General features: G+C 46.4%; 4 protein-coding genes and 2 long non-coding RNA genes across 8 annotated transcripts in view; 4 read left to right on the forward strand and 2 right to left on the reverse strand.

The window, feature by feature from the left end:
- The first annotated feature begins 8,072 nt into the window (after nt 1–8,072).
- LOC148124767 (uncharacterized) lies at nt 8,073–17,743 on the forward strand. Its single transcript, XR_015745010.1, has 3 exons — nt 8,073–8,190; nt 16,594–16,722; nt 17,314–17,743. It is a non-coding gene; the product is annotated as an uncharacterized LOC148124767 (long non-coding RNA).
- A 6,720-nt stretch (nt 17,744–24,463) lies between these two features.
- Nucleotides 24,464–28,791, reverse strand: LOC148124768 (uncharacterized). The gene is made up of 2 exons (XM_087940893.1): nt 25,432–28,791; nt 24,464–25,123 (listed from the first exon to the last, which is right to left on the reverse strand). Exon 1 carries the CDS (start codon nt 28,561–28,563, stop codon nt 27,787–27,789), a length of 777 nt encoding a protein of 258 aa, XP_087797019.1. The 5' UTR covers nt 28,564–28,791; the 3' UTR covers nt 24,464–25,123; nt 25,432–27,786.
- AR (androgen receptor) lies at nt 28,705–162,039 on the forward strand. The gene is made up of 8 exons (XM_026703098.2): nt 28,705–30,512; nt 79,207–79,358; nt 114,042–114,158; nt 140,282–140,569; nt 150,665–150,809; nt 154,316–154,446; nt 154,870–155,027; nt 156,550–162,039. The coding sequence occupies exons 1-8, from the start codon at nt 29,293–29,295 to the stop codon at nt 156,703–156,705; spliced, it is 2,367 nt and encodes a 788-aa protein (XP_026558883.1). The 5' UTR covers nt 28,705–29,292; the 3' UTR covers nt 156,706–162,039.
- A 25,725-nt stretch (nt 162,040–187,764) lies between these two features.
- OPHN1 (oligophrenin 1) lies at nt 187,765–276,455 on the reverse strand. Of its 3 annotated transcripts, none has more exons than XM_026703097.2 (24): nt 276,123–276,455; nt 242,875–242,970; nt 241,051–241,112; nt 239,913–239,984; nt 236,052–236,153; nt 234,742–234,852; nt 233,617–233,721; nt 232,312–232,441; nt 230,015–230,115; nt 228,600–228,694; nt 227,093–227,171; nt 224,688–224,721; nt 222,862–222,924; nt 220,873–220,947; nt 218,265–218,349; nt 217,337–217,395; nt 213,994–214,099; nt 209,818–209,977; nt 201,243–201,390; nt 199,215–199,529; nt 192,299–192,467; nt 191,288–191,338; nt 189,918–189,970; nt 187,765–189,738 (listed from the first exon to the last, which is right to left on the reverse strand). In XM_026703097.2, exons 1-23 carry the CDS (start codon nt 276,274–276,276, stop codon nt 189,928–189,930), a joined length of 2,415 nt encoding a protein of 804 aa, XP_026558882.1. In that variant the 5' UTR covers nt 276,277–276,455; the 3' UTR covers nt 187,765–189,738; nt 189,918–189,927. The 3 variants fall into 3 exon arrangements, with proteins under 3 accessions (XP_026558882.1, XP_087797023.1, XP_087797021.1); XM_087940897.1 differs by lacking the exon at nt 276,123–276,455 and adding an exon at nt 243,416–243,642; XM_087940895.1 differs by lacking the exon at nt 276,123–276,455 and adding an exon at nt 243,125–243,299.
- Nucleotides 189,377–286,872, forward strand: part of LOC113453015 (adrenodoxin-like) — a 216,979-nt gene continuing 119,483 nt past the window's right edge. The window contains exon 1 of the mRNA XM_087940899.1: nt 189,377–189,494. The gene's annotated coding sequence lies outside the window, so the exon portion shown is untranslated. The remainder of the gene's footprint in view (nt 189,495–286,872) is intronic.
- Nucleotides 257,971–259,517, forward strand: LOC148124769 (uncharacterized). Its single transcript, XR_015745011.1, has 3 exons — nt 257,971–258,415; nt 258,779–258,795; nt 258,879–259,517. It is a non-coding gene; the product is annotated as an uncharacterized LOC148124769 (long non-coding RNA).

The following is a 286,872-nucleotide window of genomic DNA, read 5'->3' on the forward strand; positions in this document are numbered from 1 at the left end:
AGTCTCTACGTCTTTTTAACATTATGGTGTCCAAAACTGGATGCAGTATTCCAAGTGTGATCTTACTACTAAGGCATTATATAGTGGAATCAACACTTCATATGATCTTGATTCTATTCCACTGTTAATGCAGCCTAGGACACTGTTGGTTTTTTTGGGGTGCTGCAGCACATGACTGGCTAGTATTTATGTGATTGTCCACTAAGACCCCAAGGTCCCTCTCACGGTTACTATTTTTGAGCCAGGTTTTGCCTAGTCTGTACTTGTACCTTTGATTTATCCTGCCTAGCTGTAAAACCTTGCTTTTCTCCATATTCAATTTCATGTCGTTGGACAAGGCCCAAAGCTCAAGTCTTTTGAGATCCATTGGGATTTTAAGACTCTCTTATAAAGTGTTGGCTATTCCTGCCAGCTTGGTACTGTCTGAAAATCCAATGAGTTCTATTCCCTCATCTAGATCTTCGATGAAGGTATTTGTCGTATATCTCATACGAACAAAGGACGCGAGTCAGTGACTTGGTTCAGCTCATTTATTAGGGTAAAACACAAGTGGGGAGAGTGGGGAAGAAGCGCGGCTTAAAAGCACTTTCTGCCGGAGTGCTGCGGCCAATCGGGTCGTTTTGAATCGCCCGCGATCGGCTCAGCCAATCGCGGTCGATTCCGAACGACCAATCAGTGCCGCGCACTCAGCCAATCCGGTGGCCGTGCGCTTTAGCCAATCCGGGCTGCCGGATTTCGAGTATTCAAATGTCTGTACAGAACACCCCTCCCCTCTTGGTTTGGTCCTACGTGACGTAGTCCCGTAAGTAGGCGGGGCTCCGTATTTTCCGACTTGACTTGCGCTGGTCAGTTGTCTCCTGGCTGTCGGCCGGTTCGGGTGGGACTCCTGTCGCTCTCCGCCTCGTTGATGGAACCGCCTCGTTGATGGAACCGCCTGGAAGGGTGTGTCAGGCCTTTCGCCGCGGCTCCCTCCTGGTCTCCCCGGGTTGGTCGAGCTGCTGGCTTCGCTGCTCCCGCTCGGCTTTTCCGGGCTGGTTGAGCTGGCTTGGCTGCTCCCGCTCGGGCTTCCGGGGTCGGTTGAGCTGGCTCGGCTGCTCCTTCCAGGTGAGGCTTCGAGTGGGTCGCTCTCCGGTTCTTCAGGTGGTGAGTACTGCTGGTTTCTTTTTGGGTGGGTTTGTTCTTTTTGTTCTTTGGGGGCTTCCCTCCCCTCTTGGTTGGTGTTTTGCCGGTTCCTTTCAGTGTCTGGTATTTCCGTGTCGGTTGTATTTCCCGCGGTGGTTCTTGCTCTCAATTGGTCGATGTGGCGTTTCCACGCTCGTCCGTCGGTAGTTTGAAGGCGGTACGAGTGTGGGCCTGTTGCTTGGGTGATCGTTGCCGGTATCCAGAGGGGGTCCCCGGTAAGGTTTTTTGCATAGACCCTGTCTCCCGGTGCGAATGTTCTGTGTTTGCTGGTGGAGTCAGGGGGTCTTTCCGGGTTGTATGTGGGGTGCAAACGGTCGAGCGGTGATCGCAATTTCCTCCCCATTAGTAGCTCCGCTGGGCTCTTGTTCGTCGTAGTGCTCGGGGTTATGTGCTGAATTAGTAGCATCCGGTTTATTTTTGTCTTGTATGTCCCGGTTTCGATCTTTTGGATGGTCTTTTTTGTGAATTGGACCATTTTCTCCGCCCTTCCGTTCGCCGCAGGGTGCGCCGGTGCCGTTAATGCGTGTCGGATCCCTCGTTCTGCCAAGAATTTCTCGAAGGGTAGCGCGGTGAACTGGGGGCCGTTGTCTGACACGATGACATCGGGAAGGCCGTGGGTTGCGAAGAGCTTGCTGAGTTCTCTGATGACGGCGTCTGTGGTAGTTGTCTTCATGTTGCTTACCTCCAGCCAGTTGGAGTAAGCGTCTACGGTTACCAGGAAGGTGTGTCCTCTGGTTGGTCCCGCGAAATCTACGTGGATTCGGGACCATGGCCACCGATGGGTTTCCCATTCCAGGATCGGGGCGGCAGGGGGGTTTGGTCTTGATTCCTGGCACTGCTTGCAGGAGGCCACCCAGGCTTCGATCTCCTTGTCCATCCCTGGCCACCAGGCGTGACTTCTGGCCAGGGCTTTTGTCCTAACGATGCCGGGGTGCCCTTCGTGCAGCATGCTCAGGACTTCTTTTTGCAATTTTTCTGGGACTATGACTCTGTCCCCCCACAGTAGACAGCCTTTCTGCGTTGATAGCTCTGTTTGTCGGTTCCGGTAAGCTTTGAACTCGTTGTCCACGTCCTTCTCTGGCCACCCTTTTCCCACCCATCTTAGGACCTGCGCCAGACGTTTGTCTTTATTGGTTGCTAGGGCAATGTCTGACGCGGTCAGGGGTAGGTTGGGTAAGGTCTCAATGCTCAGGGTGGATGTGGTGGATGCTGGGTCAGCGTCCAGGGTGGGCAATGGTGTGCGGCTGAGGGCATCCGCGTGCGGGATTGACTTACCGGGCGGTGGATTAGCCGGTAATTGTAGGCGGCGAGAAATTGGACCACCTTGTCATCCTTGGGAAGAGGATGATTGGGGTGGCCCGGTCTCCGCCAGTATTCCCAGCAGCAGTTTGTGGTCCGTGATTATGGAGAAAGTCCTGCCGTAAAGGTATTCGTGGAATTTCTTTACGGCTGCGACGATTGCTAGAGCCTCTTTGTCCAATTGGCTGTAGTTTCTTTCGGGTTTTGAAAGGGTCCTTGAGAAAAGGCGATGGGTGCTTCTTTCTGGTGGCGAGGTGTGGCTGAGGACGGCTCCTACGCCGAAGGGTGATGCGTCGCACGTTACCGTGATGGGGAGTGTCTCGCTGTACTGGATGAGGACAGCGTCCGATGTGAGAAGGTCCTTGGTTTTGTTGAAAGCGCCCTCTCTCGTCTCCCCACGTCCAGGTGGCTGCCTTGTCGAGCAGCCTATGCAACGGTTCCGCCACGGTCGCCTTTTGGGGCAGGAAAACATTGTAGAAATTAATCAACCCCAGGAACGCTTGTAACTCAGTTTTGTTTCTGGGTTTGGGGCTTCTTTGACGGCTTTTATTTTGCCCTCGGTGGGGTGGATTCCGTGCTGATCTAGTAGGTACCCCAGGAATTCGACCCGTGCCGTGCGCAGTTGGCATTTCTCCCTCTTAACTTTTAGTCCTGCACTTTGGAATCTTTGCAGTACTTCCCTTAGGCGGCCCTCCAATTGTTTCTGGTCGGCCGCGGCTACCAACACGTCGTCAAAATAGGGTACTACCCTTTTATGCCCCGGAGGAGCCTCTCCATTAGGCTTTGAAATACCCCCGGGGCTACGCTGACTCCGAATTGGAGCCTCTTGTAGCGGAATGCCCCTCGGTGTGTGACTATAGTCTGCGCTTCTGCGGTTTCCTCGTCGACCGGCAGTTGCTGATAGGCTTGGGCCAGGTCGAGTTTGGCGAAAACCCTGCCCCCCCCACAGTGAGTGTAGAAGGTGTTGCACTACTGGGACGGGGTAGGCGCTTTGTTGTAGCGCACGGTTCAGGGTGGCCTTATAGTCCCCACAGATTCTCACCGACCCATCTGGCTTTATCGGGGTGACTATAGGGGTCTCCCATCGGGCATGGTCCGTTGGCTCGAGGACTCCCTGCTCGATGAGCTTATTTAATTGCTCATCGATTTTGGGGCGGAGGGCAAAAGGCACTCGCCGGGGTTTGAGGCGGATAGGGGCAATGGTGGGGTCAAGGCTGAAGCGATATTGGGGGCCTCCGGTACTTGCCTAGGTTTCCGTCGAAGACCTCTTGGAACTCGCGCACGAGCTGCTCCTCCCAGTCCGCCTCGGCGACGTGGTTGGTGCCGGTCACTTCTAGTCCCAACGGCGCGAACCATTGAAGTCCCAGGAGGCTGGGGCGGTCTCGCTCGACGATGGTTAGGGTAGTATTTCGGTGCGCCCTTTAAATGTGACCTTGAAGTTCCCGGTCCCTACCACGGGATGCGATTCCCCTGGTAGTCTTTGAGGATGAGCTTCTGGCTCTCCAGCTCGTGCCGTTTCATGGAGGGTACTAGCCGCTTAATTTCCCGCCACGCAACCATGGATAGGTAAGATCCGGAGTCGACTTCCATTTTGCAGGGGCGGTCTTCGATGGCGACCTCCACGTGGACCTTCCGGCCATCCCAGTTGGAGGAATGGCCAACGATGACCGTCTGGTGCGTTTCCTCGCGCTGGCGGTTTTCGTTGAAACGGCGGCTCCTCGCTTCCCGGCTCCAACGGCTCGCTATCCCGGTCGCGGTTCCTTGGGGGTGTTGTCGCGTCTGGCATTGTCGCGTCTCCATGGGCTGCCGTCTCGGTGGCGGGGGCTGTGGTTCCGTTTGAAACAGCAGACCTTGGCGATGTGGCCCCGCTTGTCGCAATGCCGGCATATTGCATCAAAGAACCGGCATTCCGACCGCGGGTGTTCGCCGCCGCAGCCGGCGCACTGGAACTTTGATTTTCGGTTCCGTTGCTCGCGCCGGTCGCGTCCCGTCTGCAGCCGGTGGATGTCCTCCTCGTCATCTTCTGAGTCGGAGGGGGATTCGAGATCGCCATGATGTGTGGAGGCGGCTGCTCGATGGTCGAATCCGGACTGGTTCTCGGGGGTCGCGGTCGCTTCGGTCATGGCGGGTCGCTCCGCGGTGCCGGCTTGCCGCAATTGGGCCGCTGACTTCCGGGTCGCTTCTGCTGCGGTGGCTTCGGCAAGGGCGTCGGCGAGGGAGATGTCGCCCTTTGCCATGATCCGGCTCTGCAGGACGGGGTCCCGGAGGCCGAGGACGACGCGGTCCCGCAGGCCTTCATCGAGATCGGTGAACCCGCACAGGCCCCCGAGGTCTCTGAGGTCGGCCACAAAGTTGCTGACGCTCTCCCCTTGCTTCTGATCGCGGCGGTAGAATTCATGCCGGCGGATGAGGGTGGGCACGGCGGGTGCTAGTGGCTCCTCAGCAGCGGTTCGAGATCAGCCCAGTCCATGGCCTTTACGTCGAGCGGCTTGGCGAGGGCTTTTGCCATTTTAAACACTGCGGGCCCGCAGTGTGTGAGGAAGACGGCCCTTTTCCTCTGCCCGTTCGCGTCCTTGAGGTTGCTACTCTCCAGGAACATGAGGAATCGGTCTATGTACGATTCCCAATCCTCCGTAGCTTGGTTGAAGGGAGCGGGTGGCACGTTGCCGCTGGCCATGCTGCCGGTTGCGGTTCCGTGGGCCACGTGCGGTGTGGGACTTGTTTTAAGATCCCACCTTCGTCGCCAGTGTCGTATATCTCATACGAACAAAGGACGCGAGTCAGTGACTTGGTTCAGCTCATTTATTAGGGTAAAACACAAGTGGGGAGAGTGGGGAAGAAGCGCGGCTTAAAAGCACTTTCTGCCGGAGTGCTGCGGCCAATCGGGTCGTTTTGAATCACCCGCGATCGGCTCAGCCAATCGCGGTCGATTCCGAACGACCAATCAGTGCCGCGCACTCAGCCAATCCGGTGGCCGTGCGCTTTAGCCAATCCGGGCTGCCGGATTTCGAGTATTCAAATGTCTGTACAGAACAGTATTGAAGAGTCCTCCTGGGCCCGAGAGACAGCCTTGGGGAGTCCCCACAGCTTCCTTCCCTCTGTGTCAATGCTGCTCTGGCTGGGCTTCCTGTCTGGACTACGTTGCAAGGCTTGATAACTTTATATAATCAACATCGTTTCAATAACCACTAAAACAAGATGACATAAGACATATGTAAAGGCAGTAACATAAAAATAAAATATTAAAAGCTAAGGTAATAAACAATCAAAAGTACAAATATAAAAAAGCAATGAATTTAGAAAATCATCAAATTAATCCAACGGGGATACGGAAAAAAGACCAAAAAACCCCCGCAAACCCCCTGTCAGCTAACAGATGAACATAATTACTTATCAATCTGCTCTTTCAGGTTCTGCAGGCATCATAACAAGATTTAAAAACCTTTAAGGAAAATAGATTGCTCTGAGTATTGTGTTCCATACTAGCAGGCTTGTAGAACTGCAAATCTGATTGGTCCGTGAAACCCGGGCCATGATTGGACGATATGAACATCTCTGATTGGTTCGTACAGGGCTTGCTGCGATTGGGTGAAACCAAGCGCGGCAAGCTTGAAAGACTGTCATAGGCTGCCAAGCCGCGGCCGGCTCTATAAAAAGGGCTGCCGCAGCTGGGTTTGCTGTCTCAGAATCTGCCTCCTTAATAAAGAGCTGTTGTTCACCACTCGAGCCCCGTGTCTTAATGGGACCCACCGACCGTACATAACACATTGGTACTGAAGGTGAAACAAGGCCGAATGCCCTGGGAAGGAGCTTGGTGCCCTCGTAGGTAGAGAGGAAAGACCCGGCACGCTTGAGTATCAGCCAGGGCATAGAAGCGAAGAAAAGGAGAGACGGTCTCAATTTCTCCAAATCTTCCTAAGAGACTTTTTAACAGCTCCTTTCTCATACACCTCTTGGTAACAAATTAAAATGTGATGGTGTTGAGGTTCCTCTACACTGCGAGGTTTCTATTGAGTGCACAAGAGTTAGCAAAGTAATTGCCTGCAGAGGTTCTCCACTCCCTCTGTGGGAAGCCCGTCGGTCGCCTGCATTTGCCTTCTAAATGAAGCAAAAGGCTGCCCTGAAAGGTTCTCCTTTTGCCAAGTTCATACTCATTCTATTGCTTCCGGTGTGCTTTGCAGAGATGTTGACAAAGCAGACAACAGCCTACTTCTTGGTAAGATAGAGCAATGTGGGAAAGATAGTACCACGCCCAGATGGATTCGGAACGGGCTGACCGATCGCATTCAGCAGGTTGTCCCCGATGGAGCTGCATCCCCATGGAGGGTAGCATGTAGTGGGGAACCCCAGGGTTCTGTCTTAGGCCCAGATCTCTTTAATGTCTTCATGAATGGTCTAGATGAAGGGAGAGAAGAGGAGCTCATAACATCTGCTGATGACACCAGGCTGCGGGGAATAGCTCACACTTTAGATGATAGACTCAAGATTCAGAAGACTTGAGCACTGTGGGCGTGGCTTGGTGGGCATGGCCATGTGACTGGGTGGGTGTGGTTTTTTGGGGTTTTTTTGCTTTTTTGCCACCCCCCACCCATTTTGGGGAGTTTCCTACCCTCAGAGGAGCCTCGGGAGGGTGTTTTTGTTCCACTAAGGGTCCCCTGGAGCTCTGGAAGGCAAAAAATGGAGGGGTGCTGAGCTCCTCCCTCCATTTTTTAGCCTTCCTGGGCCTCCGTAAGGAGAATCCCGGCACAGCTGATCTATGCACAGCTGATTGTTGGGAGGGGAAAAAAAGAAATACCTTAGGCGAATGTCAGGCGGGCGAGTAAGCGAGCATTGGAGGCGTGAGAACTTGCTACCGGTTCAGCGACCCATGCCAAATTCTTGCTACTGGTTCGCCTGATCCGGTGCGAACCGGCTGAATACCACCACTGCTCCTTGCTCCGAAAAAGTGCACAAGAACAGCCTCCACTTGCCCAGAATGTGGCAGGTCAACTGAGAAGATCCCAAACTGGGTTTTAAGACCAGTTTATATTCTTGGGAGTTGTCCAGAGTTGGTTATAAGAAAAGTAGCTTTATAAATGTTGTAAATAAATACATCTTATCAAATGACTTTAACTGCAATCACTATCCAAATGTTAAAAATATACCTAAATGTGGAATTTAGTTTCCAGAAACAGCAATATAATTAATCAATGAGGGTTTCTCCACAGCCCACTCTGTATCTCCTGGTAATCATCAGTCATTTAAAAGCAAAAAAAAAAAAAATCTTAATTAAGTCAAAGTTTGCACCAGAAGAAGTGCCTAGAAATTACAAGTTGGATTTTCTTACAGATAGATTAAAAAGATAGAACAAATATTTCTTCCTTATCAAATGGATAAAATTAAATTATGTGCAGGGCCAATCCTTATGTTAATATTATCATGAGTATTTGGAAGCTGAAATACATATAATTTGCTAACTGTGAATGGATGTTATTTACCTAGGCATAGGCACAACTATCTAATCATTAATTAGTGTCAAGGTCATGCTGTTGAATTTAAGTAATGCTGCCAGTGCCTATTACTCAAGAGAAGAGATTTCACATGCCACAATGTCTAATATTCCAAAGATAAGAAGACTGAGATTCCAACATAGCCAGTTGCCTCCAGAAGTTGGTTGAAGAGTTGTAGACTCCAGGCAGGCCGAACAAGCCATGTTCCATGTTTAGCAACGTAAGTCACACTGCTATAGTCTCTTGGAACATTCCAGGCAGAGAGTGAAGAAATCAGAGGGTCAGTCCAGATCTAGAATGGAAGGAGGACCTCTCTGGGGCTCCTGCTGGTCCATGGTTTTCCATAAGCTGAATCCCTGATCTGTCAAATAAGAGCTGCCTGTCAATTTGCACTGGGAAAGAGATGTATTGCTGGCTTTGCAGGAGGCTGGTTTGTGTTGTTTTATTCTTTTGGAAGAGAGCAAAACCTTCCTGCATGCTCCAAGGGATGCTTCCGGGAGGCTCTGGCTTGGCAACACTTCCTAATTTGAGATGTTCCAGCATTATGGCGGTTTCTTTTCTTTAGCCCAAGCAATAGAAAAACTGGTAAGGTAGCCAAGTGGACAGGTCAGCGGGGCAGAGGAAAGGTCGAAGAGAAGGCAGCAGGGCACTCTTGCCGTGGGCTGCATGATCTCCCTCGGGGAGACTGCAGAGCTGAGCTCAGAAACAGTGTGGGACAAGCACACCTCCATCTTGGGCAACTTGACAAGGGGCTAAACCCTCTGTCCTCAGCCCCTGTCCATGTTCAATCCATCCTGGGCCACAAAAAAGCAACTGGTGATGCTTTTCATAATAACAGTTGGTGAGAAGGACTTAGGAATCAACCAATCGGGTGATAGAGGTGCTCAGAACCCTCCCTCGACAGGCAGATTAAAGTGTGGCTGTTGGACAGCATCAATCCTGCTGGCTTTCTACTAACTCTGGACCAAAGGAAAGCAAGTTAACCCCACTCTAAGGGAACGTTCCAGTGGGGGTGGGGGATAAAAAGGACCCGGCTGTCCTCATTGAAAGGGGCAGCCATGAGATTCTAAGTTTTTATTTATTTATTTATTTGATTTGTCAATCGCTTACAAGATAATAGGTATAAGTTAAAACATCAGTAAGAATACAGGAAATAGGTACAAATAAATAGGGACAATAGGACAGGGACAGGAGGCACGGTGGTGCACTTATGCACGCCCCTTACAGACCTCTTAGGAATGAGGTGAGGTCAATAGTGGATAGTTTGTGGTTAAAGGAGCGGGGGTTAGAGGATGCAACAGAGTCAGGAAGTGCATTCCAGGCATTGACCACTCTGTTGCTGAAGTCGTACTTTCTGCAATCAAGTTTCAAATGGTTAACATTGAGTTTGTATTTGTTGTGTGCTCTTGAATTGTTGCGGTTGAAGCTGAAGTAGTCATTGACTGGTAGGACATTGTAGCAGATAATTTTGTGTACTATGCGTAAGTTCAACTGTAGGTGGCGTAGTTCAAGATTGTCCAAGCCCAAAATTTCAAGCCTGGTGGTATAGGGTATTCTGTTGCAAGCAGAGGAGTGTAGTACTCTTCTCGTGAAATGCTACTGGACTCGCTCAATTGTATTAATATCCAATATACAGTGTGGATTCCAGACAGATGAGCTGTATTCGAGTATTGGTCTAGCAAAGGTTTTGAATGCCCTAGTTAGCAATTCAATATTTCCAGAGGAGAAGCTTCATAAGATTAGATTTACAACTCTTAATGCCTTTGTGGCAATGCTACAGCTCTACTGCTTAGATCATTAGATATGAGTACTCCGAGGTCCTGGTCATCAATGAGGTCATATCCACCTAGCTTGTATTTGGTGAAGTGATTTTTTTTTTTTACCAATGTGTAGGACAGAGCATGTTGGTCGAGATTTGGAGTTTCCAAATGTTTGACCATTCAGACACATAATCAAGGTCACTTTGAAGAACAGTAGCATTGTCGGGGGTGTTGAATAGTTTTACATCATCCATGAAGAGGACACAGTTGCTAATAAGGTGATCACAAAGGTCATTTATATAGAGTATAAAGAGTGTGGGTCCTAGAACGCTTACCTTGGGGGACACCACTGTTAACTGGAGCAGGGTTTGATGTAGCGCTCCCTATTTTTATTATGTGCTGCCTGTTTGACAGGAATGCAGTAATCCACTTACGAAGGGATCTGGAAATGCTGTAAGAGTTTAGTTTTAATAGTAGTTTGTCATGTACCACTGAATCGAAGACTTTGCAGAAGTCTATGTAAATCGCATCTATTGCTTTACCCTGGTCGAGTAGAGTAGTCCATATGTTTTTGCAGTGTAGGAGTTGTAGGTTGCAGGACAATTTTTTCCTGAAACCAAATTGTTTTGGGGAGAGTAGGTTGTTTGACTCTAAGTGGAGGGTAAAGAATTGGTTAATGATTGATTCCATGACGTTGCACATGACACAACACAGTGAGATTGGTCTGTAGTTTTCAACTAGGCTGGTGTCACCTTTTTTGAAGATAGGGATGACCATAGCTAAAGAGTTTCGGTAAAGAGCTGGTTTTGAATGATATTTCACATATAATGCTTAGGGGTTCCGCTATGGCAGAGGAAATGTTTTTTAAGAAGTATGCATATAATCCATCGGGGCCAATAGATAGGGATGATTTTAGGTTTCATAGTGCCTTTTCTACATTATCTTTTGTAAAGTCAATATATAGTAGATCATTTCAGTTAGTTGTGGCACAACTAAGAAATGTGGGGCATGAGCCATTGCTGTTTACAAAGACTGAACTGAAGAATGTGTTGAAGAGGTTGGCCTTAACAGCTTGGTCACTGGGGTCTTTCCCATTTGGTCCCTTTAAGGTGGGATGGTTCTTGAGTCTTTAAGTTTGGAGTTTACAAAATTCTAGAAGGTGCAGGTAGATTTTGTATGTAGGAAGTTTTGTACGTAATAATTTGTCCATTCTGCCTTTATCTGTCAGCATCAGGTGTTGTATCGGTTTTTAAAGTTTGCTACATAGCTAGTTTTGTTTTTATGCCATAGTGATTTTTTTTATTGAAGTTTCTTTATTGTTATGGGTAATTTGTTTTTGTTTTTTTGTTTTGTTTTTAGGGGTTACTAATGGTACATACAGTTTAATGACTCTTTCAAGTTCAAGTAAGAATACATTATAATGGTCTTCTGAAGTATTACAGTTAAAGAACAGAATGTGTCAATCAAGAGATGATAGGTCGGCATCTATGAGATCATAGTTGGCTTTTTTGAAATTGTATTTTGGAGATCCATCATTATGATCTTCTTTGGGAGGGCATAAATTGAGACAAAAGTCAATCATACTGTTGTCACTGTTTGAAAAGGGTTCTTGTATTTGTAGGTCATAAATTGAGTTTGAGCTGTTGCAGAAGATGAGGTCAAGGCAGTTGCTGAGTCTAGTGTTGTTAATTACTGATTGATCCAGTCCCACTGTAGTAACGGCATTGTACAGGGTTGCATGTATGGGTTCGGATGTACATTCATTTAAGGTCCAATCTATAAGAGGTAGATTGAGGTCACCAAGGAAAATAGGAGGGTGTGGACAAGAGGCAGCCCACATCAGCAGTGAAGTTAGTTTGTTTGCATGAACAGGGGCTCTGTAGCATAATCAGGGGCTCTGTAGCATAATAAGAAGCGGATAGTGGTATTTAAGGACAGTTCACAGACCATGGTCTCTGGAAGAGCAAGCTCCTGTGTAATTAGAATCCTTCTTAGATTTAGGGATTTTTTACAGAAGACAGCAATTCCTCGATGGATTTTGCAATCTGACTGATAAACGTGATATTCTCTGACTGTGATAATGGAGTCTGGAAAAGATGCATTCAACCACGTCTCACAGACAAATATAATATTGAATGTGGCTGTGCTTAGTAAGATGAGGAATTCATGCATTTTGTTTGCGATGCTTCTTGCATTGAGTAGTTTGTATTTTAGATATGTAGTAGTGGATCTGGAGGAAGTAAGGGGCGTGCATGCCTAATGTTGGATGTTGCGGTGTTGGTTATTGGGATGTAAATGGAAGGTCTTGCTTTTGATACATTCTGTCAATGTATAAGTTAGTATTTCCTTGTTCTTGTAGTCTTGAGTTCAGAGTGTAGTTCATGGGACCATACACATGGCTGTAAGGTTAGGTCAGGACAAGAATGGAGATTCTTATGGTTGATGTTGCTCTTGGCAAGTTGTTGCGATATGACACATCAGTAGGAAGTCACGTACACAGACAACCCAATACACATACAATACATATATAGGGAGACACTATAGGAACAGCAACGTGCAAAACCTGAGTTGGCAATAGCATAAGGATTAGCCATATATGGCAATGTTTCCTGTTCCTGTATAAAACCTGAGTCAGATAAGGATTAGCCATATATGGCAATGTTTCCTGTTCCTGTATAAAACCTGAGTCAGATAAGGATTAGCCATATATGGCAATGATTCCTGTTCCTGTATAAAAACCTGAGTCAGCTATAGCATAAGGATTAACCTTATATGGCAGTGTTTCCTGTTCCTGTCTAACCTCATGTAACCTAACCCCCCCCTGCTTGCTGCACAATAAAAGAGAGGTGCGTAGTACTATCTGGGCTTCCTCTCACCAAAAGAAACCTTTGTGTCGCTGTCATCTTTGCCATCAAGAGGAGCCCACCCAGACAGTCTGCCTGGGTGCTGGTCGTCAGCTGATTCATCCTGGTATTGGGACCCGCAACTCATCAGCAAGTGAGTTTATTATGAATTTTCGTTTGCTTAATTCATTTTTGCAAACAACCCTGCAGAAGCGTGGGGCCAATGAGCTGTCACTTTTTTTAAACAGTGCCAATGTGGGAAATGTCGAGTATACACTTCTGCCTTGGGCGGATTCTGGGCAGCTTCCAGGATTCCACTTGTGGACCGAGGTCCTGGCAGATGCAGAGACTGGGAAGGTGATTGCGTGCACCACCGAGAAGCTGCTAACCGGCTGCTAACATTCTAAGCAGTTCAGAGAACCGGTTGTTAGAAGAAATTACTGGCCTAATCCTGTAAGGAAGGCAGGAAGGAAACATTCTGGTGTTGCTTACAGAAACTGCCTCTCCGTTAACCCTTATTACATTCTTGGCAGGACTAGACTTCCTGTCTCAGGAACTTCTCTGAAGTTTTTTTCCCCTCCTTTGCTGGTACTTTGCTTGTGTGGAGTGACCATTGAAAAAAGTGACTTATGACCCTTTTTCACACTTACGCCTGTTGCAGCATCCCCACAGTCATGAGAGGCCAGGCGAGGAGATGCGTGCCTCAATGTGAGTGATATTGAGTTGGCCACGCCCAGCCAATCACATGACCACCAAGCCACACCCACCAACTAAGCCACACCCACAGAACCGGTTGTTAAAAAATTTGAATACCACCTCTGGGGCTGTCCCAGAGAAGAGGGGTCCAGGCCTGCCTTCTGAGTTCTGCCAGGTGAAACTTTTACAGGTGAGATCCATAGTGCACCTCTTCCACCTCTTCTCAGGAGAGGCAGTCCCTCCGGTAACCTGGCCCTACCATAAAAGCATTCAAGGTCAAAAACAGCACCTCAAATTGAACCTGAAGCAAATTTGCAGCCCATGGGCCTCACGGAACAGAGGTGGAACATGTGCCATTCTGGAAGCACACATAACTGCCCGTGCCTCTGCATTTTATGCCAGCCCCTCTAGTGCGCCCCCATATTACTACCCATTCTTGGGTCTCCAACAGTTGTCAGGTAATTATTGCTAAGGTGGCCCTTGCTCGCTTTCTTGTTCTTTTCATTCTACTTTCAACGGCTACAAGCACAGTCCAAGTTACACAAAAAGGAAGAAAGCAGCTTGCTTTGTACCGCTCTGGAGACCCTGCAATTACCATCAGCTAGCTTCATTTTCCAAACGCATGATCCTTACACATGGCCTAAAGAGCCATTTTGTGTGGCACTGGCTAGAGAAACTGTTTGACAGCTCCCAAAGAACACTCCCCCCCCCCCCTGCTGCACCCCGATCCTTTTTGTTATTCTAAGTGAACAAAAGCTTTCAAATTACATTTCCTGGGAAAGGATTTCTGCATTGCTAATTTCATATTGTGCTACAGGTTTACGGCTCACATAACTGCTGAGAATAGCAGAAACAGCCATCGATGGGCAGCCGCAGGGGCAGTAAGAAACCAGCGGTCTCTTCCTTTACCACTGAACAAAGGTACTGTTAGCGCAAACAATGAAGAACCAGAGCTTATTGCGATTTCTCCTGAAGAGAAATTGTGATTCCTCCCAAAGATCAAAGCCTTAGGAGTGCGCCTTTGAGAATTTAACCCTTGACCCCATTACCTCCACCAGACAGTGCAAAAGGTAAAGCCACTGAGGGTCCTTGTGGCTCTCTGAGCTTGGTTTTTTTTTTTGCAGACATTTCATCACCAAACTAGGTCACATCATCAGGAGCACTAGTCTGGGTAATTTCTGAAAGAAAACAACCAAGCTCAGAGAACAGCAAGGACCCCTCATTTCAACCCCGAGCTACACATATTCTCCTTTACGTATCTATCTATCTATAAAAATGAAATACCATTCATGCACCATCACAAAATCTCCAGAACCGTAAAGCCTACAAACTTGAAATTTGGCCCGTAGGTTCCTCTTGGCTTCTCGGTGCTCACTAAGAAAGTATTTTTCAAAATGACCATCGGAGCATTAGTATTTCCCATATTATGATTATTAACACGCTCTGATGCTAAGGAGTTCTACTCCCCCTCCCCACCTGAAAAGAAATCTCTTCCAAATGCAAAACACAAGCAGAGGAGATGAGTTTCAGTTTCAGTTTTAGTTTCACAGCACCAAGCAGCTTTAGTACAGAACAGTTGAGCTAAGCCACGCCCAGGCTCCTTGCTGTCTCCTTCTTGCTCATACAGCAAATATTGTTTCAGTTTCCAAACAGCCCTCATCTCTCTCACATACTAACAGGACGCTAGCCAGATGAATACTGATGGATGCTGGGGGGCAGAGGCAGAATTCCCTACCACCATTTTCCTCCCCAAAAACAAAGCCCGACCACATAGTTTTGTAGTGAAGTCTGGATATGAAGCTAGTTGACAGGTAAAGCTACTTCGTAGAATGGTCCATTCTTAGGACTTTTCACACTCCAGCAGTTGTTTACCAGAATGATCTCCCTTTCCTGCCCCTCCTCCTCCCTCCCAGCACTCAGGCTCCAAATCGCTTGCTTTCGATACGAGATCCGACTTATGAAAACTGAGGGGAAACTTTACTCTGGCTATCTTTTCTCTTACTGCCAAACAACTGCAATTCACTTGATCTTTCTTGACCTTCCATTCCCTTGCTATGATGATATCTGGCGTATAAAAGGGAAACATGTTTTTGTGTCCTTCTCTGTTTATTCTTCTGTCCTGTGCAATTAGCACAGTATTTTAGATTGTCTTACAATTTTGTTTGAATCTCTGCCGCCTTTAATTTCCTGTTTTGGTTTTTGGTTGCTGTAATGGAGAAAGTAGAGAGTTAATTCCAAGTCCAGCAGATTGTTCAAAGATGGGTAATTCAAGGTGAGATTTGGAAAAGGATGTCAGAAATGTAAGACAGGGAGGTTTGGTAACAACAGGCTGACCTTTTAGTCCGAGGTGAGGGTTACCCCGTACAAGTAGTCATACACTTTGTTGTGCAAATCAGACAACTGGGTTAACTAAGCAAACTGTGGCTAAGCTGCTTGGATTCAGCCATATGCTGCTGCTACGTTTACTCATCACCCCCTTGATGATTCGATTCTTCTACTGGCTGGGATCTCAGCTTAGGTCTTAATGACACCAGAGAGAAAAGTTAGTCATACCTTCAGTCCCATCAGTTTCACTAGGAACGAAATACCACCAAGTTAGGGTCCAACTCACAGTTTTAACTTTGAATGTCTTACTCGTATCTGAAATCTAACTTTTACGGTCAAACTGAACAGTCAAGCAACAACTTCTAATTAAAAGCAGCGTAACACCCTGCATGGTGCCATGTCTTCCTTTCCGAGCCAGAAACAGCCGGTGGACCCGAGAAACGCCGGCAGCCAGTCGTGGAGAGGAAACCAGGGGGAGCAGCCCCCCCGGGGCTCCCTGTGTGGGGTAAAGAGAGAGGGAACATTTCATGCGCCAGAAGAAAGAGGGAAACATTCGCACGCGCTCAATCTGGAAAGCTTGTCAGGGCAACTTCCTTGGGCTCTTCTCTCCCCCTTCTCTCTTTCTGCCACACCGCCGGTCCCAGCCTTCTGGCTCTTCTGCTAAGGCGCCACCTCGACTCGCTTTCGGGGAAGATCCAGAACGGCCTTTCGCTACCCCCATGGGTTGGTCAATGTCTTTGCACAGAGCAAATAACCCTCTGGGCACGTGTGAGATGTCTCATGGCTCTTGTTCCTATCCCAACTTTCTTCTTCCGGGAGTTCCAAGAAATTATTCAAATGCTCCCTCCATTTCCACCCCCTCACAATATGAATGCTGTGGAATCAGGTATGAGTAGCTGGCCTCATCTCACCCAGGGAGCTTCTGCCATTGAGGGTGGACTTGAGCCAAGGCCTTCCCAGTTCTAATCTGACTCGGGCATCTCTACTTCCTCCCGCCAGGTGTGCCTGCACCCACACAGGCCCTATCCCGCCTTCGCCTTGTTGGACCTGCCTGTCCAAAGGGTTCATGCAGTTCGTTTCCGTCTCACCTCTTCTGGGCTGAAGTCAGACAAGATCGCGGTCTCCCAGGTGAGGCTTGCATCAATTACACCGGCTTGTTTCATAAGGTTTGCTTCCAGGTAAGCCCACAGGTGTAGCCTTAGACTCTCGTGGTTTGCTGGCTCAACTGCAAATGGCTGGGGAATCATTTAAAAGATATGTAGAAGAAGATAACCGCAAACCACTGCTTATTGTGGCCAGACTCCTTCTGTACAAGAACAGGTCAGTTTTGGGAGCATATTCTATGCTGAATGTGTTTTCATATTTGAATACCATTTTGGACAACAATTTTAAGGAAGGGCATGCGCCACATACAAAGTTTGGGTTTTCCCTAATTTAAGATTATAATACAGTTAAAACAGTTTTTAAATTGTTAAATTTGCCAAATTTCCGAGAGTTCCCAGAATTCATCTCAATTTATAATGGATACTTTTAGTTAATAATTGCATAATTGCCTGACTTTAAAATTGATTTATTTTAACAGTGAAAAAAATCAAATTACATAATAACTGAGGATTTATATTAATGTTTTAAAGTTTTAAGGCTAATTGTATAATGCTTGTAAATCTCTTGTTCTTGTTCTTTATTCCTTCCTTGTTTTGTTTTTTATTGCTTTTGTAGAATTAATCAGTTAAGAAATTGGGTGGGAAACAGACAGACAGAGATGCAGATATTTGCCAGGAAAATAACCTGAATTTGCAAGAAGTTGAACTGAACTTGGGCGAGGCAGAGATGAACGACCATGATCCTGCTAAGACACAGCACAACTTTTTAAAGTTCAGGGTTCGCATGTTAAGTGAAACCATTCAATTGTGGCTTATCTAAAAACAGTTTAGTGCCCAGTGTTAAACGAAAGCAAGGTTTGATGTTTGTGTAACATTAAAAATATGATGTATTCATTTATTTAATCAATGTACTTGGCTGCCTATCTCCCAGATGGGACCGTGGGTGCTGACAACATGTCAGATCTCTAATAAAAAAAGCAATATTAACTACCTACAATGGTCACTGAGGATAAATCCAAACACACAAGTGCCAACCTACGACCTCTCAGTGAATTATCCAGCTTCCCAACCCTCCAGGCCCTGGAGCCACAGAAAGTATCCTGTGCTTTTCCTTGGTGTAGAACAATACATCAACAGAGGTTTCATGGGGCATTCTGTAAACCATGGAACTAGCAACATCATTTCAAGAGAGAACACCATATACTCATTTAACATTGCTTAGTTAAAGATGAAGATAAAGGTACTCGGTCTCATCCTTACACTTGCACCTGTGCAAGGCCTGTGTGCAAATCCAAGACTTGTGCTCTCTTTAGGGCTGCAGAAAACCCCCCCACAGATAATCAGTTGGAAGGGACCTTGGAGGTCTTCTAGTCCAACCCCCTGCCCAAGCAGGAGACCCTGCACCACTTCTGACAGAGGGCAGTCCAGTCTCTTCTTGAAAGTCTCAAGAAGAGACTCTGCGTTCTTTGGAGTGTGATTGTCAGAAATAATTGTCATTATTTCTGAAATGCTACCAGCATGGCCTTTGCCAGGGCACACATAGTATAGCCAAAATGCTTCTAAAGGCACAAGTAAAATCTAGGATGCGTGCATGCGCGCACACACAAGGCCGATCTTGGGACAGGTAATTTGGGAGAACAATGGCAAGAGGTCGGGGCTGAGGCTGGTTTGCAATGTGAACAGCTCCGCCCTTTGGCCTTTCTCTAGGCATTCCTGAAAGAGATGGGCGAATTGCCAATATCCACTTGGGGTGTTGGGGTGGGGGGGTAGGATGGAGTTGGATCTGATAAGTGGCTGTCATGTAGCATTTTCGTTTTGAAGAATTTTAACCACAATTCTTTAAATAAGAAATTTACGACTTTATGCAGATACGGCTCAAAATAGCCTCCCCCACCCCCCATCCAGCGGTGGGGTTTATTTATTTTATTTATTTTTATTTATTTGATTTGTCAATCACTTACAAGATAATAGGTATAAGTATATACATAGTTATGAATACATGAAATGGGTACATATAAGAAAAATAAAAGAAACAATAGGACAGGGACGGTAGGCACGTTGGTGCGCTTATGCACGCCACCTACAGACCTCTTAGGAAAGGGGTGAGGTCAATAGTAGACAGTCTAAGGTTAAAGTTTTGGGGGTTTGGAGAAGAAACTACAGAGTCAGGTGGAGTATTCCAGATATTGACCACTCTGTTGCTGAAGTTGTATTTCCTACCATCAAGTTTGGTGCGGTTAACCTTGAGTTTGTATCTATTGTTTGCTCTTGTGTTGTTATGGCTGAAGCTGAAGTATTCATTGACAGGTAAGTCATTGCAATGTATGATTTTATATACCATACTTAAATCAGACTGAAGACAGCGTAATTCAAGGTTTTCTAGGTCTAGAATTTCAAGTCTGGTGGCATAAGGTATTCTGCAATGAGTAGAGTAGTGGAGAACTCTTCTTCTGAAATATTTCTGGACTTTCTCAACTGTGCTAATATCAGATACGTAATGTGGGTTCCAGACTGATGAGCTGTATTCGAGTATTGGTCTAGCAAATGTTTTGTATGCTCTAGTTAGTAGTGTGATATGACCAGAGAAAAAGCTATGCAAAATTAGGTTAACAACTCTTTAATGCCTTTTTGTCTATGTAGTTACAGTGGGCTCTAGCACTTAGATCTAATAATTATAATATAATTATAATAAAATAATTGAACCACCAGTTCTCTGCCCTCATGATTTCTTCCAACAACCAGTTCACCAAACTGCTCAGAAAGTTAACAGCTGGTTCTCCCAAAGTGGTGCAAGCCAGCTGAATCCCCCCCACTGCCCCCACCTGTCACTCAGGATTGCAACTCCTTGAGTCCCCAGCTTCTGTGAGCTGAGAATTCTCCTACTTTAGCCCAAAATTATTTCCAAGGTGTCCATTTGAGAAGCTGGATTCCTCCTACGCATCCTGGAGTAGACGCTGGAGAATTCAAGGGTTACAAAGACCGTTCCTTCCTAGTAGCTGTTCGGAGTTTGTGACTCGCAAGGCCAGCTGAGGGAAACGAAAAATGCTGCTGTGATACAGTCATTCTTCCTTGTAGCGTTCTATGCCTTTTCCTTTTACACAATGCCCTACCAGCCCTATCAGAAGGAATCTGTAACAAAAAGGCAAATAATTTCAGGTAAAGTGTCTATCATTTCAGGAAATGTGCTATGATTATTTCCAAATTGGGCCAAGATATTTTTTTAAAAATCAGAAGTGGATGCTTTCAACCGATGGTTTTGCTGACTGCATGGACTGGAAGCAACACAGTGCTAAATGTCTTTCAATGCAAATGAGGCGTTCCGTTGCAATATGTTTGCACTTTGCTTCACTGGTAATACTGATTTTATGTATTTACAGGTAGTCCTTGAATTACAACAGCAGTTGGGACCAGGATTACCATTGCTAAGTAATGAGGCTGTAAAGCGTAACATCACTTGGCCTCGTTGCTTAGCAACAGCAATCCAGACAGTTGTCACTGAAATCCCCAAATGCACCGGTTGTTAAGCAGGAAGTGGAGGGAATCTCAGGTGGGGATGACTGGGGGGTTGGGGGAAGGTCCTGGGAGACCCGTTCAGGCCGTGTGCAGGTTGAGGGGGAGGTTATTTGTAGGGCAATGGGAGCCGTGTGAGCTCAGGACTAGGGAGACCCGGGAAGGAGGCTGCAAATCCAGAAAGACCAAGGAAGAATGCTGGTGGGTGGAGGTGGGCCCAGGGAGGCCCAGAGAAGGAAGGCCTGCACATAGGGTGCAACAGGGCATCGAAGGGCAACACCCCCAACCAGCACTTCCCCTCCCCACGACCCTCACTTGACGTGACTCACACCTGGCCCCTTATAAGAGCCACCACCAAACCCTCACCTGACATGACCTACAAAGCCCTTATCATCAGAAGAACATGGAGCTCCCCTAAATCCGGCTGAAAATGTGGCCCAGACTGGTAGCAACACGTTCAGAAGCTCAGAGGAAGGACCTCCACCCTCAACTCTGGTTCTCCTCTACGGCCCGTGACCCCCTTGCCTTCTTCTCCCATTAATGGACCGGTTGTTTCTTTGACTTTTTTTTCTTGTTTTTTATATGTTGAAAGAAACTTTTGTTCAACTGCTTTTTAACAGTTTGTCAGCCTTCAAGATTTTCTCCCTTTGCTTTGCATCTTTCGGCTGTCATAAGTAACGGGGGGAGGAGGGGGGACATGGATATGGGGAGCGAGCTGGAGGTGTTACAAAACAGAACTGTATACGCTGGGTGTGTGTGTAGATTCTTGCTTAGGCTTCTATTCTATGCTATGCTAGGCGCAGCCGCAACTCTTTATCAAACTATGCCAAGGTCAACGGACAGAGGCCTCATCACCACCTGGAGATGCCCACATGATGCTATACACAACTTTTAATTGGATGAGCCAATTGAACTATTGGGGGGTGGGAACGTTGCCATCGCTTTGTATAGGTGATTCACGCGCTCATTTTCTCAGATTCAGAATTCTTTTGTGGCTACCACTTGACTTCCAGTAAAAGGTATCTTTTCTCTGATTAAAGGCGTCTAAGTATTTCTTTCTTGGATTTTGAATGGAGCACCAGCCGACACATTTGCTGCAAGTCTTCCTTCATTCTGGGCCTCAGCGTTCCTCAGCTCACCTTTGCAAATTCAGGCTATTTGTTGGAATTCTGCCTTGGTTATGTGTCCCTTTTCTGTTTTTTTGTACTTATCCTTTTTGTCTTTCGGTTGATCAGAGAGTTGTTTGGGCAACCATGCTGGTTTCCTCCTGGGAAGAAATGAAAGCGGGGGGTGTGGGGGCTGCTTTAGGGAAATGAAGAAACCCCTTTTTGCTTTGTGTGGGACAGCAGATCCTTTCACTTTTCCTCGGGCCGAGTTGTGGCCCTTCATGCATCAGGAGTCCCTGTGCTCCGCCACTCAAGCCCTGGTCCTTTCACATTTGGACTACTGCAATGTGCTCTACATGGGCTGCCCTTGAAGAACATTCAGTTTAGCTTACTTCCTTGTCATTGCACCTCATACAACAAAATGAAATGCCATCTTCGGCGTACAATTTATGACTATGAAAATAAACACAAACACACATCCTTCACATCCTATACGCTGAATGGAAAACCCCTGATATTGCATTCATATTGCACAAGAGACAGTGGAATTCCATAGAGTTGCTGCCCTGGGATAGAAGCTGTTTTTCAGTCTATTTGTCCTTGTTTTTATTATTGTCCTGTACCGTCTGCCACGTGGTAATAGTTCAAAAAAAAGGTGGGGGGTGCCCAGGATGAGATGGATCTTTGAGAATGTTTTGAACTTTCTTAAGGCAGCGGGAGCTATAAAGCTCTTCCAAAGAAGGGAGAGGGCAACCCATGATCCTCTGGGCAATGATATTAACCCCCCCGGAGTGCTTTCCTATCTGCCACTGTGCAATTGGCAAACCATACATAGGTGTGCAGTAAGTTAAGATGCTCTCTATGGTGCAGCGGTAGAAGGTCACCAGCAGTTTTTCATTCAGTTGTTGTTTCCTGGGAAGTCTCAGGTATTATAATCTCTGCTGGGCTCTTTTGACCAGGGCTGCAATGTGAGCACCCCAGGTCAGGTCCTCTTTTATGATAACACCCAGAAACTTAAAACTGGCCACTTGCTCCCCTCGGTCTCCCTTGATAAGCAAGGGCTGGATGTCCGATCTGTTCCTTCTATATTCAGAAGCTGCAGCTGGCGCAGAGTGTGTTGGCTGGGCAGTTCTTAGGGCCCCTAGCATGGTCCATGTTGCCCCACTGCTCCCTGAGTTGCACCGGTTGCCAGTTTGCTTCCAGGGGTGATTCAAGGTGCTGGTGACCACCTTTAAAGCCCTGCATGGCATGGATCCAGGCAGCAGATGGATCCCATCATCCAAGGAAATTCAGCTGGTGTGCTCCAGAAGTGCCTTCTCCACCGTGGCTCCTGACCTTTGAAACATCTCCTCCTCTGAGGGGAGATGGACTTGCACCTCCTGACCTTCCATAAGAGCCTGAAGGCCTGGTTCTGCCCCACATGACATGAACTACATTTCCCATGATGCATTAACTACATTTACCATGAGGCATTCCCTTAAGGGGACAGCTCCCAATTCCCACTTAGCTATCCCAATTCCCAATTAACTATATACTGTCTGGACCAGGTGTCACCAACCTTTTGGACCTCAGAGACCACCAAACTCAGAATTGTAGATCCCAGGGAACCACTAACCAGTTCTGTGGGCGTGGCCTAATTTATGTGTGTGGCTTGGTGGTCATGTGACTGGCTGGGCATGGCTTGTATGTAAATATTATAACTATTTATATAAATATTGATATTTTTTTTTATAAAAAAGAGCATCTTTCTCCCAAAATCAGGCAAAGCAGGCAGATTGAGTTGCTCACAGAATCAAAGATTCATTCAGAGATCTACTCTACCTGCCATTGTCATAGCACAAGTTGAATTCTGGCCTGGTTTATAACTGAAAAGCCTTTGTAGATGGAGGAATATTTCCAGCAGAAAAGATCTTCCTTGAGTGTCGTGGGGTCCAGAGATGGTGGAAGCCTTCGTCTCACCTTTGCAGGTGATCCAACGGCTTCAAATGCTCTGGAGAGCCATTAGTGGGGATGGCCCTGCAAGCAGCAGAGAGAAGTTGGGTCCTGTCCCACTATACGCTGCAATACAGGTAGTTCTTGACCATTCATTTAGTGACCATCGAGGAGGGAAGCAACCTGGAATCAAGGAGACATTTCCTGGTGGTGGGAACAATTAACCAGTGGAACAACTTGCCACCAGAAGTTGTGGAAGCTTTTAACCCAGGTCCCTTCCAGCTCTATTCTGTTGATCTAATTTTACTGGACCTCTCAGTGGTACTAAGATCTCCATCACAGATGCAGCTTTGGAATTTCGTCACATAATTTGGTTTTGAACACTCTTTTGCATAAGCCAGTGACCGTTCGCTTCTGGACAGAAACTAAGGGCCAGAGTTATCCATGTTAATTCTAGATTGTCCATTGCTGGTGAGCTCAAGAGGCCACACAGATTCCAAGGCATCCAGACCGCTGCTCCTCAGTTGCCAAAGAGCCCAAAGGCCACCTCTGCCTCCCTGTAAGCCTCAAGCCCAAGACAAAAACCTGGTTGGGGTCTTTCAAGGTCCACAAGGCTTAGGGGCAAAAGATCTAGGTAACATTTTGCCCACATTCCCCGAGATGGTGATTTGATCGTTCTCTCTGAATGCCCCTGTTTATTTTTCCCAAAATCTGAAGTGCATTACACAGCCAGGACTCGAGAGGCAAATCCCTGCCACTGGCTTGCCCCCGCAAAAACCTGGGCTTCTGGAGGACACATCCTCCCACGGTCCGCTGTATCTCCTCACCCTCTGCGACTAGGCTGGCTTTAAAGGCTCCATTATGGAAGTGAGGCTTCCCCACTTGTCCTGTCTCACAAATGGTGCGGCCTGTAGACAACATAGGGTGTCCTGAGGCCTCCCCAGGGGAGATCGCCTGAAGGGGGTGCTTCTTATCCGCAATCCTCTGGCTCAACTTGGGGGTGTGGGTGCATTTGGTAGTAATTTTATTTAAAAAATTAAAATCGCACCAATAAAAAGTAACATCAACTGAAAAAAAAGAATAAAATGAATAGAATATGGAGAAAAAAGGAAAACTAGAAATAAATAGTAAAGAAAAAATAAAAATATTGTAAAGAGAAATAACTTCTCATAATCCTTGCAACAAATATAAACAATTTTAATAATTTATCACCTTCTCTTAAAGTACAAATGTTCTCAACTTCCCCTAAGCCATCTCTTATTTAAAACAAATCCATAAAGCGTCATGATTTCACTCCTGATGTCAGCAAAGGTCAATTAAGAGTTATCTATCTTAACCTTGATTAGATAAACCAACTTTATATTTCTTCCTTTTACTTCTTACAATTGTGATCTTTAGTACCTTCAAATAATGTCATAAAAGTTGGTTTTTTTTTTCATTTCTTCTTTGTTCCTTCAAAATTTTTCAAAACTTTAGCAAAACTCTTATCTCTTAAATTATTTTTGTATATCTCATTTAATCATTAAAACATCAGGTTTCTCTTGTATATCTAGTTTAGCATCTTTTTCTCAGTCATTCTTGTACAAATCCATTTTTACTCAGTTTTACTCTTCTAGATAGAATTTGCTTCCATAAACAAGTTTCGATACAAACTATCTACCATATAGCAGAACTTTTAAAATGTAACTTCTGATTTTATTGTTGAAAAATATGCTTTACCATATTCAAATGTTATTTTGCTTTATGTTGTAATGGTAAACTGAGTGTTCTTTTCCTTTAATTGTATTTCTTAGTTCCCTCTTAAGTCTTAAAAATCTAATCATGCTTCAAACCAAAAGTATTTTCCCATGGAAAGGAAGGGGAATGTGGTCCATTCCTCTCCCTCCCCCGTGTTGTGTGCATGTTGTCTGTGTATGTAGTCCTTAAAGGAAATTCAGTTTTTAAAATCTGTCAATCCAAAGGTGGCTTAATAGCTAAAAAGCAGTGAAAAAGCCATTTCTGACCATGATTTAGAAAAGGACGTGCATGAACTCTGCCAACCCGCAATTTCACCAGAATGGCTACTTCCTTGTCTCCCAGAGCTTTGAGCCCACCGCAGGCAGCTGCCTTGCAGACTCATGAGGTGCAACTGTCTGGGGCGATTGGGAGCGACCTCAAGCCCCGTGGCTTATCCTGAGAGGAGTTACAAAGAGTTGTTCTATTCGTGGGCTCTGCCTTCGGCTGCAGTTGCCAGCCCTGCTACTCACAAAGACATCTTCGGTCCCCGCCATTTCTTCTCCAGAAGTCTGTCCCAAAGGTGCTTTTCCAAGAGGCAACTGGACTTGGTTTTTCTTTGTTTCACTTCTTTGCTGAGAAGCGAAATGTCTTCGTAGAAAAACCAGGACGTCCAGTTTGCCTCTTGGAAAAGCACCTTTGGGACAACCATGACCTGGATGATGGCTGAGGATCTCCAAAGACACTTCCAGAAGTCTGTTTCTGCCTGTTTCCTGTGCATGCCACTTCTACCCAGATTTCTTCTGCCATGCCTCAATCATGTTTGGTTCTAAGGGAGGTCAGAACCTGCTTCAAAGCCACTGCGCCTGCTCCCTCTCGCTGCCTTATTCCTTTTAATGGGGTGACTGATAAGGAGAAGCCTTAAGACAGACTAGCGTACAGTATTCCTGGCTCAAAGCCTGTAACCGAAGTGCAATTGTAGGAATGTCTACAATTCTCTACTTCTGGAAGCAAATTCCTTTCCCAATGGCCACAGAAGTCCTGATTACTCATTTCTTTTCTTCATACAATGTTCTTAGCGTATAGTTCCCACAACGATGCCCACAACTAGCCCCTTTTTTGAAACTTCAGCTCTTTAACAGCCTTCAAGCAGAAGCTGCACAAATGGGGATAATCAGTAGATGGCAGCCAACAGATACAAACACTCTTCCCTCTACTGGTTGCTAAGTCACAGTTAAATAAATGACTACAGCTTGAGGAAATCAATAAAAAGTTTAGCGTGACAGCGAAACAATGATTGGGCCAATTGCTGTACATGGGATAACCAGAACATTGTGCAGACCAACTGGAGAAGATCTCACACCTTGGGAGTATGGCGGACAGAGCTTGAATTTCAGCCAACTTCAGTCCCTTAGAATGTCGTGTGCATGTTGTATGGAAAGCAGGCCAAGAGTTAGGTCAATTCCATCACTTTGCCTCCTGTACATTCCAGCCACACTGCAGGGGCAGCAACTTTTAAGGCAGCCTGTGGAGTAGAGCAAACAGCTGTGTGGATCTACTCACAGTCTATTCAGGGGTGCAGCCTCTCCCCGGGTCTGCACGCTTGAGACACTTATTTAAGGAGTAAGGAGAGTTTTTCCCAGCCTTTTAAAAACTGCATTTTGGCTTAGATCCGTTTTCATTTTATTGCCCACTGGAACAGACTGCAGTGACGGTGAGCATCTTTCAGTCACCAGCACATTCATTCATACCATATCCATTCTTTACTTACAGATTTATCAACACCCCTTCTTCCCCCTTTTGTACAATATGCTGTGAATTTAGGCAATGAAGACTTTGGAAATTTACATCTTACTTGCACAGGTTCTTTAGGACCAGAAATGGTGAACTCTCTTCAGACCTTCAAGCCCAGAACTAAAGAACCTCAATCTGGCCCAGGCCTGAATCTCTTCTCTTTCTTACATCAGCCTTTTTCTATATCATCTTTCACCAGCTGCAAAATTTCTAGTTTTCTCCCCTTGTGGTTAAGACCGGCTTCTAATCCAGCCTTCCCGGGCCTTCTGCCCTCAATAAATTGGAATTACACCGCCTAGAATGTTATAGCTAGGGCAGGTTGCTTGAATACAAATATTAGCTGACTACATTTATACAAAGAGGAAAAAATATTTCTTTTCACTTTGATCATAAAGAGTGGTTTTGCGAGCTTGCATTGTTTGTTAATGCATATTTTCTACTTTTATAGAAAAAATGGCAAAAAATATCCACAATATCAATTTAAATCCAGCATTAAAGTAAGAATGCAGAGTCTAATAAACATGACTATTTTGGGGTAGAAAGAAAATCAACGATTTTCATTCTGCATGCCGAAACCAAAGCGTTATCAAAGACCAATTTCATATAAACTTAGCTTCCCTGATTAAAATAGAATTCTGCATTTACACTATTTATCATTACATTAGTTCAATAATTCAAACCAATTCAAGGTTGCAGACCTCAATTTGTGTGAGCTGAATACAGCACAAAAGGAAGCGCCACAAAGAAATATAAATGCAACAGGTGCAGACGGTGCTTATCAATCCCAAATGATAAAGCTCTGGGTAGGCCAAGTATCTCGGGAGAAGGGAGGCTTCATCAGGAGGTGGGAAAACTAGACAGGTGTGCCTGTTTAGAAGGGAAGGGGAACCCCACTGGCCCGACTCCCTCAGCTGACCCTGTGCGGGTGTGAGAGAGAGGAGGGGGCTTTGCATGGTACAGAAGTACATGAATTGAACTCAGAATAAAACAGTCCCATTCAAAATATTATTCTGGGCTTTTTGTGAAACTTTGCTTCAAAGAAATTTCAGGGCCTGAGGCGCGGGGTGCCCATTTCTGCCCACGGCCTTCCACCCACCCGGGGGCCTCGGCGCTTCTCTTGGGCAGGAGCTCCACGGCAGACGGAGCGCTCCAGAGGTGCCGCCGCCGCCGCCCGACGAGGAAGGAAGGCCGCCTGCGGCACCGGGGGCCCTGCGGCACAGGCAGCGCCCGCCGCCCGCTTTTCCAAAGCAAAAAGTCTCCAAGGAGCCGGAAAGGCTGCCTGAGAAGCAGAGGCGGGAAGGGCCGGTTCCCGCGCCCGGCTGAGGCAGAGCGACGCCGGGGACTGCTGAGCGGCCGCAGCGGGATGGCGAAGCCTCCTCCCTGCGCGGGCTTGGCGGCGGTCCGCGGGCTCCGCTTTCCCCCTCACGTCGGGCTCGGCCCCTAGCGGGGCAGCGTCGCGGCCGGCCCGCTCTTGGCGGCGCTACCTCGTGGGCAGCTTCCGCGGGCTCTGCCTTGGCACGTGGAGCTGAGCGTGCGAATGCAGAGTAGCGGCGCTGGGCCGCCGGAGAGCTACTACATAAAGCCCGAGCCAGCCCGGCGCCGCCAGCTACCCAGGCAAGGCCGGCAGCGTTCGCGCCCGGCCCACTTGCCTCCCTCACGCCCAGCGTCCGAAGCGGGAAGCGGCGCCGAGCGGAGCAGGCGAGCGGCGGGGCTAAGCGCGGGACGCTGCCAGCTTTCGGGAGGGCGGGCGAAAAAGGTGCAGTCGTCCCCTCCCCGTCAGCGGCCGCCGAGGGCCTGCCCGTCTGGCTCATGCGCGTCGCCCACTTGTTGCTCGGCTCCGCTCGGCCCAGCTGATTGGGCTGCGAGCGCCCCGCTCGGCTCCGCTCCTCCCCGGCCGGCCGGAGCGCGACCTCTGGCTCCCGGCGCAGGCGGGGGCAAAAGGGACGGCCCGGCCCCGCCGCCCCCAAAGCTGCCGGTACGCGCGCCGGAGCCGCTTCACTCCGCTCTCGTCTGGGGGAGGGAAGCTGGGAGGACGCCGAGCCGCTCGCCTCTTCGTGCGCCTGTCTGCCCGCCGGTCGCGCTCAACTTTCGGCTCGCTCGGCCGGCGCCCGCCCGCAAGAGAAGCACCGCTCGGCAGCCGGAGCAGCCCCGAAGCCGGCCGGCCTGCGCGCTTTTTCCGCCGACAAAGTTAATCGTCGCGACAGGCCCGGCGGAGGCAGCGTGGCGGCCTCTCCCCTTTGGCAGCCGCCGCTCTCGTAGGCCGCGCGCTGGGGCGCTTCAGCAGGCCAACCCCGACTTCCGGATCGGTGTCCCGAAAGCGGCTAGGCCCCTCTCTTGGCGCGGCACCTGCGCGGACCCGGGCCCCTCCCGCCCGCTCCGACGGCTCTTCGCCCTGGACGGGATGATCGGCCGCCGCCGCCTCTTTTGATAAAGGTGCCCGTGGACGCTCCGCCGAGGACTCTCCGCGAGGGGCGAAGAAGCCGCCCTTGCTAGTGAGGAAGCCGCGCCGGTTCGCCCCGCGCACTCACCCCCAACGGGCCATGGAGGTCCACGTCGGGCTGGGCAGGGTCTACGGCCGGCCGCCGGGAAAAACTTTCCGCGGGGCTTTCCAGAGCCTTTTCCAGAGCGTCCGCGAGGCTTTCCAGAGTCCCGGGCCCAGCGGAGCGCGACAGGAGGTCGTGGCCAGCGGCCAAAGCGCGGGCTCTCCTTCGGCTGCCCCGTGTGCGCCGGGCGGCCGTCTGCAGGAGCCCAGCCCGCGGCGGCAGCAGCAGCCCGGCTCCCCTTCTTACCTGCCGCTGGATGAGCCTGCGGCAGGCAGCAAAGGGCTTCAGCCGGCCGATCGCGAGCCCCACCCGGCGGCCGCCTCCTCCTCCACCTCGGCCGCCTCTTCGTCGCTGGCCTTGCTGGTTCCCTCGTTCCAGGGCTGCTCCGGTGACCTGAAAGACATCTTAGCCGAGAGCAGCAGCCTCCTGCCGGCGACGGAAGGGGAGCCGCGCAGCGGCGGGGCGGCGGACGGCGGCGAAGCCAGCGCGCCCAAGGAAGACTACTTGGGCGAGAGCGCCAAGGAGCTGTGCAAAGCCGTCTCGGCCTCCATGGGCCTGGCGGTGGAAGTGCTCGAAGGGCCCGGCGGCGGCGGCGGCGGCGAAGCGTCAACGAGCCGCGGTGACTGCATGTTCGCGCTGCCGGGCGCGCAAGCTCGGCCCGTGGCCGTGGGCGGCTGCAAGATCGTCGAAGCCGAGCAGGAAGGCGGCGGCGAGGGCGCGCTGGCCATGGACGTGCCGGGCCACCTCAGCCTCTTCAAGAGCTCGCCGGAGCTGGACGAACCGCCGGCGGGCGTCTTCCAGAGCCGCGACTACTACAACTTCCAGCTAGCGCTCGCCTCGCATGGCCGCATCAAGCTGGAGAGCCCGCTGGAGTACGCGGCGGGCGGCATCTGGGGCGCGCAATATCGGCGCGCCGGGGAAATGCCCGCCTTGGCGCCCCACTACGCCGCCTCTCCGGGCCCGGCCTGGCACCCCTTCTTCGCGGAGGACGCGCAAGTCTACGGCCCGTGCGCCTCGACCGAGGCCGCCGCCCAGACTCCCTTCGGCTACGGCAGGGGCCAAGGGCCGAGCGGCCAGGAAGGAGCCGACCTGCCTTCCGAGGTGTGGTACCCCGGAGGCGTGATGGGCAGGATGCCCTTCGCTCCGGCGCCCGGCTGCATCAAGACGGAGCTCGGGCCTTGGATGGAGGGCTACGCGGGCGCCTACGGAGACGTGAGGTAAGGAGACCGACGCGCGGAGGGAAAGAGCGCCCGGGGATCGCCTGCCCGGGAAGCCTCTCAGCGCGGCCCGGGGCCCCGTCCGCAGGCTTTGCGCTCCAGAGGAAGGAGGACACACCCCGCCATTGCAGCGCTTGGCGTTGCGCTTTCCCTGGTGGAGAAAAATGCCGCCCCGTCCGGGGAAGCGCCTTGTCCCGCCTCGGCTTCCCCTCAGGTGGGTCTCCGAGGGGCGCTTAGAGCGGGCGGCGGACGGGTTTCGGCGGGTGGGCAGGAGTCATGCTGAAGGTCCACCTGCCCCTCTGCTCTCCTGGACGAGGAGCCCCTTCCCCTGGGCTTCCCTGAGGGGCCTGGGCTTCTCTTCCCCAGAAGCAGCGGGGAACTGCAGCGCCAGACGAAGGCAGTCAGGCAGCGCCGCTTGGGAAACGAAGCTGCAGCCATTCCCAGTCCGGTGGATCGGTCCCTTTTTCTAGAGAACGGATTACAGGCCCTGAGGATGAGCCAGACTAGAGGCTCTTAGGGAACTTCTTCTTTTTAATCTTTTATTTAGTGGTTATGGAAGTTTTTGCAGTAGCCCACAGCATATGTTAAACGATTTAAATCTGTGTGCATAATGTACATTTTATAGCTTGAATTAAGGAAGCATAAACTCTATATATGTACACGGTTTTAAAAAGCATGTTGGGTAAAACAAATGCAAACCACTTTTTCCTGACAAAATAAATCATTGATATATTTTCTCCTTTAAAAGGAGAGTATTCTACTGGATTAAATAGGATTTACTTCACATAGATAAATTACATAGGTTTATGTTATTAAAAAAACTAGTCATATACGTTTGCGGGACCCAAGAAAACATCAGTTACTTCAGTGAGATAACTCAGACCTACAGTTTATTAGCTAGAGTATCTTAATTTTAAGAAGCTTATAGACATTAATTTTAGTCTTCTCTCAATATTTTTTTGTCATTTAGTTTAATCACAAATTACTTTCTTTTTGGCAAAAGTGACTCACAGTAGGTTGTATTTTCCATAGGTACCTTTTAAAAGATCCTGCTTTTAACTAAGCCTACAACATGATTTTGGTTATTGTAGGCAAAAGTTTAATCAACCACCTGTGGTATGATTCTCCTTGGCACGGCCCTGTGTTAACATGGAAGCCAGGATAGGTCCCTTCCCAGAATCCATGGATGGCTCTCCATAAGCCCAACTTTCCCAGGTTGCTTTGTTCAGGTAGTGCAGCTTTCACAAGGGCTTAATTTTATACTATTAATTATTACTAACAATAAAAAGAATGAAACATTCTTAGCTAACATTTGATTTGTCCATTTGCACAACTTGTTTAGGTATCTCAATTTTTGTTTCAGTGTTCCAGCAATATAAGATATATTTAGTTTACTTTGTTTTGAATAAACTTGGTTGGATTCATATTCTGGTCCATTAAGCCAGTTGACTTGAGGCTCTAGGAACAGAGTTGGCAAAATACAATGGGCAGAATCATCCCAATGGGATTATTAGAATTATTATTAGAATTAGAAGAAATCCTGTTAGTTTCATTTATTCCTGGTAACTGTGAATCATTCGGATTGTTATTTAAAGCTACTTAAAGTGGTGCCGTGTTAGCTATAGCATGTAAGTATCCTTATTCTTTAATTTGATCATCTTTCAGATTCAGAAGCTGAGAGTGAGCAGACACCACACACACACACGCACACGCACACACACACACACACACAAATACCTGAAGACAAAAGGGAAAAAGAAGAAAAATAAATTAAAATCCAAATTGATTCCAATCCTGAAGAAAAAACTGCAGTGTATAGCGGTGCCTTCAAATTGCATAATGATATAGTTGTGGTAATGGCTAATATTTATTCAGCGATTTCACCAAAATCTAGCTAAGCTGGTGCTGCTCCTGTAGAGAGTGGACATCCCAGGTCCCACTGATCAACTTGGTCTTCCATTTAGGCAAAATGCCTTTGAAAAAAAAACAATTTCCATGATAGCAGGCAGTTGAATGTACAGGCAAAACTAGCAGCCCGTTGGTGTGCGTTAGTGTGTACATGGCGCGCTTGCTTCAGATTCTTCTCAATTTCAACATTTAGAGTGTCCACCATTTTCTTCGGGCCCCCTTAACTGCTTCTTGGACCTGAGGAGGAAAAGGCAGCCTCAGCCCCATCTTGTGGTTCCTGCTTTACTTCGAAGTCCTCTTGATCTAACTCTCTCTTTCCTAGTTGGGGCTACTCTCTGCAGTTACGGCAAAGTGTTGCTAAGAATTGCAAAGCACATTTGTTCAATGCAAGCAAAATTCTACTGAAAGTATCTTCAGCAACGTGTGGTGCCTGGAAATTAGTCACCAGCATTTGCAACATAACCTAAATTTCTGGTTAATATATATTATGGCAACTGCTGGTCAGTTAACATGTATGTCTAGTCAGTCCTGCTAATACTTTGTAAGGAAAGCTTCATTTCTGTAGCATAAAAAATGGTAGAATCTGAGCTAAAATAAAACAGCTATCGGTGCTTCTTTTTGTGAAAAAAAAAGTTTTGAATGCCTAAAGTACTAAAATTGCCCGTGTGATATAATGCTCGAATATTTCCCATTCTCAGATTCACAATCCGCTTATATAAAATATTCTTACAGCAGTAGGAACCAGACACTTAGAAATTTGATAGGCTAGTACATAAAAAAAATATTTTAGGCTTCCCATTTGTGATAATAAAAAAGATATCTTGTAAGTGCTTTGAGTAGCCTTTCCCTTCTTAGCATTTATCTTGGGCCTAATCCAGTTCTCTATGGAATCTAATGGAAACTTCCCCATTGACGTCAATGGACCTGGATGGACTCTTTACGTTTATGACTGTAGGTCCTGTTGAAATGTTACAGTATGGTGATCCAAAGTTATTTATGATGTGGTTCTTGCAAGGGGCCCCTTTGCCTTTTGTTGGAATGGAACGGCAGATCCTGCTGGTGTGTTCGGTTGCCTTTGGTGTGCAGCATATCCATATCTGTGATTTATAGCAAAACTTCTTTGCTTTCACTGCAACTGGGCTACAGCTGTTTGTTAGCAGATGGCATTATAACTAGAACAGAAATTCTAGTTACGATGTGTCCAGTAGGAGTTCTCTAACAACAGGTTGGCAGCCATGGTTCTGGTGTGAAATATCTGTATAAAGTGCAAATAGATTTTAGGTTTAAGGAAATCAATCTGAAAAAAAGTTAACACTTTGAATTTGGGTCATGCCACGTACTCATGTATTTTGCCACAATACAGAAAATTGGGAACAGGGTTATTTCTCGTGTGGTGATAAAATGGAATCTCCATGCGAGCTTTTCCTTCTGAGGGACTTGTTGTGCAAACTAGGGGCTTAAGTAGTCATGTTTCAATCAAAATGCATGTTATTGCACCCCTTCGTTACATCAGGAATGGGTAAGCATTTGGCCTTAAATCCTGCACCTTCAAAGTGATTGATTTGGGCAGCATTGATGTTATAATTAATATGGCATTGTACGAGCAAAAGCTAAAGACTTCAAGAGAAGGCATTTTAAATGCTTAATTTGTTCATTATACATGCAGAAGTTTGCTTATTTATTTATTTGACTTATTTCATAACTCTCATCTGAGATTGGTGAGGTTCATCTCCCCTCTTACGGGGCAATTTGTACAAGTGTAAAACTGGAGGTCTTTCTGGCTCTCCTTTTGCCCATAACATCTGCTGGTTAAATTCATTTAGGCTGCAGCCTTAAGCGCCGTGACTGGCGAGTGAATGGAGCCCTTAAGGGTCTAGCAGAGGAACAAAGCGTAACACTGAGTGACCATTTTACAGCATCCTATGAGTCAAGCTTAGAGCTCTTACTGGTATTTTCCCCTATATTTTCTCTCCTTCTGACTTCCACTCCAAAGATAATGAGAACATATGCTGTAGTAGACATTATGGGGTTACAGGCATGAAAGGGGCGGGTTTAAGGAGCTTTGATCTTGTAATGTATAAATGCTTATAAGGGTAGATTCATTCGTAGATTATTTCCCTCTCCTTAATGTATTCTCCCTACATTTAATTCCTGCAGGTTATGTGAGGCTCTGTGTATGTTGCCACTACTCAGATTCAGTTGGCTTGTGAGCAGCTTTCAATTTACTCCTTATAGGAAGAAATAGTGCACAATAAAAAATGGGGGCTGAGATTTATTTGTCCTGTACATGCAGTGGCTTCTCATCTAACGAAGTAATGAGATTGTGGATCCTTACGCTCCCTCTCCTCTCCTTTCTCCCCAGATTCTCAGTCAAATGACAAGGTTCCACAGCAGTATTTTTTGTGACCAAAGCACAGTTCCATAAAAAATAATTAGCCAAATATATTGCCTGTTTTGTACATTCAACAGCAGGAGAAATTGCTGGTATTTCCTGAATATTCATAATCCAGGTGTGGGTTTCCTTGTCAGTGAAGTTACTTTGCCTCCTGTCCTTGGAATTCCTTTGATTTTTTTCTTTCAACTTTGCTTCATCCAGTTGAGCCAATAAGCGGAGGTTCAGAGGCGCTGGTTCCATCCTTTCCTCTGTGCTGCTGACCAGAGCGGGAAGAACCCCGTTCTCACCTCCACCCCAGGGAAGTACGGCTGTGGTTAAAAATGATGCCAGGATATTCTTGCCCCTCTTTTTCCTCTATTTATATTAATGTTAGTTCCCAGCAATGGGAAATGGGTAATCCTAATGCTGGTGAGTTGGAAATATTTGAATCCAGCCCTGCGCAATTTGGAGAGTGCTGTTGGCCAAGGTAAGGCCAGCTTCAATTCCCTTCCTTCTCCTGCCAATGGAGCCTTTTCTCAGTGCTCCCCTGTACCTTTTGAAAACAGCCGCGCTGCGGAGGCTTTTTCGCCTGAACCTTTAACCCCTTTAGGTTTCTGCTGTTCTGTTCCTTCTTTTAATTGGCCAAATGAAAACTGGACCCCCAAATCTGCTTTTGCAATTGTTTATTTCTCTGCCTTGCTTAGTCTAGCTCAGGTTGCACTCTTGAGGGACTGGCTGCCGTTGCAACCTCCCGCTGAACTTCAAGGCAGACAGAGGTGGCTTTTCTGAATTGATCCAAAGGGAAGAAGGCAGGTGGAACTGTGGAGAGCGGGACTGTTGGGCTGGCTGGCTTCCCTCTGTCTCCCACCGGAAGGTGCTGGGGAGAGAGTGTCGGGGGGGGGGCAGTCTCAGCCTGCAGCGTTTAAGGGGACCCTTGCCGCCTCTGCTGGAGCAGGAATGAAAGCCCCCTCCCTTCTCACATGTGGAAAAGAGCCTCACAGACTAAGGCGACCCCAGAGCTTTGGATTTTGTTCTTGTTTGTATAAAGCCAAGAAGAGTTAGCTATCAAAAGACAAGAAAGAAATCAGTCCTGCGAGTGGGATTCACGCAGATGTTGGCTTTCAATTTTGCACCCTGACTTTTAGAGGAATTTGCTTTGCAAAACTAAAGTCCTGCTCTTTTCACTCAGTTTAGTGAAGGAAGCTTAATAAAGAAAAAGTGAAATCTATTTGGATTGCTTTCAGAATTTCTGAGGTATTTCTAAAAGAATAATGTAGGTTTTTTGGGGGGTGGGGGTACATTTATACTTCTGTATTTTTGCATAACTACAGTCAACTGCATTTTGATATATCCATTATTAGGGTTTAAGTCCAGGAATGAAATGATTCCCAAGAAACCGTATGCAATTTCAATAAATAAATAGATCTGGAGGATCCATTCATAAAGGTCTCAAATACATGTTCTCTTAATAAAATAAGCCTCCTACTCAATTTAGTGCACTTCAGAAGATCTCTCAGTAAATGCCTTTGCAGGCAACACAGCTGATCTCCGTAATTACACATTTGCTAATTCTTTTATTTTATCCTATTTCTCTTTTTCATTTAGCATCTAATTATGCTTTGTTATTTGGTAAAATTGTTCTTAATTTTTTCAGTGCGGGTCTGTCTCAGGGTGCTTTGATCAACACATAAGAATTGGGAGATTTGATAGTGCAATTGAAATACTTAAGATATCTGAATCCTTAAGACAAATTAATAAATACTTAAGATCAATAGGTAACAAAGAACTAAGTGAAGTAAGGTCTATCAGTGTCCAAGGCACTGAGCTGAGCTAAATCTACCCTCTCTCCACCCCCCCACCCAGGTCAAATTATCCCCTTGGTAAAGGACTTAACCTGAGAAAGTGGGTTGCAATTTGGATCCCTTCACAGATGTTTGGCCCTGTTATCTGATCAGTCTGCCTTGTTCAAGGGCCGAGGAGAGTGGCCATCTTGGAGGCCATTGGATCGGAGCAAGCAGCCTGCGATCTGTTTTGAGCCAACTGCTTGTTCAACCTGGCTCGGTAAAAACTTTGAGCCCCGGTGCTCCTCCATCAAGTAGAAGTGCCCACTGTTGGCCAGACTTAAGCAATGCAACCGTTCCACTGATTCTAACAGGGTTCAGAAAGTCTGCTTTCCTTGCTGGGATGGGGCTATTGGATATGCCATCATAATATTGTTCAAGTCTTCTCTCTCTTTCTTTTTTACCCTGTACATTCAAAAATTATCAGATTAAAAGAGCGATCCGAACATAAAGTTCAGGACTTAAATTGAGGATGACCTTTTTGGATTAGTTGGCCTTGCTGCTTCAATCTTTCACATCTGCTAACTGGAACAGCATTCTCTCTACAGCTAATTTCTATATTAAAACCACGTTTTCTGAAGGGTTTGGAGTGTTTTATTCTCCTATAACTGCTGTGAATAAGGTAAACTAAAATCAGTTGGGATTCCTCATTTTTCACAATTTAATGTAGGCTTCTGTGCAGGCAAAATTTATGTGTGAAATAAATGGGGATTGAAAGGAGCCTTTCAAAGCATCGCTTTTGAAGGCTCCTGCAAGAGTCGCTTCGTTCCCCCTTGGCCGATAGGTGTGTCTCTGACCTTTCTCCTTCCAGGGAAGCATTGGTAGTGTGTAGAGACTTCTTTTGAAGGCAGTTACGCATGGAAGAATGCGGTTTCTGAAACCTGCCCTTCCAGCTGGCTTTCTTGTACAATTCCCAAAAACCCGGAGTCTCTAGAACTGATTTAATGTACGGTGAAAGTATAGTAAACTATCACTGACGCTCCATATTGAAAATATTCAAGAGGCTGTTTTTTTACTTGCGGCTCCTTCTGTTTTTTCCCTTCAACTTTGCAACCTTGTTTAGACCGAGTGACTCTGGATCCCGTCTCTTAACTCCAGTTAACTCATCGCTCTCGTTGCCCTCTGCCATTGATGGAGTCACGGATTTTGTTGTCGGAGGCAGAGAACACCTGCAAATAGACAAAACAGCTGAGGAGGAAGGGAAGGCTATCTGTGTGAATCTCTGCACTCTCCTCACAACATTATATCTTGTGAGGTGCTGTGGGGGGCAGCGTGGCAGTGTAGCCGTTGACAATGTGCTGCAGTCCCCTGTTTGCTCAGGGTGGGGCACAGGCATGGTCAGAAATGCCCACTCCATCCTAAGAAGGGTCTCACCCGTCCCGGCAGATTTATTATCTGGGTGTCAGATCAGATCTGCAGGAGAAGCGTTTTGGGTTTGCCCTGCGGTCGAAGGGATCTTTTTTTGCCTTGGGGAACCATCAGTCCTTGTCAAGCTTCTCCCCAAAAAGCTGGAGGACATTCCTGTTCAGACTGGCCTGGGTCCTCCGTAGGGAGGGGACGCCAAAGAAACTTGGGAAACCAGCCATAAAACAAACACTCCTCATTTTGCAGCAATTTTCACGGGCACATTAACGCTGCATGTTAAGGACTGCCCCGTAGCAGGAAAGATAAATTCATCACTGTCAAGAATAAACGCATAAGGATGTTTATTCACTTGTGCATTCTTGCTCAGAGAAGCAAAGAATATAATTAATTATCTTTTTCTTTAAAAGGCACTGTAGTTGAAATACAAGAACAAAAACATTAATGAAGTGTAGTCATTCCATCTAACCAGTGTGAATAAAATCAGTCTTCCAGGATATTAAATAAGATGCAATTTAACCACTGGTGGGGCAGACGCACCTTCCCTTTTTAAACTCAAGTGGTCCAACTATCCAGCCCTGGGGGAAAGACTTGGCTTGGTGTTGACCAGGCCTTTCAGAAAGAGTGTCCGGAGAGGCCCTTTCCAACGCCAGGCTCCTGGCTGAAGTGACCCTCTCAGCCTTTGGTTGTTGGTGCTCTTGGGCCCACAGGAGTTTCCTTTTTCCGTTTTGGAATGGCTGCTTGAGATTTTCCAAAGGGGATGAAAATGCTCCCCTTCTGGGGTCTGCCCCTCCCCAGTGTTTCCATGAGGTTTTGGGGCTCCTTTTTTCTCCCAGCTGCTGTTCTCAAAGACTGCAAGACGAGAGAGAAAGGTGTGTATCCTTGCAGACGGAGAACCGCATGAATGTCAGGGGCTTTTGCTACCTTGCTTCCCAATGTTTTCCATGGGAAAGGTTGTTTTATCAGCAGTTAGTTGAAGTCCAAGATTTTTATTGCATGTTCTTGAAAGTGTGCACAGATGTGAAATGGAAAAAGCAGACGAGCTTCATCAGAGGAGAAAAATGCAACATTGGCTCAAAGAAAAAGGATCGCATTCATCCTTGATATTTCTATGTGCTACAGTGTGTTGCTCACCATTGCCTGTCAGATCAGTCTGTCTTGCACATCTCTGTGCTCCAGATGTAGGTCTGAGCTTCCAACTTCTTTCTCTTTTTTGAAAAACTCCTCTACTATTTTATTCCCCTTATCTCTTTTTAAGGGGAGGGGCTGACTTCCAACAGAAAAGTAGCCCAGGGGAACGGGCTAAGAAGCTTGTCTTCTCATCTCTGGTTTCCCCAGCCAAACCCAGCCTCGGGCTAATGGTATATAAAAAGAAACCTGTCCTTAAGAAAGAGTTAAAACACTTTAATGGAACACACAATTCCTCCCTCAGTGAGTTCATGGCTGAGGCAGAAGATAGTCCCCCGCCTCTCCATTCCTTCTGGGGCTGCCAAACTTTCTGCATCTGTTGCCAGTTGAACACTTAGTTCATCCTTCTAATGTTGCAGTCATAAAGGCTAAACTTGTAGACATGCTGGTCTGTTCAGAATTCCTGACCAGCTTTCCATGGACACCTGGGAGCTTCAAAGTGTAAAAAGTGGGACCCGGTTAGAAATCCCAGCACGTTTTACAGGAAGCGGCTGGGCTGCAGGGCCCCATCCTTCTCCAGGCCATGCTAGAAAATGGGCCAGAGGTGTTCCCTGCAGAGTTCTTGAAGCCCAGCGAAGCTTGTCCATCTTCTTAAAAAATACACACAGGTAACTTCTTGGGTTTGCCCTCGAACCTTAGGTTTCATCATGGAAATTTTGTAGTGCGAGGGTGATGGGCCCCTTGAGAGGAAACCTTGTTTATGGGTGCTATTTTTGGGGGGGGGGGGGAGGGGGGAAGCCCTTCCCTTTCTCTACCCCTTTGTCTTGTTTTGGGGCGATATTTGAGCAGCAACCCCCCCCCCACCTTGTTCTCCCACCTAGCAGGTGATGCCTTTGTATGTTTTGAATTGTGCTTTTCCTAGTTATTCATTATGGACCATGATAGCAAGGTGAGAACTGAAGTCCAAAGCATCATGGAGCCGCTAGGCTTGCTACTATAGTACACTTACTGTAGTACACCCACTATCATGAATGAAGTTTGCGGAAATTTTAGAAGTATATAGAATAACAGAGTTGAAAAAGACCTTGGAGGCCTTCTAGTCCAGCCCTCTGCTCAAACAGGGGACCTTAGGCCATTCCAGACAAGTGGGTGTCCCGTCTCTTCTTTAAAACCTGCATTGGAGGCCCCACAACTTTATACTGCACTAGTGAGGCCACCCTAGGAATCCTTCATCCAGTTCCACTATACAAAAAAAAAAAAGATGCTAGAATCTTAGTAAAAGTGTAGAGAAGAGCATCAAAAATGACAGAACACCTGGAGGCTAAATGATACCACAAATGGTGGAGGGAGCTGGGTGTGACTTGCCTACAGAAGAGAAGGATTGGGAGGACGTGATAACTCTCTTCTAGTACCTGAGGAGCGGCTACAATGAAGCGGGTTGACTTACTTTCCAAAACACCAGAGGGCAGAACAAGAAGTAATGGGTGGAAACTTGTTAAAGAGAGAGCCAACCTAGAAGTTAGGAGAAATTTTCTGACTATAACAACAATTACTGGGATAGCTACCCTCCCAGAGCTATAAACTGCTCTGTTTCTGGAGGTTTCCAAGGAAAGGTTGGATAGCCATTTGATCAGGATGATAAAAGGTCTCCTGCCTTAAGTAGAGGGTTGGACTAGCAGACCTCTGAGTGTCTTCCAGCCCCATGATTATATTTTCTGTGTTCTGGAGACACAGACTCATTGTTCTCACTGTCAGGAATTTTCTCCTTAATTTTGGGTTAGATCTCTCTTTGATAAATTTCCGTCTATTACTTCTTGTCCTTCTTTTGGGTGCCTCGAAGGATAGGTTGACCACTGCTTCTCCTCCCCTCAAATATTGGAAGACTGCTATCATGTCCCCCTAGTTCTTCTCTTCGTTAGGTTAGAGGTCAGGGCTGCTTCCCATCAGTCCCTCCCTAGGAAAGGAGACCCTGGACACCATAGATTCAGAGAAAAGGTACTTATATGAGGATTGCAGCAGAAGCCCAGGCAAGGCCAACCCTGGGACTGCAGTCTGGGATAGGATAGGATAGGATAGGATAGGATAGGATAGGATAGGATAGAATAAGGAATAGAATAGAACAGAACAGAATAGTATTCTTTATTGGCCAAGTGTGATTGGACACACAAGGAACTTGTCTTGGTGCAAATGCTCTCAGTGTCCATAAAAGAAAAGATACATTCGTCAAGAGTCAAGAATCATAAGGTATAACACTTAATAATAGTCATGGGGTACAATAAGCAATCAAATCATACTAGGAGACAGTCCATATAGATAGTAAGGATACAAGCGACAAAGCTACATTGATACAATCACAGGTGGGAGGGGGAGGGGTGATAAGGAGTGATGAGAAGATTAATAGTGATAGTAGTGCAAACTTAGTAAATAGTTGGACAGTGTTGAGGGAATTATTTGTTTAGCAGAGGGATGGCTTTCAGGAAAAAAACTGCCCTTGTTGTTCTGGTGTGCAGTGCTCCATTGCGTCGTTTTGAGGGTAGGAGTTGAAACAGTGGGGACCGAGATGTACTGTGAGGACCGAGCATCTAAATGTCCAGCCATGAGAACGAACTGGAGGAGGCCAGGTGGGTCCCCTCCTAGACTGCACAGTGTCCAAGACGGAAGTGGAATGGCTGGAGGAGTAGACATTGACAAGGAACCTTGGGCAGGGGGTGAAAGGAAAACCCAGAGGAACGACCCTTGGGAGTAACCTTTAGGTGAGGCAGCACAGGCTCCCCCAGACCGGAGTGGTGGCATAAGTGGGGCAGAGGGGAATGTCCCCCTCTTGATGTGGATCTGGAGGATGTCATCCTGAGCCAAGCCCTGTACCTCTGTTGCAAGAGGCGATCGGGAATTGGAGAGCCCAGGAAACTCTCACTCAGGTGACCACTTGGGATCCTGGGCTACCCCGAGCCAAGCCATGGATGAGCTGCCATGCTCTGCAGATGCAGGCTAGAACAGCATTGGCTTCTTTGGCAGTTTCAACACATTGCTGGCTCATTTTTAAGTGATTGTTCACTGGGACATCTAGATCCCCCTTACAGTTTCTGCTGTTGAGCCAGGTACCATCTATTTTATAACTCTGAATTTGGGTTGTTTTTTTTTTACTTAAGTATAAGGCCTTACTTCTCTCAATGCTGAATTGCATTTTGGTGGATAGGGCCTGTCAAAATCCTTCTGGATCTTATCTTCTAAAGTGTTGACTCCACCCCTCTCCAAGCTTGGTTTCATCTGCAAATTTGATGAGTTACCTTCTATCTCTTCAGCTAAATCTTTTAGGAAGATGTTGAAGAGTACAGGCCTAAAACAGGACCTTGTGGTACCCCACTGCTTACTTCCCTCCAGTTAGATACAGTTCCATTGAGGATTACATACTGAATGCAGTTGGTCAGCCAGTTAGGAACCTGTCTGGTGGTGATGCTGTCTAGCTCACATTTTTCACTTAGAAGTGGGCTGTGGTCTACATTGTGTTCCTCAGTTCTGTTGTTTATTTTTTCCAAGATTTTCCCATGTATTGACATTGAGCTGATTGGACTGTAGTCTCTCGGATCCATTTTCTTTCCTATTTTGAAGATTGGAACCACATCAGCTCTTTTCCAGTCCAGTTTTCCAGTCCTCTGGTGTTTCCTGGGTGCTCCAGGATCTTTGAAAGATGTGTTTCAGGGGTTCTGAGATTAGGTGTTCCAGCTCTTTTTTTTTTTCTGTTCCAGAACTTTGGGATCTAATTCCAAGAATTGAAACCCATTTAGAGTGGATAGGCATTCTCTTGCCATTTTCCTTTCTATTTTGACTTCCGTTCCTATTCTGTCTTTTATGGTGCTACTTTTTCCTTTTGTGTAAAGACAGATGCAAAGACGGAGTTAAGCAGTTCTTCTGTCACCTCCTTGCCATCTTCTCCCGTTAGTGGACTGATGGTTTCCTTGACTTTGTTCTTGTGTTTTTTTCCATGTTGAAAGAACCTTTTTTTAAAAAACTATTTTTGACATTTGTTCATTCTGAGTTTCAGCTTTGCTTTTTCTTCTTCTTGTCTTTGCAAAGGAAATACGACTTCAACAACAGAGTGGTCAATGTCTGAAATACTTTACCTGACTCTGCGGTTTCTTCCCCAACCCCCAAAAACTTTAACCTTAGACTGTCTACTATTGACCTCACCCCTTTCCTAAGAGGTGTCTGTAGGGGGCGTGCATAAGCGCACCAACCTCCCTACCGTCCCTGTCCTATTTTTTCTTTTATTTTTCTTATATGTATCCATCTATTCATAACTATGTTTTTACTTACACCTATTATCTTGTAAGCAATTGACAAAAATAAATAAATAAATAAAAATAAAATTCAGGCTATTTGCTGGTATTCTGATTTAGTTATATATCCTTCTTCCAATTTTTTTTATACTTATCCTTTTTGTCTTTAAGTTTATCAGAGAGTTCTTTGTGTAACCATGCTGACTTTCTTCTTGGATTTCTTATTTTTCTTTTTCAGTGGCATTGAGTTGGTCTGGGCTTTTATAATAATATTTTTCAGAGTTTCCCAAGCTTTTTGAGTTGTTTTCCCTTTTAAAATTTTCATCCATGGAGCCTTCCCAAGCTCTCTCTAAGTCTGTCGCAATCAGCTCTTTTAAAGTCTAAGACATTAGTCTGATTTAGTTTTATTGCTCGTGTCTGCATTACATTGAAGTCTAATATGATATGGTTACTCTTCCCAACTTCAAGCCCTTCTATCATTTCTTCTCTATTACTTGGAAATGGGTTTCCATTCGAAATGTTTCAACCGCTTCTGTAGGAAATTATCAGTAATGGGGACAAGACCTCTGTGAGAGGCATGCTGCTTTTATTGTTCACTGCTACAAAAACAAGCTGTGTAACTTCTAGGATCTCAGTCAATGAAACAGAAGTAGGGGCTCTGAGTGAAATGACTATGGGCCATATTACACACTCCACAATTTTTTGGAGTTGGGACCGCCAAGAACTCGTTACCACCCCCAGACGATGCTGAAGTTGCTGTACAAGTCCCGAAGTGGGATTTGGGGTCTGTTGGGGAGTGGATGGGGAATGACAAGCTAAGATTAAATCTTCCAAAAAGGGAACGGATGATGATTTAATAATGTCTGCTGTCCCAGGCCTTGGGATTGTTAAGGTGATTGGATTGTATGTGGAGATGACTGACCAAATCCACCATCAGTTCTTATTGCTTTTTTTTTATGATACTGTTTTCTGATTTTAGGCTGTCACTTTTATTTGTACTTTGTTAGAGTTCAGGTTGGGCATTACTTAAATTAATTTAATTAAATTTGGCTCCCGCCTGTCTTGCATTTTCAAAACCTTGATGACTGAACTATTTAATATGCCCTTGACATTGGATTCTTTTAGTGTGTTTGTTATTATTTGATGTTACTTATATTATATTTTGTACTCTTTATATTTTTGCTTCGCTTTGCACCAGCACTTACAATATATTGGTAGGACCGGGGCAGTTTATAAATATTATCAATAATAATAAGATAAATAAAACTCTCGGAACAAAAACAAATTTTGATTGCCTCAAAGCCACCTAGATTTTTGTAGCTGAAAGTCAGTTTGAACCTGGGTTTCTCAACTATTTATAGTTACCAATTAAAATATTTGTACAATAAATGGCAATCATGCAGAATTTCACATTAGGAAAGTTGTAAACATTTTCAACATTGAGTAGCAAAGTTCGAAATATAGTAGTTAAAAATCTTTGGTTACACAATGGGTTTCCTCAAAATAGAAATGCAAACATCTAATTTGGGTGAACATATGAAAGCAAGATACCCGTATCTATTGAATTTGAGGTATTTTTTGTATTGCTTTGCTGAATCTTTGCTTAGTGCTTGTGGCTCTTTTTTCTACCGAGAAAAGCTCAGCTTTTACAGGGTCCCAGTGGAAGGCGAAGCGTCTCAAGGCTGCTGGATGTTTCAGCTTTTGTATTATGATCTCTTCTTCCCAGGGGTTTGCAGGAGAGAAAATCTGCAGAAACTGCATCCTATTTTTCTGTGGAGGGTTGCCAATACAATCGGACCCCTGGGAGTGGAAGGAAACAGGGTGGCGGGTGGGGGTCAGATATTGGCTCTTCCAGAGACTTCTAATGATTCTTGGAAGAAGCCCCCCCCCCTTTTTCACCTTGACGCTTTGTTGACTACTGATCTACCTAGCAGGATTGTTCTAAGATTAATGCTAGGTCAGGAAGGGAGAACAAGCTGTAATTGGACTAAGTGTAGGCCAATAACAATGGAGACGCAGGAGATGACCGGGCTGAGTCTGAGGGAGGGATCAGACACATCGTCAGTCGTTTATTTATGTTTATTTGATTTGGTTTGTCAATTGCTTACAAGGTAGTAGGCATAAGTAAAAACATAGTTATGAATACATGGATACTTATAAGAAAAATAAAAGAAACAATAGGACAGGGACGGTAGGCACGTTGGTGCGCTTATGCACACCCCCTACAGACCTCTTAGGAAAGGGGTGAGGTCAATAGTAGACAGTCTAAGGTTAAAGTTTTTGGGGTTTGGGGAAGAAACCACAGAGTCAGGTGGAGTATTCCAGACATTGACCGCTCTGTTGCTGAAGTTATATTTCCTGCAATCAAGTTTGGTGCGATTAACCTTGAGTTTTTATCTATTGTGTGCTCTTGTGTTGTTAGGGTTGAAGCTGAAGTATTCATTGACAGGTAGGACATTGCAATGTTTGGTTTTGTATACTATACTTAGATCAGACCGAAGGCGGCGTAGTTCTAGGTTTTCTAGGTCTAGAATTTCAAGTCTGGTGGCATAAGGTATTCTGCAACGAGTAGAGCAGTGGAGAACTCTTCTTGTGAAATATTTCTGGACTTTCTCAACTGTGTTAATATCAGATACGTAATGTGGGTTCCAGACTGATGAGCTGTATTCGAGTATTGGTCTAGCAAATGTTTTGTATGCTCTAGTTATTAGTGTAATATTACCAGAGAAAAAGCTATGTAAGATTAGGTTAACAACTCTTAATGCCTTTTTGTCTATGTAATTACAGTGGGCTCTAGCACTTAGATCATTAGAGATGAGTACTCCAAGGTCCTTGACAGAATTTGGATCATCAACAAGGTCTTGACTATTCAGCCTGTATTTTATTTTCTGATTTTTTTGCCAATATGTAAGACAGAGCATTTGTTTGTTGAGATTTGAAGTTGCCATTTGTTTGACCATTCTGATACATAGTCAAGATCTTTTTGAAGGGTAGCAGTATTGTCTGTGGTGTTGAATAGCTTTACATCATAAGCGAAAAGGACGCAGTTGCTCTTGATATGATCACAGAGGTCATTTATGTAGAGTATGAAGAGAGTTGGTCCTAGAACACTGCCTTGGGGACACCACTGTTGACAGGTACAGAATTTGATAGGACGCTCCCAATTTTGACCATTTGTTGTCTGTTTGACAGGAATGCTTCTATCCGGTAATGCAGTTGTCCAGAGATACCATAAGATTATAGTTTTAGGAGTAGTTCGCCATGTACCACTGAATCAAAGGCTTTGCAGAAGTCTATGTAGATTGTGTCTATTGCTTTGCCCTGATTGAGTTGTGTAGTTCATATGTTTTTGCAGTGTAAGAGTTGCAGATTACAGCATAGTTTTTTTCTGACGCCAAGTTGTTTATTAAAGAGTAGGTTGTTTGTCTCTAAGTGGAGGATAATGGATTGGTTAATAATTGATTCCATGACTTTACAGGTGACGCAGCATAAGGAGATTGGTCTGTAATTTTCAACTAGGCTGGGGTCTCCCTTTTTGAAGATGGGGTTGACTGTGGCTAGTGACCATAGGTTAGGCAAGGAACTGGTCCTGAAAGATTTTTCAAAGATTATGCTTAGAGGTTTGGCTATGGCAGTGGATAGCTTTTTTAAGAAGTAGGCACATATTCCATCCAGTCCAATAGATAGAGATGGTTTTAGATTGCACACTGCTTTTTCAACAGTGTCTTCTGTAAAATTGATATGTATTAGATCATTGTAGTTGTCTGTGGTTCGACTAGGAAATACTGGGCATGATCCATTGTTGTGTACAAACACTGAGCCAAAGAATGTGTTAAAGAGGTTGGCTTTAATAGTGTCATCTTTGCAGTCTTGAACCCCTGGGCACCCACAAGAGAACCAAATCCAGCACTGCCCCCCTTGAATTCCTTTTACTCTTATCTACCGCCAAGTGCCGACTTGACCGTTAGTCGTTCAGATTCTTGTAGAGAGCTTAGCATGCAACGAATCTTTATACTCACTTGAACTGCCTGGACTTCCTGGTTTCCCTGGTGCTTGGCAGGCCTCCTGTAATTGCCAATTGCACTGGACGTTATTCAACCTGCTGATGGTGGAGGTGGCCGTGAATTAGTCCATCGAATCGGCCTGTTTGTGTTCCATGGGGTGGCCTTTGCCCTCAGGAGAGGTGAGTAGCTACCAGCAAGTGCAGCCTTGAAGGACAGAAGGTGTGAATGCTGCAGGACAAGCCTCTGTATCCCCTCTCCTCAGAAAGAGGCCTTGGCGCAGCAGGAAGGCCTGCATCAGAAGAGAGGCCGCCCCAGTGACTGTCTATTTCCTTCCAAGCTGGTAGGTCCTTTCACAGTTTTATAAGCTACTGCTTGGATTTATAGAAGAGTTTAAAGGAAGGAGGAGGAGGAGGAGCTCTACAAACCTTTCCAGATATTCCCATTTTGCTCTGTTCTCCATTCTGGTCTGGTGTCACAAATGTATTTTTAATAAACATCCAGAGAAATGTAGCACAAACTCCTGTCGTTCTGCTGAAACTAATTTCTTTGAATTAAATATTCAGCATAGATTAGTTTGCCTTTTCAGTTCAGCCTTAATCGGGCAATTTATTTCTATTTTTTATTGCTATTTCCAGAATAAATAAGATGGGAATACGTTCTAGTAAAGCAACTTGATTGGGACTTTTTTTTAAAAAAACCAGGAGACTAAAGTTATTTACACGTGAAATTTGCAATTTCCTATCAGTAATATTGCATTATACATTTAATAATAAAATAAATAAATAATTTATTCCCCCTGCTGCAAAATTTTGAGGAAATATGGATTATAATTGTGTTGATATAAAAGTTGAAATATTGACACAATGAACAAGTTCAGTGCAACATTTAGTTGCTGCTGGAAAGACAGAAAGTTTGCATTATAGCTATAAGCAAATATTTAATTTTGTACAAAGTGTAACTCTGGACCAGACTTTGGAAGTTAGTAATAGGATACAAAGTTGTTTTGTTTAGAACACAAAAGCAACATAGAAGGAAACATTCATTGTTTGCCATCTTGGGATATAACAAAAAGTAGGATTTGGCTCCTAAAAATTTAATGAAAGGAATCATTGTGTCAGGGGCAAACCAGCACACTCAGTTGCCTTTTGTAAAATTGCAAGTTTGCCTATCCAAGCTCTCAGATTAGACAACCAGTATTAAAATTGCTTCAGGGAATATTTATTGTACATTAGATAGAAGTACAAGGAAGAAAGTTCAGCTTAGTTTGGTTAAGGATTCGATTTTCAAAAGAGTGCCAAGTACCTGATTTTTTTCAAAGGTAGCAGTTTTCCTTGCATTTCAGTAATAAAATCTTACGTGAATGGGGATGCAACACCTAAGTTGGACAAAGCACCTCTGAAAGTTCAAAATGCTGGTTGCAATCAGGGCAGTAACTCTGCAATCGGTATTATTCCACTCCTGCCCTGTCTGCAGGCTTGGAATGGCTTGAGGCCAAGTGATGAACTTGTGTTACTAAATGTTCTGTCGCTTGGCCCACTATAGAAATTGAGGCTCACTGTTACTGTCTTTCCCTAGATGGAGCATAAAACTGAAGAGGAAAGTGCTTTTTGCCTGCCTTCAAACTCCAGGTGGAAATGCACAATATAAATCTTATAATGAGAAGAGACAATTTCTTTATTTGGGCCTTGAGATCTTCCAACCAGAGCTGAATGTAAGATCGTATGACTAGAATTGCAAGATTCTTAGCCTAGGATTTCATTTCAAATCTCTACATTAAATGGAGATTATAACTTCTATACACAGAGAGAGAGAGAGACCCAATCCTATTGACTCAACAGATAAAGAGTCAGAAAACTCCCTTGATTTTGGCCCCCTCACACCGATGGCCGGACGGCCTGAGTTTTGCATTTAGTAAGCCACAGCGCTGGTTTCCTTTCTTCCCCTTCACAGTCAGGTGCCATACGAGTGTAATAAGTTATTATTTTTCATTGTATTATTCTCCAATTTCTTTCTTTCCTCTCTAGCCTCCCCCAGCACTGGAATCTTCTACCTACTCCTGTAATGCTAGTAATATCACCAGGGGTTGGAAAGTGTTTAAAAGGGGGAAACCAATTCACTTCCTTAGCTATACACATGTAGGTTTGTATAATAATAGCCAGGGCAGCAAAGGTTAAGATACTAATGCAAAAGTATTTCAAGGCATCTAGGAGAGTTTTAGGTGTGATATTTTAGTACTGTTTTGACATTTGGGTTAAAGGAAGAGGTAGATGGGCTTGTTCCTAAAAGGAAAGAAAGTGAAGGACAGCCGCTCCCTCCTCCTCAAAGTGATCCCTTCGGCGATGGCGGCTCCTGCACTGGTGCCCAGTGAATGCTGCACCCGGCCTCACTCTGCACCAGCTCGCTTGTCATTCCCGGTGGTTTGTGGCTAAACCTGCAGGTCAGCAGCCACCTCCAGCTGTTCTCTAGGTCAGTCAGGCCACCGGGCTCTTCCATGGGGAGTCAGTCTGCATTGGCTGCACATCCTGGGAATAGCGAGAAGTCTACGAAAGCGGAGGCCTGTAGAATCGGCAGGGGATGCATGGACAGAAATATTCGTTTATGTTCAGTGCTGCTTTGTTCTGTTTATGTGCATTTTCAGACCTCCATTTCTTTGTCTCTTTCACCGATTAATGCTTCTTATATGTAGCTGTAGGCCTCTTAGAAACTGACGTTGCAGGAAGTCTCCAGGTTACGAACCTTTGGCTTATAAACAGCCTCCAGATACAAGTTGCACTACTCAGAATGGCAGGCAGCCAGCCTGCAGGGAGAGCGGAATGAAAGGCCGGCACATGCTGGCAAGGAGAATCTCTTGGGGCTGCGGGCAGGGCGGCCCAGTGGCTGCCTCCCACCTGTCGCAAGGAGAACCTCAGCCCTACAGGCGGGGAGGCCCAGTGGTGTCTCCCTTGTCCACGCAGGACTGTTAGTGCTGCAGGCAGGAAGGCCCCAGCAGTCTCTCCCTCCCTCCCTCCGTCTCTTTCGTAGATCATCAATCTGTTATTCATTACTAGTCCAGCAAAGAGTTTGTCCTTCCAGCACCCTCCCAGCCTGTCCTGGGTCTGGATAAAGTGGGGTGCAGCAGCAGCCAGTTTCTGATTCCTTGGCATCTCCCTCTAAGGGTTCAGGGGACATCGGGTGGGGGTGGGGGGGGCATAGGGCCTTTATCGCCCAAGAAGTAAGTAGGAAATAGCAAATTAACACTCTGTCCATCATGGATATCTTTCATGTGAGGAAACGGCTGCCCTTGAACAGCCTGGAAGTCAGGTAGATAACCTGGTAGGCTTCAATTATGTATTTGTGGCAGGAGGCCCAGGATCAGGCAGGTGGGGAAATGCCCCCCCCCCTTTTCAGAGAAAGAGAGATGTTAAAACCAGAGAAGGTGTAGGAAACAGATGTCTAACGGAAGAGCTGACAGAAATTTAACACCTTTGCATTTCAGTCCATCCAGGAATATATGGCTTATTCATTAAAGATCAGCTGTCACGCTTATTTATGCCCCCCATAAACATTCTGCACTCCATGCCTTTCTTCCAATATATACGGCTTGGCAGCGTTTACAGCCTGAGGCAGTAAAATAAGTAATGGAACTGTTAGATATAAAAGGTGAAAAATGTCTTTTTTTCTTTTTACATCTATTTGTTTGCTTTGTTGTGTAAATATGTGAGACTTTGCCCAACTATTGTGTGATGTAGAAACTAGAATTTCTATAAGACTTTATAAAAACTTTTAAACTTTGTCAACACTTTTGGGGGAAACTTCAATAGAATGAGCTTAATATTAATGATAATTTTTTTTGAAATGCATGTGGAGACCTGGGCAGTGGTTGAACTTCTTGGCTATTTTTCAGGAAATCCCAAATTCAAAAGTTAACAGCCCCACCCATTTCTGCATCATAAAGAATGACCCTACAAGTGTTTATCTAACTAAAGTCTTTTAGTTAGATTAGTTTAATTTTTGAAAGATTCGGAAAAATAGGAAGTCATTTTAGGGAAGGTGTAAGTGCAGGTAGCCCAACTAACTGGCCTATAATAAACAAAGAGATTTCTTAAAAGCTCTAGTAAAATCAAAGCAGTCTTTGCTTGGCACCAAAGATTATCTGGGTCAATGATTGTGGGCCAAGAATACCCCCCCCAGCTGAGAAGCTGCCCTCTTTCTCGCTTCCCTTAGGAGCAGGGTGGGCAAGAGGGGCAGCGAAGCCCATCCTTGGCAGGGGGCCACAATCATGCTCTCTGCTGTTCTGCCCCAAGCCATAAAGGCTAGAAACTGGGCCCAGACCTCGGCCACCAGGCCCATTCTTCTTGAGCAGAGGCCTGGGGAGCTTCCAAGTGACCTTCAGTGGCAGCCTCGAATAGACCCCGTGGCAATGTTGCCATCCATCTCCGATGTGTCTAGATGTGGATGGAAGTCTCAAGTCCAGACTCTCTGCCAGGGCCCTGCCACCAGGGCGCAGTGCAAGCCTGAGTTGGTGGCTCTGGCCTCCCGTGACCGACCTGGGGGTCCAAGTACACATCAAACTACAGAGCTATTCCTGAATGAGGAGGGCGAGAACCTTTGCGCAGAGCTTTCCTTCTAAGACGCCATCCCAGGGGTGCAGCCATCATCCATCCCGTTTCTGATTCCAGGCACAGGATGTCATCCAATTGCTGGGGTCCAGGAGAGCTCATGGCCAGCCTTTCCTCCATTTCATGGACTTCCCACTGGTGGAGCCTGGTAACCCAGGGAGCCCCAGGAAGGAAAAGATACGCAGAACTTCTGTGCATCCAATCTTTGTTGCTCCGCGCCTGGATTTTGCTTAAACCTCATGGGGGCTCTGCTTGGTCAGATGCTGCCTGGGAGCGCAAAGGATTCTCCTTTGTGGGCGAAGAATCCTTGTGCTAGGTTTTGTGATGCAGTTACAAAGCCCAGGTCCACCGCTGGCTCCCATCGGTCCCAGTCAGTCTGGCCCGCCTGGTTACTCAGAATTATCAATAGAAAATAGAGAGTGTTTTATTGTGTTCTCTCTTTTTCTTGCCACGTTGATTCAAAGGCGTCTCATATCAAACTTAGAAATCAAGCGCATAGTTTATTTTGGCATGATTAGTTACCAGCTCAGTGAGCAATTTAATTACTTCTTATTGGTTCTTGCTGTGACATGAGCTAAGGCCATTGGAGTAGAAAGGAAGTCTTGAAGTTGTCATGGCAAAACTAGAGCCGTTCCTAGAAATCAGGATCCCCTCCCACGCCAGTTCACCACCTATCAGCCATAATCTCACCTCAGGTATAACTCACTGGCCGCTCGGGGCCCACTTTTTAATTGCCCATTGCTTCTTCTTCTTCTTCTTCTTCTTCTTTGTGGTTTCCAAATAAGCGATGTGTTGAATAAAAGCCATTGCAGTTTGCAGGGGATAATTCACAAATTCCACAGTCCCAAAACATTTCAGAAATAAGGTTAAAATTTTGCATATATTTCATAGTAGAGGCCATGAAAGGGACCTTAAATTCACCTGGTTTATCCTTCTGTGCAGGACAGGATTCACTGGAGCATCTCTGACCTTTGCGCCTCTGCTTGAAGACTTCTAGAGAATGAGAACGGATCCCTTCATTTGGCAGGTCATAAAGTCAGGAAGTTCCCCCTGGTGGCCAGACTGAACCTCCTTCACGAATTTAACCCCCTGGTTCTAGTCCCGCCCCCTGGGAAGCAGGAAACAAGCACGCTCCGTGCGGAGTGGTAATCCATAGAAATTTGAAGACTCCTCAGTCATTTTAGGTTAAACACGCCCAGGTCTTTTATCTATTTCTCCTCCAGCTTGCCAGACCCTTCACCATCTTGGTAACTCCCAACTGAACTTGCTCCAATTGGTCATTCTTTTCAACTGGTACCTGACTCTGGAGATGATGCTCTGAGTGCGAGTCTGTCCAACACAGAGTACAGTGGAGTTGTTACTTCTAGATTCTGCCTTCTTGTTAATGCAGCTCAAGATAGCATTTTTTAGCGTTTGTATTCTTAGGAGATGCTTCATGCGAGAGGTTTGTGGACAGCCAGACAGTTTTCATATGTATTCCTGGCAAACCAGGTCACCCCGTCTTCTTTTTTGGTTCTCCTGATTGCAACCTGGGAGGAGAGCTCTGCCCTTTTTCTGTTCCTCCTCTCCGTTTCAGCCCACCTCTCGTGCCTTTTCTTCCCTCCCTCCCTTTAGAGGTGGCTGTATAGACCAGCCATCCCTCCCCGTTGGTATCCTCTGAAATGCATCCTCAGCTTCCCCACCCAATCATGGATAAAACGTTGAGTAGCGCAAGCCCCAGAGCAGAACCTCCAGACAATTCCTAGAGACTTCCTTCCAAGGTGAAGTGGGACCATTAACAAGCCTTTGGTAATTGGCATTCGGCCAGCTCTACACCCATCTAATGGTTGCATCCAGCCCATACCATTTATTAGGGGAAATATCATGGTACCATCCATCAAAGGTTTTGGAGAAGTCCAGGCATGCTGTGTCTGTAACATGGTCCCACTTGATTAAACTTTGAATTTAATCTGGCATCAGTTGTTTGCGGAAGGCCTACGGCTTCTGTCAGTTGTAAGGTATTTACCCAAGGGCTGCTTGATCCCCTGCCTGAAGGCATGATCAGTAGGATGTCACACTGGTGGTGGGCCTGAGGTCTTGTAGGTCCTCCCCTCGCTTCCCCTTTTTGAAGCTGGGGGTTGCATGGACCCTCCTCTGAGCCTCCTGGGAGTGGCCAGCCCACCAGGAGTCCCCAAAGATACCCAGAGGGGTCCCACAGTCAGCGCCACTCGTTCCTTTGGCACCCGGGGAGGGGGGTGTAAACCACTTGGGCATGTTTCTCTCTCGAGCTAGATTCCCTCTGATCCTCTCCTTGTCTATCCTAAGTGTCAATCTTCTCCTTCAGGTGCTTAGTAAAATGATGACTAGCTAGGGTTGGATTTCTGAGAAAAGACAGGCCTGAAATAGGAGCTGAGTTTTTTCCTTGCAATGAGACTATAAAACGTCTTTAGCTCTCTTTTTATTTCTGAGACTTGAAGGAGCAACAGGGAGCTTGTAACTTCCTGGGGTAGAGCTAATCCTTGGCACCAAACCTTGAACAACACCAGCAGCTTCTTATTAGTCACTCCTGGCAGATTCCTACTGGTGTTTATCTAATATTTTTACTGTAGTGTTTCTCAACTTTAAGCTAATCACAAATTCCTGACATTTTGAGAATAGCTCTGGTGCTTAAACAAGGTTGGAAATGATTCCAATTGTGTTGCAGTTCGCAGCTGGAGCTGGATGTCTCTTAGTGCCAGTAAGAGCTGCATTCCAGTGGCCAAGGTGTCCGAGACAGGTGTGCGAGAAAGAGAGGTGGTAGTGGGGGCGTGTGGGGGGGGGGCGTGGAGCATCGGGTTTTATGGGTTCTCCTCCAGGGACTGGCAGAGCACTGTGCTCAGATGTCTTGTCCCGTGCAGCTCTTCTCGTTCCTGCCACTGAGCATGCTGGCCACCACTGGGGGGGGGAGGGGGGGCTCACCTGACGTACCTGCAGTTCCAGTGAAGTGCTACCTGGGTGTCTGAGCCAGTTCCAAGATGCCAGCTGGTGTGACCACTATATGTGGCTCAATGGCTTTCTTCGGCTGTTCAAAACTTCCTCAGCTGCCAGTGTAACGCAGCGCCTTGGAGAGGTTGGAAATACATCGACAAGGAATTGGTTCTGTGGGGAGTTATTCTAGAGTGCGTCTCTCGCTCCCTGCCCACATACACAATAACAGCCAAAAAGAGCCCCATGTGATCTCCTGACCTGTCAAGTGTCAAAAATTACAGTACGGCAGAAACCAACCACTGAGTTGCCTCCAAACCCTGATGCAGTTTCCCTGCCCGATCTCTGGGCTCCTGCTGGGCCGAGTTTCCTCGGTGCACCAGTAGAACCTTCCTGTGTTCAGAATGTATTTGGGGTGGGTGGGTGTGCATTGTCTACATGTATGTAGGTATGTATCTGTGTCTGTATATATGCATCTCGTCTGCATACTGTGTCTAGTTTATGAAAAGAAGGAGAAGGCGAGACAGGACAGCAGTGTTCCAATATCTCAGAGGCTGCCACAGAGAAGAGGGAGTCAAACTATTCTCCAAAGCATGAGAAGGCAGGACAAGAAGCAATGGATGGAAACTAATCAAGGAGAGAAGCAACCTAGAATTAAAGAGAAACTTCCTGACAGTTAGAACAATTAACCAGTGGAACTGCTTGCCACCAGAGGCTGTGGGTGCTTCATCACTGGAGGCTTTTAAGAAGAGACTGGACAGTCACATGTCTGAAATCATATAGGTTCTCCCGCCTCAGCAGGGATTGGATTAGAAGTTAGTCCCTTCCAACTCTGTTATTCTGGTTGCAAATCCCCCTTTAATTTCTCTTTGTCTCAGGATCCCCGTTCTTAATTTTAGTTCCAGATTGGTGCAGCCACACCCTTCGAGATGAAGTGCACTTTGCCATGTTAACCTGTGGAGTTTATTGCCCACCAAGCGCCAAGCATCGTAAATATCCCACTTAAAAAGGTAGAAATATTGACATAGAATACAGTTCTGTTATCTGTATCTAGTTGCTATCAAAAGCAAGGCGCGAAATCTCCGTGAGTAGACCGTAAGCCCTGCCTTGCTGAGTCAAAGCAAATTCAACCCTGGTGTTTCAGGAAGGCCCCAAAGTAACGGAGCCAAAGCAGCAGCGCTCTCTTGCTCACTATACCCGGCCTACGATGCTCAAGGTAGCCTGCCGTTGGCTAAGGAGACTCCATTCAGTTGTGCTGATTAGGGCTGTGACCAGACTGTCCTCTTTGAAGCTGTAAGAAGCCATTTCAGGAGCGCTGTTTTCTCATGCAGAGAGGTGAACGTGGGGACGGAGCTGCTGCGTGAACTCGCCCGTCACAACCCGCTGCATCGCGTCACTCACAGGAGGCCAAGCCGCTTGAGCTCATCCTCTGCTTTCCAGTGGGCAGTTCTGAATCCCTCGGGTTAGTAACGTAGATGGATAGGAGCCGAGTTCACTTGGTGCGGTGGCTGCGATTTAGCCTGCTGGCCCCCAAAATAGCCACCCGGGGTGCAGCGGGGAGCCCTTGTAAGCCAGAAGGAGAACTGGCAAGAACTGGCGTGCTTCAGAATCCAAACGCGAGTCTTGGCCTCTTCAGCCAGGAGACCTTCCCGTTTCCTCTGTGGGGACACAGGTGGGAAGAAGATTTCCCCTCCTATGACCTCTGCCCCTGAGCCGGAGGGCACCTGCCTGGATGGGAGTATTCCGGCTAGCAAAAGATGAGGGACAATGTCTGTCGCACTCTCTTGTGACCGTGGTCCTTCCCACCCCCATGCGAAAGCAGTTACTGGGAAGGTATTAGCCAGGCTTGCTAGTTTGCAGGAAAAATGAAATTCTGATGTTGGTTTTTCTCCTAATTGCCTTTTTATTTGGTGAGAAAATAAAAGTGTATTTACGTAAGAGCAGAAATTAGGCCTCCAAGGGTCATTGTGGCCAGCTGTTTTCTCTCACCCAGCAGCTGCAGGCTGCCCTGGCCTCACACTCCCAGGGTCTTGTAAATTGGTGTGAAAATAAACTTCTCGCCCGGCTTTTACTCCAGGTGAGCCTAAGGCCAGCAGCAGGAGTGGTAGACCTGGGATTCTGTTGTCCTCCTCCCTGGTTGTGCCCCCTTTGCTCTCTGGGGCACCTTGATTCATTGCTTCCTTGGATCGTTTTATAATTCTCTCTTGGTGAAAGTCATTGATAATTGGCTGGTGCAGAGATTGAACAAACCACCGGAGCCCTTGATCATGCAGGCAGGCAGTGCAGAGGCTGCCCGACTCCCAACAATTTGACCAGTTTATGGTTGGACGTTAAGAAAGACGAGATAACTATTCACACCCCCCAAAGCAACAGATCCACAAGGAAAAGCCCTCTAGGTGCTCAGCCCTTCCTCTGCCCCAGAGCCTGGAAGTCTTGGGGGGTTTCCTGGGTGTCATCTCTGGGGGAGTCGGCGTTCCAGAGGGCAGGAGAAGGCAACTTGGGGGGGTCCTTGACCACACCCACCCTGCTGCTGCTGGGTCACCCCCTCTTCCTTACTCTTGGCTTCTTTGCCCCCACTTGGCGGCCTAATGTGAGGGCGGGGAGACCAGAGTGCCAGTCTCTGCCTTGACACCCTGTGCCATCTTGCGTGGCTGGTGCCGGCTTTCTCTGCATTGCCAAAGCGGCAGGGCGATCAGAGAGAAAGCAGGCACCAGCCACGCAAGATGGGCCCTCAGTTTCACCTGCTCTCTACTCCAATAACGAGCCTGCTTGTGGGGTTTGAAAAGGGAATATGTTCAGACTCCCCCTTTCCCCCCAAACAGCCTCTTCCCTTCCATCTCCAACGGTCCAGACCAGGGAGATTCATTTTTGTTTCTGACCGCTGCTTTCTCTGCTATACAGAAGCCAAAACTTTTGACGCCAAGGAAAGGCAAGGCTGCTGTCCACTCGCTTGTCACAAAACGGGCTGGGTCAGGCTTGGCTCATTTCTTATCCAGAGGAAAGTGCAAGAGATTATCCGATTGAGCAGATGGCCTGTCCCACTTGTGTTTGATGTTGCTGTGGAATGCCCCCACCAGGCAGGCACAACCACTTTGATCTTCAGAGTGTGACGGCTCCACTAGCTGCAGGCAAGGCTAAAAATACCCAAAGATCAGACTGCACAAAGCCAAAGCCTCCAAGGACTAAAATGACAGGTGACTTACGACCGCAATTGGGGGCCAGATTTTCCATGGCTAAGCAAGGCAGCCGTTAAGTGAGTTGCACCTGATTATGCGGTCCTTAAGCGAGTCTGGAATTCCCCATTCACTTTGCTTGCCGGAAGCCAGCTGGGATGGCGACCGCGTGACCCCCCCCAAGGCAGCAAGCATGGCAAATACAGGCCAGGTGCCAAGCAGCCAAATTTGGATCACGTGACCAGGAGAACATGAGGGCCTGGTTATGAGTCCTCACCTTTTTCGGGGCTGTTGTAACTTTGAACGGTCACTAAATGAACGGTTATAAGCCGAGGACCACTTGGGCTTCCGCAGGGCCGGGTTTGCTTAACGGAAGTGGGGTGTCTGGGGAAGCGGAAATGGCTTTGGCCACCCCAGTCCCACCCCTGCACAGTGCAGGAACTCAAAGCCTCCCTGATGGGTGGCTGTGCAGCCCCCGCCTGAAGGACCAAAGGAAGGTGAGCCCACCGCCTCCCCCCCGGACCCTGAACCGCTCTGGGGAGGGGGTGTTTTTACTAACACTTGGTTGGCATCTGCCTTCCTGGCACATACATCTATTTTCCATGTCCTGCCCTGGAACGGAACAGCTCTCGACCTTCTGTAGGGCATCGTCCTGGGCACCTCATGAAGGCCACTGTTCCCTCTTTGGTCTCCTCATTTCAGGAATACTTCGCTTCCTGTTCCCTGGTCGCCTCTTTTGCCCTCCTCTGAATCCGTTTCCCTGGAATACTTTTCAGTGTTTGCGTGTGTGTGTGCGCGCGCGCGTGTACTCCTCCCTCCGAATCTCTGGTGTAATTGTGCGTGCAATTGTATAGGTGTAATAAACGGGTGGCCGTGGCTGGGCGTGGCCTTCTGGGTGGAGTCCGTTCCAAGCAGAATGGATGGGAAATTAATCCTGTGGCGTTGGAAGGAGCCTCTGCTTTTTTGGGGGGGCAGCCCAGATCTTGTGGCCCCCACCCTGCACCCGCACCCTGCTTTGCCCTGGGCATGATGGCCAGGGGATCATGGGACGCCCTCTTTATCTACCCGAAGAGGCTTCCTCTCCACCTGGGTTCTGGGGTGTTTCTATGCTGATCGGATAGGAGAAGCGGTTACGGCGAAGGCCTGAGAAAGAGGGTTAAATGGTGGGGGAGCCGTTTGCCGACTGAGTTTAACCTTCTGGATCCTCTTCCTTGTTCCCTTTGCCTTGTTTCCATCCCCATCTCTGAGAAGGAGGAGCATGTGTGTGTGTCTGTGTTTTGTGCACACTTGTTTATTTCTGAATGTGCGTGAGAGAGAATGGATGGCATGTGCAAATGGGGAAGCCCAATTCTTTTATAAACATGGCATTTCATTTACAGACAATTCATGCAAATTTATTGTAGTTCTATTCTTTTTGGCAGTGTTGACTTCTAACAAAGATGTACATCCATTTGCAAATATATAATATATGCCCATGGTAGCTGGGGAGAGAGAAAATTCCAGACTTGGCTCGAACTGGGGCTGATAACCTCTGGCTGGTAAAAAAAATGGGATTTTTGTTCAATATTTTTTCCTTTCGTTTGGAGCTTGGATCATCAGGATTGACTCTTTTTTTCGGAGAAATTATGGCAACAATAACTTGAGAAAAACTTTTCTGAACCACAAATCTAATCTGAAATTATTACTGATGCAGTTCTGACCAGCCCAAACCCAAGCTGCACAGTTCCAGAGGATTAAGACATCTGGAGATCCTTCTGGCTCTTGCAACCCAGATCTGCTTCTTCATTCAGATTCAGACATTTTGGGCACAACGACAACAAATATCTGCTTCCTGGCCCCACAAAGCAGCTTTTTCCAATTTTTCCAACATTGTCGCTGTATATAATTTTACAAAATGATCGAATCAAATTAAACTTAGCGTTTGTCCTAGGCTAGTCTGTTTGCCCTGGTCTCTCCCTTCAGGGTGTGCAGTTCCCAGAATTCATTTAAATCTCTTGTCCTAAAAAGATTGGAAATACTGACATACAAAATGCCGATACTATATGCTGCTATATGTTCAGGTTAAACATTCATAATGCAATGTATTTGGTCCAACGGCTATGGCTCCTCTTTAGTTTTACAGTACTTGAAGGTTTTGGAGAAATTAACTGTGATTTGTAGGCCTTAATTTATGTACAGTTGAATAAAGTTGTTGAAATAAGCGCTAGTCATTTACATGGCCCTTGAAATAACAAGCATGCATGTTCCTTTTGAGAAACTAATCGTCACTTTAAACCAGGCGTTTCCAATGATCTTAAAATAAGGTTGATATAAACTGTTTCAAATATGTTGGAGATGGATTATGGATTCTGCAGCAACCAGGAGCTAGCTAGATGGAGAAGCTGAGTGGAAGGAGAAATCTTGGGCAGTTTTTAAACAAGGAATCATGATATTTGTGGTTTGAAATTTTGTTTTGCTTTACAAAGGCGCAGTGAAGAAAATGTGTGAGCGATGCAATAAGGGTTATTTTGTGGGTTGTTCCAGCCAATTTTTTCGGGCATCTTTCTCCCTGTTTTTATTATCATCATCGTTAACTTTGAAACCGCATATAACTTTGAAATATAGATGTTTTATGTGCCTATATTTCCTTCTTCTGTAATTTATTTAGCATAGCAGAAATAATTTTCTAAAAACTAAAAAAAAAAGGCTAAAGAACAGGAAGTGGAATATCCTGTCTTCCTCTTGAACATTGTAAGAAGATCTATAACATTTAGTCAGATTTCTAGGAAATAAAAAGGTAAAAGCTTAAATAAGCCTTTGTTTAGGAGATGTGAGAGACAGACTTAGAGCTGCTTCTTAAAACGTTTCTTGAATTTATTACTTCCCTGCTCCAGTTCCAGAACGTTGCCATCGTATCAAGAAGCCAAAAAGTCACGGATAATGGAATAGAGAGGAGAATAACAGAGTTGGAAGAGACCCTGGAGGTCATCTAGTTGAAGGTGCTGCAGTTTCAGACAGGGGGCTGTCCAGTCTCTTCTTAAAAGCCACCCAGAACTTCTGGAGGCAACTTCTGTTCCACTGGTTAATTGTCCTGACTGTTAGGAAATTTCTCCTTAGTTCTTGCTTGCTTCTCTCCTTGATTAGTTTCCATCCATTGTTTCTGGTCCTGCCTTCAGGTGCTTTCTAAAATAATTTGGCCCCTCTTCTTGGTGGCAGCCCCTCAAACACTGGAATACTGCTAATCATGACACACACACCCCCCCCGTCCTTCTTTTCTCTAGACTGGCCAAACACATTTTTTGTAACCGTTCTTCATATTTTGTAGCCTCCAGCCCGCTAATCATCTTGGTTGCTCTTCTCTGCACTCTTCCCCGATTCTCTACATCTTTTTTATCATATAATGGCCAATACTGGCTGCAGCATCCTAGCTATGGTCTCACCAAGGCTTTATCTTTAGGATCTTTAGTCATGTTTTTCCTGAGTGATGTTGCAGATGCGAGGGAACTAGAATTGCACTTCTACTAAAAACAAACAAACAAACAAACCTCAAAACGGAGCAGACTGTTAACATCGTGTTATTGGTGCTTTGGAGTAATGCGTTAAGTGCTATTTTACTTTGATTTCTTGAAAACACTTAAGATAAAAAGTACTTTATATCCATGTAGCGGAAAGTGGGGAAATTGTACATGCGACAACCAGCTTGTGGAAAATTCTTGTAATTGCTAAAATTTGGAGCGGGGTGAGGGGGAAACATCAGAGAGCTTTCTGACTTCAGAGAAAAACTTGGGGGAGTTGAAGGGTGTCACTAGATTGGAGGAGTCTGTTAAGTCCTGCCGATACATGAATGCCGAGGTTCGCATCTCTACCACGGGAGCCTCCTCTGGCCTATGGTCAGTGATCCTGGGCAAATCTAGTGAAATGTTACCTTAATGGTGGTGACACCAAAATGGATTTTTAACATTCGGAATATATACTAACCTGTTCTATGGTTTTAAGTTCTTCTGAATGACAGCAGGGATCTGGGTGGGATTAATTTTCTTACGCAGGTGAAAGAATAACCTCGCCCCCCCCAACGCTTCTTTTATTAGCACATTTTTGTGACCTCCTTCATTTGACTAGCCCTCTCTCTGTGTGTCCCCCTTGCACACCAGCACCCCTCTGACTCACACCGTTTCACGACCAGCAGCACCAGGGAAAGGTCCACCCCAGGCCCATCTCTTCTGGCACCTGTGGACGCTTGAGCCACACGTGGTCACAGATGCCACAGAAAGGATCAAGAGCACCGAATCCTATGCTGTCAGTCCTAACCCCGATTCTTTGGCTGTTTATTGTGAGTAAGGCCTGCGTGGTTTTTTTCACCTTTTTTGTACACACCTCCTCTTGTGCCTTTGCCCACTTCCCACTCAGAGGGGAGTTAGGAGTATTTAATTGCAATTAAAGACTTTCTCCACCCAGAGCGCCATGCAGAGTTTTACCCCTCCTCTCCCTTTGCCTCCAGATGAGTCTGGGCTAAGCGATCATGCCTGAGAAGTCAGGTAGACGTTGCCCTCCTGTCTGCTTCTCCCGCCATCCCAGGCACCTGGGCCAACCAGGAGGAACCTCTGCATTTACCCCCCAATTCCTCTGGGGCAGAACGGTGGTCGCCCCTCCATCTGGAGAGTTTCCACAAATGTGTCTCGGTGAGGCCATTTTGAGAAGAAGGGGGAAAGGCACACGAACTCTTTGGGCACCCTCGTTTCCCGCTTGCTTGGCTCAACCTTTAGATTCTCTACAAATGTTGCCATCGCTTCCGTGGCCCCTTCTTCCTTTTAATTGCATCGCCCCCCTGCCCCTTTAATACACTGGCATGAACTGAGAAAAGTCGAATGCGCAAGATCGCCCAACGCCTGCCCCCTCCCCCTTGGCATCAATTCTCCTCTGAAAAACAGGCACCCTGCACGCCTGATCTGCCCCGCCAGCCAAGGGCAGCCATTCTGCATGCCAGGGCTGCCTGCAGGCCGCCGTTGCCATATCATCGACAGCAGGCAGCCAGTCCAGGAGATGAGGCTGCTGGAACTGCTGTGCTCCCAGGGAAGGAGGCAGGGGGAGCCATGGTTTGCCCACCTGCCTCCAGCTTCCCCCTTGTGGGGAAGCCTCTGGGTCAGGGGTGGGCAAACTTTTTGGCTCGGGGGGCCTCATTGACTTTTAAAATTTGACAGACGGGCCGCCACCTGGTGTCGAAATGCCTGTCATTACAAGTCAAAATCAAATGAATGCAATCATTCAATCATTCACATCAAACCTTAATTCTGTACCAATCTTTGGCGGGCCGGATTAAAAAGACCAACGGGCCAGATGTGGCCCCTGGGCCGTAGTTTGCCCACCCCTGCTCTGGGTAGACCAGCCCTGATCCATACAGGGCACCCCAGAGCTCTTCTCAACGGCTGGCAGAGGGAATCTTCGGAGCCTTTGTAAAAGTGTTTGGGTTGCAGGGGGATTTTAGGGTGTGAAATGAACTCCCCACTTGGGCTGATTTCCTGAAGAGAGCAGGGGGTCGTGGTGCATTCCCCAAAAGTTTCCTTCTCCCTGGATTCTCCCGAGAAGCCGGCCAGGGCAGCCATGCTGGGGTGCCAGAGCCCAGGAGCCGCTCTCCTTCAGCAGCCCCAAGAAGTGGCCTCTCCAGGAAGACCCCCTTTGGCCCCCATAGTAGCCAGAAGCCCTTCCCTTTTTCTTCCTGCTGCCAGCTGTTGGAGATGCTTTGGTTAGCACGGCTTATGGTCCTTGTTTGCGTTGATGTTTAATCTACGCCATCAGCTGCTTTGGGGGCTCTTGTAAAGAACTGGTGGGGGGGGTCCACCTGGCTCTCTAGAAGAAGCATCGGGGATTTGTGCTGAAGGGTTAATGCATTTCTAGGCTGCAGCTGAATTCTGCTTAAGTGAGGTGAGTTTGGAGGTTCTGGTTCACCCTGAAACGAAAGCAACCCGAAGGGGAAAAAAAAACGCTTTACAAGGCTGCACTGTTTCTCCTGTAACGGAGGAAAGGACCTTCCGCTACTTCTACCCACTGCAAATATTACCCGAGTTTCAACATGTGCTCCTGCTCAGTCCTTTACAATATTTCCCTCTTGTTCAAAGTTTCAAGAGCTGTAGAAAGGCTGCTCCAGTGCCATTACGCAAAAGCCGCAGAAGGAAAGTTTAGCACAAGTACGGATTGTGGCGTCTTTGATCTCTCTCTCCTTCTGTACCTTCTGAAAGGAGAGTATTTTTGTACAGCAAAGGTGGCTTTCCTTAGTGGATCAGGCTGGGTAGTGAGATCAGACATGAGATGTCAGCCGCTGTGGTTTGACGTCTTCAGGAGAAAATGGAGAAGGTGTTTGTGCAAAATCTACTTGGGTCTTCCCTTGATCCAAGATTTGCTGTTGGGTTTAAATGGTTTTGTTTTTTATTTCAAGCTAAAAGGCATTGAAATAAGTAACAGGAATAAACTGAGTGACCTTATTTTGTTCGACTTGATTTGTAATCAATTCCTCCCGAGGCCTTCTTGATCTGCAGGCACAAGGCCACGGGTGGGATTTGTAGAGGATTTGAAGTTGCTCGCCTTGTGCCAGCCCTAAGCGGGGCCCTCCTTCCCAAGAGACAGTGTCCTCCCTCTCGTGGGGGAGCAGGAAAGGTAACCTGCCCCCGCCCTTCTCCCCTGGGAAATCAAAAGTGACCCAAGCAGGAAGTTTCAGCTTCACCCGACCTTAAGAGGCTGAAGAGCAGCTCCCATATTTGATGTTGTTCTTACATATACACAAAGCCCAGCTAAATCTGCCAGGTGGGAAGACCACTTCTGTGTGATTTGACACTGTCTCCTGGATAGCGGTAGCATTTAGACTTCTCTACTGCCCCATAGCATTTTACAGCACTCTCCGGGGCGGGGGTTTACAGTGTGAGAATCTTTCCCCCTCCAACCAACCTGAGTCCTCATTCTACCAATCACAGAAAGATGGGAGGCTGAGCCAACCTCGAGCCCCATCAGGATCAAACTCCTGGCTGTGGGCAGAGTTTGCCCGCAGTACTGTACTTTGACCACCATATCAGCAGGGTACAAGGATTTATTCCTTTCCTTCACAGGGCTCTGTGTTTGGATGCCTTAGAAACACCCGTGTTCCATGTTGCCTGCAGCTTGGGTAAAACCCACATAATCCCTGGGGTCCTTCCTGTTCTTCCCTCCTGATCCTTCGGTGCGGTGCATAAGTGCCTCCTCTCCCCAGGGAGCATGTGTTGGAGCGTTTTGGGTTTTCCTGCTCACACAGGAAGCAGCCATGTCTGTTACACCAGTTGGGTTTTGGTCTGAGTGGTCCCGTTTACCTGAGCAAACCACAGGAACAGCAGCAGCCCTTTGGCCCCATGAGAACAGTTGGGGGTCGCACCTGTAAACTGCCTGCTGCAAGCCCAAACAATCCCAGGGCCTAGGCCACCTTTTGACCCCTTCTTTTGCCTAAAGAATACTTGGCTTTCCTTGCCCTTTCTTGAAACTTGACTCTTTCGGTTAAGTTGTGGCTCTTCGACTTGTCCTTAAAGCCCAGGCCTCCCTCTCTGTCTTGTGGCACTTGCTCTTCTGATCCATGGTGAGTGCCGTTTCCTTTGCCAGGAACATGTATGTTTGAAGGATTCCCATGGAAAGGAAGAAGAGACTTCTGTGGGTGAGGGAGAATGCTTATCGTCTAGGCACAATGTAGACCTTTACAGAAGGCCCAATTCAAGCAGGTGAGATTTATCTGCAGGCTAAAATGAGACTGTCCAGGAAAAACCGCACTACTTGATTTCAAGTGGGAAAAGAAACATTGCTACGAGCCAGATAAGAATCTTGAGCTTGGAAATCAACCTCAGGCTCTTATTCTTTGATGAGATTCCATCACATCTCCTCTCTCCTTTGTAGGCTGTCCAAAGACATCGTGTGGGCAAGATATTTATTTAGAAGTTACACCCCAGCAGTCTAGATTGCTTTTTTTAAATATAGTAATTTTATTAGAAATTACAATTAAAAAGATAGAAAACTAATACCAACTAAAGAAAAAAGAATAAAAAGAAAACTAGCAAGCGGAGAAAAGAAAAGAAAAACCAATATAGTAAATGTTGTAAAATCAAATATAGTAAAATGGAGAAAAATTTAAAGAAATATACGCAGCCACCGAAACGGTCATTTTACTAGCTGGAGAGTTTTCACACAAGCCCAGAGTCCCTCCACGCTTTCGTATCGTGGCTGCATTGTAACACCAGGGTCTGCTCGCTCTCCGGAATGCAGGGAGTCCTCAGCTTAGCACAGTTCATTCAGTGACCATTCAAAATTACGACAGCACTGGAAAAAAGTGACTGATGAAAAGTGACCCTTTTCACACATGTGACTGTTGCAGCCTCCCCAGGGTCACATGATCTACGTTTGGGTCCTTGGCAGCTGACACACACTTATGACGGTTCCAGTGCCGCGGGGATCATGGGACCCTCTTTTGCGACCTTCTGGCAGGCAGACCCAATGGGAACGTCAGATTCACTTAACAACCGTGTTACTAATTTAACAACTGCAGTGATTCACTTAACAATGGTGGCAAGAAAGGATTAAAATAGGAGGAAACTCAGTTGGAGTTGAAAGTCAGAGCCTTTTTCCTCCCCTTTGTTTCCTATTATTTGCTTTTGTAGTTTTGCATTTTATATTCTAAACTAATAAAAAGGATAGTATAAGAAAAGAGCCTCAGTCTATATGATTTAAGAAGGGAGAGAATTCAGTCCAAAAGCATTTTCCCTGGGAAGGATTCAGTCTGTGATTGGAGAGAATTTGCCTAGCCCCGTGTCTCATAGCCGAAAAGCAGTTATTAAATGATTTCTGGAACTGATTAGAAAAGCAAGCACACAAACTCAGTGTACCTGACCGGCTTCAGCGGCAGGGCGATTCCCTTCTCTTAAACCTGCCAGAGGCCACTCTCTTGCCCTTGCAGGGAGCAACTGCTTGGAATCCTTGGGGATGATCTCAAAATCCTCTCCTTGCCCAGAGGGGAATTAGAAAGAGCCGAAGTCGTCAGCTCCGCGTCCATTTACTCTTTCTTCCCAGAAAGGCTCCAGCAGTCCAGATTTCAGTTGAAGGATGCTTAATCAAGTTGGGCAGGGCTCCATTGTGGCTGATCTCCCAAAGGCTCGGCTGGATTGCGGTCCAGGTTTAATTTTAAGGCAGAAGTAGTGCTGCTGGAGCAAACAGGTCAGCTGAACAAGGATGCATGAATCTCTCCACTTTCATGGAGAGTTGTCTATTTTTGCCAGTTTAGTGTCGTTGATGAATTCCCCTTCCATTCCCTCATCTAAATCATTTATGAAGATGTAGAAGAGTTTTGGGCCTAAAGTGGAACCTTGAAGTACCCCACTGCTTCCTTCCTTCGGTGTAGATGTAGTTCCACAGAGGACTACTCGTAGAATGCAATTGATCAGCCAGGTGTTGATGCTATCCCACATTGTTTTAGCTTACCAAGAAGTAGGTTGTGATCTACTTTGTCAAATGCCTTACTCAAAGCCAAATATAGTGTGTCCATTGCATTTTGCTGATCCGTTAACTTAGTCGCTTTGTCAAAGAATGAAATAAGATTTCTTTGGCATGATCTGTTTTTGACAAACCCATGTTGACTTTTGGTTATAACTTTGCTTGCTTCTAGATGTTTGCATATCTGTTGCTTGGTTAACTTTTTCAGGATCTTCCCAGGTATTAATTTCAGGGTAATCGGATTTTAGTTTCCTGGAACCATTTCTTCCCCCACTCCCCATTTTTGAAGATGGGAACCGCATCAGCGCTTTTCCAGTCTCCGGTAGTTCCCCAGTGTTGCAGGATCTTTGAAAGATACGGTTCGTTGCTTTCCAAGATCACATCTGCCACCTCCTTCAGAACTCTGGGATGTCATCCACCAGGTCCTGGTGATTTGAACTCTTCTAGAACGGACAGGTGTTCTCTTACCATTTTCTTGCTAATTTTTATTTGTATTCCTGGTCTTGTCTTCTATGGTTTTCTTTTTGGTGGGCTGGGCTGTGTTATCTTTTTGGGTGATGATAGATGCAAAGAATGAATTGTTTCTGGAAGGGAAATGAGTGGTTAATAGATCTGCTGGTCTGTTTTTGAGTTCCTTTGTGTGAGACTTTAACTTATTACAATAGTGCCTGTACCAGGAGTGAAAGGACCTTTGGATATGTAGCTCTGCATCACAAAGTCACATGGGAAGTGAGGCAACCCCCCCCCCCACACACACACACAAATCCCTAAACAGGGGAATCAAAGCAGCGTAAATTAACACTATGACGGTATTGTAGAAGAGACATTGTGTGGAAGGGGCCTGGTAGCACCTTACTAAAAAGCATCAGCGTTTATGAACTGCAGCTTATTGCATGCTTTTTAGCAAAGTTAATTAGTTGCAGAAGGGACTACCTGATTCCTGGCTTTTGGCTGACCATGAAGTAGGAATTAAATGGTAGAAGTAGGCTGTTTTGCATCTCTTTCTTCCAATGGCTCCTTGCATTCTGTGCTTTTTTTTTTTTTTAGAATGTGACAAATGTTCACAGAACTGGAATTCTGGAGAGTAAAATGTTTTTTTAATCAAGTTTGAAGCTGTGGAGCATTAGAGTTAGACGGGCTGCCCAGGCAAAAGTCCAAATCAACGCATCTCTAGATTAAACTGAAACTTTTCTTTTGCTTCGGGGAATCCAACGGATACTTTGACTGTGTTCCTTTATTTCCAAAGGTCTGGGTTCTCCTTGGGAATGGCAAGGGAAGTTGTACTTTTGTGGGAAAGGAGCTTCAGGAATTTGCAGGGTTGAAAGATTGTCGGAGATCACTCCCTCCTTTCTTGTAAGCCAAACGTAATCCTCCCAATTTGCAGATTTTCTGCTAAACACTTGAAATTCTTCAACAATGCTTGTAACAGAGCATAAATATAGATAAAGAAGGCCTTTTGCTTTTCCAGATAGTACAGAGTATTTGATTTTTAATAAATATGCAGTGTAAACAGAAATTGGTAAGAGTTAGTAGCCAGTCCTAAAAATGATAGACCGCCACCCCAGGTGGTGATGGAAATTGCTGCCAAAAAGGGCAGCCAATAAGATGAGAGGTTTTCTAGGGCATGCTAGCCACCAAAGCGGTCATTTGTCGGTTTTGCCCTTGCCTTGGTCTGGACCAAGTTAGCCTGACTGAGCTGAGACACTCCTCAGGATACAAAATGGGGCAGAGTTGGCTGATATAAATGCAGTTGAAAAATGACTTTTTTGAACACACAATACCTGAATGTTATGCAGGGATATACCCAATTGAGAAAGTTAAACGGCAACAAGTTAATAATGGTGCACTTAATTAAGCTTTACTTATTCAGGGTAAGCTACAAATATTGTGAATGTCTAGCAGGGATTTTTTTTTTCCCTATTTACGTGCGTTGTTTACATTTTCTAGTTTTAAAAATGCAAACTCTTTTCATATCTGCAGCCAATTTATATTTTCTTTGCCATTTCCCTATTTGAGAGCTAGATTGAACACTACTTTCTTTAACAAAGCAACACCTAGGATTTGTAACAGAATTGGGGAGAACAGAAACAGTCTGTGGGCACGAAATGGAGAAGGTTCTTTTGGAGAGAAAGATCCAAAAGTATAAACCGCAGATATTTTAGACTTTCCATTGATAGGAAACTTTTAAATCAGGCAGATGTCTGCTGTTCTATTGGGTGGGTGGGGGGGATTAGAGGATGGCTTTTCCCCCCTCCCCATTCCATTTCCAGAAACTGGTTAACCCTTCTGCTCTCCTGTTCAGTTTCCTCTTCCCTCTAAACATTCCCAGAAGCATCCAGGCATCAGCGCCTTGGGAATCATAGATTCAAGGAGATGTGGGTTATTCTTTTTTTAAATAAAGTTTTTTTGTTTTTTTAAAGACAAACACAAACATAAAACATCAACATAAAACGAGACGTAGGTTATTCTGATGTGTTCATGGGGATTTTCAAGCACCTGAGAAAGAAGAGAGACAGGAACACCTGAGCCACAGCAGAGGAGCCTTTGAACAAATTTCGGAGTTGCCTGATTGACGTTGCGTTATGCAGGTTGGATCTTGTCAAAGTCAGTAGCCAAGCTCTGTGAAATCTCAGACAATCCGGCAATCTGACGTTTTAGGCAGTTTTACTGAGGGCTAGGAATTATTGACAAACCCATATTAAAATGAATGAAGAGGCCATTCCAAGCTCCCATCATTTTCAGCCAACTGGAGGACATCCAGGCTCGAGAAGTTTGGACTGGGGCAAACACTACAGGTAAACTTCACCCAGGTTTACTCTCAGGACATCCCAGAAGGCTACGGAGAGTAAGAAAAAAATATTTTTATGGAAAGCCAGCGAAGGTGCCAAGAATGTTCTTCAGAGGCAAGGGATTGTGCAATCCTGTAGTGTGCGTTTTTGTCATATCCTCACTACCTCTCTTGCCTTATTGGAAAAAGCAAAGCTTAAAAAATTCAGTTGATTGACATATGAGAAAAGTCATTTTTTGAGGCCACCTTTCAGTTGTGGAATTTACTTTCTTTTCCTCAAACTGTAGCAAGAAGGTGCCCAAGAACCATTTAAAGGAATGGCCCCCATTGCACACACTTGGACTCACTGCTTGTTTAAAACTAAGTGCAAATTTAGGCAGTGAGACCGAGCACGTGCAGTGGGGACACATTCCTCTACAAATGGTTCTCGGGCACCTTCATGCTGCAGTTTGAGACAAAATAAAGATGAATCCACAATCAAGTCTCTGCAACAGATCTATGAGCTTCCCGTTGATTTCACCCACCAATTGACTGCACCAGCAGGGTTATAGGTGGCTTAGGACCAGGTTACTTACAGAGTAATCCAAATTATTCAGGCATGTTTTTCTGTTGATGAAGGTTTGATAGAATACATATAAAACTGGCTAGGAAAAAAGCCCTCGTGACCATATTTTCAGCCCTCGCACGCTGCCTCTTTGGCTGCCTTAAGACTAGGAGCTCCCACTTCTCACCTCATCCAGGATCTTATCGTCAGAGGGAAAGAGATCCAGGAGGCAGAAGGAACGCAAATGCACTGATTATGTTCGTGTTGCCTGTGAATCCAAGTAAGCAGAAATGCAAGGGACCCTCCTGGCTGCCAATGTTAAAAAGGATGTTGTATACATAGGAAAAGTGAGGTGGGCAGCATCAGTGATGGAGGGTTGACTTGCACATCCTGCCATTAAAATTCAAAGCTCTCCATAGTGGGTTGTAACCTGAGTGCGTCGGCCCTTTGAAATTCTGGCGTGGTCAAAGTCGCACTTGGTTTGAACCGTGACAAACCCTCTTCCGACTCTTCCCCAGCCTGTGGGCCCCAAATTATGTTGGGGCCCTTCTGAGTAGGCATGGTGGGAATTAAGATATTTCACATCTGGTAAACAGGCTGCAGACACCTGGGCAGATGTTCTCTAATAATAGTAATAAAAATCCATCAATATATATATTTATACCTTTATTTCTCAGCTGTGTCCTTTACAATCCACGACTTTCCCTGCATTGAACAAGCCTCGGTGTGTTGATCAAAACTTGGCGTGGCAGGTTCATAGAAATCCTGTGGCTAAATTATCACACATTGTATTCAGCTATAACCAGATAAATCCTATTGCGGCTTTAAGGGCAAGTGGTGGCCACTGATAGCTCAGTTGGTTAGCCTAATGCTGAAACCCTGCACTCTTCCAAGATGCAATCCAACTGGAAAACGGCTTCATGCAGTAGGCTAGCCGACCCTATAATTATCCCTTTGGAGTTACAAATTCTGTACATCGGGTGAATGCGAGATCTTAATTTTTTTCATTTTGTAGCACGGTTGTCCCCTTAAGCAAAACCCCTGGAGGCTTCCTCCGTCTGGGGAAACGTGGCTCCACAGCTTGTCTCCATTACTTTGTGGCCACACCTATAGCCAGAAGGGGGCAATTGAGCATAGCTGCCTGGCCCTACCTGCTTCACCCCAGCGCCCCCTCCAGTCCCAGCTGACCCACTGCAGTTATTCCTGCCTGGTGCCCCTCTCCCTCCCTCCCTCCCACCCTCCCTCCACTGCCATCTGGCCCCAGGCCATTGGCCATGGGCAATTCCCCCTGTGGGACCATTAGCCAGGTGTCCCGCTGGCCAATCCACGTACAGAAGGGGGCCTCTGCCTTCCCATTGGATGTGGTGGCACCGGGTCACCCCTCCCACCAAGCACATCTTCCTGGGGGGACTGCAGTACCCTGTCGTCCTCCCCCAAAGGAAGGGTGCTGGGCTCCACCCCATGGGAACCCTCTATTTCCACCCTCCCCAGAAGCCAAGTGGCCACACTCAGTTGCACGAGACCCACCAGTGGCCTCCCCGGCTGAGAGGCTGGCACTGGCGAATAGAGTCTCGGGGGCTTCTGCTCGTAGTTGGGGGAAGCCTCTGCCAGGGTGTTGTGGTGGCCAAGTGAACCGTGCCCACAGCCGGTGGCAATGCTCAGCTGACCTCAGTGCACACCTGCTTAGAGCACGACTGAGAGAGGAAATGTCAGGCCTGGAGTGGGAAGTGGGGTGTGCGTGGGTGGGTGTTGTTGTTTTTTAAAAAAAGCAATAAAAGAAGGCAATTTGGGCAGCGCAATGAACCTGCCCATGAAGTCCTGTGGACCGGATTCCACCTGAGTGGAAGCTTCTCAGAGGGGAATCCAAGCTGGGACTCAGGAGGAATTTCCTGGCGGTGAGAATGACTCCTCAATAGGTCCGCCTGCCTCCTGGAGTTTTGGACTGCTCCATCACTGGAGGTTTTCCAAAAAGATTAGACAGCCGTTTGTCCAAAACAGTGAAAGCCTTCCTGCTTGGGCAGGGAGCTGGACTAGAAGACCTCCAAGGTCCCTTCCAATCCTATTATTCTATGCGTCTTCCTGGAGCAGCTTCTCCACAAAGAGTCTGCATCAGGAATGAAATGTTCCAAATCTCTAGGACCACAGCTACCTCCTGTGCTAACAAGATTCTTTGGGGGTTTGGCCACACCCGCTGATTTGCTCCTCGTGTGATTCCCACAGATACCGATTAACAGAGTTGGAAGGGACCTTGTGGGTCATCTAGTCCAACTCCCCACCCAAGCAGACCCTACGCCACGACACAGAGCAAATCTCTTTGTGTTGCTACTCTTGGGCTGCTTCTTGTCCTCATCCAAGATCATTTACGAAATATTGGCAGGCGTGATTTTAATAGAGCAATTCTGTTCCCTCCGGTAAGAGTATCTGGCTATCGACCAATAATGCTGTAGCCCTTTTTTTTTTGCAGAATATGGTAAAAGATCTCAATGGTTTTGTTTGATCTCTTGCAACGCACCCCCGCAGGGCATAGGCTTCTTTGACGCAGCTCACATCCAGCCACACATCCTTTTGACTGCCAGCAGAGAGGACTACAAACGGAGTTAAATATAATTAATATGCATATATTGAAGAGAGAGACAGAGGGAGAGTCTTATGAACAATTTTATAAGTGAAATATTGAATTGTAGTTTTTAAACTTTGATTTGTGCAGATTATTCAGCCTCTTTTATGCTATTAAAAGGTTTGGGAAGCCCTGTGCTTTGGGATGTGCTAGAAATGTCCTGGGTGTATTGTACACAAAGAGAAGCATTTCTAGAGTAACCCTAAATACCCACCAGAAAAGTCCATTGAGTTCAGTGAGATTTATTGCCAAGTTGAGCTGCCTAGAATTGCAATGTTTTTTAAAAAGCTCTATCAAGCTCTAATCTGAAATTGATGAAACAATATCTTTTATTTATTCAGACTCGGTGGGACTGAAAACTACCCACAAAGCTTCTTCAGACGTTATGCATTAAATATGCTTTGATTATTTTAAAATAAGTAGTGCTTAACATTTTCAAGAAATGAGGACTTCTGTTTTTCAGCTTTCCATCCAGAAAGCTGAATGTTTTATAAGAAAATTCAGGTTGCTGGTTTATGCAAGGAACCATGTAATGTTTCTAAACGGGCGCCATATGGAACAGCAGAAGATTACTCTTGGATCACCCTTGAATGTTTCCATGCGCCTCTTTATTCAGATCAGGACTGTGGTGCCGTTTTAGAGAGTGCCATTTGGGGTCATTCTCGGGAAACTCTTTTATGTTACTATGGAGTATCATTTTTGTCCAGTCCTGTACTATTGCTCTATCCATAAATCCATGAGTGTTTCTTTTCCTTTACTGACGTCCTCTTGATGGTGTAAATTAGCAGTGGAAACAGAACTCTGCAGAACTCTGAGGGCAGCCTCAGAACCTACGCAAAACGGAAACATTTTAAAAGCCAAAATGAGGGTTTAGTCATCAGGGACGACAGGGCTGGTTTGGTGCAGTGGTTAAGGCATCAGGCTAGAACCCCGGACGCCAGGCGCTTTAGCTGATCTAGGCGGCCTTGGGCCACTCAGCCCTTCTCAGCCCCAGGGAATGGCAAGCCACTGGCAGGAGTGGCAGGGACTCATCCAGACCAGGGCTCACCCTAACCCGAACAAACAAACAAATCCTTGCAGAAACTGGAAACATCCCTTAAAAATCCTGGAAACTGCTCAACTCTCAGGCTAATTTCTCTCAGTTTAACAGGCAAGTGTTGGGGCCAGAGCACCAAATCTTTCCCAAAACTTTACACCGACCACAAAGATTCAGAGAAAGCAGCCCTCCTGAGCTCTGTTTTCGCTGGCAGAGGCACCGTGGGACAGTCCTTCCCTGTTTCCAGGGTGTCCCTGCGGGCCACATCCAAGTACCCTGCAGGCTGGATCCAGCCCCCGGGCCTTGAGTTTGACACCCCTGCGCTAGATAAAAGTCTTTCTAAAACAAGTATACTTGACCGGAACTGCCAGGTATTCCCCAACCTCTCTGACCTGCAGTCGCTGCAGACGTGCCGTATGAAGGATTAAAGATGAGTGTTCTGGGCTGGCCTTGTTTCCATTCTGGTGAGCCAGGAACTCAAAAAAAATAAGTAGTTTTTCAGTCTGTTTTAGGGAGTAGTGAAAAAATATGTGTGCATTAGAAATGAGGCCCGTCACTGAACTTTTCAAAATAAATGATTTGCCTTGAGTAAATTCTTCTGGGTAGCTTGAATATCCATCCAGTCATTGCAGAATATTTTTCCCACGTCAGGGGCAGATGCTTGGTGAAATGTGCAGTAATGTGTGTAATAAATTCTTCACCGGCATGAATTCATAGTCCCATGTAGTCATCAGAATCCAAACCTCTTGTAGAAGCCCTGGTGGTGCAGGATTGCAGGCCAATCCTGCTGGCTGCCAGCGGTTTGATCCCGACTGGCTCAAAGTAGACTCAGCCTTTCATCCTTCCGAGGTTCGTAAAATGGGGACCCGGATAGTTTTGAGGGCAACATGCCAATAATTTTTACATTATAAACTGTCCAGAGAGGGCTGTAAAGCACTGTGGGGTGGCACATAAGCCTAAATGCTGCCTTCCCTTGATGCTTTCCTGCTATAATTGCTACTGCAACGAGGCTGCTACAGTTTGTGGGAAAGTGTTTGATACGATTGACGGGCCAATGGCCACACAGAATATTCAACTCTACATCATGGACTCTTGGGGATTGCACTGGAATGAAAGGGGGCGTGAGATTCGTCAGATCCACTGCAGCAGCTCACCTGTCTGGTCGTGACCCATAAAATCCATTAAATTCATATGTGACATGCACAAAGAATCAGGATACGTTACATTACAGATTTCTTGCTCTTATTCAAGAATCTACTCAACTAGCAGCACTAAATGGGTGCTAGACAACAGAGAGGTCCAGAAAAAAGGCGGGACAAGTTGAAGTGTCTTCCTTCAAGGATCCAGGTAGCCAAGGGTGATTGCTGGGGTGACCTATTCTCTCATTCTCCCCACGAGAGAGAGAGAGAGAGAGAGAGAGAGAGAGAGAGAGAGAGAGCGCTCCTGTGATCCCCTAGCTAGCAGAGCAGTCCTTTGTTGTAAGAAAATGCCAGTATTTTGCGGCTCAGAAAGAGCTCCCAAGAGCCCTGCAATCATTCTCCCCCATCCCAAACCAAGGAGAAAGAAGAGGGTGAAAGTTTGTTTCTTTCTCTTTGTCCCAAACCATGTGAACATTTTTGGCCTTAACCTTCTAGTTGTGAACTCTGTGGAATCTCTGGCTCACGTCATTCCTGCACAAGTTGTGTCTGCTTCCCTCTGCCTTATCTGGGTTTTCTAGGTTGCCAATCTTTGCTCGGACACTTGGCTTGCGTTTTAAAAGGGTATTTTTGTGGTCTTGCACTGTAGAAATGTGCTGCAAAGAGGCCAGGCCTGTTTTCCTGCCGCAGATGGGAACCTCTTTTTCCTCACTCGACCCCCAATTTTGCAGGCCTCTCTCTCTCTCTCTGCTTTGGCTTGGAGATGTGCCCGAGGAAGGAATTCTGCGACTTCATGGGCTTCTTAGCTTAGTCGCGTTTTCTGTCCGAAGTTAAACTAGAAGGAAACTGAGGTTGCTTTTAGAGATCCTGAAGGCTTCCTTAGGGCTGGATGACCTGGGTTCAAGTCTCTTCTCTGCCAGAGGCCCCCTGCGTGGTGATAGCATCGGATGGAGACCTCAAAGCAGAGGTCTCCAAACTTGGCGACTTTTAAGACTTGTGGACTTCAACTCCCAGAATGCTCCAGCCAGCAAAGCTGAAGTCCACAAACCTTAAAGTTGCCAAGTTTGGGGATCCCCGCCTTAAAGACTTGCAGAATTCCACCCTGTGTGAGTTTTAAGGCAGAGAAGAAGTCAGTGCAGACCAGTGGTGGGATTCAAATTTTTTTTACTACCGGTTCTGTGGACGTGGGTTGGTGGGCGTGGCAGGGGAAGGAGACTGTAAAATCCCCTCCCTCCCGTCAGAGGCGGTATTTGCCAGTTCTCCCAACTACTCAAGATTTCCGCTACTGATTCTCCAGAACGGGTCAGAACCTGCTGAATTCGCCACCTCTGGGGCAGACTAATGGGGGCAGAGGGGAGGCCAGGCAGGAGCCAGTTCTCTGCCGAGTGAGCCTTCCTGCGGGGAGGCAGGAGGCTTCAGGAATGCCAGAGGGAAGCAGGTCCGCAGAAGGTAGACGTGAAGAGCTGGCTGGGTGGCCGAGAAGCCCCTCGGGAGGAAGGGGTTGGGCTTGCCCCAGAACGTAAAGCGGGACAAGGAGTCCGAAGCAGTTGCCGGGTGCTGCTGATGGGCCAGCCCAGCTTTCGCATCGGGTGACTTAAATAAAAAAAAAAAACCCAACAACTCTCAAAACATTGAATTGAATATTTTATTTGGCCAAGTGTGATGAGACATACAAGGAGCCTTTGGGAAGAACAAGAGTTGGAGTGCTGGCCTTCCCGGTTTGGACCGTGTGATTGGAACTCATTGCTTTGGTGTCCTTGTCAGTTCTGGCCTGCCAGCCCCAGGGAGGACCAGAAGCAGCTCCCAGGGACGCACCTAGGTTTAGAAGTCCATCCTAGTTTGTGTGCCCGGTTCCTCTGGTGGTACCTTGCCTCTCTCCCCGCTGTCTGGCCTGGGGGGTGCCTACGGCTGCCTTCTCTCTCCATTACGCTTCAAGAAGATGCGTAGGAATTATTTACCAGGGCACCTAAGAACTAAGTGGCCATGGAAGTGCTTCGATTTCCCGCACAAGAACAGATACTATATGAATGTCAAAGTTATCCTTAAAGAGTTATCCTTTTCAGGTAATATTGTAGGAATATGTGCACATGTAAGTATTGTGTACGTGATCGTTAATGTTGCTCTCTGCTTGCACTTAAGTTTTTCTTTGAGTAAATGGCACTTTAAAGGCGAAGAAAAATCTTTGGAATCTTGGTGACACTTTTTTTTTTAACCAGGCTGGTGTGTTCATATGTTTATAAATTTGGACATTGTGAAACAATCGCCGTATTGATCTAAGGTTCGCTTCCCCAGTCAGCTATGATACTGACAGAGGGCCCTTTTTGATTGGATGGCAGAAGGAACGATTCTCTCTGGAACGATCCCTGTCCTGAGCCCTTCTGGGGGATAATCGGTGCCTCAAATGCCACTTGGAAACAAGCTGGCAATCAGCATTGCCCCTCCTACAAGAACAACATAAGGGGACAATTAGGGGTCTGCCTACCATTGAATAGGCAGCTGGTTCTGCACCAACCGAGGTTGCTGAGTGCTGCTCAAGTGCAGCCCCATGCAGAGCAAACCACAGAGGTTGGGCCTGCCTGTGATTGCAGCACTCAGCAACCTCCAAGCTAACCTCCCTCCTACCTTCCTCACATGAACAAGGAAGGTGCCCCAAAAAAGGGAAAGGATCCAATCTTCTGCCCATTGAATCTACATCTGCAAGGGACAGAACTGAAGATCTTTTTGCCAAGGGTTACAAATGCATTTGTATTTTACCCTCTGTCCTGGGTTATCATTCCTTTAATATAATTTTTGTTGAAGACATCTCAATAAAAATTGAAATGTCAAAAGGTATTTGCAGGAAATGGGAGAGATTGTCTTAACCCTTTTCCTAAATGATCACAAGGAGACATTTTAACACGATTAAAATCTATATGGATTATTAGGAAAGAAAATAAGGAAGAACCGTGAACAATTTTAAAAGGAAAAAAGAACAGAAAGGTGGACGCTCTTCTTTCTTGATAGCCGCTATTCTGTTGGAAACCTCTATTTATTTCTAACGTGAAAGAACTAATGTTTGGCTGTACTAAAACAAAAAGGTAAAATAGAATTGTGGCAATCCTGACGCTTCTCCCCAGAGGCCGAGGCTGCACATCTGGAGAGGAAGGGAACCTTGAGGGAGGCAGGAGAAGGAACAAGTTTTACTCTTCTGTCCTAGGGTGAGCCGCCACTCAAAAGGTGTTTGCAGGAGAAGGGAGAGATTCTCTAAAGCCTTTTCCTAAATGATCACATTTAGAAAATGGGCAGGACTTCCAAGAAGCCCTGGGCCAGTACGAGACCCCCGAAATCACCGAGGACCTGCGCAGATTCCGTCTCTTGGGAGGCCCGTAGAGAAGGTTGACAGGCAGCCGGGATTCCTTGTTGGGGTTTCAAGCTTAGGGACTCCTGGTGAAGTCTGGCTCCTCCTGAACCACCTGCTAACGCTTCTTTCCCCCCCCTTTTCTCTTTTGCCTCCAAAGGCTGGAACCCGGGAGGGACCACGTTCTGCCCATTGACTATTATTTCCCACCGCAGAAGACGTGCCTGATATGTGGGGACGAAGCTTCGGGATGCCACTATGGAGCCCTGACCTGCGGAAGCTGCAAAGTCTTTTTCAAAAGGGCAGCTGAAGGTAAATTAATTCTTGATTTATTTGTCCTCTGGAGAATGAGACCGCTGGGGTGGGGGTGGGGGGTAGGGTGATGTCTGTATTGCTGTAAAGATCTCTCCAGACACCGTTGTTTACTACAGTATTGCAGAATAGGGCTGGCTTGCGTGAAGGGCCCCCCCATCGGAGATAGGCCTCCAGGGTGAACAGTCCCCTGCCTCATGGAGACCAGGGGGGCCTTTGGGTCACAGTGGGCCCTCACAGAGCGCTCTCTAGTTTCTTCTCTCCTGAGGCGGAAGGTCGAAGGGAGCAGCAGCCTTTCCTCAGTCAGATGTCCGCCTCCCCCTTGCCTTCCCCAGGAGCAAAGAGGGGGATTAGATGGGTTGGGTTGGGGAGAGGACTGGCACTGTGCTTTCATTCTATTCTCCCCCACCCCCTCATGAAAACAGGAGGGTAGTTTAGCTAGTAAATCATGAATTCACTGTACTAGCCCCCAAAGGTGATTTTACTCCGTTGGAAGCTCTTCTTAGTCCTGTGATTGGTGCAGTTTTTATTCCTCAGTAGGCTGAATGGAAAGAAAGCATCGTGAGCTTTAAAGGTCCAAGGAAGAGAAAAGGCCCAGCAGTTCTGTGCCAATATCTTTGGTAATATAAGTACGGCTGTAAATCAAAGCAACACAGCTGTAGTTTTCAGAGGGCATCTAACCGGCACCAGTCATATTTTTTCTCCACTAAAGCTCCGGCTTCTGGCCATAATCAGTCATCTACTGGTTTTTTACGATATCATTTAGCAAAGAAGCACTTCTTAGCCAACCAGCCAGTGCACTTGTGATTGGAAGTCAGCTGTGTCTCATATATTTTCCTTTCAGTCATTGAGGAGGTTTCTGTGCTCCAATTCTGGCACAACATTTGTAATTGTGCCTCAGGTATTTGCCGGAAAACTGCTGGAACCATTTGGATGGATTTGCTAAAAGTTCTTTGAGTTGCTGTATTTCTGGACACCTGACAGATGGTGAGCGTAACAGGTCCATGGCCTCTCAGATTGAACCTCTGTGAGGACTATGCCAGACTTGCCCCTTGGCTCCATCAGGGAAGTTTAATCAGCTATTTACTTAGCCTGCTTCTCCCCACTGAAGTGGGGGGGGGCAGGGGCCAGAGAAGGACCCACTGGGGGAATGGCCTTTGCAGAGAGTAGCAGGGTCCCAGAGGAAAACGTGCCCCATTGCAAGTGGCTAAAGAGAGAGGAGACTCTGGCCGGCAGTGCTTTTTTGTTCCTCCAGCTGGGAGATTAAAAGTAACGACACAATTGTCCCAACCCCAAACATGATCCAGGTCCGGCCCTGAACGGAACAGGAGAGTCACTTCTTCTCTCTATCACCTGCTGCAAACAAAACCTCTTCAGTCTCACCCGTTTGCCGCTTCCGGTGGGTCTTTTTTGCTCCTCAACCTCCTTTTGTTTAGCCAGAGATCTCTCGGCTAGGATCTTGCCTTTTATCAGTTCTCCTAAACGCCTTTTTATTCCATATTAGCATAAAACAGGAGAAACATCTTCCATATTTTGGAACTAGGGGGAGTGGGGGAACAGATTATTTGATTTTGAAAAAGCTTTCTTCTTATGCTGTCTGTGAAAGGGAAACCAAACTGGATTTCCAAACGCCATTCTCTTCGTCTCCTATGTAATTAACAAATACTTGCACTGTTAAATCTATCGTGCCTTTGCTGTGTAAAACAGTTGCTTCGTTCTTTCAGCCCTTTGGGTCTCAGTCTCCCCCTCTGCCAAAAGAGGCACCAGAGCAGCTATTCACAATTGGTTTGGAAATATCACACGGATTTCAGAAGAGGATTAAGAGTGAGGCGTGAGGGAAGACCCTCTGGTTTGAGTGGCAGGTAGAAGGAAGGGCTTAGAACATCATCAGTGTTGGAAGGGACCATGGAGGTCTTCTAATTGAGCCCCCGTGCTCAAGCAGGAGACTGCATACCATTTCAGACAAAGGGCCGTCCAGTCTCTTCTTGAAAGCCTCCAGGGAAGGGACACCCACAACCTCTGAAGGTCCAGTCGTACCACTGGTTGATTGCTCTCAGGGTCAGAAAATTTCTCCGTAGTTCTGGGTTGCTTCTTTGCTTGGTTAGTTTCCAACCATTGTTTCTTCTCTTGCCTTCTGGTGCTTTGGAAAATAAGGACCTCCCTCTTCTTTGTGGCAGCCCCTCAAATATTGGAGCACTATTACCAAGTCAGCTCTTCCCACTAGATTAGACGTGAGCAATTCCTGCAGCCATTCTTCATGTTTTAGCCGTCCCCCCTAATCATCTTTGTTGCTCTCTCTGCACTCTTTGCAGAGTTCCAACCTCTTTTTCATATTGTGATGACCCAAACTGGATGCGGTATTCCAAGTGTGGTCTTAGCAAGACATCGTCAAGTGGTACTAATACTTCAGGTGATCTTGATTCTATCCCTCTGATAATGCCGCCTATGATTGCATTGGCTTTTTGGGTTGCTGTCGCACCGATTTAAGTGACTGCCCACCAGGACTCTTAAGATTCCTCTCACAGTTACTGCTACTGAGCCAGGTATCACCTAATCTGTACCTGTACATTTGGTTCCTTATTTTTCTCTACACTGAACTTTGTTTTGTTAGATAGGGCCCAATGTCCAAGTCTGTCAAGATTCATCTGGCTCTTGAGCCTGTCTTCTGGGGTGTTCCTGCCAGTTTGGTGCCATCTGCACATTGGATGAATTCCCCTCCTGTCCCTTCATCTAAATCGTACATGAAGATATTGAAAAGTTCTGGGCCTAAAACGGAAGCTTGGGATCCCCCACTGCTTCCTATGCGCGTATGTATCAGGACGACAGGCACTGAAGAGGACTTGACAGGGGGGCTTCGTCCTCAAATGGCCCCAGCACCAGCGTCCTGAAAGACCCTGGAAAGCAATGGGCTGCTTATCTGGGCTGTTCTCCTATGAGACCTGAAGTGCCTCTTCCAGATCATTTTCATGCTTTGCACGGGTCCAGACATAGATTCCTTCACGTGCCTGCCCAGAACTTAACACAAGTCTGTCACTTATTGATCAGGGGAGAATGGGCACAGAAACTACAAAATACTTTCTCTCCAGCTGTTGGCCTTACGGAAGTCAACTTTGGGTGGCCGCGGACAGCACTTTCAGGGCAGTGGGACAGCCAGCTGCCTCCCATTTTTCAAACCGATGTTTGTCAGGAAAGACGTGTGCCTGGACTGAACGGTGGCTCTCCAAGCTTCTGTTTGTGCTGCCACCGCTTCCACCCCTCCTTGCCTCAAAGGCAAGAAACCACATGGTGGTTGTCAAAGCATTTGGTAGGCCTGATTTGGGCCTTTAAAGATGCAAGGGGAAACTTGGCAGTTGTCCTGGGGGTCTGGTGGGTAGTTGGGCTGAGGCCTTAGCTCCCCCTGGAATAGGTGGGTCCCAAGACCCTTGGGTTGGTGTCTCCCTGCTTTCCAGTCCTTGGGGCTCTCTGGTTGAGTGAAGAGGCCCAGGACAGGGACCCAAGAAAAGGCCACCACAGGTGCTGGTGGAGAGAGAGGACGAGAGACCCTGATGGAATACTAGCAGTCGCCCACATAAGGGAGCCTATCAAGGCACCCTTATCATGCTACGGGGTCAAGACCACCTGGCATTTATAGGCAAGCCTCAGTCTGCCCCCTGCCTGACCCTCACTGGGTGAGAGGCAGCAGGCCTTCTCCATGCCGACCAGAATCGTACCTTCCAGAGGTTTGAGTGGCCTCAATATTGTCCTCCTTTAGACTGACACACACACACACACACGGCTCTTGCCCTGGGCAGTGAGTTAGGGACGCCTGGGCCTTTCAGGAGGCAGGAGTCCAAGGCCACCTTTCTTCTTGGGTTTGTAAGTTCTGCGTTGCCCTGGTCACTAGGGAGGGAGGGGCGGCATGCTTGCAGTTCCTCTCCCTCCTTCCTTTGGAAGAATTGTCACCCCCAGCCAGGAATCACCGGCTAGAGGGATAAGGACGGGAAGTTGGAAAACCTTTTCGGCCTGCTATTTTCAGCGCGCAACTCAATACAGACCTGTCTATATTTAGTTGCTGGAGAAATAACTTTATAATCTTTCTGAATGTCTCTTTGGCTTGTTGTCCATTCTGTTTTCTAAGACTTCAGGAGTAATTCTTTAGTCACGAGGAAAATTCTTCCCCGTCTTGGCGGGAAAAGCTGTGTGGATTTTCATTGAGAAGCAAAGTAGTCAAAAGTGATTGTACTGGACAAAAGAGAACATAAAATAACTGGCTGTGGAGGTTCAGCTTATCTTGGGACTCATAAGAGCTTTGCATTGTAAATCTTCTTCCCACGCTTCTGGTGTGCCTGATGCAGCCATGGAGTGGACCCCTCCCCCGTGTGTGCCAGCGAAAGGATCCCTGAAATAGTGCAAGAAAGAAAAAAAACAGGTGTCTTAAAAGAGAATGAGAAAGAAACCTGGTGCCTCCCTGCAGAATCCGTGGCAGGCCCACCTGTGTCCATAAGGGTCTTGGGAGGAGGAACGCCCCAACACCCCACGTAGCCAAGGAAGAGGCAGGGCTTAGGATCTGCTTTGTGTACAAACCCTCCCCAAGTGGGGCCTTGGCCGTCTCCAGGGAGACCCACCTCCTGCCAGCCGATAGAGACAACTGGATTTGAACGGACCAAAGTCTGAGTTGGTAGGAAGGTGTTTCCTATAAACCTGTTCTGGGAAGCTTTTTCTGATGGATCATGCCAAGTTGTCAAAGTCAGCAAACAGATTTTGCCAATAAGTGCAGGTGGTGAGTGCCTACAGTTTGTAGGGTGGAAGGCTTTTTTCATACCGGGAGGTACACTGGTATGCTCTACGTGGGGGTGCCCTTGAAGAGCACCCAGAAGCTGGTGCAGCATGTGGGCAGCTACAGTAGGTGTTACGTCTCTGCTCCACAAGCTGCGTCATTTGGCAGTCTGCCTCTGGGCCCAGTTGGACTAGGAATGGAATGGAATTGGGATTGGGATTGGGATTGGGAATGGAATGGAATGGAATGGAATAGAATAGAATAGAATAGAATAGAATAGAATAGAATAGAATAGAATAGAATAGAATAGAATAGAATAGAATAGAATAGAATAGAATAGAATAGAATAGGAATAGGAATAGGAATAGGAATGGAGTGGAATAGGAATGGAATGGGATTGGGATTGGGATTGGGAATGGAATGGAATAGAATAGAATAGAATAGAATAGAATAGAATAGAATAGAATAGAATAGAAATGGAATGGAATGGAATGGAATGGAATGGAATGGAATGGAATGGAATAGAAATAGGAATAGGATTAGGAATAGGAATGGAACGGAACAGAACGGAACGGAATAGAACAGAATATAATTCCTTATTGGCCAAGTGTGATTGGACCCACAAGGAATCTGTCTTTGATGCAGGAGTGGGATTCCACCGATACGACCACCGGTTTGGTGATCGCGCACGCCGCCTTGAAAGCTCTTCGTGAGAGGGGACCAGGTTATTTGAGGGGCTGCCTCTCCTGGATTTCATCCGCTTATTCCATCAGATCGTGCAAGAGAGATATAGTGCGGGGCCCACCTCTCAGGGAATGCTCTCTTGGCGCGCCTTCTCTGCCATGGCGCTGGCCTAATGGAACATTCTCTCCCCCCCACAAATGAGGTTATTTTCCTCCCTCCCTCCCTCCCTACTTATTTTCTGGAAGTCCCTCAGAAAGCCTCGGCCTCTTCCCAGATTCCTGCTCCCATTTGACAGGGTGGTTGACCCAGGGAAGCCGAAAAACCAGTTCAGCCAGGCTGAATAGCTACCAGATTATCAGGTGCAACATTACTACCAATATTACTACTACTACTACTGCTGCTGCTGCTGCTAAGGTAAAGGGAATAATTAAAACCATGACTTTCCTCATTCCGTTCCTGTGGTAGATGTTCACCTAGTCACAGTTCTACTAACTAGAGCAGTGGCCCCACGTTTTCATTGGCTGCAGATACTTTGTCTTGCTGTGACTGTGGCTCAGAGTAAATTGTGGAGGGGAAATTGGTACTGGATCTTGGATATATTGCTATCTTGAGTATAGTAACAGTGCAGTATATGAAGGATTTATCCATGATACCTGCATGCCAAGTTCTTAGGGCAGCCTGCAGTTTTGATCACTCAGTTGATCAAAAATGAGCGTTTTCTCTGCTGCGATGATACACAAATCTGTTAGTTACCTAGAGAACAGAATATGAGGGCGGATTAAAGTTGAGCCCAGGAGTGCTACATCAGCAGAGGGCACCTGGGTAAAGGTGTTGTAGAAGCACCCAACGTACGCAGGTAACAGCCGTGACTTGCCTAATCACCCTCCCCTATAAAACCATCACAGCCACTCACCTTCCGCTGTCAGGGACAACACTGTGGACCTGCCCATCGAATCTTCTCTGGAGGAACTGACCGCTAAGCCCGTGTTTCTTGTCTCACTTCTGCCTTACAAAGCGGTTGGGATGGGTGACCCTGGTCTCCAACTGGGAGCCACACACCTTTCACGGAGAGAAAGTGATACTCCAACCAAATCCCAAAGGTGTCTCTTTTTATTTTTCCAAATGGACACTGGACTTCCTTGTTTTTCTCTGAAGACATTTCGCTTCTCATCCAAGAAGCTTCTTCAGCTCTGAGCGAGCAAAACGTCTTTAAAGAAAAACAAGGAAGTCTAGTTGCCTCAGGGGGCGGGGGGCGACACCTTTGGGAGAACCAAAGAGGTGAGAACCAAACTGGGAGGGGGATCTTGGAGTCTTCGTGGACAACCAGCTAAATATGAGCCACCGGTGTGCAGCAGCAACCAAAAAAGCTAATGCAATCCTAAATTGTATTAACAGAGGGATACAATCAAGATCAAGGGAAGTACTAATACTACTCTATAAAGCCTTAGTAAGGCCACACCTAGAGTCCCGCATCCAGTTTTGTTCACCACATTATAAAAAAGATGTTGAGACTCTAGAAAAAGTACAGAGAAGAGCAATCAGGATGATTAGGGGACTGGAGGCTAAAACATACAACGAACGGTTGCAGGAACTGGGCTTGGCTAGTCTAGTAAAGAGAAGGACCAGGGGAGACATGATAGCGGTCTTCCAATATTTGAGGGGTTGCCACAGAGAGGAGGAAGAGGTCAAGCTATTCTCCAAAGCACCCAAAGGCCAGACAAGGAATAATGGATGGAAACTGAACGAGAGATTCAACCTAGAAATTTTCTGACAGTGAGAACAATCAACCAATGGAACAGAAGTTGCCCTCGGAAGTTGTGGGAGCGCCATCACTTGAGACTTTCAAGAAGAGATTGGACTCCCCTCTGTCAGAATTGGTGTAGAGTCTCCCACTTGGGCGGGGGGGTTGGACTAGATGACCTACAAGGTCCCTTCCAACTCTGATTATCTGTTAAATCTGTTAAAGCATGACTGAGTCTCTCCATAGACTCTGACCAAACAGTCCATTTCTCCAGAGGGGTGAAAGGGGGGGGGGCATAGCTTGTTTCCCGTATGATCAAATTGAAAGCAGGTTTTTCAAGAGGGATTAAAGAATTGCAACCTCAAGACCCGTAGCGTATTTCTTTTTTTTTTAAACCAATTTTATTAATTTTTAAAGACATACAAAACATAAAACATAAGAACATAAAACCTCTTTTCTGAAAGTTAATTGTAAATTTCAGCAAAACGAATAAAACATTTTATACACCATTGACACATCTCCTTATAAACACATACATATCCTTTCAAGTTTCTCATTATTTCTCCCTTTACTTTTATTCAATTGTATTTCTTTTCTATATTTATCTATTTTATATGTTTTTATTCACTATACTTATTTTTTCTTCTGACTTGTTTTATTCTCTTCTATCTTTTATTCTCAATTATCCTCTTCTAACATTCCTCCAAGGTTTTATTAACTCAATCAAACATAAACACACAAAAACACAAAACATAGAAACATAAAAAACATCTTTTCTGAAAGTTGCTTATTCCTGGGTTACAACTCTTTGTACAGACACAAATTCAAATTCATATTCATTTTGTATACCATTCCATATCTTATTAGCATTTTCAATTTTCTATATAGCTTCTCATCTCTTTTAAATTTTCTTAGTTTTATTTTATTTATCTCATCTCAATTCAAATCATAATATTTATTATTCTTTGTCTGTTCTGTTTCCAGCTATCCATTTATCTTTCTTCTTTAAACAAGACTTCTCCTGTACACTAATTGGAGTATGACGCCTTTATCTCTTTTCCCTACATTTATAATACTTAATATAAAATACATAGCTTACATTGGGCTTCTGTTTGGTACATTCTAAAATTATACAATATTATCAATGCCAATACAAATCTATTCGTTAATATTAATATTCATTTATATCTTAAACACTTAACACATTACTTTTCAGTTAAATATCATACTTTTATGGGAACACCTATTTTCCTTGCTTATTTCCCCCCCACATCACATATTTTAAATCATCGTTTCATTAGAATGTTCCCCCTTCTCCTACTTTCATTTAGTTCATTGCCTTCTTTTTCTTCACGAAAAATTTCACTGGGATAACACAATCTAATCATTAATATTAATATTCCTTTATATCTTAAACACTTTACCAATTTCAATTAAATATCATGCCTTTAGGGGAACACTATGCTTTCCATAGTTATTCCCCCCCCCCCCACATCACATATTTTAAATCATTGTTTCACTGAAATGTTCCCCCTTCTCCTACTCCAATTCTCCCATTTATTTCATTGCTTTCTTTTTCTTGACAAAAATTTCACTAAGTTACACTAAATAATTTATCACATTTTAAATTACATATTGTTTCCAATTTTCTAAGATTATTTCTAAGTACAAACATAAAAATACAATCTTATGTACCTTTCCAGAATCCCTTTTTCAATAAAGTTTACCCATTATCTCTAAAAGACTTTTGTTTCTTTGCATCTTGCTCCCCACCATTGAGGCTTCTCATCCCTTCCTTTCTCCCTTGCTTATTCTTCTCCTTGCCCTCTTTACCCCCTTGTCTCTCCACCTCCCTTTTGTTCTTCTGCTTTCCTCCTTTCTGTTGTTTTCTAACATAGTATCCACTTTTCACCTTATTCTTCTCTTTTTTGGTTGTTTTTCCAGATCTTAAAGTCCCCTTTTCCTTTTCCTCTTTCTCCTTTCCTTCCCCAACTAAAGTCACTTTTTCATCAAAAATGGCTTCTTCTTTATCCCAGTCAAACTGTTGCGCAGTCAGCTTTTCATAAGTACAAACCGCCATTTCTAAAAATTGAAAAAGAGTGCCAAGAGAATCCTTCCCTTCTTGTTCTTTTTTATATTTTTGGTATTCAAGTTTCAATCCATCCACAAGTGATGCCATTATAGAGAGAAAAAGTTTTTCCAAACAACCACCCAAGTGCTTTTAATCAAAGATAGTTCTCAGAAGTTCCAAAATCACCAAGCAATCCAAATAAGCTGTTTCTTTTAAGTACTTTCTCCTTCTTCACTTTCTCTTTCTGGGGTTAGTATTTAGTCACAAAGTTCCATTTAAAATATATCTTTTAGAAGTCTTATTAATGTTTAATAACTCTGAAATTCTAGGCAATCTTCTCCTTATTTTCAAATTCTGCTCCAATTTTTTTTTCCTCTCCCTTCCCACTCACAGCAAAAAAGGTTTTTTTAAAATGTTCAGAAATCCTTATCCCTTCAGCATTTAATTACCTCCAATGCAGGTTTTCCGATTTCTCTTATAGTTCCATCCGCTGTCACGTTAGGAAGGAGAGTGAAAAGAAAGAAAAAAAAACTTTCCCTTTTAGAATTCCATTCGCCGCTTGTAACTCTCTCTGGAAACAATTTATCTTTGGCAACTTTCAAATTCCAGGGTACTTTCTCTTACTTTATCTCGGTCAAAAACCACTTTCACGACTCTTCCGACTTTCTTCCTCCTGCACAATCTTGTCCAGCTGCAGGTTTCTTTGTGGCGGCCATTACTGACCGCCGCTCCTCCGCCTTGGGAAAAGGGGGTTTTGCCGGCTGGGGAGGGGGTCTGCGACACCCCCAAACCCCTATCCGGATCCCCCCTGTCTTCAGCTGCCTCTACGGGGGAGCTATATCCCCCAAATGCAAATGGATCGGGGGCACCTTGACAGCAAGCGCAGCAGGGATCGCGCAGTATCGCGAATCCCTGCCGCTGCCGAAGCCTTGCAAACCGGGGTTTTTGACCCGGTAGCGTATTTCTGAAAGGAAGTAGTAATATCTTCCAGGTAACAAATGAATGCATTTGCAAAGCATTAGAGGAGCATGGGTACTCTTGCCTTGGCTAAGGCCTCCCTAGGAAGCAGCTAGTTCACATACTTGAGTGGAATCTTGAAATCTATTCTTATTGGCCTGTACTGTACAAATAATGCCAAATATCCCAATATCTCTCCTTGAATCCTTATGGAAAGAAGGAATTCTTATTTTCTACTAATTCTTCTTTTTTTAGCAATAAAGGATAGTAGCCCTTTATATAATTTCGAATTCACCTAGATGTGTAGTTATTTTTAGGGTACTGGGGTGTTCCTTCCTTGTCTATATTGATTCTGTAAATATTTATCCTCGAAGATGATATAGCCATGCAGGGAGCCTTGGAAACATTTAGGAACTTAATATTTGATCAGTAGTTTATAGCTAGAGAATGTAAAGAGGTTTAGATCTAAATTAAATCCCCCCCCCCCCAAGGATCTCCTTTGTAAACACCTGAGCCTAAATCCTGAGCGCCAGGGCAGGGGTCACCGCAACGGAGAAGTCCTGATTCTCTGAGCAGTGCAGAGCAGTTGCTCTGTAGCGTTGCAATTTGGAAAGAGATGGGTTCGAGGAGCTACAGCTGCTAACCTCACTCTTGCCCGTCTGGCGGCTCAGCCTTGCATAGCTGGGTGAGCTGTCCAAAATTCTTCAGCCGCTTCAGTAAGTACACAGCTGTTTGGGAATACATGTAGGGACTGAAATTTACATTTTTGTTTCTTTCTGCAGCTTCCTTTCTTTCGCTTTAATTATATTTCACTCGTCTTTGCATATCTAAACTTTTAATAAAAAGTATTATTAAAAAAATAGGAATCCCTTGCCTCTGTTTCCATCTCCTATATCTTTAAAATGTTGTAACCCGCTTCTCTTCCAATAGCTAGCTAGCTCTCCCTCCCTCCCTCTCTCTCCCCTCCCTCCCTCCCTCCTTCCCTCTCTCCCCCCCTCCTCCGCTCTCTCCCTGCAATGCTTTAAGTTCATTTCTGAGATTTTTGTCTTTCTTTGCTTTGGCTTCTCTTCTCAGCAGTTTGCACAGTTTGTTCTGACATCCAGGTTGTTTTTTTCCAGTTCCTTCATTTTTGGTATTCTTCTTTTTTCACATTAATAGTTTGTTTTAAGTTCATTCTGTAATTGTTCTGGTCTTCAGTTAAGCGCAGAATGTCAAAGTGATTCCTGATGTTCTTCTCGAAAATGGTAGGTATATGTTCAAGATCATATTGTGGAAATTGGGTAGCTTTCTTCTTATTTACCTTGGTTTGAAACTTGAGCAGTTCATGGTTTATTCCACACATAGCCCTCGCCTATGTCTTCAATACTATAATTTAGCTCCTCTGACTCTTTTTAGTGATAATCTTTTCAGTTTGGTTGCTGTGTGTTGTGTCTGGTGAAGTTCTTTTTCTTTTTTTGTTTTTATTTATTTGTTTGTTTGTTTTTCAAGCAAGTATTAGACAACAGGTATAAGTATAAACATGGCTATGAATATATGAAATGGATACAAATAAAAAAGAAACAATAGGACAGGGACGGTATGCACATTGGTGCACTTATGCACACCCCTTACAGACCTCTTAGGAAAGGGGTGAGGTCAATAGTAGACAGTCTAAGGTTAAAGTTTTTGGGGTTTGGGGAAGAAACCACAGAGTCAGGTAGAGTATTCCAGATATTGACCACTCTATTGCTGAAGTCGTATTTCCTGCAATCAAGTTTGGTACGATTAACCTTGAGTTTGTATCTGTTGTTTGCTCTTGTGTTGTTATGGTTGAAGCTGAAATATTCATTGACAGGTAGGACATTGCAATGTTTGATTTTGTATACCATACTTAGATCGGACCGAAAGCGGCGTAGTTCTAGGTTTTCTAGGTCTAGAATTTCAAGTCTGGTGGCATAAGGTATTCTGCAGTGAGTAGAGGAGTGGAGAACTCTTCATGTGAAATATTTCTGGACTTTCCCAACTGTGTTAATATCAGATACGTAATGTGGGTTCCAGACTGATGAGCTGTATTCGAGTATTGGTCTAGCAAATGTTTTGTATGCTCTAGTTAGTAGTGTAATATTACCAGAGAAAAAGCTACGTAACATTAGGTTAACAACTCTTAACACCTTTTTGGCTATGTAGTTACAGTGAGCTCTAGCACTTAGATCACTAGAGATGAGTACTCCAAGATCTTTGACATAGTTAGGATCATCAACAAGGTCTTGACTATTCAGCCTGTATTTTATTTTCTGATTTTTTTTTTTGCCAATATGTAAGACAGAACATTTATTTGTTGAGATTTGAAGTGCTTTTTCAACATCTTTTCTACTGTAAAATCGATATGTATTAGATCATTGTAGTTGTCTGTGGTTCGACTAGGAAATATTGGGCATGATCCATTGCTGTTTACAAATATTGAGCCAAAGAATGTGTTAAAGAGGTTGGCTTTAATGGTGTCATCCTTGCAGTCTTTACCATTAGGTCCTATCAGGGGTGGGATGGACCTTGAGTCTTTTAGTTTGTTGTTTACAAAATCGTAGAAAGCGCATGTGGAATTGGTGCATAGAAGTTTTTCCTCTTGTTTAATGTGATAATTGGTGCATTCAGTCTTTATCTGGTGGCATAAATTTTTGTATCGGCTTTTAAAGATCATGTGTAGAGGCGTTTTGGTTGTGTAAAGACAGTGGTAGCTATGAAGAAACCACTGAAGTCGAAGAAACTGATAAGTCAACCTCCTATTTCATTTTGCTTTCATGTGCCCCAAAATCCAACTATATTTTCCTCTTCCGTGTTTCTAACTTTAATATTTCAGCCTCCAATCACAAACAGCACATCTTGCTTGCAGAGGCTGTGGATTCAAACCCATCTCGATCTTTAAACTTCTTCTGCACTGGTGGTTGCAGCATAAACTGGAATGATCGTCCTATTAAAGGGATATCCAGGAAGTCTACTTATTTGGACATGGATTGCTTTGTAGCCAAATACTGTTCGTGCTTCCTACGTAGCTCTTGGCACTTCTTGCATGCAGAATGTCGCCCAGGCGCCCTGTTCAGGGTCACCCTTGGGAAGGAGAGCACAGAAGGACCTTTGTGCAACACCCTATGGACAAAATCGCTTTGGTTCATTCTTGGTTGGAGTCCAGGCATAGTGCGGTTTCGGGAATGGACTTACCCTAGGAGCAGTTGGAGCAGTTTGATCCTGTTGGACCTGAGGAGGTGGATGGGATCTGTAGCAAGCCCATTCTCTTTAATCTGGGGGGATGGGTAGAGACTTTTGGAAAAAAGGGGATCCCTCAGGTATCCTGGTCCCAAACTAGAGCTTTATAGGTAACCACCAGCACTTTGAATTGCACCCCGAAACACACCGTTAGCTAGTGCAGGAGTGGTGCTACCTACTCCTATTGGTATGTCACGATTACCATTTGTTGGTGATTTATGATTTATCATTTTATTACTTGTCTGTATAGTGAGAGCTTATGTACCAGAGACAAATTCCTGGTGTGTCCAGTCACACTTGGCCAGTATAGAATATCCAGTGAGGTGTCAGTTCAACAACCACTTTTAAGTATTAACTCACTTTTAAGTTTGAATTCACTCCCAATAGTGAGAACAATTAACCAGTGGAACAGCTTGCTTCCAGAAATAGTGGGTGCTTCATCACTAGAGGCTTTCAAGAAGAGGCTGGGAGCCATTTGTTGGAAATGGTATGGAGTTTCCTGTTTGGGCAAGGGGTTGGACTAGAAGAGCTCCAAGGTCCCCTCCAACCCTATTCTGTGCTCTTACGTTCATTAGAAGCATGTTGTTGCCCGACTTTCCCCTGAAGGCTAGAGTTGCAGAGTGTTTGTTTTCTTGATTGCATATCCTGTTACCCAATAACAGTTCAGATTCAACTAGGTGGGTTTTTTAAATATTTTTTTTAAAAAACTGATCAATTAGTATATAGGAGAAGTAAATGCAATTAACACACTCCAACCCGAAGCATACCGGGTGCCTAAGACAGCCTGCTTAAACAGGGCCGTGTCTTTTGGGCTCCTGGGAGGAGAACAGGGATCCCGGGGGGTCTTTGTGGGAGGCCCTGCCCAGTCAGAGGCGAGGCCCTCTTGCCCTGGCACCTCCCATGCCTTCCTAGAACACTGTTTGCAAAGGAGCTAGCTTTGTGCAGGTGCACATGAGACCTGGCCACATAGACTGGAAAGCATGGCAGGTGAGAGTTACGCATATTAACATTCTGATTAAAATCTCTCTACTGGAACTTTTATTGGGCAGGCAAATGGGAGAATGTCTGGTTTGACAGTAACGGCTGTAGCAATGGCTGCTTTCGATTAGGGGCTGCTTCTGTCTTGAACAGCATTTCTGTTGAAGGTTACAGTTTGAAGTCTGGATGCACAAAATATTTCACCAGTTCAAGGTTCTAACGAGCAACCCTTCAACACAAGAGTTTGAATTTACTCCCATCTTCTCAGTACCTAGCATTAAAGAGATCACACCAGAAGTGGTAGTGCTCTAAAAATTCTCCCATTGTATAAAGGTGTATCCCAGAACATCCATATTCCCATGTCTCTACATTTGGAGCAGTCAAATATGTAGGGGTGGATGGAATTGTTCAGTTGAATGAAAGTTGCCCTCTTTGCCTCTGGAGACATGGAATGAGTTAGAAGAAGAAAAGCCAGGACCTAAGTAATAATGGATGCGTTCTCACAACATACTTCAAAGTGCTTATTGAACTGACATTACCAAAACAAACTTGGTTTGTGCAGTTCATTAAGCTACCAAAAATACCTAATACTTGTGGAATTAGATCAGACTTTCCATGCTCTGTTGGGAGATGGGAATCTCCGACCTTCTACTGCTCATCTTCTCTTTGAATCCTTCTCCAAAAGCCTTCCAAGCCATACTTACTGTATCATGACTTGTTCTCAACCGACTTGGCAATGGGGTTGTCGTGCTTTTTCTTGCGTAGACTTTCAAAGACATGATTTTAGACCCAGATTCTCTTCAGTCACACAAGACTTGCCTAGAAGAGATGCCGTGGTGCTTTCTGAAAGGGAGATGCCTTCAACATACCCAAAGTAACCCTGGGGATGTCGCCATAATCTAAAGTCCTGACAGAAAAATGATTCCATACTCCTGAATGGCACGCCCGTCAAATCTTTAGAAGCTCCCCATGCGCAGTGCTGCAAACTCATTTCAGATGTCTTGCTGACCATGCACGTCGGGTATTTTCCCAGCTCTGCCTTTCACGATCTTGAAATTAAATGACAGCATACGAGTGGGTGGTGAGGAATTACCAGGCTCATTTCCTTCCTCCGTAAGACGCCATATTGATGCGAGTCCACTCCTTTGTGAACAGTTTGGCATTGTGTAATTGTGACAAGACCAGGAGGCACTTTTGTGCGGAGCTCACAAATCCTTAGTCACCTTGGCCATGGATAGCCATTGTTCAGAGTCTGAGCAGGTATGGAAGTGTTTGGTTTCATTCTCAGGTCACCAAGTTATGGATTGGCCTTTAGGTCCCTTTCAAAGTCCACCCCCCACCCCCCCCGGATGTTTTTTTGCCAACTGCTGATCTCTTCCAGCTGAATCTTCCTGAACACAATAAACCACAATATGTAGCTTCTGCATGTGGAGACCAGACAGGAGTTGTTTGTTTGCTACTCTCTTAAATTACATTCCCTGAAGTGTGCCATTTGTTCTCTAAACCAGCAGATGCCAGGCCTTTAGTAGCCGCCTGAAAGGAAAGTGAGTTTTTCCCAAGTGAGAATCTTAAAGGTCCTCTTCAGCCATGTAGAGTAGGATGAAATTGGTAAATGATGTAAGAATTCCTGCAAGGGAGATGGTTTCAGTAGAGGACCAATGCAACACTGTACATTCTGGAGGCGGTTTTGGGGTCTTCTCACAGCCTTCTGGTTGACCAGAGAAGATAAGAGCTTCTTCTCTGATTCTGGGACAATCTGCAGCTGTGCAGAGAGCAGAGCTAATCAGTTGTTCAGAAACATAGCCTCATAGGGCTGGAAAGGGATCTTGGAGGTCCTCTAGTCCATCTCCTCTGCCCAAAGCAAGGGTCGTTATGCTATCCTTGACAAATGGTTGCATAATCTTTTCTTGAAAATTTCCAGTGACAGCCATAGCTGTTCCATGGATTGATCGTTCTCACGGTCAGGAAATGTCTCCTTATTTCCAGGTTGGATGAACTGAACCTCTGATGACCTCCCAGCCATTGCTTCTTGTCCTGCCCTCGAGAGTTAGGGAGACTAAATCGACAGCCTCTTCCCTGAAGTAGGAACCAGTAAACTTGAATCTAATCTCTTGGATAAATACCTTTCCCTACTGGTGGAAACTACATCGCAACCCTAGCATACTGATCCGTGTAATATTGGTAGATCGCGACAGATAATAGACTTACAGGGACCTTCTAATTCAACTGCCTGCTCAAGCAGAAGACCCTATCATAGCTTGATTTAATTTTATTTATAGCCCATTTTTATTATATGTACAAATAACTCAAGGAGGCAAACATATCCAACACCATTTCCTACTCCTGTTTTCCCTACCACAACAACAACCCTTCTGAGCTAAGAGCGAGCGACTAACCCAAAGTCACCCAGCCAGCTTTCATGGCTCAGGCGGTCTCCTGCTTTCTAACCTGATGCCATAACCGCTAGACCAAACTGGCTCTAATGTTCTCCCCACCGTTGTCCTGCAAGGGAAATATGAAATTGCCATATGAAATCTGATGCTGCTTTTGTGATAGGGGTGCCATAGAAACCACAGTGCATGTTCTTCTATACTGCGAGTACTGCAGGGACATTCTCCACCAGTTGATTATCCTTCTTTGATTAAAATTTCCAGGGTACTCTGATAGCGTTCATCTACACTGTTAAATATTCAAGAAAAAATTATTTCTCTAAAAGCAGCAAAAGTTTGCTTACATTATGTGTAAGCTTTGCCAACAAATGGTTGTTAATGGTTCTTGCTATTGGGGGAGGATTTTGTATTGTTCATTTTATTGATTGTATTTTTATTGGTCAACGACTCAAATAAAGTTCCCTGTGACAGCCCTTCAAGGACTAGAAGACTGCTATCATGTCTCGCCTCAGTTTTCTCTTCATTAAGCTAGACAACTCTGGTGTCAGGCATAAGCAACTAGAGCCAGCCATTAATAGCTAAAGTAAGCAACTGTGCCTAAATTGTTCTCTGACTGTATCACCAGAATCTCTGCAAAACTGCTTGCTTTCCCTGCAGAATGACCAAATAAGGCTTTGTGAATCTCGAGGCGGGGGGTCACGTTTATGCAAGGATTCTAAGCTAAGCTCACACTTGACACCCCCTCCCTCCAGCCTAATTGTCAGTTTCCAAAAACCTAGTTCCTTTAGCCATTCTTCTGTGGAGTTAGCCTCCAGCCCTCTAACCATCTCCGTTGCTCTTCTCTGCACTCTTTGTAGAGCCTTAGCCTCTTTTTTGTATCGTGGTGACCAGATGTGGATGCAATATTCCAAATGTGGTTTCACCAGTGAAGCAGAGGTGTCACTTCCTGTGATGCTGATCCTGTCCTTCTGTTGATGCGGCCTAGGACTGCATTGGCCTTTTTGGCAGCTGCAGCACACGGCTGGCTCATACCTATGCAGGGGTCCATTAGGACAGCTGAACACCCCTCACAGGAGGGAATTGGTAGTCTTTGTATTTGATTGGGAATCACAGTTCAGGTCTCCCATCAGCCATTTGGTGGCTTTGGGCCAACCACTAAGTCCATCCGACCTCATGGTTGGGCTATGAGGGTAAAATAAGGAAAGTCACTTGGAGCTGCTAGAGAAAGAGTAAGATATGAGTCAAACAAGATTTTCATCGTCATCATCATCCATCATCTCACTATTCCCCAGGACCTGGCAGTGTCTGAGCCACCCGTGGATGTAGTCGGCATGTTCTGATTTGAAACTCTCGTGCCCTAAGCCATGCCCTGTTATTAGTGCTGTCATATTTCATCTCGCAGCAATTTGCTGGGTGGAGGATGTTATTGTGCCAAATTCATTGATAAACTTTAGTAGCAACTTCAGTTGGATGACAGATATTGTTTGTATTTGAGTGCACTGAATGTTCATCTCCCTATTCCTATTTTACTTATTCCTACGTTTAATTGCAATATCAGCTAATGAGCGAAGATTAATATAATCGCAATAATTATATTTGCTTGCTTGCTTTTTGACACATTGCACTAAGGTGTATAGTAGGAAGCAGCGTCTTATAGGATTCTCAGAACACCCTTCAGACCAGTGCAAGGTGCAACTGAACCGAACCTGTGTGAATGTGAGACCAGAGGATTTTCTTTGGAAAAAATTGCAAAATTGCAGTTTTTGCAATCGCAATTATATTTTTCAATTACAATTACAAAAAATTAAAAATGTTTCATTTCAGCATCTTCAAATTTGACTTCCCAAGTATTTCCAAATGAAATATAAACTAATTGCATTTGACAGAATGTAAAAGCAGGGCCTTAAATATTATAAACAAGAATTTGAAACCATATACAGTAGTTTAAATTAGAATGTTCTGGAATCCAGAAGAGGGAAACCTGAACTCTGAAATTTAGGCAAAAGATACTGCTGTGAAGGCTGGGCTAATGCGCAAAGGGCCCACGGAAGAGCCATGTGGCTTTATTCCAAGCAGCTTTCTCAAACTCTTTCCTTTTTCAGACAGATCATGTTCAAAGGGAGCAAATGACACCACATTTGTAGTGATGTGGAACACTTACATAATTTGTATTATTTGCACAATAGCATTGCAGTAGGTGTGACATCGTTCTTTCTTAAATTGATACCTACGGTCATGTTCCCTGCAGATGGTATCATTTAACAGAATTGTAGTAACCAGAAAGTTTCAATTTACTTCATTGTGTTGACATTAGAAATCAACATGCTACATATTTAATCTTGTATCCCTGGAGGCGCTTTTCAGTCCGATGGTGAAAGACACAAGTCATTTTTTTCATTTGGAATGTTTGTATACATTTTTTTGTAAAATTTCTGCTTGATTTAGGATCCTGTTTATCTTTGTGCAATACTTATACAGTACTTACAAACGCTCAGTGATGTATGATTTGATTAATAAATCGAATAAATAAATTTGAATTATATACATTCATAATTTTACATTTCTTTTAGGTTTACTTTTACATACTTAACCTGTACATTATAAAATTATTTTTACTATAATTGTCACCTTCAATAATAGATTTCAAATAAGGACACTCTGAGTCCATTTACTGTCCTTTCCCTTTTTTAAACAAACATTTTTATAGCTAATAAAACTGAAATGATAATAATTGGATCTGATCCATTTCATATATGTGGCCTGATACTTCTTTTTCTTCTCTGCATCTATGTGTGGAATTTATTTTTTTATTTTATTTTATTTGGTTTGTCAATTGCTTACACGATAATAGGTATAAGCAAAAACATAGTTATGAATACATGGATAAATGGAAGAAAAATAAAAGAAACAATAGGACAGGGACGGTAGGCACATTGGTGCGCTTATGCACGCCCCCTACAGGCCTCTTAGGAAAGGGGTGAGGTCAATAGTAGACAGTCTAAGGTTAAAGTTTTTGGGGTTTGGGGAAGAAACCACAGAGTCAGGTAGAGTATTCCAGACATTGACTACTCTGTTGTTGAAGACGTATTTCCTGCAATCCAGTTTGGTGCGATTAACCTTGAGTTTGTATCTATTGTTTGCTCTTGCGTTGTTATGGTTGAAGCTGAAGTATTCATTAACAGGTAGGACATTGCAATGTATGATTTTGTATACCATACTTAGATCGGACCGAAAGTGGCGTAGTTCTAGATTTTCTAGGTCTAGAATTTCAAGTCTGGTGGCATAAGGTATTCTGCAGTGAGTAGAGGAGCGGAGAACTCTTCTTGTGAAATATTCCTGGACTTCCTCAACTGTGTTAATATCAGATACGTAATGTGGGTTCCAGACTGATGAGTTGTATTTGAGTATTGGTCTCGCAAATGTTTTGTATGCTCTAGTTAGTAGTATAATATTACTAGAGAAAAAGCTATGTAAGATTAGGTTAACATCTCTTAATGCCTTTTTGGATATGTAGTTACATTGGGCTCTAGCACTTACATCATTAGAAATTAGTAGTTCAAGGTCCTTGACAGAGTTTGGATCATCAACAAGGTCTTGACTATTCAGCCTGTATTTTATTTTCTGATTTATTTTTTTTTGCCAATATGTAAGACAGAGCATTTTTTTGTTGAGATTTGAAGTGCTTTTTCAACATTGTCTACTGTAAAATCGATATGTATTAGATCATTGTAGTTGTCTGTGGTTCGACTAGGAAATACTGGGCATGATCCATTGCTGTTTACAAATACTGAACCAAAGAATGTGTTGAAGAGGCTGGCTTTAATGGTGTCATCCTTGCAGTCTTTACCATTAGGTCCTATCAGGGGTGGGATGGACTTTGAGTCTTTTAGTTTGTTGTTTACAAAATTATAGAAAGCGCATGTGGAATTGGTGAATAGAAGTTTTTCCTCTTGTTTAATGTGATAATTGGTGCATTCAGTCTTTATCTGGTGGCATAAATTTTTGTATCGGCTTTTGAAGTTGGCAACATGGCCAGATTTGTTTTTCCGCCAAAGTGATTTATTTTTGAATTGAAGCTTCCTTATTTGTTATGGGTAATCTTTTTTTCTGGTTTTTGGAGTTGTTATTTGTACATATAGTTTGATGGCTCTTTTGACTTCAAGTAAAAATATGTTGTAATGGTCTTCAACAGTATTGCATCCAGTGAATAGAAATTGCCAATCAAGGGAGGAGAGATCGTTGTCTATAAGATCATAGTTGCCTTTTTTGAAGTTATAATTGGGGATGACGTCGTTGTGTTGATTTTTGTGTGGATGTATGTTGAGACAGAAGTCAATCATTCTGTGGTCACTGTTGAAAAATGGTTCTTTAATTTGTATTCCATAAATTGAATTCAAACTATTGCAGAAGATGAGATCGAGGCAGTTGTTAAGTCTAATATTGTTGGTTACTAGTTGTTCCAGTCCCAGGTTTGTTACAGCATTGTAGAAGGTTGCATGTATGGGTTCAGTTTTACATTCGGTTAGTTAATGTGAGGTAGATTGAAGTCGCCAAGAAAGATAAAAGTGTGTGGGCAGGATGTTGCCCATGTTAGTAGTGAATTTAGCTTGTTTACATGTTCGATGTCATAATCAGGGGCTCTGTAACATAGTAAGAATCGAAATGTGATATTTAAGGACAGTTCACAGATGTTGGTCTCAGGAAGAGCAAGCTCTTGTGTAACTTGGATGTTTTTTAGATGTAAGGACTTTTTATAGAAGATAGCAACACCACCTCCTCTACGGATTTCACGATCGGTAAACATGATAGTCTTTTACTGTGGTAATGGAGTCAGGGAGAGATGCGTTGAGCCATGTTTCACATATAAATATGATGTCGAATTTAGCCATATTTAATAAGAGGAGAAATTCAGGTATTTTATTCGCAAGGCTTCTTGCATTGAGTAGCTTGCATTTAAGGCCAGCAGTAGTTGGAATTGAGGTAGTTAGGGGCGTGCGTGCCTAGTTTTGAGTAATGGTGGTGCCATGTTTTTCCATAGATGTAATGTTTTGTGGATATGCGTGAAAATAAATGCTAGCACGTATGTTGTGATACACTTGTGTGTACTTTACAAACGGCCAGCGGGGAGGCAGGCTGGCAGGCCTCATTGCTTCCTCTTGCCCCACCTGTCGCACCTCTTTGCTTTCCTTAAATCTACATTTGTTGTGACAAAAGGAGCATCAATGAAAGCAGCATCCTTTGTCCTCTGACATAACTCCAACAGCTTAAAAGCTGCCAGTTGCATTTCTGACATGTCAAAGTGTCCACCTGCTTTGTTTTTCTGGGAGTCTTGCCCAAGCCAAGTGGGTTATGAAAGCTGAGGTGACATACGATATCTAAGGCATGGCCAGGTTGGAAGCTCCTATATGCATACACCATCAGGTGCTTTCCAAACTAATTAGGCAGGGCAGGAGAGACCAGTCGTGTTTATTTAAGAAAATGTATATGGCCACCCACTCTTAATGATCCTGGGTGACTTACAAAAATAAACCATTTGCAACTGACCTTCACATTGCTTCCAACCAGTTGTACTACAGTTACTCTGTAGTACAGAGTTACAGTTACTACAGACTCTTTGGGGTGAAATCAGCCTTTGCTGGACAGAAAAGAGTGGTTTGCAGTCATAATGTAAACACTGGAAACTGTCAGCTTTCCTCCAGGACTCGAAACGGAGCTTAATAGTATCCGTAGGAAGGTTTGAGTGAGGACCAATTAATGCAGGATCCAACAGAGGGGCTTTTCTTCCTAACAATACACTAGGACAGTGGTTGCCAACCAGTGGGACGGGGACCACTGGTGGTCTGCGAGAAAATTTAGGTGGTCTTGCAGAGAAATGTCATCCCCAAAGCAATTAATCCAGACTGCACGGGAACACAAGGCTGCGCCACCCACGTGGTCTGCGGTAACACAAGCCTTGCATCGCTTGCGTTGCAAACAACATGACATAGTGAGTGGGGGGGGGGGAAGGACGGAGGGGGGGGACTTGCTCCCCTTACCGCACGTACCTCGCCTGGCTGCCAGGCTGCTTCTTTCCACTTCTTTGTTCTGCTTTTGGCTACACGCAAGGAAAGCAGCAAAAGTCTTTTTTTTCTTTCCCCCAAACTTCACCAGAAGTGAGTCTTTGGGACCCTGCAAGGCCTCCTGCTCCAAGAGGCTGCACCAGCAAAGACTTATTTCTGGCAGAGTTTGGGGGAGAGAAAGAAAGACTTCTGCTGCTTTCCTTGCATGAAGCCAAGTCTCTCTCTCTCTCTCTCTCTCTCTCCCCCACCCCCCGAGAAAGGAGCTGGAGACGGTATCCTGCAATCCCAAATAAAGAATGATTGATCAGTAGGAAAACGGGATGGGGAATTTTCCTGCAGACTTTTTCGGGGATTTTCCCAGGGTCTCTGGTCCGCGGGATTTAAAATTATAAGTTTGGTGGTCCCTGAGGTCCCAAAAGGTTGGCGACCCCTGCACTAGGGAGCTGTCAGGAGTCCGAACACTGGACACTTCCTTGCTATCTTTTCTCTTTAGTGGACCAACTCTTTCCTTGAATTTTTGTGGTTATTTATATATTGAAATATTTGTTTAATTATCCTTGACTTTCTCTTTGTTCATTCTGACCGTCAACTTATCTGAATCTTTGCAGATTCAGGGTATTTGCTGATATACTGCCTTAGTTATGTGTCCCTCTTTCCATTTTTTGTACTTGTCCTTTTTTGTCTTTCAGTTTATCAGAGAGATTTTTGTGCAACCGTACTGGTTTCTTCTTTGATTTCTTGTTTTTCTTTTTCAGTGGTATAGCGCTGGACTAGGCTTTTATTATCATACTTTTCAGTTTCCCAAGCTTCTTGAGTTGCTTTTCCCCTTTAGGATTTTCATCCATGGAATCTTTCCCAGGCTCTTTCTGAATTTGTTAAAATCAGCTCTTTTGAACTTTAAGAGACGGGTTGGATTATATTCTGTAGCTTGTGTTTGCATTATATTGAATTCCAATATGACATGGTCACTTTTGCCCAAAGTTCTGGCAACTTCAATTGCCCCTATCACTTCTTCTCCGTTAAGTAATAATAAGGTCCAGTATAGCTTTTCCTCTAGTATCTTTTGGATGATCCACAAGCATGGCAAGCAATTCTAATTTTCCAACTGGTGGTTCACAGGCTTAGTTTGCTGGCTGCCTTCATCAGATCAAACATCACAACTGGAGCTTTTTGTCAAATTGCATTACCTCCTGGATTATAGAATCCTGTGATCAGAGGGGATCTGCTCAGACCTTCCCAGATAAATGGCTATTCAACTTTGACATAGAACTTTCCATGATGAAGCACTCAAGGATCTAGGGTGTTCCACTGTTTGACAGCTTCAGTCAAGAAATTACTGCTTATTTCAAGTTTGGATTTCTGTTTCCAGCCATTACTTCACATCTTGCCCTTAGATGCTAGAGAGAAGAAATAGGTATCGCTGTCACACATTAATCATCTTCCTTTATTTTTTAAAATATTTTTTATTAGAAGCTTTAATTACAATAATAAAAGATAATACAAACCAAAAAGAAGAATAGAAAGAATAACAGAGTGAACTGAACTAGCAAGATGACTTATCCGCCTACATCATTAACTGGCTTTCTTTCATGTGAACATGCCCAGGCCAACCATATTTTTATAGCTCTTCTCTGAACTCTTTCCAGTTCCAGGCACCCTTCTTCTCACACGAGAGCCAAGCTGATTGCATTGAGGTGTGGCTAACCAGGGCAGCATTGCATTGGTATTATTTCCACCTGTGATCTTCATGTTACACCATGGTTGATGCAGCTCTGTATTGCATTAACTCTTTTGGCAGCCGCCACATATTGCTGGCTCAGCCTTAATTTCTGGTCTCCCAGAAAGTCCAGGTTCTTTTTACAAGCAATACTGTTGAGCCAGGTACCACTTGCCGTATATACTTGCGCATTTGGTTCTTCTTACCTAAATACAGAACCATACATTTTCCACTATTGAACCATGCTTTCTTGGATCAGGCCCAATATCTAAATCTAATCAGGACACTTCTGAGCCTTAAGCCTGTTTTCTGAGGTGTTAGCAGTCCCCCATGACCACTCTGAGCTCAGCATCCCTTCCGTCTAAGTCATTTAAGACTAGTGAGCCTGGGACTCAGCACTTGGAGATGCTCCCTGAGTTGTCTCTCTCCATATTGACATCATGAATGACCGTGCTTGGGACACTAGTCACTTTGTCAAAGAATGAAATAAGATTTATTTGGCATGATCTGTTGGTTTCTGGTTGTAACTTTGCTTGCTTCTAGGTCTTTGCAAATCTGTTGCTGTATTATCTTTTCCTACAATCTTCACAGGTATTGATGTTAAAGTGTTGTTTCCTGGATCTGGGTTTTTTCTTCTTCTTCTTCTCCTTTTTGATGTGGATGGGATCCACATCGGTTCTTTTCCAGTGCTTTGGCACTTCCCCTATGCTCCAGGAGCTCTGAGAGATTTTATTTAGTGGTTCCAAGGTCACCACTTCCAGCTCTCCAGAACTAGTGTGTAAACTCCTGGAAAGGTGCTTTCTTACTCACTGTTTACCTATTTTGACTTGCCTTCCTATCCCTGTCTCCCATGGCGTTGTTTAGACTGTTTTCTCCTTTTGCATGAAAATAGATGCAAAGAAGGAACTAAGCAGTTCCACAGACACCTTCATTCTGAGCCTTAGCTTTCTGGACTTTAACTTTGCAGATTCACACTATTTGCTGATAATTCTATTCTAATTATGCGCTTCTCTTATGAAAGTACCAAACCTCTAAAATGTCTTGTCTTCTCTCTGCCCTTTCAATAGCTGAGTCTGCTTCTTCTCTGGAAGCTGCATCAAGCCTTAAGCCCACAGCTGGAAAATGAGGCTTTTTGGGGGCTTGCCATGGGACCATAACCATTTAGTCTCCAAACTATAGCCTCAGCTTGGCTTTGGAAACAGAATTACACTCTGCAGCTTTCTCTACCAGGTTGCTCTTCCTTATTTTTCTTACCTCGTGTGGTCCCCGTGCAGAAGCTCCTGTGCCATTCACAACCTCCTGCTTCAGCATAAAAGAGATTGATTGTCCTCCTGGGGAAACAGCTGGCAAAGAGTGCCTGCTCTGGGCTCTGACTGGGCAGCGCCACACTCTTGGCTTCCTTGTAAATCAATAACAATCAATAGCGACTCCCACCTCTAGATGTTCTACTAATAGCTATTTATCCTTTTTTTAAAAAAACTTGGATTAACAAATTGCACCGATAAGGGGCATCAGGAAAGCTGTGTGTTTGTTATGGCTCTTGATGTAGAGAAGACTGCAATAATGAGTCGCTTGCCAAGTGGAAAGGCAATGAATCGTTCAAGAATAAATCTGTATCATCTGCCTGTTGAGAGGGTTTCCAAAGACACAGACCAAAGTAGTGGGAACACTCCAGAGGAAATAAAAGCTTTTTCACAGTTTGTGTATTTTGAAAGATCATCAGAGTCTCCATCAGTTTAATTCAGAGTGCTTAGTTAGAATGAGTCATCCCTGAAAATAGAAAGCGATCGCTGAAGAAGATGGAGGAGCGTTTCTCCCCATAAATGTAAACTTTCACTTGATTCTCCTCGGCTGCCTTGAGATTTTCTTGCCCAGACACGGACTTTGGGCTTGGAAGTCGTGATGCTTGATCCTGGGGTTCTGCTCTTTAACTCAGAATCCTTGGTGGTAAAACGACCAGTCATACAGTATCATATTCTTAATATTTTCATCTGGTTCTATTAAATGAGTAGTAAAGGGCTCTGAATGCCTTGCCATGCTGGGACCCTATGACACCCCCCCCCCAAATAAACCCCCTCTCCTCTCGTCCGTCTTGCTCTTTGGTGCCCTGACTCTTTCAGTGGAATGTGTCTCCGGGGTCCTCTGGATGGTGCCCTGAAATGCCCCTGAAGGAGGGACCGTGAGGCTGAAGGCCCCCCCCCCCATGGCTATCCGTGTCTTTATCAAAGGAAAACGCAGCGTCCAGAAAACCTCCTTCCCATGGGGCAAAGTTGAGAAAAGGCGATATTGGCAGAATAGTTTGAAAATAGGATTAAGGGATGGTAGAATAAAGGGTGGGGGAAGAAAGAGTATTTTGGAAAAGAAATCGGAGGAAAATACATCTTCTAAAAATTATCAGATAAATAATAATTTTTTTAAAAAAAATGTTCCCAGAGTGTTAAGGTTCCTTTTAGCCTTGGAAAAACGTTTAGGTTTATCTACTACAGTTGAAGAGGCTTTAAGGGGCATATTTAAAGGTTGTTTTTAAGACAGATAGTCAAAATGGAGAGCTAAGCCAAGAAGGTCTTCCGTTTGCTCTATACGGAGTCTATTGCATGAGCTGAAAGTGTTGGGCACTCAAAGTTCTTGATCAACGTGCACAGATGGCTGAGGTCCATTTGCCCCAGAGAATCCAGGAAGATATTGGAGAGAATGCCACAGGGAGGAAGGGCTCAGCCTCTTTTCCAAAGCCCTTGAGGGCAAGACAAGAAGTGTTGGATGGGAGATCATTAAGGAGAGATCCAACCTAGAACTAAGAAGAAATTTCTGACAGTGAGAGCACTGAAGCAGCGGAAGGGCTCGCCTTCAGAAGATGTGGACGCTCCACACTGGAGGCTTTGAAGAAGAGACAGGACAGCCACTTGTTTGGAATGGTCTAGAGTCAAGATAATGCTAAGGATGATATCCTTTAATGTGGTGGAATATAGTTCTGATTTTCATGAGGAAGAGGATGCTGGGTTACTAGTCCAACACCTCTGCAGAGCACCACTGGGGCCTCTGTAACATAACGCTGAATCCTTCGGTATGAGCTTCTAAACCTGGTGGCACATTCCTACTCCAGGGAAGGAGTTTTCACAGGACTGGCTGGGACTTCTGCTGCTTTTCTCCCCTTTCTCCTCTACCGCCTCATCCGGGAAAGCAGCTTTTCAGCTGGCAATGGGGAGGGCAGGACTCCGGGATGAAGGGTAAGCGGGAAGGGCTGCTGGGAGCTGGTCGTGTGTAAAGAATTGGGCGGAATTTCACATTAGGGCCCTCGAGCCTCGTGGTGCTTTGTTTTTCCTCAGGAGCAAAAGGGTCTTGGGTGTTACCACAAGTGCTAATAAGGTAAATAACAAGGCTTTGGGTTTGTTTTGTATTCTTTTTTAAAAAAACATGGTTGTTTTGTCAGCCCCGTGGCCCGGGAGAGAGGGAGAGCATTATAGTGAGGCAAAGAGTCCAATGACTTTTATTCAAGGCCTTGATTACCGGTTGTTGATGTGATTTTGCTAAGGAGGGCCCAAACAAAGAGCACAGTTGTGTAATGCCTGGAGGGTCGTGGGGTGGGGGGGTTGCTTACTCTGGACTCAGTCGTTGCCTGGGAGACAGCTGCTTGCGACTGACATGAGCCTTGGAAAGCAGAGGTGGCGTTCCCACTGGGGCTGGGGCTCAGGAGGCCCTGGGCTCGGACGCCAGCTCTCGCGGCGGCAAGCAGCAGGCTGCTGAAGGGAGTCTGCCACGCGGCTTGGGGGCCACCAGCCACCCCGAACTTTGGAGGAAATCAACATTAGTTGATGGTGGCAAATCAAAAGCAAGCCATGCCCAGCCCGTGGAAGCGTAGTAGGCCTTTCTCTTGCGTTGGTTCATCAAAGAGGTGCTTTTTAAAATGTGCCTTATTGGAGAGGATGAAAGAGGATTTATTAAAGTGTGTGTGTACATTGCTTTAAGGCCTAAATGTACCCAGGCATTTTGGGATCCAGTCTGCCCATCAGCACAATTTATTCATGCAGGAGGGGCCACAAATCCTCCTTTCATGGGAATTTGTTTCTGCCCAGGACTTTAAAGGTGGTGACCATAAAAAACACAATAAAACAAAACTACCGGTTTGAGCAATATTTTGGTCAGATGGTTTTAATTGTTCAGTAAAGAACCTGTTGCAGTTGCTGCTTTCTGCAACCATCTCATCCTGATGCCCAGGCCTTCGGTACACAAAAGGCGTTTAACAGGATTAGCTGGCAAGGAAGATTCTTCCGGGGGTTGGGGGGCTTTGAAAAAAACTGGAGCTTTTCCCATAAATTCTTGGAGGAAGCTTCAAAACACTGATTTGTTATGGGGTTAATTCAGGAAAACGTGTCCATTATCAAACAGAAAGGGAAGCGCTAAAGCAGGCAAAGTACATTTGGATTCAAGCATGCCAGAGTAAAATTTGGATGCAACGTTAACACCATCTAGTTTTTGGGGCTTCTCATCTCGGCAGGTTCCTGGCCTAAGAAAGCAAGTCATTTTGAGCCTCATCGTCCTTGGATCAAAGACCCTGGAGAAGTTCAGGCCTGTAGGCCAGACTGGGAAATCCCAAAATAAATAGCCTCCATGTTGTTGCCGAGAAAAATGCCAGATTGTGTACATATTGTCCCCAGGCATTCAGCTAAACTCCAGATCTGTTTGCTAAATACTTTTCTTTGATGAAACTCTATGTGAGAAAGTTGGGGATGTGAATAACCAAAGTGGATTTCAGCAAAGAGATGGTAGATTAATCTTCAGCTGTTACAATGAATGATGTGATAAAGTTGACCTAGCCAGCTTGAAAGGAGCAACTTATCAAACTGAAGTTGCTCTGGGGCAATCGGGTTGATGGGAGTTTTATAATAATGTTGTTTCCCATGTCACAAAGTCAGTGTACTAATGATTGTGGACTACTTAAAAAAAATAATTGCTTAATTAAAACGCTGTGGTGCAATTTTGGTTAAGAAAGACACTCAGCTAGGTCATATCTTCCTAGTCTTGTATCTCAAAATGATGGTTGCAAATGAAACCTTCCACTCTGCTTTGCTTGCACTGCTATTACTATGTGTCCCCTCGTTTCTGCTATTGACCCCTCTCTTTTTCCTTCACTTAATTATTTGCTCTCCTGACCCACTTTATTTATCCATCTAATATAGGGAGCCTCCCTTCTCATGAGCAAATGACTCTGGGCGTCGTACAAGAAAACTAAATAAAGGTTACGTTCATTATCATTAACCAAGATGAAAAGCATTGAAAACTAAAACAGGGAAATTAGGCAGAGGAGCCACTATATCAGTTGGCTGCCCTCTGGGGTCCCCAGGCCTGCTGGCATCTCTGGGCCTTGAGGGACCTTCAGGCGCTCAGGAGGCCCCAGACCCTCCTCCCTTTAGAGGGCAAGAGATTGCACAGTGCAGAGTCACAGCAGAAATGGCCGCCTCCCACCCAGGACTCACCCAACGGAGCTGCTTAGGTGGGGGGGACCTGTAACAGGCCCATCCCGTCAGATCTGGTGGGGCGGGCAGCCATGAAATTGAGGAAGGGTGACCCATCCAATCCTTCCGACCCGGGCCGGGTAGGGCTTTAAAGGCCAACAGCAGCTATTTGAGTGGGACTTTCCCCAATTTTACTTCCTTTCCTCTCATGTATTTCCTTTCTGCTTCTTCCTTTCCCGGGGAGGGTCTATGGCTGTGACGGCGCACCGGTGGGACGCGTGCCAGAAGGGGCACACAGAGCCATCTCTGTCGGTGCCCCGATCAGGTCCCCTGCGCATGCGCGCACGCCTCCCGCCACCCAGCTGATTGCCGGGTATCTGCCGTGCATGTGCGGGGAGCAAGGGGCGCGTGGGAGGCACATGCGCAGAGGTGCAGGTTGCGCACGCGGGGGTTGTGTGCACATGCACGGGGGGGCGGGGGAGGATTGCCCACACATTGCGTTATGGGCACACACGCACGCACTTTTGGCATGCGATGACGAAAGGTTGGCCATCAGTGATCTAAGGAGACCTTCCACCATGCAGGTCACAGTTGTCCCACAGGTGCTTTTTTCCCAGGAGGCAGCTGGACTTTCTGGTTTCTCTTTTTGAGGATGTCTCATTTTTCATCCCAGAAGCTTCTTCCGCTCTGACTGGATGGAGGGAAAGGGAAGGACGGATACTCCTTGCAGGCAGCTGGTCCTTTGCATCTTTTAGAGGGTCCTTGAGGCCACTTGGGGGTTTGTCTGTGTCCTCAGGGTCACCTGAGTGGTGCAAATGGGGGTGGAGCCTTTCTCAGGGGGAAAGAGTTTTAAGCTCAGAAACAATGAGCCAGACTGACAATCCCCCCCCAATCCTTTTTCCAAGACCCCTGATTCCACCTCACTTATTATCCTGCCCCCCCACCCTTTTGTGCCTCCTTCCCAGCAGCTCCCTTCTCGTTCTTCTTCCTCCCTGATGATTTTCATGAACTTTGGTCCCTCCTTCTCCTGCCTCCTGAGGTTGCAGGGCTTTTCATGCTGTTTCCTCCTGGGCACCTTCGTGTTTCTTCTGAGTAACTCCCGATGAGACCCAACTCCTCCTCCTCTCTTTTCTTTAGTGCAACACTTCTGCATGACTTCAGTCTTTGAACTTGTGGTCTGGGGCAGTGTTTTTTTTAAATTCTCCTTTCCCAGTTATTAAATCGTCGTATCTTTGTTAATTACAGATGGAGATAAGCACAGGTGTGCTCTTCTTTTCTTTTTTGTCAGAGGACCAAATGTCCTGGCTGCTTAGGCATCCCATCGCTCCCTTCCCTTCTCCTCCTCCTCCTTCCACCAGGAAGTTTCCTTGGCATGGAAGCTTTGGCCGGTCTCACCTCTTTCACTTTTCCCCCAGGAAACCGTGTTCCTCTCCAAGGGGAAGTGAAGACCTGGCTTAGGATAGGGTACCAAGAGGTACAAGTCCCGTGGCTTGAAGGGTGCAAGCTCTCATAGCAGCTAAGGTGCACCATCCAAGGAGAAGGAATGAAAGAAGCAGCCAGAACAGACTACATAGTGACAGAGTTGGAAGGACGCTTGGAGGTCTTCTAGCCCCACCCTCTGTTTGAGCAGGAGACCCTCTACCATTCTGGACAAATGGCTGACCAACCTCGTCTTAAAAGGCTCCAGGGATGGAGCCCTGAGCAGAGGACTTTCCAGAAGCCATGTGTCCAGGAACAAATGAGACCCTTTCCCTCTCTTTTTCTCTGCCCATTTGTTTAATGATGCATCTTTTGGCATCTTAAAAAGCCACACGTTAATTTCAGTATAAACCTTTGATGACAAAGGCCATTGGCTATTCTCCAAAAACAACTTGGTATCGTACAGATCTCCTTGAGAGAGGGAACTGAGTAACAAACATATTTGATTTCTCTTAAAAGCCTTTTGCCCTAACTTTACAGCAGGAGCAAAGGTGTACTTAATTTTGCATTGTTCTCTGCTACCACCATAGCCAAATAAATGTTGCTGGTTGTGTGGTCAGATCTTCTTACTGAGCTTTAGAAACTACTTATCTCGGATGTTTTGGGAGAACTTTTAGAAGGCCTGTTTTGGAAGGCTAAATAAATATTTTAATGGACACTGTAATCAGGTGAAATTATTTTGAATTGTTCTATAATTTGGGTTTTGTTTTGTTTACCATCCAAGATAAATAAATGATAAGAGATATAGAAACATAGCCAAAAAAAACCCTACCCTGGAGAGATTTTCAAGTGACTGATTATCAACTGTGTCTCATCATGTTTGCACCATAAATCTTGAGCTCCATAAAGATTCTGTAGGTTGTCTGCAGCAGAAGAGGAGAGCAATGTGGGCATTGTGCTGCAAAGTCCGCTTTTTCCATAACGTAAGAGTAATAATAAGAGCCCGAAAGACCCAGAATCAGCCATCAGCACTTCCAAGTGCTGCAGGCCTCCTCTTCCTCCTCCTTTTTTACATCAAACCTGTCGCTCTCCCGGCAGAGGCCGGATTTAGCCAGACCGGCTGTCAGTGACTCCAAAGTCCAAAAGAGCTCGATATAAGACTGCACCCCAAGCAGGCTGCAGCTGGTCTAAAGTCTTGGGGGCCGTAAAGGAGTCGTTGCCCCCATGAGTCTTAATTGGGAATCATTTGGAAGTGGGGCAGAAGAGGAGTGGAACAGAGCTGCCTTTTTGCCCCAGTCAGAATTCTAGCAATAGCCTTTTGTTCCAGGGGACCGATTTAGAGAGCTACCATTGAATAGATCGTTGTAGAATGCCACCACCTAGTATACCTTTAATTCAGTTAAGTACAGAAGGTTTGCCATGATACACCTACCTAGGAGTTGATAACCCATGGGGCAAAGGATCCGTTGCCATTTTGCAAGCAACCCTAAAACGTTTGTTGAAGACAGTGGATCAACCTGGAAAGAGTTCTCAAGTATGGGTCCTCTCCAGAGGGTAACCAGGGCAGAGGCCAATCTGAACATCACGCCTCATGAGAAAAGGCAAACTATGTTTAACCTGAAGACTGAGAGAACTTGCCACAAATATTTCAAGGGCTGTTCCCTAGGATGCGGAGCAGGAATATCTGTTTCTGAGCAGAAACAGAAACGCAGACTTTGGCTGCAAATTCCTTTTGACAGTGCAAACCCTCCCTAGTAAATTGGAGCTGTCCTTTGTCCTAGAGATGGACTGAGTGGCTGCACCTGCTTGGGAATGTTTTCTGATCCATTATCCCTTACATCAAATAGACTAGATGATCTCCAAATACTTTCAAGCCAATATGTACTTACTGCAGGCTTCTTTTCTGTCTTGTTCCCTCAACTGGCTCCTTTGTCCCCCTCATATCCTGTTTGAACTTCCACCCATAGAGGGATGCTGTTATGGCTTTGCTTCCACTTAGCCATTCTAGTTGTGTCCAGGTTTCTCTGTACCTATTTCCTTCTCTAGCCCTCCATACCTTAAAATATTTTTAAAAAATCTGCCACTTTCGTACTATATTCTTTCTTCCAGCCCAAGGCTGCCTTGAATTTTCCAAGAGGCAGATTAGAAGTATGAATATGCTGATGGGTGTATTTGGTAAGGCGGTTTCAGAGCTGTGCTTTTCTGAAGTAGTGAAGGCGAAGACAATTAGGGCACTAATAAAAGGACCGGATGCACCTTGTGATTTCGTCCTCCATGTCAGAGTTGGAGAAAGAAAGAGACGGTCACGTGTTAATTCAGAGAACTGGCCAGGCCAGGCCAGCCTAGCCCAAATTTCCTGCTGGCATTTTAAGCTGAGAGTTAAAGGAGAAAGAAACACCTGGATCCTTCCAATTGAGGGGTGGGAGTCGTGGGAAGTGCCCAAAGTTCAGGGCTGCCGTTTTTGGGGCTGCCTCTGTGACCAGGCAAGCTAATGTAACCTTACCAAAGCTGGTACTATATGCTGAGCACCGGCTTCCAGGGCCACCTGGGGGTGTTACTCAGAATATTCTGTGTCACCAGCCCAGCCAGATGGATAATGTCACCAAAACGGACAATGGCAGTACTAGAGCAGCCTCCCTCGGAAAGGTGGGAGTTAATATTACAGTTAGTCTTCCCCCAAATAAGGCCGATCCTCCATTCTGATTTTTCTTACCTGAGATTTCTGCATGAGGATACCTCGATACCTCGGATACCTCTTTCAGCCCTTCTGTAGCCCAGCTTGTGGGGTTTGTCCTCTGCTGTGTACAGAGGTGGTGGGGCCTGCTGAGCCTCTTCCTTGAGGCCTAGCAATGAGCCACGCTCTCCCAACAGGAGCAGAGGCATGGCAGCCCAAACCTCTCGCTTCCAGCCTTTGCTCAGCCGCTGGAAGTCAGCCTGCTTCTGACGGGCCTCTGCCAGAGGGGTCTTTGGGGGCAGGTGCATCACATAGGTGCACCTTGTCCAGTATTCCCAGAAATGGTGGGGAGGCACATCACTCGTTCACTCCAATCATTTTTGCTTTCCTTGATTAAAACCCCTTCAGTCTGATGCGATTTGTGTATTGATTGATGCCTTTGGTGTACATGTGTGTTTTTCATTGCAACAAAATCACCCCACCCCACTTGTTCCAGCTTGTTCCTCTGATCTGTTAATGACAAATTTCACTGTAATTTTTTTTTAAGGTAAGCAAAAGTACCTCTGTGCCAGCCGAAATGACTGCACCATTGACAAATTCCGAAGGAAAAACTGTCCCTCCTGTCGCCTGAGAAAATGCTACGAAGCAGGGATGACCCTCGGAGGTAAGTCCCGCCACATTTGGCGTCTGGTGGGTTCACCAAAACGATGCTCTGCTCTTTGGATGTCCCAGAACCAGTGAAGCCGAAACTCCCCCATAAAATCACAGGGGAAAGGAAGAAGGTTTATGTCAAGAGTGTATGAGTTTAGAGCCATTCACCGATGAGCTCTTGAGACAGTCACAGCTTCTATCAGACGAGTCAGTGAAACAGATCTTCTATGTCGGGGGTGTCCAACCTTGGCAACTTTAAGATTTGTGGACTTCAACTTCCAGAATTCCTCAATTAGCCATGCTGGCTGGGGAATTCTGGGAGCTGAAGTCCACAAGTCTTAAAGTTGCCACGGTTGGACACCTCTGTTCTATGTCTTCATGCAGGAAACAATCCCAGCAGATGAAACTCAAACAAACCTGAGCGTATTACAAAGGCAGGTGTCCATATTCCCCAGCCAAGGGACAAAAAGTTGCTGGAAGAGACATTGCTTTGAGAAATGAGGAGGCAAAAAAAAAAAAAAGACTGCCTTTAAGAGTAAACTTGCAGTTAGCAATGGTGAAGACTGGGCAAAATAAGGACAAAGAACACAGCATGCATACCTGTCTACCTTTGTATTTTAATAGTATCTCCTTGTAAACTTGTTGTCTAAGATAAGCAGTCTCCGTTGCTATTTCCTGTGTTCAAGCCCCTGTTTATCTTGGCTGCCCTTTTCTCCAAGCGGTCTGATACCCTTCTTGAGGTGTGATGAGAACATATGAAGCCTCTTTGGATGGGCTCAGATCAATATTAGATTAGAATAACTTTATTCTCACGTTGAATATACACTAATCAGCATACATTAAAATGAAGTTTCATTGCATGCAGCTCTCAAAGGATCTCCACCTCTAATATATACTACATAAACGTGACTATATAATTAATGCAAAATTATGCATATATTATATGACACAGAGAAACAACACAGTCTAATCTGGATGTATACATGTACATGGCATGAGAAACTAATCTTGTGAGTTTACCAGATGGCCTAGGGATCAAAGCTGTTCCAGAATCTGGTAGTCCTGCTAGAAATACTTTGAAACCTCCTCCCAGAGGGGAGCAACAGAAACAGACCATGAAGTGGGTGTGGGGTCTCTAATAATGCTTCGAGCTCTAAGCTCATAATGCTTATAAGCAGTATCCTGAATAACAGGAAGCGAGCTTCCTATAATCTTGGTTGTCCTCACCACTCTCTGTATGGACTTTCTATCTGAGGCTCTGCTGCCACTAAACCAAACGGTGATGCAGTTTGTTCAAATGCTGTCAATCATGCCTCTGTAAAAAGTGGCCAGGACAGAAGGAGAGAGATGTGCTCTCCTCATCCGACGCAGGAAATGCAGGCGCCAGTTTGCAAATGCTTCACTAAGGATGATGTGTGAGGAGACCACTTCAGATTGTTTGCTATCTGTACCCCCAGATACCCCTTAATACTTAATACTCTATGGCTGCAGCCTTGCTACTGAGTGGACTATGACTATGCGGCTCTTTCTAAAACCTTGTGTACCTCCAATATTCTGACCTTGGAGGTCTCCTAGCCAAACTGCCTGCCCAGTGCAGAAGACCTTTTCCATTCTGGATAAATGATTGTCTAAAAATAGTTGTCTATCTCTAAACCAATCTAGAAAAGGCTACATACAAAAAAAGTATGTGGATTAAAAAAGGCTAATTAGACAGCAAGCTATAGAGGAAAAATTTGCTGTGAGGGACCCCTGGACCCAGTACTGCTTTTACCAAACACACCCACATACCCACAACCCAGAATGGACTATCAACTTAATCTCATGATTATTTTAAGTTTCACCTGAAGAAGCAATACTACCCTAGTAAGCAACCTGTACTCCTGGGAAGATCACTTTTTAATAAAGTGAATTATTACCCAGTTGAGTGCTCAGCACCCCAGGGTCCAGCCCTATGGTTCCTTGCTTCTGACAGGAGGCCTTTCCCAGATTCAGGGCCATCACTCCGGCCTGTGTTGGTAGAAATGCTGACCTCACTTCCCAGCTGTAGAAATGCTGCCTCTCCCAAACTCCTCTGTATGCAATTCTAGGCTTCCATCTTGCCTCACCGATGCCTGGAGGTTAACATAAAACATGGAGTGATGCAACAGTTTTTATTTCTTTTAATTTAATTTAATTAATACCATCTTGTAAACTGCAAGGCAGTTGATCTTAACTCTTTCCAGTTCCCCTCTGTTTCTTTAGCATTTACTTTACTCCTGAGTAACTCTAGGCTCTGCCTGGAGGTGCTTAGAGGAGGCCGTATGTTGATTAAATTTAAAATTTGTTGCTGATTGTGTCCCACATTAGTGCAGTTATGATTTCTGAAGCATTTCATACTTTGGGCCATTAGGTGCTGGAGTAAAATTGAGATGAGTTTAGCCAATTTCACTTTGTAGCCTAAGTATTTATTTCATCTATTTATTTTACTTCAGTAGTCTTATATGCCACTTGAGTCATGCCTGATGCAACAGCAGCTTACTGACCTCCTAAAACAGTAATAAGGTTAAGAACATAACAGTAGAATAAAATAACCCTGTCTCTAATGTATTTCGTCGATCATATTCTGTGCTCCAAGGAACAACTGTAACACTTCCAGATATATTAAAACGATTCCTTCAGCCCAAAGTCTTGCTGGAATAGTCCAGCCGTAATGGAATTGCAAACAGGAACGGGGCCAGCCTGACATTAACAAGGGGGCAGTGAACAAGAGGCTGCAACCTCAGAAACCCTGCAAGAGATCTTCCCAAACGATGGGATCTAGAGGGAGCCTTCTCTTGGGTAGAGACTGTTGGGAGAATGTGATCCCACTGATAATTGGGATCCGACAGGAAGACCTTTCCACCCTGTAGGAAAGGTCCACCTCATTCATCTATCAGTTTTTTGAGGGTGATAATAAACATATGGATGAGGGCAAGCCAGTAGATAGCATCTTCCTAGATTTCAAAAGCCGTTGATAAAAGTTGCTCATCAAAGACTTCTTAATAAGGAGAACAGCCATGGAATGAAAGCAGATGGTTTTGCAGATCAAGACCTGGCTAAAGAATAGGAATCCTGCGATCTCGTCCTAGGACAGGTGCTTTTTAACACATTTATAAGTGATCTGGAACCCGACATGGCTAATGGAATAGCCAGCTTTGCTAATGACACTAAGTTGTTCAGGGTAGTAATGACAGTAGAGCATCTCTGCGCATTAGAGGTGTTGAAATGGCAGGTGCCATTCAATGTGGGCAAGGGTAAAGTGATGTACATTGGTACCCAAAATCTTAAGTGCTCATAGAAATTAATAGGACCAACCAACAATGGCTGATGGGGAAAGTGACCTTGGAGCAATGATCGAGAGATGAAGGGAGGGGCTGGCACAGTCAGCATTTACTGTTAAAAATAAAAAGCCAACGGCATGCTGGGAGCAATAAGAAAGCAGAGACGGCAATATCATAATGTTCTTCTATGAATCAGTGGCATGACCAGATCTGGAATATTGTGTGCAGTTCTGGTAGCCGCTCCTTAAAAAGGAGATAATAGAGCTAGTGAAGGTTCAGAGGAGGACAAGTAAGAGGACGGAGGGGTTGGAGCAGCTTCCTTAGGAAGGAGGCGAATGAAAGGAGACGTGATTGAAATATACAGCACTGGACCTGCGGAGGATTAAATGGGCACACAGAAGCTGATTTTCTCTTTCCCCAAACGCTAGGCCTAGAGGTCCATTCGGTGAAATTGAATCCAGGGAGGATCAGGACAGCCAAGGACCCCCTTTTCCCCCCCACAATGCATAATTAAACTTTGAAATTCACTATTATGAGATGTTGTACTGGCTCCCAGCTTAGCTGGCTTGAAATATGGGTTGGACCAATTTATGGAGTTCATCGGGATTAATGATTATTAGTCTTGATGAAATGCAGCTAATGGAATAGCAGGGAGATTCGTGGCCTCCCTTACACGCTTGTTTGAGCACTGTGGGAACAACCTGCTGGACTACATCAGTTAAGGGCCTGATTCAGCAACGTCCTGAGGAGAAGGGTGACTGACGAGCCTGCCCACCAGTTGTTGGGTTTTTTTGTCAAGCATCTCTCCAAAAAACAGTCCATGGGTTAGTGGGGTAGCTGACAGGCTAGGATGAAGGGGCAGGGAACTTTCTCCGTTTGCTAGGTGAACATCTTCTCAGCTCACACGTCCCCTCCCCCACCACTGGGCTGGACTGTTCTAGAACACTTTTCTGACTTCAGTCTTCTGGAAAACTGGTAAGCCTGTTTCAAAACAGAAGTCCACCGATCTTCTCAAAATAGCCCATATTCAAGGATGGAGTATATTCCAGAGCATTAATGCTGAGCCAGACAGTAGTACTTCAGGAGTGTCGTGTGTGTGTGTGTGTGTGTGTGTGTTTAGGTTTATTAACTGTGTAGCTGTATCCAGAGCAAAATGTGAGCAATCTTTACTTAGTAGATGCGACCTATTCAACATGTCAAATTAAGGAATCCCCTTTCCAGTTGATCAGCGTGACCCTCAAATTGTGGGTTATGGAAATCTCTCCCTTTATGAATTAAGGAAATAAAGGCCCTGTTCCTTGATGGAGGAAGTTCTTCACATAGTTCAATCTCATTCATTACTTGAATTCAAGGTTCAGTTGGATTTCTTAATGAGTCTTGTAATATCCTGCAGAAATACCACTGGGTTCGGGGGGTGGATGGGTGGGGGTCATTGTAAACGTTTTAATTGCTTCTTTAGTTTTGTCTTATGTTATGGTTCAATTAAAAGTCTCCTTTTGCATAGAAAGTAGACTGCAGCGCAATCATTTTAAAACTGACATTTGTCAGTTACACTGTCATACTGTCTATCCCATTTTTTTTAGCTTACCAAGAAATAGGCTGTAGTCTCCTTTGTCAAATGCTTTATTGAAATCCAAGTATGCATTTCACTGGTCCGCTGATTTTGTCAAAGAATGAAATAGAATTTGTTTAGCATGATCTGTTTCTGACAAACCTGTGTTGGCTTCTGGAGGACCAATTTATTTCCTTGATTTTTTTTCTTGTTTTTTATATTATTTCTATTATTTTTGACATTTGTTGCTAGTGTTACTTTATTCTGAGCCTCAGATTTCATGATTTCATCTATGCATGTCTGGGCTATTTGTTGATACTCTGCTTTATTTATATGTCCCTCTTTCCATTTCTTTGTATTTATCCTTTTTCTCCTTTCAGTTTATCAAAAGATCTTTGTTCAACCATGCTGTTTTTTCCTTTTTTCAGTGGTATTGAACTGGCCTTTATAGTCATATTTTTCAGACTTTCCCTAGCTTCTTATTTTCCCCTTTAATATTTACATCCTTGCAATGCTTTGCAGACTTTCTAAAAGTCTAAGACAATGGTTTGATTATATTCTGTTGTTTGTGTTTGCATTATATTGAATTGCAATATGACTTGGACACTCTTCCCCAAAGTTCCAGCAGCTTCAAGCCCCTCAGTCATTTCTTCTCGGGGTTCGTAAGAATTAGGTCCTCTATAGCGTCTCCTCTTCTTCTCTCCTCTACCTTTTGGGGGACAAAGTTGTCCGCTGGGTTGTTCAGGGACCTGTTCAATCTCCCACTTGATGCAGAGTTTGTTTCCCAGTTGATATCAGGGTAGTTAAAGTCCCTTTGAGAGTTTGTGTACAGGCACCTGAGTCCTGTCTGGTGACCCTGGCTAGCCTTCCTATAGCTATTTCTGAGTTTTTCTTCCTTCTTCTCACTCCCTGCCTCATTGTTTGATTGGTTGTCTTGGGGTTTATGCTTGGGATCAGGCCCTGAAGAGCCTAAAGATTGGTCACTCTCCCCCTTTAATTTTAGTTGAAAGCCTTTCCGATCAGTTGAGCCGGTTATTTCCTGACTATTTTCCTCCCCGTTCTCGTGAGGTACAGCCCATCCTTGCCAGAAGCCCTTCATGTAGGTAATGCAGACCATGGTCTAGTTTTCTTGGCAGCACCAACTCTTAAGCCAGTGGTTCATTTCCAAAATTTATTTATTTTTTATTTATTTATTTATTTTTGTCAATTGCTTACAAGATAATAGGTATAAGTATAAACATAGTTATGAATACATGAAATGGGTACATATAAGAAAAATAAAAAAGAAACAATAGGACAGGGACGGTAGGCACATTGGTGGGCTTATGCACGCCCCCTACAGACCTCTTAGGAAAAGGGTGAGGTCAATAGTAGACAGTATTATTTATTTATTTATTTATTTGATTTGTCAATCACTTACAAGATAATAGGTATAAGTAAAAACATAGTTATGAATACATGGATACATATAAGAAAAAATAAAAAAATATATGTAAAAGAAACAATAGGACAGGGACGGTAGGCACGTTGGTGCGCTTATGCAGGCCCCCTACAGACCTCTTAGGAAAGGAGTGAGGTCAACAGTCGACAGTCTTAAGGTTAAAGTTTTTGGGGTTTGGGGAAGAAACCACAGAGTCAGGTAGAGTATTCCAGGCATTGACCCCTCTGTTGCTGAAGTCGTATTTTAAATTCTTTGTTCCCTCATTGGATGTTGACCTTTTGTTAGAAGTTGGAAGAAAAAAATCACTTGCGCGTCTAACTTTTTAAGTTTCTTGCCTAGCTGCTAATAATTCCTCGGTATTGTTTTCAGGTTCATTGTCATCTGGTTCCCCCCTACGTGAAGGAGAAGAAAGAGATAATAATCTGTGAGCTTGATTATTTTAGTAAGCCTGTCAGCCACACCTTTGTTTTTTGCTCCAGAGAAACAACCTTCCTAGACTGAATGTCCAGTCTAACAATGGCTGGTTTTCTTCCCCATAGAGCTGAATCTCCTGTCACCAAGACTCGCCTTTTTTTTCCCCTCAGGGAAGTCTGGGCTACTTTTCCTTCTTTCACAGGAGCACTTGGTGAGGCCTCTTTCTAGATGCCTGCATGCGTCCTTCCAGGGGGAGGCCGTGAAGTCAGTTGCTCAGCTCCAGAGAGGCTGGGCCAGACAGCTGGGCTTTGTACTTGGTTGCTCTTTTTTTCCATGAGTGACATGCTTCTATCATGTACCAGGTCATTTCTCCTAGAAATTGTTTGTTCTTTATTATGTTCAATTTGAATATAGTCTTCTTGCTTAGATTGGAGTTTCTCATTTTGTAGGTTGAGTTTCAGAGTGGCTAGAGTTGCTCCTAGCCACCCTTTCCTTTTACAGGTGAAGAACTTTATTCTTTATAAAAAGATCTGCTCTTTTTTCTCTGCTTCAGAACCCTTCCAAGCCTTTTGTTGCACAGTTCATCATATGAAAGAAGGCTAACTGTCAGCTGGTGCTCCGTTCAAAATCCAAGAAAGAAATACTTAGATTCTTGTAATTAGAGAAAAGATATCTTTTACTGGAAGTCAAGTGGTAGCAACAAGAGAATTCTGAATCTGAGGAAAAAGGCACGTACATCACATATATCAAGGGATTGAAATGTTTCCACCCCCAATAGTTCAAATGGTCCTTCAAATTAAAAGTTGTGAACCTCATCATGTGGACATCTCCAGGTGGTGATGATTAGTTGACCTTGGCTTACTCAGATAAAGGTTTGCAGTTGCACAGAGAAGAGAAAGCTAAGCAAGAAATAGAAACCCTCCTCAGTTTATACAATATTAGTTAGTAACACCTATAGCCTGTTTCCCATACTTTTCCCCCTTCCTCCCCCCGTTACTCATGACAGCCAGAAAGAAGCAAAGCAAAGGAAGAAGATCTGGAAGGCTGACACTAACAAAAACTTCCACATCTGAAGTATCTCCTAAGGAATGTGCACCAAGGGGCAATCTGCCAGGTTATACTGGAGGCGGTCAGTTGTAAAGCTTCCTTGGGGTCCCAGGTCTTGGCCAGGAGAAGAAAATTCACAAGCCTGCCTGAATTGCCTGCTGGCCAAAGCTCCTAACTCTGATCTCTTCCCACGGGGGTTGGGGCAAGGGCTCTGCTGGCAGGGAGGAGAGCTGGTTCCTAGATGCCTTTGGGATTTTGGTGACTTCGGTGGACATTTCCACAGGTGCCTGAAAGGTTTTTGGCCCTGCAAGGCAGAAGGAGCCTTCTCCTGCCTTGGCTCCTGTGGCTTCAGAGCCCAGACCCTCTTATGGACGTGAATTTGCTCTTCTCTCTCTTTCTTGCTCCGTGTATTCTTGAGCTCCCAGCAATCGAAGCTGCTGAGCTGAGGGATCCGGCTAGAATCAGAGCGGGCTTCTTTCCCGCAACGTTTCTCCTCCTCTGTTTTTCAAAACCATTCCTAAACTTTTCTTGGCCAGAAGACGAGAAGGCCTTCTGCAATGAAGACCAATCGAGCTGCTTTTTCCTTTTCTGAAAATGTGCTTTTAAAAGAGGTTAATCATTTAACTCATTAACCAGGATACAATTGGCCAGGAGCAGAAAGATTTGCTTTTTCCCTTTGAAGTTGAACTGCTGAAGAATGGGAGGTATGGCTTTCATTTAAAGTGGTTGTTTCACAAATTGTGTCACATGTAATTAAATAAGGGCATTTGTCCATCAATAAGCCCCTCCTCTTTCAGCATGCCAGAGAAGGGGAAAAGGGGATCATTTTCTGCAGGTAAAGGTGGTCAGCTAGATGAGGATAAAAGGGGGTGGGTGTTTGGAAGTACCTCCGAGACATGTTTAGGTTGGTTTGGACGCCTAAGCTAACACTCAAAAGTGGAAAGGAAATGCATTATTTACAGAGAGCAATTCCTTTTCTCTTGGCTGGGGATCCTTCACTGATCCAGCAAACCGCATACACACTGCATGCACCCCAAGATAAAGTGGTGAGAAGAGGATCATTAGCTGTTCTTTGGGGTTCCTCTTGGGACACGGCTCTTAAAGTCTTCCTCCTTTCTTGGAGAAAGAAACCATATTTTCCCTTCCTCTTGTCTTTCAGTAGTGCCCTTAACTGCCTTTCATTTTTCTTAGAATCCCTGTTGCCCTCTGAGCTCTTGTCTCCGTCCCCTTTCTCCTGCCACTTCCTTTCCTAGGGCCTCTTTTCTTGGCACACCTTAGAGGCTCATTACTAGGTACTGGAGAACCCGTGATTTTCCTTTTTCTGCACATGTCTCACCACATTGTACTGCATGTACCACATTGCTCAGTTTGGCTGTTTTATCCTTGGGGTGGAGAAGCTTCTGCAATGTATGGAATGACAACATTGCTTTGTTTATTGTTTTCTTCTTTGTCTGTTAAGGAGTAGCTCCTGCTGGGTGTTTTGGGGGATTTGAGGAAGGCCCACTGGGGATTTGATGTGTTTTCATTCTTCTCCTTTCCCATCTTTGCTGGTAGGCAGGCCTTCAGCTTGGTGGAGCAGGGTTTTGATACCCCCATGTTGTGCTCCAGTGGATGGTGAGACTCAAAATGTAGATATCGATCTGTGCATATGGGTTTTCTGTAAACTTCAAAGTTAGGACTTCTGTTTTCCTTAATGTGACCTGCACAATCCAGGAAGGCTAGGCTAGTTTCCTTAAGAGGTGGATTTGATTTATCTGTCCACAGAGTTGAACGCTTCCAATTCTTATGTTTTGATCTTGATGCAAGTATCCTCTAAATACCTGGATCAGTGAGTGGGTGGAATTCCTGTGAAGGAGTTTAGGGCTCTGGTTTCTACCTCTTCAATGCAAAGATTGGCCACAATGAGAGACACCATTGAACCCATGGCACAGCCATGTTTTTGTCTGTAGAAACCTTCATTGGATTTAGAATACAGTGTTAGGCAGAAGTCTAGCATGGCACATATGTGGCTTGGGCTGAGTTTAATTCTGTCACTCAATGTGATGTTTGTTAGCAGCCATTTCTTCACTATTGTGACAGCTCCAATTGTTGGGATGTGGGTGAAGAGTGGAGTAACATCATAGAAATCCTTGGTCTCATCCAGATACAATTTTAGTTTCCAAACCTTGCTGGCAAAGTCCTGTGAATTGTTGATGTGATGGATGGTGTTCCCAACCAAAGGAGCTAATAAGATGGTTAGATGTTTTGCAGTGTTGTAAGTGACAGACTTGATGCTGCTGACAATTGGTCCGAGTGGAGTTCTCTCTTTGTGGATTTTGGGCAGCCCATATATGCATGGTGTGACTTACCCAGGGTAAAGATAGTATTGGGGCTTGTCAATAGCATTGTACTTCAGTAGTAGTTAAGAAAAATAGACTAGCCTTCCTGTACCATGCAGTACACATTAAGGAACGTGCATACTTTAAACCCAAGAATACACTAAGGCAGAAGCTTGTCCGCCCCAGGATAAAACGCCCAGACACAAAGTAAGCAACATGGTACATGCAATACAATGCAGTGAGCCATGTGCAGGTCTGTACATTGGGGAAACAAAACAACCACTTCATAAGCGCAACATAGGTACAGCATAGGAGAACAAACCCATCAGGACAAGTTTCAGCAGTCCATCTGCATTTAAAAGACATGGCCGCTCTTTGGAAGACAGCAAAGTCCACATTCTGGACAGAGAGGACCTCTGGTTTGAACGAGGGGTCCAAGAGGCCATCTAGGTCCACATTGAACAGCCTTCTCTCAACAGAGAGGGAGGGAGACAACGTCATCTGTCTCCAGTCTACAACAGGGTCCTTTCAACAGTTCCAAGAAGGCTCCACCCCCACTTGCACTACTCAGGTGACCCTGAGGCCATAAACTTCCAAATGGCCTCAACGGCTCTCGAAAAGGATGCAAATGACCAACTGCCTGCAAGGAATATCAATCCTTCCATTTTCCACCCTCCAGTCAGAGCTAAAGAAGCTTCTTGGATGAGAAGCAAAACATCTTCAAAGAAAAACAAGAAAGTCCAGTTGCCTCTTGAAAAAGCACCTTTGAGACAGCATCTTTGGCAAAACATTTAGCTAATTAACAGAAATTCTACCCAATAAAGATAAGTGTAATTTATCCCATCTTATTCCAAAGAGGCACAAAGTTATTTTGAAACAGTTTAGAATTTGTATTTGTGTAATTCCCAGGTATTTCACTTTTTTCTCCACCTTTTTTTTGGTCAAATTTCATGGTCCCGAGACGTCATATTCTTAACAAGCATTGTTATCTTCTGTTTATTTATTTTAAAGTCCACTAAAAGTTTTAAAATGTCACTGCGGACATTGTAGCTATTATTTTCTGTCCCCATTCTTCAAATATCTCCTAGTATTTCTAATGTCATGCCATCGTTTTGTCATTTTGACTCAGTGCTGACCAAAGACAAAAGATAAGCCTGTCTCGTTTTTATCTTTCATCTTTTATGCCTTGAATCTTTAGTCCCTACTAGTGTCCAATTTCTGAAATCATAAAATCTTGAATTTCTATTATGACTAAGGGAAACTAAACCATTTTGCTCCTACAAGGTGCTGCTGGATAATTATTTCCAGAATCTTACACTATATAATTAAAATTCATCTGGTCCCTTAATTTGTCGGATTAAAGTCTTGTTAAGCTTTTGCCATTTATTTCAAATTCTTTAAATTCTTAATCTTATATTTAACAAAAGTCAGCCCCTGAAAGTTCAAAACAATCTAGGAAAGTTTCAAATTGGAATTTTGCTGTGCTGGAAACACAAGCACCAATACTGTAAAATTGGAGGGATAAAGATTTGTTAGTATATCAGGCAGGAGGTGGGCTTGGCTTGCATTTGTAGTACTATTTGTTATGAACCTGATAACCGTCTTTGAACTCAGAGTACAGCATTCTGCTGTTTTAATGCAATAACTGCGGCTGCAGTAGAATCAGCATACCGAATCAAGTGCTGCATCTTCTCCGTATGAGCAAAAGTTTGGGCGTTGTTTTTGATGGTGATTTTGCTAATGCCCTTTGCCTGCAAGTGAAGCCCTTCTTGTCACCCTATCTGGCCAACTGAGTGGCAGCCTTTATAGACCCTTTTCTCAAAGAGCAGCAAAGTGGTCAAGATCCACCCCATCCCCAGGATCTTCCCCAAACCAGTGAGCAACCCACCCAAGGTGTTGTCTTTCTGACCTCAAGCGCAGCAGCGGCCGGCAACTTCTCCCCAGCCAGCCCATGAGTGCAACTAGAGAGAGGGGAGGGAGGGAGAGAGAGGGAGAGAGAGAGAGGGAGAGAGAGAGACTTTTGTGCCCAGTCGTGTCCGCAAAGGATTCTGAGTGTTGTGACGAATCTTAGTGACAGAAAAGTTTGTCGCTGTCCCTGCTCTATCATTGCACTGATTTGGAAAATAACAGAATATCATTCTTGGAAGGGACATTGGAGGTCATCTAGTTCAACTCCCCGCTCAAGCATTTGTACCATTCCAGACCAAAGGTTGTCCAATCTCCTCTTAGAAACCTCCAGGGGTGGAGCGGCACCGACAACCTCTGAAGGCAACCCATTTCACTGATTAATTGTTCTCCCTGTCAGCAAATGTCTTCTTAGTGCTAGGTTGGCTCTCTTCTTGACTGGTTTCCATCCCCTGCTTCTTGCCCCGCCCTCAGGCGATTTGGAAGCAGGTTGGTCCCCTCCCCTCCTCTCTGGCAGCCCCTTAGAGATTGGCATACAGTGATATCATATCACTCAGGAAGCTGCCATTTTCATCACGTTACGCTCAGGGGGGATCCTAGCAGAGTTCCCTTCTCTTCCCCTTGGTCTCTTATTCCATTGTGAGCCCAGCCATTCCCACAGGTTCTGCTGAAAGGAGCGTTTGGAGAGTAGGCAGGTTGCCTTTTCCTTTCCGCAACTCTTCTTGCCCCCCCCGTCCCCCCCGCCCTGGCTGCCCTCCCCAGCACTCTGTGCCGCTCCGGCCATTATCCTCCAAGCGCTTCAGAGACGGGGCCCGTCTGTGGGGCAGGATGTCTCCTCTTTCATCAGATATTTGAGCGAGAAGCCGAGCATTCCTATAATTGCCTGGAATTAACTGATAAATGCACCCAAATTGCTGGAGTGTGCGCTCCCGCACGGCCAGCACACACGCCATTTGAAACATGGCAGGTTAGTGGTCTGAACTGGTGGGAAAGAGAGGGCTCTGCCCTTTAGTTGCAGAAGCCTGAAGCATTGGCGGTGGGTCTCCAGGCTCAGAAAGACTGGGGCTACCAGCTGCTGAGTTTGGTTTATGTTGTTGCCAGGTCACCGTGCCCCTCCTGTAATTTACAAGCAGCTCTCCTTTTGTAGCCAGGTACGGCAGCCGTCTGCAAACAAATGCTTGCAAACCCACAAGAGCAAAACATCCAACATTTGGTCTTCCTAGGGTGGATGGTCCAGCGGCGTTCTTGATTGTTAAGCCAGGAAAGATTTAAGGGAGCCAAGAAGAAATCTGTCTTGTTGAAGCAAACTCTAAAACCCCTTTCCCAGTTCGACCTCTCGGTTAACTCACTTCCCTTTCCCCAAACTGCAGGCAGTTGGCAGGGTGGGCCAGGCAGCTGTTCTGTGAAGCCTTCTATTCCAGCTGAGATTAGTTCTGCCCAATGCCGGGAGGGAGACATCTCTATTCCCCCCCCCCCACCCGGTTTCTTTCCTCTCTTCCGGTGTGAAGGGCTTGGGCAGCCTGGTCCCCTCAACTTCACCTGAGGGCTTGTATTGAACATGAGAGGAAATCAGACTATTATCGGAAGGAAGGAGGAACACTGATTGGCTCTTCCAGCAGATTCTCTAATAACAGCCCAATAAACCCCCTACTCCAAAGATCTGGTTGGGGTCAGTTTGTCGTGCAGAAAATCTAATGTCTGAGATGGGGGAACAGAAGGGGAACTCATCAAATCTGCAGATGACGGTAAACCGGCAGGAATACCCACCGCCTCAGAAGAGAAACTCAAGATTCAGAAGGATCTCAACAAATTTGAACACGGGGCCCTACCTAATAAAAGGCAGTTCAACAGAGAGAAAAGCAAGATTTCACACTCAGGCAGGAAGAACCTGCAGAGTGCGGAGTAGGCAGAACCTGCCTCAGAAACAGTAACTGTGAGAGGGACCTTGGAGTCCTCGTGGACAGTCACTTAAACAGAAGCCAGCTGTGTGCGGCAGCAACCAAAAATGCCATTACAGTCTTGGGTTGTACAAACCGAGTCATTAAAACCAAAAACCACATGAAATATTAGTACCACTTTACAAAGCCTTAGTAAGACTACACCTAGAATACTGCATCCAGTTTTGGTCACCACGTTACAAAAAAGATGTTGAGACTTTGGAAAAAGTGAAAAGAAGAACAACTAAAGCGATGAAAGGCTTGGAGACTAAAACATATGAACAACAGTTGCAAGAATTGGGTATGGCTAGTCTAGAGGAAAAGAGGACCAGGGGTGACATGATAGCCATATTCCAGTATTTGAAGGTCCTAACAAGTGAGGACAATTAACCAGTGTAACAGCTTGCCTGCCTAAGTTGTGGGTCACTGGAGGTTTATATCAGGCATCCTCAAGGTATAACTCACGGTTATGATGAGATTAATGTCCAATTTTTGCATAGTTGTCTTCATCGTGTGAAAAGATAGTTATCTTCATCCCATAATGATACAGCAAAGGGAAGACTCCAGCACGATACTGGGGTCCAAGCAAGAATGAACAAAGCTTCCCCCCACCCACCAGAGGTCAATTCAGTGACCAATCAGGATTACAGATGTGACCACATGACATGAACTACATCTCCCCTGAGGCATTAACTACACTTCCCATGAGGCATTCCCTTAAGGGGACAACTCTCATTCCCAAACTAACTATATACTGTTTAACCAGCACAAGGTTCTTAAGAAGAAACTGGACAGTCACTTGTCTGAAATAGTATAGGGTCTCCTGCTTGAGTAGGGGGCTGGACTAGAAGACCTCTAAGATCCGTTCCAGCTCTATTCTGAATTGAATCGAATTAATTATGTGTCAGAGTTAACAGTGATGTGATGGTACGTCACCAACCATCTCCATTTTACCTTCATCCTGCTCCCTGGGGAAAATCCATGTAGCCCACCCCAACAAACCTTCAGGACCTTGAGCCAGGCAATACAAATGCTATCAAACTTGTATGATATGCTATGAAGTCATATCCAACAGGGCCATCATAATGTGCCCAAATGCCATAACTTCAGGATATATGGAATGCACAAATAAATGTTCTTGAAGGTCTTTAGCGCTTACGGCTGCATTGCTAGGGTAAAATATACAAGAATTACAAGTGAGAGTGGGCTCCCGTAGCCTCGGATAATAAAAGGCATGATATCAACTGTGTTCCATTGGACCCTCTCGCACCTGTGTGGCTTGACCGCAGCCCTAAGTGAAGAAAATGACTACAGGTAATCCTTGGCTTGTAACTGACTCTTCCAAGTTACAACTTTTACCTGGAACAATGGAGTTATGATCCAGTTTCAAAGTTCTGACCCCACATGCACGGTGACCACAATTTGGGTGCTTGGACACATGGCTTCAATTACGGCCATTTGCAGCATCTTGCAGTTACTTGTCTACTTGATGATGGTGGTGGTGATCATGGTGTCTGCATTTTATGACAGTTTGCTGAAAAGCAGAAGTTACTTCTGATCTTTGGAAAAACTGAAGCATAGCAACCAATGGGTACACCAAACAACCAGAGCATTCGTTTTATGACTGTTGCATTAGTCGGTCCTTACGGTTGTAAAATCAGATTGGTCATGTGCCCAACCTTATTTATGACTGTCATAACACACTACCGTAATGGGTGGGCTGCACACTTGCTATCTTCCATCAGAGGAATTACTTAGAGGGTAGAAAGCAGATTTTTTTGGCACTAAGAGCTGCCTCATTGACAAGAATGAATCCTGAGGTATCATCTTGACCTTTTGGTTCCTTCTGTCTTGTGCTGGCCAGAAGTGCTGTCTAAAGGGACCAACTTTGATTTAGTTTAGCATTGGCTGACATTCCTTGGGTGCTTTTATTCTCCAGCCCTTTATCACTAAACATAAGATCAAACTGAAGCAATATCCAGGGACTTGCAGGCCTATCCAGGCATGGTTGATAGAACTCTTAGGATTGTGCAAATTCATAAGCCTCTTAGCCCCAGGGTGTGAGTGTGGGTGTGTATAATGGTTTTTAATTGAACCTTGTTAATATAGCAACATTAACAAAGTATTATTTTCTCCATTTGCCAAATTAAAGTGGAGCAAGGATGTTCTCTCTTCAAAATATATCTGTGAAAGAATTTACTACTTATTTTTTTTTAAAAAATTGCTTTGGGCCTCTTGGTTATCTTCAGTAGATTATTGTGGTTTCGTCTTGATGGGCCTAAAAAAAACCTCTTTTCTGTTTCAAGAGTTGTTGTATTGTAATCCCATTATATTCAGAGTAGCTCCAGATTAATCATCTGTAACAGCTCTGTCTTTTTCATGTGATGCACCACGGGAATAGATCTCAAGGGGACGTGACACCATGGCCAAAAAGGTGCTGGTGAAGATGCGTTGCCACTTTGACTCCTGGCCACACAGAGGCAGTGGAAGAGGCTGCCCGCGGTGAATTCGGGGGAGCTAATTGGCACACATCTGCATGCTCTTCATTGTTCAACTAGATAAAGTGCCAGAGGTTGCGGGAGTTGGGGCTTCATACAGTTCATGGCGTCAGAGAATGTAGAACAAAACCTGGTGGTCTGGCTTTGAGTTGGGAAGAATTACTTGGTTCCTCCTCCCTTTCCAAGCAAGGTAGAGCAGTTACTCCGCAGCTCAGCTGCATCGGTTCTTTAACAAAGCGGCAATGCATTTACAAAGGTGCGGCCCTGAAGCCTGGTAGCGGAGAGATAGAAGTGCTTCCTGTTCTCAGTCCACTCCTGCACATGGACTCGCAAGGTCAGCTGTGCGATTTAATTACCCTGCCTGCCAGGTGGGAGCCTGCCTGCCTGCCTGCCTGCCTGCAAGAGTGACATCCAGTCCCCGACAGATGGTTCTGTGCATATCAAGCATGTTAGGATGGAAAACCTACATCATCAGGTGTACAAATTAATGGGCTGTTAAGAACAATCGGTGTTTTGAATTTGCCACTAAATAGCAAATTCAAAATGAACATAAAACAGTGTTGGAGACTGTTAGGTACTAGAGGCATTTACAAAGCAGAAACGTCCCCCTCCAGGTTACAGTTGGTGCAGGGCACAGCGGAAGGAGAGCATCTTTGGTGAGGAGGCAAAAGCAGACAGACTTGACGATCTGTAGGCGAGGGGGAAATGGACATCCCTACAGGCCAGGTCCTTGAGATGCGACCCTGGGTTTTCAGAAACGGGGTGGGTGGATTTGTATTGATTGGACTCCCTAAAACTAGCATGTAGAGTATTCGGAACATTTCACAACCTTATTTAGACACGCACATCACACTTACATGTATGCACACACAAACAAAATAAAAGGGGAAAATAGACATTTGTTGAGAAAATGGGGAGAAAGGGATGTTAAACTCCCAAACAGTCCCATGTATGGAACAGGAATAAGAGTGGAAAGTGTTTTTTTCTCTGTGATCCGCAAGGTTTTCTCTTACAAAAGTGCAAAAAAAAATGCTTAAAGAAGTGACCTTCAATCTTAATCACAAAAAGTATAAATAAAAGTGACTCTTTTTCTCCTAAAAGGATACAAATATCTCTTCTTTTCTGTAACCCATCCCTTATTTAGACATAAAATTATCATACGTTTTCCAGTCCTGGTGCCAGCAAATATCTGTAAAATGGTCAGTACAGCTTTATGAAAACTTGTGTCATTTTAATCTTGGTCAAAGAATCCAACTTTATATTCCTTTCTTTTACCTCTGACAATTTTGATCTTTAATTCTTTCAGCTGTTGTCGTGAGATTTGGTTTTTGTTCAATCTTCCCAGCTCAAAGGCTTCTGAGAGGCTTTAGCAAAGTTCAAAGTCATTATCCCCTTCTTTTGGTCTATCATTTGTATTTCCAGTTTCATTTTCAAAGCTTTAACCAGGTTCTTGTCCATCTGGGTCTTTCTCTGGGCATGACACTTTAGCTGCCTTCTTTATTATCCAGTATTTCTGCTTTTAATATTTCTACATTAGGGAATTTTTTTACATCTATCACCTCATCATGAACATATTTTGGACAATCAATCTGTAGAAGCAGATATCATTGCTGACATTACTGACATTGTTTACAAATTTCTAATCCCATTTTTTGAAAATCTCGTGGAGTATTTCAACATTATAAAGTTTGGGTCATTTTGTAAATCCCATACAAAGAAAAATGCAAGGACAAGTTTACACTTTGGGTTGTTGTTCCTTTTCTGCTTGGAGTCTTAAGTCCTTCCCAGTGTCCAATTTCTGAAGTCCTGAAGCTTCAAATATTTGTTATGACCTAAGATACACGAAACAATTTGCTTTCCATGCAAAGCTGTTTATTTTATATAATAAAAGCTTATAGTAACAAATATTTAAAATTTGCCTGGGCCCATAATTTGTTTATAACTTTCTTAAATCAAAGTTTTATTTGCTTTTTACTATTAATTTCCAATCGTTTACATTCTTAAACTTATGGTTATTAGTTTTTTTTTTCAAGAATGGAAGTAAATTTACCAGATTGCTTTTAAACCTTATTGCTCTGAAGGACTCTAATAGCATTAAGATAATTAAATAGGCAATTTCTGAAAGTGGTTAGAAAATGAGTTAGTTACTGTGTGCCCAAAACACAAACCAGCCCGAAGGATCCCTATGAAGCCGACTGCTTTTTAGTTGCATCTTGTTCGAAAGGGTGAGCCCTGGAGATGCCAGCTGTCCTCTGGACGCCTGTTTGTCACCTACAGACAGAGGCCCCAAGGCCACCAACTCCCAAGATCCACCTGTGCTGATGAGTGTCGGTTTCCAGGGAGTTTAACTGCCCAACAGTCTCCTGCTCGGCTTTGTTTTGACCAAGCTAAGCGTCCCCTTTTAGAAAGAAAATCTCGTTTAGTCCTACGTTACAGATAAAACCCAGTCCTTCCCAAGGTCGTGTGCTTACTTGGGACGAGCAAATGAATATACTGTATGTGTCTGTTCTAGGTCACTTTAACCTTCTCTGCCTGCTCGTTTTATCTTTCCTTTTAATGTTAGCTTAAAAGTAATTGTGAAAATGTGTGCTGTGATTTAGTGTCCACCAGACTCCCTTTTTGAATCCCCCTCCCAAGTTGTCTCTCTCTTGACCCCACAGAAAGATGCGAAAACGTTCCGTGGTTGGATGTTTGTTACTAACTCTTTACTAACAGTAGGCAGCATCAGAAGGGTCCCGTTGGGTGAGAGAAGGGGGTTTACTAAGCAGGAGAGAAGGAAAAGGGAGGTTTGGTGTTCTGATCAATACAACCTCTTTATTATTGATGCCATTCATTATTGATCTAGTCCGCCAGATGTCAAGAGTTATAAAACCTTGGCTTCAGACTTGCGTCGTTCAAACGCGAGCCAGCTGTTCAATCAAACCCTAATGGCCAATGTTCGCAAGCCCTGGGCTGAAAGTGGCACAGCCAACTACGATTCCTGCTTTGTAGTCGTAGCTCTTCCTTTCTGTGAAGCCGCCCCCCTTCCCCCCTTGGTTGGACCAAGAAAAACAGCAGGGCCGAGTCCAGGCAGCTGCCCAGCATCAAAAACCTGAGTCAAAGACACACACATATACACACACACACAAAAATCCAAGTATCCTCTGCCCCATCAAGCATCCCACCAATCCAACGTCAAAGCTCCCATACTCGGGATAAAGGATGTTGCAGGGGGAAAAAATGTTTCAGAAGTAACCAACTTCATTTGTTCCCTTCAGTATTTCTTGTTCGTGTGCCTTCTCTCAAGGGCTTCCAGAGGTATCTATGAAAGTAGCCAGCCACAATCGGTTAATACTCTCTGTTTTTTAGTATGGGCACGATGCCATAAACCGTTTTGAGTAGACCTGTGCTTCCTTAGCTACCTCCAAGGCAACAGAAGGCCTGGCTGCCCTTCATTAGAAATGGGGGTCCCAGGCCTGGCAGCTGCCCAACCGTTGCCCAAAGATCCCGATCAAGGGTGCTCTTTCAGGGGTCTGCCCATCCCCGCCCTGGGCATCTTTAGGGGTGTGATTTTAAAGATCCTCAGGATGAATGATAGCCGCCTCTCTTTTGGGAGGAGCCATGTTGCATTTTTATTGCCATCCTGCCTGCCTTTTTACTTGGCGGCCTCAGGCCCAAAGGCGCTCTTTCAGCTGGGCTTGGGTGCCAAGGAGGGATTTTGCAAGCCTTTTTCATTCCTGACCTGCCCTGCTCCTCTGCCCAGGGCAGGCTGACCCAGCTTCCACCTACATTGGGCAATGGGAAGGGCAACAGTGGATAAACCAGGCTACCCTTGTTTTTCATCCTGAAGCACGTTTTGTACTTCCATGGGCAGATGGGGGAGGGGAGTGTGTGACCGGTGCCAGTGGTTGCTTCCCCCACCAGTGTTTCTAATGATAACCCAAACATTCAATACCCAATACATTATATTCTCTCCCTCTCTCCCACTTGCACACATGCGCACACGCACACACACCCCTATTTGGGTTGTGTGGTTGAGTTGGTCCATCAAGTTGGACAGCCTTCTCCTCTTGGGGAAAGAGAGCATCTAGTCTTTTCCTATCCATAACCGAAGCAACCATCGTTATCAGCGGGAAACCAGGACTTATTCCCCCCCAAAAAAGCGGAATCTGTCATTTTGGAACAGCTGGGCCGATGGGAGAGGGAGAGGGCTGGGCTGGATATAGCAACCTGTTTGTCCAAACTCTGGAATGTTCTCTCTAGGGTCCCACTAACTGACCTCTTGTGTATTAGAGGAAAGAAGCGGGGCCGGCAAGTTTCCCAATGGGGCATTCACTACTTCTAGAGCAGTGCTTCTTCAAAACCTCAGCACCTTTAAGATAGGTGGACTTTGGCTCCCAGAATGCCCTCGCCAGCTTCCTTGCAGACCACACATCCTACAGCTGCTGAGGCCCACTGCTACGGCAGTCTGCTGCAGCTGCCAAAAAGGGCTAATGTTGTCCTGATCTGCATCAACAGAGGGAAACCCTCAAAGTCACGTGAAATGTTAGTACCTTTTATACTGTGCTGACAAGACCATACCTGGAATACTAGATTTTTAGTCACCATAATAGAGAAATCTTGAGACTCTGGAAAAAGTGTAGAGAAGAACAACAAAGCTGATTAGCAGTCTGGAGACTAATAGTACGGTGAACGGTTCAAGGAGCTAGTTATGTCTAGTTTAACAACGAGAAAGAGTAACGTGATCACAGTCTTTCAATAATACTTGAGGGGCAGTCACATAGAAGAGGCGGTCAACTTATTCTCCAAAGCCCCTGAAGGCAGGACAAGAAGTAATGGATGGAAACTCTCAAAGAGAGATCCAACCTAAAATTAAGGAGATATTTCCCGACAGTGAGAGAGGACATTTAATCAGTGGAATGGTTGCCTCCAGAAGTTGTGGATGCTCCATTACTGGAGATGTCCATGGAGATTCTCAGAACTGAAGAAGCTTCTTGGATGAGAAGCAAAAGGTCTTCAAGGAAAAACAAAGTCAAGTTGCCTTTTGAAAAAGCACCTTTGGGACAACCGTGGCCTGGAGGATGGAGAATCTTCGCAGACTACAAGCAAAAACATGAAATGAATGCTTGGCTAGCAGTGTTGTGGCCACTGAGGTTTATCCAAGGCACAACGATTACTAACTGAACACCTCCCGGCATTTGCCGTGGTCCCATTCACTTGGGAGGCCCCGAAGTTGCAGCTGCAAACCAGGGAGGAGGTCATGAGAAGTTGGGCAGGGCTGCTCTCAGGTCTAAAGTTCACATCTTGACTTCTGAACATTGAGTGGCGTTGCCACTTCTCTCGGAAACGGCCATGCGGGCAACTCTGGAAGGTCAGATCTTTCCAGACGCTCGGCATCTCCCTCGCCTCCCTTGTGGGCGACCACTTCATGTAGTCAAAACAGGAAAACTGTTGTGGCTTTGGAGCACAGATAGGCCCTGATATGCTGGCGGTAGAGCTTGGAGCCAAACTGCCTCAAGGTTAAGAGAGGAGTGCAGCGATGTACTTGGGGAAGCTTATCAGGACCTTGCCAGACATGGTCGGATCATGTTCAGCCATCTCCTGGTCACCATCCCAACCTGCATAAATAACAGCACCGAAGTCGTGCTGCGTTTTGCTCTTGTTTTTCAAAGGTTACTCACTTTCATTTTTTTATTGCCACTTTTGCAGAGCAACCTCCCTTAATTGCTCTTACTGTAGATCATCCAAAGCATATAATTAAAGACCAGCTTTTGAATTGATTTATTGAGATGCTCTTTGATTTGACGTTTTTATGTTTGGAGGCTTATTTTTTAAATTATGGCCAGAGGAAGTTTCAGATAAACCTCATTTAATGTAGGGAGCCAGATCCTCCAGGACCTCAGATACTGTTTTAAGTAGTCAGGATTTTTCTCTATCTCCCCCATTATTTCTCATTAATTATTTTATTTTCTTCCAAGCTGGCTTTTGAGAAGGAGGGGGTAGAGTTTCAGGGAGATATAAAAGCATTTTATTGTCTAGAACAACAAAATCTGGCTCTGTAGATTTTATGGTTGTAAGCAGGACAATTATGAAAGCAAACACCCAGGAGTGGAAAATAAATAAATAAATAACGGCTACAAACAGTCCATTTCGGAGAATTAGAAAACTCGTAATCACAGACTTCCTGGGGTTTTAGTCATCTTTGTGTAATGTGATGCCAAGGTCTGAAGGTTGCCTGGATCGGCTTAGATCTCCCGGGCAGAGCAGCTCCTGGGCCATGCAGGACATTCAGGACTACGCTACCTGTTCAGTCGCTGAGCTCAGCAAGGGCCAGGGTTGACAGAGCTGGCCTACACACACACACAAACACACACACACCAGCGAAACAACTACAAGGACATAGAAAAACGCCTTTCTTTTTCTTAATTCGGTAGGGCAGGGTTTAAAAGATGGCTGCCCTTCTTCTGGGTCACCTGGACAAGCCAACAGTCCTTGTCTAAGCAAAGCCCAGGGCAAGTCTTGACAAGCTGTGGCTGGGCCTGCAAAACACACTTGCAAAAAAGCTGGAAGGCAGCCAGTGGCCCCTCCTTGGCCCGGCCCAGCTGAGTTCTGCCACTCTTTCTCTCATGAAGAGGGAAGGAGACCTGGGCGAGGGAAGCTGGACTTCAGGAATTGTGCAAAACTAGGCAAGCGCATTCTTCCCATTAAAAGTATGGTTTAAATGTTAAATTCGGGTGGAAAGTTTTTATTTTTTTAAAAAAAATGTATAAGTTTTGGTCAGTAGGTTTGCTTGTTTGATGTGTTTAATGATGAGAAGTGGTGTGTTTATCTTGCGCCACTAGCACAAGTAAAGTCATTAGCATTGTTCCTGGGCCAGACAAATCCATTTATCGTTTATGGCAGGGCTGGGGAAACGGTGGCCCTTTTATGACGTGTGGATTTCAGCTCCCAGAATTTCTCAACCAGCCCCAAGTCATAAAGGGGCCCTTGTTCCCCACCTCTGATTTAGAGAGTCAAGGATTTGAGAGCCCTTTCAGAACCCGTGAAATTGCAGAACTTCTACGAAAACGGTGGCGCTTGGACCGGCCCACATCCGTCCAGCAACCCAAAAGAAATGCACAAGGGCAAGAGGCAATTCAACGAAATGACCACATAGAAGACAACCCATAAAGTCAGTAGAGCGTCCTGGTTGTCTAGGAAGATCTGGCTTTTTTTAAAAAGACAACCAAAATTGAATATTTAGTGGGGCAGGGAATCAATAAATTGCACACTAGCAAAAGCAGTGGGACCAGTTAAAAAGTAGAACAATTTAGACAGATCAGAGAAAGGCTGTGAAGGGAACCAGAGGACCAACCGGGAAGTCAACCTCCCAAGAGAAAGAGATGGTTTCCTTTTGAAAAGAGCTGATTGTCCCACTCACAGGCAGGAGGAATCAGGGGTCTAAGTTAATCCCCCCCAGAGATCAGGATGGCCCCCTCTCTCTTCCGGAAGGCCCTGAAGATGGCCTGGTTCTGCCAGCGGGCCTGGGGAGCCCAGAATGGGAGGGATCCCTTCCAGTGGCTCGTTGTGTGATCTGCTGCCGTTGGGACGGCGAGGAGTTGGGGGTGATTATGTACTTATTTATTTTCCAGATTTTGTTCAACTGTACTCTTTTATTATTATTTTTTATTTTACTGTCAGGGCTCCGGTAGTCACCCCCATTTAGACCAGAGAAATATTTTATGAGTTGACATTTACATTCTGTAAGCTGCCCCGAGTCGCCAGGGGCAAATAGCCGGCAATATTTAATCGATTAATTAATAAGTTGCCTCTGATCCCATTTGAATATTAGGAAATCTTGCTAGTATATTTAGTGTGAACTTTAGTATGAAATGGAGAGCTGACCTGTACGGAGTGGGGGAGGGGAAGCGGAGCAAGACCCCTCGGTGCTGCTGCAATAGCTGAGCCTCCCTTTTTACTCAGCCTTGGAGGTTCCCATTGTGACGGGGAGCCGCCACAGAATTCACAGCCTCCAGGCGGCTTCCATGGAGCCCCCAAATTAACATTTTTAAAAACACAACATTTAATTTTTAAAAATGACACAGGCTGCCAGAAGGAATGAGAACTTTCCTAAGAGATCTTACAAGATTTTGGGGCAGGGTAGGTCATCCAAGGGACGCGGTGGCTCAGCGGTTAAGATGCTGAGCTTGTCAGTCAGAAAGTTCGGCAGTTCAGCGGTTCGAATCCCCAGCGCTGCGTAAGGGAGTGAGCTCCCGTTCCTTGTCCCAGCTTCTGTCATCCTAGCAGTTCGAAAGCACGTAAAAAATGCAAGTAGAAAAACAGGGACCACTTTGGTGGGAAGGGAACAGCGTTCCATGTGCCTTGGGCGTTTAGTTAAACGCACCAAACTTGATTGCAGGAAATACGACTTCAGCAACAGAGTGGTCAATGTTTGGAATACTCTACCTGACTCTGTGGTTTCTTCCCCAAGCCCCCAAAACTTTAACCTTAGGCTGTCTACTATTGACCTCACCCCCTTCCTAAGAGGCCTGTAGGGGGCGTGCATAAGCCCACCAATCATGCCTACCATCCTTGTCCTATTGTTTCTTTTTATTTTTCATATAAGTATCTATCTCATGTATTCAAAACTGTTTATTCTTATACCTGTATCTTGTAAGTGATTGACAAATCAAATAAATACTAAAAAAACCAAAAACCCTAAATACTAGCCCTGCCGGCCACATGACCACGGAGACGTCTTCGTACAGCGCTGGCTCTTCTTTGGCTTTGTGATGGAGATGAACACTGCCCCCTAGAGCCAGAAACGAGTAGCACGGATGTGCGAGGGGAACCTTTACCTTACCTTTAGGTCATCAAAGATTAATGCTCCGTTTTGCCCTGGAGCATACTGGCCCCTGCCACATAAAAAGGTGGCTCCCCTCTACCTTGTAGAGAGTATATATCTCGTCTTGTAGGATCAGGTGAAACACGTTTGCAACATGCTCTTCTGTTTGCAAGAAGGCTGGTCAGAAATCTAGTTGTTCAGAAATATAAAAGCATAATGATGGGAAAAAACCCAGTTACAATTCCTGCAGCAGTAGATTCAGGCTATATTGCTGCTCTGGGCGTTGGGGAAAATTCCATATAATCGTAATGGTGAACATTAGCAGTCAGTACCGAATGTCGAGAAGCATTCAGAGGAACATAATTCCACCTTGTCACACTGACTGCGACAAACACAAAGAGGAGGAAGGGCACTCATTTTAGGGGCACCCACCACCACCATGGTGTCGATCACTCCCAAATGGTTTGTTCAAATCCTAACCCGTTAATTTTTGTAAACGCTAACCATATTCCTTACAAATTTGTGCAAGTCTGCACAGCATTCCCCTGTGAAACCTTGCTTGAGAAGATTGGACCCTCAGCGCAAAGCCTAGCTGAGATAGTTGAAAATCTTAGAAAGTGATTTCTTATTTCTTCGCATTACGTTTGCACAACTGAATGGGAGCCGCATTAAAATTCTGTCCAGCTACCTCTCCGCCTGGGCTGGCCAGAGGAATCCAGAGGGACCCCGTGGGCGGTCTGGTGGCTCTGGTGTCTGCCCCCCAGAGGGGCAGCGCCCAAGAGCAGCAGGTTCCTAAGGTTTAGTTATGTGAAAGAAGCGTCCCCCAATTTTTCCCTCCTTTGATGAAATGCCCACTCGTGGTATAAACAGTCAACCTGTCATGGAACGTTTTCTTAGAGACCCTTTTTTTTCCTCCTTTCAGCCCGCAAGTTGAAGAAATTGGGCAACCTGAAGATGCAAGAAGAAGGGGAGACAGCAGAGCCCTCGAGCCCCACTGAGGAGCAAGCCACGAAAATGCCGCTGGCGCATCTCGATAGCCTGGAATGCCAGCCCATCTTCCTCAACGTCCTGGAAGCCATTGAGCCCGGCGTGGTTTGCGCAGGGCACGACAATAACCAGCCCGACTCCTTTGGCTCCCTTCTCACCAGTTTGAATGAGCTTGGAGAGAGGCACCTGGTACACGTGGTGAAGTGGGCAAAAGCCTTGCCAGGTAAGAAGCACTTTTTCTGGGGGGGGGGTATACCCCCAGCTCCCATTCAGCCTATCAGGATCTGAAGATGTTAAGCAAGCGGGGGCGGGGTGGGGGGGGGCTTCTTAGGTGGCGGAGGCCCTCGGTGAAAGTCGAAGAGGAGACGTCCTGGCAATTTTAGAGCTGAAGGCTAGGCTGGAGTTTGAAAAAAACTTCTTGGAAGAAGGTGGTAACTAACATAAAGCATAAAACGATAAGGCTTGAAGGGACCTTGGAGGTCTTCTAGTCCAACCCCTGCTTTCTTATTGCCACAAAAACTGCATGGGATGGTCCATGGGAGGGGTTGCCTTTATCTGAAGGACACTTGACTGGGGGTAGGTGGCATGGATACATTCCTTGGTATCTCTCAGGCTCCTGCTGTATTAGACTTAGCGGTTTTAAATGCAAAGAAAGGGCCAAACTCTACCGAGAGATTTATTGCCTATTCGTATTTCTTGGCTTCTCCGCATAAGTCCTGTGGGTATTTTGAAAAAATAAAACGGCTCAAAAGGTCGTCACCCGAGAGCAGCCGTACTACGAGTCTCCTTTTGTGCTCAGAAACCCCAGCTGCCGTGCTGGGCTTCACCTGCCTCTTTGTCCAGTGCCCCCCTTGAAGACTTGCCTTCCTCTCTTCAGCCAGAGAAGGTGCCGCCTTCCTAAAGGTTTCTTTGCTGCCCAGAATTTCCTGCTCAAGGATTATTTGAGGTTTGTTTTGAATTGATGGATACTGGGCTTCTGTTTCTTATGCAAAATAAGAAAAAAGTTTCTGTTCAAATACGACGCACCGCTCCTTCTTCCATTATCGTGCCTATTCTTTGAACTTAAATTCTGTTGTTTTCTTCATCGTCTGCTGTCAAAACAATGGGTAAAAAGCCAGTTGGAGAGGAAATTCGCGCGTAAGGAATCCATCAGTGTCAAAGAAAAGCTGAAGAAAAATCCCAGGCTGCCATTCAGTTGAACAAATGAAAGAAGCAGGTTTTTTCAAAATATTGAAGGGCCTTACAGGACGAGGTGCTCCCTGAGAAAACATATTTCAGACCGGTCCGTGAGATCTTAGCCTTCTGATTCGTTCCAAATGTCTTTTTCTTTATGCCCCGCATGCAAGCCAATCAGAATTGAATAGGGGCAGCCGATAGTCCTATTCCAGTCTTTGTCCAAAAGACTCAAACGATGCACCTGGACCCGTTCCTGTTGCATAAAGTGCCCGAGGTGACCCTGTCCCAGGGAGCTTCAAGGACCCAGAGACCCCCACCAAGGCCCCCTTTGCATCCCCCAGGACTCTCACTCTGAATTGCCTTGAATACAAGACACTTGGGGCAGCTAATGGGGAACCCACAGGCCTTCTGCCTCCACACTCCCTGGCCCGCCTGCATTTTGACAACGATACGTGGAACAAAATACATGGAAACCTGGGCTGCTGGGAAAGTGAACGTTAGCCATTAAGCCACTAAACCTTTATTCTCCCAGGTGTCCCTAGGGAAAAGGGGCCGTGCCGATGCCTGCTCCAAAGACAGCAACCAGGGTCAAATTGCCTAAACTGTCAACCAACCAAGAATTGCCACCCATTTCGAAAGGATAACTTTGCATGGAAGATGTTCGTTCTGTCAGTCTTACAAACCGCTGCTTTTCTCAAAGTGTCATTTTAACTTTAATTAAATTGTATTTCTCAGACCCTGTTCCAGAAATTGTGAATAAGGATAATGAGAAAGTCGCTCCAATTTGAGATTGTAGGTGTCATGTCATCACGACTTCCAAGACCGATGCCTTATTAGCAACCCCATAACTTGCCGGTGGTTCTTATCTCTGTTAAAATGGAGCTTTTAAAAAGTACTGCCTGGTTATCCACGCCTTCTGATTTTGAAGGACTCCTGTGGTAAACGTCCATTACAACCCATGGTCCAGTTTAGAACGAAGCATCCCAGGGTTTGACTGTTTGGCTTTCCTGCGTCTGGAAAGAGGCAAGAAAACTCCTCAGCCAGCTGGGCTGGTTTCAGCAAAGGAGGGCCTGCTCCCAGTGCCCCCCCGCCCAGACCACTCCACTTCCTCCCTCTGGCTGCTTCTCCCAGGCCATGTGGGGAGCCAAGGACGGAAGGGCTAGGAAGGAGCTGTTGCTGGCTCCTCTTCTCCGCCTCACTTTTGCCTTCCCTTCACAAGTAATGAAATGGCTGCCTCCCTAGTCTTTGACCGAGAAGGATGCAATGTTTATTTATTTTATTTATTTATGAAACTTGTAGGCCACCCATCTTACCTCAAGGTAATGTCCAGTTCAGTTGCCATGCTTTGAGCAGAACGCTGCTTGGGTTAGACCATGATGGGGATGCTTCATGCCCTCTGTTGGAATCTGATTCCGAGGGGGAGGTTGAACAGATGACAGGGAGTGGAAGTGTGGCTCTGGTGGCTGTGGAAGAAACTGGGGGAAGGGCACAGTCTGGCTGGGCATTCAGAGGAAGACCCAGGGCCACCCCCTCTTCATCCCAGGGCATGCAGGGAGGAACGGAGAAGGGAGCAACGTGGCTTATGGGGGAGAAAAGGGCCCTGATTCCCTTCATTAGCTGCAGCTGGGAAAACAGGATTTAAAAGGGGCATTTGCTCACAGCACCATGCTGGAAGCAAAGCCTGCGTTATCTTTGTTTGTCGAGCCCTAACTGGGTTATGGTGTCCTCCCAACTGTGTGCGTTTCATTATTTTTTGAAGTCTGCAATTCCTTATCCTGCTCTGTCTCGTTAATTGCTGCAGTGTGGTTTGTGTTTTTTTTAATTTATAATCTATATGTACTTTGGGTTCAGACAGAATTTTCTTCCCTTTAAAAACTGTTCTTGGGAGAGTTTTTTCTCCAGCCAAAGATAACTGGACATTGGGGGCCAAGTTGGAGATATTAAAAGGACTTTACCTACTTTTGTGACTTTGTTGCTTTTTTGCCACGCCCCTTTGGGTCATCACAGGATGCTTCATGCTCCAAGAGCCCCCGTGGGACTGGGGTGCACTGGGACAAACGAGAACACGGGCAGCTCAGGAAGGTCCCCTCAGGAAAGAAACTTCAAGGCACCTGGATCAGAGTGAGGCACCTCGGCGCAGCCAGCTGCCACCACCAAGTCCTTTTTGCAAAGCTCGCCAGCCCTGCTCAGTTGCGAGGCTGAGTTTCCGAGAATTTGGCTATGAAACACACTTTCCACAACTCTTCTCTTGCATCAACTTTTTGGCCATGTCTTCAGCTAGCTCTTCAACACCAGAGGATTCCAGAAGGCCACAGACGAGGCTGTTGTCCGGCACATCTAGAAAGTACCTAATGGGAAAGGTCGGATGTCAGACTTCGCCTATGGCCTTTACTGAAGCTTTTAACTGGGTCCATCCATGGACGGGGGGCGGGGGGGGAGAAAAGGCCAAGGAGGTGACTGTGACTGCTTGACAAAAGTGGATCCTGACGTCTCTAACGCCGCCTCTGCAGGTGCCCCTGCTGCTTTTAACTGCAGGCAGGCCTGATTGTCCTTAGCTGTGCTAGCCCTCATTTTTGTGGTTGTGTTGCTTTTATTATTTCTCATTTGATTATCCATAGCTTGTGAAACTTGTTTTAATCCACTTAACCTATCTTTGGAGCCTTTTCCACAGAAATATGAAGTACGTGGGTTTTTTAGGGTTAATGAATTAATTAATACACTCCTAAATCTATCATTCTCAGAACTTCTAAATCTCTTACTTATAAATGTGCAAAGCCCAAAGCCCAGAACAAGTTTTAAAAATTTAAAAAAACTAATGATAGGATAGGAAGATAGATTGCAATCTCTGGTTTTCTTCTGTTTATGTAAACTATAATTGTGGTTGGAAGATTTTGTGGTTGGAAGATTTTGTGGTTGGAAGAGAACTACAGCTGTTTTTGGACAGTCTTATCAATGGATTCACTTCCCATCTTGATCAAATCGCAAAGCACTTCCTGAAACAATTTTTTTTTGATTGACCTGCTTGAAGGTGACTACTAGTTCCTGATCCCACCTCTTGAACATTGCCTTCGTCAATGATAACTGAGAAAGTTTGTAGAGAGCTAAAGCGATAAATAAATGTTTATCTGTTCATTTACAAGGCCACCTGACTCACAGATAACTATGAGCATGAAAGAATCCTTACAGCCGCTCACTGTGAGCCCAAGCCTCCTGGTGGACAGGTGATGAAATACACGATCGTCCAATGCACAGGCTCCCTAGGCGCCCTGAGGGAGCACAGCACCAGCCTTGGCGGCAAAACTAGCACTTTGTCTGCAGGAGGAAAAGAATTGCCCAGTTATTCATGCCATCGTGGCAGGGGCAGAGCTTGGCCTTCCATCTTGACCTTCTCTTATTTTAGGACCCAAAGAGCATTAACGTCCAGTTGAAGCACAACGAAATCCCGCAAGCCGCGTTGAGTTGGTCATTGGATCAACTCCAGCATAAGTGGTTCCATTCAGAAGACGCTGGACACATCACCTCCATGCCACTCAACAGCAGCGTTTCAGGTTGGAGCCAGCAGGAAAGAAAAGTCCGCAGATAATTTTCAGTTGAGATTTTCCTTAAGAGAGGAGAAATCACCCGTCCTTCCTCTGCAGGAAGAGTAATTGAGTTCTTGATGGGCCACAAGGAAAAATAACTATTTTTGGCTTGACCAGCAAGGGTAGCAAGACAAGAAATGTGATTGTGATGTGATGGTTGCACTTCACAGGGAAGATGGGATTCACGTTATATTTTGGCTGACATGTCACACCTTCGGTTCACAATTGGAAACTCCATATTTTTAAATACAATTTTATTAACAATTTTGGTTACAGTAAAAAGTAATATAAACTAAACCCAGAGATAGAGAAGAGGAAAAAAGGGGGGGAAAGTAGAAAAAAAATAACTCTTCAGCTCTTACAAGGTTAAGCATACATCTCTTCTGCCCAAATACTATCTCTTCTTTATAAACAAATCCATAAAACGTCAACTTTTGAATCTTAGTGCCAGCAAACAGTCGGGGAAGGGGTTGCCGGGAAAGGGGAAGGGGAGGAGGATGTCTTATTTTAACCTTAATCAAATTCCTTTTCCTTCTTAACTCTTAATCAGTTCAATACTGTCATAGGCTTTGTTTGGGTTTCAGTTCTTTATCCCATCACACAAATTTTGTCAAGGCTTTAATAAGCCTGTTTTGTAGATCCAATAAGAAAAATATCTTTCAGATCATTCTCTTATCGTTTGCATTTCTCTTTTTTAAGCTATCTCGACAGATAAAAACTTGTTCCACATCTGTCATTCCTTCATCCATCTCTTTTGGGCACGTTCTACCCATAGAAACCATTCACACCACCTGCATAACTTCTCCCTCCTCCCTCCGTTTATGGCAGGGTGCCAGCAAGCTTAGCAGTGCATAGTAGGGAAGGTGGCAGAGCTGGCAAGTATCTTGTTAGCAACTTGTCGGCTCTTCCTCCAGCCAGATGGACCCTCAAGGGTGGGCAATGGAAGCTATTCGGAGTCCCCCCTTTAACGGCTGTTTTTCTCCTCTTTTAGTTCTGTTGCTTTTCTGCCAGTTGCTTTAAGCAATGGATACAAATTGGTATCTTCCTTATAGGTAGCACCGGGAGAGTTAAAGCCTCTTTGCAACTGCAGTCATTAATGTTAAATAAATATTTTGTTCCGATTTATCATAGGAACTGGCAGCTAGCCAAAGGCATGCCTCTTCCTTCGAAGCCCCCCTTCAAGGCAACGCCATAGAAGGGCGGGAAGGGCTGCCTTGGGGACCACCCTTGCCGGCAGACGGGGGGCCTCCTCGGTCTGGCTACCCCGGCAGGAGAGGTTGAGGCTCAGCCTCAGGGGACTCGGAGTTTCGGGCCTGGGGTAGGCTTCAGGAGGGGGCAAGGTCTACACCTGCCTGAAAATAGGCCTAAATAAATGTCTCGCTGAAAGGAAAGGGAGAGTTAGAGTGTGAAGGGAATGACTGTGTAACCATGGATCTCCGTGATTCTGGCATGTTGAACTGTTCTCTTCACACCTATTTCCTGCCTCTGCAGCAAACTCAGCAGGGACCTGCCTTTTTTTTCCTCTTCTCTTTTCCGATGTCATCGCAACGGCACTAGCAGCAGACGCTAAAAACTGCACATTTTGACAGAAATCAGCCTTTTGCTTTTTGACCACTAAAGCTGCCCTGTGAATTGTCTTTAAGCTCTTTCAAGTAATGGGAGCCATTAACTTTTTCAGCAAGAGCCGATCTCTGTTTCGTCCTTCCTAATCGCATTTGACAGGGAGGTTTATTTGGGCTTCACCTGATGCTGGGAGTAAGTTCAAGAGTTAGCGGGAGTGGAGGAACCAAGGGCAAACGAAGAGGCAGGTTGACGTCTCAGAATGGGTAGAAGGGACAAGGTGAACGGCTTAGCGGAGGGAAAATGTCTAAAACTCTGTGAATGATGTACACAGAAAACAGACGCAGCTGAATGAAGCTGGCTAAGATGCTGAAGTGGCCTTCAGAGAAGTGAATAAACAACAGTTTTGGCCTAAGGAGGTAGATTTGTCCCAAGTTGTTCCAGAAATCAGGACCAGAAACAAGAACCTTAGAATAGAATAGAGCTGGAACAGACCATGGGAGACTTCTAGTCCTGCTCAAGCAGGAGAACTTAGACCGTCTCAGACAAGTCCAGTCTCTTCTTAAAAACCCCCAGTGATGAAACATCCACAATTTCTGGTGGCCAGCTGTTCCACTGGTTACTTGTCCCCGCTATTAGGAAGTTTCTCCTTAATTCCAGATTGCTTCTCTCTTTCATTAGTTTCCAACTGTTGCTTCTTGTCGTGTCTTCTGGTGCTTTGTAGAATAATTTGACCCGCATTCTTCTTTGTGGCAGCCCCTCAAATACTAGAATACCGCTATCATGTCCCCCCTAAAAGTCCTTATTTTCTCTAGACTGGCCAAACCCAAATCCTGCAGCCGTTCTTCATGTTTTAGTCTCCAGGACTTTGATCATCTTAGTTGCTCTTCTCTGAACTTTTTCCAAGGTCTCAACATCTTTTTCGTAGTATGGTGACCAAAACTGGTTTCAGTATTCCAGTGGTGGTCTTACTAGGGTTTTATAAATCATACGATCTTAATTCTATGCCTCTGTTTATACAACCCAGGATTGTATTAGCTTTTGGGGCTGCTGCTGCACATGGCTGGCTCATATTTAAGTGATCCTCCTAGGACCCCAAGGTCCCTCTCGCAGTTATTGTTTTTGAGCCAGGTCTCACTTAATCTGTACTTATATCTTTGATTTTTTCCTACCTAAATGTAAAACTTTGCATTTCTCCACATTGCAATTCGTTTGGTTGGATAGTAAGATAACAACTTCAAGCAAGGAAAAGGAAGTAGAGGTCAACTGAACATCAGCAAACATACCTTAATGTGAAGAGCCGTCCACTAGCGCAACAGATACTAATAAAGGGGTCTAGGGGTATCTTTAAAAAGAGGCTGGATGGTCATCTGGCCATTTGCACTGGGCGGGATTTTGGACCCTAGGTCTAAGACCCCTCCCCATTCTTACATTCATATTCAGATCAAAGTAGCATCCACAAAGGGTGGTCAGAATATTAGATGGTAGCTGTGCCTGGTTGAAGGTTTGCTCTCCTTTTTGACATGCCTCAGATATGGATGCCTTTGTCCCGATCTCTTCCTCCTTTTGAGTTCTCTCTCATAAGGGATATGAAAAAAAAAGCCAAAGCTTCAAGCAAGCAGATTTATGTTGTTTTCATGAGAAGAGCACAGTTTTAACTTAAGCAGATAGAATATGTATTTCCCCAAAATGTGAAATGAGTAATGGCTGGACATAGGATAGTGGGGGCACATGATAAAATTGGAAATGATATTCCCGCATTTCTTCGTGGTGATTTCCACCATGGAATTTTCCTTTCATTACAATAGCAAGTCAGGGAGTCAGTATACACCTTCTGATGCTGGATTAACTTACAGAAGAGTTTTCAGGGCATTTAAAAAATATATATAGAACTGTTCAGAATATTGCTAGAAAGAACTTATATGAACTTTAATATTTTAATAATGAGCTGAAAATATTAATTACAAAAATGATAGTTCAGTGTTTACCGCCAATAAAATAATTGTTAATGAACATTGTTTAACTACTATTTAGAAAAAAAGCCATGATGAACTCAGATTGTTGGGTGGAAGATGCTGACCTTGTAAACTACTTAGAAAGGGCTGTAAAGCACTATGAAGCTGTATATAAGTCTAAGTGCTATTGCTATTGCGAAAAATGCTAACAAAGTTTTTTTAATTAATATTAGTAGAGTTCAAGTGAAACTTTTAATTATGCACTGAGATACCAGTGGGAAAGCAGGTAAAAATGTGCTTGATGCCAAACACTTATTAACTGCGCTTTCCAAAACCAATGCAGCATTAGTGTGATAGGGTATCTCAAAGTGTCATTGAGGTGATAGCTACAGGCAGGTTTCCTGCAAATTCAGCGATAATCCAAACTGTAATTTCAGCTTTAGTTGTTGTGGGATTTTTTTTGTTAATGCTAGTAGTTTTTGAAGATGTTAAACTTGTTGGCTTATATTTACCACAGATAGGATGAATTCCATCTCCAATTAAGTTGTAATGCAATCTGTAACTGTAAGAAAGAAATCTAAGATCCTTTAATTTTTTTGCCTCTTCTTGAAACTTACTTAGATGATGTTAAAGAATATTACAAGCTCTCGTCTGTGTACAGATCACGGCAATCTATATGAATGGTTTGAACACTCTGACTTCTGTGTTAATGTTAGCTATCCTATGCTGTCAAATGCCTGTACAAAAACAATATTGCCATTTTTTTCTAAGTATAGAAATTGACGCTGAAAGAATAGCACCAAGAAAAAATTCTAGAAAAGAATCTTCTGAGTTGATCCCCAAGGACCTTAGATATTCTCTATCACAAAATTCAGAAGGTCCAAATCACACTTTTCTGCATTGAGGCTTATGGCTGTTGGTTCATAGGGAGAAGACTGTTCATTTCCTGTTTTAGAAAATAACAGACCAATAAAGCACAAGACAAGCTGGGTGGGTGGGATATGTCACCGAGACCTATATATTTTGACCCTAGAGTGATCCAAAGAAATTTGGATTGCCCATGTGGATTGCACAAGAACAACAATTTCCCAGTGAGACGTGGTTGTGGGGCTTGTGTGCTGTGAGGAAGGTAGAAGCTATGCCAGAGGTTCAACCCCACTGGACGGGCCTCCTCAGTGGAGTCAGACAAAGAGGGTCTTCTCTCCCATTAAAAGTATGGTGAGATATAAATGTCAGAAAATTATACTGTCTTGGATGTCACCAGGGTTAACAAGGTCCACGCTAGATGTTGGAGATCCTGGACCAGAGGTGGTATTCTACTGGTTCTGACCAGTTCTGGAGAACCGGTAGCGGAAATTTTGAGTAGTTGGAGAACCAGCCAATCCCACCTCTGATTGGCCCCGCCCCCATCTCTTCTCTGCCTCCCATTGAGTCCCAGCTTGCACAGGAGAACGGAGCTGGAAAGCAGGCCAGTGGGTGGGGAGGGAAGGGGGATTTTGCAGTAACCTTCCCCTGCCACACCCACCAAGCCACACCATGCCCACAGAACCGGTAGTAAATTTTTTTGAATCCCACCACTGTCCTAGATATCTGGCATCAAATTACATGAACCTCTGATAATTCTGCTTGAGAACATTCTGGGTTTTATTGAGGCATCCCAGCAGACCTTGGACTTAATGCCTCTCTCCTCCCATGGAGTCATACAGCGGCCCAGGCTGTATGCCACTCGGAATCCAAATAGTTTATGGTGTGAACTTTTAGTTTATTTTCTTTCCAATTTCATCCCTAATTATGTCCTTTTTTATAAAATAGCTTGTTCTATAATAACAACAGAAAACCTTCAGTAAGAAAATGTGTTGTATATGACTTGTCTTTCCCTCGCTACCAGATTTAAAATGCCACAAGCTGCCATCGGTGTTGGAGAAGGCCTTCTGTCGGTCTTGAGGTGCCAGCGGCCTGAGCCCAGGCTAACAACCCAGCTGCTCCCTGACCTGAAGGAAGAGCTTTGCCTCCAGCTAATTTAACCTTTCTGACTTTTCTTCCTAGGGTTCCGCAACCTGCACGTAGATGACCAGATGGCCATCATTCAGTATTCCTGGATGGGCTTGATGATTTTTGCCATGGGATGGAGGTCCTTCACCAATGTGAATTCCCGGATGCTTTATTTTGCTCCAGACTTGGTCTTCAATGAGTAGGTTGCCTCTGTTTCGTGTTAGACTTGATTGAGAAAGTGGAAAGGGGGGTTACCCTGTGGTCGGCTTTAAGCAAAAGCCAGAGGAAGCCCCCCCCCATTTCCTCAGGAACGGCAGGGCAAATGAGCCACAGGGTCACTTTCAGTGAAAAGGAAGCTTTCTCATACAAGGTCAAACTTTTTGAGCTCAAATTGTGTCTGCTTGACTTGTTTCAATTCTTGAATGCAACGTCATTGAGATTACATTTACACAAGAGTCAAGAGGCAAATGTGCAGCCACACAAGGTAGCGTTTGCTTTGTTTCACATGCTCATTTCTTGTGATGACCCAGGGTGGAATACAAAATAAACCAGTCACAAAAAACAGGCGAAGCCCCTTTTATTCCTTCACTTTGCTTCCAAGCTCCAAATATCCTTGACTGGAGACAAAAAACTCCCACACAAGCAGTTATAAGAAGGAGAAAATGCCGTTTAAATTATAAAGAGTAAAAAAAAACAACACAAACCAGGCAAGATAAGGGCTGGAAGACGTCCACAGATATCAGAACACACACTGGGAAGGACACCGAACTCAGAGAGGAACAATAAACTAGAGATATTTCCATGCTATGTTTCCAGCACTGGCCCTTACGCATGCCTGTCCTCTTATCCAGTTGTCACAGCTGCAGCCCATGAAGAGGATCAAGGCCCTGTCCTCCTCCGTAGACCACGTCTCTCCCTTATCCTCTCCTCCCTGCGTGCCCCAGGATGGAGAGGGGATGGGCCTGGGTCCTCCTCTGACTGCCCAGCCGGCCTCCACCCTTCCCCAGCCTCCTCCACAACCTCTGGAGCCCCACTTCCACTCCCTGTTGGCTGTTCCTCCTCTCCCTCAGAGTCAGTCTCCACCAGGGGCATGACACTTCTTCTGAGAGGCAGACGTAGAGATCAAAATTTCTGGAAAGTAGATGAGTAAAAAAGTAGACCTCGAAGTCTAAACATGAGCTTAGTTAGGAGTGTTTAGTAAAAGTTTCTTCCAGAGAAATGTTTCAGTGTAAATAGTGAATATCTATTTTCCAGGCATATGCTGCATTTTCTCAAGTGGTCAAGGACTGGTCCTTTCCTTGGGTTTTGCGTCCTTTGAAATATTCCATCTTTTGTTGATCTCTGGCATGAAATGCTGAGGCCTCACCACTTTGGAGGATCAAAGTTCTGTAAAGCAGTACTCCCCCTCCCCCCGCATGCAGCTGTCTTGACCCAAGCACAGCCACTGTTTTCTGCACTTCTGGCTTCTCTATCCCAGGTCTTGGGCAGACAGGGGACTTCCCATGTTTTCTTCTGTGCACTATTTGACTACCAGAGTTTCTGTATGCAGTTCGTGTATTCAGTTACTTCAGTCCCTGGGCATCTGTTGGAGAAGGATTCAGGCTGACCTTTGTAGCCAGATACTACAGAAATGAAGTTCCAAGATCTAGCTGTGTACTTGGCGTGCTTGTTTTCAGATGACCTTGCCTACAGCTGCATGTGCCACAGATGGCAAGAGGCCTTGTGGGAGGGCCTATTTCAATAGGGCCTTTTATCTGAACAAAACAGGACAATTGAGAACAGCTTAGATCAGAATCTATGGAGTAAATTGTAGGGCTGACAGAGAAATTAAGATTTGCATTTTCTTTCACTTATGTATTTTGCCATATTTACTAGTGAGTGGTTTTATTACTATTCTCTATATTATCTTTTGTATTCTGATACGGCCTAATGGTCAAATAATAAAGTATTATTAATAAGGCAACTTATATGGCAAGATCCATTCCCAAGGCTTGTTAGCTGGCCATTACAATGTGGCATATTTGGAAGTTTACAGGTTATAAGATAACTCTGGATCATTTTTTTAAATACTTATAAAAGCTCCCCTCATGATATTTTTTCACCCTAAGAATAATTATGGAAATAGGAAGGGGAGGGAGAGAAATAGGTAAGTAATAAATATTTTGGAAGAACTGCTTTCAAATTTTGTTAGTCATTAAGGCAGCCACATGTTCTTTCAAGCTGCTAAGCGAGACTGGGAAAAAAAGGCCCAGCAACTTTAATGAATGGACTCATTAAAACAGCCATACTTGTAATGTCAGCCATACCATTAAAACCATATATGCTTAGAGTTATTTGGAAAAAAACATGGCTGCTTTAATGAGCAACAGAGAGAAGTTTGTGATCATGGAAGTTCCAACGCATCCTTCTGACTCATTTTGAAGTGTCCATGATCTCATGAAAAGGATGTTAGGCACTGACTGGAAGTACATCTACATGGAGGAAGTACCCAGTGGGGTACCACAAGGTTCCATCTTAGACCCAGTATTCTTCAGTATCTTCATAAATGACTTAGATGAGGGAATAGAAGGGGAACTCATCAAATTTGCAGATGACACCAAGCTCACAGGAGTAGCCAACACCCCAGAAGACAAGTGCAGGATACAAATAGGTTTTGAGAGACTTGGACAATGGGCCCTACCCAACAACATAAAACGTAACGTAGAGAAAAACAAGTTTTTACACCTATGCAGGAAAAAGAAAAGATACGAATACAGATTAGGTCCACCTGGGTATGTGCAAATAGATTGAGCGCTCTTCAGGCTTCCTGGGCTATCTTGTAGTTGGCAGATTCCACATCTCCTCACCTGTCTTTTCATTCCTCTGGAGACAGGCACACATTTTATTTATTGATTGATTTGATTTGATTTGTCAGTTGCTTACAAGATACAGGTATAAGAATAAACATAGTTTTGAATATATAGATATATTCAAAACTATATGGATACATATGAGAAAAATAAAAGAAACAGTAGGACAGTAGGCACGTTGGTGCGCTTATGCATGCTCCCTACAGACCTCTTAGGAAAGGGGTGAGGTCCATAGTAGACAGCCTAAGGTTAAAGTTTTTGGGGTTTGGGGAAGAAACCACAGAGTCGGGTCGAGTATTCCAGACATTGACCCCTCTGTTGCTGAAGTCGTATTTCCTGCAATCAAGTTTACAACGCAGACACTCAACCTTACTCAGCAAAAGTTGATGGAAGAGATGGAAGGTGGCTCAGTGCATAGTTAGACCAGCAGGAATACATGGCAGCCTGAAGACGAGATGCTCCTGAGTGCTGGGAGGGGGTCCTGCTGCTTTGGGACGGATTTCCCAATGGGGCCTGTTAGCTGAGGGGCATCACTGTTTCCTTGCTACAGGCTTTCTCATAGGAAATGACAGAAGTCTCAGGGAAGGGCTGGTGGGATTTTGCAGAGGGGGGAAAGGGGGCTGGACTTGGGGCTATGAGGGCCTTTGTGGAGGGAGGGGTCAACTTTTGCACCATTATGTGACCAACAAAATAAGCAAGAGAGACGAAGTTTCCATCAAGACTGAAATGGTAGCATTCATAAACATCTCAAGCCGTGTACAACAGTGAAATGCGTGGATTTAGTTCTTGTGAGAAAGGCAAACTCTGCTAAGCTGTTTCTCTCCTATTCATGCCTTAACTTCTTTTCTTCTCCTAGGTACCGAATGCACAAATCCAGAATGTACAGCCAGTGTGTCAGGATGCGACATCTCTCTCAAGAATTTGGATGGCTTCAGATTACTCCTCAAGAATTTCTCTGTATGAAGGCTCTGCTCCTCTTCAGTATCAGTAAGCGGCGGCATTTTTCACCCCCCTGTTTTTGTACTTAGAATAAAAGATAAAATAAGAGGGTTGGAAGGGACCTTTGGGAGTCTTTTAGATCAACCTCCTCCTGCTCCATCAGGAGATCCTGTACCATTCTGGACAAACGGCTGCCCAGTCTCTACTTGGAAACCTCCAGTGAAGGAGCACTCACAGCCTCCAGAGGCAGGCCGTTCCACAGGTTAATTGTTCTCACTGGCAGGAAATGGGGCCGGACTAGATAACCTCCAAGTACCCTCCCATCTCTGTTATTCTGTGTTCTCTGTGGCAGCGGCCCTATTGGTTGCACTTTTGTAAGGGAGGGAGGGGCACCGCCCCCCTCAATATTCCTGGGTCTCTTTCCTGGGTCTGCATCTGTGCCTTTTACTTCCTCTCCTTCTCCTGTTTCAGTCCCAGTGGACGGCCTGAAGAATCAGAAGTTCTTTGATGAGCTCCGGATGAACTACATCAAGGAGCTGGACCGCATCATTGCTTGCAAAAGGAAGAACCCCACGTCTTGCTCACGTCGCTTCTATCAGCTCACAAAGCTCCTGGACTCGGTGCAGCCGGTAAGTGCGAAAGTGGGGGAGTTGGCCAAGGGGCTTGGGGTGCGGGGCAAGGCCTGCTCAGACCCCAAAGGGCTTCGAAAGAGGAAACGCAAAGCCCAGGAAGTCATAGGATCTCAGAGCTGCAAGCGGTAGTCCCAAAATCCTTGGGCCGAGCCCCAGAGAGACCCAAAAGTAGACAAAGTGGTTGCCGTATTAGTATTAACCAAGTTACCTGTAAAAGGAAGTTTCTGTTCTGTCATTCTAGACTGGGGCTCCTGGCCCACCGCTCAACAGCCACGTGCAGCTTGGGCGGGAAAGAGTCCCCCACCGCTTAATTCCTGCTGGGTGTTTCCTCTTTGGGTCAGAGCCAAGCTCTCCCAGTCCTCTTCAGGGGGCCCTGCCAGGACGTCTTCTTGGGGAAGCTCCGTCCGCTAAGTTTCCGTGGATTGGAACAGGTTCCCTGTTGGATCCCCAGCTCCCGTTACGTGTAGAAGGGGGCAGCTGGCGTATTTCCCGCTGCCGGCCCCACCAACAGAGGGCAGGGCGGTGCTTCCATGCAGCGGAGGGGAGAGAGTGAGAAAAGACCAATGGGCGGCACATCAAAGACTTGTCTGTCTAAAGGAAGGGAGAAAAGGAAGGCGTGGGGGAAGGGAAGCCCAGAACTGTGGTTTGAAAAGCCAAACCTGATTCCACTTAGGGATCTGTGGCTAACCGGACCTGGATTCGAGTCTGGGCTGGCTATGTGCGCCACACCTGTCAGCACCTCCTTCAAGGAGCTCCCGGCCAATCGGCCGGTCTGCACACGAGATCCCTAGCACTCATTGGGTGACGCTACTCCCTTCCGTGGAGCGTCCTCTTACCAGAGGCTGCGGAGCATCCAGCCTCACCACCAGTGTTAAACATCTGGAATTATTCCACGCTACTATTTCAGGGCAGGGGGTGGGGTGGGGAGGGAGGCGGGGAGCCCTTTTTATGCAGGGTTTAGGGAAGAAAAGGAGATTCCGTCTGAATTTGAGACTGGAGGAATGCTGAGTTAGGCAGCTGCAAGGAGAGGGACCAGATGGGGTGTCCGGCAGCCCCTCCTCTTCCATGGACATCACCATGTTGGGGCGCATTCTGGGGCAGCCCTTGGCCACGGAGCAAAAGGGTCTGGCCCTTTGGTTTGAAGAGGAGCTCTTGCCTGGACAGTGGGCTCGGAGGAGGAGGAGGAGGAGGAGGAGGAGGAGGAGGCTGTGGGTCACCGCTTGCCATGAGAACTCTAGAAGCTCCAGCAAAACAAAACAGAAAGTCACACCCGGCCGAATGTTCTGCGCATTTCCTGGTTGCGGGAGAATAAAGTGCCCTTACAACACAGGTCCAGCCAGAGCAACAGGATATGAGGGACCCCTGGGAATTCTTCCCCCTTCCCTTTGAAGCAGCCCCAAACTTTCCTCCTTTGGAACCGCCGGGGGCTCCTCCCGTCCTCCAGGGTGTGGAAGCACACACAACCCCCCCCCCAGCGAGACAAGGGCCTCCCTGTGACAACCTCCCTTTCCCTCCTCAGATTGCCAGAGAGCTGCATCAGTTCACCTTTGACCTCTTGGTGAAGTCCCATATGGTGAGTGTCGACTACCCTGAAATGATGGCGGAGATCATCTCGGTGCAGGTCCCCAAGATCCTTTCTGGGAAGGTGAAGCCCATCTACTTCCACTCCCAGTGAGGGCGAGTGGTGGACGGCCTCCTTTCCTCGGGCCCCTGGACTCCTGCCCTGCAGTGCCTTGGCCCAAGAGGCACAGTGTGTGTCCCCCAAGAGGCACCGTGGCCACAAAGAGCTCCTTGCTGGGCCCCTTTCAGGTTCACTTTTCCTGCTTTGCCCTGAACTTGCCTTCATGTCAAGAGATTTGCCGGCTTCGGTGGCCCGTCGTGTGCGTGGACTTCCTCTTCCAGTTTTGTGGCGTGGCGCCTGGCGGCCCTGTTTACATTCTTGTGCTTGTGCATTCCCCACCGCGGCTTTGGTGGCCCCCCCTGCACACCCAGGGAAGGGCCTGGCCCAGAACCATCCGCGGCTGCTTTCCCGGTGCTGTTTATTTTCTGCCCAGTGGCAAGCAGGTCATAAGGGAAGACTTTCGGGGTGGGAGTGGGGTGTGTGTGTGTGTGTGTTGGGTTGGTTTTTCAGCAGTCTTTGCAGCTCCTTTTTCATCTCTCCAAGAAAAGGTCCGAAGCATCCCTGGAAATGGCGGGAGACGCAAACCCCAAAGCAGACCAAGAGAATGTAGTGGCTATCCATGCGCCTGCTAGACTTTGCTTTCAGACAGGGCTTTCTTTGCACATACAATCAGGCTCAAGACACCCCATCCGTCGTCCAACTACGTACGTAGAATAACAGGGTTGGAAGAGACCTTTGGAGGTCTTCTAATCCAGCCCCCAGCCCCGCTCAAGCAGGAGGCCACAGACAGCCGGTCCTGTTCCCAGCGCTCGGACCTTCCGCTTCACCTTCTCACTTGAACAGACACCCGAGGAGAGCCGGGTGTCGCCTGTTGCAGTGGCTGGTGTGGAAGATGCTCGCAGAGAGCCCGATTCCTGCAAGTGGTTCCGAGGGCCGCAGGAATGGGCGGAAGGCAAGAGGAGGGCTGGAAGTTTTCCCAAGGCCCGGAAATCATGGGGGCTTTTTTGCAGCTGGTACTACTTCATCTTTCTTCTCCTGTGGACCATGAGCCAGAAGTAAAAACATTTGCCCAGTGAATGTGAACACATTCCAGTTGTGAGCTTTTTTTCTCTTTTCATGCCCTCTCTAACGCTCTCTCTCTCTCTCTCTCTTTCTCTTTCTCCGTTGTATTTCTTTCCCCCTTCCCAACCCTCCCCCAGTCAGCCTCATCCAAGCTCTGCCTCTTGTTGCACGACATTCAATTCCCTTCCTTGGATCACTGGCTTTTTGCGAGATGGCAGGGAGCCCCCTCAGCAATCACACAAATCGGTGATCCTTCCTGGGAACATCCCTGCACGCTGTGCTCGCCCGGCCCAGAACCGTTCCTTTCCTGACGCTCTGCAAGAAAGCAGTGACGGAGCCCCTTTTCTTTTCCGTAATCCCTGCTGAAGAGTAGGAGAGAAACCGCCTTATCAAAGGAGACGAGGAGACCACCACCCCCCAATTATACCTCTTTTTTTTATTTTCCTATTAGATACCACTTTTTAGCACAAGGTGACATCTACTGAGAAAAAGATGAAAATAGAATCCAATCTTTGGAGAACCGCCTGGGCCGCCTGAGGCTCAATTCTCAAATCTGCTTTGATTTCAAGATGTCTTGCTCTGAGTTTAAAACTTGCCCACCTCTGAGTCATTTTGATCTGATGCTTAAGATCATTAATTACCTGGCCGTTTTTGTGTCTTTACATGGACCCCAGGCTTCAGCTAAAGGAAAAACAAGGTTATATTTCTAGCAACGCAGAGTAAAAATGACCAACATTCAGTTTCATCTCTGCAGAAACAAGAACAGTAAAAACAGCAATACATTGAATTAAGCTTTTGCTTTTGAGTGATGCTGTCCACTGCATTGCCAAAATAAATCTATTTTGGCTGCTTTTTAATATTTGGATTGTTAATAACAATAATTGGAAGCAACCACTGAAATACGTTCCTGTTTTCTATACTGAGGCTCCCTCTCCTCTCATTTCGTAGAGCAACAGTGACAATGCTATGGATATTTGGGGCTTTTCTGATCCTTCTTCATGCTATCTCAAGAGATTTAAAACACACACACACACACACACACACACACACACACACACACACACACTGAAGCTCTTTTTTAAGACAAGAGTCTACATTTTGGGTGCTTGCTTTGAAAAGCTCCTCCTCTGAAATGCATCAAACTGGATGAATTGCACTCTTAACCACCCTTCCCTACAGACTCAATATAATTTCATTATTCATTTTAGAAATATTGCCTCAAATGCACCTATAAGCGAGTGAAGATAAGGCCATCAAAAGTTGGGCAGAAACCTTGAAAGCCCTTCTGACGAGCCCGAATGGCTCAGGTCAGGGTGTTGATTCAACTTCCCTCGGCTGCACGGGATATGTGTGACGTGCCTTCCACAGAGCTGGCTGCGGGGAGCCACAGCGTCCCAGGGTGCATGCATGCACTGCACTTGGTTTCGGGGTGCTTTCCTCCCATACTCAAAATCATCTGAAAACCTTGAAACCCAAGGGCAACGCGTGTCCTTCGTGCTAAGCGGCCGCAGAAGGGCAGAGTTCCTGACATCTTCAAGATCCACGCACAAGTAAAGTGCCACCTCCGTTAGACCTCCGCAACCTAGCATGGCTGCTTCATGTTTTAGATACCACAGTGAACTTGCTAGTTTCTTCAAGTACCCCAGGATGACTCATTTGGGGTTGCTGTAGCCGGTCACTCAGCAGGTTCATTTCTCATCTGTCTCTCCAGCAATCTTCCAATCAGGTCCAGAAGCTTCATATTCTGGCCATTTTCTGGAAGATCCTTTCAAATCCTTTTTAATGAATTGTCATGTAAATATTGGAGAATGGATTACTGGTGGCCGGGAGTTAAGTATTTGCTTTCTTCAGTTTATTTACGGTGGACTACAAGGGGAAAAAATTAAAAAAAGGGGGGGGAGCTTATGAATTATGAAAAGCATTTACAACATCATAGTCATCGGTCCATATTTTTAGAACTGTGCATTTTATGCATCGAAATGATTATGCATTTTAAAAAGTGTACTTAGCCTTGAGTTCTGCCATATGAAAATTGCCTTTTGTGATACGAAAAGTTATTTGCCAGAACCCAACCGCTCTGAAAATGCGCAGGGGTTGGACAAGGACTGACAGACTGGGGGCGGGGGAGGGGGGTTGAATGCTGCTGCTGCCTATTCTCCCCCCGCCCCCCCAGCCCAGGGCATGCTGGGTCTTGTTCCTTTGGCAGTTGAGAAGGAGGAGAAGGAGCCGTGAATGGGAGGAAAGGGACATTCCCATTGGACAAGGAAGGGACCTGCGCATTTGACCCTGGACGACGTCACAATTCTGACGACAAAGCCTGTGCATCACAGATTTGGGGTTTATTCTATTTTAGTTTGGGTGTGGGAGGTATGTGCTTAAGAATCTTAGATTTTCTATAGTTAAAGATGCCGATATCTATGTTTTCCCCTTTCTTTGGGAAAACTTTTCTCCGATTCTTGCCCCTTAAATTGTACTGGAACCTTGAGTTCTCTTTTGTCCAAAGCACTTTGTAAAGGCTTAAGCTGCTTCTGTGTTCACTTGTTGCAATTTTGACCGAAAGAATGTGTAGTGTTAGTACCAAAGAATGTTATTTAAAGTGGGGAGAAACAGATGTCTGACCCTCTTGCTCCTTCTCCGTCCCCAGGACGAAGTGCCTGTGGGACTAACCGAGACCAGGAAGCACGGGGATCTGAGGGGACGCATGTCCTTCCTGGCCTGCTGAGCAGAGCTGCCAGCCAGAGGGGAGAGGGTCTCTTGGGTGGGGAAGAGCCCCTGTGGAGGATTATTTGCACTGGGGGGGGAGCCGGGCCCTAATTTTGCTCCCACTTGATCGCACTAAAGGTTCTCGGGGTTCACAGCTCCTCCGAGAGTGGAGGAAAACAGTTTGGCCAGAGAGCACAGCCTCAGTGTGAGTGGAAGGCTGAAGGTGTTTCCTCTGCTTCCCTTACCTGTACCTGTGAGGATGCTGCAAGCCACCGGGGGGGAGGGAGGAGGGCCAGGCTGCGGCCAGCAGGGGGCTTTTTGGGTTTTGTCTCCCTTCTTGGAGAGGAGCCGCTCTTGGCGCGTTGACCTCAGAAGGGCGCCAGGGAGGACACTCAAAGGTCGGGACAGAGTCAAGGGCCCCGCTGCATCCGTTCTGGGCAGAAGAAGTGTCCAGCTCGCGCATTGAATGCATAGAAAGCAAAGGGGTCAAGGCACCCGACTCTTGTCCTTGTTTGGAGAGCCTGGTAGGGTGGGTTGGGGGTTAGACGCTCTCCTTTTTTAGCATAGCTGGAGCCAGAAATAATTCTGTAAAAATTGTGGCACTTTTTTGAAAAGTTACATTTGTTAATCTGCTTGTGTATTTTTTTAATTCAATCTTTGCATACATAGATTATTGTTAGATGAGATCACCCCAATGGCTGTGCGCTAGAGGTGTGTGTGTGGAGGGAGTTAGATGGACTTGTACAGGTTTCTATGGTTTTAGTACAGTCAAATAAGCTTGTGACGCTGTAAAATATCAATACTAGCCAAAGAGCTGGAATGTTGCCCTCAGAACAGGTGCCCACGCGGCTCTCCAGGGCCCAGAACTGCCTGTCAGAAGCGTCGAAGGGCAGTAGATAAAGGATGATTTAATTAGGCTAAGAATTCATTGAAAGAATATGAAGTGGATGGATGGATTCTTTGCTATGGTCAGTGGTCATAAAATCTTTACATACATAGAAATGATTGGTTGATTGATTGATATTGATTGGGTTGATTGGTGAACAGATCAATTTCTGTGCATTTTGCATATTACATGACAAAATGTGGCCATACTTAAAGAGAATAATGGCCTTATTATGTCCAGGAAGTGGTCTTTAATTAATGGTGCCAAAGCAGATAGAACCAGCCATTTATTTACCGACACCAGTAGAAGAAAATGCAACTGACTTTATGAGTGTCAGAATTAGACACACAAGTGTGATTCAGTGTTGGACATTTGGATGGGGATGCTGGGTACAACCCCAGAAGCAGCTGCAGCGAAGGTCTTGGGGTGAGTGGCATGAGACCAGGACAAGCCACCTTTTCTGGTGAGTTGTAGCCGTCCATCCTGGTTGCAAAGGCTAAAACCTGAGAGTTCACGTACGCCCAGCCCCAACACGGAGAAGTGAACTGGGGACTGTTAAAGAGAGTAGGTTACAAGACAAAAGAAGCCTTCTGGTTCTGACTTCATTAGTACGTTGTATGATTAATAGAAGGTGACCGTTGTCGTTGGACAGCGGGCAAATTTCATGCTGTCAACCAGTTCTGATCTTTGTAACCTTGGATTTTATTGTTCCTCCAAATACAGTTTTAAAAAGCAAACCTTGATTGTCTGAATCCGTGTGTACATTTCCTGTCTTGGCTGCTTTTTTTTCCCTGCTACTCTACCTATGAAGACTCTACCGACTTTTTGATGCAGTTTGTGGGTTATTCATCTAGACCAGCGATCCCCAGTTGTTTTGGATCCGTGGACCCCAGGAGAGGGAGGGGGGTGGGGATGGTTTGATGCACACAACCTAACTCCCCCGTGTGCAATTGCAGCTTCATGCACACTCACCCACCACTTCCACAGCCCGGTCCCCAAGAGGCCGTGGACGTCTGATGTAGGCAAAAGGACTGAGAGAGAAACTTAGGCAGAGGAAGCATTTTAAAAGCGTTTTCAAGCTATTTATGCAGACTCGATGCTGCCGTAGGAAATCAGTCTTACTGAAGAGAAAATAAATAATTAGCTTACATCGATTACTTAAGAATATATTTTACAGGATCTGGGTGAGAAGTAGAATCTTTTCCTATCCCTTCCAGCTGGACCCTAAATATGTTTAGTTTTTCTGCATGGTTCTTTTCTTTTTCGAGGTGACATTTATATTCTGAATAATAACTTACACCTTCCTAAGGACAACAGTGGCCACCAACTTCCCTGCAAATACTTCTCAGGTAACTGCGCTGAAATGACTCATTTGCAACAAGTTTAAAGAAGAGAAAATGGCAGACCCCAGGCTGGTCTGCCCTGAAAGGGACATTGGCTACCCAGACAAGCTGCCTGATTGGCTGATCCCAGGTGCCCATCAGAGGAGCCATTCAGGAGCATCTCTGCAAAGTGTCAGCCAAGCTGAGCACCTGGAAGCACCTTTGCTTGGGGAGGGAAGGACATCCAACTTCTCAAGGGACGAGAGGAGAGCATTCCTGGAGCCCCAAAAGCCTCTGAACCCACCCACTGCCAGCTCTCCAGTTTAGTATGTTAATGATAAACATTCTCTGGTGTTCCTGCTGTAGGCTGAAGAGACGAGCGATATCTTGGGCAATGTTGTCCGGTTTCCAATCTCCCCTTTCTGAAGAAAGTCATCGGATAGCAGTTTCAGAAGACCTTGGAGGAAGCAGATTCTTTGGCGTGGTTTCAGTCTGGGGGTAGAGTACCCAGGCGGTGTTGCTCAGCGTCTCAATAGCCGTTGATAAGGCCAGGAGAGCAGTGGTGCATCGGTCTGGGGCTCCTGGACTGCTCAGTGGGTTTTGATGCATTGGCCACTCGGTGGTTTTCAACGCCACTGACCAGCTACCGAGGCTCGGGGTGGTAGGCACTAGGCTGCAGTGGTTTGTCTCCTTCCTCGGTGAGGTCATCTATCAGCTTGGGATTTGGTATAATCCGAATCCTGGGCCGCCAGATGATGCCAGGGTCTGGAGGCTGTTTGGGTCTGGATGGGGAGGAACCAACTTTAGCGCAGTTCTGCCCTTGGCTCAGAGATGTTTTCACCTTGGTCGTCTTGGATGGAATTGCACTTCTCGTTCAATATTGGCTTGCAACTTGGGGAGGTCCTCCTGGACTCTCAGCTACTGCTCAAAAAAAGGAAGCGGCAGCTGTGGCCAGGTTCACTTGTGTGGCAGTTGCATCTTGTCTTCAGGCCCGTCAGAGTCATTATTGCTCTGGACTTTCGCAAAGCACTGCCCCTGAGCTGCTGTGGAAGATCATCATCTGGAATCTACAGCTAGAGCGGCTTCAAAACACAACGTCAGCAGTTATGGGCCCTTCTCCTTCTTCCCGCGTGTCACTGCTGCTATGCTAATTGCAATGACTGCCAGCTGGCTTCCGAGGGCAATTCAAGGTGTTGATTATTGATAAAGCCGTTCACGGCAGAGGGTCTGGTTATCCAGGGACCACCTATTTCCTTTTTTTTTTTTTTAGACAGGTAGAATTCTTTATTGGCCAAGTGTGATTGGACACACAAAGAATGTGTCTTGGTGCAGTGTCCATAAAAGAAAAGATACTTGCGTCAAGAATCATCAGGTACAACACTTAATGATAGTCATGGGGTCCAATAAGCAATCGAATCATACTAGGAAACAGTCAGTGGGTGTCCCTTCCATGAAACATCTTCTAAGGAAGCAAGGCAGTCGCAGAGCCTGCCCTCCAGAATAGCATCCCAGAGGCAGCTGCACTTTGCTCTTATCACTTAAGACACAGACATTTGATGTCGACAAAACCATTTGCCGTGTTTAGTTGTCACTCAGATTTGAGCTTCGCTTAAAGGAGACTGCACTCTCTCTAAGGCTGGAGAAAGGGCACCAGTGGCTCGGTCAAGGGAGAAAGGGCAGACACACACACTACCCCTGTGGCTGTAGCAAGGCTGCGATGAGTAGATTTCCCCCCCAAACCCCAGCTTTGCTAATAAGGGAGTCCATCCAAGACAAAGGATGACACCAACACTGCCTATCGTGAGCAATGATCAGAACACCATCAGCTGCGATTCAAGAACGATGATAGAGACAGGAAGAAAAATAACATCACTTTTCATTGTCTCATTGCAGTTGAAGGGTTGTCAGACAGCACTTTGACCTCAGTTCAGACTTTCAAACATTGTTCTGTCCACATAACAAACTGAAATCCACCACCCGTGACCATCACTTTGCTCCTCTGCCTGGAACACGATTCCAACATGCAGGGAACCGGCAATAAATCTACTCTGCCATTTTCTGCCCTGAAGGGGCGAGGATGGGGGTGGCCTTGAGGGACGCGGGAAAGAAATGCTGCTTAGAAGACAATCACAGAAGAGAGGAGCCCCCCAGTGGCCTAAGGGTTTGAGGAAGAAACTTAGGAAGGAGCCGGCCTAATGGTCGGGGCTGGAAGTTTGTACCTTCAGACTCACAAGAGTCTGTTACTGTAGCCTACAAGGAAGTAGTCCTTGTAGTCCTGCAATCACTTCTTCCAAAGTCTGAACATCTTTTTTGCACTGTTTCTCTTCTTCTCTGTGATGCTGTCTATCCCACATTTTTATAACTTATTAATAAGTAGGTGGGGATCTACTTTCTCAAATGCCTTACTGAGATTCAAGTATACTGTGTCCACAGCATTTTGCTAAGCTAGTAATTTAATCACTATCAAAGAATGAAATAAGATTGATTTAGCATATTCTGTTTTTGACAAACCTGTGTTAGCTTCTAATTGTAACTTTATTTGTTTCTATATGTTGAGATAATATCTGCCAGCTCCTTCAGAACTCTGGGGTGTCTGGGTGATTTGTCAAAAGCAGACAGGTGTTCCACCATTTCCTTGCTTATTTTTTATTTCTAGTCTGTCTTTTACAGTAGTCTTTTTGGTAGGTTGGCCTGTAGTTTCTTTTTGTGTGAAGACGCAAGGAATGAGTTAAGCTTTCTCTACTGGCTTCCTTGCCATCTCTCTTTAGTGGACCAACTGTATCCTTGACTTTTTTTTCTTATTATTTATATATTGAAAGAAACTTTTATTATTATTACCTTTGACTTTTGTTGCAAGCCTTTGCTTTCCTGACTTCATCTTTGCAGATTCGGGCTATCTGCTGTTATTCTGTCTTAGTTATGTGTCCCTCGTTCCATTTTTTTGTACGTTTCCTTTTTGTCTTTCAGTTTATCAGAGAGATCTTTGTGCAACCATGCTGTTTCTTCTTGGATTTCTTGTGTTTCTTTTTCAGTAGTATTGTTTTGGACTGAGCTTTTATGATCATATTGTTCAGAGTTTCCCAGGCTTCTTGAGTTGTTTTCCCCTTTAGGATTTTTATCAAATGGAATTTTTCTTAAGATTTCTGAGTTTCTTAAAATAAACTCTTCTAAAATTTAAGATAGCGGTTGCATTATATTCTATTGCTTCTGTTTGCATTATATTGAATTTCAATATGACGTGGTCACTCTCGCCCAAGGTTATGGCAACTTCAACTCCCTTTATCACTTCTTCTCTATTAGCAAGAATTAAGTCCAATATAGCTTTCCCTGTAGTTCCTTCCTGTACTTTATGGATGACAAAGTTGTCAGCTAAGCTGGTTAACAATCTGTTCGACTTGCTGCAGAGTTTGTCTCCCAGTTGGTATGAGGATAGTTAAAATATCCCATTACTATGTGGTATGTTTCCTACATACATTTGTTAATTGGTTAGCAAAGAGTTCATCGATTTCCTGTGCTTGATTGGGTGTCCTATAATATATGCCTATAGCACTGTCATTTCCCCACCTTTTATATTGACCCATATGGATTCTAGGAGGTTTTCATCCTTCATTTTGTGTATTTCTGTACTGATGTAGTGATCTTTTATATATAATGCAGTTCCACTTCCTCTTTTCCTTTTGAATAATTTGTATCCTTCCATCAGTACATTTTCAGTCATGAGTTTCATCCCACCAAGTTTCTGTAATGGCAACTATATCCTATATCTTCCTTCCTGTATTAATGCTTCAAGTCCATCCTGTTTGTTCCCTAAACATTGAGGGTTAGTATATAGGCATTTGAGTCCTTGGGAGGAAGCTCAGGAGTTGACTCAAGTGTCATTCTTGACCCTCCTTGGTTAACTTGCTTCTTCAGAACAAATGCTCAACTCTTCTGATACTTCTTTCCAATAAGAAATCTTGTGGATTTGCACAGATATTTCTCTGTGAGAGGTTTTGTGTGAACAAGGCAGAATAGGTTTCTGCTGCAATCATGCACTCAGGGTCAAGTTCAAACCATGCTTTTGCCGTTGCAACTATGATCACTTCTCAGCTTGCCAATGAACTGTGTGTGTGTGTGTGTGTGTGTGTGAGAGAGAGAGAGAGAGAGAGAGAGAGAATTGGAACGTAGGCTCCAGACATCAAGAAGTCAAGGCATCAGTGCCAAAGATTTTTTACTCATAGCAATACAACGACATTCAATTGGACAGTGGAACCAATAGGGGGAGAGAGAATCCTATACTTTAATTCTGTGGGTTTGCACGGGAATCAGCTCTATCCGGTTTTGCCCTCATCAGTGCCAGAATGATGTACTCAATATAGTTTTGCCTTCAGAGATTGGATCATCTCGGCCGGGCTTGATTTGGTTGAGTTCATCAGCTGAAATGTTGACATTCAGCCTTCGAAATCATTTATCCAGAGCACTTCAAACATTTGAGAGAATCCCCTGGTTTTGCATAGAGCAGCCCAGATAGCGGTTCACACATTATGGAGTCTGGTGGCCCTGATGGCCTGAAGGGTCAGTCGCCAGTCCCAAACAACCAAAGGGAGTTTGGGGGCTCATGTTCTCCTACCAGCAGGACCACAAAGTCCCTTTCAAAATTTTCACCAAGTTTGTAACCAGGGAAGTCAGCGGAGTAGATGATTTCTGCAGGGTAAGAACATCCCCAGTCATTTCTCCAAAGCAGAAATCCCTTTAGCAGCTATTGGGAAAGGCCAGCAGAATTTTTTTTTTTTTTTATCTTCGTGTGGGAGATTTAATGAAAGGCTGAAGTTGCAGGCTGCTGGAGACTAAACCCTGAATGAGAAAATATTCATATGCAGACCTTGGTTACCTTGTCACATAACAAATGCAAGAACTTTATCTTGTAAGCGATTGACAAATAAATAAATAATAAATAAATAAATAAACTCGGACTGTTGTGGTAAGAATCAGTCTAAAATGCCCCTTGGTTTGAAATAAATTCTGAGGGATGTTTTCTATCAGCTTGAATGCAGATTGGTGGACTCTGATCATCTGAAGCCAGCACTACCCCATAAGAGGGTTTTTTTTTAAAATTAACTTGTATGAAGGGGTGGGGGGGCGGAGGGGGGAAGAGAGTTCAAGGCCTCTGTTTTGATCTCTCTCCTGGGCCTTCTGCAATGACCTGCCTCTAATCCCTGCTCAGCCTTGATCTCCTCTGCACCGTGACAGAGCCGTGGCCAGAATGTTCTTGCAAAGCAGCCGGCCTAATCAAAAGTGCACATTTCCTGGTGCAGGGCAACCTTTCCGTGCAGCTTCCTTGAGTGATCCGTTCCCATTGATCAGCTGGGTTTTGCAACCTCCATCCCGCTTTTCTATACGTTTTATACTTCATGAAATGCAAATAAATTCTTTAGCATGTTAAAAAAAAGGTTTAAAGGTGGGGAGGGAGAGAAAAATTGTCCACGGTCATTCGGGCTCTTCCTTTCCATCATTAATTCTGGAAATAAAAAAAAAAAAGCAAACAAAACTTTTTTTAAAAAAAAAATTATACAACCAAATCTATTTCCCTCTGGATTGAGAGCGCTATGGTGGCAAAGATGTGTCTTTGTTTATGCATGAGTGTGTGCATGCTGCATGCACGTACCGGGTTCAAGAGTTCTCCCTCCCTCCCTCTCATATGTATATATGTTGCTGGTGCTGCTATTTGCTGAAATGTATACATTCAAAGAAGAGGAGGAGGGGAAGGGGGAAGAAGAAGAAGAAGAAGAAGAAGAAGAAGAAGAAGAAGAAGAAGAAGAAGAAGAAGAAGAAGAAGAAGAAGAAGAAGAAGAAGAAGAAGAAGAAGAAGAAGAAGAAGAAGAAGAAGAAAGAAAGAAAGAAAGAAAGAAAGAAAGAAAGAAAGAAAGAAAGAAAGAAGAAAGAATGGTAGGAAGGGGCTAATCCTTGGGTGGAGACCACCAGGACTGCTGGCTAGTATGGGAGGTCCAAGAGGTCTCTGCTAAGACGGCAAGCTGCTTCCTTAGGGCTTCTCTGCTAAGGAAACTACCCAGTTGGGTTCATGTAGCCACCAAAACTGAACTGGACACCAAGGTGCCTTTAGCTTTTGCCCAAGATCTGTAATCAAATGCTGGGCATCCCTTCAGCCTTTGGCCTATGGGGAAACAGAGAACATGCCTTTGCCTCCCTTGAACGTTTCAGGCTTAACCCCTCCAGCCAAAGTTGTTTGATGTTATAGGATTCGTAGGAAACATGCACTGGCAGCTTACCCTCCCTTGGTCAGCTATTGCAAGCATTACCCTGGCCCCATAGAGGTCACATTTGGGAGGGGGGGTAGGATATAGGCAGAGGTGGCGAATTCAGCAGGTTCTGAGCAGTTGTGGAGAACCAGGAGCGGAAATTTTGAGTAGTTCGGAGAACCCGCCAATCCCACCTCTGGATGGAGATTTTACAGTCTCTTTCCCCGCCCACGCCCACCAAGCCACGCCCACAGAACCGGTAGTAAGAAAATTTTGAATCCCACTACTGGATATAGGTGTTTACTTGAAATCTACCCGCATAGCCACTCTGTACTCCTTTTCCTTGAAAATCATAGACTCCTAAGGCTGGAAGAAACCTTGGAGGCCTTCTAGTCCAACCAGGAGGCAAATGGTTCCATTGATTAATTGCTCTCATTGTCAGGAAATTCACTATTTCCAGGCTGCATTTCCCTTTGATGAGTTTCCATGGCTTACATCTGGTCTGGCCCACGGATGCTTTGGAGCCTCTCTTCCCTGGGACAGCTGCTCAAGTACTGGAAGATGGCTTTCAGGTCACCTCAAATCCTTCTCTTAGTTAGGCTAAGTTTATCTAGATCCTTGGTCATAAGCTACAGCCTCCAGATACCTAACCGTTTCCGTTGCTGTTCTCTGCACTCTTTGTAGAGCCTCAGCCTCTTTTCTGTATCGTGGTGACCAGATGTGGATGCGATATTCCAAATGTGGTTTCCCCAGTGAAGCAGAGGTGTCACTTCCCGTGATGCTGATCATGCCCCTCTGTTGATGCGGCCTAGGACTGCATTGGCCTTTTTGGCAGCTGCAGCACACGGCTGGCTCATATTCAAGTGATCGTGCCCCAGGACGTCTCCTCCCACAGATGAGGGGGAAATTTTGTAACTTTTCATGCAGGGAATTTTGTTCTAGCCTAACTTTACTGCAGCCTTTAGAGAAAAGAACCTATCACCTCACCCAAATGGGAGTCGAGTGTCTTTCTTTCCTAAGGGACCTGACTGGGGCAGATCTGACAACTAATCCAATTGAACCAGGTGGTGCCTATTCTTGACTATTTGGTCCCAATGGCTGAAAAATCTTCACAAGCATCTTCAGTTGAATGTGATGAATGTCTGTGGAGATTCTGAATGTAATGAGTTTTCTGTCGAGGAGGCTTTTCAGAAATCCCATTTTCAGGAAGGCCTAGAGCTTAGGCCAATATGAACGGACTCTGCTTTGATGCCCCACTTCAATGAAAGGTTGCAATCTGCATCACTTCCGGCACATTACTGGAAGGAATTACTGGAAGAATTACTGGAAGAACTAGAGGAGGCCCAGAAATGACATAAAGCAATGCAATGCAGTGATTTCTCTTTGTTCTTTAGATTTTTCAAAAGTTGTGCTCTTTGCATTGTTAGGTAGAGCTGCTTGGAAGGGGTGTTACATTTAATATTTCATTGAACTGAAGCATCTCGGCTGCATGTATATTACCTGTTGTTTTATAATCTCAGAATGTGACTGATCTCCTGAGTGAATGTCTGGAATCCAAAAATGGAAATGATGACGGTGAATGAATGTAAACTTGATAGGGACGAGATACGACAGACAAAGTATCAAGAGCCAGTCTGCCTTCTTCTTGAAAAACCAGGTCCATGCCCCAAAAGCTAGCATACTGTTAAATGGCGATCATACGGACAATTTTAAGATAGCCAAGGGAGTGAGACAGGTGTACCCATTATTACCTCTCCTTTTTATCCTGTCTTTAGAAATGTTACTAGCCCAGACCAGACAAAACTCAGAAATAAAGGGGATTAAAATGAGGAAAGAAGAGTATAAGGTCCAAGCATTTGCGGACGAGCTAGTATTTATTGTAGAAGACCCACTAAATACTGGATACATGTTATTGCAAGAAATAAAAAAAAATAGGGGAGGTGGCTGAACTTAAAATTAATAAGGATAAAATTAAAATGTTAAAAATTGTACTGCGAATCAGAAAAAAGAATTAGAAGAGAAAATGGCATTACAGATTGCAAAAAAAGTGAAATGTTTAGGAGTATGGGTATCTTCAAGGTGTTCTTCAATTAAAGAAGACAACTATAGTAAATTAGTAAAACAAATAAAAACGGATTTAGAATCATGGGGGAATTTGCAACTGTCATTATTGGGAAGAATTGCAGTAATAAAAATGAACATTTTGCCCAAATAACAACTAAATTCAACTGGTTAGGCAAGAAACCGCGTACTAAGCTAAAAATGTTACAGGATAGTAGTAGCAGGGGTGGTTTTGGACTACCAGAGTGGGAACTCTATTATCAGGCAGCAGCATTAAACTGAATAAAAGATTGAGTAAGTTTAAAAGATAAAAGAATTTGAACACTACAAGATCGTGACCTCCAGATAGACTGGCACACATTTTTATGCGGAAAAAGGAGTAAGGTACATTCTTACTTCTACAGACATCAAATAAGAGATTCACTTATCCGGATTTGGATGAAAATCCAAAAGAAGCATTATATAAAGATACCTCGCTGGCTGTCAGTTATGGAGGCCGTGATCCACCCGAACAGATTGGATATAAAAAATGGTAAGCTATAATGAGTTATTAGACAATCAAGGGAAGCTTAAAATGAATCAGGAGCTGAGAGAACTAGGAATTATAATTGATTGGTGACCATACTTACAAATACAAGGTAGATATTTAAAAAACCTAGAGGAATTTGGATTCAATAAAGAACAACAATAATTAAATAAAATTTTAGTTGGAACAGAAGAAAACTTTATAACCAAAATGTATAAATATTTATTGGGATTTAATATGGAAGAAGAAATTGTAAAGGGTTCTATGATAGTATGGGCTTAAAACTTCAGATATAGTATTGAATTAGATGAATGGGGGAAACTATGGTCTAGGAATTACAAATTAACGACATCTACGGCCTACAAAGAAAATTTATATAAAATGTTCTATCAGTGGCATCTGGCCCCAGCGAGGTTGGCCAAGATATATTCCAACACAAGCCCAAAATGTTGGAAATGTGGACAGAAAATGGTACTTTTTAGCATATGTGGTGGCTATGCCCTGAGACCAGGAAATATTGGGTTAAAATAAAGAACTGACTACAAGAGATCACAAAACACCAAATTAAACTCAAACCAGAACTTTTTCTATTAGGAATAATAATCCCAGGCCAATACCCTAAAAAGATGAAGTACAATATACTCCGTATCCTGACACCATCCAGAATAGCTTTCACGCAATTATGGAAAGGAGCTAATATCCCTTCAGAGGATCTAATAATACAAAAAACACTGCAATCCGCTGAAATGGATAAACTCACCTTGGAAATGAAAGACAAAGAGGATTCTGATTATTACACAACACGGGTTAAATAGTATGAGTGGTTAAAAAAATAGATGCAAAGATTAAGAAGAATAGATGGTCGTAAATAAAAAAAAGAGACCTTACGAGCTGATCAATGTAGGTGTGTATGTAATAAGATATATGTATTTGTCAATGCCAAAGCACTGTAACGAATATAAACAAGATTTGTATTTTTTTGAAAACTGCAATAAAAACAATTAGAAAAGAAAAGAAAAACCAGGTCCGTGCCATTTCCATTCCCAGGTTGTAGCCAGGATGCTTATGTGTAGCTGGGGCTAGTACACCAACTCCTGCCCCCTCCCCTTGTTCCTCACACCACCTCTAATTGCTGAGCCAGATGGGTGAGAGGGACCTCTAATAAGAGGATCTACTCTCTACTAGCCCTGAGCTCTCTGGGACCTACAGCAATCTCCGGAGGAATCCACTTTCTCCCCAGCCTCCCAATCCTTTCCTTGCTTGGTGAGAACCCGAGAAAAAGGTCCTTCTGGGTGATGGGAACTGAAGACGTTCTTGGCCAGCTCCCTGCTGCTTATTGGGTTAAAAATGCCCAATTTCCATGCAACTTTTAAAGCAATAAGCTTTTTGAACTGGTTTTGCTAATCTTGGTTTTGTCTTTTGTTTTGTTTGTTTTTGCATAGTAATTAACATTTCAACTGTTTTCTGTTAGATGTTTTCCTATTGTTAGCTGAAGTGTTTTGTTATTTGGAGCTGTCAGCCCGGGGAAAATGGGCTAAGTTGTAAATACAATGACATATAATAATAATAATAATAATAATAATAATAATAATAATAATAATAATAATAATAATAACAACAACAACAACAATAACGATGATGATGATGATGTAGAACAGACCAGGTCCCTTTTAGCTGTCATTCTTCCTTTGAGAGTTTTGCAAAACATCCGGCAACGTCTAATGGGCAAAGTTGCTCTGTAGTTTTTGCAAAGCTGAAACAGATCACTGATGTCAATCAACCCCCCTTTTTAAGTGGGAGTGGGGATCACAGCAAAGAGCCAAGGTGAGCATGCAGGCTAATCCCTAGGGGCAATTACTCATAAGCAGGATATTAGTAACCTCATTTCCAGGCCCTCCATTAACAGGTAATTGTCATGGCCACTGACTGATAGCATGGCAAACATTCTCTCTTGCTCTTTTTCCTACCAGGATGATTATATTGTTTGCAACAACCACAGCCATAACTGGAGTTTTGTGCACCCCACTGCCTGTTTGCCTCCACTGGGGCTGGGCAGATGTTCCTTTATAGCCCAGGGAATCTCCTGGGAAGCACATGGCCTGCCCGTTGGGAAGAGGTGGAGGCGAATAAGGCAACGATGGCAAGAAGCAGGAAGCCTTTGGCCCCTCTCGATTAGGGCTATGATGGGAAATCAAGTCCTGTCAGATCAAGGAATTGAGTTTTGCAGGTTCTTTTCATACAACAGGCACACATTTCATATAAGTTTCTCAAGAATTGTGAGCCACAGAAGTGGACTAACAAGTAGAGTCTGTACACATGTGGGCTTCCTACTGCTATCACAAGCAGGGCTGGGGGCGCGTGGTGTGTGCGTGAACTGTTCAGTTACTTTTTATATCAAATACTATTGAAAGTTTTAAAAACTGTCGGAAGTTAGCACCCACCCCTCCTCTCCTGGGAAAATGAAATATCCTAGGAAATATTAAAAAGGCAGAATATTTCCCCTGAAAAGAAAAGTAGAAACTCAGAAGCAGAAGCTCACCCCCACCTTTGTTCATGGGTGGGCCATTAAGGCCTGGGCCCGAGTATTCTACATAACAAAGGCCTGTACCCACCTGGCCTGGGAAGATTGCATCAGCCAGCACTCGGGTAAAGCCATGTGGTCCAGCTAAGACCCTGCCCCTAGGACTCTGGCAGCCAATGGGATACAATTCTTACACAAGAACAGGAACCACTAAGGGGGGGGGGGCACAGGGGGCATAAAACTGAGGGACTCTCAGCATCTCTTCCCTTTTCTCCCAGGAGCTCCAAGCCACGTGGTCCTGTCCGCCATTAAACCATCTTCCCAAGCAGCCTCCATGTTTCCAGTGTCTTTCTTCCCCACTTGGAACTGAACCCAGAAGGATATTTCTTCCATCGAAACAAAAAGATACCAAGAAGTAGTTTCCAAACTTCTTTATAGCAATTTTAAGTACAATGATAAATATACCTCTTTCTCTAAAGCTAAATCATCGTTCTTTTGTTCCAAAGGTGCTTTTCAGAAAGCAACTGGACTTTCTTGGGTTCATTCCTTGAAAAAGTTTTGCTGCTTATCCAAGAAGCTTTCTCAGTTCTGACTGAATGGTGGGAAATGGGAGGGTTTTTAGTCTTTGCACTCATCCGGTCATTAGCAGGTAGTCTAACAGTTGTTGAGGCCACTTGGGGGTTTATCTGTAAGTGCTCGGGGTCCCCTGAATCACAGTGCCCATACTTGGAAGTGCTGAAAAGACGGTATTGCAGGAAGGGGCTGGGCGGTGTCGGAGAGAGCGCGTGAGAGCTGATCGGTTCCAACCCAGGCGGCCTCTTGGATCCTTCTTTCAAACTAGCCGTCCTCTCTGTCCAGAATGTGGACTTTGCTATCTTCACAAGAACCAGGAAAGAAAGTCCACTTGCCTTTTGAAAAGCACGTGTGAAACCGCTCCTCTTGATACCCCCCCCAGCCCCCCACTGCCACTGCCAGCACCACCGGTCTGCAGAGCCAGAAAGATTGTGTGGGGGGCTTACATTGAAGTTCATCGTCCATTATCTCACTTCTTCTGTTTCCAATTTCAAAAAAAAAGGGGGTTTACAGTTAAGCAGTTACCTATTCCTCATTTGTACTGGGTTCTGTTTCAAGATCAGTGTTAAAATGTTCGATTACCGCAAACGCTTTTTGTCTATTTTAAATCTCTCTGGCAAATAAGAAAATCCTTGACAGCTATCTCCCTCTGCCACCTGTTCTTCTCTTGATTTTATTTTTGCATTCACCTTGACAAAATTCTGGTACCTCATAATAGGTTAGGCACTTGTGTTTCCCCATTATTTCTCACCTATCAAATGCTTCTTAGACTGAGAGCCACAAAGGTGTTTTTGGGCCACAACCTGGATTTATATTTGTCCCATATTCTCAGCATGGCACATCTGACATAAATGATTTTTAAAATCCACACTAACCTCAACTGTCATGCCACAAATAGCACCCCCACACACACACATTTCAGGGGGTGTCCTCCTATCTCTAAAAGCCTGTTTTCTCAGGAACCCTCACACTTTCAACCAACCCAAACAGAAAGCTGTCAAATAAAACCTCAAACCAATAACGCTCCCCTCGACATTCCCTTTGCAACTTGTTAGCATTTTATATCTAATGTGTGTGTGTTTTGTTTTTTTACCTATAAATGAGAATATTTGTAGCTCAGGGTTGAAATGAGGTGCTCTCTTAGCTTAGTTGTTTTCATGCAGAGGTTTCACTACCTGAAGTAGGTAAGATCATCAATGCTATCCCAAAGGTGCCTTTTTCAGGACTTTCTCGTTTTTCTTTGAAGATATCTCGCTTCTCACCCAAGAAGCTTCTTCTGCTCTGACTGGATGCTGGGGCTGCATTTACATTCTTTTAGAGACCCTGAGGACACAGACAAACCTCCAACGGTCCTCAACGACCCTCTAAAACGATGCAAACGACCAGCTGTCTGCAAGGAGTATAAATCCTTCCATTCCCCACCTTCCAGTCAGAACGGAAGAAGCTTCTTGGATGAGAAGCAAAACATCATCAAAAAAAAAAAACCAACAACCAAGAAAGTCCAGTTGCCTCTTGAAAAAGCACCTTTGGGACAACCAGGACCTGGATGATGCCTGAGAATCTCCGTAGACACCATCCAATGCTAGTAAGGCACAGAAGCTCAGGGCAATCCACTAGAATATAAAGCACTGATGATGTTACCCAGTTGGGATAATGAATTGGCTTAACACGATTATTTTGAAATAACATACAATTCATATTCTTCATGAAGATCCGCAGGTATTTCCCTTTTAATCTTGAAACCTGTTTTATACGTCAGTCCACCTGGTCCTCCACTTTTCATGGTTTTGGTTAATGTCTTTGTCTTCCGTCTGGCTCCTTTTTGTATCCCACAAGTCTTCATTAAACACCCATTAGTAATTACAGGTTGTCCTTGGCTTACAACAGTCCGTTTAGGGACTGCTGGGAGATCCAATGGCACGGACCCTTCTCCACGCTTAGGACCCTGGCCACCTCCATCCCCGGGTCCCGGGGCTTCCATTCAGACGCTTGGCCACAGAGGGACGTCGAGGGGGGCAGTCGCCTGACCAGCCAAGTCAGTGGGGAAGAAGCCAGATTCGCTTAACAACTGTGTTACTAGCTTAAGAACTGCAGAGATTCACTTAACAACCGTGGCAAGAAAGGCTGTAAATGTGGTAAAACTCACTTAATGAATTTCTCACTTAGCAACAGAAACATTGGGCTCAATTGTGGTCGTAAGTCGAGGACCCCCTGTCTGTGCTTCCTTTGACATATGAAGTGATCTCAGCTATTTCACCAAATTCTCACCCAATTCCGTATTTTCCAAATTTTTGAAGAAGAAAATCCCAGTTCAGTGGTCAGAGGCCTCTCCTGCCTCAAACAGGATCAACTTCTTTTTCATTATATTGCTCCAAATATTCCAGACTGTGCAACACCTTCCTAATAATGTCTTATATAACGGCCTTTTAGGTAACAACCTAATTAGATCCTCCATTGATCTTGCAAAATTATTTTCAGCCTGCCAGCCAATGTGATTACACACCTCTAACCATTATTCAATAAAGACATTGAATAACATCTTTTTCTTCCATCGTATAAGTAGTTTCTTGTTGACGTCAAACCTGGTTCCCTCTTCGGATATTGAGGCTCCGTTTGGCCTCTTTCCAGCTGTCTGGAATATTTCCTGCCTGTAAAATAGAAACCATCGTGTTTTGTAGAGGTTGTAAATGTTCATCTCAAAAAGCAGTTATAATAAGAAGCTGGTAATCCATTCTTTCCTCTTTCACTTGTTTCATAGCTTCCGAAACCTCCTGTGTTTTCATATTGCTGACATATATCAGTAGTGAAATTATTGCAGTCATCCATGGTTATCTATATTAATAATTCTTCAAAGTGCTAAATAAAACCAAATGTTTTCTGGTTCCATGGTCTTTTAATAGAGTATCGGATCATAAGAGTTGGAAGGGACCTTGGAGGTTATCTAGTCCAACCCTCGGGGGCTCCAACAGGAGACGCTCCCTCGACCATTCTGGGCAAGTGGTCTCTTCTTCAAAGCTTCCCCACAACTCCTAGCGGGAGGTTCTTCCACCGATACAAGTTCATTTTCTCTGTTCTAAAGTCAACTATTGAATTAATACGTGGAATTTCCTCTTTATCATAATTGAACAATATACAGTATTTAAATAAAACATTAGCCTTACTTCACCTCCTACGATACAAATACAATATTGCCATTTTGGAAATAGTGCTTGTTGTTGAAAAGGATGTAATTTAAAAACCAATTTATTTTGTAGATCTCTTTCCTTTCTCCGGGGGTTAAGAAAACGTACAAGGAAGAAAAGCCCAGCTTACCTCACAGTTGTTGTGGGGAAAATAGGCGGAGGACGTTAAGTATGTTCACCGCCTTGTGTTATTTATAAAAATAATACGGTGATATATATAAATGCATAATAAAGTTAAAAATGGCAAAAAGGAAAAGACACATGTTTGTGCGCATACGTAAAGGAATTTGAGACGGGGCTTTAAAAAGCAAAACAGACAAAAACATTGTCCAAAGTTCTCCCCCCAATTCTGCCCCCACCCCCCGGCCATAATTGTTACTCAGATATTTTCTATACTTTACTTTGAATATTATTATTCATTTCTGTTGGGGTCGTTTTAATTGCCACTGGTCTTCTTATGGCCACTGAGGGTCACCTGGAACCGTCCTCCAAAGTCTGTGTCTGCAAGTCAGGATGGCACCTGGGCAGGGGGGAGGGAGGGAGGGGGAGGGAGGGGGCAGGCGGACTCTGTCTGACCCAGGCAGGAAACGGCAGAGACAAGGAGCAAGAAACGAGGCCTCTTTCCGCGGGGCAGGGAGCAGCGAGAAGATGGGCCGCTTATAGTACAGCAGCCAAGGCGAGAATTCTTCCAATGGAAAAATGGGTTTGTCTCCAAGCTTTTAAGAGCTGTAGCAAATTCAAAGAAAATAGAATTCTTGCTCTGGTTTCATGCAAATTGAAGCCGAGTCAGGAAGAAATAGATCCCAAAACAGATGATGTTATGAAATCAGTCAGATCTGGAGAAGATTTTGGAAAAGGCTTGTGGGTTGTTGTTGTTGTTGTTGTTGTTTTTTTGGGGGGGGGAGTAGAGCAAATCCCAGAAAGGCAGAACCTAAATTCAGCTTCTTTCACCAGGGACCTTCTCCAAAACTCTCTCGGGGTCTCCTGTACACATCCAAACAACATAGGGGGTGCCACCCGCACCATGTTTTAGCCATGGCTATCCAAGATTTCTTTGTGTGCTCAGCATTGATCTGTTAGCCACATAACATTACACAACTAAATGCTGAGTGCCTGTTCAAAATGTTATCCGTTTTCTCCTTGTATTCGATGGGCTTCTTTTAAGGCGATCCGCTTCGGTTAGAATCTTTTCCCAACTAAAGAGCTAAGTTGCTGTCCTGGCCTCAGCCCAGCTGGGTTTCTGGTCCCTTGCTTGCTTTTCTGTGGGAGTGGGAGTGGCCGGGGCTGGAGGAGGCGGGGAAGTCCTTTCCATGGCAGTTTCTGGTATTGTGAATCTTGGTCGATCTCAAGAATAGACACCCCTTAGCAGGAAGTTAGAATCCAGAAGGTCTGACATGATTACATGGAGACTATGATCAATCTCAAGACCCACCAAATAAGTAGGTAGAAGGGGGAAAACAATCTTAAGCAGGAAAGGAAGCAGGATGAGCACAGCCTGGATGCCCTGGGGGGTGGTGGTGGTGGTCAAGAATGAGACCAAGAGTGCCACACTGCCATGACCAAAGATTGCTGCCAATGGGCTCCTTTCGAAGCCCAAGGCTTGAGGTGGCTGCTGGGAAGGGACCTTGGACTTGGGGTTCCACAATGACGCTTCTTGGCAAATGCTTCAGGGGCCTCCCTCTTTCTCTGCACACGTGATGGCAAATAATTGCATTCAGTCCTCAAACTCAGGCAAACTCTTCCAAAAATGAAAAACAAACTAGTCTTGCTTGAAGGAAACAGAATAGGATAATTTATGGAAAACAAGGACAATGGAGTCAGACAGGACCTTGTTTGCATCCTCTTCTGGCCTGGGGTTTTGAAAGGTCACCACTTTTCATATTTTCTTATTTAAATATTTCTTATTTAAATATTTAGATATTTCTTATTTTTCTTATTTAAATCAATCCTAGAGGAAAAGTTGGTTGTACTTTAAGTACAGGTTCTCAGTTCAAGCAGGAAAGCAGCAGTTTGCAAACAGTATTTTTGCAATACATTTATTTATTCAATACATCAGCAGCTTTGAGGACACAAGAGGATGACTAATTATTTCTGCCTTTTATTCCCTGAGATGAATATTCATCCTAGCCTGTGTTTTCTCCTTGAGGAACAAATAGGAGTAAAGGGCACACCTCTGCAGCTGCCAGACTAGTATCACAACAGCCTCCTTTTCTGCCTACTGTCATAGTAGGCATAGTTCACACATAGTTGTACATAATTCACACAACCAGCTGGATTAGGCCACGTTGTGCTTGGGAAATCTGTGTTTCAGTCAATGGACAGTTGGGAACCTTCTTTGGAAAAGCACTGCTTTCATTTTTTTTTCTTCTTATCACTAAAGAGTCACTGAGGCAATAATGGCCAAAGAGCTGTTCCAGGCCATTTGTTTGCACCCAGAGCCAAGGTTGACAAGCTCGTAGCCAGATTGTCTTTCCAAACATACATGAAGCTCACTGAAGGTCTATGCAAACCTTTTCAAGCCTGGAAGACGAGTTTGTGCTTCCTGGCCTTTCCACTGTAAGTATCTCTCTCTATTGGCCTTCTTGAAACTATTTGGATAAATGTTAGAAGAAAAAGACATGACATTGCTGTAGGTTTGTACTACAGGTCACCCAGGTGAACTCTTTCCTAATTGGTTAACTGTGGGGTGCAGAAAACACACCAGGGCAGTAATGGGGCACTTTAACTATCCCGACTTCAACTGGGAGACGACAAACTCTGCAGGCAGGAGGAGACCAAAGAGGGGGCCCCCAACCCATCCCTAGCAGACCACTTTGTCATATAGAAGGTAGAAGAGGGAACTAGAAGGACAGTTACACCAGACGTAACTGACACTAATTAGAGACAAAATAGTTGAGGGAGCAGAAGTTAGAAAATATTTGGGAAAACTCAACTGTGTCATACTTGAATCCACCATAATGCAACCATTGCTAACTAGCACAAGTCAGACTAGAGTTTTAGACTTTAAGAGAGAAACTTCAACAAGCTAAAAGAGAGATGAGGAAGGACTCCGTGGATGGATGTCCTAGAAGGAAAAACGTTTCAAGATACGTGGGAAAAACCTGAAAAATTAGATGATGAAGCCCCAGCCAACATCAAGACCTCAGAGGAAGATAAACTAAAGAGCAGACAAGACCAGCATGGCTGCATAGAGTTCTCCAATAAATTAAGGGACAAAAATGGTCAAATAGAAAAAATGGAAACAAGGGCATATAACTAAAACAGAATGTCAACAAATAGCCTGATCTGCAAGGAGGCAGAAAGGAAAACTAAAGTCCAGAATGAGCTAAGACTGGTAACTAATGTCCGCCCCCCACCCAAAAAAAATCCAAAGAAAATTCAGTACATAAAGAAAAAGAAAATACTCAAAATTTCCGCTACCAGTTCTCCAGAACTGGTCAGAACCTGCTGAATGCCACTTCTGACTGTTACATGTTTTATCCATAACCATGAAGTTTCAATGGCCAGTCGCAATATTTCATGATTTTTCCAGTACTTTTTCTTTGACCCTGACATCTCCTGGTGCAGCGGTATCAATACATTGTATGCTTTGTCCTCAACAACCGTAATATCTGGCATGTTGTGTTCCAAATGGCAATCCGTCTGAATTCAAAAGTCCCACAAGATCTTCACCATCTCATTTTTGACAACCTTTCCCACTTTATGTTCCCATAACTTTTTGGATACAGGTACAGCGTATTTTTTACACAATGTCCAGTGGATTAATTGAGCAACTCGATTGTGTCTAGCTTTGTAGTCAGTTTGCCCGATTTTGCTGCACTCACAAATTAAGTGTGAAACAGTTTCAACTTTGTGGATGTAAAGCATGGTAAATATTCAAAAGTTTACAGGTTTTCCAGTTCAGCCAAAGTCCAGTTGATGATTCCAGCTAGGTAGTGTATCACTGGAATTGCCCATGTATTAATGGCTTTAATTATGTTTCCAGAATTCAATTTTGATTTTAATATTTTGTGGACCCTCCTGATGTAGTCCTTTTGCGTTGACTCTTTGACTTTTCCATTCAAGATATTATCTGCTTCCAATATGTCCGGTAGCCCAGTTTTGTGTTTCATAGGATTATTATCAATGAAATTAATGCGATGTTGAACAGTAGTGGCGAAAGTGAGTCCCCTTGGGAGATTCTTCATTTGATGTTGACTTCGCCAATGTTCTCCCCGTTTGCTGTTAGAACTGTTTTCCATTTTGGTATATTTGCTTTCAAAAATGTACAAATATTTTTGCTGATTCCAAAGTTTTCTAGATAGGTGTTAATCCAGCTGTGGGACAATGAGTCAAATGGCTTCTTGTAATCAATCCATGCCATATTTAAATTTGTTTTTCTTCATTTTGCATTTTTAGTACCATTTTGTCAATGAGCAGCTGGTCTTTTGTTCTTCTTGATTTTTTATGATTTCTTTTTGCTCTACTGTATACAAACTGTTTTCCATCAGATGATTGAATATTGAATTTGCCAGTATTCTTGTAAAAAGTTTGGACGTTATTGGCAGACAAGTAATTGGGCAATAGTTGCTTGGTTTTGTGCCCTTTTCTGGATCTTTCATTATCAAGTATGTTCAACCAGCTGTTAGCCATTCTTTGCTTGTTGCATTTTGAAGTATTTCATCAAATTGAGTGGCCATGTGATGATGGAGGTTGGTCAGGTGTTTTAGCCAGTATCTGTGCAGTTTGTCCAGGCCAGGTGCACTCCAGTTCTTGACCTTCTTTGCTTGTTTTTTCAACCATCTCAATATTTTCCATTTTGTTTCGTGTTGTTTGTTGTTGAATATCTTTGATCCAGGAGGCAGTTTTGTTGCATGCTACTGGGTTTTCCCACAGTTCTTTCCAAAAGTTCAAAGTTTTTTCCTTGCATGGGTGAACATTAGTTTGGACTCGATTTTCATAAGGGACCAGTAGAAGTGGTGTTGGTTTCTTCTGAACTGGACATTTTGATGATATTGTTTTATTTGCTCTTCGTATCTTTCAATTTTCTTTGCTGTTGCTATTACATGTTGTTTTAGTTCTTTCATGATTTCCGCTATTGTTTTTTCCTCCAGGTTGTATTCTTTGTGTAAACTATTTTTCAGCTTTTTGTTCTTTATAGTTTTTCTTCTTTCAAGTACTTTAAATTGCTGACATCCCCTCGTAGGGTTTTTATTTTATTTTCAAGTCGAATTTTCCACTTCGGTGTTCCAGTGTTTTTTTGTTTTTTTTTGGCATTTTATAACCCAGTTCTGCAGTTATAATGGCAGCTGTGCTATACATTAGTTGGTTGGTTTCATATATTATGCTGGATGGGATGTAAATTAAAATGTTGTTCACAGCAGTTAACAGATCTTTTGCTCATTTGCTATGCACTTTGCGAATGGTAGGTAGTCGTTTTCTTTCTATGTTTTCTTTGATGTGGTTTTCAATCTTTTCTTTCATTATTTTTGCTAGATCACTTAGCTGTACACTTTCAAGTTGTTGCACAGGAGGATCTTCATGCTGTAGGTTGGTTTCTTTCACTGGCTGGTCAGTTTGTTTGAAGCAATTTCTTCAGCTTGTTCATCATTACGTGTTGTTTTCTTTCTAGCCAATTTTTCTAGATGTTGCATTTCCACATCTTTGAAAAATTTATTACGGATGATAAAATGTCTTTGATCCATTAATTTTTGTTCAGTTAAGTCGCTTTCTGGGTGTTTTTCCTTCCACAGTTGCACCATTCTTTTTTGAAATCCCTTGGCTCTTGGTTCTGCCTGGCAGTAATATTTGATGATTTCTCGATCTTTTTCGGTTTTCCAAGTTTTACGCTTTTATCCCAGTCGCTTTGCAGTTGCATGCCCTGGTACCCTTGCAGTAACAACTGAGCCCTGTAGCCCATTTTTCAGCAGATATCCAGGAGCCCCATAGTATCTGACGTGGTCCTTGCTGACCCGGGCGATGACCGATCCGCTGTGGGATTTTATTGATTTCTTCTCCTCATTAGTGATGGTAGGTGCCTGGGTTGGTTCACGGTAGCTAAGCCACTACTGATCCAAAGACGGTAATCCCATAACCATAGGAACTAGGCCCAGCCATGGTGCCTAACTGCCTGTTTGTTGACAGAAAGGCAGGATCAGGAATTGTTGTTGTTCTCCATTTCTCCGGATTTCCAATTCTTGAAGGCCAGGAAAAGGCTCTGGATTTAATCTCCAAAGTCCTTGAGGGTTAGGACAAGAATTGTGATAAACTTTAGGGAAAGATCCAAACTTGAAATAAGGGGGAACTTCCTGACCATGAGAGTCACACGAGAACCTTCATCATCCTGGAGTCCTGAGGGTTTTCATGTCACCTGAGTAACCAGGCACATTTGCCTTCCTAGGCTCTTGTGCCGAGGGGGTCTGATCAGATGGTTAGGGATACATTCTCTGTGTTTGGATTCTTCAATAAGTTGCAGGATTATTTTTAGATAGATAGATAGATAGATAGATAGATAGATAGATAGATAGATAGATAGATAGATAGATAGATAGATAGATAGATAGTTTATCTTTTTTCCAAAGATAAAATTGATTTCACTGATTCCCTAACTTGTCACTAAGTACAAGAACACTGATAGTGAATCCATTTTGCAACACTCAATTGTTGCATTTGAGATTTGAAAGCAAAATAAGCATTCAACTATTATTTTAGAATAGAAAACCTAATACAAATTCAAAATTTAATGACATTCTGTCATTTACATAAATTCAAATACTTATTTTTGTAGGAAGTATAAAGATAAAAAAAAAATAAAAGTAGTAACTTAAGTTTGATGATATGTGAATGCTGATTTTACTTTTACTTCATTTTCAGGTATTTTAAAATTTAAAATATTTTGGTAAATCCAAAGGTTAGCAGGCTGGATTAGAAGACTTGTAAGACTTTATTTTATTTCTTTATTGATCAGATTTATATAGCCACCCATCTCATCACAAGTGACTCCGGGCATTGCACAGAATCCTTTCAATGAAATAAAATGTTTGATAAATTGATAAAAACATGAAGTCTTTTATGCATAAATTAAAAATCATCATTTTTTGGTCCAAGTCTAAACACAAATTAAAAACAAAGGTTTCCCCATTCTAACTGCAGTACGAATAGAATGAATGAAAAACGTATCCTTTGCTCGCATTATCACTGCAGACTCAGACCCAGAGAGAATTATATAATAGTTGATTTTGAAAAAAGTTTTGATTTCTCTTTCATCTTCCTACTTAATATCAGCAAACACCACAAATATAGGCTATCCAAAAAATGAGAGAAGTGCAGAGACATGAATTAGAATCGGCGTGAACTTCCCTTAACGCTTCTAGGTCCTGGCCAATTCACTGAATCTGGAAGTTCTTTCCAAGGCTTCTGGGAGAGGCTCAGCCGTGGCTTTCCACAGCCTGGGAGCACCAAGACGTGGCCCCTGCCCTCCTGGGTGCTGCGGGGGCACCACGGCCAACTCGCCCTGGGACAAGAGTTACACTAGTGTCAAAGGAATCACGGAATAGAATCCATTTAAAGAAAGGATGCAAAAGGAGGGACAGAATTAAATGTGGATTGCAAAAATTAAAATAGTTTTTTTTTTAATTTATTTTAAATAATTAAATGGAATGGTTAAATTGTCCCGCAGCGAGTTGCCCCATTCCCTGCTGCAGAGCCTCGGAAAATGGGTCCCTCCTGTGGGACTTGGTGCCCAGCAGTTCAGCAGCCATTAGGTGAGCCTTGAAAGGGATTGTGCGAGGAAGCCCACAACCAACAGACGGAGGCGCTTCCTTGCGCTCGTTCGACACCAGTTGCCGTTTCCAGGCAGTGTGGAAGGATGATGCGCTAAATGAGGCACGGAAGCCACAGGCCTGTTTTACAGGAATGATTTTCCTTCCTCAAGGACTTCCCCCACCCCCATCCAGTATGCCGTCTGTCAGCCCTTTCTGCCCTCGGAGAGGCTCTGGCCACCTCAGTTTGACTCGGTCTCAGCTAGGCTAGTGCTCCCGCCATGCTGGAGGGCTCTTGGTGAAAGCCCGGAGGATGGAAAGATTAATCAGGGGAAAGCGGCCATACGTTGATGGTTTGTGCTCCTTTTTAAAATAAAAATCCATCAAGATTTCCTTAAAAACAGGCGTGTTTTGCATTCCTTTCAGCAGACAAAAGCTGCAAAGATTAGACGTTTTGCCTGCCATAAGGCACTCCCTTAAAGAGCTTTGAAACCTTTTAGGTGGGAAAATGCCTTTTGCCATTTAAGCGTCTGTTCCATGCGCAGACGGTGGGCTACCTCGGGCTCTGTGTGTACCGAGCCATGACACCCCCTATGTTTGAGTGTGCAGGCACAATATTCTCCAGAATGGCTTCTCCTCAGTGACTGCTCCATGGCAAAGCGTAACGCTGTTGAAATATGTTTTTCAAACCATAACGCTGCTGAAATATGTGCACAAGGCCGGGGGTGGGGGTGGGGGGGGGCTTGGCAAGTTGCTATTGGAGCTTCCATGGGGGGGCTGGATGAGCATCGAAGGGGCAGCGCAGACTCTCCGCAGGGGGGCTCGGCTTCCTCCATCGCCATGGCAACCTGTGGAAGAAAGTGACGGCTGCCTCTCCACTCCCCACCAGAAGCTGAGCCAGCGAAGGGGCTTGCAGTCACACAGGCCCAAAGGGCCGGGGGAAACGGCGTCTCCTGGGGGCTGCAGCAGGCAGCAGACGCATCTAGGCTGGAAGCAGAGCAAAGACGCCTTTGGAGCGCCAGCCCTCCTCCTTCTCCCCCACCCTTGGCTAATGCTGGTGAGCACTGGACTTCAATAGCTGGAGGCAGCACCCCCTGGCCCTGGGAGCCAGGAAGGTGCCTTTCCCTGGGAAAGCCGGGCCTTTCGCAAGATGGCTGACCAAGGGCTGGTCAGAGCAGGAAGGACTCATTTTGCCATGGCTGCCCAGGACCCTTTGACGCAAAGCGCATTGCAGGAGTCCAATTGGGCGACGACCGGGGCGCAAGGGACCGAGTGGAGGGCCTCCCTGTCCAGGAAGGGGCACAATTGGCACGCAATGCGAAGTCGGGCAAAGGACCTCCTGGCCACGGCTGCCACCTGCTCTTTCAGCAGGAGCCCCCCAGGTGATGTGCCAGGTCAGCCTGGGGTAGTGGTAGCCCCATCCAGGAGCAGTGAACTCCCGGACCCAGAAGGGCCCCACCCCGTCCACTCCAACTGACCAGGCTCAGCTGAAGAGGGCTGTTCTCCATCCAGACGCCCACCGCCTTTGGGCCCCACGGAAGGGTATCTCTCCCTTCACCTGGGATGGAGATAGGTGGCTGGGTATCATCGGGGTTATTGGTGCTACCTTGTCTTGTGCGGGTTCATGTAGATGTTAAAAAGGGACTGGAGAGAGTACTGAGCCCTGTGGCGCCCCAGAAAGAAGCAACCTCACCCCCTATTAACGCTACTTGGAGCCTGCCTCAGAGGAGGGAGGTGATTGTGCCACCTGCCTCCAACTCCATTACGTCAACCCAAAAGGACACCACAGTCGATGGCATCAAAAGCCAACAACGACACAACAACGCATCTGAAGATAACAACAACAGATTACGAACAGCGAGGGAAGGCGGTTAAAGAATTAGGAGCTCAAGTGGTATTTTCATTTATACCGCCACCGAAAGCCCAACATCCAATGAGGGAGCGAAGGATTCTAGAAATGAACCATGGCTTAAAAACTGGTATCATCAACAGAACTTTCCAACACGGCCCTCTGCCAATGAGTTGGCTTTCCATCCATTCCCACCTAGAGTGAGTGATAGGTCTGTATTAACTCCAAAGAGGAAAGGCATACAGGCCAGATCCTCTAAGGGAATTCTGAAGTAAGTGGACTGCAACCTTTTGTAACTCATGTGGGGACCCTAACTCCAACTCTTGCAATGAGCAAGTGGTCTTGTCCTCTGTCTAACGTTGGAGGTAATCAAATATGTTGTATTTTGCAAGCTGGCTTTACTGTTCTACAAATAAAGTTCACACAAGTTCAAAAAACGACAGTCAAGAGTAATCAGGTGGATTCTTTTAATCCATGGAAACTTTATAAACATTATTACAACTAATTTACTACTTTTACCAGACAAATATTTTAAGTGCCCTTTAAATTCACAAAACGGAGAGAGCTGAATTGCTGGACATCTTTAGCTTATGACCAAAGCAGGTTTGAGGAGAGACGTCCCCATTTCGGCTGCGATCACCACCCAATAGTTAGGGAGCTGAGTACCCCACTCTTCCCGCAGAGAGAAATGGCCAACGTTCGCTTTCAGAAATTCCTTTCCCATCTCAGCTTCTACTCTCTGAAATCGATCACATCTTGAATGTTCCCTCCCTCCCGCAATCATTTCCCACAGTAGAAATAAATGGTATCAGCATAAACCATTGATGGACTACTGGGAAACACAGATCGACACAGATTGATGTTAGCCCAACGCCTGGACTTCCTGGAGGTCACTGCAACCTCACATTGCTCAATGAGCAAAGATCTGGAGCTCCAGGGTTGGACTGACAAAAGGCTGCTGGTGTTTTCGTATCTCTCCATCGATCTTCGGTTATTCAGTCCAACTTATAATGGCGGTTAAGAACTCGGACTTCACAGGGTGAACCAACTTCTCTATTGGATCAGCAACTTTGGGGAGTTCAAGGGAACGTTGGATGGCACCGGTAGCAAAACCACAGGAATAAAGCACACGCGTCACTTTCTCCACCCCTCGAGGCATGTTAAATATCAGCATGGCATTTCCTGCTGACTTCTGTGGAAATAAATTATTTATCTGATGGCACGGTGGGTTTGGTACAAGTGTCAACCTTATTTTTAAAGAGAAATGAATGGGCCCGATATCTGGCAACCCAGGGCCACGCCCCAAAGTTCACTGATTTCTTGTATCTGCAAAGCACGGCTAAAAGGTGCTTGCTGGATGCTTCCTACTTTGGTCCTTGGAATGGGGAATCCCGGGGAAGGGGCTCTGCAGGGATCCAAGGTGGAGCTTGGAGAAAGAGCATCCCAGCTGAGATGCCAGAAGGTCCTAAGCCGTCTCGCCCAGACGCCGCCTGAGGCAGACAGACAGGCACACAAGCGCAGGCAGGCAGGCAGGCAGGCAGACAACCACAACCACAGCATCCCTTTCTCCCTTCAGCTGCAGGTCAAAGAAAAGCAGATCTAAATGCAGGCTCTCGTCTCACTCTACCGCAAGCGGGAAGGGCCCTGGGGGAGGAAAAATAAGGTGGGGGGGGGCGGAATGTGGCCCAACGAAAGGTAAAACTACCTGGAATGTCTTGAAGCTGCTTTGGACCTCAGGGAAAATAGCCTCACAGAGGTGCACAGTCGTTGCTGCTTCAGTGCCCAGTGCTCTACTCCCTTTGGGGTACAGCTGCTGGCTCCAGAAATCTTCCTCCTACTATTCACTCACTGGAACATCTGCTGGTTGCGCAAGCACAACCAGTAAGAGGTGCGGAGGCCTTACTGGGAATGTTTTCTGCCTCACAGCCAGCCCCACTCCTGCCCTCCACACAACACCTCCGTCTTTGAAAAGGAAAGCAATAACACAACGTGGCGCATTTGGAGCCAGCCAGAAGCCCGCTGGGGCAGAGGAGCCGCTTGCAGCCCAGATCCTAGATCCAGGTAGCAGCTCTTGGAGCAGGAGCCCATCGGAGGCCAGTCCCTCTTTGGCTGTCCCAGGCCAACTGCCACCGAAGGGGAACGCAGAGCTTCCTGGAGATGAGGAGGAGGAGGAGGAGCTTGGCGTGAGAGGAGGAGGAGGAGGAGGAGGAGGAGCAAGAGGCCCGGTTGTTGCTCTGTCTTTTTCAACCCTTCCAGTAGCTGGTGGGTCCCCTGTCTCTCCCAGGAATGCCTCTGCTCCCCTTATAACAACGCAAGAGGGTCACAACGGCGTGTCCGAAGACGAGGTTGGAAATAGCTGGTTTACAGAGCGCACACCACGGGTTGCAAATCCGTTGGGAGGTGATCCAGGCTCGGCCATGCAGAAGCCTGGGAAGAAAAAAAACACGGGGAGTACACAAAGGGGAGGATGTCAACACACAAGGCGCCAGCGAAGGCTTGCTGGAGTTGCGGCCAAGAAGGAACCCCCCCCCCCCAGGCGGTTCCTGCAACCTGCCCAGAACAACTCCAGCATTCTTAAGCAACGGGAAAATAAACGGCAGGATTACCTGGGGCCTCTCATCCCTCCTCGTTTGGGGATCTGCCCTGCGGACAGGAAGAGCTGAAAAAGAAGGGAAGCAGTAAGGAAAACAACGAGGGGGGAAAGCAGGACCACAGCTCTGTCCCGACTCTCAGCCAGGCCGGGTTGGCGTCAACTGGAGGGCCGGTGAGGTGGCTTAAGGCTGGACTCAGAGCATGGAGGCCCTGCCTTCCTCCCCTCTCCGTCATGGAGACTCCACCTCTGTCAGCCCAACCCCTCCCCCCCTCCCCCCACCCCTGGCAGCACAGCACCCACAATAGGCCCAATTCTGGAAAACTCTCCCCAAGACTTCAGGGCCAGAACGCCGCAAGAGACGGGACGCTACGAGCCTCGTGAGACTCAGCCATCCCGACTGACTCTCCCGACAAAAAAAGGATTTTACAACTCATGATGAAAATAGTGCTGACCCTCAGCCCGAGGTGCCAACTTCAGTTGAAGCCCCTCTCCCGCACAGGGGGGAAGGGTTGGGCTGCCCAGCGCAGGAAATCAGAAGTCAGAGAGTTCAAATGAACTCAAGCTTTCTTGCATGCTGGCAGCTCTACAAGAATCTAGCAGTCAAAGCAAAGTGGCAGTGGATCAGGGTCCACGGAATTCAAGATGGACTGGACTTCGATCTTTTGTGGGCACGGAGGGACTCGAGGCTGGTAAAGCCCTGGACCCCTCCCTCGGGCTCAGCCTGGTCCTCTCCCCCAGTAGTCAGCAAGACAAAAAGAGCCCCCCGGAAAGCTCTGCTACTGCCAGCCAAGCCACCCAGGAGGCCCTCGGGGGCTGGTAGGACATTTTATGGGGAAGAATTTGGCAGGCCCTTTGTCTTTTTTATTTTGGGGTAATAGTAATTTTATTCCCGAGGTCCCTAATAGCTGAAGACCAATTAACAAGCGGTTTCCAAACATGATTCGGATAGCAACCATGCGGGCCCAGTGTGATTTGAGCAAGATTCCCTCATCTCCCAGAGTTGTAAACCCACCGGAGACCCCCGTCTTGCAGTCTCCTTGGTAGGAGCAACTGTCCAGAGCAGCTGTGGGCAATCTCAAGTTCTCTCCTTGTCCAGAGAGGAATTATGAAGAGCCGGTCTATTCGCCGGCTCTTCATTCCACCGCGGTCATCGGTTCCACTCTCAGCTGAGCCACCTTCAGTTCACCATCTCTTCCCCAGAAATCTCACCCAAAATCTGCCAGTCTTTTCGGGCATCTGATAGCACCTCTCTATACAGAGGGGATGTATTTGGGGTAAATGTCCCAAATATCCATGGGCAAAATCAGAAGACCGCATCACTCGCCAGCTTTTCAGAAGGCCAACCATACAGTATGTCTACAGGCAAACCCTTCCTGCTCTTACCTTCCTCTCCTGAAGGAAGCTGTCTCGAAGAACTTTGCTCTGGACGCCACCCTGAAAAGCAACCAGCACAAACAGCCTCTTTGTTTTGTGGTAGCAACACAGTTGCTCACTCAAAGAGTCCAAGATCAGCGGAGCAAATCCCCATTAACAGTGCGGGGGGCTGGATAGATAGATAAGAGAGAACACATGTATGGTCCAGGTTTCTAGTCCTTTATGACGGCCGAATTCTGTTTTAAAGGATAAAGGGCAGTTGGACAGGTTCTCAGAAGCTATTCTATATAATCAGGGTCAAAGATATACAAAACTCATGTAAGTCTCCACTATAATAGAGAAACAGCTGGCAGAAATATGAGAACCGGAGAGAACCAGGTCAAGCCTATCTTCAGCCTTTGGTGACCTTGGTTTTTGCAAGGTTAAATTAAGGCTTCCCTGTAAGTATCTCGAACTCCTGGACAGCCCCTCCCCACCCCTCCTCAGGCAGGGGGGGAAAGAGAGAAAGGCCCAGGGGCTCACTGCTGGCTTAGCTGTAAAAAAAATCTACTCTCCTTGGTGAAGAACGTGGACTGGTAAGGTTCAAAGTCAGTGAGTGTGTGTGTGTGTGTGAGAGAGAGAGAGACAGTCAGAAGGATGTGCCCAGCTCTCCTGACACTTCCCCCTGCCCTCAGGTGGACCACCCAGAGGGCCTGCCCCCTGCCAGGGAGGCTTCCCCAGAGCTCAGGAGAAAATTCCCTGTTTACACATGCTATTTTCTGGGTGAAAACAGAGGAATTTGGGGGAGAACAGTGGAGAATGAGCAACCTAGGCCTGGCCCCCTTAGGAGGTCTAAGCAGGGGCTCCACAGGCATTGGGGCTCTTTCTCGGCAGAGGACCCACACTCTTCGCTTCGGAGCAAATATTCTTTCTGGAAAGGTGCCCCCTTCTTGGCTCCAAATCCCCCAGCCAAACCAGCAACTCAAGTTGGGGAAGGGGACCGTCCAGCCCAGCTGCTAGGTCTGCTCTGCCACTACTCACACGGAGGAGGGGGCTTCCGCTGCTGTTCCCGCCACCAGGTCCATCTTGGCCTCCACTTTCTGTGGGCCAGGAGCCTTGCAGGGGGGGTCTGGGGGTCGCATGGGAGGCCGCGTGATGACCGGTTTCTCTCCAGGGAGCCGAGCTTTCGTAGGGAAGCTCTCGTAGTCACCTGAGGTGAAAAAAAATATTAGCTGGAATGCAGGAATGGAACGGAAGAAAAGGTGTAGATGCCCACAAGGGAGCAGCCGCCAATAGTTTCTGAAAAAAGAGGCATCACCCAGCATCCTCGCAACAGGAAGAAAAGTGTCCCAGACTTTCCCCTAAGGAAAAAAAAGGCGAATATTGGAGATAAGGAGACTCAATTCTTAGGGGAACAGAGACTATAGGCTGCAGACCAGGCAGTTAATCTTGGGAGGTATATTGTCTCCTTGGAGCAAAAATCAAAGATGTAACTGAGAACCTTCCTAATATAATCAGACCCAAGGATTACTACTCCTTTATTCTCTTAAAGGCGGGGATCAATGACACAACAAGGAATCTGAAAACAATAACAAGAGATTTCAAACAGCCAAGGAAGAAGGTTAAAGAATTAGGAGCTCAAGTGGCCTTTTCATCTCTATTTCCAACAGACGGCCAACATCCAAAGAGGGAGGCAAAGGATTTTAGAAATGAACCACTGGCTTAAAAACAGCTGTGGTCAAAAAAAACTTCAGTTTCCTAGACCAGTGGTCCCCAACCAGTGGGCTGGGGAGCACTGGTGGTCCGCGAGAAAATGTTGGTGGTCTGCATAGAAATGTCACCCGTAAAGCACTCCCCAAAATTAATCCAGGCTGCGCGGAAACACAAGGCCCATGGGAACACAAGGCTTGCGTCATTTGCATTGTGAACAACACAAGGTAGTGAGGGGAGGGGGGAAAGGGTGGAGGGGGGGAACTCACCCCACGTGCCTGGCCTGGCCACTGGGCTTCTTCTTTCCGCTTCTTTCTTCTTCTGTTTTTGGCTGCACGCAAGGAAAGCAGCAAAAGTCTTTCTTTCTCTCCCCCAAACTCCACCAGAAATGGGTCTTTGGGATCCTGCTCCAAGAGGCTGCACCATTCTGGTGGAGTTTGGGGGAGAGAAAGAAAGACTTCTGCTGCTTCTACTGCTTTCCTTGCATGAAGCCAAAGGTCTCTCTCTCTCTCCCTCCCTCACTCTCTCTCTCCCGCATCCCCCCTCCCAAAGAACAGAGCTAGAGATGGTATCCTGTGATCCCAAATAAAGAATCATCGATTGGTCGAAAAACAGGGTGGAGGATTTTCCAGCAGACTTTTATTGGGATTTTCCAAGGACTAAGACCATGGTCTGCATTATCTACACAAAGGGCTACTGGCAAGGAATGGAGTGGACCTCACAAGAACTGGAAAGCACCGCTTCGCAACACAGTCCTTTCAGCACTTCCAAGAAGGGTTCACACCCATAAAATCCTTCTGTTCCTCACCATCTGTAAGGAATATAAATCTGTATAACTCATCAAATTGGCACATGACACTAAGCTGTCGGGAATAGCCAACACCCCAAAAGACAAGCACAGGATCCAAGCAGACTTGAACAACGGGCCCTATCCAAAAACATGGACTGGAAAGTGAAGAAAAGCAAGGTTTTACACCTAGGCAGGAAAAGCCAAAGGTACAAATAGATATTAGGCGAAATCTGGCTCAAAAACAGCGAGAAGGACCTTGGAGTGGATGGTCACTTAAACAAGAGCCAGCCATGTGCGGCGGCAGCCAGAAAAGCTAATACAATCCTTGGTTGTAAAAACAGAGGCATAAACTCAAAATCACACGAAGTATTAGTACTGCTTTATAAATCCTTATAAAACCAACCTGGAATACTGTATCCAGTTTTGGAAAAAGTGCAAAGAGCAACGACGATGATTAAAAGCCTGGAGGCAGAAACGTACGAAAAACAGTTGCCGGAATTGGGTTTGGCCGGTCTAGGGAAAAGGAGGACCAGGGGGTGACCTGATCGCATACTCCAGTATTTGAGAGTCTACCACAAAGAACTTATTTCCAAAGCACCAAAGGGCAGGACATGAAACCATGGATGGAAACTAATCAAGAAGGGAAGTAATCTGGAAGGAAGGAGAAACTTCCTAATGGTGAGGACAGTGAATCGGTGGAACAGAAGTTGCCTTCAGAAGTCGTGGGTGCTTCATCATTCGAGGTTTTTAAGAAGAGACTGGACAGCCATCTGTCAGAAATAGTATAGGGTCTCTTGTTTGAGCAGGGGGCTGGACTGGAAGACCTCTAAGACCCCTTCCAGCTCTATTCTGATTCTAATGGGAAAAACATATGCCGAAGGTCTTAGAACCATTTTCCAATACCATGGAGCAGCTGACCACAAATTCTATTTTGAAAAGAACCCTTTCAATATTATTTGAAATGTGCCAACTGATTGAAATGATGCCTCATTGCAGCTGCCTGTATTTCTTGCCATCAGAAAGCAGAAAGAGCTCTAATAACAATTGTATAGTAGCCGACACAGAAAGGTTGGGAATGCTACCAGGTATGAAATAAAATTCTGTGGTGTGGCAAGATACACAAAAATTGAAGATACAGAAATGCAAAGAAACAAAATTAGCATTGGAGTTACGTTATATTCTCAATCCGAACTATGAGCAATTTGACTAACAGTTGAAAATTATCTGATTTTTTTTTTTAATACTCAGCATTTCAGAATAATTGAACAGTTGTACCGAGGAAGATTTTTAACTGTGGTAGAAATTCTATTCTAATGAAGTTGAGAGGGCCATACATTTGCCAAACATGCCCTCTGTAGCTTTTCTTGACAATTTATCTTTTGTTGATGCATGACGACCACGGCTGTGGGTAGTTGTGATGAAACGTCAAGACCCAGGATGCAAACCATGTTCGTTTACAGCACCTGGTGGAAACGTGTGTGACTCCATCATCGCTTGTACCAGATAAGTCATTTTCTGCTTAACCTAGTTCTGCCATCCGTCTTAATGATGTTGCACCGAGTTGGATGCTGTTTAATAGTTCCCACTTGGTTCTTCTTCACTGTTCCCGCTGTTTTTATGATATTTTTTACAGTGTTTTTTTATAGTTTGCGGTGCTTTTGTCCTTTTATTTGGTAATAGTGATTTTGGATTTGTACAGTGGAAGATTTCATGTTATGGCTTTACCCTCGATGGCAGTTTGCATAGAATATTTTAAAGAAATAATAAAAATAAAAAAGAAGCGACCAAAAAAAAAAAAGACTTTGTGGAGAATGAAAAATGGGATCTAGTTGCAGCCTGATTGTGTAACGTGATTGTGAGGAATGGTGGTCAGGTTGGGAGGAACCCTGAGGGGCTTCGCAGCTCCCTCCCTCCCTCCGTCCTGATTCAAAGCCTCAGGAAAGGAAGCAGAGGCCGGGACCACATTCATCCCGATGGCCCAGACCAGCCACCGCTGCACTGAGATTTCCTACGAGGTCCTGAATGCCAGCAGCACATAAATACAAACGTGACCAAATTCTTGTGGGATTCATAAGCTTGTGAAACTTATGCCGTCTTAAATATGTTTTGCTTTAAGGTAGCTGGAGTTGATGTCAAGATGGGATGCGAAGGGTAAGGAGAGTGACCTTGGCAGAGATAAAGCGAGTCCTTGACCGAAGCAATAAGGAGAAAAACGTGGCTGAAGTCCGCTAGAGACAAGCGTCCTTTGGAAGGGCTCAGCCAGGCCCCTCCCTAATCCATAATTCACACGGGGAGGAGGGACAACCCAGTCAGACCCGCCAGGTCAATAAAAGCGGACTTGGCCTTCCCCTGCAGTTGACTTCCCCGCTGGTGGGGCTGCCAAGCCAACGACAGCCCAGAAGGCAGGCAAGGAAGAGAAAGTGATGCAGAACTACCAGAAAACACACCCACCCGGGAGCCTTAAGGTTCTCTCCGCGTTTCCTGTGCGCATTGTGGTGCAGTGTGATGGGGGGGCAGATTGGCCGGGAAACCAGTGGGACACCGTGAAGGACGTCCACCTCAAGGAAGGAGGAGCATCGGTGAAACAGCTCAAGATGTTGGCTATCGTCTTGAAAGCTCTTCACGGCAAGAGCCCAGGGAGCATCACACTCCAACGGGAGCGGTCCACCCCACCCATGCCGGAAGAGGAGACGGGGAATTCCAGCCGGTGGGCTCCAGAGGGGCCTTCTCTGCCGTCACTCCTGCCCCCAGAATAAGGCCAGAGCCCTGACCCTCTGCCAGGGCCTGAAGACCTGGCTCTGCCACCTGGCCGGGCCTTCAATGGGTGAGCATCACCTTGGTGGTGGATAAGATTAACTCCGTGATGACGAACTATGGCACATGTGTGCCGGAAGTGGCAGGCAGAGCTGTCTCCCTGGGCATGCCAGCTATCACCCATTGCTCTTCTGAGCTGCAGCGTGCACATGTGCGCTAGCCAGCTGGTCGTGCACACAGGAGCGCTGCAAACCGGAAGCTCAGCTTTCCAGTGCACACGCGCTCTTCCCGTTTCCAGTGCTCCCCCGAACACGCTCCCATTTGGGATGAATTACAGACCCCGCCTCCTCCCTCCCCATCTTTTAGTTAAAGCTGACAATGTGCATGTGCAGAGTGTCCTATTCTTGTTATATACACGTTTTTGTATAAGCTTATTCCTTTTAACATTGTAAGCTGCCTACAGTCTCTTTGGGGGTGAGACGAGCGGCAAACAAACGGAATGATTAATAAATGAGGTTGGCAAAGCTGCTCCCCGGGGGAAGAAATTAGCCTACAAAAAAGGGGCGGTGGGTGACCAACAGGCATCGATTCCATGATGACAGTTTGAGGCTCCACATTGTCCAATTTTTTTTTTCCTCCTGTTGCTCCTCAAAATCTTCATGAAAGTGAAAAGGAGGCCCCTGCAGGCATACAGCAGAGCACGCTTCAGGGACACGTCTCTGTGTGTGTGTGTGTTACGAACAGTCCCTGAAGATGCTTCTGGAGTTTTTTTTTTGTCTCCAACTGGAAGGAAACTCTGCAGTGTCCTTGAATGCTGCCAGATGAAAAATCTCAAGTTAAACAGGAAAATTGTTGCAAATTAAGGCTCAGCGGTACTTCCCCCCCCTCCGCCCCTCCCTTCGGCTGGGAGGGTCAGCTTGGATCTTCAGCCCCTCCCTCGGCAGAGGGTTTGCCCCACGGAGGCTGCTGTGCCGCCATGAACCTTCCTGAACCAGCTGGGATGGGTGACATTTCGCAGTAATTAAACATCTTGGCTCGACGACTGGAATGAGGCCCAGGAATGACAGTTCGTACAAAACGCAGCTGCTAAAGGGTTAACTAGCGCAAAACGCAGAGATTAGGCGAAGCCACTTCTGAAATCCTCCTGCCGGTTCTGAATGCTTTTGCCAAGCATGGCTTGACATCTCTCTTTCTCTTCAGCGTCCTAAATGCTACGGGGGCTGCTTCTGCCGGAAGGAACCTGTCCAGCTGTTAACCTCCGCGGGAAAAACTCTCCCGAAGCCGTCCTTCCGGCACCTCCCACGATGCGCCAAGGACGCAGAGCATCCGAGGCTCCTCCAAGCAGCCCCCCCAGGCCCCCTGCCCGCCCTCAGCCAGGCCCCAGGCCTCCAACGAAGAGGATCGTTTGGATGTATGGTTGCCAGGTTTTGTTTTGTTTTAAATGCCGTGGCTTTCTTGGGTGCTCTCGCAATTAAGTAACGGGATGAGAGAGCTGGAAGGGACCTTGGAGGTCTTCTAGTCGAACCCCTGGTCAGGCAGGGAACCCCAGACCATTCCAGACAAGGGGCTGCCCAGCCTCTCCTCAAAAGCCTCCCGTGTTGGGAGTGCAACTTACGAGCACCCTTGAGCCCAAAATTTCTATTGTTAAGTGAGTTTTGCCCCACTTTATGACCTTTCTGGCCTCGGTTGTTAAATGAATCACTGCAACTGTTCAGTTAGTAACCTGGTTGTTGAGGAGATCTGCCTTCTCCATTGTCTTTGCTTGTCAGAAGGTCCCAAAAAAGGGATCCCGTGACAGCGACGGTCATAAATAGGAGTCAGTCGACAAGCATTTGAATTCAGGTCACACAGTCAGGAGAGGCAGCGAAGGTTGTAACTGTGAAGAACCGTCACAGGTCCCTCTTTTCAGTGCCGATGTAACTTTGAACGGTCCCTAAATGAATTGTTGTAAGTCAAGGACTACCTGTACTCAACTCTTGGAGGCAAGTTGTGTCCACCAGTTAACTGCTTTCCTGGCCAGGAAGTTCCGCCTCCTTAATTCCAGGTTGCTTCTCTCCTTGCTTGGTTTCCACCCGTTGCTTCTTGTCCTGCCCTCAGGGGCTTTGGCCCCTCCCTCTTCTTTGGGGCAGCCCCCCCAAATACCGGGAGAGGCTCTCCGGTCCCCCTGGTCCTTGTCTCCATGGATAAAGAGGGTGGCCCCGTCTGGTGTCATGGACAGAAACCCACCGGCTTGGTCGCCCTATATTCCAAGTCCCTCAGGCTGCTCAGCCCTAGAAATCAGTGTTTCTCTTTTTCTGAGCCAAGACACACACAGAGCTTGCAATGCTTATTTTGGGGAGTTTCAGACTTGAAATTGAGGAATTATATTGTAGCTTTACGTAACCCATCATACTGTCTGTATCTCTGCCTTAAATAAAACGATCATACCACAATGTGATTTCCAAACTCTCTTAAAAATAACTCTATGCTAGAACCGAAACTAAACAAAATGGAAAAATGGTGGAAAAAAAGAGAATAAACCATTTGTTAATCTGCCAGCTGTGGTTCTAATTCAGAAGATGGAAGACCCACTGGGCACCCACAGTTCACCCCCCAATGGAGTCTTGAGCTGTACTGCAAAATTTGAGGGGCCCCGGGGTCTTGGAAGGTCTGGGGGCCAGGATGCAGCAGGTCTTGGGGAAGGATCCAACCCACCAGGCTCACCTTCTCTGCAGCTGGCCCCAGGCCTTGGGGCAGGCTTCTTGGACTGGAGGTTGGAGGTCTTCAGGGCATGGGGAGTTGGCCCGATGCTGTTGGCAGGTTTACTGGAGAGCTTTGCTCCTCCTTCTTGGAGCCTGGACACCAGCCTTCCCACGCCCACCTCTGCGCAGGGCTCCCCAGCTCCACGGCTCTCTGGGCTGGGCCTTCCTGGGTCAGCTTCTCCGGGCCTCTGCAGTCGGCTGCGCTGGAGGGGCTTCGGCACGTCAGGGCTGAGGGCAGCAACGATGCCATTCGGGGCCAGGCCACAGCTGTCCTCCTCTGCAGGGGGAGCCCAAGAGAACAGGCGGTCAATTCTTACGGCATGCGGGCAAGTCAGAAATGGAGGGAACCCTCCGCAAAGTCAACCCTGGCCGCCCTACGCTCCCCACGGAGGTCATGGCCTCCAGTTGGTAGCAAAGTCCTCGGTTTTTCACTTGGTGTCTCTGAATCTTATTAAACTCTCCAACCACCCCTCCCCTCACGGGCCTGATTGCATCTGGTATTTTCTACCGAACCTGGATAGTGACTCTTCAGCTCTTCGGCTGGCCACCTGAGAGGGAAAAGCCAACTCATAAGAATTCTGGCCACCTGAGGCGTTTTCTGAGCCTACAGATCGTCCAGGAACAGTCTGTTCCCAGAAGGAGACGGCCAAGTCAGCAAGAAGATTTGGGGGGAGCGGGCCCTAAAAGAATATCTGCCTTTCAATCCCCTAAAATACCCCCCCCCCCAAAAAAAAACCCACCTCCTCTACCTCGATATTGCCATGGAACTAGATTTCCCTGTCAGTGTTCAAAAGGGCTCCTTACGTATTTCATCCGAATATATAAATCTCATAATTAGTATTAGCATAAGGAACAGCAAGAATGACTGTAATAAACAGGGAATGTATTTATAGGCGGCTTCCAGGCCTTGACTGAGCTTTCACGGAGCTCTCGGGCGACGGCACGACGTCCTCTGCACCGTCAGCGCAAAGATTTGGAGGAGGTGGCTTTTAGAAGCTGCCTCCAGAAGGAAGGAGGCATCGGTAAGTTCACGTCCATTTTTGCCCAATTCAGTCGGGCTGAAGGGAGAGCTGTCACGCTTCCAAGAGGCTGCATCCCCTCGACCCTTGGCTGCCCCAGGCCAGCTTGCCACCAGCCAGCAGGATCAGAAGGGGCACTGACTTCCATTACCCTCGGAGCCTCTGCCCCCAGAGAGTAGGTGCTGCAAGGCCCAACTCCTGCACATGGGATGTTTAAGATGCTTGCGTGTGCTGGCTCTCTTTCCTCTTCCACTAGCATAACTGCAGCGGAAACCCCAATGCTGGCCGACAGCATGACTACACGCCTCCCTCAGTCCCCCGGAGGACAACATTCTCCTACAACTTCAAACTTCTGAAGGCTCAAATACTTGAGCGTTGAAGAACGGAGCGTCTGGGTTTGGTCAGGAAAAGAGGCCCAAATTGTCCTTTTACACAGTGACAATTCAAGTGGTCCCTGGCTGCTGCTGTACCTCCATGCTAAAGAATCCCAGAAGAACAGAACAAACCTCACACCGAGTGCTGGAAATTAACCCTCAGCTGAATCCTGGAGCCCAGATGCCAGGATCTCCTTGCTCCATCAAGGGCAACCCAAAACAACAGAGGAGTCCAGACATTCCCTTTCCCATCTCATCGTTGCCCCAAACCCAAAGTCTAGGTAAGCCAGCGAGATCAGAGTCCTCTGGCCTTAGGGTGAAATTAAGGCAGCAACAGTTTGGATCTGCTGCATGAGAAAACAGAGTTCATAACTGCTTCAAAGTTCCAAAAACGTTTTGTCAGGTAGACTGGAGTAACTATTTCCCTTTCAAAAACGGTTGCAAGTTAACGCCAGGTATAATTTCTCTTCTGTTACTCTAAAAACGCCACCCATGAGATGTAATGGCACTCACCGCTTGACCCAACACCATTAGAACCCGATCCTAACCAAGACCCAACCGCTGGTGATGGAAGGACTTGTGCTACGAGGGACCCACCTTCGCTTTCTTCCACAGAACCTCCAAAGAAGAGGGGTCTCTCTCTCAGGGGGCGCTTGGAAATGGTGATGGGCTTGTGCCTTCGGGTGGCGACCCGAGGTGGCGGCACGGGGGGTGCAGCGTTGTCTTCAGGAGGCCCAGAATAGATCTGAAAGGCAGAAAGTAGGAAGAAGCAGGTGACTTTAACCCTTCTCCTCCTCTCTTGTGCAGCAGAGAGATTACAAGCTACGACATATCATTTGAGTGTGTGTGTATGCATGTGTGTGTGTGTGTGTGTATGAGAGAGAGAGAGAGAGAGAGAGAGAGAGAGAGAGAGAGAGACTACATCCAATGAGGTAATAACTGTTTCATTGACTGAATGGGAGAATATGTTTAGAAGCAATAACAAGTTTTCTGAAAGCATCTGATGGATCAGTAAGAAGGTTCATCCAGCTTAGGGTGGACCCTAACAAGGACACAGAGCTACAGCCCACTGTTGACCCCAACAACTACCCTCACAAATGCTCTTAACCCCCCTTGAAAGCCATCTTAATCCGCACACTTCTTGCAAGTGGAATTCTTTAATTTTGGAATTGTGAACCCTAACATCACAGGAGGCATGACATTTCTATCACTTTCCCCATCTCGGGCTTGATTTCATAAATATCCACAGTCACGTCCAATTTCCTACTTTGCAGTGGCACCAGAGTCCCCCGCCAACACCTCCCAGCTGGAAGCCACAAATTTAAACCATAATAGTTTACGTTGGGCAAATTACTTTGCACAGAAATTCTCTTTTGATTCTTGGGATGAGTTCCACAGCCTGCTACGATCTTGGCAACCGAGACCGTACATAAGGTAGGTTACAACTCCGACTGGGAGAGAACTGAATTTGGAGCGGAGAGCTAGCAAACTGGGACGCCGTCTCAAACCTTCTGAACTGCCTCTCTGGGTGGGGCACAGAAGTTTCCCCCTTCGGTTGCAGCTCCTGTGCTCTCCCACGCATCGTACTTAACGAAAGAGCTGAGGATCGTGGAACTCGAGTGCTAAATACATTTGGAAGGCACAAGATTGGAGAGCTCATCCCGAATTGAGTTCCCTGCAGATTGCCGAAGGTGGGCTGAGGCGACTCTTCCCACATTCACCTGGCGAGATAGGAGTCTGCGGTGGCCGGAATCCTGCTGCAATCCGGTGTGCCCGACAGCTCCTGCCAGTTCTCAGGGTGGAGGCCCCACTTCACCTGCTGAACCTCTGCCACATTACACAGCGGTGAGGCTGCAACCCAGTCAGGAAAGAGAGATGCCAAGTGGCTGCCCAAAAGGAAACTCTTTAGAACTCCAAGAAGTTCTAGCCAGGAAGAACCAACCCCCCCTGCCCCCCTTTCTCCCTTCTTTTTAGGAAAGATGTTTGAGTCTTTGTCAGCTGGCCTCTGTCACCCATCTTGAAAACACAGCCTTTGTAATAACAAAAAAGACTGCAAATAAACAAGTCATCCAGGCAGATGACACCGAAAAAACAGAATTGTTGTTAAATTAGGCCAGAAAAAGGGCATTTATTACATGGCTGTCAACAAAATATTTCAATTATTCATTATTCAATTATACATTACTAGCACTCTTCAGTCTGATGAAGTTATGATGAACAGTTTAAAAAAAAACACATGAGAAACACGTTTATTTGCAGAAAGCAGCATTTGGAATCGGTACATTTTTGTTTACTTTTTTCCAGTATTTAAACCCCCTTATGCATTTGATGTTCAGGTAGAACATCAAGCCTCAGTTTGCTCTCCCTCCCGCCCTCTCCTCCTCTTCTGCGTCCGAGTCAGTATTGGTTTCTGACAACCGTCCATGGGATTTTCTCGGCCCATTTTCTTTGGGAAGAGACCTGCCTCCCCCACTCCCACCCCCTGAGGGCTGAGAGAGAAGGGCTACTGGCCCAAAGCCATCCATCAGGCTTTGTGCTCCAACATGGTCTCCTGGTTTCTAATCCCCGCAGCTTCCTTGGCAAGATTCCAGGCGTGGTTTGCCATTGCCTGTCTCCTTCCTGGGGCCGAGAGAGAGTGGCTGGCCCAAGGCTTCCCAGCTGGCTTTGTGCCTAAGGCAGGATGAGAGCTCAGGATCCCAATCCTGGCTTCTGGTGCTTTGAGCCTTCCCCCCAACGGCTCCCCTAATCTGGCACGGTACGCGTTAAGCGTTTCGGTTGCTCTCCGTACGGCGCTTCCCTTTGGCGCTGCACAAGTGGGAGGATCCACGGTTCGTCCTTTCCCTCAAAATGTGACCTTACCAATTAGGATAGAAACGTATTGTTGGATGGTTTGTTGATCCATTTAGACGTAGCCATAATCTGGGAAATGCATTAAAATGACATTAAAGTTGTGTTCCAGGTTAGTGAGAAAGACTTTTACAATACCAGATTGCTTACTTTTGTCGGCCAACTTACAATTTGTCTTAAAAACAAATAAAATGGCCCCCAGGAACTTATTCCACACCCCCAACCCAATTTGGATGTCTGACCTTCCAGTAAAAGAAAAAGGCAAAACTTCCACCGCGTTCTGCTCTAATTTAAACTGGAGAAGTAAAAAATATATTGTGTAAACGTGATGCCATGATTTTTAAAACCTTCTCTCACAGAAAGAAATATGGCATCTTCTGCTTTAATTTCTCCAAACTAAGGTTTTGTTTTTTCCAAAGCAATTTGCAAGAGTTTGTGGTCCAGCCACATTAATTAAGCACATATGTTTGTGACTTTCAGCGGAGTTGCTCCTGATTCTATACAATAACAACGTGGGGTAGACAGCATCACCACCAGATGCATTTGTAACTGGATGACCAACCGCACCCAGTGTGCAGGGTTCTCTCCACAGAACAACCCGTACGTTCGGGGAAGCCTGCCATGGAGCACCCAATCTTTGGCCCAGGACTCCTCAACAACTTCACATCAATGATTTAGATGACAGGGTAGAAGGGGAACTCATCAAATTTGCAGATGGCATCGGGCTGGTGGAAATAGCTAAGATTTCGAAGATAGGATCAACATCCAGGACAGACTTGAGTATTGGACCCCATCCAGGAATTCAGTAATGAGAAAAGTAACGTTATAAACTTAGGCAAGAAACACCCAAAACCACAGGGACGGAATAGGTCAACGGTATTTACTGTGGGAGGGATCTTGGGAGTCCTAATAGACAACCGCTTAAGTGGGAGCCAGCCGTGTGCCGCAGCTGCCAAAACAGCCAATGCAGCCCTAAGTTGTATCACTATAGGAATAGCATTAAGATCAGGATACATGAAAGGGCCACTTTATGCTGCACTAGTGAGGCTACGCTTCTGGTCACCACGATACCCAATAGGGACTCCCATCGCCGGCGGTTTTCAAGAAAAGGCTGGGCAGTCATGGGAGCTGGACTAGATGACCTCCAAGGTCCCATCCAGCCCTAGGATTCTATGACTTTTGTATCCCCCCCCCATGGAAACCATAAAACCCATCAGATGCCCTTTCTCCCAGAGGAAGGAATCTTCTACGTGGGTCAGTGACTTGAGGGCTTCCCCTGTGAAAACGGCCTTGGCTGATCCCAGGGATCTCCAGGAAGCTCTTGGACGCAAAGAAGAGCGAGGAAATGCCGCCGTGCTGGTGGCTTCTGGGAAGTGGCTTCCTCCAGCCCCTTCCATCATCAAGGCAGGTTGAGAAGTAGCCATTCTGAAATGATCTGACTGGATATAGGGCGGGGGTTCTTTCTCCCAACTTTCACAGCCAGCTTTGCCCCCGCCAAGTAGAAGCAGACACGCCCCAGGAGGAGGCAGCTGACAAGAATGTTTCTTTGGGTAATGAGCGTGGTCACCTGGTCCTCTCTGAAAAGGCTTGAAGCGTAGCTAATCAGGCAACTTCTAATGGAGGGTCAATTAAGTCCTCCTCCATTTAAAAAAAAAGAGAGAGAGAAATTGCCCAGGGACAGTCCGTGGAACCAGACAGGCAAAGCTAATGCAATCCATTTTCTCTGTGGATCACGATGGCCTGCCAGGATATCCAGAAGTGATGACAGATGGCAAATAAAGTCTCACTTTTGAGGGTCATTTTAAGGATGAGGCATCTGGGCCATAAAAACTTGGGGCCCTGATGCCATCCATTAGGCGGATGCTCGCTGTGTCCATCCAACCCCCTTTTTACTGCCACTTTGGTGTCCAAGACTGCAATGGATACGTACAAGCCGTCAGCACAGATCTTGAGGCCAGCTGTTCCTCCCATTTCTCCAGCCAAAATTAAATACCTTCTGGCAACGGCACAGAGTTTGCTTTCAGAATTACCGGGCCAGCCAGGGCATTTTAATAATGCCGCCCAAATTTCATTTGCTCCAAATTTTATTTGCTTCAAATTTCCGGCCGCCCAATCCAAATATAGTCAAGCAGCTGCTAAATCTCTAATGGGCTCTGGAACACCAGGAGTGCTGCATTTGGGACAAATAAGACTGGGACTCGGAAGATGCTGGGTACCTCCCCACCCGGAAGTCACAAAACTTCTGAACACACAAAAAGGAAAAAAAAAATCTCTACAAAGCCGTTGTGACTGAATGATTGGGTGGCCGAAGGAAGTCCCTCCTTTACTTGATTTACTTCCTACCTTCTTTCTCGTTATGTAACACCCACCCCTAGGAATACTACAACTTATTCATCAGGAATTTATTCTGCTGTATTCGATGCCACTTGATTCCAAACAACCCGGAGCCCCTCTCAACGTAAGTGTAATACAGCAACCAACAAGACCAAACCAGAAGAGAAAAAAAAAAGAGGAAGGAAGAACAATCCTGAGAATTTATTAAATGCCTCAAAGCATCCTACCAAGGTTTAACGTCCAGTGGAGCAAGCGCCATCCTGCCTTGCCACAGGCCAGGCCGAATAAATGGGTGAGGCAAAACCACCTGGGTTTCCGGGGTGGGGTGGGGGTGAGGGCACCTCGTTCCAGGCCCTGGGCAGGCCCTGCGGCAGAAGGGGAGCTTCCTGGGTCCCAGGAGAAGACGGGCCAGGTCTGGTTCCAGCTGGTCAGAAACCATGGAGGGCTTTAGAGGGCAATCGGCGCCTTGGCTCACCCTAGGAAACCAACTGGCAGCCATTGCAGCTTGCAAATCAGAGATGTCAGATGGACACTGTGAGTGGCTGACTATTTCTAGTTTAGCAAACCAATAACATTTCATCACAGTTCTCTGATTCGGGCATAACAGGGAGCTGTGATTTAAATGACTGGACCTCAACACCTGGTTGGACTTGCACAGCCCCTGAACCAACATGTGAAACATCCCCACCTATTTCTCTTCCTGTTATTTCAGCCCAAATACTTAAATACTGCAATACTGGTAATAAATAAAAACAATCTCCAAATGTGTGCATAGATCTCATACTACTTGGGCTCCAAAATATAGTATTATGGAGATCAGCAGGACATGCAAAACTTAATAAGAGCCATTTATCGAACCGAAACATTCCGTTTCTTGGAGCAAAATTCATACAATCCATCAACTGGATTCTACAAAGAATGTGCTTCTCATGGGGATCCAACTGACCCAGATCACAAAGGCTTTTCCAGGTGGAAATCCAAACCATTCACATGACACCCACCCCCAGCCCCCACCCCAGACACAGGAGGCACTTTGAATCCGCAGAACCAAGTCATATTTATATTAAAAGTTATATTTATACAACTCATAAGGGAAGAGATATTGATCTAATCTCCACTTTCCAGGGCAAGGTCTGTATAACACCACATACTGTTTCCTGTGGGATTAGCTTTTAAATTTTAATTTTAGTGTACGTGTTTAAAGCTGCCAGAGCAATAATTACCCATACCAGTGAACATTTTCCTCTGTCCTTTGAGTCTTCATAATTCACCTACAAATTATATACCATCCCTCCTTAAAAATTCATTTGGAATATTTGCTTATGTGCAGGTTGACATATCAACTTCAGAACTACACTTAACAATCACCCAGCCTCATAAAATGTTATCAGCTTAACCTTATCACAGCAGAAATTGAAGGCCAAGAAGACACCGTCTCTTTTTTAATTAAGAGACTGTCACTCTGGGGATCAGGTACCCAATTTTCTCCTCCCTCTGCTGGCTAGAATCTCCTGTGAAACTTCAAACACTTTAGAGAAATTGTGGAAAACCTTTCTGAAGCCAAAACTTGGGCCTCTTATCTGAAAGCAAAGCACTTCACTGTTCTAGCTGCTTTGGAGTTATTTTAATTCTGTGGAAAATTGTGTCACCCAAAAGGCAGCCTGGCCTTTATGGTCCCTGCATCCTGTCCAGCTACAGCCGAACTCCAGACTCCGTCTAGAAAACCAAGACTGCAACTAGCAGCCCCAGCAGACCAGCTGTTGGTCTCCCACTTGTTCCATGTCTTCAGAAGTCCAAAAATCTGAAATACATCTCTAGTTTTGAACTGGAAATCAATTTTCCTGTTTTTGATAGCAACAGATGCTTTCAGATGAAGAACCAGAACTGAAACAGAATGGATGTGCCATCCAAGTGGGAACGAAACTGTGGGTAACTTCCTTAAATCTCTGAATATATTGTTGAAAGTACCCAAAAGAAGGGGGGAAGATACAGAAGGAATGAGAAAACAGTTAAAATCCGCCTCTCACTAAGAGAATACTAAAGCAGCTGCTGTACCTCTGGCACGGAGCAGACGCCATCCGTCTACAAGGAATGTTAGCAAAGGTAACTCACACAGTCAACCTTTACGTCCACCTGGGCGAACTTGTGTTTTTAGTTTCAGATTCATTCCATGTGCATTCAACCAGTTAATTTTCAGAAAACTCAAACTCACAATACTATATTTTATTCTCTTACAAGCAAATCAGGAAATCTCTTCATTTGGAAAAGAATATATTTTATACCATAGGCCCCAGCCCTTTTCTACGGTTAGAAAATCAAAATACAATGCAATTATTATACAGATAATTGTCATAATTATCTACTAAACCCGTCAGTCCTATCATATTATGCTTTCTAGTATTAATAAAGTACCATCTAAAAACTATGCAACTTAACGAAGACAAAATAAAGGTTCCATCAAATTGTAAGCCAGCCTGGTTCTGGATAGGAGGGTATTGTTCCAGGGTCTTAATTTTAAAAACGGGGTCCTTGTGAAACCCAGTGCCAGGAATGGGAGGCCCCAGGAGAAGCTTCAGGCAAGGAAGGAAAGTCCAAGGCTACTGCTCTGATCCACGCCTGAGGCCTCCAAACAGGGTGGAGGATCCTGGGGGGCCCTGGCTGTCCATCTCTGGCTGAAGGTCTCTTGAAAGCTGCCTGCTGAGGTGCTAAAAAAACAAACAAACCCCTGTATTCCAGCAGTTTCCAGAAGGGAATTGATTAAAATTGGTGGGCTGAAAACACGCACAACTGCCAAGACCGGTAGGGTCACCTTTGACCTTTGCCATTTTGAAAATCCCTTCCCCATAATCCCCACTTGCAAGGGGCTCCCCAAGTGGGTCAGGTTCTGCTGGGTCAGACAGAGCAAAGGGGGCTGGATTCGAACGCCTGGCAAGGCCACGTTGCACAAAACAGAAATGTTACAAGGAAGGCCAAAGTCCCCCGGGGGGAGGGGGGTCCTTTTGAAGGAGAAAAAGACATGCTGAGGGGAGGGGCTTTTTCAGGCAGCATCTCGATGCCTCAGGGGTGGGCAGGGGGTGTTTCCGGCACGGCTGACCCTGCTTGCCCAGGAGGAGCAGCCCAGTTTCCCCACAAACCAAGCCTTGCTTCCAGCCGCCTTGCCTTGAGGCCCATGGCTCCACCCATGGAGGACCCGTTTCCAGTTGGGTCTGCTGGCCACCCCCTTCCTTCCTTCCTTCCTTCCTTCCTTCCTTCCTTCCTTCCTTCCTTCCTTCCTTTCTTTCTTTTCTTTCTTTTTCTTTCTTTCTTTCCTCCTCCTTCCTTTCCTTCCTTTTTTCCTTCCTCCCTCCCTTTCTTCCTTCTTTCCTTCCTCCCTCCCTCCTTCCTCCCTCTCTCCCTCCTTTTTCCTTCTTTCCTCCCTCCCTCCCTCCCTCCCACCTCCCTTCCTTCCTTCCTCTCTCCCTCCTCCCTCCCTCCTTTCCTTCCTCCTTCCTTCCTTCCTTTCCTCCCTCCTTTCTTTCCTCCCTCCCTCCCTCCCTTTCTTCCTTTCCTTCCTCCCTCCCTCCTTCCTTCCTCCCTCCCTTCCTCCTTCCTTCCTTCCTTCCTTCCTCCCTCCCTCCCTCCCTTCTTCCTTCTTTCCTTCCCTCCCGCCTTCCTCTCTCCTTCCTTTCCTTCCTTCCTCCCTCCCTTTCTTCCTTCTTTCCTTCCTCCCTCTCTCCTTCCCTCCCTCCCTTTCTACCTTCCTTCCTCCCTCCCTCCCTCCCACCTTCCTTCCTTCCTTCCTCCCTCCCTCCCTCCCTCCCTCCCTCCCTCCCTCCCTTCCTTCCTTCCTTCCTTCCTTCCTTCCTTTCCCAAGTGCAGCTGGCTCCCCTCTAGCTCAGCCAGGGTTCCCCAGGGTTTGTTTGCTTGTCCTAATCCTGCTAATGTCCCGAGGAGGCCCTGCAAAGCCTCCCAGAGGAGCCGGGTGGGGAAAGCCAGCCAGGGACTCCTGTACCTTGTTAAAGTGCTCGATGAGAATCTCCACCACGATGTTCTGGAACTTAATATTCATCATCGCCGCCACCGTGTCCTCTTGCGCACGCATGAGGGTGGGGCCAAAGATCACCCCCATGTTGGAGGGGGACATGAGGTTCTCCCTGCTGTGTTCACACACCCTGTCGGGAGAAGGAGAGAGAACAGAGAGGGGTTCATCAAAGGGGAGGAAACGAGGGGGGCCTGGAATTGCCTCCCCCCCCCAACACACACCCCCAGGCGGAAGAGGGTGCAAAGTCACGGCCAGGGAAGCGCCAGGTGCCCCGTCTCCCAGCTGCCCTAGCCGGTTGGCAGAGGACGGAGGTTCCTCTCGGGCCCAGCTGACCCGGAGGGCCCAGAACAAACAACTCCCCACCCCCCCTCCAAGTCGGCAGGGCCTGGCTGGATCTTAGACCACCACACCACGTTGTCCAGGGGAAATGAATTCAGCCGTTTTAATTTCTTCCATGCACAAACAGGAAATAATTTTCCACTGCAGCTGAAGCCAACGGTGAGCACAAATATGCACTCGAAGCAAAGGCTCCCTTGCCGTGTCCCAGGAGACAGAACTGCAACGGCCCTGATAGATGACCACTGAGGTGCCTACTCGCTCTGGCACGGTCACGTAAAAACACACAAGACATTTTGAAATGATCTCTGTCATTCAAACCTCACTCATCTGGGACAGAAAACTCTTATTTGAGAAACTGTAGGCAGCCACATCTCCGTGTGTGTGCACGTGTGCGTGCAAAAAAAGGAGATAAAATGGCACTTATGAGCAAATTGAGTTCCAGAGGAGAGCACCGTTATTTTCCCTTCCCTTTTAATTCAAAGCATGACTTCTTTCCGAAACAAGATTATTTACAAAACGCTTTGCAAATCAACCTAGAAAGAGAATCAGAGCAGACAGACAAAGCATTTTATTTCAGTCACTGACCAATAAAAATACAATCAATACAATGAACAATACAGAGCTATCCCTGAGCAACAAGAACCACTGGCAACCATTTTATGGGAGAAGCTTACACATAACATAGCAAACTTTAGCTGCTTTTAGAGAAAAGTTCTTTTTTTTTTCTTGATTGGAAAACAGATAGTGCAAATAAAAAGGATCGGAACGCCTCAGAAATTTAAATCAAAGAGCAGTAACCAGCCGAGAATGCCCCTTTAGTACTGGCTGTATAGAAGAACCTGAGCTGTGGTTTCTATGGCACCCCAGCACAGGGGCAGCGTTGGGGGTTTTCTACATTTCCCTGTCTTTCAGGACAGCTGAGGGAGAACATTAAATCAAGCTCAAGATTTTGAGGTGCAGGGCATGCTTTAACAAAGTTCTCTCTTGTGACAAATCCGGGCCGGTTACAACGCCCCCTCTGGGCCATTTCTGCCCCGTGCCAAACCAAGCACCTACGGATGCCCAAAGGGCTGGTTTTGTTCTCTTTAGTAAACGAAGCTTGCAGCCACACACACTTGGAAGTCAAGAGACACGTTTCCCCCCAAAGTTCAGCAAGCTTGGCTTACGAGAGTTTCCAATCAAAGCAGCATGCTTTGTCAGATCCCGCAGCTTCGGCCTGGTGCCTTGCCGGCGTTCTGTCATCAATCGGGGAAGGGAGGCGGGGGGGACACAAGGGGGCAATTTGCCCCGCCAGGGATGTGATGGAACTGGAGAGCATCATCCAGGGTTCCAGGACGAAAGTCCAACCTGCCTAAAGCCCTTTCCTCTGCAAGAGGAACATTTCGAACAGAAAATGTTTTTCTAAAACTAACTTTTCTGAAGAGAGGCTCCGGCACCTTCTCCCGGGTTTGCTAGAATGACCACCAACTCATCTGTTGCAGATGTTTCCACAGGTAGGCTGGGATCAGGCGGAGTGTAAAGTTTTCTGACTTTTTGCCCACCGGAGCCTTCAAACGCACACTGACTTCCCACCTCGATGGAAGCCAGGAAGCCACGCAGTGCAAAGCGCAGCCACTCGGTACGATTGAAGGTTGGCACCGTTGACCGAGAGAGGAGCAACGCGAGGCATTGGGAAGGAGGGCCCAGTGGAAATCCTGCACGGGCTCCAAAACTAGCTCGCACCAAAGAAATCAGAGCCGCTGACTGCTGAGCGATCCCAGAACCCCGAGAGGAGGCGAGGGCTGCACTTCCCGTCCCTTCCCTTCCCGCAGAAGAGACACGCACAAGAAGAGCCAAAGGAAACTAGGCTGGGAAAGAAAGCCCTCAAAAGAAATCTTGGCTAACCAGATGGGCAGTTTCGTTTTCCAGCAAACATGTTGTAAAGCTGTCTTGTGGGCAGTTGGAAAATGGCTAGGATTGCACGTAATTTGCTTGGTTTTGGATGAGACAAATGCAGGGAGTCAGACCATGGAGATCTTAACCATGATTTACTGCTTAATGTTTACTGCTTAATGTTACGAGAGAACCAAGCCAATTGTGATTGTGGCCCCAAGTGAAATTGAGTTTGGCACCCCTGAAATAAAGCGTTCAAAGTTACAGCCTTGGAAAAGGTACTTTACCACCAGTAAAATACTTCCCTCTCCTGTAAAACGCCAGGCCGCTCCCCCCCCCCCCCCGTCCTTCGTGGTTACATGTTTGCAGTGCAGGTGCTTGAACCGCGTCCGCACTTACAACTTGTTGCCAAGAGCCCCAGAATCGCCATTTGCAATCTCCTCTGTCGGCATCCCCGGAAATCAGTGAGGAAGCTGGCTGGGAAGGCTGCTACTGCTGCTGCCCGCCAAGAGGACTTTCCCCCTCCCCTGGTTTCTGGGGGCTGTCTAGAAGGGCTGCCTGCCGAGGGGAGCTGAACTTCCGTGGGGTGCAAGAAAGCAGCTCAGGTCCTGGCGACTGGAGCACCACCGTTTCTGGATCCTGCTGAAAAGTGGCTCCTTCCTCGCAGAGAGGGGAGCTGACATCCTTTGGCAGGCAGCTCTTTCGGGCAGCCCACAGAGATGAGCAGGAGCTGAAATCCCAGCAGTGCCATGAGGGAAGGGGTGCAGGTGGGGGAGGCCGGCACAGGCCAGGCTCGGGAGCTATTGCTCTATTGCTCAGGGGCTGAAAACCCTCCTTGGATTTTCACAGAGAAGATTTTCAGCCTTTGCTGAGCAAAGCCTCCCGGGGGTCTCCACCAACCCGCAAGGCGCCCGACTCTCCTTGCTGTATGTCTCGCTTCACTGCTTTGCTCAACGACTCTGTTGGGGTTGAAGTTGAATTGTGGTTATAAGTCAAGGACGGCATGTAAGAAGGGCTTCTTGCCGCTTGGAAGTGGCTCGAATCTCAGCACTGACAACTTAGTATTAGCTTTTTGGAATAGGTAAAAGAGGCACAAATGCACCCTATACCTCTAGCACCTGTAGCTGTTTCTCCTAATAACCCCTAGGGCCCTGTTGTCTTTGATATAAAAACCTCCCTGCATGTCCTGGTATTTCAGAGGCCCTGAAGAGGTTTGCCCGTCTGATGCGCTTCTTGGAACGAGGCACATCGCTGGACAGCCCAGCCTGACCTGCCATGAGAATCCCAGGCTGGGTTGCTTTACAATACCCAACATCCCCAGCCCAGAGGGGCTGAAGCTCAGCAATGCATGAGAGCCACCTGGCCCCAAGAAGGACAGCCTGCGGGCGGCGCTGCCCCAGGCTGACTGGGAGGACTTGGCCAAGAGGAAAGGAAGTGAGTCAGGAAGGAGACCCCGGCCAAAAGCCCCCCCAGCCCAGCCCAGCCCATCAAGCAAAGTATTCAAAACGGCCCCACTAAAGGGGAGGAGAGGGGTCCCCTACCAGTGGTTCTGGGAGTAAGGGGAGGGCGGGGAGCCTGGCAGGTTGGGATCCATGGGGTCAACGCAAAGGGCCGGACACCACTTAGCAACTGAAGAGCCAAGAACCACCTCTGCCAACCTCCCTGGTGCCAAAAGGGAAGGAAAGGCTCTCTTTGGCACCCCCAGATGGCAACGGGTTCACTTCACCCCAATTTCAGCCTGCTTTATCTTCCTCCTCTGGAGGACAAGGAAGCCCTCGCCCACGCCTGCTCGTTCCTGGCCCAGCCCCTCAGCCCCTTCCCCACTCCAGCTGCTGGGACACCATCGGCTCCTCCTCCGCTGCCCCCCCCACCGACCAGGACAAAGCGCCCCCCCCTCCCCCGGGAGCCCTTCGCTTCCAACCAGCCTCCACTTACTGGACCAGGTGCCTGATGAGCAGCTCGGACATCTCCCGGTTCTTCTCAGGGAGCTTATAGACCAGGCCGTGAATGGCTCCCAGCCGCTCATCCAGGTTCTCAGACTCTGCGGGGGGGAAGAGAGAAGCGTCACCTCCTTTCAGGCCCAGGTCAGATCCCTTCCGAACTTTGGGTCGCCTCCTTTCCTATATGGAGCCTGGGAAAGGACATCCCTGGGGTGAGGAAGCGCTGGGCCTCAAAAGGCAGGCGCTCTGGAGGGAACGCGGGGGGAGGGGGGAATTGGGGGCTCCAGGACGCTTAGACGACCCGCAGCCTGCAGGTTTTAGAAGCCTGGAAGTGACTGTTTGTTTCATAAATGTACATGCCACTCATCTCGCTGCACCAGGTAATTCTGGGTGGCTCACAATACAGTAAAAATAGAGGAAATAAACACATTAAAATTGAGATTAGCAACCATTAAATAACGAGTTAAGACCAAGGGAGGAAGCAGTTCTCACCGCTGGGGGTTGGATGTTGCACCGGGTGGGGGCCACGGCAGAGAAGGCCCTTCCTCTTGACTCCCCCAGCCAAAATTCCTGGGCTGAGGGGGGGGTCCCTAGGAGGCCCCTTTGGCTGGCGCAGGTGAGGCGAGGCAGGGCTAGACCACCTGGCCCCATGCCCCGAAGGGCTTTAACAGGAGTGATCAACGCCTTGAATTGGATCCAGAAGCAAACTGGATTTGATTTTTTTTTTAAATTGAATTTATTTGTTGCCCATCTCGCTTCAAAGCAACTTTGGGCAGTTTACAACATACAAGACATTGCAATCATGAAGTATAAAGTATAAATATGGCCTTGCCGGGGTTCAGCCTGTTGCCCCTCCCTGCCCCAGGCACCGCCAGAGGCCGGCCACAGCATCCTGTGGGCCGCCGGGGGAGAAGGAGAGTGGAGACCCACCAGTAATGACAGTGGCGACAGCTCAACCGCTGGGGCTGAAGGGTCTCCCCAGCAGCTTCAGGTGAATGTTAGGAAGGTGTGAGGAGGGCCCCGAGCCCCTCTTGTGGGGGATCCATGAAGGAGCGGCCCAGGCAAGCCCGCTCTCTCCCTGCCAGCACCCGTGGGGGCTCTCCTTGCGGAGAGGAGCCAAGCCAAGGCAAGGGTGGGTCACCCAGCCCAAGTCCTGCAGCTGGCCCACGGAGAGATTGGGGGGATGGAGGTGGCCGCCCCACCCCACCCCCCCTCTCACCAGGGATGGCCAACAAGGGCAACCCAGGCCGCTTCCATCCTGTAACCTGCCCTGAATCCTGACTGCTTCACCCAGGACCCTCCGACGCTGCCAGGCAAGCAGCTTTTCTATCCCCTTTCCTAAGGAGGGAAGATGGGGCACCGGGGCACTGCGAGAGGGCGGCCACCGCCCCCCTTCCCCTCCTGCACGAAGAGCCGGTCCCCGCTTGCGCCCATGGGAATGACGGGAGATGGGTTCCCAAACTCCAGGCGGCCCAGCAATCTTTTCGCTACCCCGAAGCCTCCGGCTCCAAGTTCCACTTCGCTCAAGGGGTTCCCGGAAGCAGTGAGAGCAGGGCAAGAGCCTTTCTCCAGAAGCCCCCCGCCCCCAATGCCCCCCTTGCCCAGGGGGACAGGAGCATCCTCCCACAGAGCACTGATGGGGAGAGGGGAAGGGCCCTTATTCTGAAGCCGCCTGGCATGGTGGCTGCTTCCTCTACGTCGCCCCAACCTTCGCTGCATTGTTTGATTTATGACACACAGATCCATACGTTGCCGCCATTGGAAGTCATTCTCCGTGGCATACGAACGTACGACAAACCTTATGTCAACCTGAAAAACCCAGGCCCTTCTGACCCAAGAGACCCCCGCTCTCTTCTCACAGAGGACGGAGAAATCAAGCTTCCCGGCTGTGGAGGAAGTTCAGGGGAAAACCGGGAAATAAAACGCCATAAAAGAGCAACTCGGAGGCGGGAATCCTCGGGGAGCTCATTAGCTCTGAAGCTCAAGCCAAGCCAGGGGACATGAATTGGTGATCACCACACTCAAACGGATTCGATTGCAGCCTGGAAATTCAAGGCGAATGAGGATGGGAGATAATCCTGGGCTGCATTATCTGGGCTGCTCCAATCGCGCACAGAACAATCCAATTTATCAGTTTGGAAAATAACGCTATCGGTCTCCGAGTGTCAGTACATTCATTCTAGGAAAGGCCTCCGTTTCTAAGACTGAAAGCCAAAATGCCCAGGACCCGCACTTTCTCCGTCTAAGGCCCCTCCCGCTGCAGAGGTTGCACAATGGACTAGACGGGGTCCGGGAGAGGCAAGATAAAAGAGAACCTCACACATGGGGGCAAGGAAGCTGGAGAAGGAACCATTCAGGGATCGCCACTTGAATTAGCAGATTAACAAAGGAGGCTGCTGCCCACCCCCCACCCCCACAATGTCTGCCGGTGGTTTCAGCGGGGAGAGGAGGGCGCAGTCAAAGCTCAGGGCTGTTTGGGAGGCAGCCATCTCGGCTCTGCACATTTCCCTCTGCAGACGTTCCAGTGTTGGCCTGCGAGTTCCCCTCATCAATATTCCAGGAAGAACCTGCCTGACGGTTTCCCAGATTTCACCACTAATTAACCGACACTGCTATTTCATGTTGGCATTTTAAGGTTTCTTCTATACGTTTCCATTTCCTTTTTGCCTCTACCTTGAGCACCGTTGGGAAGAGAGGCAAGACCCCACACAAGGCTCAAAGAAAGAGCTCAAAGCAAAAGAAAGCCGGTTTGCTCTCATGGTAAATTGGGGTTAAGCATTTGGTTTACTTATAGTTTAAACCAAATCTGTTGTTCCCTTATAGAAACTCACTTGAAATCAGAATTATTTACATTAACCGGGATGTAGCATCAACGGCAACAAGCCTCCATGGCCATATTGGGGTGGGCAACACATGCTCCGCGCAGGGCTCCCTTATCGGAAAGATTCTGCTTGTGCTAACCTAGCAAAAAGCAACTGGAAAGTTCACGCATCACATCAAGCCATAAAGCCGTGCTTATTTTGGTGCAACCACTGTGACCTAGCTTTGCACCCACTTGCACCTTCTAGCTCTTTAAGGGACTGTGGCTCAAAAACCCGGGCTTGGCACTTGGCACAAGCACAGCCACGAACCGGAAAGGCTGTTCCTGACTTTTGGGAGCCAAAGTCTCCCGGTGCTGCTGAAGAGAGGAGCAACGTGGCGTTGGTTGACAGCATCCGACGAAGATCTCACACTCCAGAAATGTATTTTTCACACCATCGGGAACGCAAACCGCAAAATCAGGAAACCCTCCACAACAGCCTCCCCTGCCCCCCGCCCCCCCCACAACAGAGACTTACTGGCAGCCAAGACCAATTCTTTGTGAAGCTTGTATGTCATGACAGGTTCCGAGAGGTTCCTGAAAAGAGAAGGACCAACAGTTCAAAGCCAGCAACAGCCAAGTGCCATTCAACAGGGGAAGAGTCCTGTGGTTGGGGGGCGGGGAGGGGGGGCACTTTATGTCTCCATTTGTTGCTAAAGTCTCTACTGTTCTGCTTACCTCACACGCCCAACGCTCTTCGCTGATGGCTGCCTCTGGCAGCAGCCCCTGATCTGGCTGGCGCAAGGGCTTCCTCCTCCTCTTGCCTCCCCTGACAAGCTTCAGTGGTGAGAGTTGGGGGCTTAGCTCCCCTCCCCTCCCCGAGACCAAAGGGAAGGCTTTGCTTCTGGGGCTTTTAGTTTCCGACGGCCGCCTGGGACGAGCAATGTAAAAGGGGCCACCAAGGGCCGGAGCCAAGACACCCATGTCCCGAAAAGTCTACGAAGGCACAGTCCCAATCACTCCATGGTAGATGATTACCCTCTCCGGGCACGGAGTCAGCGCATTGCCCACAACAACCTGGGCCTTCGTTTCACCGACCTCAGAGGGATGGAAGGCTGAGTCAAAACCTTGAGCCGGTCAGGATCGAACTCCTGGCAGAGGGCAGAGTCGGCCTGGAAGCTTGATTTCCTGCTTCGCTTCCTTTTTCTTTAACAATGGAGCACAATTAAAATACAACTTTAATCATCTACCGTGGAGTGACTGGGAAGAGGACAAGGTGGCCAGCATTGTGGACAGAGGGCCAGCAGCATTGGGTGCTTTTAGACAACTCTGGCACAGGGAATCCACAGGTCACTGGCTAAGCGGGCAGCACCAGGAGAGTACCGTCCACCTGGGCCATGAGATCCTCCTAGGATCCGGAACAACGGGCGCCGTTATCTGGTAGGCGCAAAGAAGTTTGAACCCACCTCAGGTAGAATTTCAAGGAACTCGTAATCGTCTTGATGTCCCAGTCGCTGCTCTGGAAATCCACATCCCCAGGGCACTTAGGATCTTGAGCAGGAGGGAGAAGCGGAAAAAGACGACTTAGATTAATTATGCATGCCTGTACGCTTAGCACTTTGCTGTAAGGAAATAGAGGAACCTTTGTGCAAATCCAACAAGACAAAAGGCAAATCCCAAAGCACTGGAGAGGCAGTCCACCACCTGCGGACAAAATTCCTACCCGAAGGGGACTCACACCCCAGTTTCGAAGTTCCGACAATAGTCCCCCCGCCCTGAGGTCACGTGACCGCACTTTGGGTGCTGGGCAAAGCTGCTGCAAAACGGGGTCAGGTGGCTGCAGGAGGCGGCCGATGGCTGTGAGCGCTAAATGCTGGAGGGCTCCCAGAAGCCCCGGTCCAGGCCCTGGGGAGCCCCAGGGCAGCAGTTGCCAAGCAGCCCGCCTCCAAGACCACCCACCAGCCTAGAACCAAGGCCAGGAGAGAGTCTAGGGTAGGCCAAGCAAGGATGGAAACAATGCAGGGTTTCCCAGAGGCCACCATGGGTTTACCTGGGACTTTTCCCATCCCGTCGCCTTCCCGTGACTTTTGATTTATTTCTCATTAAATTGCCAAGGATGCGATCAATGTATTTTGATTCAGAGAAACATTGTTAAGGAAATACCCTATTTCTGATTTTAGCAAATCGTTTAAGCCTGATAATTAAGGGGCCACGTGGAGTGTGGAAATAAATGTTCAGTCGCGGCTGGTCGGTGCTTCCTCATCCATGTGGGATGCAGTCATGGATGAGGCCACGAAGTTTAAGCATTGATTCCATGTGCTTCGACATGTTGATTGATCAGGTGGATGAAACTGAAGGGAAGTTTATCAGATTTGGCCTTTTCAGTCCTTACCGAATGATAACAAAACTGGGTAGAAAGGTGGAACGTAGGTCAGCGGTTCAAAGGGTGAAGCTCACGAAGTCAAATAAATGCATATGGTAAAATTTCTCTTTTTTACTCCTCTGGCAGTTCTTCCGCTTCTGTTGCCTGCCCAACTGTCTGCAGCCTTTCATCATTTTTACTGGCTTTCCCCTCAGTCCCAGAAACCTAACTGGGTCCTCCGGCTCCAAGCCTGAGCAGCTGTGATTGCGAGCTGCCATTTTTCACATTTATATACTTGTCAAATCAACCATCGGTTTTCCAGCTATTTAATCTCTACCAAACTCTCCTCTCCAAAGCTGTTTCTTTCCCTCTCTGCGCTCCTATTTCCCCTTCGCTTGCCCCAGATTGTAAATCTCCATATTCAGCCTAAAAAAAAAAATAAAAGAAAACAAGCCCGGAGGATTTATTTTCATTTGGCAAATTGTTTTGGTTGCGCTAGCAAGTAACAGTGATAGTTCACCATTGCATCTGACTAACCGAAAGGAGTGAAAAGTTGGAAGGTTTGGATTTACGTATTTCAGGTAGTCCATCGGCTTCTGCAAAATTCAAAGCTGATCAATACATTTTTACGAATACAAATCTTCACTCTTTTCTGCTTATCCTAATTCTCCAGTGCAAAAACCCAGAGGTTCAACAGTGCAGGGATGCGGGATGGCAGAGTGGCAGATCCTTCCCTCCCTCCCTCCCTGCAAGTTAAATCGTGGTAGGTTTCTCTGGTAATGAAATGCCTGCAGGAAACAAGCAAGGGCACCGCAGTTCCACTCTCAGCTCTGCCCAGTTTCTCTTCGCTTGAAACTGGTTCTGGCCCACAACGCTGTGAGCCTGTTCAAGGGGGCAAAATGTGTCCCGCAGAGGTTGCATCCAGCCGGTACCTTTGCCTGCCAACCATCACCGCATGAGGCTGCAGGGCCCCCTCAGGAGCGTCCGCCATCACCCTGGGTTGGAAAGGAAGCCCCTGAAGGGCCCGATCCCGCCAGGGCCTCACAAACCCTCCCGGATGTTGCTGGGTGATGGGGAGCGAAGCACCCGCAGCGCCTCAGCTTGCATGGCCCCAAGGGGCACACGGGGAAACCCTCGACCACAGCCACAGCCGGGACGAGCATCCGTAAGCGAGGGCAGGGCTAAGTGAGCCACACCCGATTTCATGACCGACTGCCGTGGCTGTTAAGCAAATTGCTTAGAATCGTGCAGTCATTAAGTGAATCTAGTTCTCCCCATTGATGGCGCTGGCAGGTGGCGATCCTGGGACTCCACCCCCGGGAGACGGCCTCCCTCATAGACACACACGGCAAGCGCCTGGATTCTGAGGCTGCTGTGACGGTCGCAAGTGTGAGGACCAGCCATAAGCCTCTTTCTTCAGGGATGCTGTAACTTCAAACTAAACAAAGGGGTACTTGCAGTAAAAGACCACCAGGCCTGCCCTCCCTCCCTCCCTCCCCACCCCGAGTCTAGTTCTCCACGGTCTGGAAGGCGGCCGTGCTAGTAAGAGCTGCTCTAGTGTAACTGTTGCGCTAGCTTAATTCCCATGCCAACGATGGTCACAGACCGTTCGGCCGATTGAAAAAGAGCAGGTGTCCCAATGGACGGTGGCGGCAGGCTTCCCTCCCTGGCGATGCCTTTTGGGCAGCCTCTGATCGTGGCCTGCTCCTTACCAAAGAAGGCGTTCAAGAGCTTCTGCACTTGGATGTTGCTCCCGACGGTGCGGTAGACCCCTTCTGTGGCAATTCCTGAACGGAAAGGGGAGGAAAATAAAAAAAGCAAGAAGGCACTCAGATCGTTCATCCCAGCCAAACAAAGTACTGAGATTGGAGGAAGCTCACTAGTGCCACCTTATGCCATCATTAAGTGGCGGGGGAATCATTTTTCAAAGGCATTTTGTAACCAACTCTGGAATAATTTAAAATGGAAAAGAACCCAGAGCCTGCAGCCCTCTTTAAAATGATTTATTAGAACACAGCGATTCTCAAAAAAAGGCCTCGGGGGAAATTGCCTGCAGTCGTGCCGTGCGAGCTCAGGCAGGTAGGACAGCCGTGCGGAGCGGCCCAAGTGGGGACTCTCTCACTCCAGGAAGATGCTCATCCGAGGAAAAGCAGCTCCCAGCACTTCCAAAGCCCCCGCATCTTCTCCTCCCTTGTAGACAGCTACTCCCTGAAGTAATGGGGCCACAACCCTCCCTCCCCCGAGAATTCCTCCTGGGCCTCTTTTGTGGCAGGAAGGTTCATCCTTCATGGTTGATGACCTTCGTCCGCCTGGGGGTCTCGGCACGCATGCAGGCTGCCATGTTCAACCATGAGGTGCGCCTGGCCGCATCAAACACAATCTAGGCTGCCTTCTAATTGAAGGTCCCCAAAATATTCCAGCCAAAGGATTTGCAAGGATACTCAAAGCAAGCCATGACAACATCTAAAGCAAATTGATACTGCTGAAGTTCTTGCCTTCATTTTGTTCCATTGTTGGCCACTTTGTTAGGTTTTCTGCCAGAAACACTCTGCTGTCTGGGATTTTAAGTGTTGTCTGAAGAACGAGCTGAACAGAACCCATTTATTTCCGTGGCACTTTTATGATACGGCTTCTTAAAGCCAGAAACGGAAGACCCACCCATCCTTCTCTGCTCTTCTTTATTGTTTCATGCTGGAATATTAGCCAGCCTGAATTTTCCTCTGAGCGGTTCAGAAGTATATTTAACTCCTTTCCCAGTTCTTCTGAAATTGTACACAAGGTCATCCTTATATAACAGTTTTCCACTCTTCTTTATAGCAGGTATCAAATATTTACTTTAAATGCTTCTAAAATCGCGTGTCATCTTTTCAACTGTTGTTTACAAGGGGTAACAAAAATGGGCATCTCCACTAAACTGCATCTTGCTGTGGACATGTTGGCTTAATTTAGCGATTTAAAGAAGAAAGTTAAAACTACTTTCGGGTGAAACTTGCAAACGCCGCAATGCTGTCCTAGAACCAAAGAGCTCCTCAGATCCCACCCACTCAGCTGGAGAAATTGTCTTTGGGAGCACCAGATCATCCCTTCAGGCCTCTCCAGGCTCCATCGCCGGCCTTTCTGAACAGATATCCTGCCCACCAAAAAGCCTCCATCAGAATAACGGAGGAAAGGCAGGACAGGAGAAGGCTGGGATCCAGAGGATGTCCCACGTAGCCTTCGTAGCTTTTTGCCACGTCCTCCAAAGATTTTTTTTTTTTGAGGGGGAGGCTTAGAAAAACGAGTTGATTGGCCTCAAACAGCGTTTCTCAATTTTGGCAACTTTAAAAGGCTGTTTAGACTATTCCGCCCCCCCCAACCTGGACAACTCTGTATGGACATCTGGGAAAATTCTGGGAATTGAAATCCAGAGATCTGAAAGTTGTCCAGGTTGGGTGGGTGGGGGTGGAGCAATGACCTAAACAGTCTCTTGAAGCTGTGTGTGTGGGGGGGGCAGCAAGGTCATCAAGAGGGATTCCCTTTTGCTCCCCCCGTGGAAAGGGGCAAGTGCAAGAGACAAATGGGGTGTGGGGGGGCGCTCCGTCCTTCAAGGACTGCGGTTCCAGGCCAGCATTGCTCAGCCAGACGTGCCTCCCCCCTCTAGCAGAAATCCAGGGTCCTGCCCTAGTTCAACAGGACGGGCCACGTGCTACCTACCCCCTTACCATTTGTCTCGACTGCATTGATGCATTTCCGGACAAATCGGAAGCCGATCTCGTTCAGTTCCACTGTCGGGAAAAAAAAAACCAAAGCAAAAGTCAGATTCTCCCTCGGGCAGCCTCCAGGAAAGCAAGTTAAGAACATGTTTATTTTTCTCCCCCGGAAGACACGATGCTGATTTTATGCAGCCGGCACCTGCTTACACCTTGCGGGCAAGAGAGGCTCCCATTGGTACCAACTGAGGGTGAACTATGGCCCTTCTCCAGGTATTACAGCCAGGCCCAAATCTGTGGGGCGTTAAAAAAACGCTGCCGGTCAGAGCAAGCACCGTAAAGCATGCTGGGCTAAGAACCTGGCCTATTCGGAGTGCTGGTGGCTCCCTGCATGCAAGGAGGAAGCAGCTGATTCCAGATCCCGCCAGACAAAACGCCTTTTAGGAATTCCAACCCCAGCCCTGCTCTGCAAACGTGGTGGGATAAGAAACGAGCCAAGCTCAGTAGAACGGAGAGGGAAGTCTGCACTGTATTTGGACTTCTCGGATTAGATTTAAGGTACAATGGTTTTATACCGGCCTTTTGTGGTATATAAGTGGTCTGCCCACGTGTTGAACTGCAATTCCTGCAAGTCCTTCACTAAGTGGACTGGGGAGGAGGTGGGTGGGAGGAGACTGGGAGAACTGGAGGTGCATAATGCGGGTGGGGGCAGGTGGGACCATGAGAATTCAGACCAACTCTATTTTCTCCCCATAAAGCCCCTTTCCTTACTGAAGTCGGTTTGGACTCCGTGTGTCACATGCAGGAGGAATACAGGTGCTAATTAAAATATTCCTATAGAGGACATTATTGGTGTTGGGCAACAGAGTTAATAAATTGGGGCTGAAACCCCCTCCAGCACGGAGGCCCAGCTGTCCGGTGGGCCTGCCCCAAGGGAAGGGGGAATGCCTTGGGCTGCATATAAACGATAGGATAGAGTCAATGCATATCAATCCCAGGTTGGACGTGGCTTTGCGCATCTCCTGGCTACCTAGGTTTTTTTTCCCAGCCCTCATCGAGCGGCTGTAATGAACATTTCCAATTAACTATTTGGGGGATTTTTATTTTAAGAACAAATGTTTAAGCTGAGTTCATTCAGGCATGGATCCCGCAGAAAGGAAGGAGCTGAAGTGGGCAACCTCCGGGCTGCACTCTTACGACCTCCTTGCATTTTACTACTCCAAGTCACCTTCGTGGAGAAAGGGTTGGCGCAAAACGTCTTTCCGGGACTGAGAAGGGCTGGATTTGAAGCGTCAAGCGAAAGAGGAGCACTGCGGCTCTGCCTCTTTTCTAAGGCTTCCCTGCAGCCGAGCAATGACCGGCTTTTCCAAAAACATCCGCAGTCTGGAGGGGAACTGTATGGCTCTCATCAAAAAGTTATGAAGCTGCTGAAGAAAACCCCAAGATATTTGTAGCTGAAACTTGGAAACGGGGCAAGACAATGTGACCCTTTCAGAAACCAAAGGCTGCGAATTGTCTGCGGCTGGATGGGCTCTGGAAGCCTATTCAAAACGGTGACCCTGAAGTCAGAGCAATATGGAAGGACACGAAAGGGGGATCCTTCCCCCCACCAAAAAGGCAAGACACCCCCCCCCCTTTTTTTTTTGTTTTTAAAGGAGGTTCATTGTCTGGAACCTTTTACATTTCCTGAGCCTGGAAACGTTGCTGCTCATTCCCACTTTAAAGTTTGGTTGCAAAACCTGGAGATGTCACCAGCAGGGGGCAGCAAGGGGCGCTCTCGGAAACAGAGCGGCTCCCTTTGGCATCCCCAGTGCTGGGAAAAGCCCGCGAATACTCACTTTCCTCCTGCTTGGTGATGGGACTGTGGTAGATCTAAAGAGGGGAGGGCAGGGAGGGGTCAATAAGGATCAACAGAAAGCACAACAGGACAAATGAATGGGGGGAGAGGGAGAGGGAGAGGGAGAGGGAGAGAGAGAGAGAGAGAGAGAGAGAGAGAGAGAGAGAGAGAGAGAGAGAGAGAAAGGAAACAGAGATAACGTCATTTGAAAATAAGCCCTTGGGTTAGTTTTCATCTTTGCAAAGTCTTTGCCAAGTTGCACATTACAGTGAAAGGCTTTAAATGCTTAAGATGGAAAAAAAGGCACCTGGACACACACACACACACACACACACACGTGTGTCTGTGTCTGTGTGTGTGTGTGTGTGTGTGTGTGTGCGCGTGTGCTGGGAAGGGCCTGTTCCTCATATGAATTGGCCCAGCTCTGCCTTCCATTTTTTCCTCTGTGGGTCTCTAGCCTAGTGGGGAGGGGGCTTCCTACCGCTCCCACCCTTCCAGGTCTTCCATTCCAGCTTCCCCTGGAAGGCCTCCTGCTCCAGCCTCCCTGCCCAGGCACAGGGCAGCACCCCAGGAGAAGAGCCGTTGCTCCCCAAAGCAGCGCTTGCTTCTGGGCAGCACCCCTGCCAGTGGGCCTGAGGAGGAGGAGGAGACGGTCCCTTCCGTTTCCCAGAATGCTCTGCTGCAGCTGCCATACCTGGAATCCACCAGGCCCGAGAAGAGGCTGCAAACCAGCAGGACCTTGGGGGCAGCATCCACTTGGGTGCTGGCGCAGGAGTCCTCCCCCCACTTTCCCTAGCAGGTCAGACCTGGTGTTGGACAACAGCAATCTTTCTTCCTCACACCCTCCTGGGAGCCTGGCTTCTCATCTCCGGTATCAGGCGAGCATAATTTATGCGCCAGGATTCAAGGTTTAGAGTCTCTGATGATTTACTCAGTTGCTGCAAAGAATCTAAGCAAAACCAGGAGTAATTTTTTGCAGAGATTCAAGTTACCTCAAAAATCATAGGAACAGCATCCTATTTTAGGGAAGTATCTCTAGCAAACTGTGTTCAGAAAAAATTTGCAGAGGACTTTTTCAGAAGTCACAACGTGCGTTTCAAATGTGCTTTAATATGCCAATAATAAATGTCGTAATTTACTGTAATCGAAAACTCCATTAATTCAGAACTCTGTTTATTATGCAGATGATCAACATAATGAACAAAAATGAAGATGCTTCCAACTTTCAGTTATGAACTTTATTATGAATTTTAGCCCACTTTCCACCAAGAGTCCAAAATAAAGCAATATAATAAAACCAAATGGCTAAAGTCACCAAGTTCACTCAAACACAACCAGGAGAGCGAATTTCTCAGCCACGGGGGACTCCTTAAGGGCATGTAGGACCCCCTCAAGCGCCAACGGGCTCTGCTGCAACAGGGGGCGTCTCAAGGGAAACGGGGGCTGCTTAGGGGGCAAACATGCTCTGTTCCTTTCGGCGGCGGCTGAAACTCCAAACCATGTTTATAATCCTGTCCAATTTTATTTGGCCTTTAGCAGAAACCTTCAGGGGCTCCACCATCCTTCCCAACACGGGAGCCGAAACCTTTCCTGTAACATCGGTTTTAACGTTGGGGGGTTTTAATATCTGGTTTCCATTCTCGGGTGCCTTGGAAAGGGAGGGCGCTCCGTGTTCTGGCTGAGTTCGTTGGCTTTAATTCCCTGCACCTCCCGCCAGGGCGCTAACAGCCAGCCAGGCCAGGCCAGGGGGAATGGGGGGAACTGCAGCTGTCTGGGGAGGGGCAGGCCTGGGGCTAAGCTGGGGTGGTGGGCATTCAAGGGGAAGCTCCCACCTGGCAGGCTGAGCCCTTGAGGCTGGGAAGGCGGCTGGGTTTCCTTTGCAGCCTCTCCCATCGGGCTCAGCTGGAAGTCAGGCTACCCTGTTCTCCTCTAGAGGCCATGCCAGAAATTGGATAGAACAATGCAAAGGCTAAAAAGACAAAATGTGAAAAGTTGCCAGGACATTCATGGGCGTCTTAAAAAGTCTTAACTCAATTCAACTCAATTATCCTTTTTTTTTGGCGGGGGGTGGTCTGCGAAGGGCTTCTCAGGGCGCCTGGGGTCCTAAGGAGCCAGCTGCTCCCTTGACCCCACCGGACTTCACTGGTGTCCAGCTTCATTCAGAAGGGCTTTGCTTCGTAATGGATGTCCACTGGATGACCCCAACTCCAGGCTGAAAACGAGTCCCAAGGGCCCCTTTTAACTATGCCAAGGGGTATTTTTTTTAATTTTTTAAAAAAAGAATCGGCTAAAAACACACTTTGTGGAGAGTTTGCCAGTCTGGAACCACCCCTTGAAAGCTCCCCATTCTGGGAGGAGGAAAAGGACCAGCCTTTGCTCCGGCCAGGAGCCGCCCGCCATACCTACCGGCTCCTTCCCGTCCATGGCCTCCATCCAGAGACGCCGGTTGGCTTCCGAGGGAGCTTGTAAGGTGATGGGACCAGACCTGCATAACATTCAGCAAGGGGGACAAGAAAGAAAAACTGACAACCCATTGATAAAAAAGGTCCCAAACTTCATAGAATATTTAGAACTTTAGGAAATAATGAATACATATTTCTTTTTTTTTTCTTTGATACTATCTTTATAAAATTTTATTAAGATAGACTTGGTAGGACTTGATGATTCGCTATAAAATAAATTAAGTAAACTATAGTTATCTCATTAAAGTATGAATCAATAAAATTATAGTCAAATGATTGTTTAATAATGATATCAGGCTATATAATTGTTGATTGACAATAGGAGCTATTAGGTAATATAACTACAATAGAGGCTATGAAATGGATGCACAAAAAAAAGTGGTAAACCGACCGATACACTGTCTGTAAACTCATGAAGGAAAGGATGACGTTTTTATGTTTTATGTGTTTTTGTTTGTTGTTAAAATTAATAAAACTGTTTTCAAAAAAATATAAAAAAATAAATAAATATATATATATATATATATATAAAAAATATTAAAAAAAAGAAATACAAAATAAAAGAAAGAAAGAAAAACTGACAGCCAACTCAAACATCGCTTTTTCTTTTTCTTACAACTCCCAAAACCCAACTGAAAGATAAAACAAGGGAGGCTCTAGGAAGGCCCCACGCTGAGAAAAACAGGCAGGCTTCCTTCACGCTCTCCGGTATTCTAATGCTTCCATTTTTAGCAGTTGGAGGTAAGTATTTGTTCTTTCCGAGGAATGATTGTTCCCCCTGTTATAGCAGATCAGTGCTTCTCAAATTGAACTACTTCTCGATACATGGGTTTTATCTCTCGCAAGCTCAGCCATGGCCAGGCTCTGGGGGCTGAAATGCACAGATCTGGACGTGGCTCAGCTGCAAATGAAACCAGAGGAAATGGGTCAATCTCCGGTTTGATCACGAGAACCTCTTGGACTAAGGGCCAGGCACCTATTTTAGCTCAATCTGAAACTGAAAACAAACGTGTAGCCTATTCAAAGAAATGTACTGAATTGATCAAATCGTTTCTACATATTTCTTTCTGTACTTTAACCCGTTTTCCTATCCATCTCCCCTTTTTCTTTCAACGTATATTTTATCATCATCCTCACTGCCATGACTTCATCGAGCAGCTCTGGGTTTTTAACCCGCCATCCAACCTGGATGCCAACAACAGCTCAGAGGGAACCGACCTCCCTACTGCCATCGTATCTGAGCAGAGCCTCTCGAAATGCCCCATCAACTCAGAAAGCACCAGTTTGAGTGGTTTTAGGAAACCCTTCCAAAAAGGAGAATAGCATTCCCACTCATCTGAGTGAGGAAATGCTTTCACCCCTTCGTTACAGCTTATTTTCATCTGCACAATCTTTAAAGAAGAGCCATCCAATATTTCACCGGGACCGAAGCTGCCAATCGTTTAGCTCACCTTTCAACTGTCTCAATGTCGAAACAAAACCTTTTGTCGATGGAGTCTGTCTTCCTTCGCACGCAGGACTTCAGAATCAAGTGTACAGTGGTGCCCTGAGAGGAACAGAACGCGACACTTAAAAGAAGTACCAACCACAGGCCAGGTGGCGCTTCCAGAAACACGCATCAAGCGTCTCAGCCAGCCAACCGTTGCAAGGGGACAGCACAACTTCGTCTCAGTCTGATCTCGGCCAATGAAGCTCAAGACCAGGAACCGACATTTCTTCCTCGCAGGGAAGCACGCGGGACAGAGCAGCCTGCCCGATGCGGCCACCGCAGCCCTTCTCAGCTGGACTCCTGGCCAGCCTTCATTCCTCTGCCAGGAGCCCCCAGCAGTCACCGTGGGGCCTTGGTCCTGCCACTGGCTTGAAGGAGCAGCCTCCGTTCTGCTAGCTGGGACCCTCCTTGATGGGGTTGGGCTGGGCCGCTGGGCAGGCCCTGAGAAAGCACCCCAGGGCAGGTGTGAAGGGGGACACGGGGCAGCGGCACCTGGGGAAGGGGGGCACCTGACAGGTGGGGAAACGGAGGAGGGAGTTCAGGGCAGCAGCCGGCCTTCTGGGCCGGGAGGGTCATTCTGCAGTTCATTTCTTTGTCAGGTATGAGTCATACCCAGTGGATCTGCAAACGGTACTAAGAGAGGAAAGGGGGAACTGGGTGGGAGGAAGTGGGGGGAAGGCGGCTGGGTGGCCCTGGGCTCTGGCAATGGCGGTGATGGGCCTCCTGACCTTGCCACTCTCCTTCCAAAAGCCCTGATCCGAGGAGCAGAAATTGACCAGGTCGGATGCACCAAGATGGGCAAGAGGCCTGGAGTGGAAAGTGACAGGAGCGGGAGGTCCTTTGTCATCCTTGGCTTGGCTTGGCCTCCTCTCTGCCGGTCGATGGAGTCCGTCTTCCTTCGCACGCAGGACTTCAGAACTGCAGGACCGTGCCTTGAACCGGGAGGCCTACAGCTTCTTCTGGCCACGCCCATGGGCTCATTCACAGCCGCGTAGGCACCCTCGCTGGAGGGCTGGAGCCAGGGGTTGCAGGGATCGGGGCGGGGGGCTGTTCATGATTCTTCTGACAAATGGCACAATGCACATCCGACACACAAAAAAGAATTTCCATTCGGTTAAGAAAAGGTTCCCCCAAACTGATGCCTTGTAACTCTTACTATCGCCAGCCTGCCTGTAAACACTCTGAAACTAGTTACATCCCTCGGTGAAGATCGCAAACAAATGAATAGAACCAAGTGCATCTCAGCTGGAAAGCAGGAAGTTACAGCGGACACGGGAAGCCACAAGCTGCCGTTTGAGCCCAGCGTCCGTGAAGGGCTACCAAAGGGGCGCAGAGGTTCCGCCCAGTTTCCCACCATTGATGCAAGGCACTACTCACTTGTTTCGCTCCTGGTTTCTGCTCCATGGGTGTCATTCTTAACATCTTTGTTTCCTTCTCGTACTGGCAGTAGTACTTGACCCAGGAGATTCCCAGGGCCCCTACATCAAGTCAAGAGAGGAATTAATACCCAAGACACACACACACACACACACATCCGTTCTCCACGGCCAAAGACCTGCAGTATCTAATGCAAGCATCTCAAACGCTGCCTGGGTCTCCAGCACTAAAGACAAGACAAATGGCAGGTAGGCCTCTCTCACTTCTCCAGGTGGGAGATTAAAAAACCAACGCCACAGGCTAGCTATCGCATCCTGGCCCTTGCCGACTTCTCTCGGCTCCAAATATGAGAGAACTTGACTCGATTCCTTGATTTCGGTCCTGGTTACAATGTTGAGTTTAACTAACGGCATGGCCTCTGTTCTCATGGATTAACACTCATGATATTCTTATTAGCAGAATGAGGACAACTGGTCTAGATGACGCCACTATCAGACAACCCCACAGAAGGACGACTACTATGCCCAAAGAGAGCTTGTGGGTGAAGGCCACACCTGGGCCCAGCACTGCTCGACATTTCTATTCATGACCAGGAGAGGAGTTGACGTTTAACATGGACAATGACAATTCACAGAGCTCAAGAAAGCTAATCTAGAATTGAATACTCTGGAGTGCATTCCCTTATTATTATACAGGTAGCGTATGCAGAGAAACCTTTACCTAGTTTACTAAGGCCTTATTCATCCTACATCCTGGATAAACAAGAAGGCCTTCCAAAAGATATCTGAATACAGGAGCGTCTAAGCTCGAACTGATATGCTGAAGGATCTCAATAGACAGATAGTAACTGTCCATTTCAAAATACTATATTGAAATTCTGCACTGTAGGGATGGCACAGACTGGGCCAATCTCTCTCTCTCTCAGCCCAGCCCACTCACAAGGTTGCACTAGTGGTGGAATACGTGGCAGGAAGATTAGGTAGGTTTGTCATCTTGAGTTGACATTTTACACACACACAAACACACACAAAAATACAGGTGGGATAAAAATATGATAATAACAAGAACAACAACAAGAAGGCAGAAGATGAAAGGAACTGCTGGAACATCTAAGAAATATGGCAGGCAACACAAATCAGTGGCATTCTAGCCACGTTAGGCCAACACGAAGACATTTTGCGGGAGGAATATTGTGAGAAACCCTGGAGAATTCAGCACGGGCAACACAGCCCACTAGGGGCTACAGGAAACGTTCCCATTGGCAAAAGCAAGGCACCTCTTCTTGAAGGGTCTACTTCCCCAGGTGGGTCTCCCACAGCCGCTTCCTTTGGCCGCCATCCCAGGTGCAGCCTTCCCGGGAAAGCTTGTGAAGACCCTGGGCCAACCCTTCCGGGGCAAGTGCTTCGAGAGAGAAGCCCCCTCTGAATGAGCTCCATTCAATGGGCCGCCCTGCCAGATCCCAAGCAGAGGGAGTTGAGCCTGGGGAGGCACGGGGACTCCTCCAATTCCCATGGTTTACAATCTACCCTTGGGATTATTCGTTTAGTGGCCACGTCTATTTATGACAGTTTCACCCTCCTGGGGTCACAAGATTGCCATTTGCCATCTTCCCACCCAAGGAGCAAAGTCAGTGGCGGAAGTGGGAAAAAAGGTCGTAAAATCAAGCATCACCTGAGAGTCAGATCGCTTTGGATCAAGAACTCTGGTCCTAACAGCGGCCTAATTTGAGGACTATCCATAACACGGGGAAGCAGGGAACGATTCCATTTTAATTTCTCCTCGCTTTCCTTGGTAATTTATTTTGAAAGGAATGGTGAGGATTCTAGCGAAATCCCCATAAATGGTGCAAGTGGTCCTCTATTTGGACAGGAGCGTCAGGGGAGAAGGAGAACGGGGTGCTTGGGGGCAGGACCCGAAGGAGTGCAAGATGGAGAGCAGAACGGATGTCCTCACCATCATCATGGCTTGAAGGTTTGAACTGGGCAAGTCAAGGCCCCAACCTCCCAGGTTCATTTTTGAATTGTTTCCTTTCCTCCTCCCTCCAATTTTTCATCATCGTTTCAATTAGTTTTAGGCCAAGGCTTGACCAACAGGTGTACCTGGAGAGGACTGGGCACGGGGACCTTCCGTTGACTGCCAGGAGGCAGCGGAAGAGCAGCGGCCACTTATTTCCAAGACCTTCAATCCAAGGCATCTTTTAGCCATAGCCACAAGGAGAGACTCTCTCGTTTCCACTCTACAGCTTTCTAGATTCTGCTCTGCGTAACCTTCTTCGGAAAAGCAACTCTGCCTCTTACATTTTTCTTGTGAATAGAGGTATCCCTCGATGGTTGGCTTGCCAGGTAGTTTGCAGGTCAGTGGAGCTTCTTTCATTCTTTTCTTGAGGTCCTCCAGCTCTTCACGAGTGCTGTTGAAATGATTCCTTGTCTATTGAGCAACGGGAGAAAAGACACCATTCGTATTTGGGAGGCAAAACCCTTGTGGTCAGGCAGCCAGTGGGATACCTCAACCGTCTGCCACGAAAGAGCCGGAGAAGGCGGCTAATCTTGGTGGACCAGCCTAGCAACCATTCTAAGCAGAGGCTGGCCAGGTGAGCGCGGGGACTTTGCAGAGATATGCAGGAAGCAAAGGTGAGTAACGCTTTCTAAGATCACCAGGGCTGTTTTGAGAATGAGCCTCCAGAGAGACCAGTGGAAGAGCCGGCTTTTCATCCTGGAGTTTTAATATAAGTGGAGGGTAATCACAGGGGTTCAAAGGTTTAACCAAAGGGGTAATTCTTAAACAACCAGGCATACTTTTTGCATCCTGCCTTTACGCTGCTTAGGGATGGTGGTTTGTTTTCCCCAGGACTAAACAAAAGAAAACCTTTGCACAATTGGGAAGAATGTTTATCCAAAGAGGCTCAACGTATTTGATTTGCAACACACAGTTTGCCCTTCCCTGGAGCCTGGGGGAAGAGGATAGAGCCTGGGTTCACGGCTGTTCTGAAACCGGGCTCTCTCGTTTGAGGGATGGCATGTCTCCCGCTCCCGAGGCCCGGACACCCACCAGCTTCCCCTGAAGGAGGCGGCGTAGAACCAACGCAGCCAGATTTCCTCTCTGGGCAGCCATTTCTCCCTCCCCCAGGTTGGAGAAAGGGAGGAACAGGCCCCGCTCAGCACCTGGACGGGCCCTCTGATCAATTTTTCCCTCTTCCAGGGAAGGCAAGTGCTGCAGTGGGGATCCCTGCCAACGTAGATCTGGTGACCTTGGCTGACCAAGAGACACCCCTTGGCTGCCTCCACCACCCTTGGGGAAGGCCCAGGATATCTCAGGGTGGTTCTGGCAGACAAATTCATCAGGCCCCGTGGATCAATCTAGGCCACAGGTTGGGGTTTCTCAGACATCCCTGTCTCAGGTTAAAAAAAAGGTTGAAAACAGGACCAAGTACTCCTCTGGGCATCACCGATTCCTTGTGGGTTGTTTTTTTTTAAAGTGAGTTAAAATGTATGTGCCTAAGCGTAAAAGTCAGTGGTGAGAATAAGAGTGTCACTAAGAATGGCTGCTTCTCCACTTAAACAGAAGAGGAGGGAAGACACTGGGGATATTGGCAATTCACTTACATTTTGCAAACTGAGCTGAAGCTGTTGCTTGTACGGAAGGAAATCTTGCGTGAGCTCCACCGTCAGGTTGTTGTAAGTGAAGAGGCTATGAAGAAAAGCCAACACCTGTGCAGGGAAGAATGATAGTATTTTAAAAATTGTACAGGCAAAAGCCATGGACCATGCCAAAAATGGAACTGGGCCTCTAGAGGAGGAACATGCTGCTAAATTGGACCTGATTTCAACACTGGCCAAGCGGGGCTGGTGGGCCTCACAGGCGCCCGACAAATTAAAGATTCTGACCAGGTTCACACCCGAAGAGGAAACATAAGCAACTAATGTTCACCTACTGTACTCTTCCTCACTAAATGCATCTACAATTGTGTGGAATAGATTTTTCCCTTTAATTCTGCATAATTTATTATACATTTTCTCTAAGTCAAGGACAACAATGTTTGAATACATAATAGTAGTGGTAGATATGGACCAAAAAAATTTAAGCCCTCTTTTGCAACTTTTCTTATTTAGACTTAAGTTTATAAAGTTTATAGAGAATACAGAACCAATTTTCTACTACTTCTAAATGGAGTGGAACTATTTATTTCTGTGTGAAACTCTGCACATTTTAGTTTCCGGCTTTTGATCACTTTACAGCCAAGAGAAACTCTCAATTTCTATTAACAGCAAAATGAAATAGATTATTGAGGGCCAATTTCACCTTCATAAAAAAAAAACTATTTACTTTTTTCACCTTTCCTTTCCTTTCCTTTCTCTTTAAGAATAAAAGCATTACAAACACTGTAAAGGCTTACACTAAAGAGCAAGACCGGGTCTTCTACTTATGACCAGATACTGTTCAAAATTATGACAGACCACCCCAAAGGTACTTATCAGCCACTTCTGAAGTTCCAATACAACTTTTAAAAGATTATAAAATCTAGCCAGTCATGTGTTGACAACTGTTGTAATTTTTGGCCATGATGGGTAGACTCCTTTGGGGCCCTAAGCCAAGGACTGCCCTTAGAACGTAGCCTCTCAATTACAGAATATCTCTCTTCCCTTTAAACTGGGATCAGATAAAAGGCTGGTGTGTGTGTGTGTGTGTGTGTGTGTGTGTGTGTGTGTGTGTGTGTGTGTCAGACTTACAGGCTCCACAATACTGAATTTCTTGCTCTCTTGCACTTCTTGGATTTGGTAAACATATTCCAGGGAAGATTCAAAAAAAACGTGTCGCTCTTTATCAACCAGCAAATCAGCCTGAAGAGAAAAAAAGAAAAAATAAATAAATGCTACACAATTGTCCTGCTGAAATTAAGGAAGCTATAAATCTATGAGTAGCTGAACGCTATTTCTAAAAGTAGAATGAGAGCCCGGGGAGGAAAATACCCCAGAACAGAAAACACCATGTGTTTTGAATTGTTTCCCAAGAACAAATTGTATTAGCTATACTAGCCAGAATTCCTATTTGAGACTTGCATTCATTTCAAAGCGTCCATTCAAGTGTGCTAATGAACAATACTTTACATAACAAAGAGGGGGAAAGTGAATACAAAGTTCAACTTTAGTCTCTGTTACTGAACACATAGGTTTTGCCAGTTTGTGAATTTTTATTTCACCTTTATTACCTTTACAAATAACTCAAGACGGTGAACACATACACCTCCTCCTCCTCCTCCTCTTTCCCCCCACAACAATCCTGTGAGGTGGGTTGGGCTGAGAGAACGAGATGGGCCAAAGGTCATCCAGCTGGCTTTCATGGCTAAGGGTGGGACTTGAACTCACTGCCTCCCGCTTTCTAGCCTGGAGCCTTAACCACCAGACCAAACTGGCTCTCCAAACTGTCCTCATGAAGAGACTCATTTACAACTTGGGTCCAAGCTCTAGGCCCTGCTCACGGACTCAGAAGCCAGGCAAAGGCGGAGGGAGGTGTTGGGCCAAGACTGGCCAAATCCAGGCTTGGTCCACTCTTAGCCAGCAGGACTCACTGGCTGACTCACTGTCAAGTGTCTAACTGACAAAGGTTGTTGTTGCAGAGACGGCTCTTGTTCCTTTCTGGCCCACCACTGGTGATAAAAGGTGAAGTCCAGAATGCTTTTGCTGGCCAGAAATAAGCAGATGTAATGAGTGCAATATCTGTATGATTGTGGCCTGTTCTATCAGTTCAAGAGGTAACTGTGGTGGTGGTGGGGAACCACAAGGCAGCCAAGTCGGTGGGCCTGGTCCACAGGTGGGACAACTCAGGAGTGGGAGAAAACTTCCTGGCAAGCAGAAAAGGAACAAGAAGCATGGGGAAAATGCAGAGCGACGCATTTTGGGTCTCGATTTCTTATAGCAATCAAGGTCAGACATAAATAAACCACAGACAGGTACCTTGAGCTGCTGGGCTACACGAAGGTGCCTTTCTCCTAATCCAAGTTCTCTGACTGCCACCCAGCCGTCACCCAACCCTCTTTTACCTCTTGCAGTTGAGACTCCTTTTTCTTGGAAGATAAATGCAGGTGGCGGTCCAGCATGGAGTAAAACTTCTCCCCATCCTTCTCAAACTTCTTCTTCCTTTCCTACGGAAAGAGAATTTGCACAAACTTCTACTGGGATCTACTGAGCACAAATGGAAGAGCCAAAAACAGAATTCACCCGACCTGTTAAAAACCTGGATGTTCGGAGAGGAAGAAAAATTGTTCCGATTTTGCTCAAAGGCTTTGCTAATATTATTTTCATATAATCCCAATTTCTGACTGGGGAATGTCTCCTCAAGCCCCAAATGTAACAGTGTTTTGGTTTACACACACAGTCAATTACGTTTGAACTTAGGCAATAAGCGCTGTGAATGGAGGATTCTCAGATTAAGTTTTTCCTATTAGTTTTGCCCAGAATGTCCATGAGCAAATCTGAACTGAAGCCTATCTTCTGTATCTCACCTTGTTTATTCTGCTGTGCACAAAAACAGTTTATTTCTAACACAGACCCAGTATAAAACATTAAACTGCACTCAGTCTGGGAATCATTAAAGTGACAGAATAACAGATTAATAACAAAATTATGCAGATTGTTAACAAATGAACTTTTAAACTCTTAGACGGTTCTATGTGAATTTTGCTTTCTATTGATATTAAACCATAGACTTCATAGACATTACAGACTATGATATGAGACCCAGTATAGTGTAGTGGTTAAAATGCTGGCCTACTATACAACTTTGGGTTAACATAAAAATTTTCCCACAAACCTGCTTCTATACATGAACATGCCATCCCAAAAAAAGACGCCAACTGATCACACAACTATATCATGTGGGTCAAGGAACCTGCAATTTTTTTATCTGTCTAGGGTAGAAAATCTGATATCCATCCTTTCAAATATGTTCTTCAAGGACTCCAATCTGCCCTAAATACAATTTGTGATGAATCAACCTGAATCTTAGATCTGCAGACACTATTTTACCATTTTAAAGATCATAAATCCACTGACAAGACTTTGAGGAATTTTATTTCTTTAGTCCATGCTTCAAATATTCTGGAAATGTCCACTTTAAAAGTATTTTTGAGCTTTTGATAAAAAATATATTACATGTTTTAATTCTGACATGGATTCTATCAAGTAAAAATGCATTACAGCCCATTTAAAGTCATGATCTCAGCTTTTGTACAAACTTTGCAATTTACCACCAATTTTCTTAATAGAAGTTTTTCCAAAGAAAAATGAGTGTCATTATCACATATGACTCTCATGATCAAAACTCTATCGGTGTCCCAAAATGGCCCAGATTTCTCACCACTCCATGAAATAAAATACTTTTCTTCTACAGATTATATTTCCCATAGTCACATAGGAAATATGTGCAATATGTCATTATATTTTCACTTTACAAGCAGCTATCTGATAAGGCCAATTAGTTTTTTAAAAATCGCAAAGGTTAGGGTTGCCATTTTATAAAGAATATCTAGGTTTTAATCTGATAAAAGAAAGCAGATTTTAATCTGATAAAAGAAAGCAGATACCTGGTCTACCTCAGTATTTGCTTAAAAGAAGAGCTGTGAATCAGGAGAGAGCCATGCTAGTCTGTGGTAGCCCAGAATCAGGAGTCTATTCACTTGTTGAAACCAAGATATTTTATTAAAAGGCATAAGCGTTTGTGAGTGCTTTTCCTCAGATGAACAACGCTGGATTTAATTCAACACTATTGCCACTCGATTCATCTGACGAAATGAGCTGCTGCTCACAAAAGCTTATGACTTCTGATGAAAGGTGTTGGCCAGAAAAGACACTCCCGTCGCATCTTCTGAGCAACGACCGGCAGTCCCTGTAGGGAGAGAGCTGTGGTGAGACCCGTGAGAGTGATCCTCACCCTTAGAAGGGAGAGGACACGAGTGTCCTTCATCATTTCTCAGCCTTTGGGCTGAGAGCAAAAGCTCTGTGGTGGCTGGGAGGGCACACGGGCAGCGCTCGCCTCAGAATGGCTCCCGTTCCTGACTCCGCCTCTCACCCAGATTTCTACCTTAGGCGCAACCTGCATTTGCAAATGGGCTGCCGGTTGCTCTGCATTGCCTTTCCTTTCCTTGAATATTAAACATGTGAGGCTGAGAGCATTACACGGCTTCCCTGGTTTGCTGCCTGCCATTTCTAGTCATAGGCAGCCCGTTTGTGTCTGGGGTTGTGCCCAAGGCTGTCATCCTCAACTTGGAGCCTCTAAACTCTGCGCCACATGACTAAATCGAGGGATCCTGTAAATCAGATCCTCTTCCTAAAAACGCAGCATTCCTGAGTCACCCGTACTAGCCAACCACAGGGAACTGCTGACCCCACCCCCATCCCACCCGAGCGATGGACCACATGAGGAACAGGCCGCCTTCAAGGCCAAGGACTGCCCTACTAAAGAGGGGACCTTATATAGAACCCCCACCACCAAAAAACCCCAAAGGAATCGAGCAGCTACCACAAAGGAGAAATCGTTGGGAAAAGGAGACCTGCGGCAGGTGCCGGGGTCATCCGGACGAATCATTAACCAGGAAGGTTTACTTTAGTTATCTCCACCACAATTTGTTCACACACTGAGGAGATTCAAATCACAATTATTTTTAGTAAAAAGTATGTTTTGGTTTGATTTGACCCAAACAGATTAATTCTTCAGGGAGAGAGAGGTGTAGAATTCCTTTTAAATAGAAGAGCCCCTCCAAGCCATTCTCCAGCCAGACTCTTCCCTTGTTTATTTTCTTCCATCTTTTCATCTGAGTAGCAATGAAGCAGGCAGAACCTTGGAGAAACCACTGGGAGCTCTACCACGTCCAGGTCAATTAATCATTATGGAGGTTTGGAAAGTATTTTTCTGTGCCAAGAATGCAACGATCCATCATTTTTAAGATGTCATTTATAAAATGTTTACAACAAGACCTTATTTATGGCCATGATTAGTTCTGGTTTAAAAAAAACAACAAGGTAATCTTCTGGACCGTCTCGCTCAAATTCTTGGGACCAAGTTTTGCTTCGTCCCCTGCTTTCCATTCCCCGTCTGCCTATTTACAGACTGCTGCTGCTGCACCCCACTTTCCATCACCATCGCCTCGTTTTTCTAGACATTGCAGGAACCATGTCGTGGCAGCCCCCCAATTAAAAAGAGATAAACAATGTGGTACCCAAAGAGAGAGAAGGAGGCCTCTGTACTTTCTTCCTCACCCTGAAATCCAGCAAGGCCCAGATTTTAGGAAGGGGATGCCCCTCTGTCCGTGGCCCAAACAGGGAGGCTGGAAGTGGGAAGGGTCCCTCATCTGCAAAGAGTTCCTCGAATGAGAGACTCACTCTCAACTGAGTAACGAGGGGCATTTAACAAATAATCAGAGATGTGACTCCTCAGAAGGCCAATCCAAAGAAGTTTGTATTTCTTCCGCTATCTTACAATATTCGTACTCTTTGCACAGGACACTATTTCCTAGCTCACAATATGGAAAGTGCAAAGTCATAACATCCTAATTTTTAAAATTATAAAAATATATCACGGCTAACATATGTAGCTATCCGAGACATTACTCTGCATTTTTTTTTATTTATTTTTTTAAGGAAGTGGCTGGAGATACTTTGAATGAGCTTGAAAATCACAGAAGAATAAAATCAGTCTCATTTTAATAGTTACGTTACAAATAAAATGGGATTCCAATTTTTTTTACTACCGGTTCTGTGGGCATGGCAGGGGAAGGATACTATAAAATCTCCCATCAGAGATGGGATTTGCCGGTTCTCCGAACTACTTGAAATTTTCGCTACCGGTTCTCCAGAACTGGTCAGATCCTGCTGAATGCCACCTCTGGATTAGACGCAGAACTTACTTTGGTGAATCCAATTTGCTCCTTACGGAATTTTTCCAGAGGTTTGATCAATAAATTACTGGCATTTTGCACCTGTGAGGAAAAAGGTAGATAAATAATAAATAGGGCAACAACACTGAACCTTTTAAATCATGCATTTGGTCTTCCACTGTGCTCCAGAACTAATTCTGAAGTAACTCATTTGAAACTCTGCAGAACTAGAGAAGAACTCGTGGGAAATGAGAGTTCACACGAGCAGAGTTTGGCCTGGTTCTCACCTCAAACTAAGTGTTCTTCTGGATTAGTTTGTTATGTGAGACCAGCTACTTTGGTCTTTTCAAGAAACAGTATTAAAAGCTAATCGTGGAAAGAAGTAACAGAAATCATGATATGGTGCAATGGGCTTTGCGTAATGTGATGTGTGCTCTCAGGAAACCACCCTCTCCAATTTGGAGACCTCAGACAAAAACCATCAGTGGCCAAGAGCTCTATACCAGATCAAGCCTCTCCTTAAAGCCTCCAAAATCTTGGACTGCTCAGTGTCCCCTGGAAGGGAGTTTTTTTTTTTTGAAGTTTTGTGCCCTGAACTCAACTGAAGTAAAAGAAGAGGGGTGAAACCTGACAGAGAGAGGACATACAGCTTTGTAAGGGAAATGGACATATTTATTGTGTACTTATGTATTTATCGTGCAACTGCTTGATTTAAAACCCCCACAAGAAATACCGACAGCAATTAAGATGTGTTAATGAAGGAATCCAATAATTAGGAATGAAATATACAGAATCCCAGAAAACCCATGGAAAGAAGTAACTTGTTAAAATGGGGTAGATCCTTACTGACTCCTGTCCAGCAGGGAATTCTGCAAGGGCCCTATGTTAGAAGTTGCATTATTGTAGCTATTATTCATCTTGTTGTGGCCGGATTTAGAACCAAACATGGATCGTGCAACCTATTAAGTTAGGATTGTAGTTGGTCAAATAAACCACCACTGCACAGATTATACCATAAGCCAAGATTTACAGTTCCCAAGATTCAACATGACACGGCATGCTGGGCCCAAACCAAGCATCCTTTGGGTCATGCAATGATGAGGCTGAGTCCCATTTTTCTGGATCCTCAACCTACTTCTGACTAAGGAGGAAGAAGAAATGTCCTTACCATCATGGACCTCTCAAGTTCCACCTCTTGGAGCAGCTCAGCAAATTCCTTAAAGGATTCAGCTGAAAAGGAGAGAAAATACTCTAATGAGAAAACATTAATTGAGAGATTAAATAATCGAGAGATTAACTGAGAGCCAGTTTGGTGTAAAGGGTTAAGGCACCAGACTAGAAAGCAGAAGACTGTGAGTTCAAGTCCCGGTTTAGCTATGAAAGCCAGCTTGGATGACTTTGGGCCAGTCACTTTCCCTCAGTCCAACCTACCTCACAGAGTTGTGGTTGTGGGAAAAATAGAAAGAGGAGGAAGGTTATGGGAAATGTCTGTTGCCTTGGGTTATTTGTAAAACTAATAAAAGTGGGATACAAATGAAGACTTGACTCTAAGGGATGGGGATATACAGTACTTCCTATTTCCCTCATCTTGCCTTTAGCATCTTCCTCATGGGAGTAATACCCTGAAAGTGTAGCCTTCTTGGCAGATTATCCTATCGATGTGCCAGGAGAGATTATTCAGCTGTGACCAAGAGAGGGTCTCCCCAAAACCTTCCGAGCAAACAAGAGCGGTGTGTCCCACGTCTCCCATGTCCAAAACAACTGCCCACTGGAACCAAAGGATGCATTTCTACCACATGATAATTTTAAGACTGCCTGAAATCTGGGTCAAACCATCTTTGCCTTTGGACCCAGAGCCCACTGTCTTGGCTTTTGGCTTTTGGCTTTAATTTAAAAGTGCAACAGAAGATTGAACTTCCCTTCCCCAGCATAATGCTCATAAAATCTTCCCTTTCCTTAAAGGATAATATGGAATCATCTATTGGATGTTTATGCTGTGCCAAATCTGTTTTGCAATTTATCGAAAATTTTCCCCTCCTTCGGTTTTTCTGCCTTATCCTCAGAGTGTCCCAACCCTCAGCAGAGAGGGGAGGAGGGCAGCCCAGGCCTGCTGCTTTCTGACATTTCCCTTGTTTCATCACTTTGCAGCTGCCCTGACTGTTCACACCTTCACTTTTTCCTGCTTATTCTTCTCCCAAATATAAATTCTGCATGATTTTACAAACATTTACTATATACTGCAATAAAAGAACTGATCCGATGTTTGCATCTATCCATCGATCCATCGATCCATCTCAAATATTAATAGGCAAAGTAATCACTGATACAACTGGGTTGCCTATCAGCTAAGAAATGTGAATAGTAAACACACTATTTGGAAAAGAATTCTTAAAACAGGCACTCCGGTTTACTTTCTTGCCATGGAAGTAAGTAGAAGCCCACCTTCTGAGCAGGACAGAATGTCATACAACTCCTTTTTCTAAAACAAAAGAGGAGTGAGAGCATGAACACATTTTTTTTTCAAGAGAAGAAAGCTGCCTTGTGTTAAGGGCCTCCCAAGTCACGCTGGAAAGGAGAAACGAAATGCGGGAGAGTCCCATTCTTGGAAATACACAATCCAGCTGTTGCTGGGTTCCCTAAACTGTTCCATGGATCCCGTGGTCAGGCAAAAACAAGACATAAATCTAGCAGACCTATCAACAAGGCCAGATATAATTTGAGTTTTAAAACTTAACAATGTCCTCTTTCCAGTGAAACTTTGGCTGGCCTAATCTAGGGCTGCTGCTCTGGATCTGAGCTCTTTTCCACTGTTCCGGCGGCTGATCTGCCCATCATAAGAGGGGCTGGCATGGCAGGTATGGAGAGGAAGCCAAGTATGCCGGGTGGGTTTCACGCGAGGTATTCTAAACTGAATTGCAACCAAGAACTTTATTACTCAAGTAGCACATTAAATGACGAGGCAAAAGAGGCAGCTGGCCAAAAAAGCACTTACCAATGTTGATTTCATCATCTGTCAGAGTGTCCCCAATGAAGTCAAACTGGAAGGACTGGAGCGTCAAGGAGAATTTCTGGACCGCCAAGGAATAATCTGGGAAAGTTTAAAAAGAGGAGAGTCTCACACGCGCGTATGCAAGAAGGGCACCTCAATTTGCAGAAACCTCATAGCTGAAGCAGAGCACGGATTCTGAGCTTGCCCTCTCTCCCCCCTCGCCCCCCCGCCCACCCAAGTATCACCGGCTTACAAATGGGCAGCTGGCTTGCCTGCCTCGTCTTGGCTCCTCCCCTTCACCCACAGCCCCGCCCATGGCCCCGGCTGGCCCCTGCAACTTCCAAGGAACGCCCTGCATGCAGCTCCTTCCTTCTGCCGGCCAAAAGCGCCTTTGGGGCCAACCAATGTTCTGGGAAATAAATCTTACATTGAAGGCTGGCGCTCTGTTTTATAGCAATGCAGCGTCTCAATATTTTCTTTTTTTAATGAAAACAATCTGTAACGGAATCAGGATTCAGAGAGAGGCACCAGAGTAAATGTTTACCAGCATGCTGTTCTCCGTGGCTGTTAAACTGCCTTCACCAGTTTTAAAATAAACACGCAGAAGAGAGACTTTGTGTGCATTAAAAATAATTTCCATGCTGGGGGTCAACATAGGTCTGTCTAGGAGGGAGGGAGGGAGGGAGGGAGGAAGGAAGGAAGGAAGGAAGGAAGGAAGGAAGGAAGGAAAAGATTGGCAGGGCTGTTCTGGATTTTGCAGGACAGTTGTCCGACTCCATGGCCTTGCAAAACTGTTTAACAGCAAAGCCCGCAGGCTCTCAGCCAACTAAGCGTCTTTCTCCACCCTTGATCCCTTCACTGGAGATATTGTGCCTTATAAGCAAAATGTGCTCTTATTTATTGTACATCAAGTATACTTGCATTCAAAACCACATTTTTTTCCCAGTATGGTTTTTATCCCTGACCCTGAACTTTCCCCCTTCATCTTCATGTTCAGCGATCGGATTTTCAAGCCATTAATTCGTCTTATTTATTCGTACTTATTTTTTTTTGTATCCTGCCTACTTTTCATAAACAACTCAAAGAGGTAAACGTAAGAATCTAGAGTCACAGGGCTGGAAGGACCCTTCATCATCTCCGCACACTTTCCTGAATCTCAACACCGTTTTTGTGTCATAATGACCAGAACTGGACTCGGTATATTCCACGCGGGGCCTCAGTATAAAGTGATATAATGTTCCCTTCTTGTAATCTTAACGTTTATCCCTTGCTCAATAATTGGGGATGGTTTTGATGCTTCCTCTTCCTCTGTTAATCTTCCCTCTCGGGGCAACTGAATCTGCAGGCAGCATAATTAATTTACTTTTGGGTCACCATTTCTAAAAGTGTTTAAAAGCTCAGCTTCTTTTTCTTTTTGTTTGCATTCTGGAAGTCTGGAAAATACTTGCCTAACCAAAAACAACTCAGACTTAAGCACCGAGAGAGGACGACTGTTTTGATGAGCTCCCTAGAACCGCATATTTATCAGCATTGGTGGCCCATGGGTTGATTTGAAAGGCGGGCAGCAAAACTCTGAGGGGAAAAAAACTCTTTAATTTCTGATTGCCCTGCTGGGCTCACGGAGCAGAATCCAAAGAATTTAGGCCCTTTAGGCTCTTCAGCCTCTTTCGAAGGCCCACAAACCACAAAGAGGAAGCAAAGGGCCATAGGGGTGAGCTGTGGATAAACCCTACCCTGGAAATGCCATGGAGCCAGGCAGGACTTCCATGTCTCCAGTCCAATAAACCTCTGCCTATTTGGGGTCAGGTGAGTGAAGGATCTACGGGAAAGGAGGAATAAAAGGACCTTGAGCAAGATCCTGCATAGCCAGGGGCAATATTAAGGGCAATGGACCAAGAACATTACAGGAATTAAAGGAGGAATTAAAAGTGCAGCGTGAATGACACCATGTGTGTATCATTTACCCTTTCCACCCTCCCCACTGCTTCCTTATTTTAACCATACATCTACATTTTGAGGTAGGCGGAACTGTGACTCAGGGACTGGCCACACAAAGACACCTACAGATTTGCAAGAAAACAAGGACTCAAGATCTGGATGTCCCTTCATCTCCCCACTGACCCTGTCCGAGCTTCCTGTCAGTTCTTTCACACATCAAGTCTCTTCCCATGGCCAACAGCCGCATTCTCAAACATAAAAAGACTGCTTTTCTGAGCTTAAGGAGAATCGAATTTGCAGTGTTTTCAGCAGAAAGCACCCAGGAACTGGATAAGGGTGTGTCCAGGAAGAGCTGCGGAGCCCCAGACGGGTTGCTCTGAAGAGGAGGAGGAGGAGGAGGAGGAGGAGGAGGAGGAGGAGGAGGAGGAGGAATAAAAAGGTAAGAGAGCAAATGCTGAAGCCAACAGCCGCTCAACTCATCCTCAGACTGTCCCCAACAAGCTTCTACCGTCTCCTTTCACTTGTTCTGCTGGGCACAAAAGAGAAGAGTTCTCCAGAAAGCCCAACTAGAAGGCGGGGTTTTTTCATCTTATTTTCCGAACCTTCAGACAGCCAAGGCTTTTCCAAGGTTCCGGGAACAACTGGGCCGTTCTTCAGGTTTATTGTGTTTGACCACGGCACGAAGCGAGGTAATGCGATGCAAGGGATAATGCATGGAGAACGGGGTTTGGTGAGCGCTTGACTCTTGTTTACTTCCTCAAACTCTCTAGGCTGCTGAAATCCTTGAAGACTATTCTTTTCCTCAGAGGCTTCCTGGATACGGGTCAAGCCACTAAGAAGGGCCTTTCGCTTGGTTTTTCACTCTCGTAGTTTGCTAGGAGCGATGTTTGCAGCTTCTGTGCCCAAAATTTCCTGCACAGTTGTAGGAGTCAAAAGCATGACAGCCCCATCTCTTGGCAAGACGGAGCTAAAACATGCCAGTGGACGACCATTTGGCTTCTTATCCTTCTTGGCGTAAAATTAGAAATAGCAGCTCATATTAAGTATTCCGGTGCTCATCAGAAGACTAAAACACGGGTCTCCCTAATCCTAGCCCAGCATTTTCACCATTTCTAGTTCAACTAGAAGGCACAAGTGTCCACTTCTGAACCTGTTAGCTAAGGTGGCCATTCTCCATCTCATAATAGTTAGCCATCGCTTTCCATAAAGGGATATCACAATTCTTCCATTGACTACTTAAAAGGGAATTGTTCAAATGTCCCAATTCAGGTTTGCCCACCTGGCCCTGCGTGTGCCTGCTATGAATATGCCAAAAGGGAGAATAAGATCTTCTCAGCTGCCTTCGTCCAAGGAAGGCCGAGACCTGTCAAGGCCAGCCTGCAGTTTCGGCTTCAACTCCAAACTTTGTGGTAGTGGAAAGTGACAACACAGTGTGGAAGTCGTGCCAATGCCTACATCTTCTGCTCAACAGCAACTCTGCATCTGAAGATAAGCTCCTTTCCACTGTCCAACCCAAAAGATCTGGACACATCTTTGCTCAATGGCAGCCTTCCCCAACCTAGACATCTCTGGATGTATTAGGGGTAGAGCTACTGGAGACCTCCTGGGGCCAGGCGTTGTTCCTCAGCATCTCTGCCCAACACTCAGGGAAGATTGAATCTCTTAGGCATCTAAGTCCTTTGATTAGGCATTACAAGTAAACTAATAACTAGCAGTCAGCACGGGTTTGTTAAGAACAGATCATGCCAAACCAATCTTATTTCATTCTTCAACACAGTGACTAAATTAGTAGACCAGCAAAATACTCTGGACATAATATATTTAGATTTCAGCAAGGCATTCGACAAAGTAGGCCACAACCTACTTCTTAGTAAGCTAGAAAAAAAGTGGAATAGATAGCACCACCACTAGATGATCTCGCAACTGGATGGCAAACCTTACTCAACGAGTAGTCCTTAATGGATCTAAGTCTACATGGAGGGAAGCAAGCAGTGGAGTGTCACAAGGTTCCATCTTAGGCCCAGTACTCTTCAATATCTTCATTAACAACTTAGATGAGGGAATAGAAGGGGAACTTACCAAATTTGCAGATGATACTAAGCTGGCAGGAATAGCTAACACCCAAGAAGATAGGCTCAAGATCCAGATGGATCTTGACAGACTAGAACACTGGGCTGGATCTAAACAAAATGAAATTCAATGTAGAGAAAAGTAAAGTCCTACACTTAGGCAAGAAAAACCAAAAGTACACATATAGACTGGGTGAAACCAGGCTCAATAGCAGTAACTGTGAGAGGGATCTTGGGGTCTTAGTGGATAATCAACTAAATAGGAGCCAACAATGTGCAGCAGCAGCCAAAAAAGCTAATGCAATCCTAAGTTGTATTAACAGAGGGATACAATCAAGATCAAGGGAAGTACTAATACCACTCTATAAAGCCTTAGTAAGACCACACTTACAGTACTGCATCCAGTTTTGTTCACCATATTATAAAAAAAATGTTGAGACTCTAGAAAAAGTACAGAGAAGAGCAACTAGGATGATTAGGGGACTGGAGGCTAAAACATACAATGAACGGTTGCGAGAACTGGGCTTGGCTAGTCTAGTAAAGAGAAGGACCAGGGGAGACATGATAGCGGTCTTCCAATATTCGAGGGGCTGCCACAGGGAGGAGGAAGGGGTCTAGCTATTTTCTAAAGTGCCTGTAGGCCAGACAAGGAATAATCGATGGAAACTGAACAAGGAGAGATTCAACCTGGAAATAAGGAGAAACTTTCTGAGAGTGAGAGCAGTCAACTCCAGGAATAGAAGTTGCCTTCAGAAGTTGTGGGAGTGTCATCACTTGAGACTTTCAAGAAGAGATTGGACTGCCATTTGTCAGAAATGGTGTAGGGTCTCCCGCTTGGGCGGGGGGTTGGACTAGATGACCTACAAGGTTCCTTCCAACTCTGATTATCTGTTCATTAATCTGTTAAAAGTCCTTGATGCGCATCCCTTCATTCTGCCTTATGATGAACATTTTTTCATTGATTTTTCTTTCTTCCCTATCTCCACATTACATCTAGTTCTTACTCAGAATATTAATTTCTGCAATGAGCTCCAAAATCTTCAGTCACATTATTAATAAATGCACATTTGCAAAGTGCTTTGCTGTAACCAATAAACAGAGTAGCCAACATCACATCTCGTGGTTCCACACACTAATGAAGCTTTGTGTACAGTTTGAAGTATGGACATTCCTGAATCGTTGGGTTTCTACACTCTCTTCCACCCCCTTGTTCCTGTAGGAGTTGGTGCTTTTACTTTGATTTTTAGATCAGACTTTATGTCTGGTACAGACTACATGTCATTGACAAGCATTACTTAATTTGAAGTAGAAGCCAACTGCAACAAGACATAAACAAACCCTAGTTTATGGAGCTGTCCTGAGTCAATTAGAATTGGGTTTAACTCACTTTAGGAAGCAAAGATCTACTGTATGCTCATATTAAGCTACCATTAATCTAAAAGAAAATCTTATTTCCAATTTCCTCATCAATTATGAGCTGGATAAGGAACAAGAATGTCAAAATTCAGGAAGGGGAGGTTCATTCTTATCCTAATAGATACCGTGTTTTATCAGGACGACGGTTACTAAGGGAGAAAGACACCTTCATTCGCGCTAATCACAAGGACTGCAACTGGGAGAACTAACTGAGTTGGATACTTAGAAATCAAGCAAATTATACAGAGGCACTGGCAGGACGCGTGCCAGATGGAGACAGAGAACCAAAAGAGGTTTTCTCTTCTCTTACAAAGCTAGAGCTCCGTCCAATGAAATTAATTCAGGAGTGGCAGAAGGAAAAGATACTCTTTCAACCCACTCCAGAGAGAAAATCAGCATTTGGGGTCAAGGGAATCAATTTAAAAACTAAAAAACTAAATGGCCTTCCTCTCTTCATACTGACACCCCCCCCCCCATGACCCCTTCTGCAGCACAGGAAACCAACTACTGGTTGCTGGGAAGGAACAGAGGCGGAGTCCTCCACCCCCACCCAAGTGAGGGATGGGCCGATCAAGCAGGAGGGAAGGACTGGCCCGGAATCCCTCCCCCCTCCCGAGAAATGGACCTGCTTCACCCTCCCTGATGCTGTAACCATTACACCCCACTCTCTTTACCTCACCCGGTTCTCCCCAGGCGCTGGGATGCAGATCTCTACTGCCTGCCCCCTGTGGTTTTATAAAAGGCGGATTCTGACCCCAACCTTTTTTTGACCCCCTGAAGAGAGGGTCGCCCTCGGGAAATTTGGTTGCTGGAAGGAGAGGAGAACCCAACGGCAGGTCCCCCCCTTCCTGTTGCTATTGCGCCACTCGGTGCTGAAAAAATACCCAGCAGCTGAAATTCATTCCGTCCCAATGGAGGGAAGAGAGAATTGGCCTCTTCTGCAGAAGGAGAAAAGGTAGAGGCACAAATATAGCTCATCGGGGGCTAAGCTAAAGTTATGTTTCCTTAGAAGTGAAACATGGGGTACAATTTTAAGGTTATAGAAATTGGGTATTTTTTTTAATATTAAACAAAACCAGACTGCCAGAACTAAATCCAAATCGGTTGGATATGAAATGGGATATTTAAAAAAATCTACAGATATGTTGAGTGCCAAAATGGAAGCTATAACGGAGACTCTGCTGATTTCCTGGCTGTGACAAATGAAGCAAAAAGTTATATCTGTAATTTAGACATGTAGTTTAGATTTTATGTTACATATTTGGTATTTTTATCTTTTTCTAGAAAGGTGCCGTGGACGTGCCCTGTGGTAAATCAATAATATGATGAGGACCCCTCCCGAGGCCACGCCAGAGGAGAATGGATCAATCGCAGGAGGGCAGCTGGCCGAGTGGGATTTGGCTGAAGGAGCAGGGCAGCCCTGAGGCTTCAGGTGGGAAAGGAGCACTCAGGGGCAGCTGGTTAGGGAAGGTGAGGAAGAGGAGCTACCTTCCTGCACCAGATCCAAGGACATGTAGGGCAGAGGAAAGGCAGGAGCAGCGGACGTCAGCCCGATGGCTCGCAGGGAGGGAGCCTCACCCCTCTGGAGGGGCTGCACCAAGAAACCGGCTACTTAGCACAGCAGACAGATGCACACGTGCACAAAACGTAGTCACTGAACCAGTAATATCACCAGATGAATCCCACCCCTGGATAGGTTCTTTTACTAAAGTTAAGCGGTTGCAGTGAAAGTAAATCTAGATCCGAGCATTCATGCCCAAAAGTTAGTTACACTTTCTCCCCTGACCCTCCTCCTTTGACCGGTTCATCAGTGTCCAACAAGATTCCTTTTCGGTCTTTTGGGAAATGCTTTGAAGTTTGGCACCTCTCAATGCAGTTTTGCATTCTCTTCCCAGGCCAGGTATCTTTGGCTGGCTTACTCCGGTCTGACACCTCTGGTTCTTTCAGCTTGTACCCCCCTCCCCCATTTGCCTTCCTATTCCCAAACTTTATTTACCCAAATTCTCCCCACTCCCCTTCCCTTTTATGGCAGGATGCCAGCGATGCGAAGAAGCTCAAAATGGCAGGCCTGACACGAATGAACGAATAGTAGTTTTGAAAAGTTCAGAATAAAATAATCCTTCTTCTAAAACAGGATAATAAAATATGATTCAAAGAATAACAAATGCCCATCCTTGAAAGATCTGCTGCTGACAATTGAACCCCTGTGTGCATGTGTATGTGTGTGAGAGAGAGAGTGTGTGTGAGTGAGCTTTCCTGGCAAGATCGGGTGGATCCCTTGTGTCGAATTCTTTTCCTGATGCAGAAGAGTGAGCCAAACACTCCCTAGACAGCTCTGCGCAGGCCTGGCCTGCAGGCAAACCCAGTGCTGAAGAGTGCGCCATAGTGCTTGAATCCTGCAGGTGGAGATTTTAAAAACGCCATTCTCCCCCGCCCCCACAAAAAAGGGAAGGAAGAGCGCTTGAGCTGAGCCATGCGACTCAGAGAAGCCCCGCACCCTACAAAAAAGCCTCTTTCAGCGTTTTCTGCCCACAAAGATCTGTTTTCCAACTCTGACAGGAGGAAGCGCTCAGCTGCTACTAGCTCTTGAGGGCCATCCAAAGAAACTCAGAATCCTCCATTTTCTGCAAAGCCAGAGCCAACAGGCCTCTGTGGCTCCTTTGGGGCCATTCGTGTGTGCCGGGAGTGCAACCACAGGGGGAAGACTCACCAGGTGGGCAAAGCTTTCCGCCCTTTGCCAGAACTTCCAGTGAAATGCATGGACGAGAAATTAAAACTTCAGCTGCGGTGGCTGAAGGCACTGAAGAGCCTTGGCAGGAGAAGGAAGTGGCTCTTCCGAATGCCCCAAGAATACCGTGCCGGTGCTGGCCAAGCACCCAGGAGGGAGACCCGAGATATCCCACTAGGGAACAGATTCTCAGATCTCAACATGATCCCCACCGATGGCAGCGCAACCCAGCAGGAAGCTCTTCCTTCTGGGCTCCCCAGTATTTGTCCTCCGGGGTTTAATCTTGAAGCCCTGTCTAGCGAAGCTCAACCCGGGGAGCTCGACAACTCTTCCTCGGACCGAATCCCCGTCTTGCCACTAGCTCAGCGGGTGATTCTGCCAGGCGCCTTTTGCGGTAGGCAACCTCTCAAGAGGAGAACTGGATGGGGCTCAATTCTCCCTCGAAAACTTCCGGCCACCCAGGATTGACCACTGTTCTAGGTAAGGTGACTTAAGAAATCACCACCCAACGAAATCAAGACAATCCTAGCACTTAAGATATAAAAATTAAATTCAAGCGATCCAAATTATCAAGTTTTCAGGACTGTCCTAAGGCAGAAGATTTGCAGCGAGAGGCCAATGGGGTGAAGAGGACACTGACTTTCTGCTAGATTATCAGTCTCTCTCCAATCTGCCTCCAGCAAACCACCACAGTTCCAGCTACAAGAGGCCAGCTGGAAAAAAAACCACTCTTGCCCTTGCAAAAGACAAGTGGGAAAGGAGGCAGATGGGGGGACAAATCAGACAGGAATTGTGGCAAGACAATGTCAGGATGGGGTGATCATACACCCATCAACTTCAGACTCACCACTCCAGGGCAACTTGCGTGGAGCAGAAATGAGCAGAACTGGGACACTGTAGTTAAGATGCTGAACTAGGACGAAGGAAAGCCAAGTTCTGGTCCCTTCACAGGTATGGAAACCCTTGGAGTGACTTTGGGCCAATCTCAGCCACTCAATCCATCCTACTGTGAAACTCTGTTGTGGAAGAGCAGGAGGAGGGAACCGGAGGGGAGGATGCTCTGTGTGCAACCTAGCAAATCAATTCTGAGTTAATCAGGCCGCATCCAGTCTGTGAAAAGCCAAAAGATCTACTACTGGATCCCTGCCCTTCACTCCAAAGGCTGGGAAGGAAAAGCAATGACTCCTCATTGTGGAGAAGACAATAGCGTTGGGCACAACTCAGAGCTGGAACTGCCTGGATAGCATCCTAATTGGTATCCAAATTGGCTTAGGAAGCCTTGAGCTCATAATCCTAACAGCACGGCATTTTTTGATCTAGACAGATGGATGGACGGATGGAGAGAGAGAGGGAGCCCCCAGATTGGAGAGCAACGGTGCACAATTCCAATGACCACAAAGCAAAACGAAACTTAAATCCAGCACAAACGGAGTCATCTCCGGCTGCCACTTTGTCCTGTGCTAAATGTTTTCTTGGATCAAGGAACTTAGTAAAAGCCCCACGCTGAGCGTGGCCAAGACGAGGGTTCAGCCGTTACTTGGGGGAAAAGGGCAAGTGGAGAAATTCATCCAAGCAGTGGGATGGAGGGCAGGCATTCGGATTCTTGCAATGCCTCTTCAGGCCCGAGCTTATTTAATGGAAAACAGATTCAAGGCGGAGCAAATGAGATTGCACCACAATATTCAGGAGGCAAAGCAGGACTTGGTTTAGGTCACTTTTCAAACAAATTGAATATGCCAAAATTTAAAAGGGTGTGTGTGTGTGTGTGGAATTGTTCAAGCTGGTAAAAAAAAAAAAAAAAGAAAACCCTCCCCAACTCTGGGCAGTTGTTTTAACAGGAGGAAACAGCAGTTTTGTGCTTCAGACTAACAGGGGGAAAGAAATGCAGAGTGTGAATTAGAGTTAAAATGGGGAGGTAAGTAATTGGCTTCCCTTCTGCATGGAAAAGGGTTATGGGAAGCTCCCACGAGAGAGGGGGCCCCTGCTCCTCCTCCTTGGCCCTGTACAACTGGAAGGAGAGAAGTGGAGCACCGACCGTCTTCAAGGGGCTTTCCAGGGAATGAGGAAAGGCAACCGGGAAGGGGGTCTTTCAACTGAGACGGGCAGGGGGACATCACACCAAGCATTCCACGGAGCTGCCAGATGCAGTGATGGTCCCAATCAGGGGTGGGATTCAAATTTCTTAACAACCAGTTCTGTGGGCATGCTCTAATTTGTGGGTGTGGTTTGGTGGTCATGTGACTGGCTGGGCATGGCTTGTATGTAGATATTGTAAATATTTATGTAGATATTGATTTTTTTTATTTAAAAAAGCAACTTTTACCCAAAATGAGGCAAAGTAGGCAGGCAGATTGAGTTGCTTGCAGAATCACAGAGTCCCTCAGAGATCTACCTTTCTGCAATCTGCTGCCTGAGTCTGCACTGAAAAATAGGAGCTTCAGTCCTAAGGAAGGTTTCAGCTCTGCTCTCAGGACAGTGATGCAATTTGCCAGTTCTCCGAACTTTGCAGAACCGTAACAACCGGTTCTATAGAACTGGTCCGAACCAGTAGAATCCCACCCCTGGTCCCAGTGCTCACCATGCAAAAAGGCACCTGGTTCCCCAGCATCAATAGCATTTAGCAATAGCACTTAGACTAACATACCGCTTCACGGGGCTTTTACAGCCCTCTCTGAGCAGTTTGCAGAGTCAGCCTCTGGCCCACAACCATCTGGGTCCTCATTTGATCCACCTCGGAAGGATGGAAGGCTCAGTCAAGCTGGAGCCAGTGAGATTCGAACAGCCAAACTGCTGGCAGTGGGCAGAGTCCGCCTGCAGTACTGCATTCTAATTACTGCGCCATGGCGGCTCATGAAGCTACAAATGGGAAGCAAACTTCTTTGTTGCTGGTCCTGTCCGATTCTCCGCAATCCCACAGTCCACAGCACGGCAGGCCCCCCTGTCCTCCCTGCCTTTCCCAGAGTATGCCCAAAGTCATGTTCATTGCGCCAATGGCCCTCTAGTATATCTCGTCCTCTGTCCTCCTTTTGCCTCCTATGTTTCCCATCATCGGGACCTTTCCAAGGCGTGCTCTCTTCTCACTTGGTGGCCAAAGTATTTGAGCTCCAGCCTCAGTATGGCCACTTCAAAAGCAGAGAAGTTGCCACTTCCCCCGCAGCACAGAGGAAATCAGACTCTGGGGAAACAACTAAAAAGGCCTCCTTCCATTTGAGTTTTAGAAAAAGGGATCTGTGCTGTCCCAGCCAGTCTATGGGAATTAGATAGTTACTTAGGAATTATGAGCTGATCCCTTAAGGGAATGCATCTTGGTAAATGAAGTTAAAGGTATCCTGGGAAATGTAGTCCATGTCACGTGACCACATCTGTAATCCTGATTGGTCACTAGTTTGACCCTCAATGGGTTGGGGGAGGTTTTCCTCATTCTTTGTCTGAACTCTCTAACTCATGGCAGCTTCTTTCTATCACTATGCGATGGGTTAGGAGATAACCCTCTTTTACTACAAGGCAGATATATGCAAAGGACCGGTCATTAAAGAAGAACTTCATCACAAACGTGAGTTATGAGGATACCTGATGAACCAATTGTTATGGATGTCTTATTGAGTTATCTATCCGCATCTGTACAGCTTCAAATCCACCTCTGTGCAGGACGGTCACAGAGCAGGCCGATCGGCACCCACATTTGTGAAGAGATTGGACAACATGGGGACAAAAGCAAACTCCAGTTTCAGCCTCTCAGAGCCGCCGCTCGTTTTCTTACAGTTTCCCATAGTCAGTGTAAGTAATCAGCTGAAGAATTCAAAAGCAGGATAGGAGGAAGAGTTTATCAAACAAGTACAGAGATTAAATAAAGCCTGTAGCATAATCTGCTCAGCAGGAACAGTTCCAAGCTAAATAGACTGACGCATACAATCCTACTGGCACTTCACATACAAGCAGGCCCGCTGCCAACTTGCCCAAACGTTTCCCTGTACCAAAGGGAACATATATATATTGCCACCCAACTGTACTTGGTATCCCCACCCACTTTTAAGGCTGCATTTTAAAAAGTTGTGTTAGTGCGCATTGTGGAAATGCTTCCTTCCTCCAGATTCCCGTCCTCTCCCAACAAGAGGCATCCAGCAGCTCGGCCTGACTAGGGCTGGATAATAGGCCGAGGCCCCTGCTCCCTCGTATTATCTAAAGCCCAGAGCCGGTCTGGTCCACAACTGCCCTTTCCACAGGCCAGAAAACCAAGACACAAGCCAGGGCTAGCAAGAGGCCAAGAGGAAGAGCCGTTCGAAGAGCTGAGCAGACACCATGCCGTCTTTTTTATTCCCTTCCTTCTCCGCTTCTCAGCGGCTGCCGTTTCCTTGCCAGGGTTTTCCACAAGTGGTTGCCTCCTTCCTGGGACGAAGAGAAAGTGACTACTAGCCAAGGTTAGCTTTGTGCCTCAGGCGGCTCTCACAGCCTCCCAATTTCTGATCTGGGGCTTTAACCACAACATCAAAGAGGCTTCTTAATTCATTTGAAATCAGTACTGACAGCTGCGAAGGCGGCAGCGACCGATAGCTTTTTCTTGCTAACTTCTCCTTACTTGGTTAAGCAATATTTTTTTAAGCAGATGCAGTCTGAGTCCAGACTGATTTTTCTTTCAGCTGCCAGTTCAGCTTGGGGTGCAACTAGCAGGTTCCGAGATTAAACCGCTGATCAAAATGTAACTTATTTTTGTCTTCATCAACAAAGATTAGAGTTTGTTTACTCACCATACAAATGTACTGAATAGCCGAGAGCAGATTACCTTTATGAGTCTTGATAAAATTAAATAAACACAATGACCAGGAAACAAAATGGCAAATATGAAAGGCATGGAATGAAGAAGAGAACAGCAACTATTTCCATTTGAGAAAACCCAGAAAATATACCAGGGGCTCAAAGAAACTCAAAGCAAGCTGCAAGGGACGTATAATGGTCCTGAAACAAGCCAGGACAGAAAGACAGACAGACAATCAAAATGGCTGCCAAACGTTTCTCCTGAAAAGAGAGGTGTTGTTTTGTCTCACCTGATGTTTGCAGGATGTAAGAGACTCCGTTTGTCCCAGCAGGAAGAGAACCCAATGGAGCTGGGCTGTAGATGTGGGCCACAGTGAGGAGCTGGCATGCAAAAGCCCAAATGCATGAGAAAGACCCTCACCCAGAACCCACCAAGCCTCTGCCTCCACCACCATCAAGGAAGCAGAGACGCATCACCTACTACACTGCCCCTAATTTGGACCCCACCGTGACATCCCGCAGCTCCCTTTCTCCAAGTCACTGCCACGGGGAGGAAAGGGTTGAGAAAAGGCATATCTGAGGCAGAGCCAATGCTGAGCCTCCCCTCAGCCTCCTCCTCTAGTGCCCCCTCTTTCCTCTTGCCAGGGGGTCCTGCCCAAGGAGGAAAGCTGCCCCCCTTCAGACTGGTGGTGAACCCCGAAGGGTGTATTTGTAACAAACCAGCTGGACAATTCTGCTCAGAAAGCAAGAGCCAAAGACAAACAGTTTTACAAGACTGTCACAAAACAAGAGCAAGAAACCACAATCACAAGCCTTGTTCTTATAGTAAGGATATTAAAAAAGAGTTATGTGCTTGCCAAAGAAAATGGGCCCCAAATGCAACTTTCTAAACCCTCTATTAAAAATTGGGAGGAAAAAAAAAGAATTACGCAAAATTACTTTGAAAAGCTTTATAAACAAGAAGAAATACCTAATGAGAATATATTGCAATATTTAAAAGAGAAGGGTCTACCCCCAATAGTGGACGAAAAGAGAGAAATGTTGAATAGGTTGAAAGTCCCGGTGTGCAGCCTGTTCCTGCATTCCAAGCGCCCAGGCCGAGCTGCAGCTGTCCCTCTCTCGCCAGCGCCATCTCCACCAACAGCGGCAGCAGTGGCGGGAACCGTGGAAGTTAAGGCGGCGGCTCCCCCACCCGAGAAGCGGCTGAAATGCTTCCACGGTTCCCGCCGTTGCAGGAACGGGCTGCGCACCGGGACTTTTACAAACTTGCAGAGCCCGAGGCTGGAGCACCAAGGGTAGCAGCAGCAGAGACGCTCGCTCGGCTCTTCTCACGCCCACCCAGCCACTCGGGATTAAACCAAAACGCAGCACGTGGCGCTCCCAGGTACCTCAAAATGTTTTTTTTTCCTGTTGTTACGTGGACGGGGGAAAAGCGGGAGCGACTCAGATGCTGTTGTTGGAGATAGCGCTGGTGCGCGGTGGGGGAGAGAAAGTAATTCACACCCGAAAAGACGTCCTAGCCGTTTTTTGGGGGCGGGGGTAAAAAAATAAAATAAAGCCCGGCCTTATTTTGTGAGAAACACGGTATTCTTTATAGAACAACCTATAGAAACAGGAAGTATTCTACTCCAAGAGACAGAAGAATTTGGGGAAGTGGCGGGATTTAAAATTAATAAAGACAAGACCAAAATATTAGTTAAAAATCTAACGGAGAATCAGAAAAAAGAATTAGAAAAGGAAACTGGATTACAAATTAGAAGATTAAATATTTGGGAATATGGTTAACAGCAAGATGTTCTTCAATAAAACAAGATAACTATAAAAAATTGTTGCAACAAATAAAGATTTAGAACTATGGGGGAAATTACAAATATCCTTATTGGGAACAATAGCCACAATTAAAATGAACATCTTGTCCAAATAGCAATTTGGACAAGATGTTCATTTTAATTGTGGCTATTCTATTATCTATTTCCAAAAATCCCCATAAGATTCGATTAAAAGTTCTTTGAAAAGTTAAATAAAATACCAATAAAATTTGTATGGTTAGATAAAAAACCACGGATAAAAGCGAAAATGTTACAGGATAGCAGAAGCAGAGGTGGCTTTGGACTCCCAGGCTGGGAACTGTACTATCAAGCTGCGTACTAAAACTTGGATAAGGGAGTGAATCAATTTGAATAATAAAAGGAGATGGTGGAGCTCCACTGCCCGTCTCCTTCAGCCTCAGCTTGACCAGCCCAAGTTGAGCCTGCCTGTGCTTTGGCTGGAATCAAGGACAGGCAGACGGAGGAGCCTTCATCCTTCCGCAGCATCTTGCCAGCATGGAAGGTGCACACTCGCCCAGGGTTGGCAGAGCCACTTCTGGGACATGTGCCCAGAGCGATAACACCACAAAGACCTGTTAAACTGGTCCTGCAACTAGAGGAGACCAACGGTGTCGTGCCATTGAATTCTTGGGGAAAACGTCAGGTAGACAAGCTATTTTTCTGAAATTCACCCAAGTGCAGCAGTACTGGGCACTCCCTAATCCAGGGCAGACACACTTCAGTACTAAAACTGCAGCTGGGTTTGGGTTGGGCTGGCACTCTTCTGAGCCCAGAGGCCCTCCGACGGGAGGGTGTGAGCTCTCGGGGAAACGGTGAGTCTTTCAGAGGGGAGTCCCAGCGCTGGCATTAAAGCAGAGGAGCAGCTCATGGGCCTGACGTCAGGATGACTTTGGCTTTGCCGTGGGGGGGAGTTGTCCGGAGTGAGTTTTGACAGGGGCAAATCTGGGGGTCTCGCAGTCTGCCAAGACGTCTCAGCTCGATGGTTTGGCATTGACTGGCGTCTTCTGGCGGTATGCAATGCATCCATCCACAGCCTTTGGAATGTCTGTAAACACGTGTGGATTATGTTTGCTGCCTTGAGGAATTGTAAAAACAACAAAGGCAGTATACAAATAAATAGTTTTTTTTTTTAAAAAAAAAATAATGCTCTTGTATCTGTTCTTTTAAACGTGTAGACTTTCAAAAGAGAGTAGTTTTTTCTCTCAGAACAAAACCATGCATTTATAAAGCTATTAGAGATGAAACAGGAAGGTGGGTTTTTTAAGAAGAGTAAAGCAACCATCCTGGAGTTACGAACTGTAGCCTTGTGGCCGAAAATCTTGCTCTTTCTCCTCAAGGCAGCCAAAAGGCAAGGCCAGAGCAACACCTGCAGAAATGCCCCCGTTTCCCTCCCTCTTTCCAAAACCCCACCTGGCACGCTGAGAATTGCAGCCCTGACACCAGGAGCAACTCCCCACCTACCCAACCTGCCTTCAGAAAGGGCTTCTCTCCTGCATGAAGATTTCTGGGTCAACAGCACTGAAAATGACACCAAGTGGAGGGAGTGGAGCTGCCTTTGAAGATTAACACCGTGGAAATCATGGAAGCATCTATGACCCAACACCCTAGCGTAGAGGTTGACTCTGGGAGAACTTGAAAGTTAACTCCAGGGTGGTTGCTTTACTCTTCTTAAAAACCCATCTTCCTGTTTCATCTCTAATAGCTTTATAAATGCATGCTTTTGTTCTGAGAGTCTAAAATATGAACCCCCTAATAAATTCAATCAATGACTGAATGACCGGTCATTGTGAAGACTGCCTGTACTGTGACAGGAGGCTGAAGCATAGATGCTTTCCAGTTTTATAAACTTTTCATTAACCTGTTTATTAACACTTTATTCTGCTAAATGCGCCGTATGCAGTTCCACTTCCAACCTCCTAGATGTAACTAAGGCCATTGGGTATTGGGATTAAGGCGGCAGGCTAGAAAACAGGGGACTGTATAAATCTCCTTAGGCATGAAGACAACTGGGTGGCTTCACTGGGCCAGCCACTGTCTCTCAGACCTGAGAAGAAGGCAATGGAAAACCTCTTCCAAAAACCTTTGCTAGAAAAACTGCAGGGGCCAGTCCGGGCAACTATCAGAAGCTTATTGAAGGCATAAAACAGGATAACTATTTTCAGAACTAGAAGAGCAGGGAAGGAAACGCATTGAGACACAGGAAGGCACGCAGTTCAATAGCTTCAGAAGATGACAAAGTTGACTTTTAAATTTAAATAGCAGTTATTGAGGAGAGAGAAGATAAGAAGAGTTTTCTCTACCAAAGATCTTAGCATTTCACATCAAGAATTATTCAAAAACAACAACAACCCCGCCATAGTTTGCTATGACCTCGAGTTGGCCTTCAGCCTTTTGACAACTTAGGTCAACCTCTTTGATGCGGGAGGCCTCCAAGGACTCTGAGGCTTTTGGAGAGACCCACTGGAAAATTTGAGGCAGGCTTTCCTGAAAGCGGCAGGTGCTCCATCCTTTGCCCCTTGTTCCTCTCAATTCATGTGCCCGGATGCCAGCGCCAAGCAAGCCCAGACGAAAAGGGCATCTCAAGGCAACCGGTTGAAAACCAACCAGGCCACAAGAAGCAGAGAGCCAAAACTCTCATCCCCCAAGCCTTCCTCAGGACCCAAAGGGCACAGCCGGCCTTCCACAGCTGTGTACTGTTGTTCCCAAGCCCCCAAAAGCCTCAGGATAAGGCAAGCTTTGCCTGGTCACAAGGGAGAGGACCAGTCACCCTGGATCACCCTGTCACTTACCCCTTAGGGGAGGGAAGGAGGAGCTTCTCCAAGAAATATTCGATTGGACAGGAAAATTAAAATGCCGGTGTCAAAACACAGGACCACGTGGTTGTCTCAGAAGCCGTTCTAGAAATGCGGAAGGAAAGGGAACGGGAACGCTCAACCACCTTTTGGAAGTCCGGGCACAATCCAACCCTACTGATGCTTTCCGGTCACCCCTAAGCATTTAAATTCATCGAGCAGCATTTCAAAAGACTAAGCATCGAGGATGGAAGTTCAGATCATGTCCTAGAAAACATGTTTTTAAGGCCTGGGGATTCCTCGCTGGGGGCCTCGTGCAAAGGAAGGCTAACTCTGACTTTTCTCCTCTGCAAAAAAAAATGTGCATTTGCTGCAGGGGCAGCACAGCAGGCTTGCCACCTATTGGGGAGGGAGGGGGAGAAGACGGGTGGGGGAGAGGAGCTTCCTCAAAAGATCCTTCTCTCTTCAAAACCAACTGCTGGGGGGCTGCCAGGGGTCCTCTTGGCTTGCTTTGCTTCCTTCAGGCAAGGACAGGCAGGGGTTGTGGGAGGCTGCTGAGGCCCAGCGAGGGGTGCCAAGAAAGGCCACCTAGCCGGGAGGGAGGCGCGTGGGAGCCACGTGCCCAGAGAGCTCTCCTCCTTCCTTCCCAAAAGGGCCACCCAGCTAAGCTCCTGCTCTTCACCTCCAGGTGGACGGGACTGTAGCGGGCAGGAGCTTCGTGTGCACCCCCAGAGTAGCTGCGCCCTCTCGCAGGGCACCCCTTTGCAAAGGTTCAGCAGCAACGGCTCGCCTCCTACAACCTCCGCACATCTGGATTCTCTCAAAAAGGTTTGCAATGGTGTGAGGATGCGATGGCTTGATTCCTACCACAAGTGAAAACCATCCCCAGATTCCCACAATGCATTGCCCAACAAGCCATTCCTTCTCATTGGAGTCTGGACAGCATTTTGTGAGAATCCAACCTGCGCCTCTCTGTTGTCATGGCTGAAAATGAGAGTTTGATTATCTCTTCTACCATCAACCAGAGGAAGATTCTCGGTAGGCAGATTCTCCAGGATCTACCAGATCGGCCTCCAGATGTCTGTCCACTGACCATTCAGACAAGCGAAGCAGCCACCCCTGCTCACTTACAGGGAGAAAAGGGGCCAGGGGTTTATCTGGGACAATTCCTACAGCATTGTCAAAACTTGATAAATCAAAGGTATCTTTTGATTGGGGGTCTCCTACGCTGAAGAGATGGGGAGGGGGCTTTTGCCTCCTTACAGCCCCCTTTTAGAAGACTGCAGGAAGGGCACAGCCGAGTCATAAGGCATAAGGACCCCACACAAACAGAAGACATCCGTTTGAAGAAGGCATTATCACTCTCAAACGAATTATCCAAAATATATCCTGGCCCTAAGAACGAGGATCAATGAAAAAAAATTGAAAAGAGGTGACAGGGGAGCATCGTCCTTCACTTCTAAGACTCCTCAGACTGCAGATGAATGTAAGTTTAACAAGCTAATAAAAACCCAAACAGCAAATGCCTGTTTCCTTGTCAGACTGTGGAGAACGGCTCATTTCAGCCTTTCCAACCTTGGCAGGAAGCCGAAGGGCTCACCAAATTCCCCCTCGTGATCTATGAGCCATCCAAGGAAGCGGTTGGGAGTGGGGGAGGAGGAGAGGCAGAAGTCCGCTGAGCATGAGCCAAACTGGCTGACCCGACGGCAGCTTGTACCTTTTTGGAACGGCACCCGCAGCTGGAAGGGAGGAGAAACTGGGTCTCTCCCTTTTCCTGAAGATCATCCAGCTCGGCTCACAAGGCCAGCCTTCAAGGGATGCCCCATGCCAGAACAGTTGGCATTTGTCCCCCTATAGATCCCAAAGGTCACCTCCAGAAAGCCAAGACTGCAGGGGCCCTAAATCCCCTTTAGACCTCTAGGGCCAACCTCCCACAGCCAGTCTAAACCTCACCCTGAGACCCTCGGAAGTCTCTCCCCACAGATATCACCGATTTCAAAGGGGGGGGGTGTCAGCATCACATATGCCCAGAGTCGCTGGATACGAAATGGGCAGCCAATAAATTTCATAAATGTAAACACATCACTCCAATGCCAACATTCAGTTAAAAAAAAAAAAAGCCTTAACAGTAAATGTACATGCATGTACACGCACACACGAAATGTTTGAAGGCACCTATGGCAGAAGAATGCTTGTGCTGAGGACCACAAGGAGACGCGTCAAGCCTTTTCGAAAGCAGGTCGTGCCCAGCTGGAAAGGTGAACACCTTCTGGCCACTGCCTGCCTGCAGGCCTTGCCTCTTCTCCGTGGCTGCCTCGGACCCGAGCTCTCCTGCTGTCAGGGCCTCGTGCAGTCAGAAGCGGCTGGGGTCTTCAATATTCACTGGGACCCAAACAGCTGGAGACTGAAAAGGTTGCCCTGCCTTCCAACGCGCTCGAGCACTGCCCCTTCCAGCAGGAGGCAGCGCCTGGCCAGTCTGTCGGCGCTCATTAACGCCTAGAGAGGAAGTCCCAGTGGGTGAGTCGAGGGAGACACCCGCCAGCCCTCCAGAAGAAAGATGTGCCTTCTGTGGAGTCCTTGGCGCCCTGTGAGCTCGCTTGCTCTGCCAGTGTTGATCCGGTGGGGCTTCTGCTTGGAGACTCCCCAACTAGGATGAATTCTGCTGCAGAAAAGAACGCTCTAATCAAGGCACTGCCAAGGAAACCGCCCCCCCACCCCCCACTCTGGGAATGGGGATTTAATCAATACTGAGCGAAGCCCACACTCGTTCACACTGATGAGGTTACCTACTTGGGTAATGAAACGTCTGCAAGCAAGTAACCAAGCTGAGAGCGCACCAAGGACCCCACAGTTCAAATATCTCACAGGTGCTCTCTTCTATTAATGCGGAATCTGTACTTCAGATTTAAACTTTTTTACTTAGTTCCAAGGCAGTTTCAATATGGTCTTTCTATCACATCCATCTGAACTTTGGTTATACTTATTCCATGTCTTTCGCTACCGCTGCTCTAGATTTTGTCTCTTCTGCAACTCCTCATTCAGCCCGGATGGGCGCCCCAGGATTCACAGCAGAAGTCACACGACAGCACCGCAACCACCACTTGTCACCTTCTTGTTCCACGGATTGACAGGACTTGTAGCATAACTGCCCACTCTTTCACTGGAATCTCCCCGGCACTTGTTGGGATCCAGTAGGATCCATAAAGATCTCCATCTCTTCTGCAGTTAAGAAATAACAACTGCTTGCAGACTGGTGACCAAAAAGTGATTCAACCCTGACGCATTCAGCTAGGGAGTTATCATGTGTGCAATTATTGTGAAGGAACACCTGACTGATGGCCTCCTTCTGCCAACAGAGTTGAGGAGACTCCGAAGGCATTATGGGATAAATGTCCAAATGAAGGGCGCACAAAATATTGCAGCTCTTGCAATATTTCTTTCGAGGTGAGAAATCTTCCTGCTGTTGCTTAGATCACAGCATCTGTTTTCAATTTGCAACAACCTGGGAGGTAGCTCTTGGGGGGAGGGAAGCACAACCCAACAGCCTTAAAGGAAGAAGGTGCCCAATGACTTTCTAAGCCACTTACCTCCCCAAGCCCAACTGCTGAGGGGGCAGCGAGGATGGGGCAGGGGCTCTTCTTCCAGTGGGTGCTGCACAAGAATAACTGGGAGGAACAAACGTGGCAAAGAGGAGAGCCTGGGGCCACTTACTCAGGTGAGAAGAAGGCTTAGTCCAATGCTGCCTTTCCCAACCAGGTACCCTCCACCTGTGCTGGACAACGTCCCACTAACCTTAGCTCACAGAGGATATTGGGATTTGTAGGCTGGAGATCCCCTCACAAAAAATTGTGCAGGTACCCTGAAAGAACGCCTCAAATCTATGGGAAGTCTTCCTTGTGATTTCAACCCCTTTTGCCGCCGGCTCTTCCCTACAAGAACTCGCCAGTATCTGAAAACGGCGCTAAAAATTCCTTGTTAATGAGTTCCATGATTTCTTGACTAGAAGCCACTGAAATCAGACATGAAAACTGTCTGAAATATGAATTCAGCAATAGGAGACCTGTGAGAACAAAGGCTTTGTAAAAGGAGAAATGTAGATACACACTGTTATACATAGGCCTGAGAGAGAGAGAGAGAGGGAGGGAGGGAGGGAGGGAGGGAGGGAGAAAGACTGCATGTACATACATACTTGAGAATATCTCTGAACCAGGCTTGAAACGGTGGGCTGCGATAATGCTACTTAGTTTGGGTAATGAAATATCTCAAGAAAACCACCCAAGCTCAGGAGTACCAAGGACACACACAAACACACACACCAATTTTCAGGCCGCCACCTCCCAGCTAGCAGAGATCTCTAAGAAAACCACCTCGGGGCTAGAAAGCCCCAAGAAAGGCAGGGTCCCTACCCCAAAACATGGTTCCCATCCAGTGGTCTTCCCCAAAGCCCAGAGCAGCTTCAGAAATTCCCCTGAACACAGGAGCGGAAGACAGGAGGCTCGGATGAAAATACACTCAGCAATTACACCAATGCCACAACATTTATTTTAGACTTCAGATGTTTACGGGAAAGAATAACCTGTTATTGTCAAACATGACTTCCAAGATTACGTCAGCCTCTGAGAGCAATGGGCACCTTTCGGTTATGGTGGTTGGGGTTAAACGGCCATGGAAATTCTTTAAATAATTAAAAAACGAAGGCAGTTCCATTCTTGGGTATCTCTAAGTTAATTATTTCTTGCAGAGGGATACTCTAAAAGAGGCGGAATTCTCGTGCCAAGCTAAAGCTACACAATCCGTTGATCTCCTACATTTGCTCAGACCCCATTTCCAGCTGCACTGAAGCAGCATCAAACCCTAGACCCAAATGGACTGTCCTTTTGTTCTGCCCCAACAAATAAACCACATGGAAGTTCAGTGCTCTAAGTCTCTTCATATTCCACACTGAGACAAAGGCTGAACTTGCACTACACACAAACTGTCAACCTATCTTAGTGTAATCCGGTGCAGTACAGGGAGTGTACAAAAAGATGCATTATTCACACTTGATTTGCCGAATTGTCTGGGTTTACACAATAACTAAACCAGGAAGTGTGATTTGCTGCTGCAACTTGCTAATCCAGTTCCAATCAAACTCCATTACAATTATAAAAGCCCTTTCTGTTCTTGGCCAGAGCTACTGGATTTCAGGCAGCTGTTGGCCGGATGTTGCTGCAAAACTTTACGGATTAATTTTGCTGGAATGTCACCACCTGCACCTATTACCCTCTCAAGAGCACCAGCTGAGCACAAATGCACGCAAAAAGGAGGCGCAAAAAGGGTTCATTTGACAATTCCTGTTTTGTTTCAGTCTGATCACAATCCCATCCTTTGCAACACGGTGCGAGCCCAGAGAAATTCCAAAAAAGATTTGATGATTTGATTTCAGTTTAGCACATTGTATAAATCCAGTGTAGGTTTTCAACCAGGAAAGACAAGAAGTAATAGGTGAAAGCTCTTTAAAGAGAAGTCTAAGCTAGAAGTAAGGAGATGAATTGCTCTCTGACGGTGAGAACGATCAAGGGAACAGTTTGCCTCGCAGGGTAGTGGGTGCTTCATCACCGGAGGTTTTCAAAAATAGACTGGACAACTATTTGACCAGGGTGGTTGGTATAAGGCCTCCTGCCTTGAGCAGGGGTTAGACTAGAACAGGGGTCGCCAAGCGGTGGGAGAATCTCACCCCCAGAGCCCTTCCCCCAAAGGAATTAATCCAGGCTGTGCAGAAACACAAGGCTGCACCGCCCACATGGCCCACGGGAACCCTCTCCACCCACTCACTCCTTATCCGGCAAACTTGCCTGCTAAGTTGCTATTTTTCCAACCATCATCTGTTCTGCTGCACCGGGAGATTTAGATTAGCGAGGAAGCAGAAAATGGTTGGATTTCTTGCTTTCTAGCTAGTCTTTAGATCTTCAGCTCTGCTTTTAAGCACAGCCAAACCTCCCTTAGGACTGAAGGTTCTAGTATTCAGTGCAAACTCATAGCAAGCAAATTTTATATGACAGACTGAGCTAGCCAATGGCAAATAGATAGATCACTGAATGATTCTGTGAGCAACTCAATCTGCCTGCCTGCTTTGCCTGATTTTGGGTAAAAGTTGCTCTTTAATAAAAAAAAATCAATATTTATATAAATATTTATAATATTTATATACAAGCCATGCCCAGCCAGTCACATGACCACCAAGCCACACCCACAAATTAGGCCATGCCCACAGAACTGGTTAGTGGTCCTTGGGATCTAAAATTATGAGTTTGGTGGTCTCTGAGGTCCAAAAGGTTGGCGACCTCGGACTAGAAGATCTCCAAGGTACCTTCCCGCCCTACGATTCAGTGTCCTAAACCATGGTTTCAGGCATAAATGTCATGCAAATCCAGTCAAGTGTGGTTTAGAGCACAGTTCCACACAGCCTCGCTTTTCACCCACCCAAACCTGCTTAACTGTATCTTACTCTTGTGTCAGGGACTGAAAAGAGGCAAACCAAATTTGATTCATACCTTGTGCTGTGTTTCTACTGGAGAGGCCCAGCCACTCTCGCATAATCTAAAAGGGCCATGAGATAGAAGGTGACAAGGCCCCCTTTACCAGCAATGGGAATGCCTGGGGGGCAGAACGGGGGGGCCTGGGGTGACCCCTGCAAATTATCCCAGCCCCAGCAGAGCTAGAAGTTAAAGGGACCAGTGATGTCTGAGGATGTCACTGGAAGCACCTTGGCAGGGTGCTAATCCTGGATCAGTAGAAACACACATGGGGTGGCTCTTCCTCAAACAACCGTTGTTCAAGGAATCAGAGCTTATATAGGATATATGCAACATGTGACACACAAACACACACACACCCTTTGAGGCTAATCAATGACCTTCTATGCAAAAACCTAGCCTATCCCCTTGCCTTGGTTGGGCTTTGCCAGCTGCCGAAATGGTCAGGAGATGCACCCCTGACAGATGTTCTGAGAGTCAGAGTGATGTCCGAGAAGCTGCGCCAACACCTGCAGCTCAACCCCCTGTCCTTGAGACCTGATGCCTCGGCTCACAGAGGGCCAAGCTTCTGCCAGGGTCTCCTTTCCTTCTTTACAAAGAGAAGCTTCTCAGTCTAGACCAGGGGTCTCCAACCTTGGCAACTTTAAGACTAGCGGACTTCAACTCCCAGAGTTCCTCAGCCAGCCAAGCTGGCTGAGGAACTCTGGGAGTTGAAGTCCGCTAGCCTTAAAGTTGCTAAGGTTGGAGACCCCGGTCTAGACGCATCGGGAGAGGAGCTGCTTCCTTCCACCTCAGCCTGGAGCTCGCGGCAACAAGGCCAAGAGGCCAAAGATGGTGGCCACGCGGAAGCACTCTAAAGAGTGCAACCCAAGGAGCCCAGCCCCAAAGCAAAGGAGGCTTTCGGCCAAGTTCCCCTTTAGGAGCCAAAAGGCTCCTTCTGCCATGGAGGACAATCAAGGAATACTTCTCTTCTCTGGGGAATGAAAAGCACCTTCCTCGTTTTCCTGGCTTCTTTTATTTTCCTTTGGGAGAGAAGCGGATGTTTGCAAAGAAAAAGTAAAACATCTTCTTAGCCCCAAGGAGAAAATCATCCCAGTCAGTCATTGGCCTCCACTGGAAATCAGGTGTGCTTGCAGGATGCGAAAAAGCAGAGACCCCCCCCAACCCACCCAACAGATCACCTGGGGAAGCTGCCCTGTTGGAAACAAAGCCCATCTCGGGAGGCAGAGGGGGCCGTTCATGGGTGGGGCCGCCCTTGCCCCCCCTCCCCACGAAGGACCTTTGCAAGGCTCAGCATCCATCAGCGGCTTTCTTCTGCTCCAAGCCGCCTCCACTTCCTTTTTTAGCAAAAGGACAAAACTGGGCGAGGGAGGCTCTCTGTCAGCAGAAGGAAGTGACCTCGTACCTGTGGAGGAGCATCGGGCGCCTCTTCACAGAAACAGCCACCCAGGAGACGACGAAGAGCAAAGAGGACGTCGCTTTTATGGTCAAAACGACGCACGAAGCACTACTTCCTATTATGAACCATTCCCGCTGCTGGAGTTTTACTGGGAGAAAAGGGCCGCAGCCCCTTTTAACTCCCATCTCAACAGCAGATGATGCTGCAGGGACTGAACACTCGGAGATGCCGATTCAAACATGTGTCACTGAACAAGTTATGAGCTGGGTTCACACTTGACAGCAGGGGTGTCCAACCTTGGCAACTTTAAGACTTGTGGACTTCAACTCCCAGAATTCCTCAGCCAGCAAAGCTGGCTGAGGAATTCTGGGAGTTGAAGTCCACAAGTCTTAAAGTTGCCACGGTTGGACACCCCTGCTTTACAGTTTACAAACCCCAAGCAGCAGGTGACACTCCACCTCGTCAGAACTTAGCACGTCTGGTGATCCAAGCCAGGACACACCAGCTCTGGCTTAGTGCCTATCCAGTCACACCACAGAAAACAAGTCTCCTTTCAGAGTGTGACACCAACCGATAATCCCAGGCGGAGGCCAAAGCAAACCTAAACAACAGGTGGGGCTGGGAGGGGGGGAGAAGGGAGCACCTGCTGCAGTGCAAGAGGCCAGAGAGGGCCTCAAACGCCTCCGGGGCCAACTCAGGCAGGCTGGAAATGGGAACAGGAGGAAGGGACATTTGGGCACACTTGGTGGAAGTGTAAGAAAGCTTTAAAAATGGATTCAGATGTATATGTTGATACAGAGGATTTTAAAGCTTAATGATCAATTGAAGCCAGAAATTTTCCTTTGAGGACTGATGGATAAACAGAAAAAAATATCATGGAATCTTATTTCAATATATAACTACTGTGGTTAAGGTTATTAAAAGATGTAAGATTTGGCATTAGCCACCATGAAGGAATAGTTGGTGAAATTAAAGGAACTTGCTGAGATGGACAAACTGATTCGATTTCAAAAAAAAAGGTGATTATTAACATTCATTAATGACTGGAAAACACCTTATGGATTTTTTGTGCACAAAATTGATTTTATGACTGGTTTTGATGAATAGCAAGTTACAGAAATAAGATAAACATGACAAAATCTTACGTTGGAAGGCACTTTATACACACACACATACACACACATTTTGATTATATTTTCTTTTTTCCATCTCCTTTTTCTTTGTCTCTTTTTTTCTTTTTCACATTTACTTCACTACCGTTTTCTCTCTGAAGTTAGTTCTTATTACTCTTTATACTTAAACACTTTTGATAAAAGCTGTTTACAAGAAAAACGTCCTTGCTGCTTGCAATTCTCCTATCTCCTGCTGGCCGCATGCCTGCGCATCCTCTCCGGGGATCCTGTGTTTGGGGGCTTTCCATATCTTGGGTGCCGCACTTCCTTCCCCAAAGACCACGTCTAATCTGGACTGACCAGGGCACAGTTTCTGGGGCCTGAGCTTTTCCCATGGCAATTCCCCTCACCCTCATACACTCTGTGGGTCCTCTCCCCCCCCCCCACACCCAATGCGGCTGCCTACGTACCGCTGAAACACTCTCTCTATCCTTCAATTGGGTGAATCATGCGTCGCAGGGCAGCATTATTTTAATCCACACACCTTAAGTGGGTTAACGTAAATTAGGCAGCCAAACTCTGGGGCCCAGGACTCCTGCGGGATTGAAATCTAGCAAAAATTGTGGTTGCTTCAGTGCTTCCAACACTCTCTGCCAGCTTCCCATAAGGGAAGTCAAGTCGGAAGTTGCTTCTCCTCCCCCTTTTGCCCATTCTCGGTGGTTCCCTTTCTCCCCTAAGGAACCATCTCTGTTAACATTACCTTAAAAGGATCAAAGAGGAATAAATGAAGCACCAAAGGCCTCTTTCTAGGCCACCCTGCTACAAGGGAAGCCAGCTTTCCAGTTCCCTCAGCAGCTGGCAGCAGCTTTGGTCCCTGGATAGTTGTTGCAGGAGCCTCCTCAGGGTCATGGCCCTTCGCCCTGCAGTTACTCACCCAGGGCACAAACCCCCTGAACGGAGGGAGAGTAGCTGCCCTCCCCACATCAGAGGCAGCCTTGGCACCACTATGGGACCAGCCTCCTGAGCGGAGGCCAACCTCACCCCAGACAGAAACGCAAACATCTCTACAGAGGCAGAGAGAGAGACCCGCGCTCCCTCCCTCGGGAAAGGGACCCGCCACGCTCTGGGCTTTCTTAGGTCCCTTTCAGCAAGGCCAAAGAGTTGCCTCCCCCAAAAGAGCCTGGCTTCCTGGCACTTGGGGGGGATCAGACCAAGGGAGGAGCGGAAGCCTCTCTGCCTTTCACTCTGAGGCCAGGCTTGGGTTTCCACTTCACCCACCTGCCCGGCAGTCGTGCCTCGATTTAGCAAACGTCTCCTGCAACCCTCCAGGTTTTCTCCTTACTTTGCTTTGCAAAAATCCATTTCTCTCCCAGAGGGAAACAAAAGCAGCAAGGAAAATGAGGAAACTGCTTCTCATTACCCAAAAAAAGAGAAGCGTTAAAAAATGGAAGTGAAAATATAGCCCTTATGGTTTGGAACACTGCCGCCCAGCCCAGCCCTGTCTCCCCGCTTTCTTCCTCCGGGCCAGCAGACGGATGGCGGATGCTTATCCCGGGGAAATGCAATTGGCTTATTGTTATGTTCCTTTCATGAGTTTTGTGTGGCTCCCATCAGTGAGCATTCAGGCAACCGCTTTCCCAGGTCTTGGGGATGGGGCAACCGTGAAGCCCCCTTTTTGATTTTGCTTTGCTTTCTTTTATTTGTTTTAGTTTTAATTTTTGTGCTTTGCAATGAGTTGGTTTTGTTGTAAGCCACCTAGAGCAGTGGTCACCAACCAGTGGGCCGGGGACCACTGTTGGTCCGCCAGAAAATTTTGGTGGTCCGCAGAGAAATGCCCCCCCAAAGCAACTCTCCCCCCAAAGCAATTAGTCCAGGCTGCAGGGGAACACAAGGCTGCGCCACCCACATGGCCCCCACCCTTCAGCCAGGCGCAAACCTTGAGTAGAGCCAGGCGAGCTGGAACTGGAAGTTAAGACCAATGGCGAGGGAGGAAAATCCACCCCAGGATAGCTTGGTGACGTTGGTGGGAAAGTCGGTCCCCTATTCCAGAGCTGCAGGAGTCACAGGACTGGCCCTTTGGTCATCCCGGAGCAGCTCCTCCAGTCCATGGCAGGCCGGTGCACCTGGGTGGAGGAGCAGCTGCTCCGGGATGACCAAAGGGCCAGTCCCACCGTCAGCAAGCCACCATCAGTCAAAATTCGTATTAGTGGTCCGCGGTATTTAAAATGATGAGTTCAGTGGTCCCTGAGGTCCAAAAGGTTGACGACCCCTGACCTAGAGTCATGTGGGAGTTGGGCAGCTTTTAAATTAAAAGCTAAAGAGCTAAATGTTCTGTTTTGTTATTCACTGAGCTCTGGCTGGGATAATTAACAAATACTGAAAATAAATCAAAATATCCACAAATAATTTCTGAGCTAATTTTAAGGGCTACCCATACCAAAGTAACTGGCAAGAGTAGTTACTAATGCAACTTTCAGTATATGAAGCTTTTGCAGGGACATCCTAAGACATAGGCACCAAAAAGAGAAGAGGGGCAACAGAATTAAAGTTTCTAGGACTGTGCAATGCTTCAGAAACAATTCCGAAAAGATTCTTAGAAGTGTCCAGGAGCACAAACAGACGTAACATCAGCAATTATATAGACTAGCCCCCGTTTTCTTGGGATAGTATCATGGGCTGGAAGGGAGCTTGCAGGTCCTTTAATCATACCCCATGTCCAAGGCAGGAGTCCTTATTCCATCCCAGACAAATGGCCATCCAATATCTGCTTGGAAACCTCCAGTGACGGAGCAGCTACCACTCCGGGAGGCAAATGGTGCCACGGATGAATTGCTCTCGCTGTCAGAAAATTCTTCCTTTCCAGGTTATTTCCAGGTTAAATATCCTCCCTCACCGTTGCTTCCTGTCCTGCCTGTAGGTGTTGGAGAATAAATCAATGCCCCCGTTCCTGTGACAGCCCTTCAAGTAGACAGTCCTCAACTTGCAACAGTTCGTTTAGTGTCTGTTCAAAGTTACAGCGGGATAAAAAAGTGACATGTCCGTTTTTCACACTTATGACTTTGCAGCATCTCCATGACCATGTGGTCAAAATTGCAATGCTTTCGTATTACGACGGTCGGACAGACGACGTGACTCCCCTGAGGTCATGTGATTTCCTTTTACAACCTATAGACAAGCAAAGTTAATGGGGAAGCCAGATTCACTTAACAACTGTGTTACTAAGTTAATAATTTCAGTAATTCACTTAACAAACTCTGGCAAGAAAAATCGTAAAATGTATTATTCTGGAGACAGGTTTCAAAGCAACTTACTGCTTCTGAGGGGTTCAGAAATGTATCATTTCCATTTGTTGGGAACTTAGGCAATTATTATTTCCAGTTATTCCACAGACTTTCCTGGCAGCAAATCAGCTCTAAGGAGATATTTGCTTCTATTAATGACGATTTAACCTAGCAGAAAAAAACACCCACGTATTTGGAATCTGCACTCCTCTTAAATGAAGGAAAATAAGAGTTCAGCCCTTGTGTCTCAATTACAGGCCATGCCAGAAGTTACAGAGCTCTTTGGTGAGGCCTCCAGACCTGACTTATCCTGCAACGGAGCTTTTGCCCTCTATAATAAAGACGTATCTAATTGCACACCCCACTTGTTATTTCTCTCAGATGTGTTATGATTATAGATTTCTCTCAGGCTCTGCATATGCATCTTTCAAAAGACACACATCAAAGACACAATACTGGTGAAACAGCGTCATTTCTGGGTATTTCTACCACCCCACCCATCTCCGGAGGCTCTTGTTGGAATGGACAAGAGGCTGAAATCAAAGGCAGGTATTTAAGAACATTGGGGGGGCTTAAGCCTTTGCTTCTTGTAGTGTCTTTTGTGTTCTTCTGCCTATTCATTAGTAGCGCAAGGCTTACAGCTGTTTAAATGACACACCGCTGGTTTCCTTGCATCTGGAGTATTTCAAAATCCATCACTGTTTTTAAATATTTCTGCAAACAGACATGCGTCTCCTAGATAAAGTACTGTATAACTCCAGCCTTTTTCAACCCAGGCATTCTGTGGGGCTGTTCCCGGGAACAGAAATCTCACCTCTCAAAGTCTAACTTCTCTTGCAGGAAAGTGGCTTGACCGAGTTAATACTACGGTGCTCAGAATCCGGGAAGCTTCTCAACTTCCCACCTAGCCCACCGTAGCCAGCTACCTTAGGCCACCGAGTGAGAAACGGCAATCGACAATTGTAATCAAAGAATATATCCTGATCTTCTTGGAGTAAAATCACCCAGTAACTCCCAAATGCGTGACAGCCACTGCACTGTAGCTCAGCTATGAATGACAAGGTTCCTCCCAGGATCTGCACGCTTCACCTCGTCTCCAGATGGCTGTGCAGATGGAGCAGGGCTACTTTTCAAAGACGCCATGAGATCCTGGCTGTGGTCAGCAGACGAGCGCCATGATTCTGTCCTACCCTCACGGCCTTCCCCAGCTTTGGCATCCTCCAGGTGAATGGACTTCAACTCCCAGAATGCCTCAGCCAGCACAGCACAGCACAGGACATGCTCACAGCCTTCCAGAAAGCTGCGTTTCCAAGAGCCTCTGCAGTGACAGCAGTCAATAACCATCTGAGAGCAAACTCTGAACTACCAAGTTGGTGTTCCTACCTGGCTGACAGCATACAAAATGCCAGCAAATCCACACAGCTTTCCTCATGTTTCCTTGGGATTTAGCTGGCTCAAATCTCTCACACAAATCTTTCCTGGAGATGGCAGGATTAGCCACAAAGCCCTGACTCCTCTTCTACCCAGAAGCTGCCACATTTATGGTCGCCCATAATAACACTGCCAGTCCCACATCTGTGGGAGTTGGGAGCCAGAGCTGCTCAGGCAGCAGCGCCAAGTCAGCTGAGATCTGATGCCAGGAAAGGGGATGTTCAGGGAACGCTTAGAAGATCCACCTCTCTCAAAGCAGAGCAGCCAAGGAACCCCCCCAGGATGGCTGACTTCTTCGCCAAGCCCACCCAAGGGCAGCCCTGAGTCGCTTCCACCTCCTCAGGACTGGCCACAGGCAACCAGAAAAGCCGAGAGGGAGAAAGAGAAGCCTTGAGAATGGAAAGGTGGGGTTGGCAAGCAAGCGGGCTTCCAATCTACCCGCTTCCCATAGAGCTGGCTTTGCATAAACGAACCCTGGTTTGTGTAGCCATGGTTTACTGAATAAGCTACAAGTAAGCTGGGTCTACACATTGGGTAAATCATAAGCCGTGTTTTATAGACTGGGGTGCTGGGACTACAGGAGCCTTCCGGCCATAAGTAAGTGGCCCAGATTAGAGCTTAGCCAAGGTTTGAACCCATGCCTGAGGGTTGCCCAGCGTTCCTCTTTCATCTGGGTAAAGGGGAGCAGGTTGAAAATGTCCCTGGCATCCTAAACAAGGCTACTCTCTCTCTCTCTCTCTCTCTCTCTCTCACACACACACACACACACATACAGAAATCTGCAGGCAGCTTATTCTGAAGGAGTGTGAGGTGGGCAGACCTCCTTCCCTGCAGAGAAGCCCCTCACCCTCACTGGAGAAGGGCAGCTGACAGGATTCCCTCCCAACGGACTTCTGCATCTTACGCTGGGCACCTCCTGGAGCTGCTTCTGGGGAAAGGGCTCATCCTGCCTAGAAATGTCCACTGCTCAGGAGTGAGAAACATGCCACGCCATCTGGGTCTCAGGCAAACGTTTGAACAAAATACCCTGCCTATTATATGTTTACGAAGCTCAGGGAAGGATGGGTCCTCCAGAGACGTGGCCTGTCCTGGGGTTCCACGCACGCAAGGTGCTCTGCCTCTGCTCCCCGAAACAGGCCCTACAAGCAGAGCTCCTGGGAGCGGTGAGGTTGGCGGTACCCACGAAGGATGCCTCTCTGCAGGCGGGACGCGGCCTCCCTGGGCACCTGCGTCCCCAGACTCCCACCTCAGGAGAGACGCGGCGTCTCCAGCCCTTCCCAGGGGAAGCCAGGCCAAAGCAGCAGCCCAACCGTCCACCAGGGAGCCCCACTGGGTTTCCCACACGACCAACCTCCCGGCCCACTTCGCTCGTTCCCGCACATCCCGGCCCAGGAGCCTCAGGAAGCCGCCCCCGCGGGAGGTTTTCCCCCACATGACCCAACTCAAGCCACGGAAGCATCAAGGCCAGGACGTGCCCGAGGCGCCTCGCCCCCAGCGCCAGCCGCGGGGACGCCCCACTTGCACCGCCGGCGCCTTAACCGGGCTCTGCAGACACCGGGGCTTCTGACGTGGGCAGACCGCGGCGTCCGACCAGGCGCCCTCTCAGAGCGCTGAGCCGGGCCTTCAGCCCCGCAAGAGCCGGCGGGACGCGGAGACGCGGGGCGCAGAAGCAGGCGAGGCTCCCCCCTCCTCGCCCTTCCCCGCCAGGGATGCAGAAGCCCACCCACCCGCCCGCCCGCCCCCGACGGCTGCGGGGCGGCGGTCCGGCGTGTCCTCGCGGTCTCCCCATCGAAGCGCCCCCGAGCGGAGCCCGCGAGGCGGACCTGAGACGGCCGCCAGCCCCGCGCTCGCTCCGGTGCAGCCCAACGCCGCTCCATCGCCATCTTCCAAGGGGGCCCAGCTCCCCCCCCCCCGCGGCTGCCCGAGCGAGGGGCCGGCCGGCCGGAGGGAGGGAGGAAGGGGCGACGGGGGGCTCTGGGCGCCGCTTACTTTTGATGGCCCCGATGAGCGCGTTGCCGTCCTTGACCACGTCCTTCAGGAACCGGTTGGTGCGCTCCAGCTCCTGCTCGGAGCACCGCAGCCGCTCGCGGAAGGCCGGGCTGTCCAGGTAGCAGTCGCTGAACTCCAGCGCCGGGAGCCCCATGGCCGCCCCGCCCCGCCCGCCCGTCCGCCCGCAGCCTCAGCCCTGGCGGCGGCGGCGCGCTCGCATCCCGCGGCGGAGGGGCCGAGGCGGCTGCGGCGGCGGCCGGCGGGGCCTCCTGGCAGGACGGGCGGCGCTTCGGCGGCTCCGCATCGGCGGCTGCGCCTGGGCCGGCTCTGAATGAAGCGAGTGGGCGCGGGCTCCGGTCCCTCCCCCGGCGGGCCGCCCTTTGTTTGCGGCGGCTGGCGCCTCCTTCGCGGCCGCTCCCCTTAAAGTCGCAGGCGGCGCTGCCGGGCCCCCGCGTGGCCGGCTCTGGCCCCGCCCGCCTTCCAGCTGCGACCCCGGCCTCGCCAGCTGCCGGCAGCGGAGAGGGGAAGCCGGCCCGCCGCCTCGCCGCCACCCGAGAGGCCTTCAGGCTGATTCCGGCACGGGCGGCCGCCCCTCGGCTGCCTCGGCCAGGAAGCCTCGGAGGGGCGCTCCGTCCTCGGCGCAGAACGAGGCCTGGGAGGGGACGGGCGGACTCTCCTCCGCCTGCCGCTCTGTGGACGGGCTGGGTGGCTAGGCAGGAGGCGGGGGAGCTCAGTCGGGGCCCAGCCAGCTCTGGGACAGCAGCATCCCCGTCTGCCCCCAAGGCCCGGGCAGGTGCCTTCTGACCAGCGGGCAAGGGGCTCCCAGCCAGCCTTTGGCTCCAGGGGCAGAAAGCGGTGCCCGGAGGAGCCGAGCGGACGGTACCCGAGGCCTTGCCTCCCCGCTGCCTCCCTCCGGCCAGAGTTCGGGCCTGGCACCAGCTCAAAACGGGGCCGAACCTCGTTCCCCAAACTGGGTCCAGCTCCCCTTCGAAGGGAAGCCGCTGCCTTGCATCGTCTGAGCTGCGCCAGGAGCCCCGGCGGGAGAGCTGCCCGGCCTTCCGCTCGCCTCTCTGGGAAGCAGGCGCTGGCCAAAGAGGCAAAAAGGGAAGCCATGAAAGTCCCACTCTGGGCTGGGATGGAAGCAACACCATTGGCGGGCCGGGATGGATCCTCCTTGGGTGCTGCTGCTGCTGCTGAGGCGTCCCATTCCCAGCCTTCCCAGCCATGGAATAGAGGGGCCCCAGTCCGGCTTTTGCCCCTGGAGGCTGGCCTCCCCCGCTGGCCTGGGCCCAGCCTTCCATCCTGGGCCAGGAGCTCCAGAGCAGCCATGGCCATACAAGGGTGCTGGCGTTCCTAGGCAACAGAGCCAGGCAACCAAGTTGCTAGGCAACCAAGCTACAGATTAATGCCACTTTAAACCAGCAAGTTGAAGGAATCCAGGCAGCCAAGCACAGCCACTTTGCGTGAACAAACCCTTTTTTTATGCCATGTACAAATCTTGGCCTGCTCAGCAGGAGTTAGGAGCACAACCCTGGGAGACCCACTTCCTGTATTGGGGGTGGAGGCAGCCGGACCGTTCAGTTGATGGCTTGTAGAGTCCAATTCTGGTCACCGTGATACCAAAAAGATGCTGAGGCCCTGGAAAGTGTGCAGAGAAGAGCAACAAAGACAATGAGGGATTTGCAGGCTAAAGGCGATGATGATCGGTTAAGGGAGCTGGATACCTGTAGCCTATTGACGAGAAGGACGGGGGCGAGACACACGCTACCTCTCTTCCGGCACTTGAGGGGCTGTCATAGAGGGAGAGGTCAACTTATTCTCCAAAGAACCTGAGGGTTGGACTACAAGCAATGGGTGGAAGCTGAATAAAGAGAGATCCAGCATGGAACTAAGGAGAAAACTGCTGGACAGTGAGAACAGTCAGTGGAACAGCTTGTCTCTCAGGGTTCTGGAGGCTCCGTCACTGGACGCTTTCCAAAAAAGGTTGGACAACCATTTGTCCAGGATGGAATTAGGCCTCCTGCCTTGGACCGAGGGCTGGACTAGAAGACCTCCAGGATCCCTTCCAGCCTTAGGATTCTAAGTTCAACCCATCTTCTCCCTTGCCTGCTGGACAAGAAGAGGGAAACTGGGTTCTCCTTACCTTTGCGGCCCTGAGGCAGGAGAGAGAGGAGGTGCCACTTCCCGGCCTCTCCCCGATGGAGGCCCCAGGAAAAGCTCCAGAGGTTGCAAACTGTGGTCAGGTTTGAAGGCACAGCCTGATCCTGGAGGTCCCATAATTCCCCGCAGGGACCAGCTTTTGAGAGAAACCTCCATTGGAAGACGGGACCACCAGGCTTGGCAGAGCAACAAAAACTCTTGGCCCCGAGCTTCTCTTCTCTGACCATCTCTCCATGCTTTGCAATTAGCCTGTGTTTGAACTATTTTTCTTCAAAAGACAGGTCTTAAAGAGAAGACACTTTGGTGTCTCTGAACTGGGGGTGGGGGGGAATTCTACCTGTTCGGCCCAGTTCGGGCGAACCGGCAGCTCTGACGATCAGCTGTTGGGCCCACCCACTTGCCCAGCCTCTAGGCTGTGCTTTATATCCTGTTTTTCAAGCTCGGCTGATTTGCACGGCACAGCAGATTGCCGCGCATCAGCTGTTTAACGCACAGGGATTGCCGGGGAAGGTCAGTAGCCAATGCTCTGTGCGCAAAGCAAACTGGTTGTTACTCCGGATGAATCGCACCCCTGCTCTGAACTCTAAAGGTGTCTGAACTGTAGCAACTTCGAAACATGGACTTGAGAAATGCCGCTGTAAGTAATCCCCTCATTTGAGGCTTTATCAAAACCCTGGATTGGGAGGAGTTAAGAGGCTTTCTTGACTAGGATTCCCGTATCATTTCATCAATGAGAGTGGTTTAAAAGACTGGGATTGGATTGGATCGAGTTGACTGATTTAGCTGTAGGACGGCTTGTGGTTTGAATGAGCTTGTAACTGGTTTGCTTGTCAGATCACAAAACTAACAATGGTTTACTACAATCTATAGCAAGTAATTGGACAGAGCTACACGTCACATAGATATATGGGACTGCAGTAGAGTGCAAGTGTCATCATGTGGAACGTGGAATTGTTGCACAAATGCCATAAATTATGTGTTTTGTGCCCAACGCATGACATCCTCCAGGGTCTCCCAGTCTCCCATACAACAGCATACAAGTGCATAAGCGCACCAACGTGCCTACCGTCCCTGTCCTATTGTTTCTTTTATATTTTTTCATTTTTCTTATATGTATCCATGTATTCATAGCAATGTTTTTACTTATACCTATTATCTTGTAAGCAATTGACAAATAAAAATAAATAAATAAACAGCAATTTGAGGCAACCAAGGAGCAAGTCACGGGGCCTTTAACAAGCAACAAAAAGCCAGTTTTGTTTTCCATAATACTCTGGAAATTGGTGTGTCTATGTGCAGAAAAACTTTTGTGATGTGACGTTTACAAAGTAAGAGGAGCAAAGGGCTTCTGAGTAGTGCAAAAGTGCTTCTCCAGCAAGCGGCAGATTTTTGAAATGGGAAAATCGATGTCTGTGCCAACACTGAATGTTGAAACAAAAACAAGGAAATCATAAAAAGGCCAAGGCCTTTCCCTTCTCCGTGCATTTCATCTCATCTCTGTGGGGAAATGTCTTGTCAGGAGAACGTTATCCCGGCCAAGGCAAGACAGCATCTGTTTTTTCCCACTCCACCCAAACTACTCTCAAGAGAAATGTCTCAGCGTCCAACTGGCTTGGAGAAGTAAGGAAGGATCCTGTGATTGCTGATTTCCTAATGCCTTGGGCCCGGTTCTTCTGCCAGCTGCCTTACAATAACATCCTGAAGACAGAAGTGTGTGGCTAACAAATCTGGGTTCTTCCTTGCCCCAAAGCCCCTGTTTGGGGAGGGGGGTAAGACTGACTCACAGTTCCACCTACCTTCTGCTTCGCTCGCAGCTTGACAAGGAAGAGGGTGGAATGGAATGCAAGGGTGGGGAGAATGGCACCCAAGCGTCCATCGGTTCTCATGAGACGTTGCTTCCTCCAAGCAAATGTCCCAGTGCGGCTGGCGGGCTCCCATAACAAAATGAGCAGAAGTGATAAGGGTCCATTATGGGAAAGTGGGGAATGAACTATGCATGCTTTTGAGTGGGAAGTCCAGAACTGGTTTCTTCTGTCCAATATGGATTTATTCAGTAGAGTTTGTACTCTTCATAAAATAACATCCCAAGAGTTTCTTTTTATGGATTTGCCAACTGAACAATTAACATTTAATCAGCTCTCTAACTTGGGCCCCACCAGGAGGTTGGCAGTTTTGAGATGCCGGCAACTGACAAAGGAATAGAACGGGGAGGCAAAGCCAGGGGATGCGTCACTCCTCCAACGATGGCCCAGGGTGAACTCAGGATGTAAGCAGCTGGCACACACCTCAGACAGTGCATTGAGAAGCCAGAGTAACAGGCCATACTCAAGGGGGAGAGAGCGATAGAGGGACGCTATTTGGGCACCAAGAGTTGGCGGGCAAGCTATTTGTGGAAGGCGGTGGAGCCACGGTGACCCTAGGGAGCAAGTGGAAGGCTAGGTGAGCAACCAAATGGGATCACCCAACCGAGAGTAAGTTCCCAGCTACAGCTCACAGCCCATCTATGGAGCAGCTGAGAGAGAAGTTTGGGGGGCTGGAGATCCGGGAGCCACCTCACCAAGGGCAGCAATCAGAGGAATTTGGGTGAAGGCCATGAAATCGTTGCCTACCCCGTCTCCTCCCCTCCTGCAGCCGATGCTGCCAACACCACCCGGGGTGGTGAGAACCCCCTACCAAACAACAGCGACACCCGTCCCTGCTGCTGCCCCACTGTGGGTGTAGGTGCCAGCACACGCAGCCCCAGTAACAGCCGGTATCCCTGTTCAGGCACCCCTGGCAACAGTGTGGTTGCCACCTGGGTATGTCCTAGTGTCTCTAGCAGTCCGGTTCAATGGACAACCCAAGAACTTGGCCCACTTCCTGACCCAGGTCTGAAACTATATGGAGCACCATAGAGCGATGTACCTGGACGAGCATGTTTGGATCAATGCCGCTGCATCAAATCTGGAAGGGAACGCAGTGGGGTGGCTGGTGTCTGTCCACAACAAGGAGGCTCCGGAGCTGCAAAACCTGGATGCTTTCATGCAGGTGTTGAGAGATTTGAAAACTCCACAGCAGCCCATGAGCAGCAACCCATATCTGCTCCCTACAGCACTGCAAGATTTTCGTAACCGGGCAGCTCACCTGAGCGATTGGCGTATGCTGGTCTGCCAATTCCAGGAGGGGCTGAACAAGGAGCTGTATTACAATCACCTGCTGGACTTGGGGGAAGCCTATTACCGAGTGAGGATTAAACCAGGGGCATGAGTGGAAATGACATTTTACTGCCCTCAGTATTTTAACCGCTTCAGTTTAACCCTTCCTACTTGCCGGATGGGAAGAATTTCTTACAAGATGTCCTCCCTCACATGCTCCGGTACAGAAGTATCTGAGAGGAGGTAGTTAATTCCACTACCCCATCCAGGTGGTACTCAGCACTAGCACTTGCGAGGCAGCAGAGAACCGTCTCTTCGCAGCTGGCTGGGGACTTGGTGATACAACCACTAAAAGATGCCTTGGAGGTGGATGAATGGTTCCCAAGACATAAAGACCACCTGTGGATGAAGGAGGGCTTGGCTTGGAAAGGGGAGCAAAATGTACATCCCAGCCAGCCAGAGAACTTTGGTGGAACCATGATTCAAAATCCGCACGGCATTTTGGGCTTGTGAACTTTCTTTGCCTGGTATAGAGACAGTTCTGGTAGCCAACGATGAAAAAGGATGGAGAAGCCTCTGTGGCCAGTTGCCCTGTGTATGCCTCCATGAAATGTCTACGTGGGAAGCCTCCTGGCTTGCTAGAGTCAGTAGCCAACCCAGCTAGTCTTTGGGAGGAGATATCCATGGATTTTATCATGGAGTTGCCTGAGAGTGCTGGGAACACAGTAATGTAGACTGTCATCAACCTGTTCTGAAAACAAGCATACTTTGTGGCATTTCTGAAGATTCGTTCTGTCTGGGCCCTAGCCAAGATGTTTGTGCAACACTTCCACAGACTATACGGGGTCTGGAAGTGCATTATCTCGAACATGGGGGTGCAATTCACTGCCAAATTTTGTCAGGAATTTTTTAAAATGATAAGTTCCTCCCAGGGACTTAGCTTGGCCTACCATTCAAGTATCAATGGGGCTGCTACCAACTCATTAGTAGACCAATACCTGCGCTATTATGTAAACTATCAGCAGGCTAATTTGGCCATTGGGCCTTTCACACAGGTGGCATAGAACCGTGATGGTGAACATATGGCATGTGTGCCACAGGTGGCATGCAGAGCCATTTGTGCCAGCATGCGAGCTGCAGGCAGACTTACCTCATTGGGCATATGTGCGCCTCACAGCTGATCTTTGGCCATTTGAGGTCTTTTTCAGCCTCCCAAAGGCTTGAGGAAGGCTTCTGCAGGCCGAAAACTAGACCTGTTTCATCACTTCCGGTATTTTCAGAAAAACAGGAAGTGACAAAACAGGGCTAGTTTTTGGCCTGCAAAGCCTGCAGAAGCCCTCCTGAATCTTTGGGAGGCCGAAAAAGGCCTCAAACCAGCCGAAAATCTGCTGTGAGGTGCAGTGCAGGTATGGGGGCAGGGGTGGGTGGGTAGGTGGGGATTATCTGTGCATGCATAGGGGGCATGGGAGGGCGCATTGCCTTCTGGGTGCTGGCACGCGAGTGCAAGCGTGCACACAATTTTTGGCACAGAAGCCCCCAAAGGTTAGCCACCACTGGCATATAACAACTCGGTGCACAGCAACACAAGTTTCACTCCTTTCAAAGAGGCCATGGAGCTGGAGTTCATGCCCCATGCCCGTGCCAGAGCCCCCACAGGAAGCTCCACCCTCCGTGTCGTTAGCCGACTGGATGGATCCTCTAAAAGGCACGTGGTCTGCCATGCATGAAGTGCTAAGGAAAGCCAAAACAGGCAAGCAGATCAGAAAAGGGCCCCCGGAAAGGAATTCAGAGGGTGGGATAAAATGTACTTGTCCACCAAGTACCTAAACCTGAGGCAGCCTTGCAAAAAGTTAGGTCCCAAATACATAGGGCCTTTCTAAATCATCCGGATCATTTATCTGGTGACGGTGGAGCTGATATTGCCAGGAAGCCTCAGGCGAGTTCATCCAGTATTTCATTGCAGTCCTTTAATACCCTTTTGTGGGGGTCTAGCTTGAGACCAGTCAAAAACCACCTCCTCCTCCCATCCTAGTAAGGGAGAGGAACACTATGCGATCCTAAAGCTTCTCGACTTCTCTGGATCACAAGGGGAAATGACAATACCTAATACTCTGGGAAGGCTACCCATTAGCAGAGGTTGAGTGGGTGGCTGCTCAAGATGTTAGGGCAGCTAGATTAGTTAAAAAGTTTCACACTAGGTACCCTCAACAGCCCCAATAGGGAATGTAGCAGTAGTTGAGTTGTAAGAGATAATGTTTATGTATGTTTATTGTTTTGACAATGAAAGGGAGAGGAGGGGTGGGATAGAATGCAAGGGTAGGGGGAATGGCATCCAAGTAACCGTTGATGAGACATTGCTTTCATCTCAAGGACACACCGAGCAGATGTTCCAGTGTGGCTGACAGGCTCCCATAACAAAATGAGCAAAAGTTATTGGTGGACGTAACGGGCTGTGGGTGGTCCATAGGAAAAGGGGAAATTAACTGTGCTTGCTTTTACAAGGGAAACCCAGAACTGGTTTTGCTTCTTCTGTTCCAGTGTGGCTTATTCAGTAAAGTTTATATTCTTGGTAAAATAATGTCCCAGAAGGTTCTTTTTCTAAATTCACCAACTGGACAGTTGACAGGGATGAGGGGTTCTTGGGCAGCCTCCAATGCTCTGTGCCTCACAAAGTGCGGGCCCAGGAAAAAGATTTTTAGATGTGCATTGGATGCTTCTTGGGCTCGCATTGGCTTGACAATGTCTAAAACCAGTTTAGATGTTTTCTTTCTGCTCTTCAGCTGGATCTCCGAAGACTCTCTTGAAACATATCAGCCTGTCCTGCAACGACAAAATCTTTCAGCAAGAACTTCAGACAGATTCCCCATTCATCAAGTGGCCTTAGACTTTCTCATCAGAAAAAAATTTGTGTTTGCACAATATGCTTGTTCAACCCAATTCCTGGATTCGTACAGTGTACTGAAGTGTAGTGTGCTGGGCTTGGCTACTTTGTGATTCACATGTTGAGTGCATCCACTTTGAAGAGGCATGAGATCATGGAAAGAATTGAGTCTTCCACCAAGTCTCGCGCTGGCCATGTTTGCATGACCAAATGCGTCGGAGTTCTGTTCCATCAACGCACTGCACCAGAATGTTGGGAATGTTCAATCGTTCCGAGCTCACATCTGCCAGCTCCTTCAGTATCTCAGGATGGAATCCGTCTGGTCCTGGAGATGTGAATTCATCTAAAGCAGATGTTCTGTTATCAATTCCGTGCCCACTTTGACTTGCATCCCTGTTTTGTCTTCCACACGGGTTCTTTTTATAGGTTGGACTATTTTTCCCTTTTGTGTAAAGACAAATGCAAAAAAAGGAATTAAGCAATTTTTGTTTCCCCCTGCTACCTCTCACCTTCTTGCATTTTCTCCCATTACTGGACTGATCATTTCCTTGACTTTCTTCTTCCTTCTTACATATTGAAAGAAATCTTTTGGGGGGGTTATTTTGGGCGTTTGTTGCAAGTCTTAGTTCATTATGAGCCTTAATCTTGCTGACTCCCTCTTTGCAGGTTTGAGCGACTTTGCTGGTATTTTGTTCTAGTTAAACACCCCTCTTTCCATTTTTTTCTACTTGTCATGTTTATCCCAGTTTATCAGAGAGTCTTTGTGCAACCATGCCGGTCTTATCTAAAGTGTCATTTTTCTTTCTCTGTGGTATTGTTTTTGTTTGTGCCTTCATTATCTCATTTTCAGAATATCCCAAGGATCATATACTGTTTTTCTCTCTAATATTTCTACACATAGAATCCTTCCTTTTCTCTCTCTCTTGATTTGTTGAAATCAGCTCTCTTAGAAGTCTAAAATACTAGTCTGACCTATTACCTATGCTTCCATTTTGGTGAACTATGATGTGGTCCCTCAAAGTTCCTACAATTTCCACTCCCTCAACCATTTTGGATCTATTGGTTAGAATTAAGTCCAGTATAGATGATAAAGTTTCATTCTTTTCCACATCAAGTACAAAGTTCAGAAGTGGCTTCTATGTGGAAATGAAAGTACTTATGTTCTTTTCTTTAATCAAGGTAATCAGTTTTGCCATTTCCGCCAATTCCATCAACCATTCTTCCATAGTAGAAATTGAATTCCATTTTTGCGCATACAATAGTCTTTTTGTAATAATTTGTATGTTCTTTTTCATCTTTTACACATATTAATTTTGACTTTAACAGTACTGTGTCATCATTATTATATAAACCAATGTCATATAAATATCTACATTTATACATCTTTATATACATTTATCTACTTTTATCTGTAATTTTCTTATTTATCTTTATTTCTATGGTTCAACCAATTATATCAATTATCCCAAATTTCATAATACTCTGACTCTTCTTTTTCTTTTAGTTTTAATGTTAATTTGTTTCAGCACAATCTAGAATTTTTTGAATTACTAATTCCTCAGAAGGCATATTATTTTGTTTCCAACATTATGCGTATATTATTCTTGAAGCTGTCAGAATATGTATTCAGATATATTTAATCTTCCTATAATTCCCTTTACTTATTCCCAACAGAAACAACTCTGGTTTAAATTCTATTCGCTCTTCCATTATCTCTTGTAGCCAACTCCATATTTTAATCCAATATTTTTGGGCTTTTGGGCATGACCATCACATATGATGGAAGGTACTTTGGTTCTATCTGCATTTCCAGCATGTTGGATTCATGTTAGGGTACATTTTAGCCAATCTCATTGGGGGCAAATGCCACCGATAAAACATCTTATACATATTTCCTTTATAGGCTGCTGATCTTGTTAATGTATAATTTTTATTCCACATTTTTCCCAATCTGATAAATCTATATTGTGCCCAAAAATTTTGCCCATGATATCATGCAGCCTTTTACTACCTCCTCTTCTAATGCAACTTTTAATAGGTAATGTATACATCTTCGTTATAAATTTCTTTTCTGGGCCCATTAAAATTTTATCTAATTGTTGCAGTTCAATGTAAATTCCATACTCTTCCACATCCTTTTTGTATCTATTTTGTAATTGTAAATACGGCCACCAATCTATGATTATACCTTGCTCTTTTAATTCCTGATTTGTTTTTAATTTTCCCTGTTTGTCTAATACTTCTCTATATCTGACCATTTTATTCACATCCAATGTGTTTGGAGATATCCCTGCACCGCCGCGATGTCACCCCTGTGCATACAATAGTCTTGCTGCTGTCAACATATGTAGTAACCAAATTCCAATTTCTCCAGTTCTTTTTCCATTAGACCCAAATCCATTTTTATCTCAATTTTCAAAACTTTCTGTATTAAAGTATGAATCATACTCCCAATTTTTTTTTGCTTTATCGCATGTCCCCTATAGATGATAAAAAGTCCCTTCTTTATTTTTACATTTTCACTATACATTTGACATGCCTTTATACATCTTAGATAATTGGTCTGGTGTTAAAT

This window comes from Pseudonaja textilis, chromosome 12, assembly GCF_049901715.1.
Source record: "Pseudonaja textilis isolate UNSWEBS1 chromosome 12, rPseTex1.2, whole genome shotgun sequence".
Lineage (NCBI taxonomy): Eukaryota > Metazoa > Chordata > Lepidosauria > Squamata > Elapidae > Pseudonaja > Pseudonaja textilis.

Coding starts and splice junctions, on each gene's coding strand:
- LOC148124768 (XM_087940893.1), bottom strand. CDS start 28,563: ATGAGCCAGACGGGCAGGCCCTCGGCGGCCGCTGACGGGGAGGGGACG.
- OPHN1 (XM_026703097.2), bottom strand. CDS start 276,276: ATGGGGCTCCCGGCGCTGGAGTTCAGCGACTGCTACCTGGACAGCCCG. Junction 236,154..239,912: donor AGCAAATTGGATTCACCAAA/GTAAGTTCTGCG, acceptor CTCTTTCCGTAG/GAAAGGAAGAAGAAGTTTGA. Junction 191,339..192,298: donor GCGGAAGCCCCCTCCTCCGT/GTGAGTAGTGGC, acceptor GTTGCTTTTCAG/GGTGGCGTCCAGAGCAAAGT.
- AR (XM_026703098.2), top strand. CDS start 29,293: ATGGAGGTCCACGTCGGGCTGGGCAGGGTCTACGGCCGGCCGCCGGGA. Junction 114,159..140,281: donor AGCAGGGATGACCCTCGGAG/GTAAGTCCCGCC, acceptor TCCTCCTTTCAG/CCCGCAAGTTGAAGAAATTG. Junction 150,810..154,315: donor CCAGACTTGGTCTTCAATGA/GTAGGTTGCCTC, acceptor TTCTTCTCCTAG/GTACCGAATGCACAAATCCA.